Source organism: Carassius carassius, chromosome 6, assembly GCF_963082965.1.
Source record: "Carassius carassius chromosome 6, fCarCar2.1, whole genome shotgun sequence".
Classification (NCBI taxonomy): Eukaryota; Metazoa; Chordata; class Actinopteri; order Cypriniformes; family Cyprinidae; genus Carassius; species Carassius carassius.
In genome coordinates, this window is record NC_081760.1 from 37,894,366 (window position 1) to 38,129,256 (window position 234,891).

The 234,891-nt window shown below is 37.6% G+C and overlaps 2 protein-coding genes and 1 long non-coding RNA gene across 6 annotated transcripts in view; 2 read left to right on the forward strand and 1 right to left on the reverse strand.

The window, feature by feature from the left end:
- The first annotated feature begins 8,001 nt into the window (after nucleotides 1-8,001).
- Nucleotides 8,002-208,470, forward strand: LOC132142855 (complement C3-like). Of its 4 annotated transcripts, none has more exons than XM_059553035.1 (40): nucleotides 8,002-8,148; nucleotides 8,224-8,419; nucleotides 8,557-8,725; nucleotides 11,034-11,107; nucleotides 11,216-11,304; nucleotides 11,653-11,735; nucleotides 11,824-11,911; nucleotides 12,382-12,484; nucleotides 12,624-12,744; nucleotides 12,820-12,935; nucleotides 13,061-13,207; nucleotides 13,304-13,510; nucleotides 13,650-13,841; nucleotides 13,923-14,066; nucleotides 14,145-14,274; nucleotides 16,153-16,194; nucleotides 21,821-21,920; nucleotides 22,271-22,359; nucleotides 22,473-22,612; nucleotides 22,898-23,110; nucleotides 23,238-23,298; nucleotides 23,525-23,608; nucleotides 24,317-24,520; nucleotides 24,927-25,002; nucleotides 25,160-25,319; nucleotides 32,797-32,892; nucleotides 69,896-70,052; nucleotides 70,210-70,373; nucleotides 70,470-70,628; nucleotides 71,117-71,176; nucleotides 71,259-71,349; nucleotides 71,473-71,518; nucleotides 71,678-71,768; nucleotides 71,906-71,995; nucleotides 98,735-98,840; nucleotides 99,154-99,243; nucleotides 99,489-99,569; nucleotides 99,655-99,738; nucleotides 112,098-112,233; nucleotides 207,844-208,470. In XM_059553035.1, exons 1-40 carry the CDS (start codon nucleotides 8,078-8,080, stop codon nucleotides 207,983-207,985), a joined length of 4,692 nt encoding a protein of 1,563 aa, XP_059409018.1. In that variant the 5' UTR covers nucleotides 8,002-8,077; the 3' UTR covers nucleotides 207,986-208,470. The 4 variants fall into 4 exon arrangements, with proteins under 4 accessions (XP_059409018.1, XP_059409017.1, XP_059409020.1 ...); XM_059553034.1 differs by lacking the exon at nucleotides 207,844-208,470 and adding an exon at nucleotides 112,517-112,799; XM_059553038.1 differs by lacking the exons at nucleotides 8,002-8,148; nucleotides 8,224-8,419; nucleotides 8,557-8,725; ... (34 more) ...; nucleotides 99,655-99,738; nucleotides 112,098-112,233 and adding exons at nucleotides 152,807-152,958; nucleotides 153,034-153,229; nucleotides 153,371-153,539; ... (34 more) ...; nucleotides 204,065-204,112; nucleotides 205,165-205,300.
- On the forward strand, nucleotides 124,047-125,072 carry LOC132142047 (uncharacterized). Its single transcript, XR_009434017.1, has 3 exons — nucleotides 124,047-124,215; nucleotides 124,830-124,887; nucleotides 125,006-125,072. It is a non-coding gene; the product is annotated as an uncharacterized LOC132142047 (long non-coding RNA).
- Nucleotides 208,471-215,906: 7,436 nt separating the features above from the next.
- Nucleotides 215,907-234,891, reverse strand: part of LOC132142048 (glucagon receptor-like) — a 25,941-nt gene continuing 6,956 nt past the window's right edge. Inside the window, exons 2-14 of the mRNA XM_059551684.1 lie at nucleotides 227,956-228,045; nucleotides 226,904-227,000; nucleotides 226,716-226,823; nucleotides 224,448-224,542; nucleotides 224,249-224,355; nucleotides 223,695-223,839; nucleotides 222,673-222,832; nucleotides 222,390-222,450; nucleotides 220,045-220,114; nucleotides 218,638-218,726; nucleotides 218,410-218,554; nucleotides 218,250-218,291; nucleotides 215,907-216,568 (exon numbers count right to left, since the gene is read on the reverse strand). Of these exons, the coding sequence (XP_059407667.1) occupies nucleotides 216,203-216,568; nucleotides 218,250-218,291; nucleotides 218,410-218,554; nucleotides 218,638-218,726; nucleotides 220,045-220,114; nucleotides 222,390-222,450; nucleotides 222,673-222,832; nucleotides 223,695-223,839; nucleotides 224,249-224,355; nucleotides 224,448-224,542; nucleotides 226,716-226,823; nucleotides 226,904-227,000; nucleotides 227,956-228,006 (1,536 nt within the window). The 5' untranslated portion in view covers nucleotides 228,007-228,045 and the 3' untranslated portion in view covers nucleotides 215,907-216,202. The remainder of the gene's footprint in view (nucleotides 216,569-218,249; nucleotides 218,292-218,409; nucleotides 218,555-218,637; nucleotides 218,727-220,044; nucleotides 220,115-222,389; nucleotides 222,451-222,672; nucleotides 222,833-223,694; nucleotides 223,840-224,248; nucleotides 224,356-224,447; nucleotides 224,543-226,715; nucleotides 226,824-226,903; nucleotides 227,001-227,955; nucleotides 228,046-234,891) is intronic.

The window sequence follows — 234,891 nt, forward strand, 5'->3', positions numbered from 1 at the left end:
GGTTCTTCGGCTACAGGTAACAGCTCTTTTAGTAATTTAGTGGGTACAGGATCTAATAAACATGTTGTTGGTTTAGATACAGTGATAAGTTTATTTAGCTCTTCCTGTCCTATAGTTGTACAGCACTGCAGTTTATCTTTGGGTGCGATGGATGAAACTGAAGTGTTAGACGCTGTAGAATCTACATTCGCTATTGTATTTCTAATGTTGTCTATTTTATCAGTGAAGAAATTCATAAAGTCATTACTATTTAACGTTGGTGGAATATTTGAATCAGGTGGCGTCTGGTAATTTGTTAACTTAGCCACTGTGCTAAATAAAAACCTTGGATTGTTTTGGTTATTTTCTATGAGTTTGTGGATATGCTCTGCCCTAGCAGTTTTTAGAGCCTGTCTATAGCTGGACATACTGTTTTTCCATGCAATTCTAAAAACTTCCAAGTTAGTCTTTCTCCATTTGCGTTCAAGACTATGAGTTACTTTCTTGAGAGAGTGAGTATTACTGTTATACCATGGCACGGTACGTTTTTCTCTAACCTTTTTCAATTTGATGGGGGCAACAGCTTCTAATGTATTAGAGAAAATAGTGCCCATGTTGTCAGTAATTTCGTCTAATTCATGTGTATTTATGGGTACAAATAGCAGTTGAGATAGATCAGGCAGGTTATTTGCGAATCTTTCTTTGGTGGCTGGAACAATACTTCTGCCCAGACGGTATCGCTGAGACATATAGTTAATATCAGTTATACGCAGCATGCACGATACAAGAAAATGGTCTGTAATATCATCACTTTGGGGTACAATATCTATAGCAGTAAGATCGATTCCATGCGATATAATTAAATCTAGTGTATGATTAAAACGATGAGTGGGCCCGGTGACATTTTGCTTGACTCCAAAGGAGTTTATTAGGTCAGTAAACGCAAGTCCTAATGTATCATTTGCATTATCAACGTGAATATTAAAATCTCCCATGATTAGCGCCTTATCAACTGTAACTAGAAGGTCTGAGAGGAAATCTGCAAATTCTTTTAGGAATTCTGTATACGGCCCTGGTGGTCTATACACAGTAGCCAGAGCAAGAGATACATTAGATTTCTTTTGCATGTCTGACAGTGTAACATTTAGCAGAAGTATTTCAAAAGAGTTAAACCTGTATCCTGTTTTCTGGGTAACATTGAGAATATCACTATATATTGTTGCAACACCTCCGCCACGACCAGTCTGACGGGGCTCATGCTTATAACAGTAGTTTGGTGGAGTAGACTCATTTAGACCAAAACAATCATTTGGTTTTAGCCAGGTTTCAGTCAAGCAGAGTACATCAAAACTATTATCTGTGATCATTTCATTTACAATAACTGCTTTGGGTGTGAGTGATCTAATATTTATGAGCCCAAACTTTAAAAATTGTTTTTGTTCATTTACTTTACATTTTTCTGGTTTAATTACGATAAGATTTTTTCTAGATCCTACATTATATTATGACCTCACTATTCGGGGAACAGACACAATCTTAATAGTTTTTACAGCGCAATACTTTTATCATTTAAGCGGGTGGAACAAAAGTCATCAAAATAGTTATTTGAGAATTGTCTTACTAGTCACATGGAGCGAAGTGTCCTGGAGATGTTGTCAGAGAGCAACTCCGCTCCGACTCTGCTGGGGTGTAATCCATCAGCGCGAAAAAGCCTAGGACGCTCCCAGAAAAGATTCCAGTTATTAACAAATAGCAGTTTCTGTTCTTTACACCATGACAACAACCATTCATTTAAAGCAAAAAGTCTACTGAACCTTTCGTGTCCTCGTCGATACGTGGGCAGTGGTCCTGACACGACAATCGTCGCCGCGGGCGTCATGCTGCGAACCGTCTCGATCAGGCTGCTGAAGTCCCTCTTCAGCGTCTCCGTCTGCCGCAGCGTGGTGTCGTTAACCCCGGCGTGAAGCACGACCGCTCTGGGGCTCTCCTCGGCCTTCAGGATTGCGGGTATCTGCGCAGAAACATCGAGAACACGAGCACCAGGCAAACAATGAGTGTGCACTTTACCTTCGGCTAACGTAGCACTTACGTGTCGGACGATGGAGTCTCTGATGATCACAGCGTCGCGTCCTGTCTCGCGGAGGGGAGCGAAGCGGTTCCGGATGGAGATGTCGAAGGCAGGAGGGGGAGAAGTCGTCGCCCGGGACCCGGCTCGCGTCCTCCGCTGTGGATGCACCCAGGGTCCGTGGTGTCCCGGCGTCGCAGTGAAGGACATCTGGGAAGATCGCGTCCTGGGTGCACCGGGCCTGTGCAGAGAAACACATGGAGTAGACGTGGTGGGACTGTTAGCAACACGCTGTATACTTACCCCGGACTTGTGAGCGTCAGCCCGGGATGATTCCAGCGCGGCTCTCCGCTCTCTCAGCTGGGCCTGCCTCACCTCCAGGTCGCGAATCTGCTTTCCCACGGCCTCGAGCTCGAGCTGCACAGAGTGGAGACATTCATCCGCCATTAAAGCAAGTAACAGTGAGTACAGCAGTGGTAATGTGTGTGAATAGAGTATTAGCAATGTAAGCGCAGTTAGCAGCAACCACGCTTGCTGATGCTAACGGGCTAAAAGCTAAAAGCTAATAGCGGACCCGGGAGATCAAAATAAAACTAGTAATATCGAGGCGCTCTGATTGTTTTTGTTGTAGAATACAATAGAGGATATATTCACACGTTATATAAACGGAAACGATGATGTATAAAATTGATTTTTAAGTTAGAAATAGTCAATGAAAAGAATATAGTGACGGAGCTCAAACGCAGTACAGCCGCCAACAACAAACAGGAAGTGACGTCGGAGTGCGGTCTTGCTCTTCCTCTTCCTCCATGTCGTATAAACACTCTTCCGTACCTCTCAGATGGATGGTGGATGCACCCCTGCCATCTGTGCACTTCGAACTGGCTTATATTTTGTACATTCATTTAGAAACAAGTGTGAACAGTTTTGAATTATTGCGTATAAATTATGACAGCCATGTTGCAGTTGTGCTTAACCTTTGCCTTCTTGCGTTTAGGGTTTCGCATCACAAGTTAATCACAGTGCAAATTGTGTTTGAGTGAGTGAGAATGTGTTTTGCAAAAAGAGTGCATGAGATCCGCAAACAGTGTCTAAACTGCCTGAACTTGTTTAAGGTTTTGCAAAAAGAGTGATCTATTCGACAAACTGGTTTAGGCTATTGAGAATTTGGTGCAGAGTATAGGGTTTAGTGTCTTGATGTATCCGACTCAAATAACTGAGTTGTTGTATTGATGGAATATTACTGTCAATATTTCTGATCATTTCAATTTTTTATGTAAGTATTTTATTTTTCTCGCTTAATGCATAGCATGTTCAGGAATGTAAAGTAAATTTATATTTTTATACTTGTATTTAATTTTGATGCGAAACAGATTTAACTATTAAACCAGTGCAATGATGGTTGCTGACATCACTTGCACACCAGCTCTTGGTGAGGGAGCAGTGTTGGCAATTTAGCAATTTTGTTGCTAAATTTAGCAACTTTTCAGATTACCCTAGCAATTATTTTCCCCAAAAGCACCTAGCAACAATTTTTACAATTTATTTGGCAACTTTAAGCAACTTTTGATAAGTGAAAACACACATTTCCCATTCAAATTACACAAAAAGAGGAAACCAAAGATGACTAGCAGTGCACATATCAAGTGAAATGCTATTTGCAATTGTTCAATTTAATAATAAGTTAATAATTGTTCATTTATGAAACACTTTCCCAGCAGGCACAGAATGTAGACTCCAACGTCAGTTAGACGTTGGATTTTGGTTGAAAATGAAAATCGGGTTGACGTCTAAATCCAACGACTGTTTGATGTCAAGCTCCAACGTTGGGCAGATGCTGAATGTCGGCTGGAATAAACACCCCCCAAAAAAAACATAAAAAACGGTGAAATGCATGGCAGTACACGTATTACCAGCTTCACTTATTACTAACCAGTTTGACTTTATTTCTGTCAGACGTGTACAGAAGTTATTTTTGAGAATTAACAAAGGTTTATATGTTGATGTTTTATTTGAAAATGTTTGATCACCATTATTGTGATCAGTGTTTGTTTTAGTTGGGTAGTTTGACTCTTGCCTTAGTAAATGTGTGGTTCCTGTAATAGTGTTTACTGAAACACATCATTTATTATAAAAGGGGCCATAAACAAACATAAGGTGATATAGTTTTTGTCGTCTTGAAGAAAAATGATTGAGGAATATTATTTTTCTCATCGTTGATCTAAAGTGGTTATTTATTATTAACAAACGATGTTCAAGAAACAATACTCTCTCCCATCTGTTCTGACATTCAGAATTTTCATTTTTAAATACATTTTGGGAGAAAATTTTTTCGGGACACATAGACATCAATAATCAGTATATGAATCTCAACAATGGTGATATGCTTCATGCAGCAATGCATGCTGGCAGCCACCAAAGTATAAAGCACATGGCTCCCAGCATGCATTGCTGCATGAAGCATGTCACCATTGTTGAGATCCATACGCTGATTGTTGATGTCTGTGTGTGTCAGCGTAGGTTAAGTTTTTTGAGCTCATGTTTGTTAAAAAATATTAACTGATTGTTGTAATACTGCTGGATATCATGTGACAGAAACACTGGGTTTGTAATATGAATGTACTAAAGGACCAACATTATTGTTAGATTAAAAAACATTGGTGAATCAGGTTGTTTCATGACAATTATAAAACCATTTACAGATAATCACCTGATCTCATGTCACTTTAGCTGTCTTTGATGCTGCAAATGTGCTCGACAAACAAACTGTCACAGCAGCCACAAAAGACAAGCAATATAATAAGTGTTAAGAGCCCAACTAATGGAAACACTAATCACTGTTATGGTGTTTAACTGTTACGCTGTTATGGAAATTAAAAAAATTAGATTTAAACCCCTGTTAATTTTAAGAGCTTTTGTAGACGTCTGACAGAAATAAAGTCAGTCTGGTTAGTAATAAGTGAAGCTGGTAATGCTGTTTGTGTAGTTTGTTTAATCCTCCTCTGCTGAGATCTTGAGATATTTAATGTGCTGCCATGCATTTCACCCATTGTTGCAGTGTGGTGCTTATTCCAACCAAAATTCAACGTCTGTCTGATGTCGGAGTTTGACGTCAAACAAAGTTGGGTTTAGACATCAACCCGAGTTTCATTTTCAACCAAAATACGACGTCTGACTGACGTTGGATTAGTTGGAGTCCAACGTCTTCCTGACGTCACATTGATGTACTGTGCCTGCTGGGTTGTTAACAGCTTGTACCTGTGATTGTTGATCTCTGTAAGTACCCTGTAAGAAAAATGGAAAAGATACTAGTAATTTTCCAGGACATTATCCACCCTGTAACCTCAAAACAATGTGTAATTTAAAAAAATTCAATTAAAAAAAATAAATACAGAAAATTTGTTCATATGACATAGTAGATTGTGCCCTATTTTCACAGACTTTTCTTAGAGTGTAGCACACTAATTAACTACTAATACTTCGTAAAGCATAATTGTTGGGATGGTGTAGTATTAGTTTACTAGCTATTAAAAAAAAAAAAAAGTACACTTTAGACATTAAAAAATTCTTTAGTGTTCAATAGTTAAATGAATTAAAAAATCTGTTCATTTATATTTTAATATTATATTATGCATGTTATTTTACATTTAAATTAACATATATAAAACATTTTTTTGCTGAGATTTGATGTTGTGACACAATTTTGCATCATGATTTCACAAAGACGTCATTGCACAGTGACATCATAAGTAATTTAGCAAGTTTTAGCATCAGTGACGGCGCTACACCGGGGCTAGCCCCGTCAGAATTTTTATTAGCCACCTGTTTAGCCCCATTTCTTTATGAAGTAACGCTGACATCATTGATATCATTTATATTCTGGCGCAGTGCCTGTAACAAATCAACCTTCGTTTTGCTTTCTCTGAAAAATAGTTGGCAACACTGTGAGAGAGATGTCGCTTAATCTTATCCATCCTCATAATTTCTTCTTTAATTATATGCTTGAACTTGACAAAACTGTTTTCGTACAGCACTGATACAAATTTTAGACATGGTGCCAAAATGAATCTAAGGCTAACATTATATCTCTGCTTTGACATAATGACAACAAACTTTGTGTGTGCCATTGTCCTCACACAGAACACACCAAGATGGTTTGATTACAGCGCCGCCTGTTAGTCAAAAGTGATAAGCCATTAAATCATATTACAAGAGGTTGAATTTATGATTTTTCAGCCATTTTAATTACAATCATCCTAAAATTGCTGTTATTGCTCGTTAATGCATTTGGTCTGATGCTCCATGCCATGCTTAGCTCCTCAATTTGCCGTTGGAGTGCTTGGCCACATAATTGCTGCTTGAAGTTATATTTATAGTTAGTTTTTGACTTGTTATTCTAATAGTTATTAATCATATATATCAGCCAGTGAAATTAAATCCTTAATCATTTAACACACTACAACTTACAGAGGGTAAATTTTCAGCAGAGCTGTGTTGTAAATACTGTCAACTTCCTGTCAGTGGATTTTAAGCTGGTCTCTCTTTTATCACCAATATTACTGCTTATCTTATTTTTACACCATTCACCACATCACTACAACCATCCCACAGTCAGCAGTTGATGATTGCTTAGCCATTAAAAAAGGGGAAGTCGTGGCCTAATAGTTAGAGGGTCGGACTCACAATTGAAAGGTTGTGAGTTTGAGTCTCGGGCCGGCAGGAATTGTATGTGGGGGGAGTGCATGTACAGTGCTCTCTCCACCCTCAGTACAGTACGACCTAGGTGCCCTTGAGCAAGAAGGCATTGAACCCCCAACTGCTCCCCTGGTGCCGCAGCATACATGGCTGCCCACTGCTCCGGGTGTGTGTTCACAGTGTGTGTGTGTGTGTGTGTGTGTGTGTGTGTGTTCACTGCTCTGTGTGTTTGCACTTTGGATGGGTTAAATGCAGAGCACGAATTCTGAGTATGGGTCACCATACTTGGCTGAATGTCACGTCACTTATCAACATATACACCTATTTATTTATCAAAGGGGTTTGTTTCAATAAAAAATATTGAAAGTGAATGAATGAAGTATCATTTCATTTAAATGGCACTCCTAAAAAAGTTTGTGCCTCCGGAGCGCATGTCAAACATAAACTCCTGCAGTTACACTCAAGATCTCTGTTCTGTGTTCTGTCTCTGTTTATCATATACAGTACCATTAAATATAAAAAAGATAAAATACTTCCATTTTATGAATTAAAACATGACATACAAAACAAATATATAATATAATATAATATAATATAATATAATAATATAATATAATATAATATAATATAATATAATATAATATAATATAATATAATATAATATAATATAATATAATATAATATAATATAATATAATATAATATACACACAGTCGATAGATACACAGATACACAGATACAGATATTGGCTGGATTATTCAGACATTTCTTAACTTTATTGTCCTTCCATTTGACATTTTAATGGAGAGCTCATTTGAATCTCATTTACACAAAAGCACAGTTGTTGAGCCGTAACATCTTGGACATACGGCTCAACAACTATGGAAAATAGGGCTCACGGCTATATATGCTGTTTGTTCATTATTTTGACCCTAAAAAGATCAACAGAGCAGCTGCCAATTTACCAAAGGTTGAATTTACACAATCGGATAGTCGGTTTGCAGGACATTTACAGGAAATCTCTTGTTTGATTCACAAAACTGAACTAAATTTACTGACAGCAGCTTTACTTAAACACTGAACAAGTGTGAAATTCAAAATATTGCATTCATATTTGTAAAATCTATAAAAATAGAAAACAGTTATTTCAAGCATAAGTATAATTTGCTATACTGTTAGACTGTAGATTGGTGAACTATGTGTCTGTTTATTTATAACTCAAATGCAAACAGACAGAGAGAGTGATCAGTTTGGACTCTGAGGGTGGAGGAGGTGGGAATAAAACTCAGCTGCTGCAGCTTCACAGACGCTCACAGGAATAGACACACAGACAGTCAGGATGGAGGTGAAGCTGCTGTTTCTGACTGTTGTTCTGCTCTCCTCACCGCTCCTCACACTATGTGACCCGCTGTGAGTATCAAACACTGTTTGTTCATGGATTCACTGACAGATCTGTTCTCAAACGCTCTGATTTGATCTCCTCAGGTTTGTTCTGTCGGCTCCTAATCTGCTGAGGGTGGGTTCCTCAGAGAACGTGTTTTTAGAGGCTCGGGATTACTCTGGAGCAGCTCTCGATGTGAAGATCACAGTTAAGAACCACCCAAAAAAAGACAGGGAGATACTGTCTCAATCAGTGAGACTGACTGCAGACAAAAATTTCCAAATACTTAAAGACATAAAGGTGATGCCACTTTGACATACTTTTGCTTGTGTAGGTGTATGTGTGATGCATTATGTACAGTTTCACATCTTAGTTTGTAAAATGCCTTTAATTTTTTTCAAAATTGGCAGATGACTAATTCATTTTCTGTCATTTAGATTCCTGATGATCAGAACTTCTTCTCTGACGATCCTCTGGAGAAGCAGTATGTGTATCTACAAGCTCAGTTTCCATCTGTCACTCTGGAGAAAGTGGTCCTGCTCTCATTCCAGTCTGGATATATATTTATCCAAACAGACAAACCCATCTACACACCTGCTAGCACAGGTACCATTAAGTGCTGAAAACATGACACCTTGTTCATGTTCATTGAATGTTCTCGGTTGAAAGTTTTATTTTAGTTCCCAGAATATTCTGCTAAAAGGTAGAATAACATTCTCTAAAACATTCAAAAAAAGGCTATTGATAACATTGTTACAACATTATCCTCTAACATTCTAATACAGCTTCCCATCACACTAGATGTGGACTGACATTGCTCAGAAGTCAGATGTTGGTTGAAAGTGACACTCAAGTGTAAATAACTCCAAAAACAGTATTACCAACTTCACTTATTATAAACAAGATTGACTTTATTTCTATCATACATTAAAAAAAAAATTCTTATTGAGATTGATATAGGTTTTGATGTTGATGGTTTATTGAAAATAATAGTTTAGGTTGACCACCATTATGGTAGTCAGTAGTCAGGCAGTATGACTGAAACTTTTCAATGTTAGTGTTTTATTTGGCTGTCGAGCTTTCATCATGTAATGATGTGTCATGCAGCATATCACCATCGTTCAGATTCATACACTGAAACCTGATGTTTGTGTGACAAAAAAGGTTTTCGTTAATTTTAGAAATTATCTGATTAAAACTCTGTTGTTTTGCAGACTGTCAAACCATTGAGTTGCTTTTATAAAATAATGTCAAGTCACTTTTATTGTCACATCAACACAGCACGTGTGCCTTGGTGAGTAAAATTCTTTTGAGGTTGCTCCAGAAATTGTTGAAACAATTAACATATAACCATACAGACTTCAACAGGTGAAAATGTGCAAAATGCACATACTTATTAGACATACTTACAGTTAACACTACACATTATACACAATATGTACATACATACAGTTAGCACTACACATTATACAGTATACACAGAATGTACACTTTCCACATTATGTAAACATATATAAGCACACAAATATGCTAAGGTGCAACAGAGTGTACGTGAACTGGAAACAGAAATGTCATGTATGTGCATTGGATGGTATTCAGTGGTAACGGGTAGGTTATTGTATTAAATGCAGTATGTATGTATAGTCCAGTGTTGAACTGTTGGAGTTAAAGTGCAGTTTGTGGCATGCCATAATGTGGGAGTATGCTGTAGGGTGTATTAATTCTGACTGTTCATTAGTCTGATGGCCTGAGGGAAAAAGCTATCCCTCAGTCTGCTAGAGCGCGATCGGATGCTGTGGAGACTTACTGAGGGCAGCAGAAAATGCAGTCTGTCTTTGGGACGGGTGGCTGGAGTCATGGATGATCCTCCTTGCTTTCCTTATGCACCACCTGGTGTAGATATCCTGGAGGGAGAAAAGCTCACCTCCAATAATGTGGCTCGCAGTTCCCATGACCCTTTTCAGAGCTTTACGGTTGCCAGCGGTGCTGTTTCCGAACCAGGCAGTGATGCAGCCCATCAGGATGCTCTCTATAGTGCATGTGTAGAATGTTTTGAGGATGCTGGGGCTCATTCCAAACTTCCTCAGCCATCTCAGGAAGAAGAGGTGTTGATGTGCCTTCTTCAGCACTGCATCAGTGTGTGTAGACCAGGTGAGATCCTCGCTGATGTTAACGCAGAGGAACTTGAAGCTGCCTACCCGCTCCACAGATGTCTTGTCCATGGTGATGGGTGTGTGTTCTCTGCTCTGTCTCCTGAAATCCACCACCAGCTCCTTGGTCTTGTCAATGTTGAGTGAGAGGTGGTTCTCCTGACACCATTTAGTCAGGGTCCTCACCTCCTATCTGTAGGCCGTCTCATCGTTGTGGGTGATCAGGCCTATCACCGTTGTGTCATCAGTGAATTTGATGATGACGTTGGAGCTGTGTGTGGCTGTACAGTCATGTGTGTACAGGGAGTACAGGAGTGGGCTGAGGACACAGCCCTGAGGAGCACCAGTGTTGAGGGTCAGCGGGGATGAAAGTGTTGTTGCCCATTCTGACTTGCCTGTCAGGACGTCCACGTCCACGTTCAATTACCAATGGAAAGTTTCCAGCTTAAATCTTAATTAGAATGTTAGGGGATAATGTTCTAATAATGTTATTAAAAGAATGTTATCCTATCGTTTAGAAGAACATTAAAATAAAACTTGTTATTGAAAACATTCCCAGAACATATAATGTTTTCGGAACATTCTTAGAACAATAACATTCCTAGATAGGATAGAGTGCATTAATGAACTTTTAACTTTAAAACATCAGCTTGACATAATTCTGTTGATTATTTAACTGCCTGCTGATTTTATCATGGTTTGTATCTGCAGAAAATAAAACCATCAGAACTCAAATTTGATTTTTTGCTTTGACCTTTTTGCAGTTTATTACAGGATTTTATCTCTGACGCCCAACATGACACCACTCAGTGAGTCTGTAATCACAGTGGAAATAATGGTAAATACTGTTATTACAAACACACACTCATTCATGACATTTCAGCTGTAATGAGAACTGATGATCTCTGCAGTCACAGTGTTCATGCTGATTTCTGTGTTTCTGAAGAATCCTCAAGGCATCACAGTTTCATCAGAAAAGATATTTCCAGTCAGAGGGATGAAGTCTGGAAGATACACCATTCCTAAGATTGCCAGGTGTGTGTGTGTGTGTGAGAGAGAGAGAGAGAGAGAGAGAGAGAGAGAGAGAGCAATGAAGACTGAGAGAGAGAGAGCGAGCAATGAAGACTGAAAGGGAGAGAGAGAGAGAGAGAGAGAGAGAGAGAGAAAGAGAGAGAGAGAGAGAGAGAGAGAGAGAGAGAGCAATGAAGACTGATTCTGAGTGAACTGACTGGATTTCATTTTCAATGATCCACGATGTCTAGCTCCGATGATAATAATAATTGACTTCATCCACAAACAACACAACAGCTACTCATACATGTGATCTGTGTTTTAGAGCTGATTTAGTATATTGTATAATGCTTATTTATGAATGTTATCCAGTGCTGGGATCTGGAAGGTGGTCACACTGTTCTCAAACACTCCTCAGAAGACATTTACTGCTGACTTTGAGGTCAAAGAATATGGTAAAAACTGATTGTTACATACATGTGATAGCAATTTAAAATGTATTTATTGATTTATTTGCATGTCCTTTGTCTGCTTTGGTTTTAGTGCTTCCAGCATTTCAAGTGAAATTAAAGCTCAGGAATATATTCTTCTATGTGCGTGATGAGAGTCTGACAGTCGACATTGAAGCCAAGTAAGACAAAATATTTTTACTGTATTTAAAATCAGTGTTTAATGTGTGAGCACACTGAATTAAAATAAAGTTGTATGTAAACTACAAAATAATGTACTATATATGTGCAAACAAAACTTGTCTTGATTTAGTCTTTAGTTCATTTAATGAACAAAATGAACAACTGAACAAAGATAATTATCTATTTGCTACAATTATATTACAGATCAAATTAACATAGTTTCAGTTGTGGCTGTTACTTCCAGACGATCTGCACGATCTGCACAAACACTCAAAGCACTAACTTCTCAAACAGCGTCAGAGTTCAAAAATAAAAATACCTCATATTGTTTAAAACCTGTATGACTTTCTCAAAACAAATGAAGAACTTTTAGAAATGATAAAGCTGCTCTTTTTCTATGTAATGAAGTGGATATGGAGCAGGTCGTCATCATTCAGTTTTACTGGAGAGATTGGATGTGTTTTTACAGGTACCTGTTTGGACAGAAGGTGGATGGAAATGCGTTTGTGGTGTTTGGTGTGATGGAAGATGGGAAGAAAATAAGTATTCCTGCATCGCTGCAAAAAGTTCAGGTGAGAGACGTTAAACATCTTACTATCTTGGATCAATATCATTTCTCCTCACCTAGAGGATAGTTAAAAAAAAATAAGTTAAATAGCTTTTTATTGTATTTTGTAGACTGATGTTGCTGTGTTTCTCTTATATGAGTAGATCATAAAAGGAGAAGGCACAGCAGAACTGACCAATCAGATGATCACTGAGACCTTTCCAAACATTAACCAGCTGGTTGGACGATCCATCTATGTTTCAGTCAGTCTATTAACAGAAAGTGGTAAGACTGGACAGATCTCTATGCACGTTTACCTGCACGTGTGTGATTGTAGGAGAAGCTAATCGTGTGTTTCAGGCAGTGAAATGGTGGAAGCAGAAAGGAGAGGCATTCAGATTGTGACGTCACCGTACACCATCCACTTCAGAAAAACACCACACTTCTTCAAACCTGGGATGCCCTTCGATGTTTCGGTATTATACATTGACTAGATAGTTGAGAACCTGAAGGATTATAGTAACAGAACAACAATTTCATCAATATATTAACAGAGATCAATTATTTATTTATTTGTGTTTGGCCTGGGTTTTATAAAAAGGTATATGTAACAAATCCTGACCAGACGCCTGCTGAAAATGTAGAATTGGAGGTCCATCCTGGAGGGGTCAGAGGTCAAACAAGATCCAATGGCATTGCAAAGGTTACGGTCAACACTCCTGGAGGATCTTCAAGACTGGAGATCACTGTAAGACCTGCCAATATGTGGAACAAGATTGAGTTTGATTAGTTTATTTGTTGTCTGTGTGAATCAGTATGAATACATTTTTATAAAAAAAATCAGGCAAAGACCAAAGATCCAGAAATAATAGATGAAAAGCAGCAGGCAGAGAAGAAGATGACAGCTCAGGCCTACGAGACCAAAGGCGGCTCCAAAAACTACCTGCACATTGGCATTGATGCTGCAGAGCTGCAGATCGGTGATCCAATAAAAGTAAATCTGAACACTGGACAAAGTCCTGGAGTCAAAGATCAAGACTTAACATACATGGTAAAGATAACAGTTATTTCTTATTCATCTGCACCACAAATGTATCAGTTAATTACATCAATATGATTGCTACCACAGCTTGTTTGAAACCATACAAAGATGCTTAAGTTTATTTGTTACTTGTCTGCTTCCTTTTCAGATCTTGAGTAAAGGTCAGATTGTAAAAGTAGACAGGTTCAAGAGGCAAGGACAATCTCTAGTGACTCTGCCTGTGACTGTAACCAAAGACATGGTGCCGTCCTTCCGCTTTGTGGCTTATTACCATGTGGGCTCGTCTGAGGTGGTGTCTGATTCAGTCTGGGTCGATGTGAAGGACACGTGCATGGGAAAGGTGGGTTAGACATAACAAGATGCAACTGAGGTGCCAACTAGGTCTGTTTTTCTGACACACCATCTCTTGTTTTAATAACAGCTCCAGATTAAGGTGAAGGACAAGATGAATACCTATGGCACAGGAGATGAGGTCAAGCTGCAGATAACTGGAGATCCTGGAGCTAAAGTTGGTCTGGTGGTGGTTGACAAGGCTGTGAACAAGAAGAGACTCACTCAGACTCAGGTGAAGGATCTTCATCAGCATCTCAACAGTCACTGAACTCTTGAGACTGGTTTATAAATTGTCTCTTTGTTGCTCTAGATCTGGGACGTCATAGAGAAGCATGACACCGGCTGTACAGCAGGAGGTGGGAGGGACAGTATGGGGGTTTTCACTGATGCAGGTCTGATGTTTGAGTCCAGCACTGCAGGAGGAACCAACACCAGAACAAGTATGTCTGTATATTTGTCATTTCTTCATTTTTAATAAAAATATCTTCTTTTTTTCTGTAAAGATAATCAAGAAAGGCACTGTCAATACACACCATGCATTAGAAAAAAAATCCTATATACATCAGATTTAGACATTTGAGACGTTTAGTGGTAAATTCACTAAACAGTTAATGGTTTATTGTATTTGCCCCTGAATGTCTCCAGTGTTTATAGGTTAACTAATTTAAGTTACTATGATCACTGCTGAAACAGCACTGCACTTAGTTAATATTTATTATATATTAATATAATAGGCCCATCTCTAAACTCCCTTTTTTTTCAAAAATCATCGAGAAAGTAGTTTACGGTCAATTAATGGCCTTTTTGGAACACCAAAATATTCTCGAGATTTTCCAATCTGGTTTTAAATCTCTGAATAGCACTGAAACAGCACTTTTAAGAGTTTTTAATGATATCTTGTTAGCTACAGACTCTGGTGATTCTGTGATTCTCGTGCTTTTAGATTTAACTGCTGCCTTCGACACAGTAGACCATGAGATCCTAATTTCTCGCCTGGAACAGTGGGTGGGTATTAGAGGTGTGGCATTGGATTGGTTCAGGTCGTACCTGGCTGATAGAACGTTTTGTGTTAGCCTCGGCGACTCTGTGTCATCCTCTGCTCCCCTCTCATGTGGGGTCCCACAGGGCTCAGTGCTTGGCCCTCTCCTCTTCTCTCTTTACCTACTCCCGCTTGGCTCTATAATTAGGAAGCATGGGATTCTATTCCACTGTTATGCGGACGACAGCCAAATTTATGTACCTCTTAAGAAAAATGACACCAGCTCTGTTACTGCATTACTGAAATGTCTGGATGACATCAAGGCCTGGATGTCTTTTAACTTTTTAAATTTTAATCATGATAAAACAGAGGTGATGGTTTTTAATGGATCCACTGGAACCCCCCTGCCAGATCTTGGTCCCCTAACACAGTACATGAAACCAACAATTACAAACCTTGGGGTGAAGATGGACCCCGATTTTAAACTTGAGAGCCAGATCAGGTCTGTCGTGAAATCAAGTTTCTTTGACCTGAGGCAGCTGGCCAAAATAAGACCAATTCTTTCCAGACAGCATTTTGAAACAGTAGTCCATGCTTTCATAACCACTCGGCTGGATTACTGTAATGCACTGTATGTGGGGGTCAGTGCGTCGACCATCTCTCGGCTACAGATGGTACAGAACGCTGCAGCTCGCCTTTTAACTGGCACAAGAAAACATGAGCACATGACCCCCATTTTAGCCTCACTCCACTGGTTGCCCATTCATTTTAGAATTAATTTTAAAATTCTTCTTTTTGTATTTAAATCCTGCAATGGTCTTGCCCCGCTATACCTCTCTGAGCTTGTACAATTTTATACTCCTTCCCGGTCTCTCAGGTCAGCAGATCAGCTGCTCCTGAGAGAGCCTAAAACAAAGCGGAAGCTCAGAGGGGATCGTGCCTTCGCAGTTGCAGCTCCAAAACTTTGGAATAGTTTGCCTCAGCACATCAGACAGGCCTCCTCTCTGTCTGTTTTTAAATCCCACCTAAAGACCCACCTCTTTTCCTTGGCTTTTAACACCTAGTAGGAAGTTGACTTCATTCATTTATTTTATCTGAAGGATTTTATATTTATTTGTTGTTTAATTTTAAATTTTGTTACTTTATCTATTGAGTCCATTGTATTATTATGCTTCTGGTTGTTATTTATTATTATTGTATTTGTATCTCTGTGTGCAGCACTTTGGAAACCATGTGTTTATTTAAATTGTGCTATATAAATAAAATTGGATTGGATTGGATAATTTCCGCTTGCATCAGGGTGTAATTGCTTTCATTCTAATATTTTTTTTTTCTCTAGCTCCTTATTGTCCTGTCTTTTCAAAGAGAAGACGGCGATCAGGTGAGAAACAGCAACTCTGATTCAACCCTTTTAAATATTAAACATTCTTTTAGAGTTCCTCTCTTCTGTTTTATATGTTATTTTTATATAATCGTGTGTATTGGAATAAAGTTACTGCATAGATATGCTGCATAAATGAAATCAGCAATTACTCTTTACTTAGATGACATGTTAGGGTTTTTAGAGATATAATGTTCCAGCATGTCTGCTTGATCAGTTACTAAAGAAGCATATTAAATTATTAAGGAAAATAAGATTTTCTTATCAAAGTGATAAAATTAGTACACCCTTCTGAAAGTTACTGAATAAAATTAAATATAATTACTTCAATGTAATTAAGTTCATTTTGGATAAACAGCTAAGAATGAACCAAAACTTTAAAGAGAAGTAATTCTTGACAGTTAGAAGTGTTAAAGAGCCCACTGAATCATTCTCAGACTTAATTGTGACAACAGCAGAAGCACTGCAGAGATCTGTCAGGAGACTTATTTCATTGCACATGAGGAAAGCAGTCAAGGTAACTTTATTAGTACTAAAAGGAGTCATAAAAAAGTAATGCGAGTGTGCTTCTACACACCCTCAATGTACGAGAACTACAACCTTCGTGGCCTCGTGGTTAGGGAGTTTGAGTGGGTTCGAGTCTCGGGCTGGCAATACCACGACTGAGGTGCCCTCTGGGTGTGTGTTCACGGTTTGTGTGTGTGCATGTGCGCACACTCTGGATGGGTTAAATGAAGAGCACGAATTCTGAGGGTGTGTGTAGAATACTTGGCTGTATGTCACATAAGAAGAATACCAAAGACTGTTTTAAGTGTGAAAAAACAGCAAAAATAAGAAATTCAGTTACAATGGACTTGTGACAATCTTGATTTCAGTCTTTCCTCTAAAGCAGCTGATCACGCGCACATGCACGCACACACACACACACACACACACACACACACACACACACACACACACACACACACACACACACACACACACACACAATCTGTTTAAGTTTACTCATTGGGTTTTACAGTTCAATTTCTTTTGTCTGTTTTCTTAATTGCAGAATAAATATCATGTGCATCCAGTCCTTCGTGCTGTCTTTGCTGTAAACTGGTTAAAAGGGACAGAAGTGAAAGTCTTATTTACCCTCATTTGATAAAACTGTTTTGAAAAAATAATTTTACATTTAGAAATTTCTAGAATCTCTGTTTCGGGTTTTTTATTAGTGTAAAAACTTTTCCAAATTACTTTTCCAAAATAAAAAAGTAAGTAAGTGAAATTTGCACTTATTTTTCACAAGATCTTAACGTGTTCCTGTAGCTCAGTGGTAGAACATTGCATTAGCAAGCGCAAGTTTAGGGGTTCGATTCCCTGGGAACACATGATAGGTGAAAATTGTTAGCCTGTATGCACTGTAAGACGCATTGGATAAAAGTGTCTGCTAAATGCATTAATTTAAATTTACTCAATAAAATTTAACAGGTCAAGTTACATGTACTTATTAGTTTTTATTTTTATTTTTACTTAACTTAATTAAGTAGATTCACTTAATTTCCAAATGTGTTAAATTTACTTGAAAAATGCTTGTGCAAAAACTTGCCAAATAAAAATTAAGTAAATTTACTTATTGTTATTTTCAGTGTATAAGAAACTGACAAAAAGCACAAATGTCAGGGCATGACAATACTTCTCCAGACTCCAGAGGGTTAAGCACATCTTTAGAAAACTGATTTACGAAGCATCAAATAATATGATGTTGAAATCCTTGTGGAGATTTCAGTGGTAGCCTTATAAAATTAACATATCATGTTATTGACAACAGCCTTTTAAGTATTATACTTATACTTCTTTGACAAGTACAAACAAGTAAAACTTAACAACATATTGATTTTAAGTATGCTTATTACAAAGCTTAGTTGACATTTTTTTTATATAATACCTTGTAAGTTGATACTTTAGCACGTATCTATTTATGTTTTAGTGAATTAATGTGCTTTATAAAACATATTCATTTTTTTTTATAATATCTTACTTTTGAAAAGCAGACTGAAGCCCATGTTCATTACATACATATTTATCTATATATTGCAGTAGGTCTACACATAAAGTAGTTCTACTTTAAACCCACTAAAAGCTGAATCATGTTGCTATTTTCTTTTTCATATAAAATATACTTTGAGTAAGAGTGAAATAATTATGTTTTCTGTAAATACACTAAATCTTCACTTAAAAGTATGCGTGGGTTTAGTATATATTTCTTATCATATATGTATTACCAAAGCACCTCTGGTATATATTTTTTAAATATATTAAAATGCAATTAAATATATATTAAAGCATTTCTGTCACGATCATTAGATGGAGTGCCCATGGGCTTCAGTAGAGGGCACTCCACTCAGGACCATTCCACCCATCAACCACCAGATGTCACTTGGATACTAGCACCTCTCATACTGTTGCACCACACCCGAACTACATTACCCATGAGTCACTGCATCACAATCACCCTGCCACACCTGCACCTCATTCATCAGCCAATTTCCTTGCCACACCTGCACCTCATTTACACACACACATAAAAGCAGCACACTCACTCTCACTCAGGGCAAAGTCTTGTTTAGCCAGTCTGACATTTCCGAGCGTTTTCCCTGTGTTTGTTATTCCTGTGTTTTGACCTTTGGACTGTTTATTCCGACTCTGATTCTCCGCTGCCTGTCCCGATCTCTGCTTGTTTCTGGTTACGATTCTGGTTATCCCTGACACACCTGACGCCATTCCTGATCTCTGCCTGTATGACCATTCTGTTTAATAAATGCTGCATATGGATCCGAACGCCTCCGACTCCTTGTTACAGAAGACTTCGCCAAACCAGGATCCAGCAGCTTTAAGGAGTAAATCCAGGTCAGCCATGAATCCAGTAAGCCAACCTATGCGTTTACGTCAGGGAATTAGGCCCATCGAGGACTATGTGAAAAACCTTATTGAGTTTGCCCATTTATCTATCATGGACGAGATATGCCTGATGATATTTTTTCGTGGTGGCCTATATGAGCCGCTTGGCTCACTCATGCCTTTGCATGATCCTCACTGGACTCTGCAGTATTATATTGATCTGGCACTCCAACTGAGCAGCTCTGCATATACTGTGGGTGTTGTGGAGGAGGAACACAGCACTTTTGCAGTATCCACCACTCCTGAGCCTTGTCCTGTTATGGCCGCCAGACCAGCGCCTCTGCACAAGATGGCCGCCAGCCCAGAGCCTCTGCACAAGATGGCCGCCAGCCCAGCGCCACTGCACAAGATGGCCGCCAGCCCAGCGACACCGCACAAGATGGCTGCCAGCCCAGCGACACTGCACAAGATGGCCGCCAGCCCCGTCGACCTCCCAGAGTCAGGGTTAGTTCCTGTTGGCCTTCCGGAGTCGAGTCAGGCTCCAGTGGACCCTCCGGAGTCGAGTCAGGCTTCAGTGGACCCTCCAGATCAGGTTCCAGTGGACCTTCCGGAGTCAGGGTTAGTCACCGTTGACCTTCCAGAGTCAGGACTAGTTACCATGGACTTTCCAGAGCCAAGGCTAGTCACCATAGACCTTTCAGAGTCAAGTCAAGTCACTGGTGATTTTCAAGGACCGAGTCAAATCACAGTCGTTCTTCAGGAACCAAGTCAAGTCACAGTCGATCCTCAGGAACCAAGTCAAGTCACCAACGATCTTCATGAGCAAAGTCAAGTCATCAATGATCTTCATGAGCAAAGTCAAGTCACCATTAACCTCCGTGAACTAAGTCAAGTCACAGTTGATCCTCAGGAACCAAGTCAAGTCACCAACGATCTTCATGAGCACAGTCAAGTCACAGTTGATCTTCATGAACCCAATCAAATCACCACAGATCTACCAGAGCCTCGTCACATCTCAGCCAAACTCCCAGAGCCTCGTCACATCTCAGAGCTCTCGTCCTATCCTGTCACGGCCAGGGAGGCCGTCAATGAGTTCTCATTCATTCCGGTCAGGGCTACGGAGACCATCCACCAACTCTCTGTCTGTCCTGTCATGGCCACGGAGGTCCTCCATGAACTCACCGCCTGCCCTGTAATGGCCATGGAGGCCAGCTACCATCTCATCACGGCCACGGAGGCCGCTATTAACCTGTTAATGTTCTCTGTTTCAGTCCCACCTGAGCAGACTTGCTGTCCTGTGCCATCGACTCCACTGTGGTGGTCCTCTGCTCTGCCCTGGTGGGCTTCTGTCCCGTCTTCTCAGCTGTGGTGGTCCTCTGCTCCGCCCTGGTGGGCTTCTGTCCCATCTTCTCGGCTGTGGTGGTCCTCTTCTCCTCCCTGGTGGGCTCCAGCTCCACCTGCTCCACTCTGGTGGGCTGCCACGCCACCTGCTCTGCCTTGGTGGACCCTTGTTCCCGAGTTAGGCCCATGGTGGGCTCCCGTTCCCGAGTTAAGCCCATGGCGGGCCCCTGTTTCCTATGCAAGGCCCAGGAGGGGCTCCTGTTTTCCTGAGTTAGGCCCAGGAAGGGCTCCAGTTCCACCTGCTCTGCCCCAGTCCCCGACCACTGCACTTCGTCATGGACCTGGCCCTCCATCCCTCCCCCTGTTCCGCCTCCGCTCCACCGCCCTCCTAGATTGTTTTGAGCATCTGGAAGCCGCTCCTTTGGGGGTGGGCTATGTCACGATCATTAGATGGAGTGCCCATGGGCTTCAGTAGAGGGCACTCCACTCAGGACCATTCCACCCATCAACCACCAGATGTCACTTGGACACTAGCACCTCTCATACTGTTGCACCACACCCGAACTACATTACCCATGAGTCACTGCATCACAATCACCCTGCCACACCTGCACCTCATTCATCAGCCAATTTCCTTGCCACACCTGCAACTCATTTACACACACACATAAAAGCAGCACACTCACTCTCACTCAGGGCAAAGTCTTGTTTAGCCAGTCTGACATTTCCGAGCGTTTTCCCTGTGTTTGTTATTCCTGTGTTTTGACCTTTTGGACTGTTTATTCCGACTCTGATTCTCCGCTGCCTGTCCCGATCTCTGCTTGTTTCTGGTTATCCCTGACACACCTGACGCCATTCCTGATCTCTGCCTGTATGACCATTCTGTTTAATAAATGCTGCATATGGATCCGAACGCCTCCGACTCCTTGTTACAATTTCAGATAAGTGTGTTGGGAATACAGATATACTACAAACATACTACTTGAATTTCAAGAATATTTTTAATTAATTTAATAATACGTATTGAATTTGTACAGAGGGGGTCTACTCATTTAAGTTGTGCAATTAATTATCAGATTATGAAATAATGATCCAACTGTGATGTTTGCTATTTGTTTGCTATATGTGTGATATGACAAATAATCTGGAAAAACTGGAGGGAATTTGATGCACAGAGAACCATTATATTCTGACAGATTAAACTCAGGCTGATTACCAGTGTTACTTCAGTCCTTATGCAGATAAAGACGTATGAATAAAAGTCAGAAAACAAATTGAGAAAAATAATATTGATAACTGCTGAGATGACGAAAGAATTGTGAATTCACTAATACAGTAGTATTAAACATGTTTTTAGATTCCAGAGAGATTAATGATTTGTTTTTGTTCAAACAAAAAACAGATGATGATGATGACTATTACACAGACTCTGAAGAGATTGAGTCACGTACGCGGTTCCCTGAGAGTTGGCTTTGGGAAGAGATTGATCTATGTGACAAATGGTGAGTAGGAGACATTCAGACAAGTCTTAGACAAGTCACTGGCAGTGAATAAAAATCATGATCTCAGCTGACTTGAGCTTTTATTTTTAGTTCAACAACATGAAATTACATCCATTAATTTCAAGATGTTAGTAGGAAAGCAGTAGTGGTATACAACAGTATTGAATGTGCTTATATTTAGAAAACATCTGAATCTTGTCCCTTGTAAGACACAATTCCTCCAGGCTGCCCAGCTTATGATGCTTTATTAGGCTGACATGAATTTAGATAGTAAACAAATGTTATAACTGTACTTCAACAGTTTCTGTTATTACTGGTATTTTCTGGTATTTATATATCTAATATTCCAGTCCAACACCAGCCAAAGAAAATGTGATCTACCTGAAAGACTCTATCACTACCTGGCAGATCTTGGCTGTCAGTCTGTCACCAACACTTGGTAAAGAGAAGCTGCAAACACACAATACATGCTCTGAAAAACATCATCATCATCATCATCTTCCAGGAGCTGCTGCTTTAAATTCTTCTGTGTGTCTGTGTTCCTCCTCGAAGGCATCTGTGTGGCAGAACCTGAGGATATGGTCGTTTTTAAGCATCTTTTCATTGACCTAAAGATGCCTTACTCAGCTGTGCGCGGCGAACAACTGGAAATCAGGGCCATTATTCACAACTACACCCCAAAGAAGCAGAAGGTGGAATACACTTCATATAAAAATTTAATTCAGTTTTTATGCACATTATATTCATGTGGATAGTCAAATCATCTAATGACAGCATGCACGGATCCTGAGACTCATTTGAGGTTTTTGAGATGCTTGTGACTCAAACTGAAGAAACGTGTAGGATACTGTCCTGTGCTGAAACAGAAATATATCCCATCATCACACATTTCATGTTAAGCTCATATGCATTTATTTTGGAGGAAGTTTCATCTAAGATATTAAATGATTTGAGTCTCATTTTATTATTTTATCCAGGTGCGTGTGGAGTTCATGGAGACAGAAGATGTTTGCAGCTTTGCCAGTAAGAAAGGCAAATACAGAACAACAATATCTGTTGAGAAAGACTCCAGTATATCAGTTTCATATGTTATTATTCCCATGACGCTGGGAAATCACATGATTGAGGTGAAAGCTTCAGCATATGATGTCATCTACACTTATGGAGTGAGAAAGCCGCTGAAGGTGGTGGTACGTCTAATGGAAAATTCTGACACTTTATTTTATTTGGACATTTGTATCATTAATAGAGGTTTGTCACTTTTAATAGATACACTAGAGCATCATGGGTAGTTAACACTCTATCTCTCTCTTTCAGTCTGAGGGTGTGCTGATTCCAGTACACAGACAAAATCTGGAGCTCAATCCTGTTAAGAACGGTGAGATTTACTGTGAACCATAGAAACTTGTATTCAATCACAAAAAACCCACTGAAATAATGTGATTTTACTTTCGGTCAGTCAAGACAAAAACATGTATGAATAACAATGAACTCCTGCTCTTTTATCGTTCAGTACTCAAAAACCAAAAAGCAAACCAAATGTGATCAGCATGTGACTCATGTCTCTTCCTCCATCTTGATGTTCTTCACTATTTCTCGAACAGGAGAAAAACCTATAGTTGTAAAATCTGACATACCAGTTGATCGAGTTCCAGACACTCCTGCTAACACCTACATCTCAATTACTGGTAAGGAAAAAGATGCTTTCAGTGAATGAGTGATTTTTAAAAAAAATTTTAAGAAGAAGTCAAGTCTATATCTATCATAATGTCATTATAATCATACTGTCTATTTTCCATGTCAATGACAAATTTGTTGCATCCGTACTTTATAAAAGGGCTGGTTTCTAACAACTGTAAGATTTTTATCATTTAGTCATGGCATTTGCCTCATCTGTTTGAGTTTCGGCTTAATTCACTGGGTTTAGCATTGGACCAAATTATTATTATTATTTTATTAGGCTAATAAATCTTTGACTCTGAGAAATCTTTGTTAACACAACCTATGATTAAAAATATAAACAAACATGAAGCAACGGTTCCCTAATTTCTGGCATCGATTACAAATCATGCTGATTCATATGCATCGATCTTGAAATATCAATCATCTGCCATATTTATTTTTTAGTTTGTTTGTTTTTGGTCAAAAATCAATTTAAAATGGCGATTCATTAAGGTAGCATACCTCTTTCGTCAGATATTGCTGTAGCAGCTGATAAGGACAGAACTCTGATTAACATGGAAAAGATACCTTGTATTGCATGTCGTGGTTAGAACACAATGTATGATGTCTCTTCAGGATTAGACCAGTGATCATTCTGATTCCCGTGCTCTAGTGTTGAGTCAAACCAGCTCAAGCTGAATACTCAGTCTACACTCACTCTTTTATCTCTCCAGGTGAAGAGATCGCTCAGACAGTTGAGCAAGCCATCAGTGGAGACTTCATGGGTCGCCTTATTGTCCAGCCCAGTGGTAATGGAGAGGAGAACATGATCAGAATGACTCTTCCTGTCATTGCCACTCATTATCTGGACAGCACCAGTCAGTGGGAGACTGTTGGCATGGACCGCCGTAATGAAGCTGTTAACTATATCAACATAGGTCAGCAGGACACAACAGATATATAAATCACGATTACTAAATATTCAACAATATTACTGATTATTGATATTGAACGTAACTGAATCAATACTAAACTGACCTCAATGAACAATGACAATATTATTGTCTTTACAGCAGAATTGATCTCTGTTTGCATCATTGAATCAAATGATATTATTTTTCCTGTTTATTCTTGTGATGCTGCTTTAAAAAATTCCGTATTGTTTAAAGTGCCATATAAATGAATAAAGAATAAATAAATATAAAAAAATAAAACATATTGATAAAGAATCTGACTATTATTTTGAATAAAATTGTAAAGTACTCTCAAAGATGCATCCTTGAAAAAATATCAGATAATTAAAACATAAATATCCTTTCTTTATCCATTTTTTTTTGTATAAAGGTTATCAGCAGCAGCTGAGTTACAGCAAACCAGATGGATCATATGCTGCATGGACAGACAGGCCGAGCAGCACATGGTAGAGTCATTCTGATGTCATTACTTGTTTTTATGTTTCATGCTTATTTTCTCCTGTATTACATTTTATATTACATTAATATTATTTGTAATAGAAATAATAATTATAATTTGTTTTAAATCTGATTAACTTATTTTGTTCTTCTTGTCTGTTAAAGGTTGGCAGCATATGTGGCTAAAGTCTTCGCTATGGCCAGTAACCTTGTTAATATAGAGAAAGATGTGCTCTGCAGCGCCCTCAAGTGGCTGATTCTCAACAAACAAACACAAGACGGCCCCTTTAAAGAGGATTCAGCTGTAATTCAGAAAGAGATGGTGGTAAGTTGAATGTTGTTAAATGTGTCCATCTGTGTTCACAAAAGAAATATGGAATGAAAGAGCCAGTGATTTATTTCACTGTGCTTCCCAGTAGTATTACATTATCTACAGCGCAAACAAACAAAATATAAAAATGTGCTGACTAGAGCTGCAATGATTAGAAGACATTATCGACATTGTCGATGGTAAAAAATTGTCGAAAAATATTTTTTGTTGTCGACTAGTCATTTGATCTCATATGACCTAATATAAGAGCATGCAATAATGCAGTTTGACAAGTGTGGCGCTATAGCACAAGACTGTAATTCAGCTCTCCTCATGAGAAGGGTATTCCGAGAAGGGTATTCCTGCACAAATGGAGGCAGAGGTTTTAGGACCGCCTATAGGACCCCGGTTATAGGACCCTAGTTTTTTTCTGACAGCGTCACCTACCGATCTGGATCACCAAAAACACTCATTTGAGATGGACGACATGGACAATCTGACTGTGAGTACCGATATTAAATGAACTTTTATTATATTACGTTTAAACGAAGCAAAGTTTATATAGCCAAAGTGACAGCTGCTAACTATGAATTAATAACTAATTCCCATGAATTTAGAATTCGTATTCTAGATGTATTAATTACTACGACGTGGCCATGATTAAATTTATCCTTGTTGCGTTTTATAATAAGTACATCTAGCCAGCACATTAATTTAGCTTAAAAGATGAGCATGAAAGCATGCTGATGTTAAATGTGTAAGATTTACCTGGAGCTTACTGTATTAGTACGAAAACTTGCTTAATCATTGTTTTACCTTATTAGTTAAGTATAAAATTCCTTTCATAATTCAACTGCCTGGTTGCAATACAAATTAGCCTTTCGTTTTGGCATTGTTTTGCAAAGTCTGTAACAATTTAGCCTAAACTGCAGGCCTACGACACACACACAGTCCATGGTTATTATGTGTTAGTTTCTATTATGTTCTGCATGGCCAATATGAATTTTATGGATTTGGTTAGGATCATTGTAGGACATATGATGAAAAAAATGCACTAGGGTTATTTTAATTGAGATGAACTCAAAATATTCTATATATAATAGGCTCTCTCTTTTTCAAGATGCATATAACAATCCAATGTTCAGAAGTGGTATTATAGTATATTTACATTAATGTTTTTCATAGGCCATCATGAATGCCCTGTTCTCCGCAATGTCTCCTTACAGGAGGCTGAGCAGGTCTTCCTTTCTGGTCTGGATTATCATTGCAGGTCAGAGTATATTACTATTTATTTTTGAGCAATGCCCAGTGCACCCTTTTGTTACTGATATTTATGTTAACACAACAGTGATTGATCTCTCCTAACTATTTCAGTGAAGTGGAATAATTTAACAGACAAATTGCCAAACAATTGAGGAAAGAAGGGAGAGCATTGAATTGGTGGGTATTGCTATTATATATATATTGTGACGGGAGGAGCACAAGACAGACACAGTGGGCGTGGCGTCAGGCCTCGGAGAGGCTTTAATTAACAGAAATCAAATAAAACAGGGGATAAAGGTGACCAAAGGGGGAGAGTGTCCAAAACAAACGGGGGATCTGGTGTCCTCTCGTGTTGCAGGGTTCGTGTGGGTCGGGCAGTGTTCATTGAGGAAGGGTCCAGGTAAGGGGCGGAGTCCGGCGGCCGCACGCGCTCCCCTCTTCGGTCCGGGGTGCGAGGGGCGGCGGCTTCCTCTAGCGGCCGCATCACTCTCGTTGTTCGCGGCGCTGGTAGGGGATGGACGGCCCGGCATCCTGGCCCGTCGGCCGTGTAAACGGGTGTGGTTCCCATCCGGATCGCAGGTCCGGCAGCTCACGTCTCTAGTGGCCCGGGAGTCCCTAAACACACCCTTCCCAGACCCACGAGGACACCAGTGTGCATGCACGGGGAAGAGACCAGTCTCCCGAGGAGAGGCGCGTTGGGCTTTTAAACAGAGGCGGTGATGAGGCTCCATTTCCTTCAGGTGTGCCCCATCACACGCCGCCAGCCCTGACTCGTCCAGCGCCCCTCCTCTCACACACCCACTCCAGTCGGGAGCCTGGTGAAGGGCGGCGATTGACAATCAGGGAGGAGGCAGCTGACTCGTCACAATATATATATATATATATATATATATATATATATATATATATATATATATATATTACACATTTGGTGTTTGGAATTAGACGTCAGTAACATGAAAATTCTATATGACTTTCTCTCTTTATAACTCGAGCATTTCAATTCAAGTTTATTTGTATAGCGCTTTTTACAATACAAATCATTACAAAGCAACTTTACAGAAAATTATGTTTCTACAATATTTAGTAGTAGCTTATAAATGGTCACTGTCAATTTTTGCACGTATGACAGGACTTTTAAATACAAGAAGTAGTCAGCCAGACGATGAACATTATTAACAGCAATTATTATATGATGCAGTCACACTTGTAGCAATATTTGTTAGTTCTGTTTGTTGATTCAGGGTTAGCATCATCTGGGGTCCTCTGAGGGTCTGCATCATCTCTTAGGTGTTCTGGATCCAGGCTGGGGCTTGTGTAAATCCTAGTTACCAAAACAGAGAAGCAAATAGAGACATCATTAGCGTAGTTGCTGTTCCAACAAAGTAAAATTAATTAGTTTAACCCAAGCTAAAGAATAAGAATGCGCATTTGATCAGATGCAACTGCAGTCACAATTTAAGAGATACATTATTTGAATGTTTGGCGAAAGAGATGTGTTTTTAATCTCGATTTAAACAGAGAGAGTGTGTCTGAACTCCGAACATTACCAGGAAGGCTATTCCAGAGTTTGGGAGCCAAATGTGAAAAAAGCTCAAAAACATTTTGTACGTGTTAAATCAGAGATATATATTTCAGTTGAACATGTTAAACAAACTTCTTATTTAATTCTCTCACTCACTCACTCACTCACTCACTCACTCACTCACTCACTCTCTCTCTCTCTCTCTCAGAGTTGAAGCCTACCGCCATGTGCAGCAACTGATGGAAAAGGGAGTCTTTTTGGTGCTTTTGTTCTTGCACAAATTGTATATATAAAAATGTATATTTGTATGTAAGTGTGTGTGTGTGTGTGTGTGTGTGTATATATATATATATGTGAATAAATTAATTATTTAATCATTCTCGAGTTTTGTCTTGCCTCTCTACAACCATAACAAAATCTGGCTATATCATTTAGTGACTGCATATTCTGATTCCATCCTTTCTTTTACCTGATAACGAGCAAATTAGTTAAACTTAAGGAGGTTAATTATGGAATAATTCAAGAAACTAAGACTTCACTTTTTCAGTTGTTTAAAGATTGATATAGATTTGTAATTTGTTTTGTGTAAATTGTTTAAATTTAACCTCTGATGTATTTTGAATAAAAAACTCATTTTATAAAATATAATTAAAATACTCCTGAGATTAAATGTCTTTCAAACTATGTATGTACAAACTAAACTACCTGGGTCTTATAACTGTGGTCCTGAAACTGCAACAGTTGCTATATCATCCAGTTTGGTAGGTGGCGCTGTAACAAAAAACTAGGGTCCTATAACCGGGGTCCTATAGCCGGGGTCCTAAAACTGCAGCCTCCGGTTGTGCAGGAACATACTATTGCAAACAATTGCCTGCTGAACTCAAAATTAAATTACATATTTCAAATCAGCAAACAAGTCTGAAATAAACTGCTGCATAAATGTTGTTCCCTTTCAGTCTGTTAACGTTCAACGTTATGTCAGAAAGAGACTGATGAATGAGGTCTTGCCCAATAGCCTAACCACCTTCGAGTGGTATCAAAATGAGCCAATGATACACAGTGTACCTTGGTCTGTGGGATTTGCATCGCAAACTCCGCCCTACTGTGTGGGTATATAAGGAGCAGTGCTTCAGAGCCAAGCACATCTTCTGCCGATTTCGCTGGAGTGTTCTCAAAGCAAGTCATCAGTTGGTGTTGGTCTGACGGTGTGGTTCAGTGGTTCATCAAAGAGCTTCCTGCCGCCTTCTCTCCAGCTCCGGCATTCCCCTGAGTGCTTCAGTTCTGAAAGGTGCTCCACCCAGTCCCCGAACGCTCGAGGTTGGATTATTGATTCCTGGGGCTGCACGCTCTGATGGCCACAACCGCCCTGCGTTTCCTTTCTTCACACAGGTGCATCAGGAAGTTACCAGTTTGTGGAAGGCACCAAAACCGTTTTGGTGCTACTTCCACCTTCACTGCCCTCGATGGTGGGGCTGCCAAAGGGTATGCGAGGATACCCCCAGTGGAGCACTCTGTTGTGATGCAATTGTGTGATCAGAGCATCGGAAGCAGTCTGAGGTCATCCAGCACATTCTTCCCCATTGGCCCGTTGCAGAATTTACACTGCCGCCTTCAGCCTGCCAGTCGCCGAGGACACTCACCTGTGGTCTCCTCCACTCCCGCCCAGCCACAGCAGCAGCCTTCACACCGGCAGTAGCGAAGAGAAGGGCGGCGCAGTGTGGGCGACCCGGACTTGAAGAAGTCAGTTCTTTGTGAGATGGTAGCAGGACCAAATTCAAATTCAAATTTATTTATAAAGCACTGAATAAAACAACAAAGTTGACCATAGTGCTGTACAAGCAATAAAACAATGAACAGAGAAAAAAAAACACAAATAAAAGAAAATGCATATCCATAAATCTAAATAGGTAGTATAAACATCATAAAACAGTCAAAAAACATATATTATAAAAAGGAAATAAATGACACTAGCACCCTTCACACTTATCTTGATCGAACGCTATCATAGGAGGAGGAGGGCCGGGGGAGAATCCTTTGTTCTCATTTTCATTTTGTTCTGCCACTGGCCCCATGGCCGGTGATACCCAAACATTCATAAAAAGAGCTGTTTCCTCTACCTTCAGGTCCCAAGAGGCCGCAGACAGCAGTAGGCGACATTCTTCCTCGCTGATCTATTCCCCCTATTTCCTTGTCAGTCTCCACGCAAAGCCGGCTTTGAGAATGCGCTGCCTTCTTACACACTCTTTGCCATATCTCGGAATCAGACAAGTGCTCGCACTCCGCCCCCACTAAGGGACACAATGCCTCTCATGCCATGGCAGTCTTTTCCGCCTCTACAGAGAATTCCCACTGCCAGCTGTTTAACTCCCTGACCGAGGGCACCCTGGGCATGGACGCTCTGGTGCACAGCTGGCCGTGGGGCCTGCACAAGTTTGCGTTTCCCACAGTAAGCCTTCTTGCACAGATGTTGTGCAAGATCAGCAAGGACAAGGAACAGATTCTGATAGTTGTGCTTTACCGGCCTGGACAGACCTATACTCCTCATGACAGCCCCTCCCTGGCCAATTCCTGAGGAAGGACCTTCTTTCTCAGAGATGGGGCACCGCCGATCCTTGGAACCTACATTTGTGGCACTTTAGCTAGGGCCTTGTCTACCAGACATGCCTATGCTTTGAAGTGGAACGTTTTTGGAGATGCCCAAGATACCCCTGGAGATGCCCGATCGGGTCAGTGCTTTCTTTCTTCAGGAAAGATGGGAACGAAGGCTGTCTCCTTCCGCCCTGAAGGTCTATGCATCTGCCATTGCGGCTCACCATGACCCTCTTGACAGTAAGTCTCTTGGGAAGCATGATCAGTTCATCAGGTTCCTGAGATCCAATCCACCTCGCCCTCATCAAGTTCCCTCTTGGGACCTTGCAGTGGTTCTATCCGCACTGCAGAGGGCTCCCTTCAAATCCTTGCTCTCAGTAAAGCTAAAATTTATATTATTGAAAACGGTGCTCCTGGCAGCTTTGGCTTCAGTTAAGAGGGTCGGGAACCTGCAGGCATTTTCAGTTGATGAAGCGAGCCTGGAATTCGGGCCAGCCAACTCTCACGTTATCTTGAGACCCGGCCTGGATATATGACCAAAGTTCCCACCACTCCTTTTAGAGATCAGTTGGTGAATTTGCAAGTGCTGTCCTGGAGGAGGCAGACCCAGCCCTGGCACTTACGTAGACAGAACTCAGTGCTTCAGGACCTCAGACCAGCTCTTTTGTTTGTTGTGGAGGCCAGCAGAAGAGAAAGGCTGTCTCCAAGCAGAGGTTATCCCACTGGATAGTAGATGCTATTGTCTTGTCTTATCATGCTTAAGACCTGACATGCCCCCTAGGGGTGAATGCCCATTCAACTAGGATTGTGACTTCCTCCTGGCCACTGGTGCATGGCACCTCACTAACAGACATCTGTAGAGCTGCGGGCTGGGCGACAACTTACACATTTGCAAGATTTTACAATCTGTGTAGAGACCGTGTCCTCCCGGGTACTTGCCCCTTTGGGCCAGTAACAGGACCTGCTCTGTGTCAATCCGCTTGCTGCACCATTCCACTCAACAGACTATATGCGTGCACTATTCTCCACAGGTGAGTTTCAGAACCCTGGGTTACTCCAGCACTGTTGATGTCCAGCACATGCGTGCATGCCCTTTCCGCCCACTGTGTTGGACTAGGTGCCTCCATGTGTTATGATTCCCCTTTTTTTTTGGCAATCCCCCGTGTGCATTTCCACAGTAAGTATCTTGGTAGCATGTGTCTTTCCCTTGGCAAGCTACCTTGCCATCTCTGTTGGCATTCCATCCTGTGGACTGGGTACCTCAGAGATTCATGTGTATCACTGCCATGCGGTTGGTACATACCCTTGTAAGTCCTACTATGAGCAGGCCGCCTGCTAGAATATGTTCAGCTGGAATATGCTACCCAGTGCATTCTGTGCATGGTATAGGCCCTCACTCATGCTGGCTTCACAGAAGGGTGTTACAGGTCACTGGATGACAGCCATATAGCGTTTTGTAAGAGACCCCAATCGTCATTCTCTTTCTGATGTAATGTCGAAAGTGACTGTATGAAACGAAATGTCTATGTTACGTATGTAACACTCGTTCCCTGAAGGAGGGAACGGTGACGTTATGTCCCTTTGCCACATCTCTGTTCTGCTGAATGGCCGGGTCATTTGACACGGCTCCTCAGCGAAGACTTGAACGCGAGTTCCTCACGCTGCTTCATATATACCCACACTGCGGGGTGGAGTTTGCGATCCAAATCCCACAGACCAAGTTACACTGTTTACCATTGGGTCATTTTGTTACAACTCGAAGGTGATTGTGCTCTAGGGCAAGACCCCATTCATCAGTCTCTTTCTGACGTAATGTCTCCATTACCTCCTTCGGGAACGAGGGTTATATACCTAACCTAGACATTCTTTATGCTTGAATAGTGTTAAAAAAACATATTTTTCAGGCTAGACCAGCCAATGCGCATGTGTGGTCATGAGTTTTAGGTTTCTATGGGATATATATATATATATTTGCTGTCGCTTATAGGCAAACTCTGCATGTTCTGTGTGTCTCTGTATATATCAGACGAAACCGTGCCATTCATTCACACAAACTCAAACACACACAATGCTGGTATTTTTGTGATAGTCTAGTTTATTTTTGCTTTATTTCAGGGTGACGTCGGTGGCAAAGATGCCGATGCCTCTCTGACAGCCTTTGTTGTGATTGCTATGCAAGAGACCATAGAGATCTGTGCTGGATCAGTTGCTGTAAGTGAATTTGTTTCACAACGTGCAGGTTTGGTGCTTTGTTACCCCTGAATCATTAGCCACATGCACACTGCAGCTAAATTTTTTTATGCTTAATACTTTACTAACATTAACAAGGTTGCTGCTTGCATTGCAGTGATACGATGTTTGCCGATACCTCAAACAATTTCAGGTTACAATTATGATGGGATTCGACACAGGAATATATCGATTAATATATAGATATTTTGATATTATACATCTATTTTAACCCTCTGGAGTCGATCCCCGCGCATACGCGTTATGAGGCATTTTCTCCTGATAACCCTGAAAAGAACTTAAAGATCACGTTTTTCATGTTTTTTTTAAGCTTTGATTATGTTTACAGTGTGCAATATAACATGTGTTCATGTTTTGCGTGTAAAAAAAACACATGGGCTGATGACTTCCTTGTTCTATAAAGTCCCTCCTTCAGAAATACATAACGAGTTCTGATTGTGCCAGCGGTTCCTGTGTTGTGATTCGACAGCAGTTTAGCGCAAGTTGCCCTCCTGGAAACGTGATTGGGCTAGTTTTGGAGTAGTTTTGAGAAGCAAGTGTGCAGGATTTGTTTTGAAAACCTGCACAACAAAATCTCCAGTGTTAATTTAACACTCATATAAATATAATATTAATATAAACACTGAACAGAGGTGGAAAGAGTACAAAAATATTCTACTCAAGTAAAAGTACCATTACATTAATGAAATTTTACTTAAGTACAAGTAAAAGTACCAGTCTAAAAATCTACTCAAGTAAAAGTAAAAAGTAGCTCATTTAAAATTTAATCAGAGTAAAAATTACTTAGTTACATTTTAACAGTGGGAGGGAGTCAAAAATGGGACAGGCCAAGGGTGTCAAACTCAGTTCCTGGAGGGCTACAGTCCTGCACAGTTTAGATATAACCCTAATTAAACACACCTGATCCAGCTAATCTAATCATTAAGGTTTATTTGAAAACTACATGATATGTGTGCTGGAGCAAGGTTAGAACTAAACTATGCAGGGCTACGGCCCTCCAGGAACTGAGTTTGACACCCCTGGGATAGGTCTATTAATCTCAAACTAGTTGTTTTTAATTAAAGGAATCAGTTATTTAGAATAATAAAACATTTGGGCTGTTACCAGGCAAATCAGTATCAACAAACTCATCTTTTAATGCAGAGGAAATGCAGAAGATTCATTGGAAGTGGCATTTACATGTATTACACTGTTTAGTGCAGGACAAGAATGCATTTAACCTGCAGTTACAAATGCATGAATAATGTTTTGATATACAAGACATAATTAATTTTTTATCATTTCAAATGAGTATTCAATATTTTATTTAAAAAAAATCTAAGATACTTTAAATGTGAAATTAAAATGGCCAGTATGTGTCAGCAAGTCACTGTTAATAAGTGAGTCATTGCGATTGAACCGAATCATTTAAACGGTTGATTCATTCAGGAACGAAACACTGTCACGTTGCTCAGAGACGCAAAACTGTGCTTTGGTGGCTGTGTTTGGAATTATTTTCTGTTGTAGAAATAGAGCTAAAAAAGGCAATATGGTGTCTAAAACGCAAGTCTCTTAATTAACTTGTTTACTTAACTGTTATATATATATATGTATGTATATATTCATGATGATTTTTGGAGGAAAAGACGGCATTATTTGTGTGATTTTGATTTAATATATGAAATTATATAAATATGTGAATTTTCTGCCCCTATATCTTCAATTTTGTGATCATTCTAAATGCATTTTAGGAGACTGAATCACACAGTGAAAGAACGCACTATAAATGCGTGCGCACATCATTAAAACAAAAAATATGATAGGCTATTATCGCAGACGATATATATAGCACACTCCTCACCACTGTCTTTTTGGCTAATTTGTGCAAAACCTCTTGCTAAAATGTCAAAGCTTCATTTTAACCACCAATGCAACGATGCAATTATTTAGCTTACCTCTACATTCTTGCGAAGGGTTGATGTCTTGTCGAGATTTTATAAGATGCTAGTTTGGTCTTCCTAGGCAAGTACAGCTTACACTGCATAATAGAGCATACATATGGCCAGGGGTTCACTTCATTTCCTTCGAGTTCAACTTCAGAATATGACGGGGTTTCGTTTTCAGCGGTGTGTGCACCACTAACGCCTGTTTTGACCGTCTGCATCTATCTTGTGATTTTAGCGCCAGTTTGCCCTCCTGCCCATTATTTACTGACGTAGTTTCCAGGGAACGATTTATTTATTTATTTATTTATTTTTTACTCAGTAATTAATGTTTTAAAATGTAGCGAAGTACAATACTTTAAACAAAATATACTTAAGTAAAAGTAAAATTACAGATTAAAAAAATTAGTTTAAAAAGTATTAGTACACAAAAAAGCTACTCAATTACAGTAACGCGAGTAAATGTATTTCGTTACTTTCCACCTCTGACACTGAAGCAGTGTTAAAAGTAACACTGAAGCAGAGTTGAAGTTAATGAGATAATTAAGAAGTTAATGGAGTTATGATTGACCATAATTGAAGACACCTGGTGTTAACAAGCAGACTCACCAAACGAGAAAATCACAATTTGTGTTTCACCATTATCGTGGTCAGTGTTTTCTTTAGTTGGGATCTTGAACCTTCAGTTATTTTCTTTAGACTTTGTGGGGCTGTGGAAACAGAATTATAACATACCGACCAGAGCAAAGGCAATCATGTGTACTACTGATTGTGGTTTGAACTAATTGTCATGGAGTGACCTGAATGCGTGAGTTCTGGTATCTTTGCTGTGTACATAAATTAGGTGGATAAAAAAAGATAGCAATCCAGCGTTTTTGGCATATTGACATGTTTTTAAAAGTTAGTTCTACATAAAGAAAGAGATCAGCATGAGCATCACAACAACGGTGACCATCAAAAAAGCATGTTGTAGCCAATTAAAACTCATCCATGGCTCCCATCATGCATTGCGGCATGAATAAATTATGAGCTGAACTGTCTTTTTAACTTTTAATTCTAACTATATTTTATTTTTGCTGTTTTATGTGAATTCTTTTGTATCTAGTTTTGTGATGTTCAGAGTAGATCTGTTTATCTGGATATGCTGTTTGTCACCATTGTTGAGATTCATACGCTGATTCTTGTTATCTGTTTGTGCCTAAAATAAAGACTCTTTAATAAAAATTAAAAAAAAAATCAGGATCACCTGCAATAGATGGCTACAAAATGTATAGAAAATGCAGATGGAATCAAAGCTGTTACAATCAATAATGGAAGTTTTATTTATAGAAAACACTGTAAATTAGTTCAGTAACTGAGGTCAAACAACAATTACATTAAAACATAATTATCACCACCAGATGACTTTTGCTCTTGGCTTGCCAAACAAATTTTAAAAGTAAAAAGTCACAAGCCAAGATCCCAACTAAAGCAAACACTGACCACTATAATGGTGACACACAAATTGTGATTTTCTCGTTTGGTGATTCTGCTTGTTAACATCAGGTGTCTTCAATAATGCTCAATCATAAATCAATTAACTTCTTAATTATCTCATTAACGTCAACTCTGCTTCAGTGTTACTTTTTAACACTGCTTCAGAGTTTATTTGAGTCCACATTCAGAGTGTTAAATTAACACTGGAGATTTTGCTGTGTGGCAATCCTGATCTGAACGCACGTGCTGGAGATGTACTTCTAATCACAGAACGCCTTTACTGACGAGATGCACATGAAAACCGCATTTGATTTACCCCTACCATCTAGTTAACAAAGCTAAACAGCATGGCTCTTTGTGTAATAAGTTACAGAAACTGTTAAACGCACCAACTTAAATAATAAAATACACTTACCGGTTGTGGTCCTTAAACCATGCCAGACAAAGAGGGAACTGCTCAATCTTTCATGAATAATCTTTGTGCGAATCCGGCATTAAACTGATTAAGATTGAGGAAGCTGTCCTCAGCAAAATGTGCTGCACATAGTTTTACATGTGGTTTATAATTTTCGGGAACCGAGTTAAACATAAATTGTAACCATTGATCTCTAAGTACAGCATCTCTGGGAAAGCCAAACAAAGGTGATTGGACTCCGAGATGAAAATAACAGCATTTCGACGACATGGCGACAAACACACTTTACAAACGCAAATCTTCCTCTTCTCCGTCGGAGCGCAACAAGACCATGCCCCCTTTTTTATGTATTCCTGTGGGCGGAGGTTAGTCAAAAAACTGTTCTAGTGACGTCATTAATGAAGGAAGTAGAGGGATGTAGTCCAAACTGGTCATTCTATGTAGGTGAATTGTGTTAAATAAAATATCTCGCTTGGCATTGAACTTTAAGCTTTAGAATTTTACAGATATTATTTATACTCTAACAACAACATTACACACTAACTAAAGTTTGAAACATGGGATCACGAAGAACGGGACCTTTAAATTACACTTTCAGTTTTGAATTCCCTTGTGAAAAAGAAGTGCAACCAAGTATACTTTTTTAAACTGTACTTATTGCGGAAATAATATACTTTAGAAGAACACATATAAATGCAAATTAAATATATTTTCGCCGTTTAAGTACGTTGTATTTGTAATTAATTTCAAATGTATCACATTTTAAATTTATATTAAATGCAATAAGTTGAACTTTTGAGTGACTTTTTTGAACAACTTAAGTGGGTCTTAAGTGGCACTTTTTAGTACATCTTTATATGTACAAGTATATGTTCATTATTGCTTCTAGTGTCTTTAAAATATGCTTAAAGTGTACTATTAATGTACTGACATACAATTAATGTGAAAACACTTTAATGTCATTTAACAATACACTTAAGTGTGAATTAAATGTAATGTTTTGACCACATAACAGCATATTATTTGTAATTAATTTCAGAATATATTACAATTTAAAATTACATTAATTGCAATTCGTTTAACTTTTGAGTGATATTTTTGAACCACTTAAGTGGGACTTTAGTATATTTTATATGTGATTTGAAATATGGTAAATATGTACTTCTGAATAAGCAATTAATGTGAACTAAAATATACTTCAATGTCATATCTCTGGCAATGAAGTTGAAATTTAATATATAAAAAAATAATAATAACTTCTTAACCTAGTTACAATCAATGCAAAAACACAAAGAGGTAAACCCTCTACATTTATTGACAAAATCTCGAAAACAAATACACAAAAATAATTTTTGCTGATTGACAAGAAAACCCCAACACTATACAGTTACAACACTTCAACTCACTTACAGAGGTGTCAAGTCCAGGGGCCAAAGAGTAAAAGTCCTGCCATACTTTTGTTCCACGCATGAACTCAGCAGCCGATTTCACCAGAGGAGGAACCAAGTCATTCCTTCCAAGTCACAAACTAGTCTTGAGTAGGGGTGTGCCGGTACTAGTATCGGTACCGAACGGTTCCTGGGCAAATTCCAAATGGAAGTGATCATCCCTATCCCCTTGGAGTGGGGACTTTGGAGTGAGTGGGGCATGTGCGTGCCATTAAGTAGTCATTAGGAATGCACTTTGCAAAAGGAGCGACATAATTTCCTCATTATCTTCAGCTGGGATGTTCCTGTGACAGCGCAGCATGTGTCCGTCAGCAGATGTCGCTGTTTTACTGTTATATATGTTTTTCTTTTCTTTTATTTTTTTATTGTTGTTAGCATAACCGTTGCAAATATACATTTTATATTTAAATACGTTTTAAAAATATGCTACACTGTAAAATCCGACAAGTAAACTTAACTCAAACCGTTTGAGTAAACAGATTGCCTTGATTTAAACCATGTAAGTTTTAAAACTTTGCGATTAAGTAATTAAGTGATTAATTGAGTGATAATTGTGAATTAGTGATGAAAAGCTGCTGTTAACAAACAGAATCACTGAAGAAAAGAGAAACACAAGAACTACTACAACTGACTTCAGACACAGCCTTAGATGAAATCAACTGAAATAAAATACATGAAATCTCTCAAGATCTGATTAAACAACCCCACAAACAGCATCACCAGCTCCACTTATTAATAACCAGACTGACTTTATTTCTGTCAGACGTCTACAGAAGATCTTATTGAGAATGAACTAAGGTTTAGATGTTGATTTATTGTTTCATTTGAAGTAACCATGTTAGAGATCAGTGTTTGCTTTAGTTGGGCTCTTGACCCTTGACTTCAGTCTTTGTGTTTTCTCTGGCTGTTATAACCACTTGTTTTTGAAACATGCTTGTTATCTCAAAAGCTCAGAAGAAATTCCATTAGCATTTTTTACTTATCCCATTGATGAAAATCATCCATTATTGAACTGATAGGAGTGTAATCTCTGATGAAATGTGTGTTTGATTAGTTGGGTAATATAGTAAAAGTGATTCTAAGAAGCAGTGATTCTGCAATAATCATTTAATATAAAAGACTGTTTAAACATTTTGGCCTTTTATGGTGTCAGGCAGTCACACACAGACATCAATAATCAGCATATGAACCTCAACAATGGTTACCATAATAAAATAAAATGCAGCAGAGCATGCTGGGAGCCATAGATTAGTTTTGTACTATAATAATACCCAGCATGCATTGCTTTTTTGTGTGTGTGTGTGTGTGTGTGTGTGTGTGTGTGTGTCACCATTGTTGAGGTTCATATTCTGATTATTGATGTCTGTGTGTGACTAATTACTGCCATAGAAAAAAGATGAATGTGCATAAAGTGTTCAGTAATTTTATGTAATCTGATTACGATGAAACCACAGGTGCTTTGAATGTATTCCATTATAATGAAGTAAACTAATCAAGCATCACGTACTTTTTCCGTTTTAGGACTCTAAACAGCTCCATAATTGACAGTTGTCATCACCAGAAAGCTGCATAACAACCAATATCTGTTAATATTTTTTTTGTTTTTTTGAGTTATAACAAACATGTTTTAGAAACACAAGGTTATAACAGCTAGAGAAAACACAAAGACAGAAGACAAGGGTCAAGAGCCCAACTAATACAAACACTGATCTCTAACATGGTTACTTCAAATGAAACAATAAATCAACATCTAAACCTTAGATCATTCTCAATCAGATCTTCTGTAGACATCTGACAGAAATAAAGTCAGTCTGATTATTAATAAGTGGAGCTGGTGATGCTGTTTGTGGGGTTGTTTAATCAGATCTTGAGAGATTTCATGTATTTTATTTCAGTTGATTTCATCTAAGGCTGTGTCTGAAGTCATATGTAGTAGTTCTTGTGTTTCTCTTTTCTTCAGTGATTCTGTTTGTTAACAGCAGCTGTTCATCACTAATTCTCAATCAGCACTTAGTTAAGCAATTAATTACTTAAATGAAAAGTTTTAAAACTTACATGGTTTAAATCAAGGCAATCTGTTTACTCAAATGGTTTGAGCTTAGTTATTTGTCGGGTTTTACAGTGTATATAATATATAAAAACGAATATATATATAAAACATTTTAAAACATTAAATGTATATTGTTTTTATGTCGATGTAAATCAGTGAATCTGCTGTCACAGGAACATCCCAGCTGAAGATAATGAGGAAATTATATTGCTCCTTTTGCAAAGTGCATTCCTAACGACTACTTAATGGCACGCACATGCCCCACTCACTCCAAAGTCCCCACTTCAAGGGGATAAGGATGATCACTTCCAAATTTAATTAGCCCGGGTACCGTTTGGTACCGGTACTAGTACCGGACCATCCCTAGTCTTGAGTCAAATCCCAAGTCCTCAAAGAGTTACAGTTAATGAGATAATGAAGTAACTAATTAAATGATGACTGTGCATTAATGATTAACATCTGCTGTTATTGGGAACTACAGAGGATCAGATGTTGATGTTTTATTGGTTAAAATGATGCCACCATCAAGGAGATCAGTGTTTGGTTTAGTTGGGCTCTTGACCCTTGATTTGTTGTGTTAGATATCTCTCTGTAGCTCTTCATGTGTTGTTGTGGAGAAGACAAAACTGTGATATGTGAACAACATATAATCACAAGGAGATGGTTTAATTGTACCTCAAATTTTTTATTAAGCGTACTTTGGTTTTGAATAACCTCAGAAAAACTACTGCATACACACAAAAAAAAGCATTGTTCTAATATTTACAGGGAGTGAATTTAAGTTTGTGTAACACATATAGAAGTTTGGACTCCAGTGCTTTTTAGACACACACACACAGATATCAAGAACCAGCATATGAATCTCTACAATGGTGACAATCAATAAAATGGTTCATGTTGCAATACATGAAAGACTCCCACAATGCACTGCAGTATGTATTATTATTTTCACCACTGTTGAGGATAATATGATAAATGGTCATGGCTAAATTCCTAATCCCAAACAGCCTTGGTTTGTTCGGGGGTTTTTTTTACTTGTTTTTTTTTTTTCTTAATATTGAAGCATTATGGTGCCGTTTACGTAATGAGAGTTCTTTCTTTTTTGTGAAAATGACATACAGTTAGGTATAGTGACCCAAACTCAGAATTTTTACTTAAAACACATTATTTTACTCAAATTATATCCAAGAAATTTAAATCAAGACCACACAGGTAGTGATGGCAAGATGAAGCCTCATGAAGCATTAAGATTTTCAGCCTAGTGGTTCACAAAAGGGTTAATTTCTGGAAACTTAATTTGCTCACAACACCACCTGGTGGCCAACGAGTGTAAAACAAGCAGATATATCACAGACAAAGGTGTAAAGTCCAGGGGTCAGAAAGTAAAAGTCCTGCCATATTTTTGTTCCACTCATGAACTCAGCAGCTGATTTCACCAGAGGAGGAACCAAGTCATTCCTTTCAAGTCACAAACTAGTCTCAAGTCAAATCCCAAGTCCTCAGAGTTAAAGTTAATGAGATAATTAAATGGTGATTGTGCATTAGTGATGAACACCTGCCATTATTGTGTGTTACAGAGGATCAGATGCTGATGTTTTATTGGTTAAAATGAGGCCACCATCATGGAGATCAGTGTTTGCGTCAGTTGGGCTCTTGACCTTTGGTTTCTTGTGTTAGATGTTTCTCTGAAAAAGTACATGTGCTGTTATGAAGCAGTGTGATCAGTGCTGTGCAGAAAACTGCTACTAGCTGGTTTTACATTACGAAATAATTATTAGGCATCAACCTGTTTATTTCCAAATCAATTTAATTTAACATATGTTCAGTTTTTAAATAATCTACCTTGTCGAACTGCCACATGCAAATGAACCATCGGTTTAATAGTTATAATTAATTTGAAGTCTAATGTATGTAATGAATATACATTTTTGAAATTTTGTCCTCGTAAAACACACAGAGATCATGACCCAGCATATGAATCTCAACAATGGTGACAATCAACAAAACGCTTCAAGCTGAAGTGCATGCTGGGTAACACCATAGTAAAAGCAAATTACTTTGTATTATTAAAAGGGTCATGAGCCCAACAAAAGCAAACACTGATCTCCATGATGGTGGCATCATTTTAACCAATAAATCATCCGATCCTCTGTAATTCTCAATAACAGTATGTGTTAACAGCATCACTACTGCACAATCTTCATTTAATTAGTCACTTAATTATCTCACTAACTTTAACTCTTTTAGGACTTGGGATTTGACTTGAGACTCGTTTGTGACTTGGAAGGAATGACTTGTTTCCTTCTCTGATGAAATCAGCTGCTGAGTTCATGGGTGGAGCAAAAATATGGCAGGACTTTTACTCTTTGGCCCCTGGATTACTCACCTCTGCTCACTTATTAGAAAGAGTCTGTAGAACAATGCTAGTTTCACCATCATTTACTGGTATTACTATACTTGTGGAGTCATTTGATCGCCATAACATATAGGACTACTAACACACAAACGACAGCCCAAAAACCAGCCCAAGACTAAAATTTAATTCTGAGCTGTTTCAACTGATAGAAAACTACACTGACTGATCTTTAAAAATACCAGTGCCTTTGTTTTGTCTCAAGATGCACTACACTCTCAGAAAAAAAGTGCATAATTGTACCTTTAGGGGTACAATAGCTTGTCACTTGGCATAGGGTACAAATTTGTACCCTTGTGATTTGTACCTCAAGAGACCAGTTTTTTACCTCTGGTGACAATTTTGTACCTGTATTTAACAGTACAAAAATTCACCCTTCAAAAAGAGTACAATCATTGACTATAATGAGATATGATTAAATATATAAAAACACACAAGCTGAATTAAAATCAGAATTCACTAAATCATTTTCATTTTAAAAACAATGTCTAACTGTAACATATAAACGATCATCTACTGAGTGAGTGTAATTGCCTGAAAATCCATTTCTCCTGGTTTCAGTATAGTCCTTTTTTATCAGCCTTGACAATGCATGCATGAAAGTGCCCATGTGACAAAGGATTCACCATTTTTCCACAAAAGATCCACATGGCGTCAATGTTAAAGAGATACTTGAGTTGCCAAAACAATGGAATAGACTCAGAATGCAGTACATCTCGATGTCGGTTACTTCTATGCTTGCTTTTGATATTTTTTGAAGGACCTCCTTGGTTGAAAAAGTAAAATTCCTGCCATATTTTTGTTCCTCCCATGAACTCAACAGCAGATTTCACCAGAGGAGGAACCAAATCATTCCTTCCAAGCAGAGGTGGGTAATCCAGGGGCCAAAGAGTAAAAGTCCTGCCATATTTTTGTTCTACCCATGAACTCAGCAGCCGATTTCATCAGAGGAGGAAACAAGTCATTCCTTCCAAGTCACAATCTAGTCTTAAGTCAAATCCCAAGTCCTCAAAGAGTTAAAGTTAATGAGATAATGAAGTGACTAATTAAATGAAGATTGTGCATTAGTGATGAACACCTGCTGTAAACAATCAACATCACTGAAGAAAAGAGAAACACAAACACTACAACTGACTTTAACCATAGCCTTGGATGAAAACAACTGGAAGAAAAAAAACTGTGCCACCGTAATTGTGGTAAGTATTTGCTTCAGTTGAGCTCTTTGCTTCAAAGCAAAGGTATTATTGTTTTGAAGTAAACATTTGTGCAATGTTGATGCAAATCTTGATCTAGCAGGTAACTTATGCTTTTGATGCCTGTGTGATCTTGATTTAAATTTCTTGATTATACTTTTAAATAAACTAATTAGTGGTTAGAGAGGACTGCTGTCTGTTCACTGCTCTGTGTGTATGCACTTTGGATGGGTGAAAGGCAGAGTACGAATTCTGAATTTGGGTCACCATTCTTAACTATGTTATTTTCACCAAAAACGAGAGAAATCCCATTGCGTAAATGCCACCATAATTCTTCAATAATAAGGAAAAATAAAAAAACAGTTTGTGATTAGGCATTTAGCCATGACCATTTATCATATGATCCTCAACAGTGGTGAAAATACTTATTCATACTGCAGTGCTTAAGGGGAGTCTTTAATGTATTGCAACATGAAGCATTTTGTTGATTGTCACCATTGTAGAGATTCATAAGCTGGTTGTTGATATCTATGTGTGTATCTAAAAAGCAAGCACTGGAGTTCAGATTTCTATATGTGTTACACAAATTTAAAATTTACTCCATGTAATAAATATGAGAACAATGCTTTTTTTTGTGTGTGTGCTGTATTTTCACTGGGATTGTCTCACTGGTATTATTCAAAACCTAAACATGTGGAAAAAGAGAAAAAAACTATTTGAGATATAAGCAAACCAACTCATTATGACTATACATTCTTCATATATCACAGATCTATTTTCTCCACAGCAATACATGAGGAACTACAGAGAGAGATCTGACACAACAAGTCAAGGATCAAGAGCATAACTAAACCAAACACTGATCCCCATGATGGTGGCATCATTTTAAACAATATAACATCAACATCTGATCCTCTGTAGTTCTCAATAACAGCAAGTGTTATTCATTAATGCACAATCATCATTTAATTAGTTACCTAATTATCTCATTAACTTTAACTCTTTGAGGACTTCGGATTTGACTCAAGACTAATTGGTTCCTCCTCTGGTGAAATAAGCTGCTGACTTTATGGGTGGAACAAAAATATGGCAGGACTTTTACTCTTTAGCCCCTGGATTACCCACCTCTGCTTCCAAGTCACAAATGAGTCTTGAGTCAAATCCCAAGTCCTAAAAGAGTTAAAGTTAGTGAGATAATTAAGTGACTAATTAAATGATGATTGTGCAGTAGTGATGCTGTTAACACCTGCCTATGAGAAATAGAGAGGATCGGATGATTTATTGGTTAAAAGGATGCCACCATCATGGAGATCAGTGTTTGCTTTAGTTGGGCTCTTGACCCTTATAATATTCAACGTAATTTGCTTTTAAATACTTGCAGTTGTGTTGCATAGTAAATATGAACATGTTGCTAAATTAAAAACTTGAAATAGCAAATTAAATTGCCCTTTTATCATGTAAAACATTTAAATAAACATCATGGTGGTGTCTCTCTTTGGTTTGTTACATGATGTTCAGCTATTACTGAATTACAAAAAAAGTCCTATTAAACAAATATTATTGTAATGCTTAAATATTGGGGGAAAAAATGTACAGGCTCAAGATTTTAGACATGAGCACTTATCATATGATCCTCAACAGTGGTGACAATAATTATTCATGCTACAGTGCATGATGGAGTTTTTACTATGGTGTTACCCAGAATGCACTTCAGCTTGAATCGTTTTTTTGATTGTCACCATTGTTGAGATTCATATGCTGGGTCATGATGTCTGTGCGTTTGAGCAAGACAAGATTTAAAAAAAAAAAAAAAATTATATTCATTATATACATTAGATTTCAAATTAATTCGTTATAACTATTAAACCAACGGTTTACGGAAATTAGCTGATGAGTTTATGGGTGGAACAAGAATATGGCAGGACTTTTACTTTCTGACCCCTGGACTTTACACCTCTGTCTCTAATATATCTGCTTGTTTTACACTCGTTGGACACCAGGTGGTATTGTGAGCAAATTAAGTTTCCAGAAAATGAACCCTTCTGTGAACCACTTGGCTGAAAATCTTAATGGTTCATGAGGCTTCATCTTTCCATCACTAACTGCCACGTTATGGTTAAAGCCACACAAATGGCAAGACTAAATTAAGGATAAAGAAAACTTATATAAAGATATACTTACTTGATTAATCATCTGCAGTACATAGAGTCTCATCTGTACTCATCCAAACGTGGCGCTCCGTTGTTTTCTTCTTGTTTGTTGCCTCACACACACATTGCATTTACACAAACATGCGGTTAGACAAACATGACACACGGTGCATTTTTCAAAATCTGGTGAAGTAGTGCGCCATCATGACGTAGTATTTTGGCGCATGCACAATAAACAAAACAAAGATATAAAGCTTTATTTCCCAGATAGTAAGTTAAGCTTTTCATTTGTAGAGCAATATTAACAACATAATTGTATTATTCATTGTAATATATTCAAAACCATTTCTGTTACTAATACGTTCATATTTAATAATTCCTGAATAATTACGTTCATAAGGAAATAAGCCATTTTTTGTGTTGGATCAGTTACCTGTGTCATCAGCGCGCAGCAGACAGACCCACCTTAACGGTTTAAATCGCTTATGCTGCCACAAAAGACCCGTAAACACTGCAGATAATATCTGAAGTAAACATTAACCCTTTGGAGTCGATTAACGCATATACGCGTTTTGAGTCATTTTCTCCTGATAACCCCGAAAAGAACTTAAATTACACTTTCAGTTTTAATCGTACAGATAAGAGCAATACATCAATCGAATCTGTAAAGGGTCTACTTTTTTTGGATACAGACATAATAACAACAAAACTTTGTGCACTTATAAAATAAAGATAACAAACAAGGTGCGCTGTCTGCAGCCTTTGTCTGCGCTGATCTTCTTTTACAAACACGTCATTTAAATGAACTGTAACTCCGTGAATACTCAACGAAAATACATGAGAGAGATATCTATAGAAAGCTTGATATGTCTATTTTTAAACTAAACAAGTGCCGCCGAAAACAGATATTCTGTGATAAAGTAATCCATATGAAAACAACGCGATGTCTGTTTTTCATGTCTCCCTTCATTATATCTAATGTGACCACGCCCCCGCGCTGAACGCGCTATTCAGATTCAAACTGAAGCGCGCGGCTTGAATACGCCCACACAGAAGAAAAAGCAGCGAGACTGTTCAAGTTTTTTTTATTTTACTGTTTGCTTCGCGATGAGAGGAATAACACATAATTCACCCCAAAAAGATGTGATGTGGTTGAGGATTTGAGAAATGGATTTCCTCAGAAAAAAAGAATGAAGCACTTTATTCAGCAGAGATCATAAACATGAGTAAGTCTCTTTTTATTTATTTATATACTTGTACTAGTTTTCACATAACGTGTAAACGTTTTACTAGTTAGACTTTTTCCAAACTATAATTCCTGACTAAATGTATAATCAAGTGAAACATTATGAAGTTTCAATAACAATATACAACACTATACCCTTCGAAAGCTTGATGTAAATAATATAAATGTAACAAATAGATAACTGTAACAAATGTAAAAACAATGCTTTTCTTTCCATTTATTCCCCCTAAAAACCCAGAAAAATATTCTCAGCTCTTTTGAACATTAATAATAAAGATGATAATAATAACAACAAACGGTTTTTTTTTTTTTTGTAGAAAATAAGATTGTTAAAAGGATTTCTGAAGGATTGTGTGACTGGAGTAAGGATGCCAAACAATTTGTTTGAAAGTCAGCTTTGATTGTTTCTAATAAACTGTTTAACTGCTCCCCCAAGTGGATATTAAATTATGTTGTGGGATAATTAAATATATTCTTAATAAACTACAAACATAAAATTATATAGATTTATTTTGTTCTCACATTCTCTCTTGTAACTCCTCACTCACAGTGGCACAGATGACTGAATGGCTCATTATGCAGCTCATTATGCGGCCCTTTGTCTCCTCAGGTGTAAATCACAATGATATTCATGGTAGTTGACGCCTACTCGCATATGACTTTTACCAACAAAAAGTGTCTTAGAAAATTTAAATCAATATATTGTTTTCTGTGAGTGAGTAAACAAGATGATTTTCACATCATTTAGAAAGAAAAATTCTAGGCTACAAGCTCCAGTTCTCAAAAATCCCGGGAACCATTGTTCTTTATGTGTTTTTTTGCCTTATTCAAGCGTTTTAACATTTTTAGTTTTTCACTAACCACGCATAATATTTTTTTTCTCAAAAACACAATCATGTACATACATGCATTTCACATATTATTACAGCCCAGTTTGTGCTGATTACAGTGAGATTAGTCTTTACCCATTTAGATATTTATAAGAAACTGAAAAAAGCACAAATGTCAAGGCATGACAAAACTTCTCCAGGCCCCAAAAATACCCTTAGACTCCAGAGGGTTAATTTACGATCCAGTCATATATACACTGTAAAAAATTGTGCCATTAAATAACAGTAATTTACAGCTCTCAACCATTAATTTACCACTCTTAATTTTTTACAGTATTTTACCGTAAATTCTACCATGGAAATTAACTCCACTCCCACTGCTTCAAACAGTTCGAGTTTAAAAACTAGCATTCCTACGATGTTAGTACTATGAACTTCTTTCATTTAAGTCCACTGAGAAGGAATATTTCTTAATATAAAACTGCAAACACTTAATGTGTAATAGCAAAGTAACTAAATGCATGACTTTTACTCAAATCACTGCAGCTCACACGTATGTGCTGAAATGCTTAACACAGAGATCACCACTGTATCAGGAGAATCCAAATGTACTGTCTTTATATAAAGCAGAAAAAGTTCAGAATTTGTGCTCATCATTGACTGAAGCACAGGCTCTACTCTCCAGCACAATGGTGAACAACAAAACTACATTAAACTAACAGATCTCTCTTGTGCAAACACACATTAATGCAAGTGGGGTTCAGTATAAAATGTCATTATCAGTGTATGACTTTGCGTAACTTTTTTTGTATGGATCACAAATATTTTTGTTAAATTAACTTTTTTTTTCATTTGGTAAATCTGTCATTTACATTTTACAGTATATTACTGTTTTCCTTGACTTAACGGCAACAAACTGTAGAAAAACAGTTATTTACTGGCATGCCTGCTGCCAGTAAATAACTGTTTTTCTACAGTTTATTCTATTACTTTATTACTTTATTACTATTTCTAGTTTATTACTATAGCAACAGTACAAACTGTCATGTCGTGATAACAAGAAAACAACTTTTATGTCGAGATAATGTGAAGATTAAGTAGTTATAACGAGAAAACAAGAAGGAAAAAAATATAATGCATGGCCGGTTAGAACTTCCGTAAGAAAGTGCATTGAAATTTATTTTTATTAATTGCATTAATGCAACAATGTTAAAAAAAAAAATAGTTGCGTCAACTTAAAAAAAATAAGGCAACTTATTGCAAGCACTTTTTTGAGTAAACTTAAAAACGGGGACTAAAGTCCATCCAACTTAAAATAATAACTTAATATCACAAGTTGTCACAACATAAATAGTCATGTTAACCTAAAAAATATCAGAACAAAATATTTTTTGTTTACTGAACACAAGGCATATTATCTATAAGCATACACAATTTTAAAGTGAAAAAAGTGACATGACATTCAGCCAAGTATGGTGACCCATTCTCTGAATTCATGCTCTACATTTAACCCATCCAAGGTGCACACACACACCCGGAGCAGTGTTCATCATTTATGCTGCTGCACCCGGGAAGCAGTTGGGGGTTCGGTGCCTTGCTCAAAGGCACCTAAGTCATGGTATTGCCGGCCAGAGTTTCGAACCCACAACCCTAGGGTTAGGAGTCAAACTCTCTAACCCCTAGACAACGACTTTATATTATTCAAATAGTCAAATAATTTTTTTATTATTGAAAGTTTGTGTCCAAATCACAAGGACATACCAAGTCTTGTATATTAACTTATTTACTCAATGCATTTTACACTGAACTCAACACATGGTACATAATGCATGTTATATAAAGCCAGTGTTAATTATTCCTTAAAACGTTAACAGTCTTGTGCCATGAAGTCACATGTATTTAACATTTTTGCTTGTTTTTAAAGGGAACTATAATGTGAAAATGACTATATTGCGTATTTTAACGTCAACCTAACCCACCGGGCAAAGTTACGTCCAGTGGACGTCTTTTTATGTCTTTGCAGACGTTGAAAATACGTCCACTGAGGAGACAGAATGTTTTTCTGATGTCTTTTTTTAAATGTTTTTTATGTCTTCTGTACGTCCAATATAGACAATCACAGATCCTCCTTACAAAGTTCTTTGACTTTATTTCTGTCAGACATCTAGAGAAGCTCTTATTGAGAATTAACACAGGTTTAAATGTTGATATTTGATTCATTTGAAGTCACCATTGTGGTGGACAGTGTTTGGTTTAGTTGGGATCTTGTTCCAATTACTTCTTGTGTTAGCTTTTCTCTTGCTGCTTTAATGGTGTATTTTAAAGCGCTGTTTTTGTGGCGAAGAAAGACAAAATTTAAAAGAGCTCGAGTGTTGTCAGATCTTTGTTGGTGATGAGACAGTCATCACATAAGTTTTTGAGATCATAAATTAAGTTTTGTTTGATATTTTTATCAGGCACCAAGAGCAAAGTACTTGTTTTGAAGATGGACAAAATGAATGCGTTTGAAATAATTTGAGTAAAAGGATCAAGTCCTCACACACACAGACTTCTAGAATTAGCATATGCATCACAACAACGGTGACAAACAAAAGAGCTCTATAGCACAAACTCATCCTTATTTTCCAGCCTTTTTTGTTCTGATTGTCACCATTGATGTGATGCACATGGCAAGGCAAGGCAAGGCAAGTTTATTTATATAGCACATTTCGTACACAATGGTAATTCAAAGTGCTTTACATAAAATAAAGTAAAATAATAATGACGAACAAGAATAAAACAAGCAATTTTGAAACTTTTACAATTGTTAAAAAATTGACTTATTTAAAATGAATTTGAAACCGTTAGAAAATGATTACACATAAAATAAAAGAAATAAAAAGAGTGAAAATATAGTGCAGTTAGTTCGGACATTGCACAGTGCTCATTCAATAAATGCACAGGTAAACAGATGAGTTTTAAGTCTAGATTTAAATGTGACTAGTGTTTTAGCACATCTGATCTCTTCTGGAAGCTGATTCCAACTGTGGGCGGCATAGTAACTAAAGGCGGACTCCCCTTGTTTTGTGTGAACCCTTGGTATTTCTAACTGACTCGATCCTAGTGATCTGAGTGCTCTGTTAGGTTTATATTCAGTGAGCATATCTGAAATATATTTCGGTCCTAGGTCATTTAGTGACTTATATACAAGTAAAAGTACTTTAAAATCAATCCTAAATGTAACTGGAAGCCAGTGTGAGGACCTGAGGACTGGTGTGATATGCTCAGATTTTCCGGTTCTAGTCAGAATCCTGGCAGCAGTGTTCTGGATGAGCTGCAGCTGTCTAATGGTCTTTTTGGGAAGGCCGGTGAGGAGCCCATTACAATAGTCCACCCTGCTGGTGATAAAGGCATGAACAAGTTTCTCCAAGTCTTCTCCATCTAATGTTTTTAAAATGATAGTATGCTGATTTAGTTACTGCTTTGACATGACTACTGAAACTAAGGTCTATCTCCAGAATCACACCAAGATTCCTGACTTGATTTTTAGTTGTTTGACCCCTAGAGTCAAGTTATGCATTCACCTTGAACACTTCATCTTTGTTTCCAAATGCAATGACTTCATTTTTTTCCTTGTTTAACTGAAGAAAGTTCTGGCACATCCAACTATTAATTTCATCAGTGCATTGGCAGAGGGAGTCAATGGGGCTGTAGTCATTTGGAGATAAGGCTAGGTAAATCTGGGTATCATCAGCATAGCTGTGATAGGCAATTTTGTTCTTTCTCATTATTTGACTTAGAGGGAGCATATACATGCTAAACAAGAGCGGTGCAAGAATTTTTTTTCAAGAACCCTTGTGGGACTCCACATGTCATGGACGTCCACTTAGACTTATGCTCTCCTACACTCTCAGAAAATAAAGTACATAATTGTACCTTTAGGTACCTTAATTTTTGTACAGATTTGTACCTTAAGAGACCAGTTTTGTACCCGTGCTGACAATTGTGTACCTTTATTTAACAGACCAAAAACTCACCCTTCAAAAAGGGTATAATCGTTGACTATAATGAGATTATGAGTAATTTGCCTGAAAATCCATTTCACCTCCTGGTTTCAGTGTAGTCCTTTTTTATCAACCTTGACACTGCTTGCATACAAGTGATGCTCATAGGACAAAGAACTCAACATTTTTCCACAAAGGATCCACATAGTGTCTATGATAAAGAGATACTTCATTTGCCAAAACAATTGAATAGACTCAGAATGCAGTACATCTCGATGTCGGTTACTTCTATGCCTGCTTCTGATATTTTTTGAAGGACCTCCTTGGTTAAACAACCCTGTAAGAACCAGAGGTGGGAAGTCCAGGGGCCAAAGAGTAAAAGTCCTGCCATATTTTTGCTCCACCCATGAACTCAGCAGCTGATTTCATCAGAGAATGAACCAAGTCATTCCTTCCAAGTCACAAACGAGTCTTGAGTCAAACCCCAAGTCCTCAAAGAGTTAAAGTTAATGAGATAATTAAGTGACTAATTAAATTATGATTGTGCATTAATGATTAACACCTGCTGTTATTAACAATTACAGAGGATCAGATGTTGATGTTTTATGTACCCTATGCCAAGGGTACAAAAGGTGTACCTTTGAGGGTACACTCTCAGAAAATAAAGTATATAATTGTACCTTTATGGGTACAAAAGCTTGTCACTGGGGCTGTACCCTCAATGGTACAGCTTTGTACCCTTGGCATAGGGTACAAATTTGTACCCTTGTGATTTGTACCTTAAGAGACCAGTTTTGTACAGAGGTGGGAAGTCCAGGGGCCAAAGAGTAAAAGTCCAGCAGCCGATTTCACCAGAGGAACAAAGTCATTCCTTCCAAGTCACAAATGACTCTCAAGTTAAATCCCAAGTCCTCAAAGAGTTAAAGTTAATGAGATAATTAAGTGACTAATTAAATTATGATGCATTAGTAATCAACACCTGCTGTTATTGAGAATTACAGAGGATCAGATGTTGATGTTTTATTGGTTAAAATAATGCCACCATCATGGAGATCAGTTTTTGGTTTAGTTTTGCTCTTGGCCCTTGATTTTTTGTGCTAGATCTCTTTCTGTAGCTCTGCATATGGTTTGTGGAGAACACAGAACAGTGACATAAGAACATATAGTCACAATGAGCTGGTTTAGCTGTATCTCAATTATTTTTTCTTTATCACATGTTTAGGTTTTGAATAATTCCAGTGAAACTAAAGCATGCATACAAAAAAAAGCATTGCTCTAATATTTACAGGGTATGAATTTTTTATTTGTAACACATATAGAAGTTTGCACTCCAGTGCTTTTTAGACACACACATATATCAAGAACCAGCATATGAATCTCTACAATGGTGACAATCAACAAAATGCTTCATGTTGCAATACATACAATACTACCATAATGCACTGCAGTATGAATAATAATTTTCATCACTGTTAAGGATCACATGATAAATGTTCATGGCTAAATGCCTAATGCCAAAATATGTTTTTTCCCCCTTAATATTGAAGCGTTATATGGTGGCATTTGCATAATGAGATTTCTCTCTTTTTTGTGAAAGTGACATACAATTAAGTATCGCATTTAACCCATTCAAAATGCATACACACAGCAGTGAATACACAACAGTTCTCTCTTATAACTAAGCCACAAACTCTTCACTTCAAAACATATAATCATGACATTTAATCAAGATCATAAAATCATCAACAGCATAAGTCATCTGATAAATCAAGAGTTGTATCAGCATTGAGCAAATGTTTGCTGCAAAACAATAATGCAATTGTTTAGAAGCAAATTTATAAAAACTGCTTAAAGGCTCAAGAGCTCCACTGAAGCAAATACTCACCACAATTATGGTGACAAAGTTTTTTTTTCTCCTTTCAATTGATTTCATCCAAGGCTGTGCTTAAAGTCAGTTGTAGTTCTTGTGTTTCTCTTTTCTTCAGTGATGTTGATTGATAAGAGCAGGTGTCCATCACTAATGCATTTTCATTTAATTAGTCACTTAATTATCTCATTAACTTTTACTCTTTGAGGACTTGGGATTTGACTCAAGACTTGTTTGACTTGGAAGGAATGACTTGTTTCCTCCTCTGATGAAATTGGCTGCTGAGTTCATGGGTGGAGCAAAAATATGGCAGGACTTTTACTCTTTGGCCCCTGGATTACCCAAATCTGGTAAGAACCATGCGTAACTGTGCTATGACTTCGTCTCCACCAAAAGAAAGGTACATATATGTACCTTTTAATGTTTGGGAATATATATGTACCTTTTTGACCCTCAAAAGGTACATACATGTAACTTAAGGTCCAATAATAAGCCCTATGGGGTACGTTAGTGTAGATTGTACCTTGGGGGACAGAAATGAACTCCTACTGTACCCCTATTTCTGACAGTGTATACTCACATAATAGCCTCTCCCTTCTAAGTATGACCTGAACCATTTGAGTACCATCCCAGAAAGCCTGACCCAGTTTTCCAGTCTCTCTAGTAGTATGTTATGATCGACAGTGTCAAACGCAGCACTGAGATCTAGCAATACCAGCACCAATATTTTGCCAAAGTCACAATTTAAGCGAATATCATTTATTATCATAATGAGTGCTGTCTCTGTGCTGTGATGCGGTTGAAAACCAGATTGAAAATTGCCCAGGTATCCATTTGAGTTTAAGTATTTGTTCAGCTGATTAAAAACTACCTTTTCTATAATTTTGCCTATAAAAGGAAGATTAGATATTGGTCTAAAATTGCTCAAAATGGTGTTATCAAAATTGCTCTTTTTCAGGAGGCCCACTGGGCAAAGTTATGTCCAGTTGACGTCTTGTGGACGTCTTTTTATGTCTTTGCAGACGTTGAAAAGACGTCCACTGAGGAGCCAGAATGAAAGTTTTTATGACGTCTTTTTCTGACGTCCTCTGTACGTCCGATTTAGACGTTCACAGAACCTCCTTACAAGGTTAGTGGCCAGTGGAAATATTTCAACATCATTTAAGGTTCATTTAGACATAATTTATACTGTTTCGGGACCAAATCAACATTCTCAGGATGCGTTAGATTTAGACTCATGTTATTTCAATGTAATATCCAGACACTGTGTTTGTCCTAAAATCAAGAAAATAAAATAATTTTCATGATATATTCCTGATATTATAATTAATTAATCTGAATGCTTTAAAAAGTGATGTAAAGCAGAGATTCTCCACGTTTCGGAGATGTCCTATTCATCTCATTATGGATATTCAGAGGCGCCGTAGTAAACGTGATTACGTCATCGCATTTTGACAACATTGATTTGTTAGAAGAAACCAATGCTTTCGTTCCTCTGAGCCAAACAGAAATGATTGTTGACGCTTAGTCCCACCCCGTGCCCACACATGCTAAAAAAAAAAAAACATTTGTTGAAGAAAAAATAAAACATTTCATAGGGCCCTAAACATGTAATTTTTGTTAAACTTTTAATAAATTGCTGTGAAAATTTATAAGTGTTATGATTTAAATTAATTAGACATGCTTTTGATGAATACAATTAAATTTATCCATTAAAAAGAAAAAATAAAACAGATTTTTATAGGGCCCTAAGAAAAGTAAAGTAATAAGTAGTGAAGTTACTTTTCAAATGCAGTAACTAGTAAAAAAAATATCATTACAATTTACAGAAGTAACTAGTAACTAGTAACTAATTAAATTTTTTGAGTAATTTCCCCAACACTGAATAGGCCGCAGATTAGATGAGTTTGCCCTTCGGCTTGAGATGGCCTTAGACTTTCTATTACGTGATAAAACTGAAATAGAGAAAGCTACAGGCACACTGGGTTCCCGCTTGTTCTGTAGGCATTTGTGAATGTTGCTGTCAGGGCTCTGAACCGGTTCAAGGAACGAAAACGAAAACCGGAAACGAACGATATTTTGACAGGAACAGAACCAGAAACAGAAACGAAATGATATTTTTTAGTTCCGAACAGAATCGAAAATTTGAAATGGACATTAACCGGTTAATAACGTTATTTTATCGTTCCGTTTAATATTTGAAATTTGCTGTCAACCAATCAGAGCAGTACAGCATACGCAAATTTGACTCTGAAGCCAGCGAGTGAAATGTCCGCTCAGCTGTGAACTCAGTCAAGTCTCAATGGCAATGCACCGCCTTCAGGGCCGGATTAAGACCAAAGTGGGCCTGATGACGCAGCGCAAAAAGGGCCTATTTTTTGCATGTGCATACTACACTCAAGTAGAGACCTGCATTCCCGCGAGAGACCCAGCCCAACCGAGTGCGTCGCGGGACAATATTTGATTGAAATTTTTGATTTTGAAAATAACAGAGTAGCAGGCAGAATATGCAATGCATTTAAAAAAAAAAAACTAAAACAAAAACGTATACTTTACCCGGAGGATTTTGCAGGTGGTAGTGGGAGAAAATAACATATTTTTGCGGGAGCGGGACAGAAAAATCCATCCCGCGCGGTCTCTACACTCAATCACCAGCATGCTTAGCCTTTTCCTGCCCAACCGAGGACCGCAGCTCTCCTTTGATTATTCCCAACTTTGAGAAGTTCCACTCGCCAGAGTAACTGGACATCATCATGCACAGATAGACGTTTCCATATGTCGAAATTGGTTAACGCATCTGAGAAAGATTTAACGATGACAAAAGCTCGTACAAGCGCTGCTGAGTCACCGGTTTCTGAGTGCAGCAAACTCAGATCAGCTGATTTTGACTAATTAATAATCAGTTAAACGGTTTAAAAAGTCATTTATTTATGTTCAGTAAATTATCAAAATATTGAAAAATGTTTTCCTGCATGGTTAATATATATATATATATATATATATATATATATATATATATATATATATATATATATATATATATACATACATACATACAGGTCCTTCTCAAAAAATTAGCATATTGTGATAAAGTTCATTATTTTCCACAATGTAATGATAAAACTTAAACTTTCATATATTTTAGATTCATTGCACACCAACTGAAATATTTCAGGTCTTTTATTGTTTTAATACTGATGATTTTGGCATACAGCTCATGAAAACCCAAAATTCCTATCTCAAAGAATTAGCATATTTCATCCGACCAATAAAAGAAAAGTAAACCTTCAAATAATGGTCAGTAAACCATTTACCAGTGAGCAGGTGCCAGGTCATGCTAAAAAACGAAATCTTCATCTCCATAAAGCTTTTCAGCAGATGGAAGCATGAAGTGCTCCAAAATCTCCTGATAACTAGCTGCATTGACCCTGCCCTTGATAAAACACAGTGGACCAACACCAGCAGCTGACATGGCACCCCAGACCATCACTGACTGTGGGTACTTGACACTGGACTTAATGCATTTTGGCATTTCCTTCTCCCCAGTCTTCCTCCAGACTCTGGCACCTTGATTTCCGAATGACATGCAAAATTTGCTTTCATCCGAAAAAAGTACTTTGGACCACTGAACAACAGTCCAGTGCTGCTTCTCTGTAGCCCAAAGTGGCTTGACCTGGGGAATGCGGCACCTTTAGCCCATTTCCTGCACACGCCTGTGCACGGTGGCTCTGGATGTTTCTACTCCAGACTCAGTCCACTGCTTCCGCAGGTCCCCCAAGGTCTGGAATCGGTCCTTCTCCACAATCTTCCTCAGGGTCCGGTCACCTCTTCTCGTTGTGCAGCGTTTTTTGCCACACTTTTTCCTTCCCACAGACTTCCCACTGAGGTGCCTTGATACAGCACTCTGGGAACAGCCTATTCGTTCAGAAATTTCTTTCTGTGTCTTACCCTCTCGCTTGAGGGTGTCAATGATGGCCTTCTGGACAGCAGTTAGGTCGGCAGTCTTACCCATGATTGCGGTTTTGAGTAATGATCCAGGCTGGGAGTTTTTAAAAGCCTCAGGAATCTTTTGCAGGTGTTTAGAGTTAATTAGTTGATTCAGATGATTAGGTTAATAGCTCGTTTAGAGAACCTTTTCATGATATGCTAATTTTTTGAGATAGGAATTTTGGGTTTTCATGAGCTGTATGCCAAAATCATCAGTATTAAAACAATAAAAGACCTGAAATATTTCAGTTGGTGTGAATCTAAAATATATGAAAGTTTAATTTTTATCATTACATTATGGAAAATAATGAACTTTATCACAATATGCTAATTTTTTGAGAAGGACCTGTATATAGCCTAGAAAGAGAGAGAGAGAGAGAAACTTTGATTTTGTGTCGAATGAGAAACCCAACGTTGGTTTCAGTTTCATTTTAGTCTAAATTAATTAGTTTTGGTTTGTCGTTAATATTGCTATAGCTTCTTATATTTGTACAGAGGTGGGTAATCCAGGGGCCAAAGAGTAAAAGTCCTGCCATATTTTTGTTCTACCCACGAACTCAGCAGCCGATTTCATCAGAGGAGGAAACAAGTCATTCCTTCCAAGTCACAAACTAGTCTTAAGTCAAATCCCAAGTCCTCAAAGAGTTAAAGTTAATGAGATAATGAAGTGACTAATTAAATGAAGATTGTGCATTAGTGATGAACACCTGCTGTAAACAATCAACATCACTGAAGAAAAGAGAAACACAAGCACTACAACTGACTTTAACCATAGCCTTGGATGAAAACAACTGGAAGAAAAAAAACTGTGCCACCATAATTGTGGTAAGTATTTACTTCAGTTGAGCTCTTTGCTTCAAAGCAAAGGTATTATTGTTTTGAAGTATACATTTGTGCAATGTTGATGCAAATTTTGATCTAGCAGGTAACTTATGCTTTTGATACCTGTGTGATCTTGATTTAAATTTCTTGATTATACTTTTAAATAAACTAATTAGTGGTTAGAGAGGACTGCTGTCTGTTCACTGCTCTGTGTGTATGCACTTTGGATGGGTGAAAGACAGAGTACGAATTCTGAATTTGGGTCACCATTCTTAACTATGTTATTTTCACCAAAAAAGAGAGAAATCTCATTACGTAAATGCCACCATAATTCTTCAATAATAAGGAAAAATAAAAACACAGTTTGGGATTAGGCATTTAGCCATGGCCATTTATCATATGATCCTCAACAGTGGTGAAAATACTTATTCATACTGCAGTGCTTTAGGGGAGTCTTTAATGTATTGCAACATGTAGCATTTTGTTGATTGTCACCATTGTAGAGATTCATAAGCTGGTTGTTGATATCTATGTGTGTATCTAAAAAGATGGTATTATTCAAAACCTAAACATGTGGAAAAAGAGAAAAAAACTATTTGAGATATAAGCAAACCAACTCATTATGACTATACATTCTTCATATATACATGAGGAACTACAGAGAGAGATCTGACACAACAAGTCAAGGATCAAGAGCATAACTAAACCAAACACTGATCTCCATGATGGTGGCATCATTTTAACCAATATAACATCAACATCTGATCCTCTGTAGTTCTCAATAACAGCAAGTGTTATTCATTAATGCACAATCATCATTTAATTAGTTACCTAATTATCTCATTAACTTTAACTCTTTGATGACTTCGGATTTGACTCAAGACTAATTGGTTCCTCATCTGGTGAAATAAGCTGCTGACTTTATGGGTGGAACAAAAATATGGCAGGACTTTTACTCTTTGGCCCCTGGATTACCCACCTCTGTATTTGTAATTCTTGTTCTTTTCTAAATACTGTTCATTTAAATTATTTTGTTGTGGAGTGAGGGGAACTAAAATAGCCTAGCGGAGCTTCACAAATTTCGCAGAAGCTGAACAGTTTTCATTTGCTATTAACCTCAAAATAATTATTGAATGAAATTTGGAGCCCGACTGTCGGACGCATATACAGCGTTACTTATTATACATTTACTATTATTCTATATTCTTTATATTAAATAACATTTTAGCATCCAGATACGTCAGGAACATGGAAACATTTGGATTCGTGCTGAATGAGAGAGGTAGGCTTCAGCTTCAGCTTACATTAATTTGTTTTTGGATTGAGGTTTTTATAGCCTAAACTTTAGAGGGTTTGATTTGAAGAGAAACTAATAACTGTTTTTATAATGTTTTTAAACATTTTGCTTTAGACTACAGGCATTTTAGCGTTCATTATTTCGGAAAGTAATGGCTAATAAAATGCGATTGTGAGCCGCGACTTACGTTTTTTTTTACTCTCAAAACGCAATCTTATACAAATGTTTTTTTTTACAATGCAATGCATTAAATATCTTAAAAATACTTTTAAAGTGTTGATAGTTTTTTTTTTTTTTTTAAGTAGGCCTAGCTTACATTTGGACAAAATCTGGTGCAAGCTGTAAACTGTAAGCGTTAGATCTGTATTTTTTCCTTTTTTTGAGTAAGGAAAGGCTATACTTTATTATTATTATTAAATTATTATTATTAGGCAAATTATAGGCAAATAATATTGTTTTAAAAAAAATAACGTTATTAACCGGTAATTTTTCCTCCCGAACCGGTTTAGGAACGGTAATAATATCAGAGGAACGCAGAACAAAACCGTTAAAATATCGATTCTGCTCGGAGTGAACCGATTGAATTTTTTTTTTCGTTTTCAAGCCCTGGTTGCTGTTATTATAGCGGGGACCCAACACATATCACTGAGAGCTGCTATCAGTTGTTTTTGGTTCACCTTCAGCAGAAAGAGGGTTTGCGCCCTGGCGTTGAGGCAGTGGTCGAAGAGCTCTCGCAGGAGCAGGGACCACAGGCTTTGCTGGCTTTGGGGCCCGCCGTTTTTTTTGTTGATACCTGCGGGCTTCCAGCAAATGAGTGAGAGAGTTTAGTCCCAGCATACACCAATTCCTCCATTTTCTGTAAAAAGCACAGAAGTGGAGATGCTGGAGAAAGGGATAATGTGTCTGGTGAGATGGGCTGTGTCTCTGGTGTTTCCGGTGGCTGTGATATGTTGTACCGGCTTCCCTGGCTGTTTTCCAGAAAGTCATCCCTGGGTGCTGAATCTTGTAGCTGTTTTGATACATCACAGTGAGGAGCTCTGTGGGCAGGGTTCAGCCAGGATAGTGTCTATCAGCAGTGCATGTTTTGGCTGCATGGTGTTATCAGTGTCCTTGTGGGATATGTCAACCACATGATGACTCGGACCCGGTGTGTGTGTGTGTGCTGAATGGATTGACACACTCTGCCCACTGGGCAAAGTTATGTCCAGTTGACGTCTTTTTATGTCTTTGCAGACGTTGAAAAGATGTCCACTGAGGAGCCAGAATGAAAGTTTTTATGACATCTTTTTTTGACGTCTTCTGTACATCCGATTTAGACGTTCACAGAACCTACTTACAAGGTTAAAAACTAGTTCAAAAGTGGTCAGTAGAAATATTTTCAACATCATTTAAGGTTCATTTAGACATAATTTATACTGTTTCTGGACCAAATCAACACTCTCAGGATGCATTAGATTTAGAGTCATGTAATTTCAATGTAATTTCCAGACACTGTGTTTGTCCTAAAATCAAGAAAATAAAATAATCTTCATGAAATAATGAAATAACTGACGATTGAGCATGTGGTAAAATCAACTGCAAAACAAAGACATTAAATCTCTGAAGATCTCAGCAGAGGAGGATCAAACATCTCCACAAACAGCTTCACCAGCTTCACTCATTAGATTGACTTTATTTCTGTCAGACATCTAGAGAAGCTCTTATTGAGAATTAACAGAGGTTTAAATTTTGATATTTGATTCATTTGAAGTCACCATTGTGGTGGACAGTGTTTGGTTTAGTTGGGATCTTGGTCCTCATTCTTCTTGTGTTAGTTTGTCTTTGGCTGTTATAACTGTGTGTTTGTGAAACACTGTTGTTGTAGCAAAGAAAGACAAATTTAAGGGAGCACAGGGGTTATCAGCTCTTTGTTGATGATGATAAAGTCATCACATTACAAGTATCTGAGGTCATGAAATAAGTGTTGTTTTGTTTGTATATATCTCCTAAACCGTTTGACTCCACAGTACATTCACCAAGAGCAAAATACTTATTTAGAAGTTAGACAAAATGCACGCGTTTGAAATATTTTGAGCAAAAGCATCATGTACTCACACACAGACATCTAGATTTAGCATATGCATCACAACAATGGTGACAATCAAAACAAACAAAACCGCTTCATAGCACAAACTCATCCTTATTTTCCAGACCTTTTAGTTTTAATTGTCACCATTGATGTGATGCATATCCACAATCTTGATGTCTGTGTGTGACTACATGGTGTGTTTTTTTTTAAAATAAGTACTTTCCTTTTTTTCTACAAGGTGTCTGTCCATGAAAATAAATACAGAGTTGCAACAAAACATTAATAACGTATTGTGCTATAGTTTAATCACCATTAAAAGCAAGATGATAACGCTTGATCTTAATGCTTAAGAGTGTTTTATAACACACAGTTACAACAGCCAAAGACAAGCTAACACAAGAAGTATGAGGACCAAGATCCCAACTAAACCAAACACTGTCCACCACAATGGTGACTTCAAATGATGTTGATGTAAATGATGTAAATTGATCCTCCCCTGCTGAGAAACTTCAGAGATTTAATGTCTTTGATTTGCAGTTGATTTTACCACATGCTCAATCATCAGTTATTTCATTATTTCATGAAGATTATTTTATTTTCTTGATTTTAGGACAAACACAGTGTCATTGTGTGTTACATTGTGTTACATTGAAATAACATCTAAATCGAATGCATCCTGAGAGTGTTGATTTGGTCCAGAAACAGTATAAATTATGTCTAAATGAACCTTAAATGATGTTGAAAATATTTCAGCTGACCACTTGTTAACTAGTTTTTAACCTTGTAAGGAGGTTCTGTGAACGTCTAAATCAGACGTACAGAAAACGTCAAAAAAGACGTCATAAAAACTTTCATTCTGGCTCCTCAGTGGACGTCTTTTCAACGTCAGCAAAGACATAAAAAGACGTCCACTGGACGTAACTTTGCACAGTGGGTGCTGAAGGATGACGGAGGGAAAAGTAGAAATTGTCCTTAAACACTCTAGCACCAAGTTTGTTTTGGTGGAGGCCATCCGGTTTAAACAATTGTCTATGGCCCCAGAAAAGATTGAAGTTGTCAATGATCCAAAATCTTGATGTCTGTTTGTGACGACATGATCAGTTTTCTAAAAGTGCATAATTTTTTCTACAAGTTTTCTATCCATAAAAATAAATCCATAGTCACAACAATACATTAACATCTTATTTTCAACTCTCTCTGCCACAATAAGAGTGCTTTATAACACACAGTTTCAACAGCAAGACACAAGAAGTAACTGGACCAAGATCTCAACTAAACCAAACACTTTCCACCACAATGGGGACTTCAAATTAAACAAGTATCAACATTTAAACCTCTGTTAATTCTCAATAAGAGCTTCTCTAGATGTCTGACAGAAATAAAGTAACAGAAATTTGTAAAGAGGATCTGTGATCGTCTATATCGGACGTACAGAAGACATAATTTTTTTTTTTAAAGATGTCATAAAAACATTCTGTCTTCTCAGTGGACGTCTTTTTAAAGTGTGCAAAGACATAAAAAGACGTCCACTGGACGTTACTTTGCCCAGTGGATTAGGTTGATGTTAAAATACGCAATATAGTAATTTTCACGTAATAGTTCCTTTAAAAACAAACAAAAATGTTAAATACATGTGACTTCATGCCACAAGACTTCTAATGTATGAAGGTATAATTAACACTGGATTTATTTAACATGCATTATGTACCATGTGTTGAGTTCAGTGTAAATAAAGAAGTTAATATACAAGACTTGGTATGTCCTTTTGCTTTGGACACAAACTTTCAATAATAAAAATAGTTACTTGACCCGTGTTATTGTCTTTCATTTATTTAGACTACTTGAATAATATAAAGTTGTGGTCTAGTGGTTAGAGAGTTTGATTCCTAACCCTAGGGTTGTGGGTTTGAAACTCGGGCCGGCAATACCATGACTGAGGTGCCCTTGAGCAAGGCACTGATCCCCCAACAGCTCCCCGGGCGCAGCAGCATAAATGATGAGCACTTCTCCGTGTGTGTGTTGGATGGGTTAAATGTAGAGCTTGAATTCTGAGTATAAGTCACCATACTTGGCTGAATGTCATGTCCCTTTTCACTTTAAAATTGTGTATGCTTATAGATAATAGTGTTCAGTGAACAAAAAATATTTTGTTCTGATATTTTTTACGTGTTTTAAGTGTAATCTCTTTAAGTACACTTAAGTGGACTTTAATTTAAAATATATGATATTATCTGCAATTGCGCTTTTAAAAAAGTACACTTTTAAGATTGGAAGTACACAACAAGTACACTTTTAATACAATTAAGCACACTTCTTTTTAACAAGGGTGTACAGATAAGAGCAATACATCAGTCGAATCTGTACAGGGTCTACTTTTATTTCTATACAGACAAAACTTGTGCATTTATAAAATAAAGATAACAAACAAGGTGTGCTGTCTGCAGCCTTTGTCTGCACTGATCTTCATTTAGAAATGCGTCATTAAAAAGAACTGTATCTCAGTGAATACTCAACGAAGAGACATGAGAGAGACATCTATAGAAAGCTTGACATGTCTACTCTTAAATTAAACAAGTGCTACTGAAAACAAATATTCTGTGATAAAGTAATCCATATGAAAACAATGCAATGTCCAGTCTTTTACGTCTCATTATCTCTAATGCGACCACGCCCACGTGCTGACACGATATTGAGATTAGAATGTTTCACGTGAAGCTCGCAGCTTGTAAACACCCATACAACAGAAAACAAAGCAGTGAGACTGTTCTTCAAGTTTTTTTTTAGTTTTTTTTTTACTCTTTGCTTCGCGATGAGAGGAATAAGACATAATTCACCCCAAAAAGATGTGATGAGGATTACCTCAGGATTTGAGATTTCCTCAGAAAAAAAGAATGAAGCACTTTATTCAGCAGAGATCATGAACATGATTAAGTCTCTATTTATTTATTTCTATACTTGTATTAGGTTTCACATAATGTGTAAACATTTTACTAGTTAGAATTTTTCCAAACTATAATTCCTGACTAAATGTATAACATTAGTGTGAACATTATGAAACATTATGAAGTTTCAATAACAATATACAATACTATACCATTCAAAAGCTTGATGTAAATAATATAAATGTAACAAATAAATGTAACTCTAACAAAAGTAACATACAATGCTGTTCTTTCAATTTTATTGAAAAAAAAACTGAAAAAAAATTCTCAGGTCTTTTCCACATGAAAAAAAAGAATAATAAATAAATAAATAATAAATATTTTTAATAAAATTTATTTATTTTTTGTAGAAAATCAGTGTGACTGGAGCAATGATGCTAAAAATTCAGCTTTGAAAGTAAGCTTTTATTGTTCCTAATAAACTGTTTAACTGCACTTGCAAGTGAATATTAAATTATATTGTGGGATACTTAAATATATTCTAAATACACTATAAACATAAACATATATACATTTATTTTGTCCTCACATTATTTCTTGTAACTCTTCCCTCTCAGACACAAACCCGACTGAAAGGCTCATTATGCAGCTTATTATGCAGGCCTTTGTCTTCTCTGGTGTAAATCACAACATAATGCACAATAATTCACGCCCTCTCGCATAAACCCTTTCTACACAAAAAGTGTCTTCGAAAATTTTTATCAATGTATTGTTTTCTGTGAGTGAGTAAACATAATTTAGAAAGAAAAATTATATGCTACAAGATCCAGTTCTCAAAAGTCTCGGGAACCAGTGTTCTGTATGTGTTTTATGGCCTTATTCAAGTGATTTAACATTTTTAGTTTTTCACTAACCATGCATAAACATTGTTTTCTCAAATTTTTCTAAAATTGTTTTCTCAAACAATCATGTACATACATGCTGCTCACATATTATTATAGCCCAGTTTGTGCTGATTACAGTAATATTAGACTTTAGCCATTTAGATGTTTATAAGCAACTGAAAAAAGCACAAATGTAAGGGCATAACAAAACTTCTCCAGGCCCCAAAAATACCCTTATACCTCGGAGCAGGGGCGTCGCACCCGTGGGGGATGTGGGTGTTTTAACACCCACACTTTTCCCGGTGAGAGGGTTCAACACCCGCACGTTTTCTGCAGATTTTCCGCAGTTTTGCACAAGCGCATTACTACAGTCGCCGCTCCGTTTCTCTGACCGCTCTGTGTCTGCGCTCGCTGTGGCTGCCTCCTCTCCCCCTCCCTCCCAAACATGACACCGGCTTTGAGTGTGACCGGCTGATGATTGGCTGTTCTGCCTTAAGTCCCGCCTCTCTTGGGGTGTTATTGGTCAGCTCGTGCTGAGGAGGCGGGAACTTAGGCGGGAAGAGTTTGGGAAGATGTTCTGTTATCATTTTGTTGACATGTCGAGTGTTTTCGGTATTATATTTCGTTTTTTAGACTAATGCTAATTGCTATTATTGGGATATTGTTCGGCAGCTAGCTAAATTCGGTTATGTAACGTTATGTGGCATGCAATGTATAACATAACTGTGATGAAGAAGGCAGGGAATTGCCAAGGAGGGGGGACAAACTGCCATTGTTAAGCAGTGTATTTATGGGTTCATTGCCAGTGCAACTGATTTTGATATTTTGAGCATTGTTTGTTGATTAGCTGAATACGTTTGTGGATACTTACCGGTTGTGTTTCATTGTAACGTTACCTGTTGAGGAGTAAAAAGTGAGAAATTATGACATTTTTTGCGTACCTGTTGAAGAATTATGAAAGAAAAGTGTTTAAATTATTTTAATGTTTAAAAACAGTAAATTGTTTATATATACCACCAGAGAAAAAGCTCTGTGTGGGCATTTTTTTCTCTCCCCTTTTCTGAATTTTTTTTTTTAAATGTAGGATTATTGTTTTCCCAGCCAAACGCTGCAAGCCGGAAATCCGTCACGGTGCCGGAGAACTTTAAGCCCTGCATTTTGTACACCTCTGTCATTGTATTCATCGTTTTTTTATTGTTTATAAACAAACCAAATCCATCCCCCACACTTTTGAAAAGCTTGCTACGCCCCTGCCTCGGAGGGTTAAACAACCATCTACATTTTTATTTGCTCACGAATGCAACCAAAATATATAACATGAACATTTATCTGAAATTTTAACATTGTATAAATAAACAATTGAAAAACAATTCTGTCTGCTACTGTGGGCTGTGGGTTACAGATAACCACATTACAAGCAATAGCAATACAACACAACATTTGCACAAGTTCAATAACAGTGCTTTTCAGGTTTTTCAGCTCAGTTTAAAATAAATGTCATGGTACGGTACAGAAATGTGACAAATGTAAAATAAATGCATAGTCTTCACTGTAAATTAAATATAGATGTTACAAAGGTTATTTAGTCCGGAACAGTTAGCACTTTTGTATTTTTCTTTGACAGTATTAGATTTATTATTAGTTTGCTTTCACTTTAAGAACGAACGAGTTGTTGATCTAAAATTAGTCCTTGTCCCCTTTACATTTCAATCACAGGGCCGCATACCAGTTGCCTTGTCAAACATCTTTATTGTCATATGTATCAGACATAGGAGAGAAACTTGTTGTCTTTGCCAGCTGTATACTCGTTTCTCTGAGGCTTTAACAGTGACCATACCTTATATACCACTGACCAAATTCCTTACAAGGTACAGAAACATGTTGGTTTGTTTAAAATAGAATGTATACTTCATGCTTACATCAGTTGATATATTTATAGATACATACATTGATGGAAAGAACAAACCACCCTAGGCATCAGTGGAACACATTACATGAACACACTCCTGCATGTACACATTCTGGTATGGTCAAAATTAGCTCTTCTCCCTTAACTGTCAAATGATCCTAACATGTTCATGCAGACTTTAACTCATGCAGTAAAACTTCACAAATACATATAAATAATATTAAAATAATAAATTTTTGGTCTACAGATGCCTTTTCTTTCTCAACTGTTTATGTTAAGACATATGACTAACTGACTGTTTTTACTAGGATATTCGCCAAACGCGCATTTTTATGTAATTTTGTCTGTATTTATTCATCCATGCACAAATAAAGCGGAAGAGAGCTGGCTGTCTGTTTGCGTGCGATTCAGATGTGTGCGCTTAAAACTTTCTCATACAGCGGTCAACTGTTCCGCAAACAATCCCGAGATTCTTTTATGCTCACCTTGAGCCTTCGGGCAGTCCTTATCGAGTTCTGATGAATGAGTTTGAACGAGAATGCATCCGTTAGCCTTGTAATGCCTAGACAGTGCCAAATAAGTTGCCTATATTTATATGACTACAATATAACGCTTATCGTTCCTAAAAAGACCATTAACATTACAGATTACATCTGTAGCATTTGGACCAATCAGACACACAACTATTTGTTATATTTAACTAATAATATCTAACGTGCCCTCATCTAACCAAAGGGTCTATGGACCCTTCACCCAAACTGCAACTATGACCTCAAAAAAGGCATTTTACAACTCAAAGGAATGTAGAGTTTTCACTCTAAATTCACTTTAAAACAGACAAATGCACCCTTGTACTATACAGTCCATCCTAATTATATCTCCTTCTAGATATGAACTTGAGAAATGTAGGAACATGTACCCAATTTCCCCATTTCACTTATGTTTTGATACAAACTCTTTTAAATTAACATTTTAGAATTGCATACTATTGTTAACAGAGGTCACAGGTATGCCATGTTCGGTAACTTTCGGCTGCATTTTGAATGGCCTAAATGTTCATTTATATTATATGTTGGTTACCAGTGGAAGAAATTTGTCTTACCAAAATCTTTAATAGTTTCTTTATCAACATGTGAAATGTGAAACATGTGCCTGAGGACAAAAGATTGTAAAACTTCCCTCCAAAAGGTACGATACCTCATTGGCTCAATCGAATCCTTAGGGTGTGACATCATCCCCCTATATAGATCACTGATCACCAGATCAGGGCGGTTCTTTTAGATTTAGGAATTCCAGGAGAAGATGCTGAGTTAAGAGCCTTAAAACCCACCCTAAGCTTGAGCCAGGCAACCGGCCTTGACTTTCATTCATCAAGATCCTCTGATTCAAACTGGTCTCATCTACTCACTTCAGCAGAGACCAAATGGAGCCCCAAAGTGCATCAGGACTGTTTATCAAACAGGCGAGATGTGCAAGTATCACACTTAGTCTTATCACTGTAATTGATACATTAAGTATCATATGCACCTTTTACAAAGGTGTGTTTGAACAAAGAAACTGATGTTTCCTTCAGGCTGTAGACCAGCTGAATATCAAATTGTACAGATTCATGTTTACAGATACATGTTATGTTTATAGATTCATGTCTTTATTTCTCTCCTCTTTACTGCTGAAGCTTTAACCCTTTTTCCTATGCCCACTGTATGTGTGTATATGTTAGACTAGTTTAAGTGTTAATGTAGTTAATAAAGTCTTATTTGTATCACACTTAAGGTTGATCATTGTTTGCTCATAACTGAAGTCCCTAATCATGCAGATTTTAGCTACATGCTCTGAGTAGTATTGTACAGTAAGAAAGTTATTTTCCTTAAATAGGAAAGTAACATTCTCAGAATTGACAGACAGTTGACACTGACAGGTCAAGTAAATACTTACAGTGGATCTAAAACTTTCTTAAAAATTTCTTTTTTCATTTTGTACAGCTTTAGAACGAGTGAGATAATGATGACAGGATTTTCATTTTTGAGTGAACTTTAACAGCTGATTATGCTGAATGTTGAAGGATGCAGATCTAAGAAATTATTTTTTATTATCTATTTATTTTATTTTCACACTTTTACAGAGTCTGCATGAAAGCATCAAGAAGGCTGTTGCCTACTTAGAAGGTCGACTTCCACAACTGACCAATCCTTACGCTGTTGCGATGACGTCGTATGCCATGGCCAATGAGAACAAACTCAATAAAGACATTTTGATGAAACACTCCTCACAAAAAGAAGGTCAGTCAAGTCAATAAGGCATCAAAAAGAGATGCACTTTGTAACAGTGCTCACTCTGACCCAAGTGTAAATAATAGAAGAATTACAGACGTTTTGTGGTGTAATGACAGCTGCTTGAGATAATCTTGTTTCTATTGCTGTGTTGTGTTTAAAACAGCCGGTCGGTCCTGGACTGTCCCTGGACAGCATCATCACTCACTAGAGGCGACGGCTTATGCTGTGCTGGCGCTTGTGAGGGCAAAAGACTTTGATAAAGCAGGAGAAGCAGTGCACTGGCTGAACAGACAACAGTCTCACTATGGAGGATCTGGCACCACACAGGTACACTAACACCTCATCATTTGACTGATAGACAGCAGAACAAGTGCAGGACAGACACTGCAGGACAGGATTTGAATGCTTTTCTGTCTTTTCTAGGCGACCATCATGGTGTTCCAGGCCGTGGCAGAGTATCGCAAGCAGGTGAAGGACCGACACAACTTCAATCTGGAAGTGGAGCTGTCTGTGGAAGGAAGAAGCAAACCTGTCAGATATACGATCAAAAGAGAGAATGCACATCTTACATGGTCACACAAGGTGAGGAATAACTCATCTACTAGATTCAAACTGTTTGCTGCTCGTGTCAGTTGAAAGTTTTTGTGGTATGATATTACAGACCGTTCTCATCCCAAGGCGTCATGTACTGACCCTTTTGACATTTCGTCAACATCCTACGCACATGGCACCCTCTAGCGTCAATATTAGAAGCAGATAAAAATGGGCCAGAAGGCGCCTCCTAGCGGTCTAACCCTAACCCTAACCCTAACCCTAACCTTAACCCATAATCTGTGTCTCATATTGACGCTAGAGGGTGCCATATGCGTAGGATGTTGACGAAATGTCAAGAGGGTTAGTATATGACGCCTTGGGATGAGAATGCGTTAGATATTAAATGAAGAATTATGGGAGTTTTTTCCATCATTCATATTTTTTATGTCAATAGTGTTTGATCAATTAAATCTTCAGGTGTCTCTGTTTCATTTGATTATTCTGATGACTTGAGTATGTCTGCATTCACTCAACAGGTGGACATAAAACAGGAGGTCAATGTAACTGCTAAAGGAACTGGAACAGCCACTCTCTCAGTGAGTGTTCATGAGCTTTTATACAGTCAACTGCAAGATTAAAGTGTGTAACATCTAATCTGAGACGATCGGCTGTTTTCAGGTTCTGACGATGTACTACGCCAGACCTGTTGAGAAGAAATCTGACTGTACTTTCTTTGATCTGACTGTTAAAATGGAGAAAGACATTGAAAGTAAGATTGAATTCCTACCCTTTCTGTGGCACTTTTCATACATCCAGAGCTAAAATAAAACCTCCATAACACCATAACTGCTTTTTTATTTTAATTACCAATTTTTTTTTATTTTTTTTTAAGCAAAACAAGGAGCCATTGCAAGTTACAAGCTCACTATGGATTTCATGTATGTGAACAAAAATCCTAAAAAATCCTACTACAATATAATAATTCTGAGGTCAAACAGCTCCAAAAACCAAATCAAAAGCTCGAGTGTGAAAACAGAAGATGGAGCAAAACTACAAAACCTATTATTAAAATCTGCTCTTGATCTCCATCTTCACAGCTACAAAAGTGATAAAACTGATGCCACCATGACTATTCTGGACATTGGCATACCGACTGGATTTACTGTGGAGAACCGAGATCTGGAAGAGGTATTGTGATTCTGAACTGATGCAGTGATGTTTCTGTATCTAGAAGAGGAGTCTAACACTCATCTGCAGACAGGACATAAAGCATTTTGATCATGTCATGTATTGAAGTTTTTGTTTTCTTACGTTCTTGTCCTCAGTTGTCCAGAGGAAAGGAGAGATACATTCAGAAATTTGAGTTGGACAAAGTGCTCTCAGAGCGAGGATCCCTCATCCTCTACTTAGATAAGGTATCAGCAAACTGTTGTCTGATGATTTTGTAAACATATTCAATCTTGTTTTCTTCTGATCAGGAAACGTGATATTGTTTTATATTTCTATGAAATATTGTTGAGTTCTTCATTCTGATTGGCTGACAAAGTATCCAATATCCAATAACTGCACATCCACACTCACAGAAATATTTCACCCAAAATTTAAGATTTATGTAATTTTATTACATAACAAATTCCCATTTATATTTTTTTCATAATTTTAACACAAATCTAACAAATAAACTTTATACGATTTATTTTCATTAGGATAATAAAACCTATTTATTTTAAATGCATAATCCTCAGGTTTATGTAATTAGTTTATGTAAAGTGTAATTATTCTTAATTAATAATAAAAAGTTTATTTATTTAAAATACATAAAGTTTATTGTATAAATTGCATAATAATTAAGAGAACTAAATCAGGATAATAAAAAAAGTTAAATAACATTTATTTGAATCATGTTTAATGTATGCTTATATACTAAACCAAATTAAACAGTGCATCACATTTATGCAATTGTTTCCCCATCTTATAATAAAAAATAGAATTAGACAAACACAAAAACAACTCTATTAGGTTATTTGTGAACTTACCCACTGTGCAAAGTTACGTCCAGTGGACGTCTTTTTATGTCTTTGCAGACGTTGAAAAGACGTCCACTGAGGAGCCAGAATGAAAGTTTTTATGACGTCTTTTTTTGACGTCTTCTGTACGTCTGATTTAGACGTTCACAGAACCTCCTTACAAGGTTAAAAACTAGTTTAAAAGTGGTCAGCGGAAATATTTCAACATGATTTAAGGTTCATTTAGGCATAATTTATACTGTTTCTGGACCAAATCAACACTCTCAGGATGCATTAGATTTAGACTCATGTTATTTCAATGTAATTTTCAGACACTGTGTTTGTCCTAAAATCAAGAAAATAAAAAAAGAAAATAAAGAAAATAAAATGAATAAAATGATTAAAATGTAAAATAATCTTCATGAAATAATGAAATAACTGATAATTGAGCATGTGGTAAAATCAACTGCAAATCAAAGACATTAAATCTCTGAAGTTTCTCAGCAGAGGAGGATCAATTTACATCATTTACATCAACATCATTTGAAGTCACCATTGTGGTGGACAGTGTTTGGTTTAGTTGGGATCTTGGTCCTCATACTTCTTGTGTTAGCTTGTGTCTGGCTGTTGTAACTGTGTGTTATAAAACAATTTTATTGTGGCAGAGAGCAGTGAGCTCAAGTGTTAACATCTTTCTTTTAATGGTGATTAAACTATAGCACAATAAGTTATTAATGTTTTGTTGCAACTCTGTATTTATTTTCATGGACAGACACTTTGTAGAAATAAAGAATGTATTTATTTTTAAGAAACACATCATGTAGTCACACACAGACATCAAGATTGTGGATATGCATCACATCAATGGTGACAATTAAAACTAAAAAGTCTGGAAAATAAGGATGAGTTTGTGCTATGATGCGGTTTTGTTTGTTTTGATTGTCACCATTGTTGTGATGCATATGCTAAATCTAGATGTCTGTGTGTGAGTACATGATGCTTTTGCTCAAAATATTTCAAACGCATGTATTTTTTCCAACTTCAAAATATGTATTTTGCTCTTGGTGACTGTACTGTGGAGTCAAAAGGTTTAGGAGATATATACAAACAAAACAACACTTATTTCATGACCTCAGATACTTGTAATGTGATGACTTTATCATCACTAACAAAGAGCTGATAACACATGAGCTCTCTTAAATTTTTCTTTCTTTGCTACAACAACAGTGTTTCACAAACACACAGTTATAACAGCCAGAGACAAGCTTACACAAGAAGAATGAGGACCAAGATCCCAACTAAACCAAACACTTTCCACCACAATGGTGACTTCAAATGAATCAAATATCAACATCTAAACCTCTGTTAATTCTCAATAAGAGCTTCTCTAGATGTCTGACAGAAATAAATCAATCTAATGATTCTCATGTTTGTGGAGATGTTTGATCCTCCTCTGCTGAGATCTTCAGAGATTTAATGTCTTTGATTTGCAGTTGATTTTACCACATGCTCAATCATCAGTTATTTCATTATTTCATGAAGATTATTTTACATTTTAATCATTTTATTCATTTTATTTTCTTTATTTTCTTTTTTTTTTTCTTGATTTTAGGACAAACACAGTGTCTGGAAATTACATTGAAATAACATGAGTCTAAATCTAATGCATCCTGAGAGTGTTGATTTGGTCCAGAAACAGTATAAACAGAGGTGTCAAGTCCAGGGGTCAGAAAGTAAAAGTCCTGCCATATTTTTGTTCCACCCATGAACTCAGCAGCTGATTTCACCAGAGGAGGAACCAAGTCATTCCTTTCAAGTCACAAACTAGTCTCAAGTCAAATCCCAAGTCCTCAAAGAGTTAAAGTCAATGAGATAATTAAGAGACTAATTAAATGATGATTGTGCATTAGTGATGAACACCTGCCATTATTGTGTGTTACAGAAAATCAGATGCTGATGTTTTATTGGTTAAACTGATGCCACCATCATGGAGATCAGTGTTTGCTTCAGTTGGGCTCTTGACCTTTGGCTTCTTGTGTTAGGTATTTCCCTGTAGAAGTACATGTGCTGTTATAAAGCAGTGCGATCAGTGCTGTGCAGAAAACCATTACTAGCTGGTTTTACATGACAAAGTAATAGAGTTGTGACGTTCGCGAACGAACCGATTCTTTTGAACGGCTCATAAACATGAACGATGGGAGCCGAGTCGCGGCTGGAGGGGAGCCGTTCTTTCTGTCGTTCTTTTTTCCTATGCGTGTTTCACACAGATGCACACAAATGAGCTCCTCCGCGAGACAGAACAGTTATAGGGGGAGGGGCGCACCCAGCGCAGGCCAACCCTTTATAGCGTGATGATATTAGTTATTAGTTGTGCATGTTCATTGCAGCCCACTTTGTTATTGTTCATTGACTTGAAGGGGCTGATGTCCTATTTGCAAAGTTTACAGTAGTAATAGTATGTAGTATGTAGATATTTCCATTTTATTTATTCTAATTTTATCTACTTTAAATATTTTTTGTTTTCTATCAAAATGTTCTTGTGTGATAACAATGTTCTTGTGTGAAAGTGTTTGTAGTAAAAGCTGTTTTGCACAGAAATTCATTGCAGCCGGCTTTGTTTTTGATGTTTGAGTAGGTATTGTATGAATAACATAAGTCAACGTAGCTTTACACACACACACACACACACACACACACACACACACACACACACACACACACACACACACACACACACACACACACACACACACTTTGTACTAAAGGTAAATCCAAAATAGTGATGTCACTGTCTAAGCAGAGGGATTTGTGCAACCCTATGGAATATAGTCCACACATGACAAATGAGGTAATTATCAATATTTCAGAATAATTCAAACTCAGATATTGGTGTGTGATATCTGAGTTTTAATTATTTGGCTACAAATCTCACCTCATCATTCCTCCCAGTGATTATGTCCAGGATAAACTGAGATGCCCCCAAGCTGGCTTCTTAAAACTGACTAAATATTTAAAAAGAGCCATTCTTTTGAACGGCTCTTTGAAAGGAACGGATGGCGAAGATCCGGATCCCCTCAAAGAGCCATAAATCCCATCACTACAAAGTAATTGTTAGGCATCAGTCTGTTTATTTCCAAAAAATGTTTATTTCATTTAACATATGTTCAGTTTTTTTTTTTTAAATAACCTACCTTGTGGAACTGCCACATGCAAACAAACCGTTGGTATAATAGTTATAATGAAATAATGTATGTAATGAATATATATATATATATATATTTTAATATTGTCCTACTAAGACGCACAGACATCATGAACCAGCATATGAATCTCAACAATGGTGACAATCAACAAAACTCTTCAAGCTGAAGTGCATGCTGGGTAACACCATAGTAAAACTCCCATCAAGGACTGTAGCATGAATAATTTTGTCACCACTGTTGAGGATCATATGATAAGTGCTCATGTCTAAAATCCAGAGCCTGTATAATTTTCCCCCAATATTTAAGAATTGCAATAATATTTGTTTAATAGGACTTTTTTGTAGTTCAGAAATAGCTGTACATCATGTAACAAACCAAAGAGAGACACCCTCATGGTGTTCATTAAATGTTTTAGATAAAAAAGAGCAATTTAATTTAGCAATTCAGCAATGTGTTAATGTTTACTATGTAACACAACCGCAAGTGCTTAAAAGCAAATTACTTTGTATTATTAAAAGGGTCAAGAGCCCAACTAAATCAAACACTGATCTCCATGATGGTCGCATCATTTTAAACAATAAATCATCCGATCCTCTGTAATTTTCAATAACAGCAGGTGTTTATCACTACTGCACAGTCATCATTTAATTAGTCACTTAATTATCTCACTAACTTTAACTCTTTGGGGACTTGGGATTTAACTTGAGACTAGTTTGTGACTTGAAAGGAATGACTTGGTTCCTCCTCTGGTGAAATCAGCTGCTGAGTTCATGGGTGGAACAAAAATATGGCAGGACTTTTACTTTCTGACCCCTGGACTTGACACCTCTGAGTATAAATGATGTCTAAATGAACCTTAAATGATGTTGAAATATTTCCACTGACCACTTTTGAACTAGTTTTTAACCTTGAAAGGAGGTTCTGTGAACGTCTAAATCAGACGTACAGAAGACGTCAAAAAAAGACGTCATAAAAACTTTCATTCTGGCTCCTCAGTGGACGTCTTTTCAACGTCTGCAAAGACATAAAAAGACGTCCACTGGACGTAACTTTGCACAGTGGGTAAGTTCACAAATAACCTAATAGAGTTGTTTTTGTGTTTGTCTAATTCTATTTTTTATTATAAGATGGGGAAACAATTGCATAAATGTGATGCACTGTTTAATTTGGTTTAGTATATAAGCATACATTAAACATGATTCAAATAAATGTTATTTAACTTTTTTAATTATCCTGATTTAGTTCTCTTAATTATTATGCAATTTATACAATAAACTTTATGTATTTTAAATAAACTTTTATTATTAATTAAGAATAATTACACTTTACATAAACTAATTACATAAACCCTGAGGATTATGCATTTAAAATAAATAGGTTTTATTATCCTCATGAAAATAAATCGTATAAAGTTTATTTGGTAGATTTGTGTTAAAATTATGAAAAAAATATAAATGGGAATTTGTTATGTAATAAAATTACATAAATCTTAAATTTTGGGTGAAATATTTCTGTGAGTGCATAAAGTTCCCTGTCACTGCATGTTCACCTTTAAGTACATTTTGGACAACATATAGTCATATTTCACACAATATTACAATCACAAGAGAAAGTACATACATATAGCCTATGGCTGCAACCAGTGGTCGAACTGTTATTGTTTTTTTCTTTTAATTATAAATGAAAATCAGGGGAGATGGTGTGGTCAAGTATTTCTTTGGTGGGGCAGGGGGTCCCAAAGATAACTTTACACAATGGTTACAAAATTTGTCTAATGTTTAAACACATTTTAATTTGAATTTAAATTGAGCTTTATTAAATGAACTATGGTTTATAAGCCGTTTTCTTTTTGGACTGTGAAATGGAGGGGATTTTTGTTGATAATGATATTTAAATGATATTTCGCTGAATGTTTTTTTTGTGCTGGCATCTTGGCTGATTTAGGCTTGTCATTGACAAGTAGGTGGCAGCTAACTCCCTGTTTAATAAATTATTAACTGAATCATTCAAATCAAATTATTCGTTCAAAATGGCTGATTCAATTAAAACCGAAACAAGTGACTATGTTTATGAATGGATCGTTGATTCACTGGCTCACTTGATTCATTCAAAAACAAATTTATTCAGGATTGAAACAGCACGGTGTTGCTCTGCACTACTGTATAAAATTAATAGCACATTTGAGATTGTGACATGATCTGATGATCAGGAAAGTAATTTATTTCCTTACTTGAAATAAAAATGCATTCTAACTACATTCTAATAGGCTTCATCAAGCAGTGAATGCTTTTAGACACTTGTTTGTTTTTGCAAAGTGAGTGACATACTCAATAATGTCATCTCTCACTATCATCTCTCCGTCCTTCACACATACAGAACAATAATGTTATATCAGGGGAGCTTGTGCATTAATTATTATGCATAAATTATAATTACTATAAGTAGAAAATTATAATATTTCTTATTTGTAGGATAAATTTTATGTTATACACAATACATTATTAATCTAAAGGGGATGGGAAGGAGGATTGGTGTTGTCTTTTTTTTTCAACAAGGGGAATGCCAATTTGGTTGTAACAAATTTACATTTTGTTTTCTGTCAGCTATGTGTGACGGATAGAGGAAATAATTCTGCTGTATGGGTAAAAAGGAAAAAAAAGTTACCCCACCACTTATTTTTTTTATTATTATTTTGTTTTTAGCAGAATTGGACTAAGAGTTAAAATTTCATTTATTTCACCACTAAACCTGTAGAGGGCAGTGTGATGCTTTAGTGGGTTATTAGGAGACTGACAGCTCGAGTTAAAACTGCACTTGAGCATGGCAATAACGTGTTCGTCTCCTTATCATTTCAAGTACTCCTCGCTGCAGACTGTAGCGCGGCGACGTCACGTATGTACGTCAAGTATGTATGTGACGTGTGTTTACCGCGCATGCGCAGTAACGTATATGTATTTGCCGTAAATACGATTGTGCGCCGTACTGACTGTCATTAATGCGCATATCCAGTAGGGATGGGCGATACCACACTTTTAGGATTCGATACGATACCGATACTTTTTCTTGCATTTTCATCGATACCGATACCGTTCATTTCTTATTGGCAATTTTTGTCAGTAAAAATATTATTACATTTAAGACAAATCACATGACAAATACGGACCATTTATACAAAATTTATTATGGTCAATACATAAAATAAAAATTAAAATAAATAACATAAATATGAATGAAATAAATTAAATATGAACAAAAACATACACATTTTCACTTTTCTTATTTCTCAAAAAAAAGAAAAAAAAGATCAATCTTGGTAGAAAAAGCTAAAAAAAAAAAAAAAAAAAAACCCCGAATACATCATAACAATGTTATGTTTCGAGCCTCTTTGTAGAAGTAAACATGTAACACTTCACTGAATCAAAAACATGACGTCATAAAGATCATGATAAACTAGGATTTACTTATCCTATAAACCTGCATAACAAAGACAGTTGTTCCCTGAGAAAATGAACTTGGAAAAATGAACTAGAAAACTGTCTGACACCATCACGCTTTTAGTGCACTCAAGATATGTCGTCACACTTTACTGAAGTTTCAGATTGCTGTTCAGAAAAAGTATCATATTCACATTTTTTGCTTTAAGACGATTACGCCTCTGGCTGATTATTTCTCCGGCCTTAGACGGCTTTTTGTGCTTGCTCGTACAGTTTGGGAATTTCACCTGTCATCATGGATTTCCGACAAGGGATCTGGTATCGGGGATCCACCACCTTCATAAAATGCCGGAAACCTTGATCCTCTACCATTGAAATGGGTTGTAAGTCCTTCACAATCATTTTGGCTAGGCCCATTGTGATAGCACGTGCTCTTTGAGACTCACCTGAAAAGGATAAAGTTTTCACGTCACTTTCCAATTAACTGTCATATCTGAAGCTGCAGAAGTTTGTGATATATAATTAATGAAATATGAAATTATGGTTTCCAAATGTAAGAAATCATGTTACAGATTAAAACCAATATCCCAACATCATAGTTTTTAATATTTTCTTTTCAATGGAAAAAATAAAACTGTCATGCAAAGATGAAAAATCCCCCAAATTGTATCTCATATTTTCTTATCTTGTTTTAATACTCTGAGCCAGCAATTTTCAACTTCTGTAAATTCCCCTTTAAGGTGTGGAAATTATTTGAATTTCAGATAATTATTTAAACAAAATATTCAGTAAACATTACTAAAAACCAAGACCTAGGCTAATCAACAACTAGACAGTAACGTTACTGGATATACTTATCCCCTTCACCTGAAGTGTCTGTTAAAATTAGATTGTGATTGTAATATTTATAGACTTTATCACTCCACTGTCAAGTCTGTACCTGGATACACTTGGCTATTTTGCAGACTCTCGTGCAGGGTCTTCTGCCGGACTGCGGGTGGTGCAGGAGACTGGACTTTCACAGCAGCCTCTGCCTGTCTTTTTTCAAGCTCACTGTGGGTCTCGGGGTGCGTCGTCTTTAGATGTTTGAATAAATTGCTTGTGTTGCTGCTGTGGGAAACTTTTTTATCACACACTTGGCACCTTGCCGTGAGTTTATCGACTGGTGAAAAATAACACCACACCACGCTTCGTTTTTTGTCTGCCATATTATATGCTTCTTAGTTCAACTTCTTTCCCTCCGACTCCCGCTTTCGTGCTGGGCTGGTGGCCTTGGCTGGCTCAGCTGTGTGTGTGTGTGTGTGTGTCGTTGTCGGCTGTGACGCTCAACAATGACGCTCGCTCATTCGCTCGTCTCCTGTCACGTGACATGGACCAGCTCAATACGCCGCCACTGGTACAGCCAGGGGTGTCCCGGCACATAGTAATTTAAGGAAGTAATCTAAAACAGCTGAAAGTGATACATATTACAATTAGTGATACAATTATAATTTTTTAGTTTATATCGATATTTTTTTAAGGAAATCGATGCCAAATGAGTAGCGCGAGGATATCGATCTATCGATACTACAGGATCGATACGCCCATCCCTAATATCCAGGTTCATTCACTTCCGGATGTTCGTAAGGTATGGTGGATATGAGATATTACTTTTGTTTTCTTAAGAATTTGTGTTTAAATTGCTTTTAATTGTAAGAATGCTTTGGTCATAATCATAGAGAGTGCCATTGAAAATGTGTGCGATTTCAAACACTTATGACATGTTTTATGATATAGTATTCAAATGCTGGTCTTTCAAAGTCTTATTTCGCCTAAAATGAACCATTAAAGATGTCTTAAAATAGAGCAGAAATACTTTATTAATGTTAGTAAAGCCATTGATGGTTGCATGCATTGCAAAAAAAAAAAAAATCATATTTGTAATCTTTTTCATTAACATTATCAAAGATTAATAGATACTGTAACACATGTATTGTTCATTGTTAGTTCATGTTAATTAATACATTAACTAGTGTTTACCAATGACACCTTATTGTAAAGTGTTACCTCTTAAATTGACCTTCATATGTCTTAATATGACTTTTTGGGGACATTGTCAGTGAGAAGAAATTCAGAGAAGAAGAGACCCACTTCATGTGGCTAGAGTACTGTAATTATCTGTTTTTCTTTCTCTGACAGACTGTATAGCCCTCAACTCTAACATTTTCAAATTGAAAAAAACTTAGAACTTTCAGGCCATGCTTTCTCAAGCCAAGCCAACCTAAATTTTGACTTTTTGAGAAATTTATTAATTTAGTTGATGTTAATGCTGGTTATAAATTAAATCTCTTAGGTAGTTTGCAGACAAAGCAAATAACACTTTTTCTAACACTATGCTATAATATATTTAAAAATACATGTTAAATATTTTCCTTGTATGGCTCTTCTGCCTTTCTTCAAAATGATTTAATATTGTTTGTCTGAACAATACAACCTTTTATCAGTGATGGAGGTGAATATCCATTTTTTTTTTCTTGTGTCATGTCTGTAGTCTTAATCTATATTTGTATATACAATTATATTTTCTGTTTTGTTCTTTGAAATAAATAAAAAAGATCACTGTCATCAGTTTGTTTTTTTGGAGGCACCTCGCATAAAATGGGATGCAGTCACTGAAAATATACTGTATGTAGTCAACTGAACTTAAAACTACTTTATTGGCTTAAATGTTTCACATGCAGAATTGCCAAAGCAAAAAAAAATGTACAGATTTATAGTTAAAAAATAGATAAACAATAACCATAGCAAAAGAAAGATTAAAATAAGAAAGGCAGTGGCTATTTACACTTAGAGCAAATGGCTATAGGTTCTATTTATACTATGTTTAAATAGCAGGATTTTCTGCCAATTATATATTTCTTTTTGCAAAAGGTGGCAATTATTTGCACCTCAGTATTGTAATACATTATAAAACAGTATGCAATAATGACTGAGTATAAATTATAATTTGAATTTTATTTTTAATTTATATTTTTAATTACTACCTTTCTAATCTTTTTGTATTCTATTTTCTTTTCATTTATTATGCAATTTTATGTGTGTGTGTGTGTGTGTGTGTGTGTGTGTGTGTGTATGTGTAAAGATCTCTAACATTAGCTTGCTCTATTCTTTTTTTATTCTGTTTTCTTTTTATTTATTATTTTATTTAAAATCCCATGCTACGTGTACTGTGTTTACCTAACTGAGACTTGTTATAGCACTTATATATCATTGCTCTTTTTGTTGTTTTTGATTGCTTCCACTGTCCTCATCTGTAAGTCGCTTTGGATAAAAGCGTCTGCTAAATGAATAAATGTAATGTAAATGTAATTCAAATTATTAAATGGATGCTGTTAACTGTTTGATTATTTCCTTCATTTTTATTTAAAATAAATGCTTTTCTGGTGTGATTTGAAATTTGAAAAGGTAGGGAAAAAAAGGCAGATTCGGACCGGATCGATTGCATCAAATTGTGAACAACACACGTTTTACCATCTGCTCTATTAGAGCCGACGACTGTACTTTATCCGTTGTAATTTTGACTAGCTCAATAAGAAATATAAGGTGCCATTAAAGTGTAAAATTACAATATACACAGTGAAGTAAAATGCAACAGAATGTTAATATATTGTAAGTAAGATAACTACACAGATATTGCAGAATAAACTTTAATTCCGTATATTTCTACCTCAGATGAAACATGGTTAAACATGGTTGTTTTTCCCGTCTTTTTACACCTTAATGTTCTTTAATACTTTAACATTCTTTTAAGTATCGCATCATTTTAATGCACGCACGACGCGAAAACAACTAACGTCATCACGCAATGCAAATTACAAGCGCATGCGCGGTAAACACATACGTGACGTGACGTACATACGTGATGTACGTACGTGACGTCACCATGCTACAGTTTGCAGCCAGGGGTGTCATTTACAGGTATGGGTAATAACTATTTTAAAGTGATTTGTATTAACCATCCATCATTGTTACTAAGAAGAAATGTTTGGAAATGATGTGGGAATGTGTTAGTAGGATAATAGGACGAGATTTAGGTTCGAGAAAATGTTAAATGTTATATGCTAACTCTTGGTTAGCAAAATTAGCAAAGATTAACTAAAGGTACATAAAGAGAATGTCTTGATTCAGGTATGTGGAAATCTGTAAGACATTGGATTGTTTCCTAAACACATTTGTCTATCAATCATTTTGATTGTATGCATTTCCATCTACGGTGTATGTTAATTAAATCTAGTATGTACTTTTGCAGCTATTCTATTAGTTAATGCATGTGAAGGCATAATACTGATTACGAGGGATATTTCATGTGAATAACAAAATGGGATTGTTTAATGTGTTAACACTAGTTTTATGGTTCAAAACTGTAATAATTTGGATATTAATGCATTTAAGATTATTAAAGGTGTTACAGTGAAATTTAGTTAATTTGCATATATGTATTTATTCATAAAGATATGGGAAAGTGACACTGTTTCAACCAGAGTGATTGGTATCATTGTTGCATTTATACAAGTCAGTATCATTTATGGTGAAGAAATGTTTTTTCTTTGATTAAATGCTGTATTCAATATCTCAAAGTATTACCAATACTACATTATACAGAGGTATTTTCAGCTTTATTGGGTTATTTTGTTCATGCAGTTATGCCAATTTTAATATGTGAGAACTAATTGCACTGCCTTGAATTTATTCATATGAGTATTGTTAAAGTGACAGTTGAATGCTATTTTAATGAGAATTTTGGTTTGCTTGTAGACAAATTATGATATGTCTATATATAAACTGTGATCATCTTTGTCATATTAAAACTGCACTTGAGCATGGCAATAACGTGTTCGTCTCCTTATCATTCACAGCTTAGTGCGTGATTTGGTTTGTGCCGGCACAGATTCCCCTAGGTCTGGAGCCGGTAACAATTGGGGGCTCGTCCGGGATCCCGTATCGTCTAGTGTGGACAGCTGTCACTGTAGAGGTTGGTGGTCAAGCTTCAAGGGAGGCTGCTGCACCCAGCATCATCCAGAGAGCAACCGTCAACGGTGAAACGTCAGGATGGCTCCTGTAACCCCAAGACGGATGTTGATTTTCCAGATTCACAGAAAGCTTCTAGTGTTGAGTACCAGTCAACTACAGTCGGTGGCCAAGGCGATTGAAGATGGCAGTGAGAGTACAGAAGGCTTCAGTGAACCAGAGCTCTACGACTTTATCATCGACTACACTAGGAGTGAAAGGCTGAAAACAATGGAAGATGAAGGTATGGCTCAACTTCTCTCCCTCCAGGATCTGTTACATGAACTGACATCAGCCGACTCCGGGTCTGGTGAGACGTATGTTTCTACTGTTCACATGGACAGTACACTTATTTGTACACACAAACACCTCCCTGCTTCAGCAAAAGACGCAACTACATATTCATCGGACAGGGGCACACACACACAACTATCGTCCACAGACTTTCTTGCACCTCAGTCACCCGGTGAACTGCACAGTTCCACGTCACACACAGACAGAGACATTTACACACCCACTGCTGCGGGGATACCAGGTCACCTGAGTGTCACTGGTACTTGTGACACCCACCAGGGTCGGACAAGCCTATCTTCAACTGTTGCTAATCAGGTAGTGAGACTGTCTGATGTCACGGCTTTGTTTCCACGTCGGGAATGTAAATTTCATGGGGGTCAAATATCTGATACCGGGTCAGACATTTCTTTCAGTGGTCTCTGTAAGCAGATTGATACTGCTCTACAAGAAGGGTTTAGTGGGGTTGAGATCATTAGAGGAGTGTTCAAGATAACTAAACCAGGTACATTCCGAGAAATGCTCACTAACCACGATGGTTTAACAGTTAATGGGTTAAAGAGACTTCTCCGAGCTCATGTGAGAGACAAAGGTGTAGCTGAGCGAAGAAGGAAGGTTAAAGCACCTGGGTGCTGTAGCCAAGTCTAGGTCAGTGACTGTGAGTGTAGCCCAATCTGACATTAATACCCTGACCGATACTACAAAACAGTCCCGAATTGATGCTGAGTTGGAAGCTAATCGTCAAGCTATTAGAGAGCTGGCTGCTCAAGTATCCTCACTGACCTGTCAAATGACACTGGTGAACCAGACTGTTGACCGGGCTCCGACTGGCAACTTTAGTACACCTGTTAAACACCCACAATCCCTGACAGTTGAGAAAAAGGGTAGATGCTCCAACTGCATAATGAAAGAGACAATGAACTGTCCCCATTGCTTTGTTTGTGGTCAGGCAGGCCATCGAGCCATCGGATGCTTGCAGCGACGAACGTCGGAAAACTGGAAGAGGTCGCTGGAGAAGTGCAGCCAGCGACCGTGAACCGTGTTAAGCCCACAGATACATTTAAAATGTTAGCCACATCATCTCAATTGAACCCAAAGAAACGTATGGCCCAGCTCATTGGAAAACACTTTACTGTTTCCTGTAACATCAATGGTATGCCAATAGAAATGCTTTTAGATTCAGGAGCCCAGGTGACTATGGTCAGCAAAACCTGGATAGATAGTGTATCACCTCATGTCAAAATTCAGTCACTTCAGTCACTCCTTAACAGTCAGTCCCTTGAAATCTCTGCAGCCAATGGTACTGAAATACCTCTCGAGGGATGGGCAGAGGTTGATCTACAGATTTCTAGCAAGCACCATGGGTCTGTGACAATGAGAGTTCCCCTTTTTGTCAGTCAAAGCTGTCACTGTCCCTTGCTAGGTAGCAACGTCTTAGCAGAAATCATCAAAGAACATGGTGACACTGTGGATGTGATCGCTATCCTAACGGATTCTTTAAGTATTCCAGAGAACACAGTGGAGGCTTTGGTTTCTCTCCTTCAGATAACAGCCATGGATGAGCCAATTCCTGGTGTGGTATGGATCAGGAAGAGAGGGGTTACCATCCCCGCAGGAAATGTCTATGAGGTCCGGTGTCGAGTAAAAGGGGTACCAGGGAAGTGCACCATGTTATTTCAGCCTCTCACTAAGAATACCTGTCCAGTTGGTCTAGACCTGTTTTCCTGTTTCCTGGTAGACGTTCCCTGGGGGTCATCAAATTGCATTAAGATTCCCATTCAGAACTCAACCGGACACAACATTTACTTGACTCAAAGAACAGTGCTGGGTACTCTTGAAGAGATCACTGATGTGAAGCCTGTCCTGAACCCCAAGCACATGCCATGTGAGTCTGTCCAGACCTTTGCAGCCCAGTTAAGCAAAGACTTGCTGATCTATCCGAATAAAGAGCTAGATAGACAAGGGTTGTCCGAGGCCAATGATAAGTAGCACCCTCCAGTTGATGTATCACATCTATCAGAGGAGGAACAGAGAATTGTCAGGGAAATGCTATATGAACAGTCTACTGCTTTTGCCAAAGATGATGCAGATATTGGGTGTATCCCTGGACTACAACTGAGAATCAACCTCAGGGATGACACCCCAGTACAAAAGTCATATAATGCTATTCCAAAACCCCTGTATTGGGAGGTCAAAAATTATGTACAGAACTTACTTGACCGTGGCTGGATTCAAACATTGACGTCAGTTTATTCCTCTCCAGTTGTATGTGTGAGGAAGAAGGACATGAGTTTACGCCTCTGTGTCGACTTCCGGGGGTTGAACAGCAAAACAATCCCAGACCGTCACCCACTGCCACATATTCAAGACCTTTTGGATAGCAACTCCTGGTTCTCCATTCTCGAACAAGGTAGTGCTTACCATCAGGGTTTGGTTGAAGAAGGTTGCCGACATATAACAGCTTTCAACACACCTTGAGGGTTCTATGAGTGGGTACATCTCCCTTTTGGCCTTACTAATGCACCAGCAGCATTTCAACGCTGCATGGAGGGCGATGGGATGAATGAGGGATGAGGGATGAATGCTGCTCCCCTTATTTGGACGACGTGCTCTGTTTTTCTAAGACCTTCCATGACCATGTCAAGGACCTGAGAAGAGTGTTGTCTCGCCTTAGGGAGTGCGGTGTGAAACACCAAGTGTGATCTCTTTAAACAGCAAGTGCGGTATTTGGGACGGTTGGTTACCAGTGAATGTGTCCAAGTGGATCCTAAGGATCTGGAAGCAGTGCTGAAGATAAAGGAGAGGAAACCAAAGAACATCGGGGAGGTTCGATCTTTACTGGGCTTCTTGTGGTACTATCACTCCTTTATCCAGGATTTCTCCCGGATAGCACAAACTTTGTTCAAGCTCCAAGAACATCCCGATGAGTCTCGCCTAGATCCCGCTCATGTAAAATCTACCAAAAAAGGAAAGCGCTGTGACCACCTTCCATCTAAGACACCTATCTGTTGGTCTTAAGAGCATAGTGCGATAGTGTCTCACCTGGTAGACATGTTGACCAGTCCTCCCATCCTGGCTTACCCCGACTTTGACTTACCCTTTTTCCTGCACACTGATGCCTCTAATGAAGGCTTGGGGGCTGTGTTGTGCCAGGAACAGTGTGGTAAACTACGGGTTATTGCTTACGGTTCAAGGACAGTCACGCCTGCTGAAAATAATTACCACCTACATTCTAGCAAGCAGGAGTTCCTTGCTTTGAAGTGGGCCGTGTGTGATAAGTTTCGGGATTATCTGTACTATGCCCATACTTTCACCGTATATACAGATAATAACCCCCTTACTTCCGTCCTGAGTACCGACAAGCTGAGTGCTGTAGGGCATCGCTGGGTGGGTGAATTGGCCGACTTTTATTTCACCATCAAGTACAGGCCAGGCAAGACTAATATGGACGCAGACACTCTGTCCTGATTTCCATTGAGACTCACTGACCATCTGAGAGAGTACACTGAGATAGTGCCGCCTGAGGTGGTGTCTACCATCTGGCAGGGAAATCAGGCTGAGAGGGAAGAGGATGTACCGCGGACTGCGGCTTTCCAGATTCATGTAGAGGCTAATAATATTCCTGCTGCAAACATGCCTGTTTTTACTACTGAGGATATCAAAGATGCTCAGAACAGGGATGAGGCCATCTGTGAAGTGGTCAAATTGAAAAAGAGTGGATGGAACCCAAAGGACAAGGAAACAAAGGACAAAGCTCAGTGCCAGTGGGAACCCGACAGCTAATACATGAGTGGAACAGATAAAAGTTTAAAAATGGAATCTTGTACAGAGAGTCTGGGCCCAATCAACAACTGGTTCTTCTAAAAGCACTGACGCCCATGGTGATGAAACATCTCCACGATGACATGGGACCATTGGAGCTGATAAAGTCATCCATCTTGCCAGACAATGGTTCTACTGGCCTTAAATGCAACATGACATCGAGGACTATGTTATTCGCCAGTGCCCTTGCATTAAGCAAAAGCGACCTGCTGTACATGATAAAGCACCAATGGGGTCCATTGTTACTACCGCCCCTTTTGAGTTGCTCTCTGTCGATTACTTACACCTCAAACTTAGTAAGGGGAGATACGAGTACATACTTGTGCTCGTAGACCACTTTACTCGTTTCTCACAAGCTTATCCAACCCGGAATAAGTCTGGTAAGACGGCGGCTGAGAAGATCTTCTCTGATTTCATTTCACGCTTTGGATACCCCAAAAAGCGCCTTCATGATCAAGGCCGGGAGTTTGAGAACACTTTGTTCCAGAGATTACAGCAGATGGCAGGGATATCTCACTCTCGTACCACTCCATACCACCCACAGGGAAACCCTGTCGAACGTCTGAACAGGACACTTCTTCAGATGTTAAGGACACTTCAAGAGGAGAAAAGGGCAGGGTGGAAAGATCACCTCCCTAATCTTGTTCATGCCTACAATTGCACTAGACACGAGGCAACGGAGTACTCGCCGTTTTTCCTCCTTTTTGGGAGACATCCTCGGTTGCCTGTTGACCTAATTTTCAACCTTAATTCGAATCAGCAGGTATGGACACAGCAACAGTATGCGCAGATGTGGGCTTCACGGATGCAGGAAGCATATCGTATAGCCGCTGAGAACAGTAAGAGATCCTCTGAGAAAGGGAAAAGGTACTATGACCAACATGTCAAAGGAGCTGTGTTACAACCAGGTGATCGTGTGCTAGTCAAGAACTTGTCCGAAAGAGGGGGTCCAGGCAAACTCCAGCCGTACTGGGAACAACAGATCCATCGAGTCATTGAGAGGATAAAGGATAGTCCAGTATATCGAATTCAAGCCGAAACGGGTGACCGAAATTTTCGGGTGTTTCACCACAACCTCCTCCTCCCGGTCAGTGACCTACCAATCAGTTCTGAGGAAAGTGTTGGAGGTGTTGGAAAGAAGTCACCTAGAAAAAAATGCCACGTGCAACGTCAAGAGACAGCTGAATCAGATTTTAGTACTTCTGATGATGAGCAAGACTGTTCCTACCATCTTAGACCTTTGTCTGTGTATGAGAGAAAGACTGTCAGACACCACCTACCGGAACCAGAGTCTCATTGTGGATTGAGAGCGGTAGCTCCTGAGTATCAGCCGCGAAGTCAAACTCCGGAATATGAGGATGTCAGACGAACGGAACCGGTGGACTCTCTGGCAACATCAGAGACAATACCGTTAACTCCACATGCTAGACCATCACCGGTTGTGGAAATACAGGATTTGCACAAGGATGACATTGTGGAGGATGGAATCTTCGATCAGCCTGAAACAGAAGCCACAATTGGCCTACCACCAACAAGGGATATAGAACAACAAGTGAGGAGATCCACAAGACAAGTCAAGCCCAGAAATCTTCTTATGTATGACCAGCCAGGAATACCTTCTTACCAGCCTTGGAGATTAGGAGCAAACCCTATGTGTGGTGCCATTTATCCAATGCCATCTTACCAGTGACTCCTTAAGTGAGTTATTACTCTCAACCAGTGGCCTGGGTTTATTGAAGAACTCTTGTGCATGAGAATGAGCAAGACCTTGACATCGTAAACTGACTTGATATTTTGACTAATGACTGTTTTGTCGATAACCTTGAATAGTAAGCTACTGACCTTATAAACAGTAGGGAAAACAGACAGATTTCTATGCTTCTTGCTCTACCATCAGATAGTTAATGTTGTTCTGGATGTCAGGAGACATCTCTTTAAAGTAGGGGAGAGTGTGACGGGTAGAGGAAATAATTCTGCTGTATGGGTAAAAAGAAAAAAAAAGTTACCCCACCACTTATTTTTTTTTATTATTATTTAGTTTTTAGCAGAATTGGACTAAGAGTTAAAATGTCATATATTTCACCACTAAACCTGTAGAGGGCAGTGTGGTGCTTTAGTGGGTTATTAGGAGACCGACAGCTCGAGTTCCGGGTCATATTAAAACTGCACTTGAGCATGGCAATAGGGATGCTCCGGTACTAGTACCGGTACCAAACGGTACCCAGGCTAATTAAATTTGGAAGTGATCATCCTTATCCCCTTGAAGTGGGGACTTTGGAGTGAGTAGGGCATGTGCGTGCCATTAAGTAGTCGTTAGGAATGCACTTTGCAGAAGGAGCAATATAATTTCCTCATATCTTCAGCTGGGATGTTCCTGTGACAGCAGATTCACTGATTTACATCGACATAAAAACAATATACATTTAATGTTTTAAAAGGTTTTATATATATTCGTTTTTATACATTATATACAGGGTGGGAATTATACCGCGGCCACGCGGCCATGGCCGCCGTTGCCCTACACTTTGGCCTTCATGCCCCGTGAAAAAAAAAAATCATCGTACGGCCACAATGGCCTGTGTGCCCTGGCCCTGTCCAACATCCATGTATAAAGCGCCAGTGCGGCATAGTGGGCTTGCTTTGAATTACAGCGAGCCACCCAAGTAGTCTCTGAACTTCAATTAGTTCGTGGATTCGTGCAGGTGCAGTGAGTGTCATAATCACATCGATGATCTCGCGCCTTAAAACAGCAGTGCAAGAAGAAGCATGTAACGTCAGCACCAACAGAAGAACGACAGACACTCAGGTAAGCATTAGCAAACAAGCTAAGCCGGTTTGATATTATACGTAACTGATTAATGTGGTAACGTTAGTATTTGACTAAACGTAACACTTAGTATTACCGGTATTTGCCATTTTTGCAAGCTAGCAAGCTACTTAGGACAACAAACATCTCAGGGGGAAAAAGGTCGGCGGCTGCAGCACCATTTAGCATTTAGTTTACTACCTGAGGCTGTGAATGTAACATTAGCTAACAGTTAGTATTTTTCCTGCTGCCGTATTGATATTATAGCCTACATGACGGACGTATGTGGTGTTACGTTGAACTGAACAGCTACGTTGAGTTGACTATTTAGAACTATTTGTAATCAACGTCTCGCTGACGTTAGTGCTACATTAAACTTATGCTAGCTGCAGCTAGACACTTTTAAATGATGGGTCGCTAATACTGTTGCACGTCTTTTCCAGAAATGCCAAGCTTAAAGAGAATTTGCGACAAAAATGCCAAACTATTACGGGAGTCTGCTGCTAAGTGCATGCGTCTGGATAGATTTATGATACGGTGAGTATCAAGTTCAATCCCAACAGTGACAAGTGTCTTACTAAGAAGAGCACATTCTTAATGTTCTGATCTGCTGCTGATGTTATGGATAGCAATAACGTTATGCCACAGTGTTTTAGTTGTGCTATTTGCTAGTAGTTTTTTAATAGTTCAAAGTTACTATAAGATTTAATGTTATACCTTGACAAAATTAAAAAGATATAAGACTCACGTTTCGGTATTTGACCACTATTGTATTCTGAGAAATTTATATTGACAGTTATGTCTTAATTTGTGTCAGGAGTTATGAAATGCCAAAATGAGTCGATACCTTTAATATGAATTATGAGCGTCAGACGCTCCATGTGCTGTCGTCATGACAGCGATTCACAAAACAACGTCCCTCACGGCTTTTAGCTCAAAATTGTGCAGATTTGGAGAAATATTGATATATTCTCAGTTAACATCAGATTTCTATTGACAGGAATAATATTTTATTGAATTTATAGCCAGATGCGTCGATGTAATCATTATGACCACTTTATACTGATGTGCTGTGTTTTCAATTCATACCAGCAGCCCGAGGGCGCTCTACTGAACATTCCCTGTATCCACAGCCCAGGTGGAATGGCAGTTTTCAACGATTAAAAGAATGCAAGGAGACTGGCGCTTGAGACTGAATTTGTCCACAATTGAGGATCTTCTTTTCATAAAGTCTCAAGGCTGTGATCCCTTGGAGTATAATGGTGAAAAAGCTGTGGAAAGGTGGTGGAGAGCTTGCCTGAGGAGACCAGGCGTTTGTCCATATGGGTCAAGACTGAACTCCAAACCTGACCCTGAGTCAGATTCTCTTTCAAGTGATGAGTCTGAAATAATCCACTGCATTCCCTCACTCTCTCCCTCACACACTGTCTCTCTCTCTCTTTATCTCTCTTTCTCTCTCTCTCTCTATCTCTCTCATTCTCACATGATGTAATGGACTGAATGAACTTTCTGAATGCTTTTATTGGCATTTATGTTGTTTTTATTGTTGTGAGGGTGTATACCTTCTGGATGAATTGGTTCTATCTCTCTCTATCTCATTAAAAAATGTTGTTTTTAATTAAAAAAGCCCTAATCCATGTCTTATTCCAAATTAGGATGTTATGGTATCAATCTGAATGGGAAAACCATCGAATTGTACTCAATGGCCTTTGTGCCCTGTCATATGGCCTTGGTGCCCCTAAAAAAAAAGAAAAGTTGGAGGCCAAATGGCCTTGCCCCTAAAATTACATAATTCCCACCCTGATTATATACACTGTAAAACCCGACAAATAACTGACTGACTGACTTTATTTCTGTCAGACGTCTACAGAAGATCTGATTGAGAATGAACTAAGGTTTAGATGTTGATTTATTGTTTATTTGAAGTAACCATGTTAGAGATCAGTGTTTGCTTTAGTCGTGCCCTTGACCCTTGACTTCTGTCTTTGTGTTTTCTCTGGCTGTTATAACCGTGTGTTTCTAAAACATGTTTGTTATAACTCAAAAAAACCAAAGAAAATATCAACAGATATTGGTTGTTATGCGGGTTTCTGGTGATGACAAATGTCAGTTATGGAGCTGTTTAGAGTCCTAAAACGGACAAAGTATGTGATGCTTGACTAGTTTACTTATTTATAATGGAATACATTCAAAGCATTGTAATCAGATTACATAAAATTACTGAACACTTTATGCACATTCATCTTCTTTCTATGGCAGCAATTGGTCACACACAGACTTCAACAGTGTTGGGGAGTAACTAGTTACATGTAACGGCGTTACGTAATTTAATTACAAAATAAATGTAACAGTAATCAGTTACAGTTACTAAGAAAAAATTAGTAATTAAATTACAGTTACTTATGAAAATTGTAACGATTACAAAGAGGATTACATTTGAATATTTACACACATCCACATACAGCTTATTTCTTTCCCAAATTGCACTAAGACATATGGCCCATAATCTCCGAGACGCGGAAAACACATTAGTAGAATCCAGTCATAAAAATGGAATTCAGCCTATAACGCGGACGCAATATGCCACAGTTTGGACGAATAAATCAAAAGTAGGTCAGTGCACTTGAATCAAAACCCGATATGGACTGATGACTGTGAATATTAAGCCGCAAAAAGACTGAATATGAATCCTGAACGTTCTGCGTGTCTGTGGAAATCAGGCGCTGACTGGACACGGGAGAACCAGGACTATTCCCGGTGGCCTGGCAGACGATTTGGCCTTCTACTTTAATATTGTTATTAGGCCGAATATACTAAAGCGATTATTTCCGAATGCGACATTCGATAATTAAATCTCTAATAAATCATGAATCGGTTAGTCGTGACTTGCAATGGTTGGGCTCGCGCGCTCTCCGCGCCTCCGCCGAACGGTTTGGATCAGACTCCGAGTAATCAATGCGAGAGAGAGAGACCGGTGTGAACTGTGTAAGCGCACAGCTGGAGCAGAGAAGCGACTCTTCTGTTCAGGGTTTCAGGTGCAGGTCAGTTTCATCTGTAAAGATGCTGTTGTAGTTTTGTCTTTGTTAGTCAAGCAGCAGCAGCACATTGCTCGCAAACACTCAAAATACTGTATAAACGACGTCATTGTTATCTTTTGCAATGTTACAGTGTTACAGTAACAGTAGTAAGTTAGCAGACAAATCATCATATTTTATCATAGGTTTAGGGAGAGCTAGTGGATACAAAAACACAACCCTTAGGAAAATTAATGTAGCCTATGGTATGGCACTAACCGTGGTTTAACTATGGAATTTGTAGTAAAAATAAATACAAGTGGTAATTCATGTGCCAAAAAAACAAAATTGCACTTACAAAACATGGTAAAAGTCAAATAAAAATCTTCAGTATTAAAGTCATGAGAGAGATGGGTGGATAATGGAAGTGAAGGTGCAGTTCAGGAGAGAACTCTTAATTACGTTGCATGTCCCCAACCTAAGGAGTTAAATCTTTTTCATGTCAGGTCCAAAAAAAAAATAGTGTTGTCCATGTTTCAGAATGGGTTGTGGGTGTATGAGTGGGAGATTTCCCAGCCTATTTTTTTTCCCAGTCCGCCCCTCATGGAAATTAATCTCTAGAACAGTCACTTCATGAGCATTTTTTACTTATTTTGAGAAACTATCATCATATCATATACAAAGAGACAGCAGTGTTTCAGAAAGACACCAATGTTTCAGGAGTTTAGTACACAAAATAGGACACATGCTTATTAGATAACCGTATTTGAGTTGATGTATATGCTTTTATTTTTTTATTAACTATTTTTCCCCAAACCATTGTTAAATGCAGTTAGATGCCTGTAGTTATGCAAAGATTTGGTTTCAAAAACAGTATCTATAAACTATTTCTTTTGATTTTAAATCTGCTTTGAACTTCAGATCAATCTCTAAGTAAAGTCTGATTGTGTGGTGGATGTGTTCAAATTTGATCATCTTAATTCAGGTGATGAAGAATGATGAAAGTCTGACAGTATTGAGCACTACTGTAAGGTTAAACCTGCATGGTGTAAATGGTTGATGATTAACAGTTGCAAATTAACATTCATTAGAAATTTATAAAAGTAATCAAAATGTACTCAAAAGTAATTAGTTACATTACTTTATTAAAGTAATTAAAAAAGTTACACTACTATTACATTTTAAATAGGGTAACTTGTAATCTGTAACCTATTACATTTCCAAAGTAACCTTCCCAACACTGGACTTCAATAATCAGAATATGAACCTCAACAATGGTGACACACACACGCGCGCACACACACACACACAAAAAGCAATGCATGCTGGGTATTATTATAGTACAAAACTAATCTATGGCTCCTAGCATGCTCTGCTGCATTTTATTTTTATTATGGTAACCATTGTTGAGGTTCATATGCTGATTATTGATGTCTGTGTGTGACTGCTATACACTAGAGTTGTGACGTTCGCGAACGAACCGATTCTTTTGAACGGCTCATAAACATGAACGATGGGAGCCGAGTCGCGGCTCGAGAGGAGCCGTTCTTTCTGTCGTTCTTTTTTTTCTATGCGTGTTTCACAAAGATGCACACAAATGAGCTCCTCCGCGAGACAGAACAGTTGTAGGGGGAGGGGCGCACCCAGCGCAGGCCAACCCTTTATAGCGTGATGATATTAGTAATTAGTTGTGCACGCATCCTTCACGTGAGTAGGACTCCAGTGGAAAAAAAAAATCCTGCGTGCCTCTGTCATTGTCAGCTGTCACAGACATTCATTGCAGCCCACTTTGTTATTGTTCATTGACTTGAAGGGGCTGATGTCCTACTTGCAAAGTTTACAGTAGTATGTAGACATTTCCATTTTATTTATTAGAATTTTATCTACTTTAAATATTTTTTGTTTTCTATCAAAATGTTCTTGTGTGATAACAATGTTCTTGTGTGGAAGTGTTTGTAGTAAAAGCTGTTTTGCACAGAAATTCATTGCAGCTGGCTTTGTTTTTGATGTTTATTTTTATGAGTAGGTATTGTATGAATAACATAAGTCAACGTAGCTTTACACACACACACTTTGTACTAAAGGTAAATCCAAAATAGTGATGTCACTGTCTAAGCAGAGGGATTTGTGCAACCCTATGGAATATAGTCCACACATGACAAATGAGGTAATAATCAATATTTCAGAATAATTCAAACTCAGATATTGGTGTGTGATATCTGAGTTTTAATTATTTGACTACAAATCTCACCTCATCATTCTTCCCAGTGATTATTTCCAGGATAAACTGAGATGCCCCCAAGCTGGCTTCTTAAAACTGACTAAATATTTAAAAGAGCCAAAAGAGCCATTCTTTTGAACGGCTCTTTGAAAGGAACGGATCTCGAAGATCCTGATCCCCTCAAAGAGCCATAAATCCCATCACTACTTGACACCATAAAAGGCCAAAATGTTTAAAAAGTATTTTATATTAAATGATTATTGCATAATCACTGCTTCTTAGAATCACTTTTACTATATTACCCAACTAATCAAACACACATTTCATCAGAGGTTACATTCCGATCAGTTCAATAATGGATGATTTTCATCAATGGGATAAGTAAATAATGTTAATGGCATTTCTTCTGGGGTTTTGAGATAACAAGCATGTTTCAAAAACAAGTGGTTATAACAGCCAGAGAAAACACAAAGACAGAAGTCAAGGGTCAAGAGCCCAACTAAAGCAAACACTGATCTCTAACATGGTTACTTCAAATGAAACAATAAATCAACATCTAAACCTTAGATCATTCTCAATAAGATCTTCTGTAGACGTCTGACAGAAATAAAGTCAGTCTGGTTATTAATAAGTGGAGCTGGTGATGCTGTTTGTGGGGTTGTTTAATCAGATCTTGAGAGATTTCATGTATTTTATTTCAGTTGATTTCATCTAAGGCTGTGTCTGAAGTCAGTTGTAGTAGTTCTTGTGTTTCTCTTTTCTTCAGTGATTCTGTTTGTTAACAGCAGCTGTTCATCACTAAAGCTCAATTATCACTCAATTAATCACTTAATTACTTAATCGCAAAGTTTTAAAACTTACATGGTTTAAATCAAGGCAATCTGTTTACTCAAACGGTTTGAGTTAAGTTTACTTGTCGGATTTTACAGTGTAGCATATTTTTAAAACGTATTTAAATATAAAATGTATGTTTGCAACTGTTATGCTAACAACAATAAAAAAATAAAATAATAGAAAAACATATATAACAGTAAAACAGCGACATCTGCTGACGGACACATGCTGCGCTGTCACAGGAACATCCCAGCTGAAGATAATGAGGAAATTATGTCGCTCCTTTTGCAAAGTGCATTCCTAATGACTACTTAATGGCACGCACATGCCCCACTCACTCCAAAGTCCCCACTCCAAGGGAATAGGGATGATCACTTCCATTTGGAAGTTGCCCAGGAACCGTTCGGTACCGATACTAGTACCGGCACACCCCTACATGGCAATTACGTGTTCGTCTCCTTATCATTCACAGGTATGGGTAATAACTCTTTTAAAGTGATTTGTATTAACCATCCATCATTGTTACTAAGAAGAAATGTTTGGAAATGATGTGGGAATGTGTTAGTAGGATAATAGGACGAGATTTAGGTTCGAGAAAATGTTAAATGTTATATGCTAACTCTTGGTTAGCAAAATTAGCAAAGATTAACTAAAGGTACATAAAGAGAATGTCTTGATTCAGGTATGTGGAAATCTGTAAGACATTGGATTGTTTCCTAAACACATTTGTCTATCAATCATTTTGATTGTATGCATTTCCATCTACGGTGTATGTTAATTAAATCTAGTATGTACTTTTGCAGCTATTCCATTAGTTAATGCATGTGAAGGCATAAGACTGATTACGAGGGATATTTCATGTGAATAACAAAATGGGATGGGGATTGTTTAATGTGTTAACACTAGTTTTATGGTTCAAAACTGAAATAATTTGTATATTAATGCATTTAAGATTATTAAAGGTGTTACAGTGAAATTGAGTTAATTGCATATAGTATTGGTAATACTTTGAGATATTGAATAACAGCATTTAATCAAAGAAAAACATTTCTTCACCATAAATGATACTGACTTGTATAAATGCAACAATGATACCAATCACTCTGGTTGAAACAGTGTCACTTTCCCGTATCTTTATGTATAATGATATGTCCATATTTCAACTGTGATCATCTTTGTCATATTAAAACTGCACTTGAGCATGGCAATAACGTGTTCGTCTCCTTATCATTCACAGCTTAGTGTGTGATTTGGTTTGTGCCGGCACAGATTCCCCTAGGTCTGGAGCCGGAAAAACATGCAACACAAAAAATGGTCTTTTCAGTGTAAATGCAACTATAGTTTTATTTTTTTTATTAGATAATTATTATTATTTTTAATATTAGTAGTAGTGGCTTGTGCATTTGTTAACATGGATAGTTTTCAGAGTAAAATATGACATGTAATCATAATTTTGCATTGGTTTCTGTATTATTAGGTTTCTCATAAAGAGTTGAAAAGAATTTCCTTCAGAATTCACCAGCTGTATAATGTGGGTCTGCTACAGCCTGCTGCAGTCACAATATATGAATATTACTCACCAGGTGAGCTGCACACACACTCGCCCATCTTCTTACATAAACTTTTAAAATCATTTAAAGTGATTTACAAATGAAAATAATACACTGACGTAAGGGGAGGGCAAGGAATAAATCAATACACGTTGCTTTGGTAAAGCAGATTTCTACAACACAAGAGCAGATTGTTTTTAAAGTGCAGAACGTTGGTTGGTCAAATGCTCTGGTTTAAGGCTGAAGGTGTGTGTGACATGCTGCTGTGTTTGGGATTTTCTGGAAAGGTTTCACAGAGCTAGAAGGCTGTTGTAGTCACCTTTAATTAAATGCATGTGTGTTTCAGATGCACGCTGTACAAAGTTCTACCACCCTGAAAGAACAGATGCTGTGATATACAGACTGTGTAAAGGAGACCTGTGCTACTGTGCAGAAGGTATTACAATTATAATTCTTTTTATTTATTCACCAGATATTTTTATATAAAGACATTCACAACTTGTCATAAGAGCCATATATTCTTCATTTAAATAGTTTAAATGTTCTGCTTCATTTTATTTATTTATTATTATATATATATATATATATATATATTATTATTATTTTACTTTTTTTGAATGGAGGAAAAGGTTTTGTTATGAATATGTGAAAGAAAGAAAAAATCACCATCTCATAACACAGAGAACTGCAGTTACCAGAAGAAGAATCATGTCAGAGATGAGGAGCGTTTGAATAGAGCCTGTGAAGCTGGCATGGATTATGGTAATCACACGTTCTCCTTCCTCAGCCATTGAGATCCAGTCTCACAGCTCTGATATAACACCAATATAACACGACTGTTTGACAGTTTATAAAGTCTCAGTGGTGGGGATGGATCTGAAACTGCACTCTGACATCTATGACATGAAAGTGGAGCTGGTGCTGAAAGAAGGTACAGTTTATTATTAATCTGTGTCTATCTTAACATATTATTTTTACTATATTTTTATTTTGTGGAATATAAGTGGCTATATACTTAACATATATTTTATGTGAAATATCTTATTCAGGTCAGTATTAAAGAAAAAAATAACATGCATTTTATATGATCCCACGTATTTTGATAAAATAATTAACATTTTGCAGATTCTGCAAGGTGTATGCAAACTTTTGACCTCAACTGTATTTACATCTGCACTTTATGATGAGAGAATTTGTGTGAGAGCAACTGTGTGAACTCGCAGGACTATATAAACGAATCATGATGCAGCATTGAGCAGATCTAAATTTAATGCTGCAGACATCACTTTTCATTTCATTTTCATTTTATTCACGACAGCCTTAAGGGATTTAGTTTAACTGTGCAACAACATTTTTTTCCACATGAGTTGCCATAGTTTTTAAAAAAAATTACATTTATAAATCCTTGGGATCTTTTGGGATAACGCAAGTATACAACTTCATAAAATATATACAGGGCTGGGAAGGTTACTTTCAAAATGTATTTCACTAAAAAGTGATCAGTAACATTTCGTTAGATTACTCTGGTTTAGTAACTTAAGCTTTGTAACACAAAGTATTATAAAGTATTTAGATTAAGTATTTCAAAGGAACAAAACTTGATGTCTTGTTTTTATGCTTTTCCAACATCTACCAGCCATAAGAAATTGTGTTTTCTTAGCATTATATTTTTAAGAACATAAATTTTACACAACTTTTTTTTTTTGTTCATAGAAATTCTATGTCATTTCAATCTTCCAATCAATATAAAATCAATTTGAGTAAAATGAATGGTATTTCGTGCTGTTTCATTCTGCATTCCAAGCTTCAAAACGAATCCAGACACACCAAACACATGATAAAAGTAGTCAAAAAAAAAACTGCTGCAATTGTCCAAGTTATACAATAGATTTATTTAACGAATGGACCAAACTTTCAGTGAAAAAGAGTCGCAAAAGGATCACTGAGTCAGAATTGACAGGGCTCGTTTCCCATGGTCACAAGCAATGTCGTTATTAACGATGCTTTTGGAAAACACACCTCAGGGGTCGCAAAATTAAAAAATCCCTGTTAACCCTTCAGGCAGGCATTCTTCAGGTTTTGGTTGCCCAAAATTAATTTAACAATTTAACGATTCAATAAACTTGCGATGCAATACAATTCACAGAACAGATTACACCATACAACTTTCTTACAATTTACTTTGTATATTTATTCATTTTTTTACAAAATGAGATTTAAGACAAATTATAAATTAAAATGTGTCCTTTTATTATTAGACAAAAGACAAAATGCTGCATATTTCTTTCTGAAGTTTTTACGACAATACTTGTAGAGATAATTATTCTGAGATAATTTTGTGTGTATGTGTTCATTCAGAAGCTAGGATACGTGAAAGATCAATTATGTGTATGCGCAATGTCTGAAACGCTGCTCTTTAGAAACCTTCGAATGCGCGCGGATGGTTTAAAACGTTTGAATCGGCAAGACTTGGAATCAAGTGCAAACGATCAACTACGATCCGTTTCACCCCTACAAGCGAGTGAACAATACGAATCAAGTTAGGAGTTTTACATCACTATTCAAGATAGCCGTCAGGCAGAGCGATGATATATTTTGGAGCTTGACTGGAAAACACAATAGCCCCAGGACATCGAGCTAACGATTTTGCGAGCCCTGCATGGTCAGGGTATATTCTGGAAAACCGTTTACCAATCACGTTTCTCAATCGGCAAAGCAATCTGTGGTACACGCCTCTATCAACACGCGATGGGTAACTCGTGAAGCACAATGTTCTCCGTGTTTTCTCAGCACTATGTCATAGAAAGAACAAGGTTTGAGAAGTAGAAGGCAGGGCAACAGTTAAAATATTTAAAAGTTAAAGTTCATGCAAACAGATTTTAATAGAAAAGTTTCAGTCAAATATTTTGATTTAGGCCTATAGAGCTTGGGAAACTACGTCACTGCGCATTGCATTTTGGGTAGTCGCGGCCATGTTTGGGGACACGCTCATCAGTAAAAGTGAAAGTGACGTGACATACAGATCAAGTGTAAGATTACATATAAAGAAAAAACTTGACAAGGAAGCAAAGATGCGGTATTTAGAAAAAATCAAGACAATCTGTGAACTCAATCTGCATGAACAAAAAGAGTGGTCGGATGATCTCAAAGAGGTGCCGCTCATAATCTTCCCCGATGTGTTTTCTTACCTTGTTTGTAGTGTCAGTGCATACACCTCTGATCAATTTAAAATTATAAATCTCTCGAGGCCCACCTGCAATTTACAAATGGATGGGTGCAGGACCTTCTGATTTTCTGCGTCAACGAGCGGAAAACTGTTGTCTGCACAAAGGTCTTGAATTAATTAATTTTAATAAGTGAAAAAAAAGGTAAATAGAAATACAATTATTGCATTATCTATGTTCTTGAAACTTGAAGGTTACACGGCTGTTACATGTTACTCCCGTTGTATTAGCAACACAAGTGCACTGAACGTATAAATTAAATAATTTTTCTTTTTTTTTTCACTGCCCTACCTGTGGTCTTGATACTTTCTTACCTAATTACCTTTTATGTGTTACACTGCCCCTTTACTTTTTAATATGCCTTATTGTAAACTGTACACATTTAGCCTCAGTGTGTTATGATACACAAATAAAGAGATACAGAATTGATCAATTTTGCCATTTATTATTGTAACAGGTTGTATGCAATATGCATAACACTGATAATGCAGGAGATGTGGTTCATGCATAGATAACATTTAATGTAAGTCTGTCAAATCAATTAATTACATCCAAAATAAAAGTTGTTTATATAATGTACATTTGTGTATATTTATATATATGAATGCATATACATGCGTGTGTGTATATATCAAAAATATTTACATGTGTATACAGTATATACAGGTTAATATTTCTTATGTATACACAGACAGGTATGCATGTATGTGTGTGTGTGTGTGTGTGTGTGTGTATATATATACTCACTCACCAAAAGGATACTGTTCAATTTCTCATCAATGCAATTATCTAATCAACCAATCACATGGCAGTTGCTTCAGTGCATTTAGGGGTGTGGCCCTGGTCAAGACAATCTCCTGAACTCCAAACTGAATGTCAGAATGGGAAAGAAAGGTGATTTAAGCAATTTTGAGCGTGGCATGGTTGTTGGTGCCAGACAGCCGGTCTGAGTATTTCACAATCTGCTCAGTTACTGGGATTTTCACACAACAATTTCTAGGGTTTACAAAGAATGGTGTGAAAAGGGAAAAGCATCCAGTATCCGGCAGTCCTGTGGGCGAAAATGCCTTGTTGATGCTAGAGGTCAGAGGAGAATGGGCCGACTGATTCAATCTGATAGAAGCCACAACACGCACAACCTTGAGGCGGATGGGCTACAACAGCAGAAGACCCCACCGGGTACCACTCATCTCCACTACAAATAGGAAAAAGAGGCTACAATTTGCTCACCAAAATTGGACAGTTGAAGACTGGAAAATGAGTCTCGATTTCTGTTGAGACATTCAGATGGTAGAGTCAGAATTTGGCGTAAACAGAGTGAGAACATGGATCCATCATGCCTTGTTACCACTGGGAAGGCTGCTGGTGGTGGTGTAATGGTGTGGGGGATGTTTTCTTGGCACACTTTAGGCCCCTTAGTGCCAATTGGGCATTGTTTAAATGCCACGGCCTACCTGAGCATTGTTTCTGACCATGTCCATCCCTTTATGACCACCATGTTCCCATCCTCTGATGGCTACTTCCAGCAGGATAAGGCACCATGTCACAAAGCTCTAATCATTTCAGATTGGTTGCTTGAACATGACAATGAGTTCACTGTACTGAAATGGCCCCCACAGTCACCAGATCTCAATCCAACAGAGCATCTTTGGGATGTGGTGGAACGGGAGCTTCATGCCCTGGATGTGCATCCCACAAATCTCCATCAACTGCAAGATGTTCTCCTATCAATATGGGCCAACATTTCTAAAGAATGCTTTCAGCACCTTGTTGAATCAATGCCACGTAGAATTAAGGCAGTTCTGAAGGCGAAAGGGGGTCAAACACAGTATTAGTATGGTGTTCCTAATAATCCTTTAGGTGAGTGTGTGTGTGTGTATATATATATATATATATATATATATATATATATATATATATATATATATATATATATATATATATATTAATTATTATTATTATTATTATTATATTTTTTTTTTTTTTTTTTTTTTTTTTTTGATAAATAATTTGACAGCCATAGTTTATGGTTTCATGACAACGCTGGGGCACATATTAGTCAGGGCACAGCATACAGTCATTATATCTGGTCCAGGAACGTCTTCACCTTGACATGGGAGTACCATGCTGACTGGTACAATTGCATTTAGTATGGTGTACTTTGTGCTTACACATCCCTCCCCACATGAACCCTGAGGTGAGCTATCTGGTGTGTTTCCTACACATCTTTGCATCCAGCTGGCTGCGTCCTCTTGTGAATGCAGGTATTTTTAGTTCACAAACAAGTCCAACACTGTCTCTGATGTTAAATCCACGATCCGCCAACACTCATAACCAGGAATAAACCAGACCAAAGGGACAACCCGACATTATTAAAGTTAAGCAAATAAAGTTTGCGGAGTAACAATAACTCCATTGTTAGTGGTAAAAACAACAAAAGTTTAACGTGTTTTGTTTATAACTTACCTTTGTGAAAATGTCCCCCTCACTTTCAATATCAAGTAAATTCGTCCCCCGTGCATTTTCACAGAAACGTTTGGAAAAAGGAAGAAATTAAACATACGATTGCGACAATATATGGTTTATTTGTGTTTTTCAAGTCATCTCCAGCAGGTAATAAATAAAGTATATGAACATGCAGTGCTACTTGGCATAGCATTTATTACAGTATAGAAACCTTTCTGCCTTATTATGTGATGGAGTGTTTATATAAACAAATCATTATTGGTTATTGTCCAGCAGTTATAGATTTCAAAGCCAATTAAAAGCAGTAGAAATGAGAGGAAAATTAAAGTTGCCTATAAACTAACAATCTTTTGACTTAAAACGTTTGACTGGTAATGTTTTTAAAGAAGTCTCTTCTGCTCACCAAGCCTGCATTTATTTGACCCAAAGAACAGCAAAAGCAGTAATATTGTGAAATATTTTTACTAGGATATTTAAAATAACTGTTTTCTATTTGAATATAATTTAAAAATGTAATTTATTGTGATTTCAAATTAAAAAAATGTATCATCATTACTGCAGTCACACAATCCTTTAGAAATAATTCTGATATTTTGATTTGCTGCTCAAAAAAAAAACATTTATTATTATGATGTTGAAAAGTATATATTTTTTGACATTAGAAATGTCTTCATCAATTTTGATCAGTTTAAATAATCTGTACTAAATAAAAGTATTAATTTCTATAATTATTTTTCCAAAGAAAAATTATACGAATTCTAAGCTTTTGAATGGTATAGTGTATAATGTTGCAAAAGCTTTTTATTTCACCTAAATGCTGATCTTTGGATCCTTCTATTCATCAAAGAATCCTGAAAAAAAATTCCCAACTGTTTTAAATATTGATAATAATAATAATAATTAAAAAGTTACTTGAGCATCAAATCATCATATTAGAATGATTCCTGAAGGTTCATGTGACACTAAAGACTGGAGGAATGATGCTGGAAATACAGCTTTAATCGCAGAAATAAATTACATTTTAAATTATGTTCAAATAGAAAGCATTTATTTTAAATTATAAAAATATTTCACAGCATTACTGCTTTTGCTGTACTTTGGATCAAATAAATGCAGGCTTGGTGAGCAGAAGATGCTTCTTTATAAAACATAAAAAATCCTACTGCCCAAAAGCTGTTGAATGGTAGGTTAAATACATTACAGAAATGCTATATTGTAATGTTATATATATATATATATATATATATATATATATATATATATATACACACACAAACCGTATTTTTCGGACTATAAGTAGCACCTGAGTATAAGTCGCATCAGTCCAAAAATACGTCATGATGAGGAAAAAAACATATATAAGTCGCACTAGACTATATGTTGCATTTATTTAGAACCAAGAACCAAGAGAAAACATTACCGTCTACAGCCGCGAGAGGGCCCTCTGTGTTTTCAGTGTAGACTACAGGAGCCGTGAGCAGCATAGAGTGCCCTCTCACGGCTGGAGATGGTTATGTTTTCTCTTGGTTCATTTCTCTCGGTTCATGTCAAATAAATTTTGATAAATAAGTCGCACCTGACTATAAGTCGCAGGACCACTCAAACTATGAAAAAAAGTGTGACTTATAGTCCGGAAAATACGATATATATAACACTTCTGAAAAGATGGCTATGCCCCTGCTTTTCAATATGCGGTCACTTCCGCGTATTCCTCGTGGGGCTAAAGAACGCAATTTTTTTTTAGGGATCACATGTATAATTATGTCCAATAACAATATAACACGATATAAGAAAATTCTGAGATGGTTTAAATGTCTTTTGAAATAACGCTAACCACTTGTTTGGGTATATGGGACATTTTAAGTAGATCATTAATTATAGCATTTATATTAGCAGACTATTTTACTACTAATGAGATCAATAAAAGCAGTCAAAACTAACAAAAGAGCCATAAAATGCAAATGCTATGACAAGTTTCGGTTAGTTCAACGCAGTTAAAGTAGCAAGGTTTATTTATATATATATATATATAATATACATTAGTCAACATTTGAAGTGGATGAACACAAAGTTACTCAAAGTTGTCCTAAGTTGTCCTACAATATCGCATTTCGATAAGTTTTTAGGACAACTTTGATTAAAGGATTTGATCCACTTCAAATGTTGACTACTGTACACACACACACACTCAAAGAAAACAAGTAGTTAGAATATAAATATATAGAATATAGAAAGAAAGTGTTGTTTTATGAAAAACAAGTAGCCTAGATAGAAAATGAACAGAGAGCAAGTAGAGGGTCAAGTGTTTTCTTTATTTAAAGTGAAGTGAAGTGAAGTGACATTCGGCCAAGTATGGTGACCCATACTCAGAATTTGTGCTCTGCATTTAACCCATCCGAAATGCACACACACAGAGCAGTGAACACACACACACTGTGAGCACACACCCGGAGCAGTGGGCAGCCATTTATGCTGCGGCGCCCGGGGAGCAGTTGGGGGTTCGATGCCTTGCTCAAGGGCACCTCAGTCGTGGTATTGAGGGTGGTGAGAGAACTGTACATGCACTCCCCCCACCCACAATTCCTGCCGGCCCGGGACTCGAACCCACAACCCTTCGATTGGGAGTCCGATTCTCTAACCACCAGGCCACGACTTCCCCCTAATGCAAACATGTAAAGAAATGTGTACAGAATTATGTGAAGTTACATATTTACATTATTTTTACAGTTACGTATAGACCCCTTAAGTGTGTAAACATTCCAACGTCTCCAGGTAGCCGGGGCTTAGCTGGAGGCAAAAAGAGCCGCGGACGCAATGTTAACAAGCGTAAGCTCGCACGTTTTAGGAGGGATTTATTAAACGTGGCTGTAGAAGAAGGTTCGGAACTGTCTGAATATGTACAGTCCCTGACTCTGCGGGACCGTGACAGCTTTTTTTTTTTTTTATTAACTCTTTCAGATGGAAGCAGGCTACCTGACCCGTATGCCATACGGGCATATTAATTACTTGGTGGTATGGGGAATTTTGTCAAGGCTTTCTATCTCTGAAGGCTTGATTAATACTGATTTAATTGGTAACAGCCTATTGTCATATTACATGTATTCTAATTTAACTTTAACATTAAAGATTACATACTTACAAATTCGATTCCAAAAAAGTTGGGACAGTGTACAAATTGTGAGTAAAAAAGGAATGAAATAATTTTCAAATCTCATAAAGTTATATTTTATTCACGATAGAATATAGATAATATATCAAATCTTGAAAGTGAGACATTTTGAAATGTCATGCCAAATATTGGCTCATTTTGGATTTCATGAGAGCTACACATTCCAAAAAAGTTGGTACAGGTAGCAATAAGAGGCCGGAAAAGTGAAATGTACATATAAGGAACAGCTGGAGGACCAATTTGCAACTTATTAGGTCAATTGGGAACATGAATGGGTATAAAAAGAGCCTCTCAGAGTGGCAGTGTCTCTCAGAAGTCAAGATGGGCAGAGGATCACCAATTCCCCCAATGCTGTGGCGAAAAATAGTGGAGCAATATCAGAAAGGAGTTTCTCAGAAAAAAATTGCAAAGAGTTTAAAGTTATCATCATTTACAGTGAATAATATCATCCAAAGATTCAGAGAATCTGGAACAATCTCTGTGTGTAAGGGTCAAGGCTGGAAAACCATACTAGATGCCCGTGATCTTCGGGCTCTTAGACGACACTGCATCACAGGAATGATACTGTAAAGGAAATCACAACATGGGCTCAGGAATACTTCCAGAAAACATTGTCGATGAAATCAATCAACCGTGCCATTCGCCGTTGCCGTTTCTCTGGGCCAAGGCTCATTTAAAATGGACTGTGGCAAAGTGGAAAACTGTTCTGTGGTCAGACGAATCAAAATTTGAATTTCTTTTTGGAAAACTGGGACACCATGTCATCCGGATTAAAGAGGACAAGGACAACCCAAGTTGTTATCAGCGCTCAGTTCAGAAGCCTGCATCTCTGATGGTATGGGGTTGCATGAGTGCGTGTGGCATGGGTAGCTTACACATCTGGAAAGGCACCATCAATGATGAAAGATATATCCAAGTTCTAGAACAACATATGCTCTCATCCAGACGTCGTCTCTTTCAGGGAAGACCTTGCATTTTTCAACATGACAATGCAAGACCACATACTGCATCAATTACAACATCATGGCTGTGTAGAAGTATCCTGGTACTGAAATGGCCAGCCTGCAGTCCAGATCTTTCACCCATAGAAAACATTTGGTGCATCATAAAGAGGAAGATGTGACAAAGAAGACCTAAGACAGTTGAGCAACTAGAAGCCTGTATTAGACAAGAATGGGACAACATTCCTATTCCTTAACTTGAGCAACTTGTCTCCTCAGTCTAAAAAGAAGAGGGGATGCCACACAGAGGTAAACATGGTCTTGTCCCAACTGTTTTGAGATGTGTTGATGCCATGCAATTTAAAATCAACTTATTTTTCCCTTAAAATTATACCTTTTCTCAGTTAAAACATTTAATATGTCATCTATTTGGAATCTGGTTTGTATTTAGGCCTAATACGACATTCTGTTTAAATGGTTAATAAAAATAATTTGCCCCTAATGGTAAAAAAATAATAATAATTCTGACACTGTTAGAATAATTTCTGGTTTATTTCTAGTAGGTGAGTGCAGGTTTGAAGTGAACTCATTTCATTTTTCAGATTTCAATATTAAAAAAAAAAAAAAAAAGATTGGGATGAAACACTGATTATATGCTGATTCATCAGAAAGACAACATTCTTCTTTAAGCTATTCATTTATTTTATGTGAGAATTAAGAATAAAAAAATTCTGCCGGCAGAATTTGGAAGAATATAAATTACTGAAGCACAAAAAATCTGCAATTATCTTGAAGTCATTAGTTATTTTCCTATCAATACATAGTTGCTGAATATAACTTTTCACTTGCCGTCTGTCCAACCTAAAAGAAATAGGCAGCAGAATTCTGCTCACTTCTCGCCAATTCAGTCGAGATCTGATAAAGCTATGGATTTACAGAAGGCTTACTGAGCGTATTGTAAATTCAACCCTGATAAAACATCAGTAATTGATAACTGAAGAACAGCATGAAGCAGTAGATTAGCTGATGCTAAGGATTATACATAACACAAGGAATACATTAATTTGTTTTATTTGCACAGATTGCAGTGTAACTGTAAAATAATGTAAATATGTAACTTCATAGTTCTGTGCATATTTGTTTACATGTGCACTAGAACTGTTTGTGTGTATTGCTACTAGATCTTAAATGTCAAAGTACAGCTGTGCAATAAAGCTTTTCTTTTCTATAAATTCACTATAATGAAAGTGTGTAATATATTAAACTGATACAGTAATTGTCAGGTAAAATTCTATTACAAACATTATTACAGTAAGTCAACCATTGCCTTTTAATTATATTGTTACCTTTAAAATTGTTATATTGCAACGCAAATTATATTTTACATGCATCTTCAAGAAGCATCTAAAAACACATCTCTTTCATCTTTATTTGACCCTCGAACTCTAGCACTGTCTATTCTAATTACATTTTTATTATTTTTTTATATAAAAAACAAATAAACATAAAAATACTTGCCACACTCTGGCACTCTTTATTCATTTTCTAACTTCTTGTTTTTCCTCCAACACTAGCTTTCTGTATTATTTTTCAATTATATCTACTTGTTTTCTTTGTATGTGTGTATGGATGTGTGTTGTGTGGGTGGGGGTGTGTGTGTGTGTGTGTGTGTGTGTATATATATATATATATATATATAAGTATTTCATAATTAATGATCTACTTAATAAAATTAGGGATGCACCGGTTCAATAATCATAATTTAATAAGTCACTTAATTATCTCATTAACTTTAACCCATTGAGGACTTGGGATATGACTTGAAGACTTGCTTGTGACTTGAAAGTCCCACCTCTGACAGTATCTATAAACTATTTCTTTTGATTTAAAATCTGCATTGAACTTCAGATTAATCTCAAAGTAAAAGGCAATACTAAAGTCTAATTGTGTGGTGGATGTGTTCAAATGTGACCATCTTAATTCAAGTGATGAAGGATGGTGAAAGTCTGACAGTATTGAGCACTACTTTAAGGTCAACCCTGCATGGTGTAAATGTGTTAAAATGATTAACAGTTGCAAATAAACATTCATTAGAAATTTAGAAAAGCAATCAAAAAGTACTCAAAAGTAATTGGTTACATTACTTTATTAAAGCTGCAGTAGGTAACTTGTGTAAAAAAAAGTAAAAATCGTATTTGTTACACCTGTCATTATGTCCTGACTATAGAATATGAGACAGATAATCTGTGAAAAAATCAAGCTCCTCTGGCTCCTCCCAGTGGTCCTATTGCCATTTGCAGAAATATGCCGCTCCCAGTAAGAAACAACCAATAAGAGCTGCAGTCCGTAACTTTTTTTCGTGTTCAAATTTTACAAATATATATAATAAGCGAGTACACACACATTTTCCAAACCGTGTTTTTAGCCTGTCCTGAATCACTAGATCTACTACCTATAATAAGTGTTTATATTCGGACTATTTTAGATTGCTTCGGGAGTACCGCGGCAGAGTAATCCAGTACCTGTGTGATTCTTCATTGACATAAACAGAGAGAAGTAGTTCCGGCTACAATGTTCTTCCTCAAGACACAAGCAGTTCTGTTTATTAACCGCTAGAGTGTCAAAAGTTACCGACTGCAGCTTTAAAGCAATTAAAAAAGTTACACTACTATTACATTTTAAATAGGGTAACTTGTAATCTGTAACCTATTACATTTCCAAAGTAACCTTCCCGACATACTCCAACCTACACCAACTACGCACACATTTCCTATCATGTATGGCTACAAAAGACGATCAAACCACATATGCAGCCCCCTCCTCTATCTGCAGCCTGCAGCCGGGTGCTTGGGTGCTTCTCACTAAAACTGCAATTCATAGACTGGCCGCTTGAGACTGGTTCCAAAAGGGAGTCAGTCCCATAGACTCTCCACGTTAAAATGCCCAACTTTACAGCAGAAAAAAAAAAAAAAGTTAATTTTGCCCTTCATGACAACTGTTAGGGGGTGATTTTTTTTTTATAACATCCATTTTATTATAATATTATATTAAGCCTTAAAGTTCTGCATAATTAAGGGCGTGGCCACATTGAGTCAAAGGTTGATTGACGGTGCTGTCACCACAGTCGAGCTAGGTGGGCGTATTTTCTGCAACAAGCTCTCACCGTTTTGCCCTTTTTCGAATATCTGGGAGTGACTCACGCTGACACGCTGCCAAGATGGTGATGGCCCGCTGCACCCACTTTCACCTATGGTTGACGTCACGAACACTACGACCATGTTTTTATACAGTCTACTGTCATAACCCCCTCACACAAGCACTTCTCAATGTGGATGTCTGTTCTTGCTACAGTCTCATTTTATAATATGAAACAACGGCCCTGATAGCACATTTACCTAGGTGTAATGAATGGCATGTTTTTATAACTCTCTTGAAATGTGGCTGACATTTGGGACATCATGATGAAATTGTCTCCTGTTCTGTGCTGTAGGCTCTGATGAGGATGCTGAGGGGAAAGTGAGACCATTCCTGGCTCGTCCCGGTTGCAGAGAATCTTTAGGATTGGTGAAAGGCAAGTCGTACCTCATCATGGGGAGATCCGTTGACCTGCTAGAGCTGGGAGGAAGGTATGTGTCAGTACTTCCTGATCTACAGGATTCTGCTTTTGCACTGAAGGACCCACAACCCAGTAAATTTAGGATTCAATATAACATCAGATAAAAAAATAAATAAATGTGTGATATTATCTAGAGCTCTTTCTGAATTTTCCTCATATAGTGTGACATTCACATAGAATTGCTGTATGAGTTGTTTCTTAGACTGACAAAAACCAAATCAATAGTGTGTAAACAGCTAAGTGTTGTTTGTTTTTAATGATTATTCATACCAAAATGGATTAATATGTTTTAGTCTGCAGTATGTTTTTGGAGAGCAGACCTTGGTTGAATACTGGCCTACAAGAGAAGAAAGCACAACTCCAGAACACCGGGAGCGATACATCGACATCACTAAGTTCAAGAATAGCCTTCTCAGATATAGTTGTACTTTATAAATATAGTATAATAACCATTTCTTTATTACAGGAAATGTAACATTATCTTTTGCATACTCTAAATAAATTGTTCTTGATAATATTTATGATTTTCACCAAAATGTGCTGGTGTAATTCCATAATAAAACTTGAACATCTTCATGCACGATCCATTATGATGTCTTTCATGCAGTTCCTGAATTCCTATTTTAAAATCTTATTTTCTGTATTTAGCCTCCTCTGGGTGTTTGATTGACAGCCAATCTGACCAATAATGCAGAATTCACTATTTTGTCTGACAAACAATGTAGTCAGGAGATTTAGCCGATTAAAGTCAACAAAGTTGAACTTGAAAATGGGGTAGTGATGTGTTTGCACAATTGGGATGACATACTTTCTGATGTTCATCCACGCTTGTTCTAAAGCGCTACAGCAATCTGTCACAACACAATACTGTAATTACTATTTTAATTTAAAAATGAAAAAAAAAAAAAAGTGTTCAACTTTGTTTGATACCTGCTTTGACTTGTCGGTGTGTGTCTTCTTTGTTCTGTGATGTATTTTTCACTGCCTGATAATGTGGCTTTTGCAAAGGACCAATTTCTTCTTTAAAAACAGCAGCGAAATATACAGTAAATAAATCAATCAATCCACTGCTGTGTTGTCTCCTCTGAGGCTGGGACTAATCTGTGCAGCCAGAGACAGAACAGTTGCATGCTCAGACTTTCATTGTGATGTTTGAACTGGGTCACTGTTGTCACTTGCGAAAACACAATGGAGGTGCCATGGGTGAAACATGCAGATTGATCCAGTGTTCATTTCGTCAACTAAGAAGAGATGAATAATATTTGTTAACTAACATTTTTTCTGTGACTAAGACAAGACATTGACGAACTAAAAATAATATCTGATGACAAAAACTATGATAAATGTCGTTTCTTTGTTAACAGGACGAGACGGGACTAAATGTTATTTGAGGACTACCAGATATTCAAAATAAATTCTAGGCTACTGTCTTGTCCTTCAAAATGTGTGTCCCTGTCATTGGACTGCAATCGGATAAGGGGCGTTTGCATATCTAGTCTCAGTATGGCGTGGATTGATACAAAAATCCAAACTAGCGATCTGAAACAATGGCCTCAGCAGGTGACCCGATGTCCCGTTTTCCCGGGAGTCACAATTTGTTGTCGATTAACTTTAAGTTAGTGTAAATGTCTATCATGTAGAATATCTCATGTAAACACAGTCGGTTATGGATTAAGTGAACAAAAACAAGTGTGTGAAAACCATAGACTGTATAAAAAGGTGAAAACTGGACGTGTATCAGTATTTCATGCATACCTTCCACCTTAAACCTGTTAACCTGACCCCCCATTATGGGACTCACAGCTGAAAGTGCTCTACCTAACTTATAATCGTAATAGTTTCCTACTTCAGTGTGTTACAAACATAACTGTGGTGTCTTTAGAAAGTCTTTTTCTGTGTGTCTTTTTATCAACCAGATTTGATAATGCTCAAAAATATTAAAAGTTATAGACACTGAAGTGCCTTGAATTTTTTTTACCACTCTTAAATATTTTTTATTTGATATAAAAATACATGAAATGAGTCCTGGAGCAATCTAGAAAAGTATTGGATTGAAAGCCACATATCTCATGCGTTTCTATTTCAAATCTGAATAAAATACCATGAAAAATGAGACTCCTGCAAATATTTTTATGAGACTATGTCTACACCCACCACCCCCCAAATATAAGAAAATATATTTCCCAATAGTATTGAAGGCTTCTACAAACTATTTAGTCAGTAAACATACCACTGCATAGTTTTTTTTTCTTCAATTATAAAACACTAGACAGACACTTAGACATCATATAAGTGATTTATTTGAGCACAAGAAAAATACAATAAGAATAATTTGAGTAAGAAAAATAAGCATAAGAAAACAAAAAAAAAGTTTTAACTTTGTTTGCCAATTACAGAACATCCTGAGATTGCTAGAAATGCATCTTTTACTATGAATTATGATGCAAATAAGTGCTGATGGCCACTTATACAGATGGTAATAACACAAATGTGCCAAAGTAAATAATCCACTCCCTCTATTCATATAGACGCGTTCACTTTGATAGCCGTGATCATTCAGTAATAGCGAGATGATTTGCACTCAAACAGATGGTAATCATGCAGATACATTCACATTCAACATAAAACACACTCTCACATATATAAAAACTGTTTAAAAATAAAAGAAACAAAGGAAAATACGATCGCTGTAAGTTCCGCCTCCATCAGCTGACAGGTGCGTCAGAGCGCGTCACCAGCTCTCAGGAGAGAGCGCCAAATTCGAATAAATTATCTTCCGCCTATTGTTCATTCATTATTTTTTCCGGTGGATCGTCTCATTCTGTTTGTGACATGTGGAAAATATTATTGTGTCTATGTTTTAAATTGTAACAAATGAAATGAACAAACTGTCTTTTAGAAGAATGTATGTAGGTGTTGTTCTCTCTCTCTGTGTCTAACTTCAGCAGAAACTGCAAGGCTAGAAAATATCAGAAAGACACCTGTGAATGTCAGCGCCCTGCACAGTGGAAAAGTACCTAAGGAGGAGCCACTGTGAAGCAAGAATATATAATGAACTGCTTATGCTTTGTAAAACATTCTGGACTGCCCAGATGATATATCTTTGGTAGACTGTAATCCTGAGCTCAGAAAAGACAATTTTGATTCTTTATTAAAAGATTTTCTTAAACCATATACAAGTCTCCAGTTTATCATTTGACGAATCAACGAACTGGGAGGAAAACTCTGCAGTGGCAGACTTTCCAACAATTTAGAGGGGGCACCCGGATTCGTCACAAGAACGGACGCTGAAGGACATCTCTTTTTCAGTCAACCAGCCGGAAAACTACTAACAAAGGTAAGCAGACACATTTTTAACAAAAGTACTGCATATTGGCAATTACCAAATTTAAAGACTGAGGAAGAGGTGAATATCAGTATTTTAATTAAAACAAAAAGAGTCCTCTATAAGGAAAATAGGTTGTATGTAAAATTCAAGACCCCTTTGTGAAAAATCCCGGCGTGGTTAACAGTTTTAAATACTAGGATTGGTCTAATGTATGTGTATGTGTGATTGTATGAAAATATAACTCGTATTTGGGAGGTCAGAGTGCTGCGCACCTTCTCTGGACCGTCACTTAAGTGTGACCTGGTAGGAACGGACGCAGTACTCTGGTGGCCCAGAGAGAGAAACTGAAAGATAAGCCCTCGTATAAAGGGATAAGTGTGAAAGAAATAAAACACAGGTGAATGAGTGGCTGATGGCTGAAAGACACATATCATTTAAAGAACTATTGTTACCAAGTGACAGAGAAAGAGTCAAATTACCCCCAAGCAATTTGTTGTGTAGATTACTGGGACATAGTAAATATTGTGAAAGGTGTGATCCAGATAGGGAAACAGTACCCCTATTATAATGGCTACTTAAGGGGAATCGTGGGAAGGATTATGTAAACAAATGCTTAAACACTCAGAGCCCAAAGACAGAGATAAAATAGGAAAACAACTCGGAAAAAGGCATGGGAGAAGCTGAGTAGCCTATATGGGTGGGAAAGAGATACAAAAAATGGAGCGAAGTTGCTAAAGGCAATCTTAGAGGAGGAGAAAAGAGCCAACGGTGAACTAGAAATAGCGCAAAAAAAGGGTGAAACGGGCTCTGTATGGCAGAAAAGAAAGAGTAACAAGGACATAGCAGAGAAGGGGGCAGAATTGAGAAAATGGAGTAGAATAGCGGCTGCTATGGCAGCCAGGGTAAAAAGTGCTACATGGGCAGAGGAGAAAGATCGGAGTCCACCCCCTTATGCCCCGCCCACAAATAAAGTAACGGCATCAGCCCCAAAGCAAATGCCATTGTTTGAAATAAATGAAGGGGTGGTTAAAACCACAACTAAAACAGCAAAAAGTGACGGTACTTTTAAAATCACGAAAGGGCAAATAGATGTAACTCTCAGTGAGAGAGATAGGGAAGAAAAAGAACGAGAACACCAGTTACAACAGTATGAAATAAAGGTAATGATAGAACAAGAAGTGAAACAGAAAGTAAAAGATGCAATAAAAAAAAGAGAAAACATAAGTCAATTGCAGGGAGAAATAGAGGAGGGATTGGAAGAAGTACAGAATATAATGAAGGAAATACAGGGAGAAAGTTTGCAGAGAGGAAGTATACCATTGAGGGAAGGTGGTAAAAGGAAGAGCAGCGTAGGGGAAGGCAGCATAAGAGGAATGTCTCCAGGGGGCGCCACAGTCAGAATGGTAGGAGATAATAAAGATAGCTTAACCATCACAGGATATGACTTAGACATTGATTGGAACCAGAGAAAACTAAAACAAGAGGATGAGATCAGGAGTGAGTTTGAACCATATGAACAAACCATACCACATTTTTATGGGTAAACCCACCACAGTGTAATGGCAGAAGATGGGGCTCACCCGTCCTCCCCCAGGTTTACCACCTCTTTATCAGCTTTACCCGACGTAAGACGAAAAAGTTCAAAATATCAAATGCCACTGATGAGGGCTAATGGCAACTATCCAGAATACAAACCATGGGGCCATTCTGACATGAATGCTGTGTTGAGTAAATTACCAGTAATAACAAAAGGAGGAATTAGATGGTTAACAAAATTCGTAACCCTCACACATGGTACTGATTTGGCCATAGGTGACCTAAGAGCCCTACTGGGCAACATAATGACCAAAACACAAGTAGACACAGTAGAAAGGGAAGCCAGAATAAATAAGGTTGCAAATGAAGAACCTTTGCCAAGACACATGACAGATGTGGGCACTGCACTGGGTAAATTATACCCAACCCCAAAATTGACTTACCAAAGCATAAAATTCAAAATACAACCTTTAGAGTCGCATCAGCCTACCTTCACAGGTGTGATTCAGAATGGGAGGAGAGAACAGGGGAACATCCTGACTCCACCCTCATATGCCAAGAATTCTATAGGCAGGCTGTGGTAAGAGGGGTCCCAGCAGGGGCAGTAGCTGCCATCGAAAATAGCCCAGATATGAGTGGAGGAGAAGGAGAGGTATGGACTAGACACTTTATCCACCATGTAGACAGGGCCGTGGAAAAACAGGGAAAGGAAGAGACAGAAATAGAGAAACTTAAAACACAATTGCTTAAAATGCAGATTGAAACTGAAAAAGATAAAAATAAGAAAAAGCCAAAAGATACCCTACAGCTACCAGTAGCTCCAGTGCCAGGGTATTGGGGGGGGGGGGGGATGGAGGTGTACAGCAGACAGTCCAGCAAAATGTAGACAGATACTGGCCAAGTGACTACCCATATGATCCACTACCAGACTGGCCCCCTAGACAAAATTTTAGGGGTAGAGGTAGAGGAAATAACATGAGAGAGCAGGGGTGTTTCCTATGCGGGGCTACAGATCATTGGAGGCGTGAGTGTCCTGAGGGACAGAGGGGACAACCTCCTGCACGGGGACGGGCTCCTGTCAGAGGAGGGCCTCAGAGAGGGGGAGGAAGAGGTGTCCCTAGAAGTGAAGGCCCGTGGTCTGCCAACCAACAGGTGCCCAGACAGTGCCCAGTCTGGGACCTGGCAGATTACGCGGATTACTGACGAGACCCACAGAGAACCAGCAGGGGGGCTGAGGCTGAGCCTTTCCTGACAATACTGGTAGACAACCAGCCAGTGCGTGCCCTAGTGGACACTGGGGCATCCTTCTCCACCATCCAGAATGCTATGGTGGACACTACCTCACTGTCCTGCAGGACACAGGAAGTGAGAGGGTTCTCTGGAGATATCGAAAAATGGCCACTGACAAAACCACTGCTAGTGCAAATAGCAGGCCAATCAATATTACATCCTTTCTGTGCTCTGCAAGGGTGCCCTCTGCTCTTTTAGGAAGGGATTTATTGGTAAAAATGGGGGTAAAAATACTATGTAGCCCTGATGGGGTGATTGTGATATTTCCAAATGGACAAAAAACTAACTGTTCAGTCCAGGGAGGGGTGGTCCATGAGGGTGGTCAGTGGGTAGTGGAAAGTGTAAAACCAAGAGGGGCAGATATGTATTGGGTGTTACTCACAAATCAGAATAACAGTGATTTGGCAGGCCTAATGACAACATGGGGAGGCTGGATGCAGTCCAAACACCCCTTTTCTGCTCCATCTGACCCCTGGCACTATACTCTATATTATGATCAAAATGAAGATGAGGTTTATGCTGAAGAATTCAATGAGCAGAAAGGTCAGTTGACCACCGTAAAGTCTAGGTAGCTATTTTTGGGACCCCAGGGAGCGGCTGTAGCAGTTCAACTAACAGAAGAACAGCAGGGATGGTATGAGATGGAGGCCACGGCAGCCCCCCACATCTCATTAGGAGTGAGCAAAACACATGAAGCAAAGGTTCTCGGGCCCATGGTAAAAAATTTACTAGCAACAACTGATTGGAAAAAAGACCCTGTTTCTGAGTGGGAGTGTTCTGAGTCTACTGATAGCTATAGGTTGAGGATAGGGGTAAGCAGTGAAGCCGTGTACCAAACAACCAGGGTAAACAGAGCTGAGATCATAACCAGGGGCGATGGAAAAGGGACAGAAGAGATGTTGCTGAAACTGCCAGATGCATTATGGTCCCAGGGACCAGAGCTACTGCAGAATAGCCCCTGTAAGCTTTGAAGTAGACAACACAAGAGTCATACAGGCAAGGCAATACGCAGTAAAACCAGATGCAGAGGCAGGAATGACTGAGACCATACACAATTTAGAAAAGGCTGGGGTACTGTACAAAACTGACTCTGTATGGAACACCCCAATACTACCAGTGTTAAAACAGTCAACTGGGAAGTATAGGATGGTGCATGATCTAAGGAAAATGAATGAAATAGTAACCACCCCTGTGTTGCCCACACCTAACCAATACACCATACTCTCAAAACTGACCCCAAGCCACACCCACTTCTCATGCATTGATTTGGCTAACATCTTCTTCTGTATACCTCTGGCAAAAGAGTGCCAGGATATGTTTGCTTTTACCCACAAAGGGTGCAGGTATACCTATGATCGCCTCCCACAAGGTTTTATACTGAGCCCAGGTATTTTTAATCAACAGCTAAGACACCTCTTAGACAAGAGCATTCCAAGTGAATCCTCTGTGCTGATTCAGTATGTAGATGATCTACTGATTGCATCAAAATCTGCTGAAGCGTGTATGATAGATACAGAGAGGGTACTGGCGACTTTAGCCCAAGAGGGGCTAAAGGTAAGCAAAAGCAAACTACAGGTGTGTAGGCCTGAAGTCACCTTCCTAGGGAGAATAGTGGGAAGACAGGGCACGGCGCTCACCCCTGACACCAGACAAGCTATACTATCACACCCCAAACCAGTGTATGTGAAAGACATGCTCTCTTTTCTAGGCCTGGTAGGCTACAGCAGACACTACTTACCCAACTACACGGAAAAAACAGCAGAATTAAGAGAAATGGTGAAAGAAGTAGGCATGAAAAAACAGTAAGGCTGTACTGCAGTGGACAGTACAGAAAGAACAGGTTTTCATAAATCTGAAGACTGATATGGCTGCTGCCACATTGCAAACTTTCAACCATGCATTACCTTTCTACCTAGATGTAAGCAACACCAAGAACAGTGTGAGTGGGGTGCTGTATCAAAAACAGTGCCAACAAAGGCGAGTGCTGAGTTACTGTAGTGCTCCTTTGGGCAAAGCTGAGCAAAGACAGGCACCCTGCGCACAATTTGTGGCAGGGCTGGCTAAAATGATAGAAAAAACACAGCATCTGGTGATGGGACACCCACTACACATCCTGACAAACCACTCTGTGGTGGCTTTCATTACTTCCTCTGCATTTACTTTTTCAGCACAGAGACAAAACAAATTACTCAAAATTCTAACTGCCCCCAACATTGTACATGAGCACAAAGGAATAAACATGGCTGAGCTGGTGGGGGAGGGGGAGCCTCATGAATGTGCCCCAAGGGCCTTGACGGATGACAAGGTGAGGGAGGGTTTGAGGGACATCCCTTTAGACAACCCTGAATTGACACTTTTTTGTGATGGATGTTGTTTCAGGACAGAACAGAACGTGCTGTGTGCAGGATTTGCAGTGGTTAGCCAAACAGAAAGAACATTTACAACAGTGATTACAGAAAAATTACATGACAGGCCTTCAGCACAAAGGGCTGAATTGTTGGCTCTTATAGCAGCATTGAGAATAGCCACAGATAAAACAGTTATCTACTCAGACTCAGCTTATGCAGTAACAGCTGCAACGATAGAACTAACCGGGTGGGCCAGGGTAGGGTTTGTAACATCTACAGGAAAACCCATAAAACACTCACAAGAAGCCTCTGAGTTATTAGAGGCTATCATGCTACCCAAAGAATTGGCTATCATAAAATGTACAGCACATACAAAAGGTCAGGACAGTGTCTCAAAAGGGAATGATGCAGCAGACCAGGCAGCAAAACAGGCAGCTGGATACTTTACATTGCAGATGGTAGTCACAGCAACAGATGAGCTAATGGAGTTAGAACCAGCAATAACCACTGAGTACATCAGACAGGAAAAAACGTCAGCCTCTCCTGAGGAACGTAGCAGTTGGGTAAGCAAGGGAGCGACAATGGCTGACACAGGGCTTTGGGTAGGGCCTGATGGACAACAAGTACTACCTGCAAACACAGCAGTTCACATATTGACAGAAGCACACTCATTGGCACACAGTAGTGAGAAAGACATGACAAAACGCATGAAGGCATGGTGGCACCCTTTTATGCCTCATTTGATCATTAATACAATTGCTAACTGTGAGACATGTGTAAACTTCAATGTGAGACCTACTGCTAGGCCTGAGGCTGGACACTTCCCCACAGACAGGGGTCCAGGACACACGGTGGTGATTGATTTTACTGATATGTTGATACCAGTGAACAAGAAAAGGTACCTGTTGGTGATGGTGGACCAGTTCAGTGGGTGGCCTGAAGCATCTCCATGCAGAAAGGAGGATGCCATGTCTGTGGTGAAGTGCCTGGTTAATCAGTATATTCCAAAACATGGTTTCCCAAAATCAATCAGGTCTGACAATGGCTCACACTTTAAAAACGAACACCTGCAGATGGTAGAAAAACAATTGGGTTTGAAACATGTGTATGGGGCAGTATACCACCCCCAAAGCCAGGGGAAGGTGGAAAGGCTAAACCTAACACTGAAAAACAAATTGGCAAAAATATGTGCATGTACTAACATGAATTGGGTTGAAGCTCTGCCTGTGGCATTAATGTCTGTCAGATGCTCAATCAATAGAACCACAGGGTTTACACCATTTGAACTGACAACTGGCAGACAATTTCCTGGCCCATGGGCTCCCCTCTGTACGGAGGGGCAAACTGACACACCAATTGCTTTTGCTACTAAAGTGAATGCGGTTATTAAAATGTTTTGCCCACAGAAAAATTGGCCTGACCCCTCTGGCACAGATCCAGCCCTGAAGGAAATATCTGACAACCGGTGGGTAAGATTGAAACAGCTAAAACGAAAATGGTCATCTCCCAGGTGGTCAGAACCACTGAAAGTGACAGCACGCACCTCCCACTGCACTCACAGAAATATTTCACCCAAAATTTAAGATTTATGTAATTTTATTACATAACAAATTCCCATTTATATTTTTTTCATAATTTTAACACAAATCTACCAAATAAACTTTATACGATTTATTTTCATTAGGATAATAAAACCTATTTATTTTAAATGCATAATCCTCAGGGTTTATGTAATTAGTTTATGTAAAGTGTAATTATTCTTAATTAATAATAAAAAGTTTATTTATTTAAAATACATAAAGTTTATTGTATAAATTGCATAATAATTAAGAGAACTAAATCAGGATAATTAAAAAAGCTAAAAAACATTTATTTGAATCATATTTAATGTATGCTTATATACTAAACCAAATTAAACAATGCATCACATTTATGCAATTGTTTCCCCATCTTATAAAAAAAATAGAATTAGACAAACACAAAAACAACTCTATTAGGTTATTTGTGAACTTACCCACTGTGCAAAGTTACGTCCAGTGGACGTCTTTTTATGTCTTTGCAGACGTTGAAAAGACGTCCACTGAGGAGCCAGAATGAAAGTTTTTATGACGTCTTTTTTTGACGTCTTCTGTACGTCCCATTTAGACGTTCACAGAACTTAAAAGGTTAAAAACTAGTTCAAAAGTGGTCAGTGGAAATATTTCAACATCATTTAAGGTTCATTTAGACAATTTATACTGTTTCTGGACCAAATCAACACTCTCAGGATGCATTAGATTTAGACTCGTGTTATTTCAATGTAATTTCCAGACACTGTGTTTGTCCTAAAATCAAGAAAATAAAATAATCTTAAAATAATAAACACTGCTCCAAACCAGCTAACCCTGACAGAAACAAAAACAAGCCCAAGACTTTTACTCAGGAAAGGGGACTTGTTGGAAATTCCCGAGGACATACCCATTGCCCAGTACATAAGCGCAGATTATGCATTAGGAGCAGGAGTAGCCAGACAGATTAGGGAAAAATACGGAGTCCAGCAGCTAAATGCAACAGTAAGCAGACCAGGTCAGTGCATAAGAACAGAGCATGGTAGGAAACACATCTACCATTTAGTGACCAAATTGTGGTGTAGGGACCTACCCACTTATGAAACATTAGAAAGCTGCCTGAGAAATTTAGAGGAACAGTGTAGCAAAGACAAAATTGAAGTACTAGCCATTCCCAAATTAGGCTGTGGGCTAGACAGACTGGACTTTACAAAGGTTAGAAGCATCCTAGAGAGGGTGTATGACAAAGAGACCATACAAATAGTGGTAATTGTGCAAGAATGAGGAAAATAAATGTGGCAGTATGTGTATGGGGAGTGGCGGTTATAGCTTGCATAGTAATTGTGGGGTATCACATGGTGGGTATGAAAAGACAAAAAAGGAACAAAATATGGGAGGGAGGGTCTTCTGGGGTAAGAATGACCCTAGAAAAATTGAAAGGGAAAGATGGGTACTGGGAAGTGGACCTGTGTAAAATTATAGACTGTAGGGGAGGGGATGGAGAAAAGGGGTGGCTGGGATATATAGTGTATGGATGTTACTGGGCAAAAGAGAAACCGTCAACCGAAGCATAGTGTCCCAGTTGGAATGATGTAACTTGGACCTCAAAGAATGTAGGTCCTACCTATCTGTGCCATTAATGTTAGTTTAAAAAACAAAAGATGTTACCTGTATCTGAAAAATGAGTTTAATTTGTATCTCTTTCATATTTGTCTCATTCTGCTTTTTTACAAATTATATTTGAGAAACTGTTTAAGTTGCGCTATACAGCACCAGAGCCATATAGAGCGAGAGTTGCGACAACTCCATTGACTCCAATGGAACGCTTTTTTACAGCAATGGCGGCTCGTGGAGCCTCTCAATAGTTCCCGGAAGTAGCAGCAAACCGATGCCGCGCCGTAGAGATGCAGCAGAACAAACCGTTTGCGACGCACTTTTAAAAGGTAAGACGTTTAAATAATATGATTGTAAATTATTAGTAATTCTTAATAACAATAAACTGTAAGTTAAAACCTTCTAGTTGATTATAACTCATTAAATGAGTAGATTTAAGGGATGTTATCAGATAACTAACAGATTAGGCTAGGATTGTAGCTGAATAAAGTTAGAACAAACACCCTATTAATTGTAAAATCTGTTCTCTTAATTCAGTTTCATCCATCGTGTTTGGAATTAGAGAAAAGGAGTTTAAACACATTTTTTTTTTGCTGGGTGGGGAAAGTTAGCTAACGTTACATAGCCTATTAGTTCAATATTAACGTTTGACCGCGTATGACAGCGGTAACTGGAAGTGGTAAAATGAGGTTATAAAGTTTGTTCCTTATTACACATATTAAATAATTTAATTCCTTAATTATAAAATGCTCCCTATTTATATAAATTTAGAGTGAATTGAGTTTGCAAAAACATGGGTGGAGTGTTTTTAGTCATTGTGATTCATTGACTATTACCTGTCTATATTATATAACCTATCTATATTATAATACTACTGTATTATATACTTAAACTTGTTAGTGTATAAAAGTAACATACTGTAACATTCTGTGGGTGCTGGTAGGTGGAGGATTAGTGGTGCCACTGGACTGTTCTGTGATGGAGCATCAGTGAGGATGCAGGTCAGGAGTGCTGAGGGGACCTTTTTTTTTAAAGCTGCATTTTCATTCTTTATTTTTCTTAGTGCTGCCTTTGCATTGTTTGATATTTTTTTTCTTGTCTCTTTAATTTTTTTAATAGACCCAGGTAACTGGCTGATGGTTCACTGGAATGCAGACTGACTGCTGACTGACTGGCTGCTGACTGAGTAGTGTCACCTGTCTCTGTCTCTCCTCTCTAGCCATGTCCTCTATTTCTTCACTGTCACTTTCCCTTCTCTAAGTGTCCTCATTCATTTTTTCCACAACCTTTGAAACTGATCGAGGCAGAATACATGGAATTGCTAATTTTAAATATTGAAAATATCACATCACTTCAAAATTAGAAATATTACTTCAACTAGTACGAGTTTGTACTTATTATATATGTATCACCTGAAATAATATAGCTGTAATCAGCAGCGATTTGCTGTATGTTTACAGGTCTAGGGGTGCATCGTGGAGCAGGGGCACTCCTCTTTTTGACCACAAAGGTTATCGGAATAGCACCTGGTCTCAGCCTACTCTTTAATTGTTTGGTCATGACAAATTGGTTTTCGTCAAAATGTGCCTGCAGAGTGACTTGAGTTTAGTTTCCACACACAACTTTTTTTTTTTTTGTCTACCCACATATTAAATGCACAGTTATAGGTAACACTGATGACTCCCTGCAATGTCTCAGCTCCCTGGGTTTAAATAAATTTAAGTATAATTACCTAACAATTTTTTGTTGTTGTAATTTTTATTTATATTTAGATTGCTCCTGCTGACTTGAGCCAACCATTATTTTCTCCTCTCCATGTCAGCGGGGAAGCCATACATTCGCACACCTTCCTCTGACCGAGTGGAGCATCCCCATGCAGCACAGCAAACCATGGTGGAGACTATGCAAGGACAACATGAAAGAAAGGACACATACAAAATGCTTGGAATGCTATTACATTTATTAAAAATGTATTCATGAATTGCTGTAAATAGTTAATTGCATTTATTTCAATAAAAATACATAGAAAAAGTCATCTCGTAATATATAATTACAATTTAAAATAACTGTTTTCTATTTTAAAATGTAATATACTCATGTAATGCCAAGCTGAATTTTCAGCATCACTTTTGAATGGCAGTGTACATGTTTGTATACGAGTATGCCTGAATATATTGTGTATATGAATATGTACATAATTATATTAATATATGTAATTGTAAGAATTGTAAACAATAAGCTTAATTTTACATTTACTTAAAATGCTAATTACTGCTGCTACAGTATAGTATAGTGCAGTGCAAGCTGAAAATCAACTGTCACCAGCCTGTCTCTGTACTATCTGAAAGTCATCAATATGACATTAGTTAACATGAGATCAGTGAAAAAAAGAACAATATGTAACGTAAAAAGGCAACCGCAACCCGTGTTTATACAACTTAACGTTAGCCTGAAATAAGTTACGTTTTTAAAATAACGGTAATTGAACACTAATCCTCAAAAATTACCTGATTTGATATTTAAAAAAAAACATAGCTATAACTACATACTCATGCTACATACATTTGTCGGTGTGTTGTATAAATATATAAAATAAATGCATTTATTGACTCCTTATTACCAGAAATCGCAGTTTTGTCACTCCATCAGTTTGAATGGCCGCCAACGCACTTCCTGGAACTATCTGAAGTCTACATGAATCACGTGACAACCAAACATTTCGAACTTCCGTTGTCGCAACTCTCTCTCTCTATGGCTCTGTACAGCACTATATAAGCAGTTTTTAGAAGTTGCTCCCTTTTCACTATATTGTTAAAGGGATAATTCACCCAAACATGTATATTGTCAGCATTTATTCAAGTTTTTCTAAATTCAAACCTTGATTCAAGTTTCTCATAAAATGTATTGATTTGGTCTAAAGAGAGAAGAATTAATGATTATTATTGTTTGAAGACTACATAAAAAAATAAATAAATAAAAACTGCCAAAAAAAATGTTGGTTACTGCAGTTTGACTAAAAGTTGACAAAAATGCAATGACTTTTTGTCGAGTAAAACTAGACTAAAACTATGAAAGATTCAAAATACTAAACATTTTTTTTCTCAAGATAAAGACTGACTAAAAAAAAAATGTCAAAATGAGCAAGAGATTGATCCCCTTTCTATGTCACGGGTGAGTGAAATTTAAGTGTTTTTTTTTTTTTTTACATGCTTGCAGAGAAAAGCTTACAAATTTTTTATTTTTATTTTTTTATTTATTTTTTTTTTTACTGGGATGTTCTTTATCATGTTGTAGATGCACCGGGGACTGATTATAGCACTTACAAAACATGTCAAATTTTCATGATATTATATTCTATTAATATAACAGATTTACTATCTTATCTTCTCCACAACCTGTTTCCCTTGGTGTTTTTACATGTAGAAAGTTTCCATTTGTCCAGTTTCTAGTTTTTTGGGGAAATGAAATGGCTAAAACATAAAATAAAAATTTGGTGATAAGTTGATAAGGTCATGCGCTGATCATTCAAAATCAGTCGATCATACAGAGAGTTAAAGTGCACCGCAGACCCTTCTCATACTCCAAATGTTGTTCTGAAACCAGGATTAATGTTAGTGTAGTGACGTCATGCAAGATCTGCTTTAAAATATAGCTATTTATTATGTTTACAGTCAGAAACCTCATTTGATAATGTATATAAAAAATAAGCTTTACAATTTATAAAAAAAAAGAAATGTGAAAAATTAAAAACATTGAAAAACAAAACTTAATTAATTAGTCAAATGTGTCAACTTAAGGTGCAGTGCAGTTAAACTGCCGTCGGCTGTGCAGTGTTGGAGCTTTAGTTCCCAGCACCACTGAACTGATCTGAAATCAGGCTTTTAAAGGTCATGTAAATGCTTTAACCTGCTGCAGTGCTGGCTGAACAAAAATTCATCATCTCCAGATTACAATAAGTACAGTAAATTTGTGAATAACTAAAACATTAAATAATACATTCAACATTAAATACATTCAACCATAGCACACAATATAAAATTGTCTTTGTGATATTTAACAATCATTACATAAGATTGCAGTGTTATTGGCTTTATGTTATGTGATGCTCTCCACTCCTGACTGCTTCATCTCCAGAAATCCATTTATTTCGGACATATTAAACACTTGAGACAAAAACAGAATCAGTTATTGATATTGAATCATTGAATATATATATATATATATATATATATATATATATATATATATATATATATATATATATATATATATATATATATATATATGAGAGTATGTAGGCCTACGTATTTATGTAATTATTATTTTGACTGAATAATAATATATATATTCTATTTCTTATTATCTTACACAATTTTGCTTCTTAAAATATATTTAGCAAGATATATTTAAAGGCAAACTCAACATAATGATTAAGAAGAGGACCAGAAAACAAATTGTTAGAGGTCACTCGTTAAAGGACCATATGTAAGGCATTTTGCTTTTGTTTTTATAATGAACATAAATTATATTATCATATTTAAAAAGAAATTAAAGACCAGATTGTAAAAAGCAGTAACCAAAAGAAACAACACGACTCACCAGTCTGAACAACACTCCATACACACTTCTACAATATCACAACATCCAGGAAAACTGTCCGTACATACTTCACAAATCTCACACACATCCAGCATGCTGCTTTGATGACGTTGATGACAGTGACACGTGCATTCAGTGATGCAGTTGTCCTTGCAGCTCTCACACAATTCTTTGCTGTTCTCACAACCCATAACTTGACCAGCAAAATGAATTGAGTTTGAGTTTGTGTGGAAACATTCTACAATCTTAAACAATCTACTTTGTGTTATCAGATTTGCATGTAGGTGCTTCAGCATGTGAGGCAGCACAGTCCAGCCAATCCACTGGTCTCACGTGACGAGAATTTGCAGAAAATATGCATCTGACCAAACTGTATGCAAATGACACATGGCTGCGCACACACTGATTCAGAAGCCTCTCTTGTGGCATCAACTACTGTGAACTCTTCTCCAAAACAACCTGCGACATCTGAGATTTGTTTAGACAATCTCTGGATGAAAAACCCATTCTGCTAATGACCTGCTAAATAACGACTGGCATGTAGCAGCTCGATGAAGCCAAGAGCAGGCAGTAGCACCAGGCAGATCCATATTGGACAATGAGTTTAGACCCATACGTCAATTTGAATGCTAAATATCAAAATGTATTGTTTTCATGATCTGAGCAGCCAGTTATTTGTCACAATAATAATAATAATAATAATAATAATAATAATAATAAAATAAACATTGTGGACCACAAATGTATTTGTCCATTTTAAAGGGGTCATATGATGTGTTTTCATGTTCATGTTTTAGGATGTTTTAGGAAGACTGGGCATAGAGGAGCTACAAAAATGTACAGTACACTGTATAAAGTGATTCTCTATATTTATTCAATAAAATTGTGTCAAAAATTTACAAGCAATATTATTAATTAAATTTAACACATTTTAATTAAGTAGAAATAATCATTCAAAATGAGTAGAATAACATGAAAAAAATAAGTAAATTTTACACAAAAATATTGATTTCATTGGACAAAAAACAAACAAACAAAAAAACACTATTCTAAAGAATACTATGTTATGCATGCCAGGCCAGTAGTTGGCGATCATGAAACACCCTTCGAAAACATTATATGCATGCACATGACATCAGCCTTTTTACAAATTCACATTTTTGTTGCTTACATAGATATGATAAAGGCAGCATGTTCAAAAGGCTGTGTCTTAAGGCCCCCAAAACAGAGTTATTGAAGACACCTATAGTTCACGAACAAAATCACTGAAGGAAAAAAAAGAATTAATTTGCTTACCATTGTAGTGGTCAGTGTTTGCTTTAGTTGGACTCTTGACCCTTAAAATTTTAAACTGATTTTTTTTGGTTGCTAGTTGTGATGCAGCAGCTAGACAAGCCAAGAAGGAAATTAGATCAGATGGTGTTACTTGTTTTTGCATCATCATTTGATCTGAGTTGGGTGTGTCTTATCAATGACAGGTGTCCTGTGGTTGTACAATATAAGTTTAGGTGTTTTCAGCATTATCCGAGAAATTCTTAGAAGCACCTCTGATCAAAACCTTGTTAATGAAAAAATTTCATTTAGGCACACAGACATCAAGAATCAGCCTGAGAACCTCAACTATGGTGACAATCAAAACGCATGTTACACTGCATTCTGGGTGCCACCAATCAAAACTCATGTATGGCTCCCATCATGCTTTGCGGCATGAATAAATTATGAGCAACAATTCTATAGTAGCTTGTTTTGTGATTCTTACAGTTAGTCTAAATATGCTGTTTGTCACCATTCCTGAGATTAATACGCTGGTTCTTGATGTCACTGTCTGCCAAAAGAAAGTTCCCCTCTCTCAATCAGAATACTTAAACTCACAATTACACTGAAAACTCCAGGCCTTTTATTGTTGAATCACAAGGCTGCTATAATGAATGTTAATGTAACTCAGAGATCAGGCTCTGAATGAGTTCAGATATTCAGGTAAAATAAAGATTATGTAAAAGCATAACCATCACCACCTAATCATCTTTTTTCTTAGCTTGCTAGCTGTTATAACTGAGTTACAACAGCAACACAAAAAGTAATGTTAAACCATCAAGGGTCAAGAGCACAACTAAAGCAAACACTGACCACTATAATGGTAACCTATAATTTACCCTTTGATTCTGTTTGTGAACTTTAGGTGTCTTCTATAATTCTGTTTTGGGGGCCTTAAGACACAGCCTTTTGAACATGATGCCTGTATCATATTTATGTAAGCAACAAAAATCTGAATTTGTAAAAAGGCTGATGTCATGTGCATGCATATAATGTTTTCACAGGATGTTTCATGATCGCCAACTACTAAAATATTTTTGTGTAAATTTTACTTATTTTTTCATGTTATTCTACTCATTTTGAATGATTATTTCTACTTAATTAAAATGTGTTAAATTTAATTAATAATATTGCTTGTAAATTTTTGACACAATTTTATTGAATAAATATAGAGAATCACTTTTTACAGTGATGTGGAAAAAATCATGTTTTTTAACATTAAAGCATACCAACGTGTTCTATTACACCAGTACACAAAATAATGATCTTTGACAACTTTAATAGGTCTGTGTCTAATTTGAATAGTTTGTAGTAAGGAGTGACAGGTGAATTTACATGGACTTCAACAGCAGAAGATAGGAAGTGTTTTTCCCTGCCTTTTAAATGTTCAAGCACATTTGTTTGTTGTCTGCAGCACGACAAACAATCTTTCAATCAAATTAAGCAGCAAGACAGAAACACTTTGTACTCACACAATCACAACATGATCTTTTTAGCAATGGGATATTTTTTTTATTTTTTATTCTCATGTTCAGTCCTCTGCAGATTTAATTGAAAATCAGCACCAACCTTGAGACTCCTTCATACAAATTAAAGTGTTAGTTCACCCAAAAATGAAAATTAGTCCATGAATTACTCACCCTCAAGGCATCCTAGGTGTATATGACTTTATCTTTCAGATGAATACAATCAGAGTTATATTAAAAACTGACTTTGATATTCCAAGCTGTTTAATGGCAGTCATCGAGTGTTGCAGTGCATTACTCCAAAAGAAGTTAAATACATTTAATCTATGCATAATGTGCATATTTGTGTGTTTACATTAGTCATGATGGGTGCTCCTTAAGGCTGTTGCTGGTTTGGAACAGAGACAAAGAGAGAAAGACTCTCCATTTCAGTTCATTCACCAAGCGTTCAAAATGAATGAAGTCAGATACTGTCACTTAAAACCTCTGATAAACAACCTCTATGAATCTCTGTGAGACTTCTGTTGACATCGCAGCCATACATGTGACCACGGCCGCATTAACAATAGGGCTAGGCGGGGCTAAAGAGGGGGCCTCTGATTGGCTGTGGAGCAGATTGACTACTAGCCATCTTATTGCCAAAGTCTTACCATGCCCACCACAAATTAGGCCAGTTATTTAGTGGCGCTTTGCCGACTATTCCATGCATTATCATGGAATTGTTATCATTAATATTAAAGTGACCGTTCGCAAAGACCCGCCTCGTTTAGTTACTGTGTGACAAGCCAGACAGCTCTTCATGTCACACACATCATGTTCTCACTCACGCAGTGAAAAATACATCGCGAGGCAAAGACTAACGTTACAATGAGTGATTATGCGCCGAAATACAAGAGAGAGCTCGGAGCAGCCTACTGGGTTGCCAACCGTTCCATATTTGACACATAAAAGTCTTGTTCCGTATTGAACTGATATGGAACGCACTTTGTTACATATTTTTGAGAATCAATTCAGTGCAAATCCATGACAGACACACACATAGCTTCTAATAAATATGTCAGACTATGAACGAAGACATTTGTAGGCTATGTTAAAAAAAAAAAACCCTGACGGTACTGTAGACAGGCCTACTTATTTCTCCCCATTTGTCTATGATCAGTGTAGCGTTTTAACATCTTGGAACAAGAAGAAGGAGAAAAAGAAAAGAGCATAAAAGTATAGAATTGAATGGGAAAATGACTACCCGTGGCTGGAATGCATGAGGGACAATTAATACAAGGCCAATTGTACCATTTGCCATCGTGTTTCTTCTGTTTGTCACGGCGGAGTGTGTGATATTAAGCAGCACGCATCAGGCGATAATCACAAGAGGAGTGAGAGGCTGCGGGCGCAGGAGGGAGCGACGTCAAGGTTCCTTGTCCATCAGACTCCAGAGGCTGATATAATGGTAGGCTATGTAATCATGTGGATTTTTAAAACTCAAATATAGTTTATAAGAAAGTGATTATATTAAAAGAGATAGTAAAGGTTTAGCCTAACATTCCATATACTGTACATCTCCCCAGTGTTCCCCCTTGTTGTGTTCCTGTCTCCCGCTCCCTCATAATGTGGCAACCATTTCTGACGAATTTCTTAATAAGATATCTGGAGGATGGAAATAATTATTAGTTAATTAATAATTGTTTTTTTTATGTATTATTGTTTTGTACTGTAAAGAAAGTTAACTATAATAGAAGTTTAATTATATAAAACATATTTGCACTACACTTCCTTAAAATGCTAATTAAATTAAAAATATTATTTTTTTGCACTGGAAAGAACATTCCTTAAAATTGTGTCTAATTAAATTAAAAATATTATTATTTTTTGCACTGGAAAGAACATTCTAGAAGTCTAATTCTATTGAATAAGTTTGCACAAGGCTACAGAAAACTGCTCTGTTTATTTTTCTTCAAATGCAGTCTAAGCAGATTTGAAGTTTTGAATGTTATATGTTGTATTTGTTTAAGTGAAAATTAAAATGTATTATAAACTAAACAAATCCATGGTTCATTGTTGGCAAAATGATCATGATAGCCTTTATATTTCACGTCTATGTGGTTCAGTCTTGTTTACTGATTAGGCCTACTTTGCTAATCTATAAATATATAGGCCTAATAAGTAGTATTATAATATGCTATAATTTATAAAATATATTTATCAAAATGTATCAATTAGTTTCCACAATATTCACCAAAAGTCATCATTTCAGGGGCTATTTTCAAAAATTTCTGTGGGGGCATGTCACCGGGAGAGAATTCATTTAGTAAATGCTGGTTTTGAGACCATGGTGAACTTGAGATTGTTTTGCACAGGGCACTTGACTTGAGTTCAGACCTTGAGGTCTTAAAGTGACAGAAGCTGCTAATAAAGCTGCGGTCGCCATTTGTGTCAATGTTAATCAAACATCAGAAAGAAAGTAATTTACTGCACTTGACTGAATCACTTTTGTAAAATAAATAAGATTGAATGTTGTATTTATAGTGAAAACTATGTATTGTATATTTGATTACTTTATACAATATACTATTTTTCAGTCTTTTAAGTTTTTTTTAAGTAGCTATTTTCTTAATTGTATATTATAAAGGAATTGTCAGCTGTTATTCTGAATGATTCTAGATTATATTTATGTAAAACAACTTCAGCAGTGTTTTTGAAAAATGCGGGGTTATTTCTCTCTCACTATAGTTGGTGACCTAAAGTGGGGGGGGGGGGGGGGGGCTGCAGTACCTCATAGCCCCGGGGCCCAGTGAGCTCTTAATGCGGCCCTGCGCATGACTGTGTCCATGTTTGCATGATTATAAAAACACACACATGTACAAGCATTATCACACATGTTTGCTTGATTATATGGGGAAGTCGGGCCAAATAAACTATTTGTCATCAATTAAACGCTGCGTACACATTAACAGATCGTTCAGCACACATGGTGGAAATGATGGTTAGTTGCAGTTTGTTCATGAAGCTCCTTGGGGACGAAAAGAACTGGACAATAAATCAGTCTGTAAAAAGGGGTTTAAAGCTAAAACTAATGAACTCATGAACATCAAAGCAAATGCTCAGCTTACATTAATGTGTAATATCAGAAAAGAAAATTCAGTTAACAATTGTGTACATGTGAATTTCTCTTTTTTTTTTTCCAGAGGTGGGTAATCCAGGGGCCAAAGAGTAAAAGTCCTGCCATATTTTTGTTCCACCCATAAAGTCAGCAGCTTATTTCACCAGATGAGAAACCAACTAGTCTTGAGTCAAATCCCAAGTCCTCAAAGAGTTAAAGTTATTGAGATAAGTAACTAATTAAATGATGATTGTGCATTAATGATTAACACCTGCTATTATTGAGAACTACAGCGGATCAGATGTTGATGTTTTAATGGTTTAAATGATGCCACCATCATGGAGATCAGTGTTTGGTTTAGTTGTGCTCTTGACCCTTGACTTGTTGTGTCAGATCGTGTCTGTAGGTGATGTTGAGGAGAAAAGAGATGTGTGATATATGAAGAACATATAATCACAATGAGCTGCTTTAATTATGTCTTTAATAATGTTGTTGTTTTTTTTCACTTGTTTAGGTTTTAAATAATCCCAGTGAAACTACAACTTACACAAAAAAAGCATTGTTCTAATATTTACAGGGAGTGAATTGTTTAATTTGTGTAACACATGTAGAAATCTAAACTCCAGCGCTTGCTTTTTAGACACACACACAGATATCAACAACCAGCATATGAATCTCTACAACGGTGACAATCAACAAAAGGATTCATGTTGCAATACATGAAAGACTCCAATAATGCACTTCAGTATGAATAATTATTTTCACCACTGTTGAGGATCATATGATAAATGGTCATGGCTAAATGCCTAATACCAAACTGCGTTTTTATTATTATTATTTTTTTAATATTGAAGCTTTATGGTGGCATTTATATAATGAGATTTCTCTCATTTTAGTGAGAGTGACATACAGTTAAGTATTGTGACCCAAACTCAGAATTCATACTCTACATTTAACCAATCCAAAGAGCACATACAGAGCAGTGAAAAGACAGCAGTCCTCTCTAACAACTAATGTTTTCATTTAAAAGTAGAGTCAATAAATTTCAATCAAGATCACATAGGCATTAAAAGTATAAGTTACCTGCTAGATCAAGATTTGCATCAGCATTGCACAAATGATTGCTGTAAAGCAATAATGCAATTGCTTAGAAGCAAATTTATCAAAAACGCTTAAAGGCTCAAGAGCTCAACTGAAGCAAATACTCACCACAATTATGGTGGCACAGTTTTTTTTCTTCCAGTTGATTTAATCCAAGGCTGTGGTTAAAGTCAGTTGTAGTGCTTGTGTTTCTCTTTTCTTCAGTGATGTTGATTGTTAACAGCAGGTGTTCATCACTAATGCACAATCTTCATTTAATTAGTTACTTAATTATCTAATTAACTTTAACTATTTGAGGACTTGGGATTTGACTCAAGACTTGTTTGTGACTTGGAAGGAATGACTTGGTTCCTCCTCTGATGAAATCATCTTCTGAGTTCATGGGTAGAGCAAAAATATGACAGGACTTTTACTCTTTGGCCTCTGGATTACCCACCTCTGGTTTTTTCATCATTCAAATCAATAAACCTAAACCAGCAAAGAAGGCAATATAGAAATGTTCTGACACACCTCTGAACCTGACCGTGTTATACACGCAGTATGGAAGAGAAAATAATAATGATTAAAGAAAATCAGCTAATCAGCTGTGTTTAGGTCAGCGTACAAAGAAGCTCATTTGAGTGACAGTATTAAGCCCCTTCCTCTCACACGGATATACAGGCAAAGGCAGGAGAAAATACTTTCAGCTGAATAACACCATTCTCACACACACATCTATGTGTGACAACTCTGTGTGTGTGTGTGTGTGTACTGTATTTCAGTTCAATCGAATGTCATGAAGTCTTTGGCGGAAAGCTGAAGGTTATTGCTGATAGGCTGTCCCACTCAGTGGCGCCTGCACAATCCAATCACGTTTGAGAGGGAAACAACAAATTAAGGGTTTCCGAGGGCCGCTGCTGGCCATATGGGTGCTCTAAGCAGGATTGTATTGTTGTGCCCCCCTTCCTAAAATATGATGATGGAAAAAACACCTACTATAGGGGTGAAAATAGAACTTTAATCAAATAAAAAAGTAAATTAATAAATTGTATTATTTACAAATTGCAATTGTAGCTCTCAACATTTACCTGTGGCTATAACTTTATTATGACTCTAATTTATTTTATAGTCTCAAGCATTCAGAAATCATGCAAAAGGAAATTAAGCAGTTTTACTATTATAAAACCATGGTTAATTTTTGTAAGGGTTGTGATATGCATGTTTTTGTTGAAGAAATTATAAAGGCTGTGTCATCTATAGCCAAAAGGTGGCCAAAAATGAAAGATTAAGTGAATATTTGAATTAAATGTTTGGTCAGTAGCCTAAACAAGGATTTGATTGTCATGTAAGTGTAACAGCAGGAATTACATGGCATTTGGCTCCCTTTGCAGGCACTAGTAATAACACGTACATAAATTGTTAACTTTGTATTTGCCTACATTATGTATTTTAACAGTGTTATTATTAACCAATCATTATTGACTCATTGTTTTTTATATAATGCATTTTAAGTCATTTTAAAGGCTATTGATGGCTTAGGTCTGTTTTTATAGCAACAACAACAACAACAAATAATACAGTATATTAATACTTCTTTGTAAATTATTATTTGAAGTTACAAAAACAATGGTTAATTTGCAGTTACCATGGCTACAAGAACGATGATTCGTGGTGTTATTGTTAAAACCATGGGTAATTTTCTTAAGGGAACCTGAAAAAAAAAACTTTCTCAGGAATGTGCCTGAAAGTGATACACTGGCCTTGTTTACCTAAATGATTTATAATTTATTTTAATATATATTAAAAATGTAGAAGGTGTGCATTGTAGCTGACACCTAAATGAACACATTACAATTGTTTTATGACTGCAAGTCTTTCTCCTCAAATGCTATTGAGCTTCAAATTTGCGTTTGAGCCCATGTGAAAAAGTAGCATATTTTACATTTGATTTACAGATTATTTTAATAAATATCAAACGTTCAATTCAATTGTGCATTATAGCTCTCACCTAGATGAACAATTACAGTTGTTTATATGACTGTAATCATTCTCCTCAAATGCTACTGATGTTAGAAAAATTTATACCAATATCGCATGTAACTTTAGAGATGGTCCCCAAGTAAATGTACTCTGTTAATGTCCGGCTCTGATATTAACTAGTGATCCACCATAAGCATGTATAAAACATATACAAAACACAATATGCAAGAACAGTAACAGCATACACAATGCCCTAAAGTATATGTGATTTAATTCAAAGAAAGGTTTTTCTATGAATTAATTAGAGAAGAGTCCCTTCTCTAATTAATTCATAGAAGTCGTGGCCTAATGGTTAGAGAGTCGGACTCCCAATTGAAAGATTGTGAGTTCGAGTCCTGGTCCGGCAGGAATTGTGGGTGGGGGGAGTGCATGTACAGTTCTCTCTCCACCCTCAATACCACGACTTGGGTGCCCTTGAGCAAGGCATTGAACCCCCAACTGCTCCCCGGGCGCTGCAGCATAAATGGCTGCCCACTGCTCCGGGTGTGTGTGCTCACAGTGTGTGTGTGTGTGTGTTCACTGCACTGTGTGTGTGCATTTCGGATGGGTTAAATGCAGAGCACAAATTCTGAGTATGGGTCACCATACTTGGCTGAATGTCACTTCACTTCACTTCCTTTTTATGTGCATTATGTGTCTGTTTTTGAGATACTTGAGTTAAGAGTTACTTTGCCACATTCCTGGGAGCCGTAAACCCAGTGTTATCAGAGAGTGGGCCTTTGGTTGCTAGGGAATCAGAGGTCTGTTCTGTCCATTTTGAGGTGATAGTTGTATTTCGGGGGAAGTGTCCATAGACCCTTTGGTTAGATGAGGGGGCGTTAGATATTATTTGTTAAATGTAACAAACAGTTATGTGTCTGATTGGTCCAAATGCTACACACTTAAAACAGTAGAATGCATTCATTAAATGTATAACAAGTGTATTTTTGGTTTGATTGTTTGTTTGTTTAACAACTGGTGTTTGAGACCAAATGAAATTATTTTTGCCAAAACTTGTAAATTGCAAAAATGAGTTACATCATCTGTAACTCATGTGCAAGGCTTCTGGTCTCATCCACTTCCAGTTATTTTAGATCACTGTAAAAAATTGTGCCGTTAAATAACAGTAATTTACTGGCAGCAGGGGTAGTATATTAGCAGTAATGTACTGTTAATTTACAGCTTTCAACCATTAATTTATCACTGTTATTTTTTTACAGTATTTTACCGTAAATTATACACAGTAAAAGCCAGAGTGTTAAATTAACACTGCTTGGAGCATATATGGTCCCACAAGAGTGTTAAAGTAACTCTGAAGCAGTGTTAAAGTAACACTGAAGCAGAGTTGAAGTTAATGAGATAATTAAGACATTAATTGAGTTATGATTGAGGACTATTGAAGACACCTGATGTTAACAAGCAGAATCACCAACCTAGAAAATCACAATTATAGTGGTCAGTGTTTGCTTTAGTTGGGATCTTGGCTTGTGACTTTTTAATTTTAAAAATTGTTTGGCATGCCAAGAGCAAAAATCATCAGGTGGTGATGATTATGTTTTAATATAATCTTTGTTTCACCTTAATCACTGAACTCATTTACAGTAAGGATGGCTGAAGCGAAACAGTCGTTCCGAAGCTTTGCGAGATCCCGAAGCGCAGATGTGTCGAAACACTGATCCGAAGCGTGATTCGAAACACCCATGTCACGTGACTATGACCAAACGAAGCCTCGAAGTGTTTCACTAATTGTTTCATCAGGTGTGGTCCGCCGAATCAGCGTTTGATTGGAACGGTCGGGAACAGACCACACAATCGCACATCTGTATAAAAGTGAAATAAACGCATTTTGACCTCGTGGGTTTTTGTGAGAGGAGTTTGACTTTGAGATAGCGGATTTTTGGTGATATAGTGACATAGTGCGATTTGATTAGTTATAGGCAATTTAGACTTACATTTAAATTTACACAACACATTGACTGAGAGGCTAGAGACAGACAGAGTATACATATAGTGACACATTAATAGATACATAGATATAAATATATATAGACAGCTAGATTAATAGATAGATACATATATAGATAGATTACAGATACATATATAAATACATATATTATAGATAGATACATATATATAGATAGATTATAGATACATATATAAATACATATATTATAGATAGATACATATATAGATACATAGATTATAGATACATATCTAGATACATAGATCGATTCATATATAGATAGATAGATAGATTTGGATAGATAGATAAAATGGAAGCTCCCCAGAAGAGATGCCGTACATCTGTGGTGTGGGAGCATTTCCATTTAGAAATAAAGTGAGATGTGTGTATTGTGATCGGCAGCTAGCCTACTGCAACAATACATCATCCATGATGCGCCATTTGAGGAGCACTCATCCTGCCATTTTGCAGGGTGCAGAGGATGGCATTCCCCCTGTACCTAGGCCTGCTACTGACACTGCTGGGCCATCTAAGCAAGGTATGCATTGTTTGGGATATAATTATAATTGAAATATAATTACAACCTTTTGGGACACTGTTTATAAAGTTTATAAGTTATATAAAGCACTGATTATAAACACTGGAAGGTTTCCAAATACCAGTACAATGAACCAGTAGGCTATACTTTTAATAGATGTGCACTAACTGAAGCTGTATTTTTCCAATGTATTTGTCTGAAAGTATGTTTTGTCTTCTCTTTTAAAAGTCAGACAGAGGGAATTGGATGAGGCTCTTATAAACATGGTGGTGAAGGATCTGCAGCCCTTCACCATCGTGGACGATGAGGGATTCAGGGCATTTGTGAACAAGCTTGATCCAAGCTATGTCCTCCCATCCCGGAAGGTGCTTAAAATAATGGTCAGCGAAAAGTACAACAAAGCCAAGGAGAAGACAATGGAGGACCTACAAAAGGCAGAATTTGTTAGCCTTACAGCTGACATGTGGTCCTCCATTAATATGGATGGATATCTTGGTGTGACTTGCCATTACATAACACCAGAGGCAAAAATGGCAACTGTTGTACTGGGTGTAAGGAGGTTTTACCAAACCCACACAGCCCAGCATCTCATGGAGGCTAAAGCCTTGCTAATGGCTGAGTGGGGAATAACCTCCAAAGTTCAGTGCATGGTGACTGACAATGCATCTAACATGATCCTAAGTGCCCAGCTACTCCACCTTCGCCATGTCCCATGTTTTGCTCATACTTTAAATTTGATTGTGAAAAAGGCACTAGATCAAACCCCAGTCATCAATGAAATACGCCAGAAGGCCAGAAAGATAGTGGGGTTGTTCAGATCCTGCTGCAAAGCAAAGGACAAGCCTGTGGAGATGCAGAGCTTGATGGGAAGACCAACTCTGAAACTGATACAGGAGGTTGACACGAGATGGAACAGCACATTTGACATGCTACAGCGCTTGTATGACCAACGTGTGGCTGCTGCACTTTCCAACTTAAACAATGATACTGCTCCCCTGACAAGTATTGATTATGACATTATTGAACAATCATTGTCAATACTGCAACCATTCAAACTCGCAACAACAGAGATGTCAGAGGAAAAGAGAGTGTCTGCTTCAAAGCTTATACCACTGTACAGGATGTTGCAGCACAAGCTTGCACAGAAAAAAGGAAATGCAACGCAGGAATCAACTGTTCAATTAGGTAGGCCACAATGACCATACTACCCATGTGATTGGCCATAACTGTCATATTATTGTCATTATTATAAATATGTGTTTCTCCTGTTTTGGCTCATAGGCTCACATCTGCAAGAAGGTCTGCACTCCAGATGTGGAGGTTATGAGAGTTTTAGAGCCTTGGCACTGGCTACACTGCTGGACCCAAGGTTAAAAAATGTGGCATTTGGAAATGCTGCCAAAGCCCAGGAAGCTGAAAAGCATATCACACTGGAGTGTGCTTCACTGATGCGTTCAAACACAAATCCTGGTGAGCAGTTTCAGTCTGTGTTATGTTATGTAATCTGAATCATGTAATATAATATATCCTTCATATATGCCGTCAGTTTAGGATTTGTTACTAATTGCTGTTTTCATTTTTATTCAGACCCAGAAATGTCAACATCACACCCATCATCATCATCATCACCATCAACATCAACACCAGTAGAAACACAGGACAGTTTATGGGAACTTTTTGATACTCGCATCCATCAAACCAAGATGATACACAATGCTACAGCTGATGCCACAGTGGAAGTGAAAACATACATCAACGATGCGTATTTGCCCAGAACTCATGATTCACTAACTTACTGGAAAGAGAGAGCAGTAATCTTTCCTCATTTGTATGTCCTTGCAAAAAAATATCTTTGTATGCCAGCAACAAGTGTCCCTTGTGAGAGGATTTTTTCAAAGGCTGGAGAAATTATCTGTAAAAAAAGAAGTAGGCTAAGTCCTTCCACAGCAGATAAATTAATATTTTTGAATAAAAATCTCTAAAAAAGTGAGACATTGTGGCTTGATTTCTTTTATTAATATTCATTTTTCATGACCAAAATAACATTATGCACAGTGAGGAGCCTATAGGTTACAAGCTTCACATATTAGAACATTATAATAATAAAAAACAACACATTTTTTAATGGCTCGTCAAGGTTGTTTCAGATCAACACCTGCAAGTGACCACTAGGTGTCACCGTTGAGACGGGTGTCGGATTGATTCGAAGCCTCGAAACAATATGGCACATTTGGTTCAACTGTTTCATTGGTTCACGAGGCCTCGATTTTGCCATCACTAATTTACAGTCGTTTCTCAAAGTAAAATTTCCATTATTGATTGTAACAGCTTTGGTTCCTCAATAAATGAATCTGTATTTGTATCTATACATTTTGTAGACATCTCTTACTAGCAATTCTGATTTTAATTTTTTTTTTTTATTAAGGAGACTTTTTTTAAGGCACACACAGATAACAAGAATCAGCGTATGAATATCAACAATGGTGACAAACAGCATATTCAGATAAACAGATCTACTCTGAACATCACAAAACTAGATACTAAAAGTTCACATAAAAAAAAAATATATATATAGTTAGAATAAAAAGTTACAACATCAGTTCACAATTTATTCATGCCGCAATGCATGATGGGAGCCATGGATGAGTTTTTATTGGCTACAACATATTTTTTGAAGGTCACCGTTGTTGTGATGCTCACGCTGATTCTTCATGTCTGTGTGTCTAAACTAAATATTTTTTTCTTAATGTAGAGCTAGCTTTTAAAAACATTTCGTATTATGCCAAAGAAATGTTGGATATCTTGCTTTTCTTTTGCCTAATTTATATATGCAGGAAAGAAACCCCAACTCAGGCATTCAGGTCACTCCATAACAATTAGTTCAAACCACAATCAATGCCACACGATTTAGCTCTGATCTGTCTGTATGTTATAACTCAGTTTCCACAGCCACACAAAATTTAAAGTTAATAACTAAAGGGTCAAGAGCCCAACTAAAACAAACACTGACCACTATAATGGTGAGACACAAATTGTTTGGTAATTCTGCTTGTTAACATCAGGTGTCTTCAATAATGCTCAATCATAACTCAATTAACTTCTTAATTATCTCATTAACTTCAACTCTGCTCCAGTGTAACTTTTAACACTGCTTCAGTGTTTTTATATGTGTCCACACTCAGTGTTAAATTAACACTGCACTGTTAAACCAAACAAGTAACTTAACTCAAACCGTTTGAGTAAACAGATATCCTTAAAAACCTGACAAATTAGTTTTTCTCAAACCATTTGAGGAAACCGATTGACTTAAACCATTTAAGTGCTCTGAACTTAATTTAGTTGAGTTCACTGAAAGAAGATTTACATTGCAATTAAATAATGAAGTGATTAATTGAGTGATAATTGAGCATTAGTGATGAACAGCTGCTGTTAACAAAACATAATTAATGAAGAAAAGAGAGAAAGGAACTACAACTGACTTCAGACCAGAGGTGTGTAATCCAGGGGCCAAAGAGTAAACTTCCTGCCATATTTTTGTTCCACCCATAAAGTCAGCAGCTTATTTCACCAGAGGAGGAACCAATTCATTCCTTCCAAGTCACAAACTAGCCTTGAGTCAAATCCCAAGTCCTCAAAGAGTTAAAGTTAATGAGATAATTAAGTGACTAACTAAATAAAGATTGTGCATTAATGAATAACACCTGCTGTTATTGAGAACTACAGAGGATCAGATGTTGATGTTTTATTGGTTAAAATGATGCCACCATCATGGAGATCAGTGTTTGGTTTAGTTGTGCTCTTGGCCCTTGATGTTTTGTGTCAGATCTCTCTCTGTAGTTCCTCATGTATTGCTGTGGAGAAAATAGATCTGTGATATATGAAGAACGTATAGTCACAATTAGCTGGTTTACTTCTATCTCAACTAATGTATTTTCTCTCTTTTCACATGTTTAGGTTTGGAAGGATTTCAGTAAAAAAAAATTGCAATGTAACTACAGCATACACACAAAAAATACTGTTCTAATATTTATCACAGGAAGTGAATTTTTAAATTTGTGTAACACACAACAGAAATCTGAACTCCTGTGCTTGCTTTTTAGACACACACACAGATAACAAGAACCAGCAGATGAATCTCTAAAATGGTGAAAATCAACAAAATGCTTCATGTTGCAATACATGAAAGACTCCCATAATGCACTGCAGTATGAATAAATATTTTGATATGATAAATGGTCATGGCTAAATGCTTAATCCCAAACTGTGTTTTTATTTTTCCTTATTATTGAAGCATTATGGTGGCATTTACGTAATGAGATTTCTTTCTTTTTGTGAAAGTGATATACAGTTAAGTATGGTGACCCAAACTTAGAATTCGTACTCTGCATTTAACCCATACAAAGTGCACCAACAGAGCAGTGAACAGACAGCAATCCTCTCTAACCACTAATACACAAATTCTTTTATTTAAAAGTCTAATCAAGAAACGTAAATCTAGATCACACAGACATCAAAAGCATAAGTTATCTGTTAGATCAATATTTGTATCAGCATTGCACAAATGTTTGCTGCAAAACAATAATGCATTTGCTTTGAAACAAATTTATAAAAGCTGATTAAAGCCTCAAGAGCTCAACTGAAGCAAATACTCACCACAATTATGGTGGCACAGTTTTTTTTTCTTCCAGTTGATTTCATCCAAGGCTGTGGTTAAAGTCATTGTAGTTATTGTGTTTCTCTTTTCTTCAGTGATGTTGATTGTTAACAGCAGGTGTTCATCACTAATGCACAATCTTCATTTAATTAGTCACTTAATTATCTCATTAACCTTAACTCTTTGAGGACTTGGGATTTGACTTAAGATTAGTTTGTGACTTGGAAGGAATGACTTGTTTCCTCCTCTGATGAAATCAGCTACTGAGTTCATGGGTGGAGCAAAAATATGGCAGGACTTTTACTCGTTGGCCCCTGGATTACCCACCTCTGCTTCAGACACAGCCTCACTAAAACCTGACAAGTTATGTTAACTCAAATCAATTGCCTTAAACTAGGGCTGTGCGATATATCGAACGATATGATCATGCGCATCTAATCAGTAAAGCTGCTTCCATGATCACCGCTAAAATCTCCATCACCTGCTTATAATTGGAGTGGCATTTAATAGACAGAGCCGTAGATCGCTGACAAGCCACGCCATATCGCGTTCATTATCGTAGATGAATCGCCTTCGATAATGAACGCGATATGGCGTGGCTTGTCAGCGATCTACGGCTCTGTATATCAGAGGTTGGACTTTCAAGTCACAAGCAAGTCTTCAAGTCATATTCAAGTCCTCAAAGGGTTAAGGCTAAAGAGATTATTAAGTGACTAATTAAATGATGATTGTGCATTAGTGAACATCTGCTGTTAACAATCAACATCACTGAAGTAAAGAGAAACACAAGAACTACAACTGAATTTGTAGTTAGATAATATAGTAAAAGTGATTCTAAGATGCAGTGGTTCTGTGATAATTAGTTAATATAAAGGACTTTAAAAATCGCTGTAAATAAACGGCAAAATTTCGACAGTAACATACTGTTTTTCATTAAAACAGTGCATTCTGGGTAATATTCATCATTTTCGAGAAGGTAGCCTGCTGCTATATATCGTAAATTAACAACGTTCAAAGTCGACACTCAGCGGCTGTGTTTCAAATCACACCCTACACCCTCATTCATTATTCCCTACATGAGTTTACTAATATAGTCCAACGGACAGGGAGAATGAAAACTAATGAGTGAATTCAGACACTGATGGACAGCTGCTGTTAACGAGTAGAATCACTTAAGAAATGAGAAACAAGACAAACACATGAACTACAACTGACTTCAGCCACAGCCTTAGATGAAATCAACTGAAGATTTAAACAATCAACAAACAGCTTTACCAGCTTCACACATTACTAACCAGATTGACTTTATTTCTATCAGATCAGAGATCAAAAGATCTTATTGAGAATTATATTAGATGATAATGTTACTGTTTCGCTTGACATCACCATTGTGGAGATCAGTGTTTGCTTTAGTTGGGCTCCTGACCCTTGACTTTTGTGGTTTAAATTTTGTTTCATTTGTATCTTTATGATACGTCTGTTACAGCAATTTTAATTTTGATATTCAAGTGATTATGGCTATTTCTATCAGGCATGATCTTCTAGACTGACTTAAAGTGTTTAGTTTTAAATATTACAGTTTTAGTTTTAAATATTTTGGGCAGCAGTGTCCGCAACACTCAAAGAGAGACATCAACAATCAGCACATGAATCTCAACAATGGTGACAATCAAAAGGTTCATGATGCAATGCATGCCGGGTACCAGCACAGGATAAAACTCATCCATGACTCCCAGCATGCATTGCAGCATTAATAAATTATGCCCCTGAATTGTTCGCTTATTTTTAATTCTTATGTGCTTATAATTTTGCTTTCGTCTTAAGTTTTAGTAGCATGTTTTGTGAAGTTCAGAACTTATCTGTTTATTTATTTTGTGGATTGTCACCATTGTTGTGATTCATACGCTGATTCTTGATGTTTCTGTCTAAATTTCAGCAAAGGTTTTTTTATGAGTAAAATTTTCTTTGCAGTCTTCCATAACTTAAGGCTCAGCATTGTTTCTTATTTTGCTGTAGTACCAATATTCAATAAGAGAGGGGACACGGGATTGGATCAGAAATAATAGTGTTTTTCTTTGTCAATCTATAAACAACAACACCAGATTTTTTGCTATAACAAGTTCCAAAGATCCATTGTTACAGCATGTAAAAAATAAAAAAAAAACTTTAGTTGTTGAAAAGTCATGTTCAAGAGCCCAACTAAAGTAAACAATGATCTCCATCATGGTAGTGAAAAAAACACCTAAACCTATTTAACTCTCAATAAGATCTTCTGTAGACATCTGACAGAAATAAAGTCAGTATGATTAGTAATGTGAATCTGGTGAAGCTGTTTTAGGAGTTGTTTAATCAGATCTTGAGAGATTTGATGAATTCTTTTATTTCAATTGATTTCATCTAAGGCTGTGGCTGAAGTCAGTTGTAGTTATTGCATTTCTCTTTCCTTTAGTGATTCTGTTTGTTAACAGCAGGTGTTCATCACTAATGCTTAATCATCAATTAATCAAAGAATTATCTCATTAACTTCACTAATTCAGTGTTACTCAAACACTCTGTAGTGTGCACACGTTATAAGTGTTCATTTAAAACTGAGGATTTTGTTGTGGGGTTTAAAGGGTTTAAGATTTAAGATGAAGACAAAACTGCATGAAACATAATTTAACAGTAATAAACTGTACTTAATTTACAGGAAACAAACTGTAGAAAAACTGTTATTTACTGGCACCCCTGCTGCCAGTAAATAACTGTCTTTCTACAGTTTGTTGCCGTAAATTAATGGTTGCCAGCAAAAAAAGCGTTTTTCTACAGTTTGTTGCCATTAAGTCAAGGAAAAACAGTATTATACTGTAAAATGTAAATGTCAGATTTACCAAATGAAAAAAAAAGTTAATTTAACTAAAATATTTGTGAACATACATAGAAAAAAAAATATTCAAATTCATACACTGATAATGAGAGTAAATACTGAACTCAACTGTATTAATGTGTGTTTGCACAAAAGATATCTGTTAGTTTAATGTAGTTTTGCTATTCACCATTGTGCTGGAGAGTAGAGCCTGTGCTTGATTTTCTGCTGCTTTATATAAAGACAGTAAATGTGGAGTTGCTGATACAGTGGTGATCTCTGTGTCAAGTACTTCAGCACATACATGTGTGCTATAGTTGACAATGAGCTGCAGTGATTTGAGTAAAAGTCATGCATTTAGTTTCTTTACTACTACACATTAAGTGTTTGCATTTTTATATTAAGAGATATTTCTTCTCAGTGGACTCAAATGAAATAAGTTCATAGTACTAACATCGTAGGAATGCTAGCTTTTAAACGCGAACTGTTTGAAGCAGTGGGAGTTGAGTTAATTTCCATGGTAGAATTTACGGTAAAATACTGTTAAAAAATAAGAGTGGTAAATGAATGATTGAAAGCTGTAAATTAACAGTACTTTACTGGCACCCCTGCTGCCAGTAAATTACTGTTATTTAACGGCAATTTCTTTAAAAGTGTACAGTACATACATACAGAGAATCGAAATTGCGTTACTCTCAGACCCCGGTGCATACAGATAAAATTAACATTAAAGTCTAAAAATCTAGATCAAATATAAAATGTAGATACAACTATACAATAAGGGAATGTAAAAAATAAAAATAAAAAAGGCATATAATAAAATTTAAAATAAAGTTAAAGCAGCGCAAGGCAAATGACAGATATAGTGCAAATCAATGAAGTGAACAACAGTGCAGATAAAAGATTTTTAGTGCAAAAAAATCCCTTATTAAAAATCCCTTATTAAGTCTGATTAAAGTGACAAGTGACAAAGGTTTCAAGAGCAGTTATTTTATTTAACTGACTGATGAGGTAGTGGAATGAGGTCAGTTCCATGCTGAATGAGGTAGTGAGCAGACCAATTCGGCACAAAGTGACTAGTGCATGCCATCATATAACTAGTGTGGGGGGGGTTCATAGTTCAGTGGTGCCTGGGGCAGAAGAGGGGAGGGGGGGGGGCAAGTTCGGGAGGGAGTTCAGCTTCCTGACAGCCTGGTGGATGAAGCTGTCCTTCAGTCTGCTGGTCCTGGCCTGGAGACTCCACAGTCTCCTCCCTGATGGCAGCAGACTGAAGAAGCTGTGTGATGGGTGAGTGGGATCACCTGCGATGCAGAGGGCTTTGCGAGTGAGACAGATTCCATAAATGTCCTGGAGGGAGGGGAGAGAGACACCAATGATCTTCTCAGCTACTCTCACTATGCGTTGCAGAGTCTTTCGGCAGGACGCATTGCAGGTGCCATACCAAACAGTGATGCAGCTCGTCAGGATGCTCTCGATGGTGACTCTGTAGAAGGTGTACATGATGGGGGACGGGGCTCTGGCTCTCACAGGTCCTCTGTGATGTGCACACCCAGGAACTTGGTGCTGCTCACTCTCTCCACAGTCGCACCTTTGATGGTCAGAGGAACGTGCTGAGTGTGTGCTCTCCTGAAGTCAACAACAATCTCCTTCGTCTTCTCCACGTTCAGAGAGAGATTGTTGTCACTGCACCACTTGGCCAGGCGGCTCACCTCACTCCTGTAGTTTGTCTCATCTTTGTTGTTAATGAGATCCACCACAGTCGTGTCATCTGCAAACTTAACCCTCTGGAGTCTAAGGGTATTTTTGGGGCCTGGAGAAGTTTTGTCATGCCCTGACATTTGTGCTTTTTTTCAGTTTCTTATAAATATCTAAATGGTTAAAGTCTAATCTCACTGTAATCAGCACAAACTGGGCTATAATAATATATGAGCAGAAAAAATAGTGATGTGTCACTTGATTATACATTTAGTCAGGAATTATAGTTTGGAAAATGTCTAACTAGTAAAATGTTTACACGTTATGTGAAAACTAGTACAAGTATATAAATAAATAAAAAGAGACTTACTCATGTTTATGATCTCTGCTGAATAAAGTGCTTCATTCTTTTTTTTTCTGAGGAAATCCATTTCTCAAATCCTCAACCACATCGCATCTTTTTGGGGTGATTTATGTCTTATTCCTCTCATCGCGAAGCAAACAATAAAATAAAAAAAACTTGAAGAACAGTCTCACTGCTTTTTCTTCTGTGTGGGCGTATTCAATCCGCGCGCTTCAGTTTGAATCTGAATAGCGCGTTCAGTGCGGGGGCGTGGTCACATTAGATATAATGAAGGGAGACATGAAAAACGGACATCGCGTTGTTTTCATATGGATTACTTTATCACAGAATATCTGTTTTCGGCGGCACTTGTTTAGTTTAAAAGTAGACATGTCAAGCTTTCTATAGATATCTCTCTCATGTCTCTTCGTTGAGTATTCACTGAGTTACAGTTCATTTTAATGATGTGTTTGTAAATGAAGATCAGCGCAGACAAAGGCTGCAGACAGCACACCTTGTTTGTTATCTTTATTTTTTGAGTGCACAAAGTTTTGTTGTTATTATATCTGTATCCAAAAAAAGTAGACCCTTTACAGATTCGATTGATGTATTGCATGACTAGCCGTTCAAAGCACTTCATGAGGATGGGGGTAAGTGCAACAGGACGGTAGTCATTGAAGCAGGATGGAGATGGCTTCTGCGGAACTGGAATGATGGTGGTAGTTTTAAAACATGTGGGAACAACAGCCTGACTCTGTGAGATGTTGAAAATGTCTGTGAAGACATCAGTGAGTTCTGCTGCAGAGTCTCTCAGTACACGCCCAGGGATGTTGTCAGGACCCGGAGCTTTGCGTGCATTGATCCTGCTGAAGGATCTCCTCACGCTGTCTGAGGTCAGCGTCATCACCTGGTCGCCGAGAGGAGGTGGAGTCTTCTGTGTAGTGGTGCTATTTTGTTGCTTAAAGCGAGCAAAGAAGGTGTTCAGCTCGTTCAGTAGAGAGATGTTGCTGTCTCAGGTCCGTGGTGGGGGCTTGTAGTTCGTAATGGTCTGTATCCCCTGCCACAGGTTCCTAGTGTCTCTGCTGTCGCTGAATTGATGAGCTATCCTCCTGGAGTGTTGTCTCTTAGCCTCTCTGATGCCACTGGACAGGTTGGCCCTAGCTGTTCTCAGGCCCACCTCATCTCCAGCTCTGAAGGCAGTGTTTCGTGTTTTAGAAGCAGTCTTGAAGAACTTCTGATGATCCTTCTGGCCACACTTTAATCTGTTTGTGAACTGGTTTGGCGACTTTAATGAATGGTCTGTATGCAGGCATTAGCATGACAGTGATGTGGTCTGAGGCTCAGAGGTGGGGAAGGGGTAGGGCTTTGTAAGCTCCTCACTGTGTGGTGTAAACAAAGTCCAAAATGTTATTACCTCGTGTTGGGAAGTTAATGTGTCGGTTTATTTTTGGAAACACACTCTTTAGGTCAGCATGGTTGAAATCCCCAGCTATAATGATAAAAGCATCAGGGTGTGCTGTCTGCTGCTCACTGATGTGCTGGTACAGTTCATTTAGTGCGTCATTCCTGTTGCTGATGATGTTGATTGGGGGAATATACACTGAAATGAGCAGTATAGCAGTATATTCCCTCGGCAGATAGAACGGCCGGCACTTAATAATCATAAACTCCACCAGGGGTGAGCAGTGTTTGCTGATCACAACAGTATCGCGCCACCACGCGTCATTGATGTAAACACAAAGCCCGCCGCTGCAGGTTTTTCCTCCCGCGACGAGAGCTCTGTCCGCTCGATAGCACATCAGCTGGTCGAGCTGAATAGCGCAGTCTGGAACGCTGAGCCGTGTTTCCGTGAACACAAAAACACAACAGTCTCTTACAGTCCTCTGAGTTGAGCGTAGTAATCGAATGTAGTCCAGTTTATTTTCCAACGAGCGTACGTTAGCGAGTACGATGGTGGGGATAGATGGCTTGTGTGGGTTAGCCGTTAGCCTAGCCCGGATACCTCCGCGTTTACCCCTCTTCTGCTTCCTCTCACACCGCTTGTGGCGCCTCCGCTGTGGGCGAGATGCAGTAGTGGGGGGCGGTGATGGTGAAGGCCTCCTTAGCAGACCGAGATCCCGCAGCTGTTCTGCGTGCGTGGAGTTTAACTGTAAAAATGCGGTTCTGCCGACATCGAGCAGAAACTCGTGACTGTATTAGCGCTTACAGACAGGTAGACGCAACGACGACGTACAAAAACACTGCAAATCACAAGACAAAAAACACGAAAACACCGTTCTGTCGGGACAGAGAGAAGCCGCTGCGTGTGGACGCGCCGCGATCAAATATATAATATAATATAATGCAATATAATGTAATATAATATAATTTACACAGTCAATTGTGGCGGGGGAGGCGTGGTTTAACAAGTCTGCAACGGGAGAGCGAATGAAGAGACGAGCGGTGGTAAGTGGTTCAGGTGAGAGACAATTAACAGCTGGATCTCATTGCAGTGATTGGCGTGGGAAACCGGTATTTAAGCCGCATGACATCCGGAGAAGGACGAGAGAGCTGAGGACTCGTGGGGAATCAGAGCAGAGACGAGCTGGAGAAACCTCGAAGCAGACAGCAGTAACGTAGAGTGGAAAGACGTTTGAATGTGTGCGCATGTTGCGCGACTTTATTTTCTATGCCATTTTTGTTGATCAATAAATACCCACGAGCCTCAGTACGCCGACCCCGGTCTCCTTCCTCTTTGATCGTTGAACCTTACTACATAGATAATATAGATACACAGATTATTCAGATGTTTCTTAACTTTATTGTCCTTCTATTTGTCATTTCAGTGGAGGACTCATTTGAACCTCATTTACATAAAAGCACAGTTGTTGAGTTGAAATATCTAGGACATATTTTAACGGCTATATATGCTGTTTGTTCATTCTTTTGACCCTTAAAAGATCAACAGAGCAGCTGCCAATTTACCAAAGGTTGAATTTACACAACCGGTTTTTGCAGGTCATTTACAGGAAATCTGAACTGGACTGCATTGAACTCTTCATGTCCTTCATGTCCGTTTGATGCACAAAACTGAACTCAATATACTGACAGCTGCTTTACTTAGACACTGAATGAGTTTTAAATTTGAGCTACGTGAATTCAAAATATTGGATTCATATTTGATTCATAAAATCTATAAAAATAGAAAACTGTTATTTCAAGCATAAGTATAATTTGCTATACTGCTAGACTGTAGATTGGTGAACTATGTGTCTGTTTATTTATAACTCAAATGCAAACAGACAGAGAGAGTGATCAGTTTGGACTCTGAGGGTGGAGGAGGTGGGTATAAATCTGAGCTGCTGCAGCTTCACAGACGCTCACAGGAATAGACACACACACAGTCAGGATGGAGGTGAAGCTGCTGTTTCTGACTGTTGTTCTGCTCTCCTCACCGCTCCTCACACTATGTGACCCGCTGTGAGTATCAAACACTGTTTTTTCATGGATTCACTGACAGATCTGTTCTCAAACGCTCTGATTTGATCTCCTCAGGTTTGTTCTGTCGGCTCCTAATCTGCTGAGGGTGGGTTCCTCAGATAACGTGTTTTTGGAGGCTCAGGATTACTCTGGAGCAGCTCTCGATGTGAAGATCATAGTAAAGAACCACCCAAAAAAAGACAGGGAGATACTGTCTCAATCAGTGAGACTGACTGAAGACAAAAATTTCCAGATGCTTAAAGACATAAAGGTGATGCCACTTTGACATATTTTTTGCTTGTGGAGGTGTATGTGTTATGCATTATGTACAGGTTGACAACTTAGTTTGTAAAATGCCTTTAATTTTTTTTATCAAAATTGGCAGATGACTAATTCATTTTCTGTCATTTAGATTCCTGATGATCAGAACTTCTTCTCTGACGATCCTCTGGAGAAGCAGTATGTGTATCTACAAGCTCAGTTTCCATCTGTCACTCTGGAGAAAGTGGTCCTGCTCTCATTCCAGTCCGGATATATATTTGTCCAAACAGACAAACCCATCTACACACCTGCTAGCACAGGTACCATTAAGTGCTGAAAACACGACGGATATAGAGTGAATAGAACTTTACATTTGTTACATCAGCGTGACATCATAAAGCAATTAAAATCAATTCTGGAGTGTCAGTGGATTCTAAGTAATTCTACAAAATGTGTGTATATGCTTTTAAAAATTTTATTTATTGATATTTATTTGTTCTTTTTTTTTTACTGAAATTTTTTCAGACAAAAAAAGAGGTCTTGAAGTGACTATAAATTGCATTGCGTGTCAAATCGTCTGAAGCAAAAAAAGAAAGAAAAAAAAACATTATATGTTAGAATATGAGATACGCCATTAGACTGTTATAGCTATTACTAGCCTTGTGCTCAAGGTCATGACATTTTTATTTTAATAAGTGAGATTAATGATCGTAACAGGATTGATGCAAAATCTGAGGACACAACTACTTTTTCATTAAATATTATGAACTTTTTGATTAGTTGGCTAAAATCCACTGATAAAGATGAGGAATTATTATTATCATTTTTTTTTTTTTTTATGATTATGATGTTTCGAGGGCTATAATAATGCATAGTAAAAATTGTTGTGAACTATTTATGGTTTCATTTTAACACATTTAACAGACAAAAATAATAATATATTAAACTTACAAACAAAGTATCTCTATTGCAGTCCAATACAGGATATTCTCTCTGACGCCTAACCTGGAACCACTCAGTCAGTCTGGAATCACAGTGGAAATCATGGTACACACTGTTATTTCACACACACTCACGGTCATTCATAACATTTCAGCTGTTCATTGTTATTTATGTATTCCTGAAGAATCCACAAGGCATCACAGTTTCATCAGAGAAGATTTTTCCAGTGAAAGGCATGAAGTCTGGGAAATATGCCATTCCTGAGATGGCCAGGTGTGTAAAACACTATCAGGACTGAAGCTACTGAATCTGAGTCAAACAACAAAACTTAATTTTTATCAGTCTATGACATCTGCTTCAGGACAGTTTCTAATAATATATCAATAAACGTCAGGAAATCCTTAGCTGGTCATGGTCTGTTATCATGTTTTAATGTCATGAACAAAGACGTGTGTATGATTCTGGATGTGTTCTGTTTTTTTTTAGTCCTGGGATCTGGAAGATTGTCACACTGTTCTCAAACACTCCTCAGAAGACATTTACTGCAGACTTTGAGGTCAAAGAATATGGTAAAACCTGATTGTTACATACAGTACATTTAATAACAATTAAAATAATGTATTTATTGATTTATTTGTGTCTTTTGTCTGGTTTGGTTTTAGTGCTTCCAGCATTTGAAGTGAAATTAAAGCCCAGCAAGTCCTTCTTCTATGTGCATGATGAGAGTCTGACAGTCGACATTGAAGCCAAGTAAGACAACTTATTTTTACTGTTTTTATAATCAGTGTTTAATGTGTGAGCACACTGAATTAAAATAAAGTTGTATGTAAGCTACACAATAATTAACTATATATGTGCAACTCTTGTCCTGATAGTTTAACTTTCAAATGAACAAAGATAATTATCTATTTACTACAATTATTTTACTGATCGTATTAGCATAGTTTCAGTTGTGTCTGTCACTTCCAGTCGATCTGCACGAACACTCAAACTACTAACACTTCTCAAAACAGCGTCAGAGTACAAAAATTAAAATACCTCATATTGTTTAAAACCTGTATGACTTTCTCAACACAAAAGAAGGACTTTTAGAAATGATAAAGCTGCTCTTTTTCTATGTAATGAAGTTTATGTAGATCAGGAACAGTTGTCGTCATTCAGTTTTACTGAAGAGATACAGTAGGATGTGCTTTTACAGGTACCTGTTTGGACAGAAGGTGGATGGAAATGCGTTTGTGGTGTTTGGTGTGATGGAAGATGAGAAGAAAACAAGAATTCCTGCATCTCTGCAAAAAGTTCAGGTGAGAGACTATAAACACCTTAGACACCAAAAATCACATTTCTCCTCTTGTAAACTGATGTTGCTGTGTTTCTCTTATATGAGTAGATCGTGAAAGGAGAGGGTACTGCTGAACTGACCAATCAGATGATCACTAAGACCTTTCCAAACATTAACCAGCTGGTTGGACGATCCATCTATGTTTCAGTCAGTCTATTAACAGAAAGTGGTAAGACTGGACAGATCTGTCTGCACATGTTTACCTGCACGTGTGTGATTGTAGGAAAAGCTAATCGTGTGTTTCAGGCAGTGAAATGGTGGAAGCAGAAAGGAGAGGCATTCAGATTGTGACGTCACCGTACACCATCCACTTCAGAAAAACACCACACTTCTTCAAACCTGGGATGCCCTTCACTGTCTCGGTAGCTGATTTACACATTAAACTCTATTCTGTAAAAGGAAATGGCACTCATGTGCAAGACGCTGAAAAGCAGTGAGATGCGAGTGTCGTTTACATAGAGGAACTGTTAAAAAGCAGCACAGACAAAGGTTTTTTATTTATTTATTAAAAAATTTTTCAGTTATACAGTTAAAGTTCTCTGTTAATTAGAAAGTAAAGAATGGCTGTAGAAAATGTGGAACAATTTCATACATTTTTGTCTGGTTTTTATAAAAGGTCTATGTAACAAATCCTGACCAGACACCTGCTGAGAATGTGAAAGTGGAAGTCAATCCTGGAGAGGCCAGAGGTCAAACAAGAGACAATGGCATTGCAAAGGTTACTGTCAACACTCCGGGAGGATCTTCATCACTGGAGATCACTGTAAGACCTGCCATAACTGCACTGGTGTTCAGTCAGTTTCACTGGTGATCTAGTGGACAATAGATCAGTTAACAGATATTAAATAACCAATAGAGCATATTGTTCACAGCACATCAGAAAACAATTTATTTATTATTTCCAGGCAAAAACCAAAGATCCAGAATTAAGTGATTATCAGCAGGCAGTGAGGAAAATGACGGCTCAGGCCTACAAGCCCAAAGACGGCTCCAAAAACTACCTGCACATCATCATTGATGCTGCAGAGCTTCAGATTGGTGATTCAATGACAGTCTATCTGAACACTGGACGAAGCCCAGGAGTCAAAGATCAAGACTTCACATACATGGTTATTGACAGTCATGACATCATTCAAGCAGAGAAGTTATTAATTTAAGTAAAACGTGTGTATTGCTTTTGTTTAAAATTTATTCTTATGAGTAAATTAATATCTTTATTTTCTCATTTGCCTCATTTTCAGATCTTAAGTAAAGGTCAGATCGTTCAAGCAGACAGGTTTAAGTGGAAAGGACAATCTCTAGTGGCTCTGTCTGTGACTGTAACCAAAGACATGGTGCCGTCCTTCCGCTTTGTGGCTTATTACCATGTGGGCTCGTCTGAGGTGGTGTCTGATTCAGTCTGGGTCGATGTGAAGGACACGTGCATGGGAAAGGTGGGTTAGACATAACAAGATGCAACTGAGGTGCCAACTAGGTCTGTTTTTCTGACACACCATCTCTTGTTTTAATAACAGCTCCAGATTAAGGTGAAGGACAAGATGAATACCTATGGCACAGGAGATGAGGTCAAGCTGCAGATAACTGGAGATCCTGGAGCTAAAGTTGGTCTGGTGGTGGTTGACAAGGCTGTGAACAAGAAGAGACTCACTCAGACTCAGGTGAAGGATCTTCATCAGCATCTCAACAGTCACTGAACTCTTGAGACTGGTTTATAAATTGTCTCTTTGTTGCTCTAGATCTGGGACGTCATAGAGAAGCATGACATCGGCTGTACAGCAGGAGGTGGGAGGGACAGTATGGGGGTTTTCACTGATGCAGGTCTGATGTTTGAGTCCAGCACTGCAGGAGGAACCAACACCAGAACAAGTATGTTTGTATATATGTGTAATTTCTTCATTTTGAATAAATATATATATATATGTTTTTTTTCTTTAAAGATAATCAAAAAGTCACTATCAATACACACCATGCATTAGAAATAATTTCCTATATACATCAGATTTAGAAATTCGAGACATTTAGTGGTAAATTCACTAAACAGTTAATGGTTTATTGTATTTGCCCCTAAATGTCTCCAGTGTTTATAGGTTAATTAATTTAAGTTACTATGATCACTGCTGAAACAGCACTGCACCTAGTTAATATTTATTATATATTAATATAATTTCCGCTTCATGCACCAGGGTGTAATTGCTAATTTCATTCTAATAATTTTTTTTTCTCTAGCTCCTTATTGTCCCATCTTTTCAAAGAGAAGACGGCGATCAGGTGAGAAACAGCAATTCTGATTCATCCCTTTTAAATATTAAACATGCTTTTAGAGTCCCTCTCTTCTGTTAGAAACAGTTTTCGGTTCAGTGTACTGGTGATCCGAAAACCGATGCAACCGGTTCTTGACTCGAGAACAAGAACTGCTCCAGCAGTGGGCATGTACGTGTGTCGTCTGGCTCAGCTCGGTGTTCATCTTCAGTTCTCTCTTCACAGCAGTGTGCTGTTTGAGTAAATGAATTACTCCGGGATATTGGTTTATTCTGACTCAGAGGGAGTGTCAGTCACGTTAAAAAAGTTAACAGTTTAATTCATTTGTGGATTAATGCTTATTGGAGACCCGAACCGTTTCAAACGATTCAGTTCGATTTGGTGAACTGGTTCAACCGGTTCACTAAGAAGAACCAGTTAAATAGAACAATTCGTTCGCGAATCGGACATCACTACTACAGAGTAGTGGAGCTCAAATTTTGTAAGCACTTAATAGACTTAAAATTCACACTTTTTTTGCATGCTGTAGTTTCACTTGGTTGATTACGCAAAACTCAAATAAAACAATTGTTAATTTGATTGTAATAAAACCAGGTCACAATTACCAACTTAACACATACAGACAGTTACTATCTTCCCTCTGCTTTACAGCACCTCATGTAATGGTACAGAAAGTACCAAACTAAAGCAAACACTGATCTCCATTATGGTTGAATCATTTTAACCAAAAAAACATCAAACATCTGATCCTCTGTAGTTCTCAATAACAGCAGGTTTTTATCACTAGTGCACAATCATCATTTAATTAGTCACTTAATTATCTCATTAACTTTAACCCTTTGAGGACTTGGGATATGACTTGAAGACTTGATTGTGACTTGAAAGTCCCACTTCTGGTATTAAGTGCAGTGGTCAGGATGGTAAGTCGGTGTAGTGTTGCTGGTTACAATAGCACTGCTGGACTGCATAGGATGCCGATCGCGATGCGGGAGTTAAGACCGTAGTTTGAGAATTACATAAATATTAGTGTTCAAAAAGTTTGCTGCTAAACTGCTTTTAGATCTTTGTTTCAGTTGTTTCTGTGATGTACTGAAATATAATTACAAGCACTTCATACGTTTCAAAGGCTTTTATCGACAATTACATGACATTTATGCAAAGAGTCAGTATTTGCAGTGTTGGCCCTTCTTTTTCAGGACCTCTGCAATTCGACTGGGCATGCTCTCAATCAACTTCTGGGCCAAATCCTGACTGATAGCAACCCATTCTTTCATAATCACTTCTTGGAGTTTGTCAGAATTAATGGGTTTTTGTTTGTCCACCCGCCTCTTGAGGATTGTCCACAAGTTCTCAATGGGATTAAGACCTGGGGAGTTTCCAGGCCATGGACCCAAAATTTCAACATTCTGGTCCCCGAGCCACTTAGTTATCACTTTTGCCTTATGGCACGGTGCTCCATCGTGCTGGAAAATGCATTGTTCTTCACCAAACTGTTGTTGGATTGTTGGAAGAAGTTGCTGTTGGAGGGTGTTTTGGTACCATTCTTTATTCATGGCTGTGTTTTTGGGCAGAATTGTGAGTGAGCCCACTCCCTTGGATGAGAAGCAACCCCACACATGAATGGTGTCAGGATGCTTTACTGTTGGCATGACACAGGACTGATGGTAGCGCTCACCTTTTCTTCTCCGGACAAGCCTTTTTCCAGATGCCCCAAACAATCGGAAAGGGGCTTCATTGGAGAATATGACTTTGCCCCAGTCCTCAGCAGTCCATTCACTATACTTTCTGAAGAAGATCAATCTGTCCCTGATGTTTTTTTGGAGAGAAGTGGCATCTTTGCTGCCCTTCTTTACACCAGTCCTTCTTCCAAAAGTCTTGGCCTCACTGTGCGTGCAGATGCGCTCACACCTGCCTGCTGCCATTCCTGAGCAAGCTCTGCACTGGTGGCACTCCGATCCCGCAGCTGAATCCTCTTTAGGAGACCATCCTGATGCTTGCTGGACTTTCTTGGACGCCCTGAAGCCTTCTTTACAAGAATTGAACCTCTTTCCTTGAAGTTCTTGATGATCCTATAAATTGTTGATTTAGGTGCAATCTTAGTAGCCACAATATCCTTGCCTGTGAAGCCATTTTTATGCAACGCAATGATGGCTGCATGCATTTCTTTGCAGGTCACCATGGTTAACAATGGAAGAACAATGATTTCAAGCATCACCCTCCTTTCTGCCATTCTAACCCAATCAGCCTGACATAATGATCTCCAGCCTTGTGCTCGTCAACATTCTCACCTGAGTTAACAAGACGATTACTGAAATGATCTCAGCAGCAATGAAATGCAGTGGAAAGGTTTATTGGGATTAAGTTAATTTTCATGTCAAAGAAGGACTTTGCAATTCATCTGATCACTCTTCATAACATTCTGGAGTACATGCAAATTGCTATTATAAAAACTTAAGCAGCAACTTTTCCAATTTCCAATATTTATGTAATTCTCAAAACGTTTGGCCACGACTGTACATGGTGGGTAATATAATAAAAAAACGTTGCAGCCTCTTAGATGTATGCTCTCTTATAAGCATCCCTAGTTACAGTTTAATGTTTGTGCCCTTCTGTAATTAGAAATAAATATTAGAAAACAATACAAAAAGGCAATAATGTTGTCTAGCTTGAACAAATACAGTTTATACACTGTAAACAAGCATAGTTGGGTGATCAGTTCAAGATTTTAATTTACCTCATTTCAATTAAAATAAATTGAGGAAATCAGAAATAAATACACAAAATAATTTTTCTTTATAAACAAAAATAATGTCATTGTAATGTTGTACAGGTTCTAATGACTTTTTCCTGTTAATACATTGGACAATGTTTTATATTTGTTATAAGACAGTGACAGATGATGTCACTACATAGATTTGAAACAAATACCCATTGCTTTCACTTGGCTGTGAAAGAACTGATGTAATCATATTTTGAATCCATTCAGCCGATCTCCGGAATTTAGTATAGCTTAGCATACATCATCGAATCCTATTAGACCAGTAACATCGCGTTCAAACATGACCAAAGAGTTTCGATATTTGTCCTATTTAAAACTTGACTCTTCTGTAGTTATATTGTGTAGATAAGACCAGCGGTAAATGAAAAGTTGAGATTTTCTAGGCCGATATGATTAGGAACTATACTTAAATTCCGTAATAATAATCAAGAAACTGTGCTGCTGTAACATGGCTGTAGCAGGCGCAGTGATATCACACAGCACCTGAAAATTGTCCCCAGCCTAGTTAGTGGATGTTTCTCAATTCCAAGAACACAAAGAACAGACTTGTTCCCAGACGTGTTCCCAGGCTACCTTGAAAGAATGAACTCGGAAGAACACAGGAACACAGAATGCATCTTTGTGAGAACTGAGATGCGCTGTGATCTTGTTGATCAAGTCCCAGAACATTATGAGCAAGACATAATAAATAACATCACAAACTATGTCATATTAAAACATTTATTTCAGATTGATCGTCTTTCATAGACATACATGATAGGAAATGTGTGCGTAGTTGGTGTAGGACAAAGTATGTTGATTAAAAAGCTAAAAATGCTGTGCAGTTTTATATAGCCTTCAATATAATGCACAGAAGAAAAACAAAATAACATTAACCTGTAACTCGCCATGTCCCTGAAATGATTGTTTTGCTAAATTAAGCTGATCTTTGGGCTAACATAAACAACCCACTATATTTAATAAATGAATTGGGTTGATTATTCACAGTGGGAGGATCAGGTCTTCAGATGAATTATGAATTAAATATTTTTTGAAAATTTGATTATTTCATTTCATCAGAGTATGAGAAAGGAAATTAAAAGGATGTATCAGTATAGTTTTAATTTATATAACATGATAAGACAATTATTGTTACATGTATTTATCTGTCATGAAGTTGATAAATGACACTGCAATAGACTAATGTGTCTGATGTGTGCCATTTACATTTTTATGAAACTTAAAAAACTACTACATTGCAAAGCATAGACTTTTCCTCCCCTTGATTTCAAGAAAATATGCTGCTCCTCGTTATTTTAAAGTGAAGTAATCAAGACACTTTTATTTCTACCGGTCAGTGATGATTCTGAAATGACATACCTGTAATATGTTGCTATAGTAACGAATATCATGCGAATTGTGCTCTTATTTTAGTGCAGTTGTCTCACAGTGGTCAAATATTGAGATAAACCTTATAAACTATCATCTTTTTTTATTATATATATATATATATATATATATATATATATTAAATTGGTATCTTCTCCGATACCCATTTTGTGAACATTATCGAGCCGCTTCTTTTCAATCAGCTGGAATGATTCAGGAAATTCTACACTTAATGTGGCTTAATGCATTAAAACGGATTTTTTAAAACACCAAACTCAGTAAATGCATGAATAATAAAGCATTCTATTCACAGACAAGCAGATGAGTCCAGAATAAGAATGCAATGCGTTTAATAGAAAGCCATTACCCTAAAAGGAAAACGCTTAATGTGGCCTAATGCATTAAAACGTGTTTTAAGAAGAGCAAACTCAGTAAACATTTTTAATAAAACATTCTATTTACAAACAAGCAGGTTATGGGAGGAAAATGCTTAACACATAATTAAACATGTTGCGTTCGCATTCTAGCTCATATCTGCTTGTCTGTGAATAGAATGCTTTATTAATGTGATTCTTTATTAGAGTTCCTGTACCCCAAGTGGTAGAGCATTGTCTTAACAAGCGCAATGTTGGGGGTTTGAATCCCAGGGAACACATGATAGGAGAAAATTGTTAGCCTGAATGCAATGTAAGTCACTTTGGACAAAAAGTGTCTGCTAAATGCATAAATTTAATTTAAATGTAATTAATCATTTGTTTACTGAGTTTGGTCTTTTTAAAACACCGTTTTAATGCATTAGGCCATGTACTTTTCACTTGTGATTCAATGCATCAGACATAGTGTGTCAAGTTAACAATAAACAATTGTGCTTTATAATGAAGGCTTTGTAAAACTGCAAGGAAGGGTATAACTGCAGCCTGGAGATCTCCAAATAAGGGCGGGAACTCCAAAACGGGGTGGGAGCTCCAAAATAGAGCATGGCTTCCTCCCATTGACAGACAGGTGCATGACACGCACGCACATTTTTCCCTCCAATCCACTTAAGTGCAAACTCCGCCCCACAGCTGATTCTGAAGTTTTTATTGGTTGTGTCAGTTAAAGTGTTTCCTATACTATGCAACAACCCCTAAACCTAACCCGCCATAGACATCATATAGGATGTCTGTGTACCCCACACCTTACCTTAACCAGTGAAACTGACTGAATGGCAGGATTGGCAGTTCAGGTGATAAACAGTTAATAAGATTATGTGATATGAGACTCACCAGACAATGGCACCTTTTTAGTTACACCCAGCATCACTACCTCCTCCTAGCCTGCGAATGTCGTGCCCCAGGATGGCCCATTGCTTGGAATAAAACGATAGAGTAAAATCTTTCCTCTCCACTGGGACGGCTCCTGAGTAATTCACATTTACATCATGAAGCAGAGGTTCAGACTTGGGTCCAAACACCACTGGCCACAAGCTTTGGGCTCTGCTCTCATGGAGACCATTTATTTATATAGCATATTATATTTCAGATGAACTAGAAACAATGTTTAATTTATAAAGTTTTATTTTTAAATGTATTTCAGTAACAATTGGTTGAAGCCTCAGCCAATGGTGAAAGTTTTTGAGAAAGGAGACCCCGCCCCATTTTGGAGGTTCTGCCCAATTTTGGAGTTCACGCCCCATTTTGGAGATCTCCATTCGGCAGTTATACCCACTTGGAACTGCACAACATTTTTTAGCTTTTTAAACAACCTTCTCCGTTCTAAACCAACTACGCACATATTACCTATCATGTATGTCTATGAAAGACGATCAAACCAATCAGACTAAATACAGGGCGGGGCTGGACGTGCAACCCCATGCAAGGTGCAGCCATGCCTCGATCTGCAGGCTGCAGCCGGGTGTACTTGTCTGTACCTGTGTTCTTGAGTATTGGAATTAAACTTTGACTCTTAATGATGATGTAGAGCGAGAACACGAGGAAACAAATTGAGAAAGGCCAGAGTCAGTATAATGTTACAGCAGATAACGTCAGTATTTCACATGTTAGCTAACTTAAGCAAATACACACCAGCACTATATCCACCAAGGAAAAACTCAATAGTGAGCTATTTCAAAGTTATTTATGCAAACAGCAACTAAAAACTTACTGGTAACTTCTGTGGGCAGATTGGCTCTGATTGGTCAAATTTTTTCATCACTCACCTGAGAAATGTATGTCTCTCCAGTGAAAGTCAATTCACCAAAACTGTTCACGTTGTAAGGGGAATTTACAGCCAAAACCGAAGGACCAGGTGTAGTAATGAAGACCAGGAGTCAGAGACGCGTTCAATTAAAGAACAATTTACTGAAGAACATGGTTTGCTGTTTCATCAGCAGAAGTCAGCTATAAAACTCTCGATGGAGTTCGTAGGCCGCTCTGCTTACAGTTCAAAATTCCTAACCCTAACAATTATACCTTTACAGAGGATTCTAATTGCATACGTCAGCAAAATTCTGATTGGTCCAAAACCTAGATAAACTTTTTTCCACATATGGACAATTTCCACATATGGATGTAAACTATAAGCATATTTTCTGATGACTGTTTTGGAGACAAGTGATCAGAGGTCAGACACCATACGTCTCACCAAAGACATATATATATCTGATACGCTGGACAATAGCAGTTAAACATATGTCCTGAGACTGTCTGTGCTTCTCCCTGTCTAGACACTAATACAAATGGTCAGAGAAACACTTATCTTACTTCAAGGTTGCCTCAGGCATGCACTGAAAAAAACAATGAGTAAATTTACTTAATTTCTATTTGGCAAGTTTTTGCATGAGCATTTTTCAAGTAAATTTAATACATTTGGAAATTAAGTAAATCTACTTAACTAAGTTAAGTAAAAATAAAAAAAAATGAATAAGTACATGTAACTTGACCTGTTAAATTTTATTGAGTAAATATAAATTAAATTATATTAAATTAATTCATTTAGCAGACACTTATATCCAAAGCGACTTACAGTGCATTCATCCTAACAATTTTCCCCTATCATGTGTTCCCGGTGAATCCCCCAACCTTACGCTTGCTAATGCAATAATCTGCCACTTGAGCTACAGGAACAATTCAAGAGTTTGTGAAAAATAAGTGCAAATTTTGCTTACAAATTAAGTAAATTAAGTAAAATCAGTTGTTCTTTTAAATACATTTTACTTGTTTTATGCATTGCTGGTAATTAATTTAAATTTAATTGAATTTTATTGTTATAATGTCACAATAATACAATGTGTAGTGGTCTTTTATTAGGAACAAATAATGCGAGAAATAGCCAGCACACAGAAACCTATGATGCTTAAGATCACTTTAAAATAGTTTAAACAGCTTACGCAATAGTAAACATCTATGTTCAATGGCATATTAAACACATTACAACTCCAACATTAGCAGTTCTATGCATAGATATGACAGCTTCTTAATCTCATGATCAAAACATGACTAACAGACTGCAGTTACAAATAAAACCTGTTAACTAAAGCCCCTGACCCCCCCCCCACCAAAAAAAAAAAAAACTCATTTGCCAAGCGAATTTGGAAAAGTTTCTAAATGTAAAATTATATTTTCAAAACAGTTTTATCAAATGAGGGTCTCTTACTTCTGTCCCTTTTAACCAGTTTACAGCAAAGACAGCACGAAGGACTGGATGCACGTGATAAATATTCTGCAATTATTTTATTAAGCACATTAATTCACCAAACCATAAATGGATAATATATGTGCTAATGTACCAACTTACAAAGTATTATATAAAAGAATGTTAACTAAGCATTGTAATAAGCATACTTAAAATCAATATGTTGTTCAGTTTTACTTGTTTGTACTTGTAAAAGAAGTATAAGTATAATACTTAAAAGGCTGTTGTCAATAACATGACATGTTCATTGTAATAATTTTTAAAAAATATATTAAAATGCAATTAAATATATATTTTAAAGCACTTCAGAGATGTATGTTGGGAATACAGCTGTAAATCTAAATAGTCACAAATAATTTCTTATCACAATATACTAAGAAAAAACTCTAAATGCCCCAAATAAACATTTAAAAGATTAATTGTCCTTTTAGATAGTGACATTGGATAGACAACAAAAATAAAGTGGCCTTTAAAAACGTTAAAGTTGTATGTTTTAATTCTATGACTCTCCTCATTAATTCAACACATTCTTGTGTTCTGTCTGGAATATATTTCTAGCCTTGCCATCACATTTTGCTCTTCAAAGGGATATTTCACCCAAAAATGAAATTCTCTCACCATTTACTGAACCTCTGTCATCCCAGATGTTTATGACTTTCTTTCTTCACAAGAACACATGCAAAGATTTTTTGTCCATTTACTGAAAGGGCACAGGACCACTTCAGAAACCACACAAAGTGAACATGACGGTCAAGAATGTTGGTATTTGTATTTTTCAGTTTCACTTAAGAAGACAGTGATTTATTAACAGGGGTTGCATGAGTTACTGTCATTCTCTTTGTGTATAGTTTTTGAAGTGTCTTTTTTGAATGTCCCATACACTTGCATTATATAAAGAGAATTGTTTTAAAAAACTCTAAGTTTCATCTGATAAATGAAAGTTTATCATGAAAGATTTAGTTTCTTCTGATATATGATGGCATGAGGGTGGAAAGGATGGAGTTTCCTTTTAATCCCTTTCCCTGTATTTTTTATTTATTTTACTTTTTTTTAGTGTTCCGCTGGGTTTCATTTTAATTGTTGTTGAACTAAATATACATGTTTGACCTGTGCCCATGCATTTTTTTTTTCATTCTCTCCCTTCAACCATTCTTCTGTATTGTCTGTCAGAAAAAACTTTTTAAATACTTGAGTACAATTTAAAGTTATACTTTTTTACTTTTACTCAAGTATGCTTTTGACCAGCTACTTTTACTTTTAATTGAGTAAAATTTTCACTGAGTTCTTGTACTTTCACTTCAGTAAAATGTTTGAGTACTTTTTACACCTCTGTCCAACTGTGATGTTTGCTATATGTGTGATATGACAAATATTCAGGAAAAACTGGAGTGAATTTGATGCACAGAGAACCATTACATTCTGACAGATTGGATTAAATTAAGGTTGATTACCAGTGTTACTTCAGTCCTTATGCAGCTTTGCCCTGGCATTAAATGATGATTTGAATGAAGAAACAGTGTTAAAGACGTATGAATCAAAGTCAGAAAACAAATTGAGTAAAATAATATTGATAACTGCAGAGACGACAGAATAATTGGGAATTCACTAATAGTATTAAACATGTTTTTTAGATCCCAGAGAGATTAATGATTTGTTTTTGTTCAAACAAAAAACAGATGATGATGATGACTATTACACAGACTCTGAAGAGATTGTGTCACGTACGCAGTTCCCTGAGAGTTGGCTTTGGGAGGAGATTGATCTATGTGACAAATGGTGAGTAGGAGACATTCAGACAAGTCTTAGACAAGTCACTGACAGTGAATAAACATCATGATCTCAGCTGACTTGAGCTGACGACCTCCTCAGACAAAGAGCAAGCATTGTTTCTCAATTTTTGCATTTGATATTATGCATTTTATTTTTAGCTCAACAACATGAAATGACATCCATTAATGTCAAGATGTTAGTAGGAAAGCAGTAGTGGTATACAACAGTATTTAATGTGCTTATATTTAGAAAACTATAGAAATCTGAATCTTGTCCCTTGTAAGACATAATTCCTCTAGGCTGCCCAGCTTATGATGCTTTATTAGGCTGATATGAATTAAGATAGTAAACAAGTGTTAGAAAATGTACTTCAACAGTTTCTGTTATTACTGGTATTTTCTGGTATTTATATATCTCATATTCCAGTCCAACACCAGCCAAAGAAAAAGTGATCTACCTGGAACACTCTATCACTACCTGGCAGATCTTGGCTGTCAGTCTGTCACCAACACTTGGTAAAGAGAAGCTGCAAACACACAATACATGCTCTGAAAAACATCATCATCATCATCATCATCTTCCAGGAGCTGCTGCTTTAAATTCTTCTGTGTGTCTGTGTTCCTCCTCGAAGGCATCTGTGTGGCAGAACCTGAGGAGATGGTCGTTTTTAAGCATCTTTTCATTGACCTAAAGATGCCTTACTCAGCTGTGCGCGGCGAACAACTGGAAATCAGGGCCATTATTCACAACTACACCCCAAAGAAGCAGAAGGTGGAATAGTTTAGATTCAAAATTAATTTTGATTATTAAAATTAATTTAGTTTTTAAGTGCATTATAGTCATGTGGAAGGTAGTAAACATTTCTGCTGGAGTCAAATCATCTTATGACATGCATGGTTCCTGAGACTCATTTGAGGTTGTTGATCTGTTGTGACACAAACTGAAGAAATGTGAATTATCCTAAAACATAATTATCCTTCATCATCACACATGTCAAATTGGATTTATTTTCGAGGAAGTTTCCTCTAGATGTGATTTGAGTCTCATTCTCCTTTTTTATCCAGGTGCGTGTGGAGTTCATGGAGACAGCAGATGTTTGCAGCTTTGCCAGTAAGAAAGGCAAATACAGAACAACAATATCTGTTGAGAGAGACTCCAGTACATCAGTTTCATATGTGATTATTCCCATGACGCTGGGAAATCACATGATTGAGGTGAAAGCTTCAGCATATGATGCCATCTACTCTGATGGAGTGAGAAAGATGCTTAAGGTGGTGGTACGTCTGATGGGAATCAGTGACTGTCACTTTTGTCATTTGCTTTATTTGATTTGGTTATTTGTTAATAATATAATGATTAATATATGCTTATATTTTGAATAGATAAACTAGAGCATCATGGGTAGTTAACACTCTATCTCTCTCTTTCAGTCTGAGGGTGTGCTGATTCCAGTACACAGAGGAAATGTGGAACTCAATCCTGTTAAGAACGGTGAGACTTACTGTGAACATAATACAATAACACAATAACATCACTGTGTTACACTGCCATTACAACGCTGCAGACATTACACTTCTAGATAGTTATGAAAATTTTTTCATAAATATCATTAGTTTTAGCCAATCAAGAGATCACATTAAACTCCTGCTCTTTTCTTGCTCAGTACTCAACAAAACCTTACAAAATATTATCAGCTTGTGACTAATGACTCTTTCTCCATCTTGCTGTTCTTCCCTGTTTCTCTTCTCTAATGGATCAGGGGAAAAAACATTAGTTTTTAAATCTGTCATACCAGCTGATCGTCTTCCAGACACACCTGCTGCCACATACATCTCAATTACTGGTAAGGAAAAAGATGCTTTCAAGAATGTTTAGTGATTATTTATTCGCTATTTATTTCAGGGGATGATGTCTATACACAGCAATATCCCCAGTGTTAATTTAACACTCTGACCCCTCTTTCAGACTGCAAGCGAGCAGCACGTCCGCGCAACTATGTCGTCACTATAGCAGCAGACTCTCGCGAGTATTCATACTGGAAGCATATAAGTACAGCATCACAGCCGTGGCTGCAAAGCGTGTTCGGCAGACAGTATAACCATTTCAAACAATGGGTATAATTCTTTCAACATTTGTTTTTATAACAATACACCATACTTTCACCCTAAACGAATAATTAAAAAGTTTACATGGGTAAATACATATTTGTTATACTTAATTTTCTTTTCTGGCATAATTGTCAAAACACTAGACATTGGCATTGTTGTTAAAACTCTTGACAGTTGTAGAGAAAAGCCACACATGTGTATCAGTAAATATGAAGTCACAGAGAGAAATGTTTTAAGAGTTGCAAACCTGTAGACTTTTTTCTCTTCCACAAACACAACACAACAGTTACACCTTCTCAAATTCTTAATTGCAGGTGCACAAATCCTATTCTACAAATCACACATTTAGAAACTTGTACGCTCACATTTTTGAAACAATTGCTGCAGTGAATGTGGTGCAAAACGCATTTACACACCCGCATCAAGAAATGTGAAGTCGTGGAGAAATGTTGAACATCCGCAAATCAATACGTGAATTCATCAAATGAGAGTTGCACACTTGTAGAATATTTTCTCAGAAATATGTCTTGTATATTTTTCTAACACAAACACAAAGTACATATCTACAGCTGCTTGAATTTGCTGCGATGAATCTCAAACACTGTTTTTCGCTTTCAAGTGACAAGTTTCGCGCTCTCCCTTTTGCACCGATATATTTCGTTCAAAAGTGATTTGTGCTTCTGTAGAGGTAGTGGGCAGGACTGTTTAGAGATTACAGAATTTCAGCCAATCAGAAGAGCTACTTTGGCTCGTTGCTTAGTAGGTGGAGGCTTGGGAACTTAACCTACACGTGGTAGATAAATAATAAATGTTGCATTATTACACAATACAATCAACATTAATAACTTTAGCAGATTATTTAACATACCTCAATACGTATCGCTTCAAGAAGGTCTGCTGCTATCATACATATAGATATGGTCTGATGTTCTTATAAATGACTGGACTCATATACTAATATACAGCCTCCCCTACTGGACGCATGAGGAACAACAGGGGCTTAAAACTGCTTGGGCTTGGGCTCACGCTTGCGGTGTGAAATTGGGGGTTATTCTGTGCATTTTGAGCACGTTTTGTGTTAAATCACATGGTCCCGGTGTGAATCAATCAGAATCAGAATCAGAATGAGCTTTATTGCCAGGTATGTTTACACATACGAGGAATTTGTTTTCGTGACAGAAGCTCCGCAGTACAACAGAATGACAGCGACAGAACATAAAACACATAATAAAAGAATATAAAAATACAGAAAATACAAATAAGTAGATAAGAAATGACAATATACAAATTGACAATTGTAGGCAGGTATATTCCAAAAAATGCAGTTATGTATGTACATGTATATTATGTGCAAAATTTAAGTGTATTCTAAGTATGTGTGTTAGATAAATTAAGTGTATCTGTATATAAATATAAAGTGTAGTGTGTTCAGTGTGTTCAGTGTGTATCAGCTGTTCATAAGATGGATTGCCTGAGGGAAGAAACTGTTCCTGTGTCTGGTCGTTCTGGTGCTCAGTGCTCTGTAGCGTCGACCAGATGGCAACAGTTCAAAGAGGGAGTGTGCTGGATGTGAGGGGTCCAGAGTGATTTTAACAGCCCTTTTGCACACTCTGGATAAGTACAGTTCTTGAATAGATGGGAGAGTTGAACCGATGATTCGCTCTGCAGTCCGGACTACCCTCTGTAGTCTTCTGAGGTCAGATTTAGAAGCTGAGCTGAACCAGACAGTTACTGAAGTGCAGAGGATGGATTCGATGATGGTGGAGTAGAACTGTTTCAGCAGATCCTGTGGCAGGTTAAACTTCCTCAGCTGGCGAAGGAAGTACAACCTCTGCTGGGCCTTTTTCACAATGGAGTCAATGTGAATGTCCCACTTCAGGTCCTGAGAGATAGTGGTGCCCAGGAACCTGAATGACTCCACTGCAGTCACAGTGCTGTTCATGATGGTGAGTGGGGGGAGTGCAGGGGGGTTTCTCCTGAAGTCCACGATCATCTCCACTGTTTTGAGCGTGTTAAGCTCCAGGTTGTTGAGACTGCACCAGACAGCCAGCTCTTTAACCTCCTGCCTGTAAGCAGACTCGTCACTGTCCTGAATGAGGCCGATGAGTGTGGTGTCGTCTGCAAACTTCAGGAGCTTGACAGAGGGGTCCTTAGATGTGCAGTCATTAGTGTACAGGGAGAAGAGCAGTGGGGAGAGAACGCAGCCCTGGGGAGCTCCGGTGCTGATTGTACGGGTGCTGGATGTGTATTTTCCCAGCCTCACTAGCTGCTGTCTGTCTGTCAGGAAGCTGTTGATCCACTGACAGACGGAGGCGGGCACGGAGAGCTGAGTTAGCTTGGGCAGGAGGAGGTTTGGCATGATCGTGTTAAAAGCCGAGCTGAAGTCCACAAACAGGATCCTCACATAGGTTCCCGGTCTGTCTAGGTGTTGCAGAACATAATGCAGTCCAATGTTTACTGCATCGTCCACAGACCTGTTTGCTCTGTAGGCAAACTGAAGAGGATCCAGCAAGGGTCCAGTGATGTCCTTCAGGTGGGCCAGCACCAGTTTTTCAAATGACTTCATGACTACGGATGTTAAAGCCACAGGCCTGTAGTCATTTAGTCCTGTAATTTTGGGTTTCTTTGGGATGGGGATGATGGTGAAGCGTTTGAAGCATGAAGGGACTTCGCACAGCTCCAGCGATGTGTTGAAGATCTTTGTGAAGATGGGGGCCAGCTGGTCAGCACAGGATTTCAGACAGGCTGGTGTAACACAATCTGGGCCTGGTGCTTTTTTCCTTTTCTGCTTCCGGAAGACCTGGCGCACCGCATCCTCGCTGATCTGTATTGCACGTGTGGGGGAGAGGGGGGATGCAGGAGGTGTGAATGGTGAGAGTGCTTGATTGGAGAGGTGTTCAGGATGGGTTGCAGGAGCTGTTAATGGTGTGAACGGTTGTGTGGAGAGGTGTTCAGGGCAGGTGATGGGTGTTCTTTCAAACCTGCAGTAAAACTCGTTCAGATCGTCTGCCAGTCGTTGATTCTCCACAGTGCTGGGGGGTGGTGTCTTGTAATTGGTGATCTTCTTTAGACTTTTACACACTGATGCTGAGTCGTTCGAAGTGAACTGAGTCCTTATATTTTCAGAATAATTCCTCTTTGCCACTCTGATCTCCTTTTCCAGTGTGTATTTAGCCTGATTATACAAGACATTGTCCCCCTTCCTGTAAGCATCTTCTTTGGCCTGACGGAGCTGTCTGAGTTTTGCAGTGAACCACGGTTTGTCATTGTTGTAATTTAGTTGAGTCTTGGTAGGAATACACATATCCTCACAGAAACTGATATATGATGTTACGGTCTCTGTGAGTTCATCCAGATCGGTGGAAGCAGCTTCAAAAACACTCCAATCAGTGAGGTCAAAACAAGATTGTAAATCCTGCTCTGCTTCATTAGTCCATCTTTTTACAGTCCTTAATACAGGTTTAGCTGATTTTAGTTTCTGCCTGTAGGTTGGTATAAGATGAACCAGAAGGTGATCAGAACGTCCCAAAGCTGCTCGTGGAACAGAGTGATATGCATCCTTTATTGTTGTGTAACAGTGATCCAATATATTACTGTCTCTGGTGGGACAGGTAACATGCTGTCTGTATTTTGGCAGTTCACGGGAGAGATTGGCTTTATTAAAGTCCCCAAGAATGATTAAAACAGAGACCGGGTGTTGTTGTTCTGTGTCTGTGATCTGATCAGCGAGTTTCTGTAAAGCCAGACTTACTTGCGCTTGCGGAGGAAACAAACACTAACCAGAATGAACGAGTGAAACTCCCGCGGCGAATAGAACGGCTTGCAGTTGACAAACTGCATTTCTAGATTAGGACAGCACATCTTCTTTAACACAGTTACATCTGTACACCACCGTTCATTTATGTAAAAGCATGTCCCGCCGCCGCGCGATTTCCCCGTTGATTCTGCGTCGCGATCCGCTCTAAACAGCTGAAAGCCCGGCAGATGGAGCGCGCTGTCCGGTATGGCGTCATTCAGCCAGGTTTCCGTGAAACACAGAGCAGCAGAGTGTGTGAAATCCTTATTTGTCCGAGAAAGCAGAAGGAGTTCGTCCATTTTGTTGGGTAGAGAGCGTAGATTTGCCAGATGGATGCTAGGCAACGGCGTTCGAAATCCGCGCTTCCTGAGTCTGACGAGCGCGCCAGCACGCTTTCCCCGTCTGCGCGTCCTGAAGCGCTTGATCAGCGCCGCTGCTCCTCCGATAACAATGTTCAATAAAACGTCTGAATAATTGAAATCCGGAAAAACATCTTGTGGTGCATTCTGCCGAATGTTCAGCAGTTCATCCCTGGTGAAGCTGATTGCAGGAATATAACTAAAGACAGGACAAACTAACAAAAAGACAAAAACATATGCAGAGCACGTCACGGAGGCAGCCATCCTGTACCGGCGCCAAGTGAACTATATGCACTCATTGATTAACATGGACGCCGAAAAAAATACGCGCTGCTCGTGCGCCGCTCACGCTTGCAGTGTGAAAGAGGGGTTAAAAGTAACACTGAAGCAGAGTTGAAGTTAATGAGATAATTAAGAAGTTAATTGAGTTATGATTGACCATTATTGAAGACACCTGATGTTAACAAGCAGAATCACCAAACGAGAAAATCACAATTTGTGTGTCACCATTATAGTGGTCAGTGTTTGCTAGTTGGGATCTTGGCTTGTAACTTTTTAAATTTAAAATTAGTGTCATGCCAAGAGCAAAAATCATTGGGTGTTGATGATTATGTTTTAATGTAATCGTTGCTTGACCTTAATCTCTGAACTCATTTACAGTCTCTTTTGCTCTTCTCTCTCAGTCTCATTATTGATTGTAACAGCTTTGACTCATCAATGAAAGAGTCTGGATTTTTCTATACTTTTTGTAGGCATTTCTTGCTTTTTTTATTATTAAAGAGTGTTTATTTTAGGCACACACATATAACAAGAATAAGCATATGAATCTTAACAACGGTGACAAACAGTATGTTCAGATAAACAGATCTATTCTGAACATCACAAAACTAGATACTAAAAAAAAATACATAAAAGCAGCAAAGATAAAATATAGTTAGAATGAAAAGTTAAAAAGACAGTTCAGCTCATAATTTATTCATGCTGCAATGCATGATGGGAGCCATGGATGAGTTTTTATTGGCTACAACATGCTTTTTTGATGGTCACCGTTGTTGTGATGCTCACGCTCATTCTTGATGTCTGTGTGTCGAAACGAAAAAAAAAAATCTTTATGTAGAACTAACTTTTAAAAACATGTCATATTATGGCAAAAATGCTGGATCACTTTTTTATCCACCTAATTTATGTACACAGTAAAGAAACCTGAACTCAGGCATTCAGGTCACTCCATGACAATTAGTCCAAACCACAATCTAATCCATAAGATCGCCTTTGCTGTGGTCTGTCTGTATGTTATAACTCAGTTACCACAGCCCCACGAAGTCTAAAGTAAATAACTGAAGGGTCAAGATCCCAACTAAAGCAAACACTGACCACTATAATGGTGACACACAAATTGTGATTTTCTCTTTTGTGATTCTTCTTGTTAACATCAGGTGTCTTCAATAATGGTCAGTCATAATTCAATTAACTTATCTCATTAACTTCAACTCTGCTTCAGTGTTACTTTTAACATTGCTTCAGTGTTTATATGTTTCCACACTCAGAGTGTTAAATTAACACTGGGGATTTTGCTGTGTATCTACAGTCATAATGTCCATGGCAACTTTTATGAGGATTCACTCACAGTGCTTAATTTTGGGGCTCCTTTGTAATAATTGCAGTTCTGTCATCCCAACTCTCTGAGAGTTTAGCATCATAATATGTTTTCGGTGAATGTCATGACATGCATATATCCACACACACAGAAAGAATAAAAACAGGACAGGACAAAAACAAAAAAACAAGCATATCTTTTGCTAAGACATATGTAGTGCTGCTGCTCCGAAGAGTCATGTGAACGCAAAATATCAGAATTTAAAGTCATTTAATAACTGACATATACTCTTAATTTATATAGTAAATCCATTAGGCTCAAGGTTGGCTTTACCTTCAGGAGCAATAAAAAAACGCTAATAGGCTGAGTATTCAGCCCTTGCATACAAACGCAAGACTGTTAAACATAATGCTTAGCTTAAAACTTGTTTTATGGTCATTTATTTACAAATCAATAAGGCAAACCATGCAATAGAGTTCCCTAATGATGGGCACTTTTGGAAGCACTGCTTCATGAAGCTTCAAAATCTTTAGTTCTGAAGCTGTGGTTCGAAGCTGTGCTGCATCCCAATGAATCTACTTATACTACGCCCTTAAAGTATGTACTCTTTTGGTGATGAAAAAGTACACACTTTTGAGTGTGAAGTAGAAGAGTAGGCAAGCTTTGGGACATGCTATAACATCATACAGTTGTGCCTTTACAGATCGCTCTGATGCACAGTTACACACACACACACACACACACACACACACACACACCTGTCACTGTCAACTGGTCTGTCAATCATCTCGACACAGTTAACATCCTCCATATTTACATTGATTTAACTTCCTACCTTACTGGGGAGAAAAAAAGTAGCATATTGATTTGCCAGCAATTGGTCTGCGAGAACCTTTTTTTTATTTTTGATAATGATTATACTTTCCATAAAACACTTGCAATGGTTTTGTAAAAGCTGTTTTTACGCATATATTGGCCGGTTTTTTTTTTTTTTTTTTTTTTGAATTTACACGGTTTTGACCAGTAGGCATCAGAAGTGAGTGGCATTTCAAATGCTTTGAAACAGTGAATCATTTTTCAAAGCAATTTGTTCAGTTGATTTGAAGCTTTAAAAAGCTTCATTTTTCCTATTAATAGCATTCACTTACCTTAGTTGTTGATTTCAGATGCTTTCTAAAGTGCGTTTCAACTGCTACAGCAAGCACCAGCCGAGTATTTGAAGGTTGAGCAGCAGCTCAAATCATCTTTCACTTTGTTTGCTGCACATGTTATGTTGTGCAGCTGACCCAAGTTCACTGGTACTGTCCACTGAAACTCTCAGTCTGTACTGAGACATCCAATATTGAAATATTCACCATATTGATTAATCCATTGATTATTATTATTATTATAACCATATATCACCTGCACCATCTTGAGTTCATTACTTTGGCACATCCGGTTAAAATGCACTGATGATGCTCTTGAATTCTCTTCCTCCAGGTGAAGAGATCGCTCAGAGAGTTGAGCAAGCCATCAGTGGAGACTTCATGGGTCGTCTTATTGTCCAGCCCAGTGGTAGTGGAGAGGAGAACATGATCAGAATGACTCTACCTGTCATTGCCATTCATTATCTGGACAGCACCAATCAGTGGGACACTGTTGGCATCGAGCGCCGAAATGAAGCTGTTAACTATATCAACACAGGTCAGCAGGACACAACAGATATATAAATCTCGATTACTAAATATTCAACAATATTACTGATTATTGATATTGAACAGAACGGAATCAACACTAAACTGACCTCAGCTGAACAATGACAATATTATTGTCTTTACAGCAGTGTCAGGGACCAAACAGTCCGGCAATGAGGAAAACAGAAATTTATTTGGAAAATGGGTTATTTTATTACACCCCAAAAAAACTACTGAACAATAGAAACCAAAAAATTAACAACTAGGCCTATAAAAGAGGTCAACAAAATATAACTATACTAAAAACAGCATACAACAAAACAGGATATGAACTTAACAACCTGACCTAACAGAATGAGACACCAGGGAACATATATAGCGGCTTGGCCAAACCAATTTACACAAAAAGGGGAAAACGAAAAATGGGAGACAAATACAAACAATCACAAAGCCAACAAACTAAACCCAAAACCCCCCTCCAACATGGCAGCACATGGTATGGCTTAATTGGCAGAACACAGGATATCACAGTCCTCCACCCTTGGCCACACCCTTTCTCCCCCCCCAGGACAGAGCTCTCTCCAACATGGTAACAAAGAAACAATGATTAATAAACAGAAAATATTTACATAGCCCTACAATGTGGAAATGTGTGCACTCCATTTAAACAGTGTATGGCTAGAGCAAATAATATTATATTATAACTGAAATAAACTATTATCAATGTTTCTAAATCATGAATTGTTTGGGGTGTGGCTATTGCAAAAAATTACTTAACCTGTGTAGTGATGTGTCGTTCTTGAACGATTCGTTCATTTTGAACGAATCTTTAATGTGACTCGGGAAGAACGAGTCGTCTCGGGGAGTGATTCGTTCAGTCGCGCATGCCCATTATTCTATAGGTTCTGTTCTAGTAGTAGTGATTCACCTGTCAGTCAATGCAGTCTTGAGCCGGAAAGAGAATTGATTAGTTCATAGTTCGGGTCTATCGGGTTTTTGACTCATTCCTTAATCACGTGACAGCCCCATACGCTAACCCAATGCAGTCTGAGCCGGAAAGAGAATTGATTAGTTCATAGTTCGGGTCTATCGGGTTTTTGACTCGTTCCTTAGTCACGTGACAGCCCCATACGCTAACCCAATGCAGTATGAGCCGGAAAGAGAATTGATTAGTTCATACTTCGGGTCTTTCGGGTTTTTGACTCGTTCCTTAATCACGTGACAGCCCCATACGCTAACCCAATGCAGTATGAGCCGGAAAGAGAATTGATTAGTTCATCTCATGAGTCTTCGGGTCGAGTCATTCCTTAATCACGTGACAGACTCATACGCTAACAGTAAAAGAATGCAGTATTGAGCCAGAAAGAGAATTGATTAGTTCATCTTTCGGTTCTTCGGGTTGTTCGTTCTTTTGTCCCGTGATGTGACAACATTGGCTAGAGTAATTATTAAATCAGATTGTCTGTATAAACCATACTTTTGTAACATATGACATTATATTAATATATAGCCTAGTGTTTATTTACCGATAGACAGTCAAAAAGACAAATTAATCAATATTTTATTTATAACAGGGTTTTATTTATTTATAAAATAATAACAAACCACAGATCCTCAACAAACAGTAACAAAAACACAGTGACAGAAATAGCGTATGGGTCTGTCACATGATTAAGGAACGAGTCAAACTCGACCCGAGACCCGAAAGACTCATGAGATGAACTAATCAATTCTCTTTCCGGCTCAAGACTGAGTTAATTTTGCGTATGGGGCTGTCACGTGATTAAGGAACGAGTCAAACTCGACCCGAGACCCGAAAGACTCATGAGATGATGAACTAATCAATTCTCTTTCCGGCTCAAGACTGCATTAGTTTTGCGTATGGGGCTGTCACGTGATTAAGGAATGACTTAAACCCGAGGACTTCTTGTCAGATAAGAGGTGAGGTGAGCTAATCACAGACTAAAGACCCAGGTAAAGAATGATTTTTTTTTTCTGTATCTTATAGCATTTTAGTTTTGTATTGTTTTTAGTGTGATCAACGTTTGCGTAAGTACTAGATGTGTTGGGGAAGTAACACATAACATTTTCATTACAATTTGCTGAAATGAACGAAAGGACTCGAAAAAAGATTCGTTCATTTTGCTGAACGAGACTCAAAAGTCTGAGTTGGTAAAATGATCCGAACTTCCCATCACTAAACCTGTGTACCTAAAACTTAACTATTGTGCTGGTATTACCATTGCTGGCTATTACCCTTCCTTGCCAATTGGTCATCCTGTGTGGCTTGGGCCACCACACACCCCCCCTCTTCAGGACTCTCGCTGGTACTGCGAGAGAGGTAGTCTGCGGTAACGTTTACTTGCCAGGGATGTGCTGGATGATGAAGCGGAAAGGCTGTAATGCCAGATACCAGTGAGTAATCCGGTCATTAGTATCCTTCATTCGCTTAATCCACTGAAGAGCTTTGTGATCTGTCTCAAGAGTAAATTCTCTGCCCAGGAGGTAATAACGAAGGGAGTCGAGAGCCCACTTTATAGCCAGTGCCTCCTTTTCCACCGTTGAATACCTCACCTCTCTGGGGAACATTTTCCGGCTAATGTAAGCAACTGGATGGCGGTCCTCTGGTGGCCCCTGGAGAAGCACTGCTCCTAGACCTCTATCGGAAGCATCTGTTTGCAGAATGATATCGTCATTAAAGTTTGGACTATACAGAACTGGTTCCTTACTTAGTGATTGCTGGATGTCATGGAAAGCTGCCACTGCCTCCTCTGTCCACTGGATCTGGTTGGGACACTGAGAGCCTGTCATGTCTGTGAGGAGAGCTGCTCTGTTGGAGAACTGTGGGATGAAGCGGTGATAAAAGCCTGCCATACCCAAAAAAGACCGTAGTTACTTCCTTGTCTGTGGCAACGGAGATGACTCTATGGCCTGAATCTTGTTGACCTGTGGCCGTATCACCCCATTTCCATAAAGCTCCTTTAGCCTTGCATACAGCTCCTTGGGGCTCTCATCAGGATCCACCTCTAGGGAATGGAATCTCTGCCTGTAGGTCTCAGGGTTAATGTCATATTTAGCTAGAATGGCTGATTTTACCAGATCATAGTCAAGGGAGTCATCAAAGTCCATATGCACATATGCCCCTCTAGCTTTGCCTGCTAGTAATGGAATTAACTGAAAAATCCAATCAGCTTTATGCCACCTGCATGCTACAGCAATGCGTTCAAATGTCATGAGGAAATGTTCAATATCATCATCCTCAGTTAATTTGTCCAACCTGGGCTTATGTTGCGAGAAATACTAACCTCCAGAGGCCTCCCGAGCTGGATCTGGCAGAGGGTGCATAGTGGATGATTGAACCTCCCTATCCGGGGAATCGGAGTCCTCTGAAAGAGGATTTGGTGCCACAGATGTTCGGGCCTGAACTTCTAACTGCAAAAGCTGAAACTGGTGTTGAAGAGCTTTAAAACGTTGTTCTTGTCTTGCAGTTACCTCATTCTGCTTTGCCTCTCGAGCATCTTGCTGCCCCATATGTGCCTGAAAAATGGCCATCAAGTCAGACAGAGTTGGCTCCTTGCCCTCTGTATCCTCAGCCCCTCCTAAGGCTCCACCTTCTTCCTCTTCACTGGCTTGTTTCTCCTGGGCCATAGTAGAAGGACCACATCTTTTCCGACCTTTTCCCTTTATCATCTTTCTTCAATATTAAGGAAAAAAATATATAATCCCACCGCTGCCACCAATTGTCAGGGACCAAACAGTCCGGCAATGAGGAAAACAGAAATTTATTTGGAAAATGGGTTATTTTATTACACCCCAAAAAAACTACTGAACAATAGAAACCAAAAATTAACAACTAGGCCTATAAAAGAGGTCAACAAAATATAACTATACTCAAAACAGCATACAACAAAACAGGATATGAACTTAACAACCTGACCTAACAGAATGAGACACCAGGGAACATATATAGTGGCTTGGCCAAACCAATTTACACAAAAAGGGGAAAACGAAAAATGGGAGACAAATACAAACAATCACAAAGCCAACAAACTAAACCCAAACCCCCCCCTCCAACATGGCAGCACATGGTATGGCTTAATTGGCAGATCACAGGATATCACAGTCCTCCACCCTTGGCCACACCTTTCTTCCCCCACAGGACAGAGCTCTCTCCAACATGGTAACAAAGAAACAATGATTAATAAACAGAAAATATTTACATAGCCCTACAATGTGGAAATGTGTGCACTCCATTTAAACAGTGTATGGCTAAAGTAAATAATATTATATTATAACTGAAATAAACTATATTATCAATGTTTCTAAATCATGAATTGTTTGGGGTGTGGCTATTGCAAAAAATTACTTAACCTGTGTACCTAAAACATAACTTGTGTGCTGGTATTACCATTGCTCGCTATTACCCCTCCTTGCTAATTGGTCATCCTGTGTGGCTTGGGCCACCACAAGCAGAATTGATCTCTGTTTGCATCATTGAATCAAATATTATTTTTCCTGTTTATTCTTGTGAAGCTGCTTTAAAACATTCCATATTGTATAAAGTGCCATATAAATAAATAAAGAATAAATAAATATATATATATAAAAAAAACATATTGATAAAGAGTCTGACTATGATTTTGAATAAAATTGTAAAGTACTCTCAAAGATGCACCCTTGAAAACTTCAGACCAAAAGCAGAAAAAATACCAGATAATTAAAACAGAAATATCCTTTTTTTGTATAAAGGTTATCAGCGGCAGCTGAGTTACCGCAAACCAGATGGATCATATGCTGCATGGACACAAAGGCAGAGCAGCACATGGTAGAGTCTGTATATTCTGATGTCATTACTTGATTTTATGTTTCATGCTTATTTTCTCCTGCATTACATTTTATATTACATTAATATTATTTGTAATAGAAATAATAATTATAATTTGTTTTAAATCTGATTAACCTATTTTGTTCTTCTTGTCTGTTAAAGGTTGACAGCATATGTGGCTAAAGTCTTCGCCATGGCCAGTAACCTTGTTAATATAGAGGAACATGTGCTCTGCAGCGCCCTCAAGTGGCTGATTCTCCACAAACAAACACAAGATGGCTCCTTTAAAGAGGATTCAGCTGTATCTCATGGAGAGATGGTGGTAAGCAGAATGTTGTTAAATGTATCCATCTGTGTTCACAAAAGAAAGATGGAATGAACGAGCCAGTGATTTATTTCACTGTGGTTCCCAGTAGTAAAGCATTACATTATCTACAGCACAAACAAACAAAATATAACAATGTGCTAACTAGGGCTGCAACAATTATTTGACATTATTGACAACGTCGACAATAAACAATTGTCGATAAATATTTTTGTTGTCGGCTAGACATTTAATCTCATATGACCTAATGTAAGAGCATGCAATAATGCAGTTTGACCAGTGTGTCGCTATAGCGCAAGACTGTAATTCAGCTCTCGAAAGAAAAATATTTCATTAAAGTGATGGTTTCAAAGATCAAAGTTTGATCTAGCTCAGGACTGTTTTGATTACCATAACCCTATATGGTATTTTAAGGAAGATTATTTTGGTGAATAAAATAGTTTATCCAAAAATAAAACTTATCACTTAATCTTTATTTTGTTTCTTATTCATGACTTACAAAAGGAGACGTAAGTCATCTATTTTGTGTGCCAAATATATATATATATATATATATATATATATATATATATATATATATATATATGCATGATTTAATTGTATAATAATTGTAACTAGAATGTACATTTCCTGAAGAAAATGTGAGTGGTGCTTGAGTGGCAAAACTCTGTCCTCTGTTGCTAAGGTGTTTCTAGGTGGTTGCTAGGGTACCCAGGATGGTTGCTAGGGCCGTTGCTAGGGTACCCAGGGTTGTCCATTGCCAGGGTACCCAGTGTGGTTGCTGGGGTAATCAGGGTGGTTGCTAGGGCGGCAGCTAGGGTCCTCAAGATAGTTGCAAAGTTGGTTGCTATTTGGTTGCTAGGGTACTTGGGGTGGTTGCTAGGGTACATGGGATGTTGCTATGGTCATTGCTATGGTACTTAGGGTGGTTGCTATGGCCCACAGGATGGTTGCTATGTCTGTTGCTAGGGTACCCAGGGTGGTTGCTTGGGTAATCAGGGTGGTTGTTAGGGTGTTGCTATGTGGTTGCTAGGGTACTTGGGGTGCTTGCTAGGGTCCCCAAGATGGTTGCTTGGGCCATTGGTCAGGTACCCAGTGTAGTTGCTGGGGTGTTGCTATGTGGTTGCTAGGTTACTTGGGATGGTTTCTATGGTGGTTGCTAGGGTTCCCCGGATGGTTGCTAGGGCCGTTGCTAATGTACACAGGGTAAAAGGGATGGTTGCTAGGGTGTTGCTATGCAGTTGCTATGGTACTTGGGGTGGTTGCTAGGGTGTTTCTATGAGGTTGTTAGGGTACTTTCGTACAACTTATACCCCACTGCGGGGTATGTTCTCTTACAGCTTGATAGCCTCTCCAAATGTGGTGATTCACATGTTTCTGCGAAATTGGTTGCTAGGCGGTTGCTATGGTAAAATTGGTGGTTGCTAGGTGGTTGCTAGGCAGTTGCTAAGGTACTTGGTGTGGTTGCTAAGGTGTTGATAGGTGGTTGCTAGGCAGTTGCTAGGTGGTTGCTAGGCAGTTTCAAAGGTACTTGGGGTGATTGCTTAGGTGTTGCTAGGCGGTTGCTAGTGTGTTCTGGGTGGTTGCTAGGTGGTTGCTATGGTAACCTGGGTGGTTGCTAGGCGGTTGCTAGGCAGTTGTTAAAGTACTTGGGGTGGTTGCTGAGGTGTTGCTAGGTGGTTGCTATGGTAACCTGGGTGGTTGCTAGGCAGATGCTATTGTAACCGGGGTAGTTGCTATGATGTTAGGTGGTTAGTATTTGTCACAGATGACAAATGAGTTCTTATCCCATTTGAGAACTTAGCTAATCACTATTAGCATGTAGATATTCACTGCTAGCATGTTAGCATGTTGGAAGTCCAGTTTGCTACCATGAGTCAAAAGAGCCAACCCCCATGTCTCTACGATGTTTTGACGCAGAGATATAGATCTTGAAAATCGGTTGCTAGGGTACTCTATTTGGTTGCTAGGAAGTGTCCTGGCAGCTGCCAATGATGATACTCCAAAGACTGCTTGCCAGTATGAATGATATAAACCAATCCCCATGTTCAGATTTGAAGATATCTCTCTACATTACATTACATTACATTTATTCATTCAGCAGACGCTTTTATCCAAAGCGACTTACAAATGAGGACAGTGGAAGCAATAAAAAACAACAAAAAACGAGCATGGAAAAGATGGAAGACATGGGTTTTAAGCCGACTCTTGAAGATGGCTAAGGACTCAGCTGCTCGGATTGAGTTGGGGAGGTCATTCCACCAGGAGGGAACATTTAATTTAAAAGTCCATACAAGTGACTGTGCTTCTTTGGGATGGCGCAATCAAGCGACGTTTCCTTGCAGAACGCAAGCTTCTAGAGGGCACATAAGTCTGAAGTAACAAATTTAGGTAAATGGGTGCAGAGCCAGTGGTAGTTTTGTAGGCAAACATCAATGCCTTGAATTTTATGCGAGCAGCTATTGGAAGCCAGTGCAAATTGATAAACAGAGGTGTGACGTGTATTCTTTTTTTTGCAATCAAGTCAACGATATCGCTGTAGATGTAGTGACTGTAGGTGAAGTGAAATAGATCTCTCTAAGCTTTGGGTTGCTAGGGTGCTCTTAATTGTTGCTAGGGCGTGGCTATGAAGTCTTGAACGTGATTTGTGATTGGTCGTTTTCTGCCCCGAGTCAAACGAGCCCACCCTCATGTGTCTATAACACTTCTATCCAAAGATATTCCATTTAACTTTTTAATGGAAGTCTATGGAACTTGTTACTATGGTGCTCTATATGATTGCTAGGGCGTGGCTTGATAGCTTCACAATGATCCTGAGAGACTGATTGGTTGCCTGATTGAAATGAGCCCACCCCCTTGTCTCAATGACACTGTGATGCAGAGTTGGGTTCAATACAAAATCCCTACGTAAATCACTATAGTAAGAAAAACACACTGTTTCATGGGCGATCCCTCACCAGAGTATGTATATGGGGCAACTTTGGTGGGCTCTTGCACCCCAGGGGTACAACTTATACCCCACTGCGGGGTATGTTCTCGCACAGCCTGATAGCCTCTCCAAATGTGGTGATTCACATGTTTCTGCAACATTCTCTCTCGGAGCTACGATCTGTCAAAGTTGGCTGCAATCCAAAGTCTATGGGAGATTTTTCGCCCGCTGTACGAACATCGTACACCCGATCGATTATGAAAGTCATAGCACACCATTCCCGAATAGGCCACACTATTTGTTTCGTTGGTCTGTGACAAAAGCTGTGGGACATGTTACGTGCCAAAGTTTTGTACGGAACAAGTAGGAAGAACTAGAATGTACATTTCCTGAAGAAAATGTGAGTGGTGCTTGCAGTGGCAAAACTCGCCCCTCTGTTGCTAGGGTCAATGTCAATGTCAATGTCACCTTTATTTATATAGCGCTTTAAACAAAATACATTGCGTCAAAGCAACTGAACAACATTCATTAGGAAAACAGTGTCAATAATGCAAAAATGATAGTTAAAGGCAGTTCATCATTGGATTCAGTTATGTCATCTCTGTTCAGTTAAATAGTGTCTGTGCATTTATTTGCAATCAAGTCAACGATATCGCTGTAGATGAAGTGTCCCCAACTAAGCAAGCCAGAGGCGACAGCGGCAAGGAACCGAAACTCCATCGGTGACAGAATGGAGAAAAAAACCTTGGGAGAAACCAGGCTCAGTTGGGGGGCCAGTTCTCCTCTGACCAGACGAAACCAGTAGTTCAATTCCAGGCTGCAGCAAAGTCAGATTGTGCAGAAGAATCATCTGTTTCCTGTGGTCTTGTCCTGGTGCTCCTCTGAGACTAGGTCTTTACAGGGGATCTGTATCTGGGGCTCTAGTTGTCCTGGTCTCCGCTGTCTTTCAGGGATGTAGAGGTCCTTTCTAGGTGCTGATCCACCATCTGGTCTGGATACGTACTGGATCCGGGTGACTACAGTGACCCTCTGATCTGGACACAGACTGGATCTGGTGGCCACGGTGACCTCGGAACAAGAGAGAAACAGACGAATATTAGCGTAGATGCCATTCTTCTAATGATGTAGCAAGTACATAGGTTGTTATGGGAAGTGTTTCCGGTTCCGGTTTACCTAATTAATGCAGCCTAAAAATCCTTTAACGGATTTGGATAATAAAAGCATATTAGTATGTTATGTGTATGCCAGGTTAAAGAGATGGGTCTTTAATCTAGATTTAAACTGCAAGAGTGTGTCTGCCTCCCGAACAATGTTAGGTAGGTTATTCCAGAGTTTGGGCGCCAAATAGGAAAAGGATCTGCCGCCTGCAGTTGATTTTGATATTCTAGGTATTATCAAATTGCCTGAGTTTTGAGAACGTAGCGGACGTAGAGGATTATAATGTAAAAGGAGCTCATTCAAATACTGAGGTGCTAAACCATTCAGGGCTTTATAAGTAATAAGCAATATTTTAAAATCTATGCGATGCTTGATAGGGAGCCAGTGCAGTATTGACAGGACCGGGCTAATATGGTCATACTTCCTGGTTCTAGTAAGAACTCTTGCTGCTGCATTTTGGACTAGCTGTAGTTTGTTTACTAAGCGTGCAGAACAACCACCCAATAAAGCATTAAAATAATCTAACCTTGAGGTCATAAATGCATGGATTAACATTTCTGCATTTGACATTGAGAGCATAGGCCGTAATTTAGATATATTTTTGAGATGGAAAAATGCAGTTTTACAAATGCTAGAAACGTGGCTTTCTAAGGAAAGATTGCGATCAAGTAGCACACCTAGGTTCCTAACTGATGACGAAGAATTGACAGAGCAACCATCAAGTCTTAGACAGTGTTCTAGGTTATTACAAGCAGAGTTTTTAGGTCCTATAATTAACACCTCTGTTTTTTCAGAATTTAGCAGCAAGAAATTACTCGTCATCCAGTTTTTTATATCGACTATGCAATCCATTAGTTTTTCAAATTGGTGTGTTTCACCGGGCTGTGAAGAAATATAGAGCTGAGTATCATCAGCATAACAGTGAAAGCTAACACCATGTTTCCTGATGATATCTCCCAAGGGTAACATATAAAGCGTGAAGAGTAGCGGCCCTAGTACTGAGCCTTGAGGTACTCCATACTGCACTTGTGATCGATAGGATACATCTTCATTCACTGCTACGAACTGATGGCGGTCATATAAGTACGATTTAAACCATGCTAATGCACTTCCACTGATGCCAACAAAGTATTCAAGTCTATGCAAAAGAATGTTGTGGTCAATTGTGTCAAACGCAGCACTAAGATCCAATAAAACTAATAGAGAGATACACCCACGATCAGATGATAAGAGCAGATCATTTGTAACTCTAAGAAGAGCAGTCTCAGTACTATGATACGGTCTAAATCCTGACTGGAAATCCTCACATATACCATTTTTCTCTAAGAAGGAATATAATTGTGTGGATACCACCTTTTCTAGTATCTTGGACAGAAAAGGGAGATTCGAGATTGGTCTATAATTAACTAGTTCTTTGGGGTCAAGTTGTGGTTTTTTGATGAGAGGCTTAATAACAGCCAGTTTGAAGGTTTTGGGGAAATGTCCTAATGACAATGAGGAATTAATAATAGTCAGAAGAGGATCTATGACTTCTGGAAGCACCTCTTTCAGGAGCTTAGATGGTATAGGGTCTAACATACATGTTGTTGGTTTAGATGATTTAACAAGTTTATACAATTCTTCCTCTCCTATGGTAGAGAATGAGTGGAACTGTTCCTCAGGGGGTCTATAGTGCACTGTCTGATGTGATACTGTAGCTGACGGCTGAATGGTTGCAATTTTATCTCTAATAGTATCGATTTTAGAAGTAAAGTAGTTCATAAACTCATTACTGCTGTGGTGTTGGGAAATGTCAACACTTGTTGAGGCTTTATTTTTCGTTAATTTAGCCACTGTATTGAATAAATACCTGGGGTTATGTTTGTTTTCTTCTAAAAGAGAAGAAAAGTAATCGGATCTAGCAGTTTTTAATGCTTTTCTGTAGGATATATTACTTTCCCGCCAAGCAATACGAAATACCTCTAGTTTTGTTTTCCTCCAGCTGCGCTCCATTTTTCGGGCTGCTCTCTTTAGGGTGCGAGTATGCTCATTATACCATGGTGTCAAACTGTTTTCCTTAACCTTCCTTAAGCGTAAAGGAGCTACTTTATTTAAAGTGCTAGAAAAGAGAGAGTCCATAGTTTCTGTTACATCATCAAGTTGTTCTGAGGTTTTGGATATGCTAAGGAATTTGGATACATCAGGAAGATAACTTAAAAAGCAGTCTTTTGTGGTAGAAGTGATGGTTCTTCCATACTTGTAACAAGAAGTAGAATTTACAATTTTGGCTATATGAATTTTGCAAAGAACTAAATAATGATCTGAGATATCATCACTTGGCTGAATAATTTCAACACCATCAACTTCAATTCCATGTGACAGTATTAAATCTAGAGTATGATTTCGACAATGAGTAGGTCCTGAAACGTGTTGTCTAACACCAATAGAGTTCAGAATGTCTATAAATGCTGATCCCAATGCATCGTTTTCATTATCAACATGGATATTAAAATCACCAACTATTAAAACTTTATCTGTAGCCAGTACAAACATAACAGGGGATTTATCATTAACATTTGTTTCTTTGGATAATGTTATATGAAGTACCATTACTTCAAACGAGTTATACTTGTAGCCTGCCCTCTGAGAAATCCTGAAAACGTTGTTATAAATTGAAGCAACACCTCCACCTTTGCCTTTTAGACGTGGCTCATGTTTATAACAGTAATCTTGGGGGGTGGACTCATTTAAAATAATGTAATCATCAGGTTTTAGCCAGGTTTCTGTCAAACAGAGTACATCTATATTATGATCAGTGATCATATTATTTACAAAAAGTGTTTTCGTAGAAAGGGATCTGATATTCAATACGCCAAGCTTTATCATTTGTTTATCCATATTGCTTCTGTTTTTTATTTGTTGAACCTCAATTAAATTGTTAATCTTAACTTGGTTTGGACATTTTTTGTATTTTCTAGTTCGGGGAACAGACACAGTCTCTATAGTGTGATATCTAGGTGAAAGAGTCTCTATGTGCTGAGAATTAACTGACCTCTGTGACGGGAGGCAGCTAGTAGACGGTCGGTTTAGCCAGTCTGTCTGCTTCCTGACCTGGGCCCCAGTTAGTCAAGTATAAACACTAAGACTATTTGCCATATTTCTAGAGAGAAGAGTGGCGCCACCCCAGGAGGGATGAAGACCATCTCTTTTAAACAGGTCAGGTCTGCCCCAAAAGCTCATCCAATTGTCTATGAAACCTATGTTATTCTGTGGGCACCACTTAGACATCCAGCCATTGAGTGATGACAATCTGCTATGCATCTCATCACCACGGTAAGCAGGGAGGGGACCAGAGCATATTACAGTGTCTGACATCGTGCTTGCAAGTTCACACACCTCTTTAATGTTATTTTTAGTGATCTCCGACTGGCGAAGTCGAACATCATTAGCGCCGGCATGAATAACAATCTTACTGTATTTACGTTTAGCATTAGCCAGCACTTTTAAATTTGCCAAGATGTCAGGCGCTCTGGCTCCCGGTAAACATTTGACTATGGTGGCTGGTGTCTCTATATTCATGTTCCGTACAATAGAATCACCAATAACTAGAGCACTTTCATCAGGTTTCTCAGTGGGTGCATCACTGAGTGGGGAGAACCTGTTTAATGTTTTGATCGGAACAGAGGAGCGGTGTTTTGACCCACGACTACGCTGCCTCACCGTCACCCAGTTGCCCTGCTGCTGGGGCTCTGTTTCCGGAACCGAACAATGTACAGGAATCCCTGAGCTAGACGCATCCAAAGCCGTATCTAGAGCCCTAACATTTTTACTGTCCTCAATTAAAGTTTGGATGCGTGTCTCTAATTCTGAAATCTTCTCTGTCAGCCTAACTATTTCCCTGCATTTATCACATGTGAATCCCTCATCAGCGACAGAGATAGATAAACTGTACATGTGGCAAGAGGTGCAAGAAACAATGAAAGGAGAAGCCATTACTCACCGTGCTTGATGAAAATTCTTACTGCGGTTGTTTGATGAACTTGTGAAAAACTGGAGCGAGGGAGAGGAGAAAAGAAAACAGCGATAGGTTCGAATGAAAACGCTAATGACAAGCTAACGAGTGCTGACGCTTTGCAGGTGTACTGCACTCACGGAAATAAAATAAAAGTGAACGATCAAAGTTAATCTGATAAGATTGATCGATAATATCAGAAATATGGTGTGAATTAAGTTATATTTTACCACTTTAAAAAACAGAGAGTGATAGTAAGATAAAGATTCTAGAGAAAAAAATAAAATAAAAACAGCTACACGGAGCTACGATTTGCTACAGAAGGCCAACAGGAAGTAGAGAAAACACTCTACTCCACTCTACTCTCTAGGGTGTTGCAATGAGGTTGCTAGGGTACCCGGGGTGGTTTCTAGGGTAATCAGGGTGGTTGCCAGGGTCCCCATGATGGTTGCTAGGGCCGTTGCTAGGGTACCCAGGGTGGCTGCTAGGGTAATCGGGGTGGTTGCTAGGGAGTGGCCTGTTAGCTGCCAATGATGATACTCCAAAGGATGCTTGACAATATAAACCAACCCCCAATCCTCTATGATGTACTGATGCAGAGATATAGTTCATGCAATACGGTTGCTAGGGTACTCTTTTTGGTTGCTAGGGAATGGCCTGGATGATACTCCAAAGGCTGCTTACTAGTCTGAATGATATAAACCAATCCCCTTGTTTTTATGATATTTAGATTTGAAGATATCCCTCTATGCTTTGTGTTGCTAGGTTGCACTAAATGGTTACTAGGGTGTGGCTATGAAGTCTTGAAGGTGATTCGTGATTGGCCATTTGCCAATTTGCTATTTGATATATTGTGTTCAGTAAAGATTGTTATTCCTTTGAAATTACCTCTTGTCTGCGTTGTCCATCTGTTGCGGACCTGTGGTGTCGGCTCCTCACGGTGGTGTCTAAGTCAGGGGTGGCTGGTCATTCGAGTCCGCCCCGGTGACACACGCATGAGAAGCACATGGAGGAACACGTGAGAGATACTTGGGAGAGACGTGCTGAATGAAAGCACATTCACTCTCTGACAGCAGATGGCGCAAAACTGCAGAAAATGCAGCCCTTACCCTGGGAACCCCATAAATAAAACAGCAGCTACTTTCTAAAACATATTTAATTTTAAATAGCCATTCAGATTTGTGTATTCACTATGGTGTTCATCACAGAGCCAAATACTTAAATATTTAGACTTAATAGGCTATTTATTTTCATTTATTTTTCATTTTAACCTGGACTACAACATGCCATAGATATTGTATGAAAGTGTTTTTATCCTTTATCGCTCATTCACACTTTATTAGTTCACTTCCTTAGTTAATATAAACTACCAATGGAAAATTCTTCTGAACATTCATTAATCTTAGGTATTCCAATATTTAATAACACGTTATTAAATCGAAAGTTGCAACTGTGTTATTTAATGAGCTAACATGTACTAAGAGTTGTAGTTTTTAACAAAGATTAATAATTTCTGTAGAAAATGTAGCTATTGCTCATTGTGAATGTCTATGCATTAACTATGTTAACTAATGAGATCTTAATGTAAAGTGATACCTTTGGGTCTTTATAGTTCTTTTGCACTTTAATCTTTCACTAAAACACCTCACCAAGACAAGATAACTTTTACTACCTAAAGTATGTGGAGAGGATCTTCCTCCTGCTAAGTTCTCTCTGAAACATACTGCTATAAAAATGGACTCTTCTCTAATTTATTCATATAAAAACCTTTCTTTGAATGAACACACATATACTTCAGGTCATTGTGTATGTTGTTACAGTTCTTGTATTTTGTCTTGTATCCTGTTTTATGCATGCTTATGATATGAACCACTCGTTCATGTAATCTTACCATGTTTGGCATTTATGAATCAGTCTTCTGATGATCTAAAGTGAAAGTGACATAAAGCCAAGTATGGTGACCCATATTCGGAATTCGTGCTCTGCTCTTAACCCATCCAAAGTGCACACACACAGCAGTGAATACACACACTCTTTGAACACACACCCGGAGCAGTGGGCAGCCATTTATGCTGTGGCGCCCGAGGAGCAGTTGGGGGTTCGATGCCTTGCTCAAGGGCACCTCAGTCGTGGTATTGAAGGTAGAGAGATCACTGTACATGCACTCCCCCGACCTTCAATTCCTGCTGGCCCGAGACTCAAACTCACCCTTCGATTACAAGTCCGACTCTCTAACCATTAGGCTATGACTTACTAAACGAAAGTGTACATTTTATGTTGATACCAATGCAACATATTAGTGTTCTAAGAATCCTTACTAGTTCGTATATCAACTTCTGATCCAATTACATATGCAAATTACCAGGCTTTCACATAAAGGGTTGTAAAACTCCCCAGTATTTCCAAACTCCCACTTGGAATTTCAGCCTTTCTCATTGTACAAGCCCTGCCTCGTGCCTTGACTTGCAATTCATCAAAGATCCTAGGATCTCAGCTGATGTCTCTTTTAGCTCTTGTCACTTTCCACTGGGAAGAGACTCCCAATCACAGACCATTTCTTCAGTTTGCTTTGGAGAGGCAGGCATATCAGTACAAGGTTCTCCCATTCGGGTTGGCCCTGTCTCCCCACATCTTTACGAATGTGTTGGAGGGAGCTCTGGCTCCTCTCAGGGAACGAGGTGTCTTTATCCTCAACTGTCTGTAGTCTCGACGACCGGCTGATTCTAGCTCACTCTCGAGCACGGTTGTGCGAGCACAGGGATCTGGTGCTCAGAAGACCTTGCCCCCAGGGCTCCTGGGGCATATGGCATCCTCAGCGGCGGTAATACCGCTCAGGTTGATTCATATGAGACCGCTTCAGCACTGGCTTCATGGCCAAGTCCCGAGATGGCAACAGCCCACTGGGCAAAGTTATGTCCAGTTGACGTCTTGTGGACGTCTTTTTATGTCTTTGCAGACGTTGAAAAGACGTCCACTGAGGAGCCAGAATGAAAGTTTTTATGACGTCTTTTTTGACGTCCTCTGTACGTCCGATTTAGATGTTCACAGAACCTCCTTACAAGGTTAAAAACTAGTTCAAAAGTGGTCAGTGGAAATATTTCAACATCATTTAAGGTTCATTTAGACATCATTTATACTGTTTCTGGACCAAATCAACTCTCTCAGGGTGCATTAGATTTAGACTCATGTTATTTAAATGTAATTTCCAGACACTGTGTTTGTCCTAAAATCAAGAAAATAAAATAATCTTTATGAAATAATGGAATAACTGATGATTGAGCTTGTGGTAAAATCAACTGCATTCAAATACATTAAATCTCTGAAGATCTCAGCAGAGGAGGATCAAACATCTCCACAAACAGCTTCATCAGCTTCACTCATTAGATTGACTTTATTTCTGTCAGACATCTAGAGAAGCTCTTATTGAGAATTAACAGAGGTTTAAATGTTGATATTTGATTCATTTGAAGTCACCATTGTGGTGGAAAGTGTTTGGTTTAGTTGGGATCTTGGTCCTCATTATTCTTGTGTTAGCTTGTCTCTGACTGTTATAACTGTGTGTTTGTGAAACACTGTTGTTGTAGCAAACAAAGGCAAATATAAGAGAGCTCAGGTGTTATCAGTTCTTTGTTGGTGATGATAAAGTCATCACATTGCAAGTATCTGAGGTCACGAAATAAGTGTTGTTTTGTTTGTATATATCTCCTAAACCTTTTGACTCTACAGTACAGGCACTAAGAGCAAAATACTTTTTTTGAAGTTGGACAAAATGCATGCGTTTGAAATATTTTGAGCAAAAGCATCATGTACTCACACACAGACATCAAGATTTAGCATATGCATCACAACAATGGTGACAATCAAAACGGCTTCATAGCACAAACTCATCCTTATTTTCCAGACCTTTTTGTTTTAATTGTCACCATTGATGTGATGCATATCCACAATCTTGATGTCTGTGTTTGACTACATGATGTGTTTATTAAAAATAAGTGCATTCTTTTTTTTCTACATGGTGTCTGTCCATGAAAATAAATACATAGTTGCAACAAATCATTAATAACTTATTGTGTTATTAATCACCATTAAAAGCAAGAAGTTAGCACTTGAGCTCACTGCTCTCTGCCACAATAAGAGTGTTTTATAACACACAGTTACAACAACCAAAGACAAGCTCACACAAGCAGTATGAGAACCAACATCCCAACTAAACCAAACACTGTCCACCACAATGGTGACTTCAAATGATGTTGATGTAAATGATGTAAATTGATCCTCCTGAGATCTTCAGAGATTTAATGTCTCAATCATCAGTTATGTCATTATTTCATGAAGATTATTTTATTTTCTTGATTTTAGGACAAACACAGTGTCTGGAAATTACATAGAAATAACATCTAAATCTAATGCATCCTGAGACTGTTGATTTGGTCCAGAAACAGTATAAATTATGTCTAAATGAACCTTAAATGATGTTGAAATATTTCCACTGACCACTTTTGAACTAGTTTTTAACCTTGTAAGGAGGTTCTGTGAATGTCTAAATCGGACGTACAGAAGACGTCAAAAAAAGACGCCATAAAAACTTTCATTCTGGCTCCTCAGTGGACGTCTTTTCAACCTCTGCAAAGACATAAAAAGACGTCCACTGGTTGTAACTTTGCACAGTGAGAGGGCACGTTCCATGTGATCATCACTCCAATGTGCCGCCGAAACTTCACCCCATGGTTGGGTCTCTCGTTTCTGCGGGCTGGTGTTCCCCTAGAACCTATGTCCAGGCATGTTGTTGTGTCAACAGATGCTTCTGCCACGGGCTCGCGGTGCCATGTGAAATGGACATGCTGCGTCAGGCTCCTGGACAGGACCAGTGGCATGTCAATTGCCTTGAGTTGCTGGCAGTGCAAGGGACAAGCACGTACTGGTCAATACGGACAACACTGTGACCTTAGCGTACATCAACCGTCAAGGCGGTCTATGCTGCCATCGCATGTCACAACTTGCTCGCCATCTCCTCTTGTGGAGTAGAAGCATCTGAGGTTGCTTTGTGCCATTCACATCCTGGACAGGCTCAATTGTGCAGCCGACGAGCTTTCATGTCAGCAGTCTCACCCTGGGGAATGAAGACACCACCCCCAGTCGGTTCCTCTGATTTGGGAACACTTCAGAGATGCTCAGGTAGATCTGTTTGCCTCTTCAGAGAATTCCTACTGCCAGTTGTTTTACTCCCTGACTGAGGGCACCCTTGGCATGGACGCTCTGGCGCACAGCTGGCTGCTGGGCCTGCACAAGTATGCGTTTCCCACAGTAAGCCTTCTTGCACAGATGTTGTGCAAGATCAGGGCGGACAAGGAGCAGGTCCTCATGTTTGCGCTTTATTAGATTTTTTATTTGATTAGACAGTTATGTTAAAGTTGACTGGCAAATGTTATTTTTGGGAGGGATCAGGGATAAAAATGTAACTGATACCCAATTGTTTGCCAGATAATTGTTTGTGGATGAAGATAGTAGATGTCTTTAATTGAATGTTGATCACTTAGAGTTTACATCTAACAGGGACTTGGGGCAAAAATGCCATCAAAATGAACGAAAATGCCCTCCAAATTCAGAACTGCCTCTGCTCAGTTAAAACAACTCTATTAAGACTCTCATGGTTAAAGTGAAATGTGAAAATGAATAAAAAAATTTGAATGCAGCTTTGCGTTTAGATCTACTCGCATGCATCAAAAATTTCTTTATAAGCAATTTTTTCAGCATTAAAGATTATATACAATCACACACATTTCTGTTGAGTACGCTACCCCATGCACACACAAAAACACAAAACATTTTAACATTAATAATCACACACTCTCTCTCGCTCTCTCTCTCTCTGACACACACAACTCTCTTTCTCTCGCGCACACACACACACACACACACACACAGCAAAAAATCCAGAGTGAAATTAACTCTGCTGGGAGTACATGTGAGACCACACTCAAGAGTGTGAAAGTGTTAAAATAGGAGTGTTAAATTAACACTGAAGCAGAGTTAAAGTTAATGAGATAATTAAGTGATTAATTGAGGGATGATTGACCACTATTGACGAGACCTGATGTTAACATGAAGACTCAACAAAGATGAAAATCACTATTTGTCACCATTATAGTGGTCAGTGTTTGCTTTAGTTGGCTTCTTGAGCCTTACGTTTTTACAGTCATATTTGGTTTGGCTGTTACAAATAGTAATGAGCAGACAAGAACAAAAATCTAAATATCGGAGTTTGACCTGAATCACCCAACTTAATTAAAGCCTAAACAGATTTGATTGACCTCATTGATTATAACAATCCTGTGATTGTACAGTAACCGCTAATTAAAAAGATTTCTTGAAAGTTGTTCTGATAATAAAAAAAAAGCTTGTATTAGACACACACATAAATCAAAAATTAGTGTAGGAATCTCAACAACGGTGACAAACAGCATATACAGAAAAAAAGAACAACCCTAAACATTAGAAAACAAACTACTAAAAGTAACATAAAAAAACAAAACAAAAATAGATTAGTAAGAATAAAGGAAATTACTGAAATAATTCAGATAATAATTTATTCATGCCGCAATGCATCATGGGAGCCATGGATGAATTTTGTTAGGTGGCACCCAGAATGCACTGCAACATGCTTTTTGGATTTTCACCATTGTTGAGATTCACAGGTTGATTGTTGATATTTGCATGTCTAACTGAAAGACTATTTTGAAAGATTTTTGAGCAAACAACTTTTAAGAAATTCCTCAGATTGTATTAAAAATGCTGGAAATAAATTGTTGAAGAATCATAGGGCTGCAATAATCAACAATGTAACTTTAACTCAGTAATTCAGAGATAACAATAGACTTTGCTTGTCCATCAGTTTTTATAACTCAGTTATAACAGCCAATTAAAACCTGGCGTTAACATTTTAGGGGTCAAGAGCCCCACTAAAGCAAACACTGACCGCTATAATGGTGACACCATTAAAATAGTGATTTTCGTCTTTGTTGATTCTGCATGTTAACATCAGGTCTCGTCAATAATGGTCAATCATCCCTCAATTAATCACTTAATTATCTCATTAACTTTAACTCTGCTTCAGTGTTAATTTAACACTCCTATTTTAACACTTTCACACTCTTGAGTTTGGTCTCACATGTACTCCCAGCAGAGTTAATTTCGCTCAGATTTTTTTTCACACACGCACACACATACACACATAATCTGACTGTTTTTGTGATAGTCTATTTTATTTGTGCTTTATTCCAGGGTGGCGTACAGAGCAAAGATGCCGATGCCTCTCTGACAGCTTTTGTTGTGATTGCTATGCAAGAGCCCAGAGAGATCTGTGCTGGATCAGTTTCTGTAAGTGAATGTGTTTCACCACGTGCAGGTTTGGTGCCTCCCCCCCCCCCTGAATCATTAGCCACATGCACACTGCAGCTAAATTTGTTTGTCACTTTGTCTTTTGCTGCTTAATCCTGTGCTCACATTCATGAAGTTTGCTGCTTCTGTAAATAACCTCTATAACTTTACAGTAAGTATGTGGCCATATAATCAAGGTAAACCAAATGTTTATGTCTTATCTCATTTATTACGGTCTAAAACAGCTCTCTGACTGAATCATATATGGGCCCTCATGACAAAGTTATCTAAAGAATTTATGACAACACCACTGAGCTATATAAGAGGAATTTCTCATGAAGTCATAAAAAATATTGCCACCTCGCCATCAAATTCATATTCCAGATGAGATCCTCAACATATGTATTACAAATAAGAAAGGGCTCATTCTGAAATCTGAATCTGAAAGATTTCTGTAATATTGTTTTTATTCGTACAGTAAGCCAACTCTAATACATCGCTTATCCTTCCTGAAAAGACCATTAACATTACAGATTACATCTGAAGTAACAATTAATTCACATAGACATATCCTATAAACAGTGCAAAATTAGGTGATTTTAGGTCAGTGTTTTGGCTGTCTGATGCTCTCTCTCGGTGGGGAATAGCAACATTGGCAGCTCAAACACTTACGATGTCTTCATCGCCTAACGGCAGCGCAGTGAGCAATCCAGTCATTATACAGATCAGTGGACAACACACATGAACCTTCAGGAGTTTACACAATAGTCCATTCATGACGTCTGTCATCATTTACTCACTATCATGTCATTCCAAACCTGTAAAAAAAATAATGAAGGTAACCAAATAGGTTTTGGTCTCTACTGACTTCCATAGTATTTTTGTTACTTTAACAGTTGATTATGCTGAATTTTGAAGCATGCAGATCTAAGAAATTATATTTATTATTATTATTTTTTTTTTAATTTTCACTTTTACAGAGTCTGCATGAAAGCATCAAGAAGGCTGTTGTCTTCTTAGAAGGTCGACTTCCACAACTGACCAATCCTTACGCTGTTGCGATGACGTCATACGCCATGGCCCATGAGAACAAACTCAATAAAGACATCTTGATGAAACACTCCTCACAAGTAGAAGGTCAGTCAAGTCAACAAGGCATCAAAAAGAGATGCATTTTGTAACAGTGCTCACTCCGACCCAAGTGTAAATAATAGAAGAATTACAGATGTTTTGTGGTGTAATGACAGCTGCTTGAGACAATCCTGTTTCTATTGCTGTGTTGTGTTTAAAACAGCCGGTCGGTCCTGGACTGTCCCTGGACAGCATCATCACTCACTAGAGGCGACGGCTTATGCTGTGCTGGCGCTTGTGAGGGCAAAAGACTTTGATAAAGCAGGAGAAGCAGTGCACTGGCTGGCCAGACAACAGTCTCACTATGGAGGATCTGGCACCACACAGGTACACTAACACCCCATCATTTGACTGATAGACAGCAGAACAAGTGCAGGACTGACACTGCAGGACAGGATTTGAATGCTTTTCTGTCTTTTCTAGGCGACCATCATGGTGTTCCAGGCCGTGGCAGAGTATCGCACGCAGGTGAAGGACCGACACAACTTCAATCTGGAAGTGGAGCTGTCTGTGGAAGGAAGAAGCAAACCTGTCAGATGGACTTTTAAAAGAGATAATATGCATCTTACACGATCAGACAAGGTGAGGGATAACTCATCTACTAGATTCAAACTGTTTGCTGCTCGTGTCAGTTGAAAGTTTTTGTGGTATGATATTAAATGAAGAATTATGGGAGTTTTGTGGTTATTCATATTTTTCATGTCAATAGTGTTTGATCAATTAAATCTTCAGGTGTCTCTGTTTCATTTGATTATTCTGATGACTTGAGTATGTCTGCATTCACTCAACAGGTGGAGATAAACAAGGAGTTCAATGTAACTGCTAAAGGAACTGGAACAGCGACTCTCTCAGTGAGTGTTCATGAGCTTTTATACAGTCAACAGCAAGATTAAAGTGTGTAACATCTAATCTGAGACGTTCGGCTGTTTTCAGGTTGTGACGATGTACTACGCCAGATCTGTTGAGAAGAAATCTGACTGTACTTCCTTTAATCTGACTGTTAAAATGGAGAAAGAAAATAAAAGTAAGATTGAGTTCATGCTCTTTCTGTAGCACTTTCCATACATCCAGAGCTAAAATAAAACCTCCAAAATACTTAATTATGTGCTGCTTTTTGATTTAAATGTTTTATTGATTTTAATAACTTTTTTTTTTCTTTAGCAAAACAAGGAGCCATTGAAACATACATGTTCACTGTGGATTTCTAGTATGTAAACAAAAATCCTAAGTTTATTATTAGGCCAATAAACTATTTTTATTTGCAATTTATGATTTAAGATGTTTTCACACTTGCACAGATGCAACTGACAGTTTATTCAGAGGCGAGCAGCTCTTTGTTACTACAATATAATAATTCTAAGGTCAAACAAACTCAGGTTTACACCAAAAGCTCTAGTGTGAAAACCGACTGAGTAGATGATGCAAAACTACAAAACCAGTTAATAAAGTCTGCTCTTGATCTCCATCTTCACAGCTACAAAAGTGATAAATTTGATGCCTCCATGACTATTCTGGATATTGGTTTACCGACTGGATTTGTTGTTGAAGAAAACGATCTTAAAGAGGTACTGTGATGATAAACTGATGATTCACATCTGTATATAGAACACAGATCTGACTGGTCACCCCGGGTGTACCCCAAAAAAATGTATTTGCTAATATTTCATTTTCATCTTTGTTTAATCTTACTGAAAGTAGCAGTTATTTTAGCCTTGAAGTCGATAACGCATCTGGTGCTGCTTCGAGCTTCATCTCATCCAGTGTATTTTCCAGCTCTCATGCCACACTTACGGAGTGAAAAACATTGTAGAGCAAAGAAAACAGAGACAACATGCTGACAAACAAGACAGAGCAGGTTACTTAAAAATGAAGAATTTCAAACAACAAATACAGGTTTGGAGCTCTTTAGTGGCGTGACGGTTCACATGTGATCCTGGTCAACAGGGATGTGATTCTTCCAGATTAATCCAGAATTCATTTTTTTTTGCCTATAATCCTGACCCACATTATTTATGCAGATCAGTAATAAAAAATCGGTTTGTTGGGATCAGGGTGATGCTGGGGTCTGGATTCAGGATAATTTCTTTACTCCGCATTCTGACAGGAGGGATCGGGACGTTTTTAGCTCATTACATATTGTCCTTTCCCACCTTCACTGACAAAGTGGTCTCTGATTGGTTAAACCTCCTTAATAAGACTAACATTTGAAGTTACGGTGTAGGAATGTATAGCTAACGTGAATTAAAATCTTAGGATTTATTTATGCTTTCTTTATGCCAGGTTGGAGTTACACACTGATTTTCTGTCATAGTCTATTGACCCCCTGAATTAGCCTTGGTCACCCCATGTATAAAATCCTAGCTCTAAAATATAACACTCATCTGCTGAAAAGACATAAAGCATTTTGATCATGTCATGTATTGAGGTTTTTGTCTTCTTATTTTCTTGTCCTCAGTTGTCTTCAGGGAAGGAGAGATTCATTCAGAAATTTGAGTTGGACAAAGTGCTCTCAGAGCAAGGATCCCTCATCCTCTACTTAGATAAGGTAGCAGCAAACTGTTGTCTGATTATTTCGTAAACATATTCAATCTTGTTTTCTTCTGATCAGGAAACGTGATATTGTTTTATATTTCTATGAAATATTGAGTTCTTCCTTCTGATTGGCTGACAAAGTGCTTCATTAATATCCAATAACTGCACATCCATAAAGTTCCATGTGACTGCATGTTCACCTTTAAGTACATTGTGGACAACATAGTGTCATATTTCACATAATATTATAAGCACAATATAAAGTATACATGTAATATATAGCCTTTTACTATAGTTTTTCTGTCAGATATGTAGCACACAAAACTCGTTTTAGTGTAAATGAAACTATAGATATTTTATTTTTTATTAGATTTATTACTATTATTTGAGGCTAATGCAAATATTAACATGGGCAGTTTCCATTGTAAAATATTAAATGGAAAATATAATTTTGCACTGGTTTCTGTATTAATAGGTTTCTCATAAAAAGAAAGAAGTAATTTCCTTCAGAATGCACCAGCTGTATAATGTGGGTCTGCTACAGCCTGCTGCAGTCACAATATATGAATATTACTCACCAGGTGAGCTGCACACACACTCGCCCATCTTCTCACATGAACTCTTAAAATATATCATTTAGCCAAAGAGATTTACAAACGAAAATAATACACAGATTAAGGAAAAGGCAAGGAATATATCAGTACACGTTGCTCTGGTACACTGTAAAACACAAGTAACTTAACTCAAACCGTTTGAGTAAACAGATTGCCTTGATTTAAACCATGTAAGTTTTAAAACTTTGCAATTAAGTGATTAACTGAGTGATAATTGTGAATTAGTGATGAACAGCTGCTGTTAACAAACAGAATCACTGAAGAAAAGAGGAAATCAAGAACTACTACAACTGACTTCAGACACAGCCTTAGATGAAATCAACTGAAATAAAATACATGAAATCTCTCAAGATCTGATTAAACAACCCCACAAACAGCATCACCAGCTCCACTTATTAATAACCAGACTGACTTTATTTCTGTCAGACGTCTACAGAAGATCTTATTGAGAATGAACTAAGGTTTAGATGTTGATTTATTGTTTCATTTGAAGTAACCATGTTAGAGATCAGTGTTTGCTTTAGTTGGGCTCCTGACCCTTGGCTTCTGTCTTGTATTTTTTTCTCTGTTATAAAAATGTTTTTTAAATATGTTTGTTGTAATTCAGAAACTCAAAAGGAATTGGCTGTTAAACAGCATAATGGTGGTGACAAAAATCATTTATGGTGCCGTTCAGAATCCAAAATCTGACTAAATAGGTGCTGTATAAATAGTTTAGTTGATTACAAAGAACCAGTGAGCCAATTTAAAGAACTTTCTGAACACTTTGTGCACTTACATCTATTTTACGTGGTAGCAATTAGACACACAGAGATCAGTAATCAGAATATGAACCTCAACAATGGTGAATAAAAAAAAACATGCTGGGTACTATTGTAGTACAAAACTCATCCATGGCTCCCAGCATGCTCTGCAGCATTTTTCTTTTTGTTATGGTCACCATTGTTGAGGTTCATATGCTGATTATTGATGTCTGTATGTGACCGACTGACACTACAGAAAACAAACTGTTTAGACAATCCTTTTTATTAACTAATTTTTACTGGCTCTTAGGATCACTATTACTGTAATAAATCCAACTAAATCGCACTTATTTCATCAGAGAGTAGACTCTGATCAGTTCGATAATTGAAGAACTATACAATCACCAATATACAGTTTAACAACAAACACCTAGGTACATACAGGTTAAGTAAAAAACACAAGTCTAAAGGAACTGTAAGCTGCTTTGGACAAGAGCTGCTTGTTTGTGTGTGTGTGCGCGCATGTGTGAAGCTCCTGATAACATTTATTCTGGGCTTTTGAGTTACAACAAACATGTTTTAGAAACACATGGTTATAACAGCCAGAGAAAATACAAGACAGAAGTCAAGGGTCAAGAGCCCAACTAAAGCAAACACTGATCTCTAACATGGTTACTTCAAATGAAACAATAAATCAACATCTAAACCTTAGATCATTCTCAATAAGATCTTCTGTAGACGTCTGACAGAAATAAAGTCAGTCTGGTTATTAATAAGTGGAGCTGGTGATGCTGTTTGTGGGGTTGTTTAATCAGATCTTGAGAGATTTCATGTATTTTATTTCAGTTGATTTCATCTAAGACTGTGTCTGAAGTCAGTTGTAGTAGTTCTTGTGTTTCTCTTTTCTTCAGTGATTCTGTTTGTTAACAGCAGCTGTTCATCACTAATTCACAATTATCACTCAGTTAATCACTTAATTGCAAAGTTTTATAACTTACATGGTTTAAATCAAGACAATCTGTTTACTCAAATGGTTTGAGTTAATTTACTTGTTGGGTTTTACAGTGTAGTCGTCTTTAATTAAATGCATGTGTGTTTCAGATGCACGCTGTACAAAGTTCTACCACCCTGAAAGGACAGATGCTGCGATATACAGACTGTGTAAAGGAGACCTGTGCCTGTGTGCTGAAGGTATTACAATTATATATATTTTATTCCCCAGATATTTTTATATAAAGCCATTCACAACTTGTCATAAGAGCCAAATCATTTTCGTGTTCTACTTAATTTTTACTTATTTTTTTACTTTTTATTAATGGAGGAAAATGTGGTGTTGGTCTGTTATGAATGTGACCATTAATATCAGAAAATTCACATCTCATAACACAGAGAACTGCAGTTACCAGAAGAAGAATCATGTCAGAGATGAGGAGCGTTCGAATAGATCCTGTGAAGCTGGCATGGATTATGGTAATCACACGTTCTCCTTCCTCAGCCATTGAGATCCAGTCTCACAGCTCTGATATAACACCAATATAACACGACTGTTTGACAGTTTATAAAGTCTGTCAAACAGTCAAAGTGGAGCTGGTGCTGAGAGAAGGTACAGTTTATTATTAATCTGTGTCCATCTTAAGTATACATCCGGCACTTCTTTTGTGGAATATACATGTAAACGTATTTTATGTGAAATACCTAATTAAGGTCAACACTAATTAAAAAAATAAAATGCATTTTTTTATGATCCCTCGTATTTTGGTAAAATAATTAATATTTTGCAGATTTTGCAAGGTGTATGTAAACTTTTGATCTCAACTGTATTTACATCTGCACTTTATGATGAGAGAATTTGTGTGAGAGCAGAATTCACACAGCAAAAAAATCTGAGTGAAATTAACTCTGCTGGGAGTACATGTGAGACCACACACAAGAGTGTGAAAGTGTTAAAATAGGAGTGTTAAATTAACACTGAAGCAGATTTAATTTCACTCAGGATTATTTGCTGTGCAGTTGTTTCAGTGATGACATGTGAACTCTTCTAAATGGCCATTGCTTTCATAAGCTCAACAGAATCGTGTGATTGGTTATAATCCACAACGCTGCAAATACGCGGAAAAAGAATCATGATGCAGCATTGAGCATATCTAAATTTAATGCTGCAGTCAACACTTCATTTAATTTTATTCATGACAGCCATAATGGATTTAGTTTAACTGTACAACAGCATTTTTGTCCACATGAGTTGCCATAGTTTCTAAAAATGGAAACAAATCGCGCAGAACCATTATTTAAAATTGGAATTTCTCTGGATTTATAAATCCTTGGGATCTCTTGAGATAACGTAAGTACACAACTGCATGAAATATATAACACTGTGCAAGTTGTTTTTGGATATTTTTTTTGAAAATCTTACATACTGTGCCTTTACTAGCGTAGGTGAACGCAGGCGTTGACACATGCGCTCTAGAAAGCGTCATCTTAGCCCAGCATCGGCTTTACTTTTCTAGATAAATTATGACCAATAACCACCTTGTGGAACAATGGCCTTGATAACATATTTACTTAGGTATAATGAATTGCATGTTTTTATTACTGTTGAAATGTGGCTGACATTTGGTACATCATGATGAAATTGTCTCCTGTTCTGTGCTGTAGGCTCTGATGTGGATGCTGAGGGGAAAGTGAGACCATTCCTGGCTCGTCCCGGTTGCAGAAAATCTTTAGGATTGGTGAAAGGCAAATCATACCTCATCATGGGGAGATCCGTTGACCTGCAAGAGCTGGGAAGAAGGTATGTCCCAGATAGCAGCATTGTGTCGGCCCACATCCGGCCCACATCTGGCACCCATGGAAAGATGATCTGGCCCACATGCAGCGTAGAATGATGGCACTTGGGCGGACCGCTCCTGTTTGCCAGATTTGAGCCACAAGCAGGCCATAGCAATGCCACATGTCAGCCAAGAGTAAAGAAATTAACCAGAACTGGACCTTATCTGAGCCACAAAATCGGTTTATATATTAAATATGAATTTCAGCCTTAATAAGCCTGTTAACAAGCAGAATAACTGAAGTAAAGAAAATAACAGAGAAAGAGATAAGCAGAAACACAAGAACTACAACTGACTTCAGCCACAACCTTAGATGAAATCAATTGAAGATAAAAGTAGACATTAAATCTCTGGAGATCTCACCAGAGGAGGATTAAACAACTCCACAAACTGCATTAAAAGCTTCATTTATTACTAACCAGACTGACTTTATTTCTGTTGGACATCTACAAAAGTTTTATTGAGAATTAAGAAAGGTTTAACTCTAATGTGTGTCACCATAACAGTGATTAGCGTTTCCATTAGTTGCACTCTTAACTCTTATTTTATCTTTAGTCTTTTTTGGCGGCTGTGATGGTGTGTTTGTTAAACGCATTTGCGGCATCAAAGAAAGCTAAACAGAATTGAGGTCAGGTGATGGCAGCTATCTGTTGATGATTTTATAATCCTCATGAAACATGCTGATTTGTTAATTTTTTTTTTAATCTAACAATTATTTAATTAATATATTCACATCACAAACCATGTGTTTCTCCAACATGAGGTCAAGAAATATTACAACAGTCAGTTAGAAGTTTTTAACTATTATAAAGAATTCAATCGGTGATGCCACACACAGACATCAACAATCAGCACATGAATCTTAACAATGGTGACAATCAAATGTACCTTGCTGCAATGCATGCTGGGTATTAGCATAGTACAAACTCTCAGCATGCATTGCAACATGAATAAATTATGCAGCTGAATTGTCCTATTATTATGTTTAATTCTAAATATTTGCTTATCTTTTGCTTTTGTTTTTGTTGTGACAGTAGCTTTTCAGTGAAGTTCTGAATTGATCAGTTTATCTAAATATTTTTGATTGTCACCATTATTGAGATTCATGTGCTGATTGTTTATATCTGTGTGTGGCAGCATAAGATAAGTTTTTTTTAAACTCATGTTTGTTAAAATATTTTAACTGATTGTTATAATACTGCTGGATCTCATGCGGCAGAAACACAGGGTTTGTAATATGAATGTATTACTGGAACAACATAAATGTTCGATTAAAAAAAAAAAAAACATCAATGAACCAGTGTACTTCATGATGATTAAAAAACCATCAACAGATAACAGCCGAAACTTGATATCATGTCACCCTAGCTTTCTTTGAAGCTGCAAATGTGTATAACAAACACACTGTCACAGCGGCCAAAAAAGACAAACTATATATAATAAGAGTTAAGAGTCCAACTAATGGAAACACTAATCACTGTTATGGTGAAACACATTAGAGTTAAACCTCTGTTAATTCTCAATAAAAAAACTTTTGTAGATGTCTAACATAAATAAAGTCAATCTGGTTAGTAGTAAAAGAAGCTGGTAGAGCAGTTTGTGGAGTTGTTTAATCCTCCTCTGCTTAGATCTCCAGAGATTTAATGTCTTCTTTTATCTTCAGTTGATTTCATCTAAGGTTGTGGCTGAAGTCAGTTGTAGTTCTTGTGTTTCTGCTCTTCTGTTTTTCTGTTTTCTTCTTTCCTTCAGTGATTCTGCTTGTTAACAGGCTTATTAAGGCTGAAATTACTTCATATTTAATACACACAGATTTTGTGGCTCAGATAAGGTCCAGTTCTGGTTAATTTCTTTACTCTTGGCTGACATATGGCATTGCTATGGCCTGCTTGTTGCTCAGTTCTGGCAAACAGGAGCAGTCCGCCCAAGTGCCATCATGTCACGCTGCATGTGGGCCAGATCATCTTTCCATGGGTGCCAGATGTGGGCCGGATCTGGGCCGACACAATGTTGCTATCTGGGGTGTCAGTACTCCCTGATCTACAGGATTCTGCTTTTGCACAGAAGGACCCACAACCCAGTAAATTTAGGATGCAACATATCATTGGATAAAAAAAAGTAAAAAAGGGTGAAATTATCTAGAGCTTTATGTGAATTTTCCTCATATAGTGTGACTTTCACATAGAATTGCTGCATGAGTCATTTCTTAGACCAATGAAAACCAAATCAATCTTAAACATCTGCTTAAATGTCTGTTAGTTTGATCAGGGGCGCTGGCCTGGGGGTAAAACCAGTACTGATTACCAGGGCCCCAAAGGAAGAGATGCCCTTGAAAAGTCTGGAATATATATTTTCAAGGGAGGGGGGGGGGGGGGGGCATTAGGACTCTGCCTATGCATAGGGCCCGGGATCTTGTGCAGCGCCCCTGAGTGTGATGCTTGTTTTTAATGATTATTTATACCAAAATGGATTCATATGTTTTGCATAGTGTGTTATCTGTTGTTTTCAGTCTGCAGTATGTTTTTGGAGAGCAGACCTGGGTTGAATACTGGCCTACAAGAGAAGAAAGCCAAACTCCAGAACACCGGAACCGATTCATCGGCATCTCTGACCTCCAGGACAGCCTTCTCAGTCACGGATGTGCTACCTAAATATACAGTGGCGTAACGAGAATTTCTTAACTAAAAGAAATGTAACATTATCTTTTGCATACTCTAAATAAATTGTTCTTGATAATAATGGTTTTCACCAAAATATGCTGGTGTGATTCCATAATAAAACTTGAACATCTTCATGCACGATTAATTATGATGTGTTTAATCATGCAGTTCCTGAATTCATATTTTAAAATCTTGTTTTCTGTATTTAGCCTCCTCTGGGTGTTTGATTGACAGGCAATCTGACCAATCATAATTCAGAATCTGCCATTTTGTCTGACAAACAAAGCACTCAGGAGAGTTAGTCAATTAAAGTCAACAGAGTTGAACTTGAAAATGGGGTAGTGATGTGTTTGCACAGTTGGGACGACATACTTTCTGATGTTCATCCACGCTTGAACTAAGGCGCTACAGCAATCTGTCACAACACAATACGGTTTTAATTTCTTAAAAAATGTTTTTGTTTCATACCTGCTTTGCAGAGGTGGGTAATGCAGGGGCAAAAGAGTAAAAGTCCTGCCATATTTTTGTTCCACCCACACTGTAAAAAGTGATTCTCCATATTTATTCAATAAAGTTGTGTCAAAAATTTACAAGCAATATTATTAATTAAATTTAACAAATTTTAATTAAGTAGAAATAATCATTCAAAATGAGTAGAATAACATGAAAAAATTAAGTAACAATTACTCAAAAATATTGATTTCATTGGACAAAAAACAAAAAACACTATGCTAAAGAATACTATGTTATGCATGCCAGGCCAGTAGTTGGTGATCATGAAACACCCTTCGAAAACATAATATGCATGCACATGACATCAGCCTTTTTACTAATTCACATTTTTGTTGCTTACATAAATATGATACAGGCATCATGTTCAAAAGGCTGTGTCTTAAGGCCCCCAAAACAGAGTTATTGAAGACACCTATAGTTCACGAACAGAATCAAAGGGTAAATTATTGGTTACCATTATAGTGGTCAGTGTTTGCTTTAGTTGTGCTCTTGGCCCTTGATGTTTTAACATTACTTTTTGTGTTGCTGTTGAAACTCAGTTATAACAGCTAGCCAAGCTAAGAAAAAAGATGATCGGGTAGTGTTGGTTATGCTTTTACATAATCTTTGTTTCACCTTAATGTCTGAACTCATTCAGAGCCTGATCTTTGAGTTACATTAACATTCATTACAGCAGCTCTGTGGTTCAACAATAAAAGGCCTGGAGTTTTCAGTGTAATCCAGAGTTTAAGAATTCTGATTGAGAGAGGGGAACTTTCTTTTGGCAGACAGTGACATCAAGTACCAGCGTATTAATCTCAGGAATGGTGACAAACAGCATATTTAGACGAACTGTAAGAAACACAAAACAAGCTACTATAGAATTGTTGCTCATAATTTATTCATGCCGCAAAGCATGATGGGAGCCATAAATGAGTTTTGATTGGTGGCACCAAGAAAGAAGTGTAACATGCTTTTTGATGGTCCCCTGCTGCTGCTGAAATCACCTAAACTTATATTGTACAACCACAGGACACCTGTCCATGATAAGACACACCCAACTCAGAAACCCAGATCAAATTATGATACACAAACAAGTAACACCATCTGATCTCATTTCCTTCTTGGCTTGTCTAGCTGCTGTATCGCAACTATCATCCATAAAAAAGCTGGATAAAATTTTAAGGGTCAAGAGTCCAACTAAAGCAAACACTGACCACTACAATGGTAAGCAAATTATTTATTTTTTTCCTTCAGTGATTCTGTTCGTGAACTATAGGTATCTTCTATAACTCTGTTTTGGGGGCCTTACAACCTTTTGAACATGATGCCTTTATCATATCTATGTAAGCAACAAAAATGTGAATTTGTAAAAAGGCTGATGTCATGTGCATGCATATAATGTTTTCGAAGGGTGTTTCATGATCGCCAACTACTGGCCTGGCATGCATAACATAGTATTCTTTAAAATAGGGTTTTTTTGTTTTTTATCCAATGAAATCAATATTTTTGTGTAAATTTTTCTTAATTTTTTCATGTTATTCTACTCATTTTGATTGGTTAATTCTACTTAATTAAAATGTGTTAAATTTAATTAATAATATTGCTTGTAAATATTTGACTCAATTTTATTGAATAAAGATAGAGAATCACTTTTTTACAGTGTGATTTCATCAGAGGAGGAACCAAGTCACAAGTCACAACATTCTAAGTCACAAACGAGTCTTGAGTCAAATCCCAAGTCCTCAAAGAGTTACAGTTATTTAGATAATTAAGTGACTAATTAAATGATGATTGTACAGTAGTGATGAACACCTGCTGTAAACAATCAACATCACTGAAGAAAAGAGAAACACAAGAACTACAACTGACTTTAACCACAGCCTTGGATGAAATCAACTGGAAGAAGAAAAAAAAGACTGTGCCACCATAATTGTGGTGAGTATTTGCTTCAGTTGAGCTCTTGAGTCTTTAAGCAGTTTTTATGAATTTGTTTCTAAGCATTTGCATTATTGTTTTCCAGCAAACGTTTGTGCAATGCTGATGCAAAGCTTGATCTAGCAGGTAACTTATGCTTTTGATGACTGTATGATCTTGATTTAAATTTCTTGATTATACTTTTAAATAACGTTATTAGTGGTTAGTGAGGATTCCTGTCTGTTCACTGCTCTGCATTTAACCCATCCAAAGTGCACAAACAGAGTATGAATTCTGAGTTTGGGTCACCATACTTAAAACTGTATGCCACTTTCACAAAACCGAGAGAAATCTCATTAGGAAAATGCCACCATAATGCTTCTATATTAAGAAAAAAAAAAAAAAAACACAGTTTAGGTTTAGGCATTTAGCCATAACCATTTATCATATGATCAGTGGTGGAAATAATTATTCATACTGCAGTGCATTATGGGAGTCTTTCATGTATTGCAACATGAAGCATTTTGTTGATTGTCACAGTTGTAGAGATTAATTAATATGATGGTTCTTGATATCTGTGTGTGTGTCTAAAAGGCACTGGAGTGGTAAAACACTGATGTGTTACACAAATTTAAAATTCACTCCCTGTAAATATTAAAACAATGCTTTTTTTTTGTAGTGTGCTGTAGCTTAACTGGAATTACTCAAAACCTACAGAGAGAAATCTGACACAACAAGTAAAGGGTCGAGAGCACAACTGAAGCAAACATTGATCTCCATGATGGTGGCATAATTTTAACCAATAAAACATCAACATCTGATCCTCTGAAGTTCTCAATAACAGCAGGTGTTAATCATTAATGCACAATCATCATTTAATAAGTCACTTAATTATCTCATTGACTTTAACTCTTTGAGGACTTGGGATTTGACTCAAGACTGGTTTGTGACTTGGAAGGAATGACTTGGTTCCTCCTCTGGTGAAATCAGCTGCTGAGTTCATGGGTGGAACAAAAATATGGCAGGATTTTTACTCTTTGGCCCCTGGATTACCCACCTCTGTTCTCTGCTCTGTGATGTATTCACTGACTGATAATGTGGCTTGTCAGACATATAGCAACAGTAACTAAGGGGGGTGGGTCTATGCAAAGGACCGATTTCTACTTTAGAAACATGAGTTACAAAAACAGTTGGTTATGTCTGTGAATGTAAACAGCTGGAAAATAAATCACATGTTTATATTAGATCTGTGTGACAGCAGCGTAATATTCAGTAAATAAATCAATGAATCCACTGCTCTGTTGAGGAAAATCCTAGATTTATATTATTCACGTATAATTCATTCCATGAGTGCTCAAGTTATCAAGTATTATCTGGCTGGTCATGTGATCACCCCCACGAGCTCAGTGTAAAATAAACCCGTTTTTATTGGACTACAGATTTCTCAAAGGTTCAAGCTTATTAATTTCTTAAAGGCAGAATAAGTGAGTGCACCATTTTAATTAGACAATGCGATGACTAACCCAAGTAACAAATAATAAAAACATATGGGGAACATGTTTTTCTAAATCGTTGAAATGTCCAGTTTTCTTGTTGTGATTATAACATTATTTGAAAGGTTACAAGAACATTCTAAAATTTTTATTTTCACCCAAAATCTAACTTTATATAAATGTTTATTTTTTATATTCTCAGAATGTTAGTCACATTTTCTTAATTAAAGATTACAATCACATTTCTTACAACATTCCCCTTATTTTACCGTAAATCTAGTTATTTGAATGTTTATTTTTAATTTTCTATAATTTCAATAATGTTTTCTTGTAGTTATTTTATGTTATTTACAAGTTCCGCTAACATTATTTGAACATTTAAACATTTCTAAGGATATTAATGTTATTTAAATATTTAAAAGCTTGTATTAGAACATTCAAGCACAAATAAGATAAGGACAGTCAGAGAATGTTGTTCTAAGAATGTTTCCTCAACGTTATGAACACATTTATCAAATAAGAACTTTGCATAAACATTACTTTAAGAATGTTTTGTCTAACATGTATAAAATAAAATAAAATAAAATAAAAAATAACACACACCTCACCGAAAGTTGTTGTAATATTCAGTTAGCAGGAAGATCCCCAAGAGAAATCATTGTACTAGACCAATATAAAATTCATCAGCTACTGTACCATATGCTAAAGCAGTATGCTGAAACATATATTGTACTAAAATGGCCACCTCATCAATGGAAATTACTGCATCATAAAGAAAGATAGAGAGAATGAACTTCCAGTAAAGACCTGTGAACAGAATTAATGAGTCTGTGTGTGTGTGTGTGTGTGTGTGTGTGTGTACATTATCTCTTAGTCTTTTAATGGCATCTCAGTAAACAGGTAAAATATTGCTGTTGAATAATAAGTGTTGACTTATAATCTGCATTCAAGGGGTTGAGAGGTTTGTGAGTTGATGAAAAGCTAATAATTAAAAATGTCAAATTTACATAATTTATAATTAAACTGAAACAATAAAAACATGAAAACATTTTATGTTGTTAGGTTTTGGCTTAAAAAAAGTTCAGAAATCCCAGTTTTAAGCTGTTTTATCTCAAATTACTTATTCTGTGATATGTTGAACTTATGCAGAATTAATTATATTATTATATAATAAAGTAAATAAGATTTACAAACAGATTTCTGCACAGTCACCTGATTGATCCTTTACTGATACTTACACTTCTGATCGAGCTGCTATGTATACGTGTAAATGGGTGTGTTCTTGGCTAATCAATGCATTCTGTATGTTATTCGGATGTTTGCAGTGGTAATGGCCATGTTTGTGTATGTGTGTGTGTGTGTGTGTGTGTGTGCGTGTGCTCTTGTTTTTGTGTCATATCAGGACACAACTCTGTATAATGACATGGGTATGACACAGGTATTACAAGGAAAGGGTGACTTATGAGGACATAACCCATGTCCCCATTTTTCAAAACCCTTATAAGTTTCCTGTGAGGGTTAGGAGTAGGGTTGGTGTAGGGCCATAGAATATACAGTTTGTACAGTATAAAAACCATTACGCGATGAACCCACTTTTCACATAAACAAACGTGTGTGTGTGTGTGTGTGTATGGATCCACAGTGCAAGTATCTCCTTATAAAATTGTCATCATGCTACTGTAAATCAAAGCCATCTACAACAGACTAAACAACCAGACTCAGAGTTTTATTTTTAAAATCTTCCTTTCAGTTTCAATTTTTTTTTCTTACAGGCAATAACAAAAGTGATTTAAATGTGTATCATAGTTCAACTCTTCCATACAAATTATTTCCACAAAGCACAAAAAAAAACAATCACATGACGTCCAGGTGTCCACACGAAGCTCTGTGTTTATGATGCATTATTAATATGTTACTGAAGCTTGATGGTAGATTCATTTGAGGTTTAGCAGTCAGGTTTTCACTAAATCGATGGCCGCATTTACACTGCAGGTCTTGATGCCCAAATCCGTTTTTCTGACTATATCCGATTTTTTTGACGACCCGCTTACATCATCTTTTAAAAGTGACCCGTATCCGATTTTTGCATTTACACTATACACTGCTGAAACTACCAAACGTAGACGTTCTGACCCGGAAAGGAAGTAAAACAGCACGAAATACAATGGATGCAGATGCAAATAAAATTATACAGTGTTTTGCTTTCCACAATATTTTGAAAAGTCAACAAAAAAATCAGCAAAACATTGGTCTCGTTCGGCGGAGAAAAAAAAAGAGGAGCCCTTGTTGCAGCCTGGGCGAATTTCACGCCTATAATAAGTCATGTGATCTCAGTTGGTGGTGTCCATCTGAGTTGACGTCACTTTTTTAATGACATACAACTCGCATTTACTGGGGAATATCTGATTTGTCTGCTTACATGGTACACGCAAATGCACGTATCCGATTCATATCCGATTTATTACCACATATGAATGAGGCCTGAATCCAATCTGAGAACATCGTAATCCATGCGTTTTTTTCCTGCTTACACGTTCACCGGTCATATCCGATCTGTGCCACATGAGAGGAAAAAATCGCAATTGGGTCACTTGAACCATGCAGTGTAAATGGGGCCAGCTTCTTCAGTGTCAACCCTATAAGCATAGACAATTTAAATTAGCATCACTGTAACCAATTTTATAAAACTGAAGAAAACAAAAAAAAACAGTTTTTGCCTCTGATTGGTCAAAACAGTGATCCAGCCATTATATAAATCTATATATAAACAGCTATGACACAAAACACCTGCTCATCAAATTAGTGTGCATTTCTGCTTATTTTTGGTGCATAGCAACAGTCTGTTATATTAGGGACTACATCTTCAAGCTGAGAGATGCCTCTTGACACTGAAACATGGTTTTGCATTTATTTATTTTTTAGGTAGTATTTGTTCTAAATGCAATAATTGACTTAATGTTGAGAATACACTACAAGCTGTGTTCAGCAACAAGCTTTAACAATACATATTAATATATTATCAAAGTATGTTCATACATGTTTATATCCATAACCTCTTGTACCTCATGGTTTGCTTCAGTAAGTAATGCACCATGAACAGGGAGACTGGTTCAGACTTGCTTTAAAATACACAATTTTCACCCAAATACAGAATGATTAAGCATGTCATGTTTAAGTTACGGTCTTGAACGCCGCTAGAGATCCTCCACAATCCCAGAAGCCTCACATGGCAACCATAAAGAACATGAGCTCTCAGTTGAGCTGTTGATTCTTGTCCTGATGAATTGTGGGTAGTCTTTAAGAATGGCACTCCAGTGAAGTGTGTGGATGGACATACAGAGAGTAAAAACAAAGCTTCCACTGAGGATCTGCTTGAATTTGACACTGTTTATTAAAGCATTAAGAAACCAACTGAACACCCCATGAAACATCAAGCTCAGGTGTTTTGATGCCAAGCAAGCGATGAGTTTCCTTTTCTCTATTCTGTAAGTGCTCAGTAGAAACAAAACTGAATTATAAAGGACAACTCAGTGAAAGCGGTTTTAACTCCTGAGTGGGGTATAATCAAGTGCTTTCATTGTTACTGAACAAGCAGTGCTTTGTTGATCATTCACAGCGAGGCATGAAGACACTTTCCAGACCCTTCACCCTCTCTGCTCCTGTCTGGTGGAACGAGATGCCCAGGTAAACCAAACTGCTGCACTGAAACTGTAATTTTGACCTTCAACCTTTTGGTAGCCGTTGAAGTCCACTATAAGGAGAATAACCCTGGATTGTTTTCATCAAAAACCTGTAACCTTAATTTCTTTTTGAATGAAGAAATAAAGACGTTAACATCTTGGATGACATGAGGGTGAGTAAATTATCAGGAAATTTTAATCTGAAAGTTAACCAATCCACTATCATTTACCAATTTTTTTTATTTTTTCAAGCAATCCCAGCCCAGATGAGAAAAAGTAATGCATAAGTAACGTAACGCATTACTTTCCATGAAACGTAACTAAAAGTAACACCATTAGTTACTGTTTTAGGGAGCAATAAAATACTGTGATGCTTTAAAAAGTAACCTTCACCAGCCCTGCTGATTTTATCTGAAAAATTTTGCTGAGCAGTAGTAAATGTGACTGCACCTTCAGAAGGCACCAATAATTAATACTGTTAGATTTTTACCAACTCAGGAGATAATTGTGATTTGTTTTTAAAGGTCACTAGATCCACATATTCATGCTTTCTCGTGATAGAAGCCTGTTTGCTTACATGACGATCATATCTGGAATATAACATCATCTCCATTGATTCATTAGTGTTAAACGTTGGTTTCTGTCACCACCGCTGAGCACTCACTGTTGAGGGGACGCTCTTCCAGACAAATGTCTTCAGTCAGAGAGCTGCAGTTGCTGGCGCCCTCCTGTGCCTCGGAGGTCAACTGCAGCATCACACGACCCCTGTTCTGGCTCACTCCGTTCTGAAGACTCTTCACTAGACGCTGGGACTCTCCCAAGGCTGTGGCAGAGTTCTGGGGTTCTGGGGTTTCAGGGCATTCCTGGGTCAGAGCTGGGACCATGCTGCAACATTTGGCGTGGGGCGTCTGGCTGTGGGTGTGACGGTACTCTTCCTCAATGTCTTTGCCTAGTTTCCACCTTTTCCACTTCTTCAGCATCTCGCTCTGGACCTGGAGAGCCGGAGAAACACAGTCTATTCAGTCATAGGACTGTTCACAAAAAGAAAAAAAAAAGAAATAAAATACATACGCACAAAAAAAATTAATAGTGAAAAATTGCATCAAATGCAATACATATGAAAAAAGAGAGAGTGAATGTTCATGCTTATCTTGAAGGGCTCCATGAGGATGATTTTTTTTCACTACTAAGATTAATAGAAAAAAAACCCTACTTGGTGTGAATAGTCGACTCCAACAAGTTGGTCGTGACCCAAAAAGCTATTTGCAGCTATGTTCTAACAGTAGGCGAAAGGTCTTTTGCTGTCAATGTCAAATACTGCTCATGTAGTTTAATCTTGTGTTGTTCATGCAAATCACTTTTTTATGTTCATATCAGTGTTTGCTTTAGTTGTGATCTTGGCTTGTGGCTTTTTACTTTTAAAATTTGTTTTGCAAATCAAGAGCAAAAGTCATCAGGTGGTGATGATTATGTTTTAATGTAATCGTTGTTTGACCTGAGATACTGAACTCATTTACAGTGTTTTCTCTAAATACTTCTCCATTATTGATTGTAACAGCTTTGATTCCACAATGAAAGCTTCTGCATTTTCTAATCATTTTGTAGCCATCTCTTGCAAGTGATTCTGATTTAAAAAAAAAACATTTTTTAATTAAAGAGTGTTTATTTTAGGCACACACAGATAACAAGAATCAGCGTATGAATCTCAACAACGGTGACAAACAGCATATTCAGATAAACAGATCTACTCTGAACATCACAAAACTAGATACTAAAAATTCACATAAAAACAGCAAAAATAAAATATAATTAAAAAGACACATAATTTATTCATGCCGCAATGCATGATGGGAGCCATGGATGAGTTTTTATTGGCTACATGCTTTTTTGATGATCACCGTTGTTGTGATGCTCACGCTGATTCTTGATGTCTGTGTGTCTAAACTAAATAATTCTGTTTTTATGTAAAACTAACTTTTAAAATATGTAATATTGTACAAAACATTTTGGATTGTTATATTTTTTTCCACTTAATTTATGTATATATTAAAGAAACCTGAACTCACACATTCAGGTCACTCAATGACAATTAGTCCAAACCACAATCAATAGCACACATGATTGCCTTTGCTCTGGTCTGTATGTTATAACTCTGTTACCACAGCCCACAAAGTCTAAAGTAAATAACTGAAGGTTCAAGATCACAACTAAAGCAAACACTGACCACTATAATGGTGACACACAACTTGTGATTTTCTCGTTTGGTGAGTCTGCTTGTTAACATCAGGTGTCTTCAATAATGCTCAATCATAACTCAATTAACTTCTTAATTATCTCATTAACTTCAACTCTGCTTCAGTGTTAATTTTAACACTGCTTCAGAGTTTATATGAGTCCACAGACTCCACACTCAGAGTGTTAAATTAACACTGGGGATTTTGCTGTGTAGACTCTGATTGGCTGATGAACGTTCTGAGGTGTGCAATTATTTTCTGGGAAACGCACGGCGAACGTAGTTTCAGGCGGCTCTCCTGACAGCATTACAGTTCCATACCACTACGCATATAGTAAAGCTATAATAACAGAATAATTATAATTATAATGATTAGCTATGATTTTAAGAGATGTTTTTTTTATTATTAAAAAAACTCAACCATGCTGACCATAACTCACCTCTTTGTTGATGAAGCAGTACAGGATTGCCACGAGCAGACCCTACAGTTACAGACAACAACACACATGAACCTCAACCATCTGCAGATACCATCCATCAGAGAGCATCTCCATAAACACTCTGATTGTGACAGTGGGCGAGCGACCTTTGCCCTCTGACCTGGAAGGAGCTGAACAGGAGGTCGTAGAAGAGGCGGATCAGCCTCAGAAGAGACTCCTTCGGAACGGACTCATCGATGACGAAGGTGAAGAGGATGGCGTGAATTCCCAGCAGAGGAATCAGCGTGAGCGTAGACTTGGCCAGCCTGAGCAGAGCGAGAAAGAGAAACACACATTTAATGAGAGCAAGAGCTCTGCTTGCATGGAAAAAAAGAGTGCAGTCTTTTACCTGAACTTGTAGTCTGTGTATCTCATCTGATGCGCCTTCAGCTTGGACGTCAGAATCTTTATTATACGAATGAATATGATGAAATTAATCTATTCCAGAAGAAAAGAAAGAGAGGAAGAGACTGACGAGATTTGTGTGATTCAACGAGTAAATGTCTCAGTTTCACTACTGTACATGATAACATGACAAGCGTAACGCATGAACTCACATAAGCCTGAGCACAATTCATGTGACAAACACAAAACAAGCCACTGTTATACATATACTTGATTCCTATTGAGTTTAGATGTGAGTGAAATTAATTTGGAATTCATTCATAAACAAATTTGCAATTAAATAGCAAATTAATAAATAACAATTACATTTATTCATAAATACTTATGGATTCGATTGCAATCGAGATATGGCAATTTCAGTTTTGAACAGTTGCCAGATGATTTGTTGTAGAGTTTTTTAAAGAGTCTTTTAAACTTTTAAACATGTATGTAAATATGTTAATAGAGGAGAGCATAAAGTAAACAAAAAAGTAAAGTAATGGTGAAGAATATTATCTTCTAATTAAGGCTCAAATCCTCTAAAACAAAAATATTGATATATCAATATCTTGTAATTCTGCATCATACATAAGCAAAGTTATATCAATATTGTTTTCCAAATACTTTTCTGAAAACAGAAATGTCCCATAAAAAGCTGTTCAAAGCCTGTTTGCGTGCAGTTTTAAAATCAGAACATGAAACAAGCGCTGTACAAATGGCACTCGTGAAATAAATCATTGAGGTTGTGTAGAACCAACATTTCTGTTATGTTTGTCTTTATTACTTTGTAAAGCCCCCAGAGCATTTTTCTGTGCATTGATGAGCGCGCTGGAGGTCACGCAGGGGTCATAATGCATTCCTGCGCCCGAGGCTCTCGCTAAATGAACGCGTCCTCGAATAATATCAGCGTATAAATGCAGAATCATATTATATCATATAGAGACCGCTTGAATCTCAATGCTCCAGCCCATCCATATGAAACACACACGCACACACACACACACACACACACACACACACACACACACACACACACACACTAACACACACACACTAACACACACACACACACACAGGGGATCTTGACGAATGTGTTTGTTGTTCATACGGACTGAATGACATCAGCTGTAATGGTCCATTCACAGCAAAGACGACATAACGATAAAAATATAGTTTTAAAAATCATTCAAGCTTTGAAAGAACAGGAAATTCACACCAATATCACGATAATGCTACAGAATCAGCTCCAAAGAGCACAAACACTTCAATCTGCAGTGTGCTAATAAAAATCATAACATTATTGTGCGTTGGAGTGGACTATATATTCATCATTTGAAACATCTTTATAGTTAAATCTATGTAAATCTCTTACCAGATACGCAAACAGGATGGGACAACGGATGATCCACCAGTAGCCCATGTTGATATTCCTTTCCCAGCATCTGCATATGACAAAATATCATAATCCAGCCATATAAACATGAAAAATGCCAAACTGCTAAAAACAAAATCCATCATTACATCTTTTCATAAAACTGTCACATTGTGTGAGATTACATTGTGTGTTTAACTTCAACCTGGAATGCATTTTGCAACCCATTTTTCATGTACAGTTACAGTATGTGACATATTTCACAATAAACCTGCATATTTAATGAGACACAGCATAAATCTGAAGCGCAGGACTTTATTTATCCATCAGGAATTGATCGGATGGTGAGAAAGGAAGTCGTTGGAGAACCAGATTGAGTTTTATTGTATTTTGATGAAAGGTTACTGAGAAATAGTCCACAATAAATCAATAAACGAGTAAACAATGTGTGTGTGTGTGTATGTGTGTTTTTCTGTCCTTTCCTAAACCGAGCACTGATTACTCTTATAGTAAAAGAAGCAGGTGTCTTTAATTAATTGTTACCGTGGCAACGATCTGCTTCATTGTTATTTGAATAGAGGATTTTCCTCAGCGGCTTAATAACTTTTTCTAATAAATCACTCTCATGCACCTGTGAACATATGTTCAAACAGTGATCTCATTAGTTTTCAGAGGTATTTTTCTACATTTATGTTTGTTATAAATGTCTAAACGTATACAAATGGTTCTGAATGCTCTGTAGACATGCAGAACTGGAAACCTTCGAGTACTTGAAATGATTAATTTGTTCAAACTATTATTTGAGCTTTGAAGGTTTATGGCATTATGGCAACAAAGCTGAAATGCAATTGAACTCCACACAAAGAATGACAAAGTAATTTTACCAGACTAGCATCATGCTAACACACTTACTGTTCATGTCTTGCATTGTTTAAACTGTGGGTATATTAATTGATTAATAAATTTAATTAAATTGTTAAATTAAATTTATACTTATTGTTAATGTCAAAAAAGTCATGTTAAATATGAATTAAAATGAAAAATGTTAAGTAATTAACATTAAACACAAAATAGAATCATTGACATACATTATTGTTTTGATTAAAAAAAGTAATTTTGATATTTAATGTATTAATTTTCATTTCAGTACAGAACTTTGGTAAAGCTTTTTTTACTCATCCCTCCCTTTTTCTTGAAAATAAAAGAAGCATTTGCAATCAAAGTTTTTTTTTTATTATTAGTATGTTATGTTATTATTTAACTTTGCCTGTTGTTTCTTTATTGCAGTTTTGTTGATTTTGCATCACTTTGGTAAAGAGTTTGTTGTTTTTAATGTGCTTTATAAAAACATTTGAATGGGGCCCATTTTTGGAACTTGCTTCAATTCATTATTCTGTAATTATTAATCTGTTAAATGTTTGTGGACTTGTTCTGTAAAGTTGTTTACATTTGTTTTTATAAATGCTGGTTTATGATATTGCATTGTGATTGCAAGTTAAATTTTACTTGACACACAAAACAACAACAACATCAAATATATATATATATATATAGAGGGGGCATGTCTAGAGTCACATGTCTGAGGCTCGTCAGGTCTACACTTATCTATCACTAACCTATTAACTTATTAATACAGTGCTTAGGAGTATTATGGAGCTGCAGACTCGGAGCCTGCTGCATCTACAGTCCTGCACCCAGAGTCCTGCATTCTCAGACCCCTCGTTTTGGACCATGAATACTAAAGGGATCACGCTGCTTCACACACATGAGTGTTTCTCATAGATGCATGTATTATTTAAGAGCAATGGAGCACTTTATGAGTCTATTCACCTGCTTTCAGTCAGAACATGAGCATTGGGGGATATTTAACGGCTCATAAAGAGCTAATAATCTGACCATCTAACACTTTTATCCTCTTATATCTGTGCTGATCCCACACAAACTCACTCCATTTCCAGTTCTAGTTAACTATGATAAGCCTGCTGGCATGTATACTAAAACATAAGCAATCTTCTAAAAACATTGATATAAATCAAGACAATATGCATGCTTACACACAAAAATAAATCAATCACAAAATAAAACTATGACTGTCACTGCATTAGATACTAAATACAAACCCAAGAGGCATTTATTTTAAAGAAAATAAATACAAATAAATAAATAACAACTAAACACTTATTCAGTTTAAAATAAATATATATATAAACACTACAATCAACAAAACACCAGCTGATTGAAAGACAAGATGAGCACAAATGGAGCAGTCTGTTTGATATCTAGTGCAGTGTGACGCAGATGTTTAAACACTCTCTGGAGTCAAAGTTAAAGTAAAGGAAACATACTCTTCATTTTCATACAGGTACTTGACTGTCATCCAGGGCAGCACAAATATCAGCGGCGCACCTGCAACACGAGAGAGAGATAGAGTCACCGGACGCTTCGTCAAACACTCCTGCCTTCTGCCGTCTGATCTGAATCAACTTCTTCAAAGTCAGTCGTGTTTGCTCTTCGGAGACTAACGTCAGAAACACCTCGAAGCACTGTTGTTTAATAGCCTTTCTTTGAGTTAATTCTGAGCAGATCAGTCTTCAGTGATCGTGAATGATTGTGTGCTGGCTCACGCACCCCAGCCGATGCAGAGGTAAATGTAGAAGTAGTTCCTCTCGGAGAAGACGGTGGTGACCAGCAGACTGTGCAGATACAGACCCTCCACCAGCAGCCAGCAGTTGTTAGCCATGACGCTGTACTGCATCATCACCATGGCAACACGGCAGCCACTCACCTTCTGAGGAACACATATGCAAATTCAGCCTGTGATGACACGCCCACCAGCCAATCACAGACCGCCTGACGTTCAGAAGCGTGATAAGTGACTATATCATATACATTTATATGTAAGTGTTATATCACTTTTATAAGTGTTATATCATATACATTTATTCATTATCAAATCAATATATAAAATATGGAAAAGTAATGGATATATAATATATATTACTATTTTGAATCACTCGTGGAATTAATTTTACAGGCTGCAATAACTAATCAATACATTCTTTTATTATTAATAATAATAATTGAAAGAATCAGCAGTGAATTTGATCATTCATATATATATATATATATATATATATATATATATATATATATATATATATATATATATATATATATATATATATATATAATGCATACATTTTAATTTTAATGCATAAAATATAAAAGTTATTTATAAAAAAACTCAGTATTTTTAGTTTTCCATCTTATTACTTGAAGAACTAATTTACAATCATTAGCTGCAGCCCGATGATATAAGTGCAAGGTTGGGGGTTCGAATCCCAGGGAACACATGATAGGAGAAAAATGTTAGCCTGAATGCAATTTAAGTCACTTTGGATAAAAGTGTCTGCTAATTGCATGAATTTAATGTTAATTTTAATTTTATTATACAGAATTAATCTTACTAAAAAACAATTTACCTGCTTAGCATTGTATTTTTAGTCAGTTTGTGTGTTTAAGATTGACTGACTGTCAGCTATTGGCTGGTATATCACCTGCCTCCAGGTTGAAGATATAATCTGATTGGCCGTCTTTACACAATGCAAGTGAACAAGAAACAACGTGTTTGTATAAACCGTGATGAGTACCTGAGCGCCGGCCCAGCGCGGCCCCTGGAGGTGACCGCTGCTCATCTGATCCAGCAGCGCGTCTTTGACGAGGATGGAGACGGCACGCAGGATGAAGGAGCCGAACAGATTCATGTGGATGTTGTTCCTCATGCAGTGCAGCTTCCTGTGGGAACAGCAGACGCCGAGGTGAAGACTGTCTATGTTTGATCAGCACACACAATCTGGATTGCATGATCAGATGAACACTTATTAGATTATAATGAAGTTTAGAATACCTGTAATCACATTACAGTTACTTTATATTGACTGCATGATTAAACCCCCAGCTCAGGAAACCATGGCATAATGTCATAACGTGTAATCCACTTCATGTTGTTGATAACATAGAATGGGATACAGTTTCTTTCTATTTGTATTTTTATATCAATACAGTATGAGATGATTCCATTCAAGTCAAAGTGACAGGTTTAATGAGGAAATGTGTAATGTAATGGCTCCAGCTTTGATCGTGTCATTTGTGCTGATCTTCAGTGTGTGGTGAGGGACGTGTGTTCGGTAGGTGCTGTATTCACCTGAAGGTGAGGAGGATGGCCAGCGCCAGAGTCAGTGCTGCCAGAGACAGAGAGTATCCCACCGTGTACATGACCCTGAACTTCCTGAGGATCTGACCGTACTGCTTCTGCACACAGACAGAGACGGAGAGAGAGAGAGAGAGAGAGGAGGGTCAGCTCATCGCTCAGAAACATCAGAGTCATTAAACACGCGGCTCACCTGTCCTGGGTCGTCCTGCTCACACTCGCTGGTGTTCTTCCCATGAGCCCATCTGCCGTCAGCGCCGCACACGCGGTAAACCAGCCCCTGATGAACTGCTCACAGTCACACACACACACACACACAGCAGGAAACTCACCAATCAGCATTTTATTGATTTCTTAAACTTTAATACTTGCATACAAAGTGTGCATGTGCACGCTAGATTTCATGAATGTTAAAGAGATCGTTGTTGTTAATGTAAACTAAAACTATTAAAAAGTTCCTGTTTTGGGAACTGAAATAAAGCTGAACAAAACTTAGAAACTTAGAAAATTAGAAATGTTGCTTTGGCAACTGACTGAAACCAAATAAGCTTAAGAACTAAAACTAACAGTGAAACCAAAATAAATTCAAGTGAAATATATATATAAAACACTGAAGCCAATCAAATTACTTTTTATATAAACTGAAAAGCACAACACATAACTAATAGCATTTATTAAAAGCTCATTCAAAATATTAGTAAATAATAAACACTAAATAAATATTATTACACTGGAGATCATGTTGCGTATTTATATACATTTTAGAGTATTTGCAGGTAAATATATGTTTTAATTCACATCATGTCATTAAAGCAGTGTTATTTTAGCATAATTGATTAATTTTCACAAATATGTTTAATTAGTTTTTATTCTTGTATTTTTCATTTTCATTTGAACTTTTAGTAATTGTATGTGTTTTTGTAATTTTTTGGTTATTGTATTTTTATATGCCTATATAGTTTCTGTTTTATTGACTGCTAGTAATGAGCTGATATAACCTGTTTAGAGATGAGATTAAACTGTGTCTTATCTCTCGGGTGCGAGACATGATGAGTGTGAGGAGGTCGGTGAATCTGAAGTGAGGACTGTAGAGTGTGTGGCTGAGCGCTGGTTTGGTGGAATCTGTCATTAAATGACTCCTGTATGGCACGTGTAACGTCTGCATGCAGCGTTTGCAGGTCGGTTGAAAGCACTCCTTTATTTCAGCAGTCTGACAGGTAAATGAGACCATCACCGGTCTGCTCACAGCATAGCTTCAATTCCAAAATTTTCGATTTTTCTTTTTTGCCAAAAATCACAAGGATATTAAGTAAAGTTCATGTTTCATAAAGATATTCTGTACATTTCCTGAAGTAAATATATAAAAACTTAATTTTAATTAGTAATATGCATTGCTAAGAATTCATTCAGACAAATTCAAAGATGATTTTCTCAGTATTTAGATATTTTTGCACCCTCAGATTCCAGATTTTCTAATAGTTGTATCTTGGACAATTATAGTCCGATCATAACAAACCATTCACCAATGGGAATCTTATTTATTCAGCTTCCAGATGATGTATAAATCCCAATTCTGAAAAACTGACACTTAAGACTTTGTTTTGTGGTCCAGGGTCACACATTCCCCATCTGAAGCGCTGCATTACTGTAAATCGTCCAGTCACAGTAAGTTCAGCACTAACATGCGCTTAATTCGGACAGATAACACAATTGTTATTCACTTGCTTTTACTCTACTTTGTAAAGCATGCACTATAAAGAAGAATATAAATAACCCATGATGCTTTAAAGCATGTTGTATGTCAAAAAGTTTTAGGGTTGAAGGTCAGAGCAAAAGTGCATGATATCAGCCCAATCTAGCAAATATCATCACCCCACATTATTTAGTCAATATTATTGAATAACTGAAAAATGCATTGTCTAAACTCTGTAACAAAGATGAGAGAGCCTACCCAGCTCTAATAAAGACTGTAAGAACAACTTAATTCAGCCTGATCAATCCAATCAATAACGATGTCACACTTATTCAAATATTTCATAAATTATTTCTTAAAGAATAATGCATAGACAGAAAACATGGTATTTTTATGTCAATATGTTAATAAAGGCATACTTTAGGTTAAAAACTGAATTTAAATAATACTATATATATATATATATATATATATATATATATATATATATATATTATATTTGAATGCATATTACTAGCATATAAGCACATATTAATGCATGGCCATATTCTAGATCCTTTAACCCTAACCAGTACCTAAACATAACTTCTACAGCAAAACCTATCTTACTTACTCTCAAGACGCTGCACATTAGGAGTCTTTTGAGGGAAACCTCTGCGTGTTCCCTAATCTAAAGTGTTACCAATTACACCCTCACTTCAGGCTGTACTGCAGACGAGGACTGTTATCTGTCTGTAGTGGGTTGAAGGTAAAGTGTGAGTGCTGTACCTTTCCGGTACCAGGGCAGGTACCAGGGGCAGGACACATTAACCATGGTGCCCGGCGATCCATCGGGCCAACACACGTACTGATCAAACGTCCTGTTACACACCGGCCCTGAAACACACACACAGAGACGCTTCAGCGACTGAAGCACTGCATCCTGGGACACATTACCCAGCAGTCACGGGTCTGACCTGCGGCTGGCGCAGTGCTGATGAAGCTCTGGATGCACTCATTTGTGTACGTCCTCCATTGTTCCTGCAGCAGCTTCAGAGACTTCCCAGAAGACACCTACAAACTCAAGACCATGAGCCTTCACACCATCAGAGACACGTCTACACATGATTCAGTGTTTACTCATCTTTTGAAGGAGCTCTTCAGTTTCATTTTAATTTTCGTTACAGTTACATGTTAATAGTTACTTGTTGTTCTAAAAAATAAATATTTCTATAATAATATTTCATTTTGAGGTTTGATAATTTTAGTACTTCAGCTATTTCAGGTATGTTCCCAGTTTTTCTTTCTTCTTTTCTGTTTTCATTAAAACAAACAAAAAAACGTTTGTTGTGGTTTTCTTGTCATTTGTATTCAGATACATTTCAAATTAATAAGTCTATATAATTTTTATTCATCTTTAAATGACTTTTAATTTTAGTTATTTTAGTACATCAAATAAAACTAACAGAAAATAAGAGATGTTTCCTTGGCAACTAGCTGTTTTTTTATGTTTTGTTTTGTGTTAGTTTTAGTTCACTATAATAACCCTGTTTCCAAAGCAACATCTCTCCTTTCAGTTCAAGATTTTTAATTGATTATTCCTAAACAAAATGCTTCACCATAAAATGGCATTAAAAAATAGATGAATAAAATCAGAGAGACTCTCTGAGATTTTAATTGGCGTTCATATGCTGAACGCTCTGTGTTTATCAGAGACGCGGGGCGAACCTGAGCAGCGCTTTGAGATAAACATCTTTCTTCTGATCTGACTCACGCTAATTATGCATTTTTAAGATTTAAAACCTCTCTGATGTTGAAGTAGAACCAGATCCTTTTAAGAGGGTGAAATTCATTTTTTAATGCTTTTTTTTAAAATAAAAATCAGTTTCTTCAACAGGCGAATTACGTCCCCAGAAGGAACCTGATCACATCTCAAACGGAGATAATTTTAGAGAGAAAGCAGCACTCAGAAACATAAAATCCCTACTAAGCCGAAACGAGTGAGCGCTGGTGTGTGTAGTGTTTTCACCTGAGTGTCTGAGGTCAGTGTGAAGAGGACCAGCAGCAGACAGACGGACATTCCTCACCGCAGCTCATCACTCGCTCCTCATCACACCTCCTGCACAAACACACAACACATCTGCCTCAGTTCTCTGGGAGAGTTTGGAATGAACTGCTTCCTCCATCACTGGTTTCTCCTGACAGAATCGGCCGCGATCATTAATCGTCAGGAACACACTCTGTGAGTAACCTCCTATTGTGGCCGAATCCCTGCGGAGCGTTCGGAGCAGAAGAGAGATTTACTCCTCAGATTTCCCACACTGACATTCCTCTGGTAACATGCCATCGTATCACACACACACACACACACACACACACACACAGAATTAAGTGCTGAAAACATCACTGATGATGTGTTTTGGTGGAAGAGATCAGGCAACTTTACACTGTTTTTCCGAAGCAGGAGAACGTAACGAAATCTGAAACGTTTCTGCAAAAAACACGTTTACCAATGTAACATTTTTGGCCAAAACGTTTCAAATTCCATTCTGTTCCAGTCTCTCTGTCTGCCGGATGTGAGTCTCCCAGATCTGTCTGCGAGTTCACCTCAGTTTGCACTCGGAGAACGAGAAACAAACAAACTAATTCAGTGGCATTTAAAACTTGAAACTGAAGCTGCACTTCATGATGCTGAGATGAAATAATAGAATAGGTTTTCTTTTTCTTTTTTTTTTATATTTATTGGAAAGTTTAAAAGTTAAATCGAGCGAAAACACCTGAGAACAGCACCACACATTCCTCTTCCAATGTCTTACCCATGTGGAGGGAGGAGAGTCAAGATGTTGAGGCGTTGAAAGGGTTAAAAGTTTTAAATCTCCAGAATAAACACACATCCTCCAGATGAGAAACAGAGAGCAACCCTGTGCACACGGCATTATGGGAAATAATGTTTTCTGCACACTAATTGAGCTCAGATAAGTGTGAGCAGTTTGCATTTATTCAGTGTTTACCGTGTTAACGGTTGATTTAATTAGTCAATAAAAACCTCCAGCTTTCTTAAAGAGTCTTAAAGTTAATTGTGTGTTTATGATTCCTCAAATCATGTGTTGTTGAAGAGATAGTTGTGCTGTTAGCACCTGCTAGAGCAGACAAACAGCTGAAAAATCCCACATCTACAGACCAGATCATGGAGAGCACACATTCAGAAGTATCTTGGCTATCGGTCACCACTGAGATCCATAGTATCGAAAAAACAAATACTATGGAAGTGGATGGGGAACAACATTCTTCAAAATATCTTCTCTCGTGTTCAGCAGAGGAAAGAAAGTCCTACAGGTTTAAAATAACTTTAGGGTCAGTAAATGAATCATTGGCTGAACTGCCCCTTTAACTACAGCCAGCCATTAACTTGCAGCTTTCATTTTTAGAAAAACCTTTGTTTCACAATAACCTCTGAATCACTAGACAGAGACGGAGAGAGAGAGAGAATTATCATCAGCGGTAATAAAATACAGCTTAATAACCAAAGAGCAAGTGCTGACTGGAAATACCATTTAGTTATTGTGCGTGTGTGTGCGTGTGTGTGTGTGTTAGTTTGAGTAATAGGCTGAATTAAGGCTGGATCTGAAGTGGACTGTGTGCCGAACCTCTTTACTTCATTGCTTTTTAAATACTCTCATTATGTGTAATAGATAAATGAATCGTGTGGAGGTCAACGCTTATTGATTTGAAGGAACTCAAGTACCATTTTCTAAAGCAATTACAATCACTGACACTGAATATAAACAACGTGTAAATCTCCTGCATGTGTGAACCACACATCTCATCTCATATCATGAAAAAACACCCCAGTAAATCCAAATGACAAAAGTAATTGAAAAGCACAAAGCAGAGGATGGATGCAAGAATATTTCCAAGTCAATGAATATAGCTTGTAGTAATTAAACCCATAATTGAAAGAGTGGTTTTATCCTCAAAACCCGAGCGACGTGGAGGAGACGCTGATCAATGACTTCACTAGCTGACAATCTACAAAACTATCCGATGCCGAGAGCTTCACACAGCGTGAGCACAATGACAGAGCGAAGGATGGTGTTAAATGTCACAGGACATCTGCAGAGACTCTGCCTTCGCTGATCAGACAGCAGAAGTTGAGCTTTTTGGCCATTAAATGAAACAGCATTTTGGTGTAAACAAAATACTGCACATTATCAGAAACACGGCGGCCAATCGTGAAGCATGATGAAGGTGGAGGCGTCACGCTTCGGGACATTTGCAGGTGTATGAGGGGAGATAAACACAGGAAAAATGGAAGGAAAACTGGATGGAGTCACCAAGACACCTGGAAGATTTGCTTTCCAGCTGGATGCTGAAACATCAAGCCAAATCTATGCAGGAATGGCTTGAAACAGCAACGTTTGCGTGTCCAACTCAGGGTTCAGACATCAGTCTAGTTCACATTTTATTAGCGGACCTAAATAAGACTGCAGAAACCTGACTGAGCTTGAGATGTTCTGTAAAGAAGAATCAGGAAACATCAGTGAACAGATGTCCAACACTCAACGCCAAAGATGCATGAAGTACATACTGGCACAAGGGGGTGAATAACGTCACTTTAAAGAATATGGTTCTGTCAATCAGAATGAAAAATGCCAAATTCATTCTCTGTGCTTCAGTTGATTTAAACCAACAAAACATCATGTGTGAAATACGACTGAAGCTGCGCTCGATGACGATGGGACCTCTGGGAACACTTTTGGGCCAAATGTACTCAATTGTTAACTAAACACACTTAGCTGGGTAGAATATCAGCACTGACCCGTTGTCTTGTCATTTGTGTCAGCTCAAACACTAATAAATCCACACAAATACAACACTAAAGTGTTTCTGCCCACAAACAACACTTTATTTGCATTGACATTCAGGAATTAATAGTTATTCAGCAGGATGCCTTAAAGTGACAGCACAGACATTTATAACATTACAAAAGATTTACATTTCAAATAAAAGCTGTTGAATGAAGCTTCTATTCATCAAAGAATCCTGAAAAATAAAATGAATCCCAGTTTTCACAAAAATATGAAGCAGGGCATATGATATTTCAGTATTGATAATAATGAGAAATGTTTCTTAAGCAGCAAATCAACATTTTATTATGATTTATGAAGATCATGTGACACAGAAAACCGTAATTTTAAATTGTACAAAATAATCAAGTTTTTACTGTACTGATCAAACAAATGCATTGGTGAGCAGAGGAGACCACACATTTTTTTTATATTACTGTATACTCAAGTGGCCTTATAATCACACGACGGGCAACATGAATCAAAGCAAAGTTATCACTGAGAAGATGAAGGTTAAAATGATCATTTAACAGCAGCTTTTTTTATTGTATTTATTACAAATTTAAATAAACATAATAAATATAATCATTAAAGAAAATGTAATATGATCAATTAAATATTTCTATACTTCTATTCTTATACTGCATATATACAAATAATGTATTTTTATTTATAAAATAATAAAAAGTGTATTATATAAATGTTTACAAATTGTATCCGTGTATATATATATATATATATATATATATATATATATATATACACACACACACACAAATATAATCAATATTTTTATAATAAATTATATGCAGTACATATATTTCTATTTTTAGTGTCAACACAAAAGGGAAGTGAAAGAGAAAGAGAGACTCAAAAATGTCCTTGACCTCTGCGTCCACTCATCGGTCAGCTGAACACGTCTGACAGAGAGACGAGAGATTTCCTGCAGCCGAGCCTACGAGAGCATCCCACGAGAAAAACCTCCTAAATATGTTCCAGTGCCATGATGTGGACGCCAGCCAACATTACCATGCCACATTTATGACAAACCAAACAAGATAAAGACTGTGTGCGCAAACATGTGCATGTGTGTGTCTGCAGATGATTAAGTGATCGCAATGATGTCATCGCTATCCCAGCATTCCACTGCTGCAGATGTTTTCATTACAACCCCAATACACACACACACACACACACACATCAGAAGGCTGCGTCCACATCTTACTCAAGTACAATTTTCATAATAACTTTTAACTCTTGATTTAACTTTTAATTGTTATGCAGACGATTCACGATACTGTATTCAAATAGCTAAGAATATGCAACAGAATGCAAATCAGAAGCAAACTTTGACCTCATTAAATAATGTTAGTGTTATAATGTGCTCTCTCTTTCCCTTTCTGAGTTTAGATCATTCATTAAATACATTTAAACCTCAAAAACACATCAGCATCACCATCATCACCAGATCTTCATGCACTCTGAAAAATAAAGGTTCCAAAAGTGACTTTTCACAGCAAATTCAGAGAAAAAAAAAAATTGGTTCCGCAAAGAAGCTCTTAAAATATAAATATTGTTTTAAGAACATTCCAGTGATCTAAAGCACCTTCTGTCATTATAAAGGTGTTAAAGATTCTAAATGGAACCATCCATACCGATAAAGAACCTTCATTTAAGTATAAAACTAACATTTTTGGTTCCCAAAAGAATCTTTCAGTAAATTATTTTTTTTCTTAGTTTGAAGAACATTTGAACCTAATGAAACTTTTTAATTTTTGTGTGGAATGTAACTATTCTATGGATGTTAAGTGTTTTTCATGGACCCATGAAAACCAACAGAGAACCTTTTTACTCTGTTAGCCGAGGATAGCTGTTCAGGTTCTCCGGGGTGTTTGGTGGTGTTAATGTGGGCGTCAATCCAGCACACAGCTGAGAGACATTAAACTGCAAGCCCTTCAGTTCTCCACGGAGCTCAAGGAAGAAGAATAAATAGGATCTGTTCTCATCTAAATCTCCCATACAGTACACACACTCAAGTATACACTCAAATGCTCACATGCACAAACGAAACAGCTAATGCTTCACTTTCAAACACTGAGAGTTTGTATGAAGTTATTCATGAGAGCTTTTGCGATGCCCAGCTGCTGTGTTAACGAACTTCACTTTTAACATCTGGAGTCTCACATGTGCTGCAGGTCTGCACATCTGCTGTACAGAACGAGGAAAACGACCGCTGGAATATAGATTAATAATGGGTGAAAGTGATAGACAAGTGCCTTAAACGGATCAATCTAATTTACATGTTCTTCACAGGTGCTTCAGCGTTTAATTGCACTTACATGATCATTTCAATGTCAAGTCCTTGTGGATTTCTGCACAGAAAACGCTTGCAGAGAGTTTATTTCATTACTCAGATCTCTGGTTCATTATCTGTGGAGCCTTCCTACACCTGAGGAAAGTGAAGTGTTTCTACCCCCCCCTATCTCTCTCTCAGTCTGGTTTTCTGTCTCCTGAGATATGAGCTCCAGCTCAAACTCACATACTGACAGAGACGTTCAACAATACCGAGTCAAACTGTTAATTCGTTTACCTTCAGTTACATTATCCTCCTCTGAAAGAGTTTCTCGCTAAATTGCATTTGAGGTTTCCATTAACAGATAGAATAACAGGTGTTGAACATCATGTAAAGATACAGTTTGATCTGATGAGCTAAATACAAATGATAAATAGGGCACAATAAGTTCAGTTTTATTTTATTTATTTTTTCGTCAAGTTCCCCATTTTCTATTTTTTTTTCTGTACTCTATTTTATGGTTTAATTAACATTTTCAATTGAAAAACATGTCAAATCAATTGAAATTAGAAACATTTTAACAATTAAATAATTTACTATTCTTAACAATAATAGAGTCCTGTGAATTTTTTTTATTGTTTACATTTTTATATATTATACATTTAAATATTTAATAGAAATGTATCTTTAGAAAATTAATTCATTATTTATTTTTTTACATCAAAACATTTAATTTTAAGTTTTTGTCAAATAAAGAGATTTACTGTATTATTACAAATAAAATAAGAATATAATAATACAAATTCACTAAATACATTTTAAAATTCAATAATAATGTATTTATGTCATAATTCTGGTTTATTAATCCAAAATGTGCCAAATTATATGACATTCTGGATTATTTAAATTATGATTTAATAACTGAATTTGTGTGATTCAGTTTACATGATCTGAATCATAGTCATATAAAAATAGGCATATAAAAATAGATGCAGTTTCATGTATCCCCTTCACTGAAGCAATAAGCCTCTTGTGTTTTATCATGGTGTCTTTTACTTTCTTAACCATGTGAAAATTGCTCTTATGCTCAACTCTAAGTATTTTAAGATGAAATTAACAGCGAGACTCTTTCCTCTCAGTCTTCCACAGCATATGTCCTTCCAGAATCCTGACAGACTGCAATGTCTATGGATTCTATAAGTAGAAACAGTGGCATGTAAATCAGATGGTGACCTGGATGAACGAGAGGACTTCACAGATCCGTGCGCGGCTCGATCGCTCCCAGCCAGATGGGCTCGAGCGTGTGTGTGCTTTGAGCTCTGTCTGGGGTCAGTTTCATACTTTGTATGCTCTGCTGCAATACTAACAAAGAAATCCTACCCATAATGCCATACTTGGAGAAATCCACAGGGACTGAGGGATGGGGTATGAAAGAAAATGATAAAGGACAGAGAAGAAAACTCAGACGGTCAGATCTCCTGAAGAAGAAATGAATTGTCAATAAGTGTCAGATATGAATTCAGTTAACAGATATATGTCATGCTCTGTTTGAATCCAACATATTTATAATAAGTGATAGAGATTTATTAGTGAAACTGTTGACTTTAGCTATCTTTATTGCATTACATGCAAATGGTCATCATTTAAATATATATATATTTATAAAAAAAAAGTTTACATTTTTTCTCCAAAATTTGCATGCCTACAACTCAAGACATATTAAAGTGACAGTGGCCTTAAAGTGACAAATCTTAATGGCCTTTTTAATTTTGGGCCTAAAAAAACTTTTCTATTGGTAGCTTCATTTTAAGCCCATATATGGCTC

Bases quoted from the DNA above. Each gene is read 5' to 3' on its own strand.
- LOC132142855 (XM_059553035.1), top strand. From the start codon at position 8,078: ATGGAGGTGAAGCTGCTGTTTCTGACTGTTGTTCTGCTCTCCTCACCG. The intron at 8,149-8,223 runs GTGAGTATCAAA...TGATCTCCTCAG, and splicing joins CTCACACTATGTGACCCGCT to GTTTGTTCTGTCGGCTCCTA. The intron at 70,629-71,116 runs GTGAGGAATAAC...TTCACTCAACAG, and splicing joins ATCTTACATGGTCACACAAG to GTGGACATAAAACAGGAGGT.